This window comes from Drosophila rhopaloa, unplaced genomic scaffold (assembly GCF_018152115.1).
Source record: "Drosophila rhopaloa isolate 14029-0021.01 unplaced genomic scaffold, ASM1815211v1 contig_3, whole genome shotgun sequence".
Lineage (NCBI taxonomy): Eukaryota > Metazoa > Arthropoda > Insecta > Diptera > Drosophilidae > Drosophila > Drosophila rhopaloa.
In genome coordinates this window covers 9573532-9836269 of record NW_025335123.1, presented here as the reverse complement: position 1 = coordinate 9836269, position 262738 = coordinate 9573532, and the positions used below count along the sequence as shown (strand labels likewise).

Sequence of the window (262738 nt, the reverse complement as noted above, 5' to 3'; positions counted from 1 at the left end):
GGCGGTTTTGTCTATATATATACACATATATTGTTATTGCATCGCCTAGAAATGGTCTAATTAAAACAGTCGCTGACGTGTTGCGCCCACCCCTCGGCTCTGCCACGCCCTTCTTGGCCTACTAATCACAATGTAGCTTTTGCTTAATTAACGCAATCAAATACTACGATTTGTGCCAATTGTTGTTGCTGTCTTAGCCGCTTTGGTTTTGCTGTTTTTGCCGCTTGCAACTGTTGCGTTAAGCGAAATTTCAATTGAATTATGCGCTTGGCTAAGAGCATTCTCACTAAATCTAAATCAAAATTAAAATCCTTAGCCAAGACACCTCCAACATACACACACACACATGGGCGAACAACAAACAAACAAACATAGACATAGATAGACCGCCCACCCACACTGCCAGAGAATCTTTTGATGATGTTGCCTCTTCGGTCCCCGGTTGATGTTGCTGTTATGCTAATGCGTGTAAAAAACCAATTAAAATGGCAGCACAGCTCCCCGCCTTGTTGGCTTGTCCCCCGCCATCACCCCACCAATCCGCACCCCTCCTCCACTTCGTTTAGAGTGGCAAATTAAATGCAATTTATTTGCATTTTCGTTTCATTTTAAGCGCACTTAATGCGCCTAATAATAATCAGGGAAAATACGACGGAAAGAGTCAACAAGGCGACAGATCGAAAGGCTAAATACCCTGTAATTGGAAAGGAAAATAATATTCCAAGAAGATTGCATGTTCCATTGACAAGTTTTATTGTAAGACTTAATAGTATCATTTTACAAAATTAAAAAATAATTTTAATTATCTTTTAATTTATCTCTGTTAATGTTCAATTAATGTTTTTGTTTCAATTAACTTACAATTTTGTGGGATATTGACATACACTGTGATAGACTTTATTTTTGAACCAGCCCGTAATTGAATTCCCTGTTTATCAAAATTATCCAATTGGCTATTTAGGGGCTCATTTTTTCCAGTGCAGCGACAGGTGGGCAGCGACAGTCGACAGTCGACTGTCGACGTCGTCGTCAACGCCACCGCATTGTTTTCTCAATTATGGAAAGTCAATTAATTCTAATGAGCGTGTGTGTGTCTGCGTTGCATGTAATTTCCATTTTTTCTTGCGCTTTGGCAACTTAATTTAATGCGTTGCAAGTTGCAGCAACCGCAAACGAGCGGCACAAACAGCACAAACAACAGCCAATTGCATCCGCATTGCGTGGCTCGCTGCTCGTTTTCCCCCATTTCCCCCCATTTTTCGCTTCTTTCTTGCTTTGTTGTTATTTTTTGCATAATTGCCTTTCCACTCTTATAATTATTGTTGCATACGCTTTTCATTTGCTAATTAATTACGTCGGCCGCTCTTTTTATTCGTTTGCGGATTGCATTTTCTGCGCCTGCGTGGCAGTAGCAAGGAAAAGCAGTTAGCCCCCAAAAACATATAAACCTTGTAGACTGGGTACACAGTAAGAAAATGTTCTACATTTTCTCACATTACCTAAAACCATCTTTTATTTTAAATTGGACACAATAAATTTCTCTGCGTGCCACATCATTAAAATAATACCTAATTAACTGACTGTCATTTCGCGATGTTACCACATCGCTGGAATCCCAAAGTTGGGCAAAGAAAATCCCCCACAGGCCACTCCACTGGCGACGTGTTGAATTTATGAACATGGAACATATCATATCCTGGCCCTCGCCCTTTTCCCCCGCGCCATTCCAAGCCCCCGATCGGAATTTTAACAAGTTGCAATAACAAGAACAAAAGCCGTGCTAATTCCCCAAAGACACAGCCCGGAGCACATTAACAATTTAAATACAACAAAACCAAATCGAAATAAAACAAAATATATAAATGAGCAGGCGGCAGCGGCGGCGGCTGAAAAAGAAGGAGATCGTGGAGCGAAATTTGCACTTATGGACCGACTCGACTCGAGTCGCCTCGATTCGCTGCGTTTCATTCCGAGGAGCTCGCAGAAGAACAAAAGCCGGAGCAGAGAGGCCGAAACCGAAAAAAGTCACAAATGTCCAGATCCAGGTCCAAGTCCAGGTCCAGTTCCAGACCCTGGCGATCACATCCCAGTTCTGTGGTGCGGAGCCCAGCCGAGAATCCCCGAGAGCTCATTAAAAAATACCAAAATCTTTGTACTGAAAATGTGACAAAATTTTTAAATCACCTTCACTCAGCGCGGCCAGAAACGGAGACGGACCGAGCACAGTGGGGCAAAGTGGTAGGAAATGGTGCATAGAGAAATATCTTAAGGTAATTTAATTTATTTATTTATTACTTTATTATTCTGACCGATTCTGGTTTTTAGTTGCCTTCGAGAAATACGGGGTTTTAAAGTAAGCTTTAAAAAATAATAAAGTGAAAATGGATAGAAACTTTTAGAACTGACAATTAAAGGAAATCAAGCTATATATATTCCTATTTTAAAATGATGTATAATTTTTGTTTATGTTATATAATGTCCTACTCAAGTAACTTTTAAAGTTCTGTATAATGCTATTTAGGAAAGTTTAAACTAAAGAATAACTAATGAGTGGGTATAGTTTTAGTGCCCCACATATGTGAATTTTTCGCTGCCTGCGACCCACTATGCCTGGAATGCGACAGACTCCGATTCCGAGTGCTCCTCGGACTGCTGAACTGGGATGGGCTGTGCTGGGTCTCTGGGATCTCGGATCTCTGCCTTGGTGATGCATTCGTCTGCTGCCTCGAAGTGGCAGGAATCCGATGGTCGGGTAAGGGGCAAGGCAGTGGTGGAGGGGGGATAGCCAACAAAGGTGAGCCCCAGAAAAGTGCAAGTGATGCTCATGTAGGAAATCAAGTTCCCCCGAGAAGGCAAAGAAGGGCTCGAGTTCGTCGGATTGGATGTTTGCGCTTTTGTGTGGACGTTTTTTTTAATGAGCCTCTAATTGACATCTGCATTTATTTCGCCCCGAGTCGGGCAACCATCGATCACGGGTACGGGTCTGGGACTGGGGCTGCCCGGGGTCCAAAAGGCAGGAGCGGCAAGAGAATGGAAAAAAGAATATTTTAATTGGCATTTTAACTAAAAGTGTTTAGGCTTTAGTTAAAATTGTTGGCCGCAACTGAGAGCGAAGAACTGGTTTTCCCACTTCGGCACGTTCAACCCAATTAACGCGCGACTCTCCCCCTGGCCACCGCCTCACCCTCCTGCCCCCTTGGTGACACACAAGCCATGGGCCGGAGACGGGGGGATGGGGGGACAGGGGTCAGGGGGATAATGGCATGCCCCGCTTGCGTATTATGCAAAAATGAATATTGCAAATTGATAAGAACGGGGGAGGAGCGCTAAGGGGGAAGAGATTGAGAATCGTTCTTTGTCGGCTGTCGGCACATAAAGCGAATGTCGCACGCACTGCTTGCCTCATTTACCCAAATCGAAAGCGACATCGCTCGTGGGGCAGGGGCAAGAGCCCCTAAGATGCCAAGATCCCCCCATCGTCCACAACCACATCCTCATCATCGGGTTCCTCCGCCGCCCCGGAGGACAAAAAAGGGCAAAGCCAGAAAAGAATCAAAAGCAGCGACCCAGCGACCAGAAAGAGAGCGAAGAACAGGTAGAGCAGTACGCACTGGGCTTCTTCTGCTGCTTTTCAGCTCCTTCGCCTCTTTCGCTTCCCTTAAAAGCCAATTAAATGTGAGATCGTGTAATTGGCAAATTAATTTCAAACCAATTATAATGAAAACGACCACAAAATACGAAATGCGGAATACGAAACGCACAAAGTGAGAGAGACGGCAGTAGCGAAAGAGATGGAAAGAAGGCCCAGAGACAGAGATAGGTAGCTCCAGGGAATGGGAGTGGGAGTTGGCAGCGAAGATCGGTTGTTATGTCACCGAGGGCTGGCATTCTTGGCTTTTGTTCTCAGTTCTTTCCACCTTTCCACCTGATTTTTACCTCAATTATAATGCAAACACTTTGCAGGGACAAGGAGCAGAGCTCGTGCACTTCATTTTTCATTTTGGCGCGACGCACTTCCTCCTGAAAGGCAGCAACAAAAACAGGTTTCCTGCCCCTTCGTTTCGCTTCGTTCCTTTTTGCCAACCACATTTCCATTTTAGTCGCTCCATTATTAATAAGAGCAATTGCAGGCTCACAGTCCCCAACGCGATCCGCTCACGCTCACATCTCTAATTCTCGGACCCGGTCCACATGTTAACTTTTTAATTAACGAGTTTTCTTTTTCGATTTCAATTTGCCAGGCTTCGCTTGCTTGGCCGCAAACTGCCCACAAAACTGGCCCAGAGCGTTCTGTCTCCCTCTGTCTCCCTCTGTCTCTGATTACAGTCGAGCCTCCCTAAGGTTAACCCAAGTAGCATTCGATTCATGGAACCACAGAAAGAATGTTTAACACTCGTATAACATGTTGTACATTTATACATCTCAAACACTTAAGTGAATGTGGTATGGATGTTTAAGTTTTAGTTAAAAGCTCTCAACTGAAGAGTTTCAACAATGTTGATTAATAGAGAATTAAACCCAAAACTTGTAGAGATATACCATTTTGAAATCCGGTTTAAACAAGCTAAGTGATGATACCAAAAGTTATATCTTGGTGAACTTATTGGAAAAGTTAATATTAATGTATTGTATTCTCAAGAATGGACTTTATTACATTTAAAAGCTTTAAGAACTCATTCGAGTTAAAAGTGTTCGACTGTATTCCTCTTGGTGGCTGCTTTGGGCGCAACCTTAGCGCACTTTTATTTTAATTTAATTTAGCTGCAACAGTCAAGAGTCGCATGCTACCAATTGCAGACTGGCCTGCGTCTCAGCCCCTGTCCCGCATCCCTACTTCACCTGGTTTTTACAACAAGTTTGGGCCGCTCCAGAGACTTAAGCCTAAAGTTGGACTTCGGATCGAACGCGGGACTTGGACTTGGAGTTCGGCATGTGGTCCGCGGTCGAATGAATGCAATGCCATTTATTAATAAAATATTTGCAAATTGTTGTCATGTTACCCCGCCCCTCGATCCCCGCTGCCCCGATCACCTCCCACAGTTCCCTGTCCGTTCTAGTTGAGTGCCATAGTGTCATAAATTAAAGGATTACTGGAGCACGGGTCTTGCGGGGCACAACGAAATGGTCAAAGAACACGGCAAGATGCAGAGCAGCAGAGAAGGGATCTGCAAAAAGGGGATGGAACCGAAAGACCCACGGCCTAAACAAGTTGTTAGTATTAAAGCGGGACCATCACAATGTGTGGCAATTACACTCACCCGCAAGGTTTTCAGATTAAGGTTGGCTTTTTTGAGGGTTGCAATTATATGAAAATATCTTTTATATTTTTAAACTACTCGAACCTGACCGATGATAATCTTTAAGTCAGAATTGTAGTGGGGATCCACAAAAAAGGAATCACCAATTTTAAATACCCAATTTTATATTATTATATGTTCGGAAACATAGATTAAAATAAAATTAGAACAAAAATCTTTTATTAATCTTTGAAAAAAGAAACTGTTTGTGACCCCAAAATTAGATTTTTAGATGATAATTATGTTCTGGTACTTCTCTTTTGTATCAATATTATTTTACATTTGTAACAGAAAATTTCGTAATGCATAAATATGAAGTTCTTATGGGAAAACTTTTGGACCACGCCCTAGAAAGTATGCTATGTATGCTATATCCCAATTAGCAGCTATTCAATTTCCTTGGCCATGCCACTATGGGGAATTTGCCCGATTTTTTGGAATAAATTAATAACTCGCGAACTATGTAACATATTTCAGTGAGGTTTTTTTTATAGTGTTCTACATACCTATACACACCTGTTGGAAAAGTGAAAGTATACCAAAATTTTTTTTTTTTTTTTAATACAAATTTAGCTCTATATGCTCTTAATTTCCAATTTCAATGTTGTACAAAAAATCATAGTCGTTTTCTTCTTCATAATTATCAACATCTAAAGACTCGTCTCCAGGTTCATATTCGCATAATAACAATTAAATGACTTCTGGTGGAAGAGCAAGCAGCTTATGTTTTCGGACGCGCTTCTTCAAATGATCAAAAGATTGGTTTCTAAAAAATTAAATTACGCGAAAAGTCGCACGAAGCGCACGATGAGACAATATGTTCTGAGTTCGGAATTAATGACTCTACAACATGGATATAGACACTTACTGAACAAAGTTGAACATTTTTTTAAAACTCTATTGAAAGTTTAACTTTCTTTCCAAAACCCAAACGAAAACATCACCTGCTACATTTACAAATTGTTAAAATTGGACGCACATATTAAGCAATATATAAGTATTTTTACACAGAACATACCTTAAGAATTGGAAATCATTTCAAATTTGACTGTCTTACGTTATTTTGTTGCAGAGATAATGATTTGAAAGTGAGCTTCAAAGTTAAGCAAAATGTAAACAAACCATGTGCGCTTGCAACAGCTGACTTTAACAGTTGGTATTTAAATACTAGACTTTTAAGTTAACATTTGCGGTATGTTACCAAACAGCTTGATGTTTTCCTAATACATTAAAACAAAAAAATTGAAAATCGGCATACTTTTAAAAAATACATTTATTCCAAAAAATCGGGCAAATTCCCCATAGTGCATGCTGATCAGTGTTTTTTAGGGATATAGAAATAAGTGAAAAGAGCGTGAGAGGGCGTTGCATGTAGGTGCGTCTCCGTCATCATCATCAACATGGCCCGGCTACTGTGCTGCTCCTCCCGCTCCTCCTCCTCCGCTTTTCGGATCTTGGATCTTGGAGCCTGGAGGTGCGCGTGCGCGCCCTGCCGCAGATAAGATCGCTGAAGAGAGGTAGTAGAAGAGGTAGTGGTGGTAGCCAGACAGCCAATAAGCCTTACTAATAGGCTGTTGTTGTTGCTGCTACTTCTGTCCGGAGATTAAAGATGGGGCAATGACGATGGCGATGGCGATGGAGATGAAGATGAAGGGAACTCCTCCGTGTCTGCCTCTCTCACCGATTACATTTGCCACATTTGTATGAATAATTTAATTATTGTTTAAATGTTAATTAATGCAACGTGAGCGGCGACTGCACTGCACTTCTCTTGTCTCCGTCCCGCCAACTTTTTTGCACCTCTTCACTGGATACGGAGGTGGATGTGGAGATGGAGAAAGGGAAGGAATGGAATGGGATGGGATGGGGAACCGACTACACTCGAGTCGACTCGACTCGACTTGACAGACACGCATTTGGCATTAATGGGCTGCCTGACTGACAACAACATCGCGCGGGCAGGAAAGTAAATAATGGAGGGCTAGAGAACATTCGGAGAGGAAATCCAGAGCCAGTGGGCGGTGGAGGCATGCAAATGTGTGAAATTCGCAATTAGATGGTACAACTGGGATCGGGAGGGAGTGGGTGTGGGTGGGATGGGAACAACCAAGGGCCTTGAAGAAAAAGAGTGTAAAATTGCTGAACAACAACTGCCTAAGGAGTGCCCAGTCATAAAAAACCATCAATAAGAAAGTGAGTGGGATCGAAGGGGAAAAAGGTGCAACTAAAGAAAATCTAAATGGAACCAATTAAGACATTTTCTTCCAATAAGACATCTCTGTTTTCAGTTGCGATAGATAGAATGAAAGCACAGCACTATGGGGAATTTGCCCGATTTTTTGGAATAAATTAATAACTCGCGAACTATGTAACATATTTCAGTGAGGTTTTTTTTATAGTGTTCTACATACCTATACACACCTGTTGGAAAAGTGAAAGTATACCAAAATTTTTTTTTTTTTTTAATACAAATTTAGCTCTATATGCTCTTAATTTCCAATTTCAATGTTGTACAAAAAATCATAGTCGTTTTCTTCTTCATAATTATCAACATCTAAAGACTCGTCTCCAGGTTCATATTCGCATAATAACAATTAAATGACTTCTGGTGGAAGAGCAAGCAGCTTATGTTTTCGGACGCGCTTCTTCAAATGATCAAAAGATTGGTTTCTAAAAAATTAAATTACGCGAAAAGTCGCACGAAGCGCACGATGAGACAATATGTTCTGAGTTCGGAATTAATGACTCTACAACATGGATATAGACACTTACTGAACAAAGTTGAACATTTTTTTAAAACTCTATTGAAAGTTTAACTTTCTTTCCAAAACCCAAACGAAAACATCACCTGCTACATTTACAAATTGTTAAAATTGGACGCACATATTAAGCAATATATAAGTATTTTTACACAGAACATACCTTAAGAATTGGAAATCATTTCAAATTTGACTGTCTTACGTTATTTTGTTGCAGAGATAATGATTTGAAAGTGAGCTTCAAAGTTAAGCAAAATGTAAACAAACCATGTGCGCTTGCAACAGCTGACTTTAACAGTTGGTATTTAAATACTAGACTTTTAAGTTAACATTTGCGGTATGTTACCAAACAGCTTGATGTTTTCCTAATACATTAAAACAAAAAAATTGAAAATCGGCATACTTTTAAAAAATACATTTATTCCAAAAAATCGGGCAAATTCCCCATAGTGCACAGTGGTCTTAAATATAAACGTACTTCCCTAACAAGTGTTCAAAACGTATGGGTTTAGATTGGAATCTTAAAAAGTGTTCAAGAACAAATCTAATTACAATCAACTAGAAAATAGAACAAATTGTTTTATGTTCTTAAATACTTTTTCAAAAGTGGCCAAAAAAAAAAGGATAGTTTTAGAGAACTTTGAATTAAAAAACAAGTTCAACGTGTATTGTTCAATTTATAGCGATTTCTAGTTAGGAAGATTTTTAACTATAAATGTTCAACTGATTATATCCTTAATGTTGTTATTTGGTGGCTTAAAAACTTGACTTTACTTGAACTTCGATCATTAGAAATTTCCAAGAAAAATATATTTTTAGCATCTCTTTTAAGAAAGTCTACTTGTATTGCTTACTTTTTATGCCAATAAAACATAAAAAGGAATTCGAATCTTAAAATAAATTTTAGCATTATTTCTTCAACGATTGTTGGTTTTCTGATTACTTTTCCAACTTATCCAGCTTCCTTTCCAGATATGCATATTTATTTTTTTGCTGATCGCTGCAGTTTTGTTGTTGCTTTTACTGGGTAATCCGAGACGGAGGCAATTAGCAAAAGGCGGAGAATGGAGAACGGAAAACGGAGAGATTCTTCGGTTCGGTTTGGTTCGTTTGGTTAATTAGAACAAATGGCAAAAACAAACAAGCGGCCGTAGCGCGGAAAACTAACGTAAACTAATTAAAAGGATCGCTGGCGAAAAAGTTTCAACTTACATATGCAGAAATTGAGTTGTTGTTCCTGCTGGTGTTTGTTGTTGTTGCTATTATTGCTGTTGTTTGCTTTTCTTTTCGCAGGAAGCACAAGGCCTTTTTTTCTTGTTATTTATTTAGCTTGCAGTCCGGTTAGATCGTTATTATTCAATTGTTGTTGCTGCACAAAGGAATGCGTTTTTGAGTTTTTGTTTATGTTATTCAATTTTAGTGCTAATTGAATGCGAATTCGAATTCTCGCCACACGCGTGTGTGAGAGGGATATGGAGAGAGTGAGAGTGGGCGAGAAAGCGACATTTACCGTTATATTTGTTAGTTATTCGTTATTCTGTGTGGGTGCAAGATCACTGCGAGCGAGAACGAGAAAGAGATATAGATAAACACCTGCCACACACACGCACGCACACACACACACGCACTGGAACTCGACTCAATTAGTTAGCTCATAAATTTGCATATTTCGCACTCGCTGTTGGTTTTTGTTGTTTTGCTTAGTGGCATGTACACAGGAAAAAAATAAACAATGTTCCGTGACTTTGTTTTGATTTCGCTACTGCTGCTGCTTCTGTATCTTTTCTGTTTTTCTTTCGCACGCGCGCACACACAACCGCCAGCGCCGAAGTTCAAATTTCGAATGCCGCTAATTTTCGAATGCCGCATGAATGAAGCGGCGGCAGCGCCGTCGACTGGGCGCTCTCTCTCTCTCGCTCTCTTGCCGGTGCGGTGCTCTCTCCCGCTCTCGCTCTCGCCTTTCACCGGCTTTTTCCGCACTCTCTCACTCTCTCTCTCCCTCTCTCTTTGCATTTCGCGAGGGTTGTTTCCGCTCTTTTTCGTTGGGGCTGCTTTTTTTGGGGCCCTGCTCTGTCATTGGACGCCGCTCTTGGTCGCCGACCGCCTATCACACAGGTGCGGCAGAGGGTTGCTCTGTTAAGGCGCTGTTATTAGCCTACCTGCGTAGGCGCACCTGTGAGTTGTCGTTGTTGGTGTGTTCGGTAGGTGGAGCTTTCGGATAGTTTCCTTTGTGACAACTCCGAATGCCGTTTTTTAACCTCCACCCGCTCGCGATACAACCCTTTTACACCGTTACTAATTCGCACACAGAAAGAAAAATGATCTACTGGATGATCAACCACTAGAGATAAATACAGTCCCTAAACAACTCGAGCTTTCATCTGAAATTAATACGAGTTTGGTAGACTTTGTGGTACACTCAATTGACCATACATTTTTAAACATTCGGTTTGATAACAAAAATGTCAAAATATGATGTGCTGCTGCTTTAACTAGATCTTCTGTTGCCACAGACAAATGTTCTACCAAGTCCTCTGTCCTCTTAAATGTTATTCATTTAAGATGTGGAATTCAGTTCAATTTAACATCTCAATGTCTATGTGATATTGAGCTGCTTTTTTCTGTGCAGGAAGAATAATAACCGCACAATGAATTAACTGCATAAATGATTCGGCAAACTACCCCATCCTCGGGAGAGACAGGAGCGACTCTACTGGTGGCACCACCTCAACTCCACAGGCGGCCGAAGGGAAGGGGCAAGGGTGCCGGGGTGCAAGCATTATTCATACATAAAAAGCCAATTAAAAATTTATAATAAACCCCGCGCCAAACTGCTGCAACAACCCCAAAAAACAGGCCGAAAATAAAAAGAATTAAATATCGCACAGGCAGGCACGGTGGGACAAATCGCTGGAGAACAAAAGAGGTGAGCCATTGCATTGGGAACACGGCAAAAGTCTTGGCACTAAGCACCTCTGAATCAAAGTTTACTAAAGTAATTAACTATAGTAATAACACAGTTTCGAAAACCGAATCCGAAATTTTTATTAATCTAATGAGAAAAAATGATGAAAATGTTTTTAAAAACTGATTTACTTAAAAAAAAACAATGGTTTTCCGAAAGTCTTAAAGAAACAACAACAAATTTTTTTGGTGCCCACTGTGCCTGGGTTCCAGCATGTGGGAATGACCAGTGGGGGTGGGCGTAGATAAGTGGGAAGGGGGAGTGGCACACGCACCTAGCGCTAAATTAGATGTAAAATAATGAACATTTCAATTAAAATAATTAATATTAGGCTGCACTCACAGTGGGCGGAGGGTGGTAAGGACACACTAAGCACTCAATTAACCATTTTAATGTTTATGGATCAGGTTAGCCTGAAGGATGTGCAGTTGGTGTGGGCCGCTGGAAATGCTGGAGATGCTGTGCTTTTTAATTATAATTAAACATGCGAGCAACTGAGTGGTGAACGAGCAGCGGGCGCGGGGTGGTGGGTTGTGGGTGGCGAATGGATGATGGTGGTTGAATGGCCAGCTTCAGCTTCTAACTCGAATGGCTTCTCTCTTTCTGCTCAGGACATAATCACTTAGCCGCGTGCAGAGCCGCATTTAAAATTAATTCTGCTCAAGTGCGTTTCTTGGCAAGAGACACAAAAAAACAAGAAAGGAAAGCTAACTTCGGGCGGAGCCGAAGTTGATATACCCTTGCAGAATACTCTGAAAATTATATTCTCCAAAATTATTCATATGCATTCTTAATACTCATCAAAAATCCCAACTTCCTAACTTTAAAAACACCAAAGTTATGGCATTTCCAATCGTTCAGTTATATGGCAGCTATAGGATATAGTCGGCCGATCCTTATGAAATTTAATAGGTAGGATTGATTGGCTAAAAATAAAACCCATAGAAAATCCCAACTTCCTAACTTAACAAACACCAAAGTTATGGCATTTCCGATCGTTCAGTTATATGGCAGCTATAAGATATAGTCGGCCGATTCTCATGAAATTCGGTAGGTCAGATTGATTGGCCAAAAATAAAACCCATAGAAAATCCCAACTTCCTAACTTAACAAACACCAAAGTTATGGCATTTCCGATCGTTCAGTTATATGGCAGCTATAAGATATAGTCGGCCGATTCTCATGAAATTCGGTAGGTCAGATTGATTGGCCAAAAATAAAACCTATAGAAAATCTCAACTTCCTAACTTTACAAACACCAAAGTTATGGCATTTCCGATCGTTCAGTTATATGACAGCTATAAGATATAGTCGGCCGATTCTCATGAAATTCGGTAGGTCGGATTGATTGGCCAAAAATAAAACCTATAGAAAATCTCAACTTCCTAACTTTACAAACACCAAAGTTATGGCATTTCCGATCGTTCAGTTATATGACAGCTATAGGATATAGTCGTCCGATCCCGGCCGTTCCGACTTATATACTGCGTGCAAAGGAAAGAAGGGTGTGTGCAAAGTTTCAGTTCGATATCTTTAAAACTGAGAGACTAGTTCGCGTAGAAACAGACAGACGGACAGACAGACGGACAGACGGACAGACGGACAGACGGACAGACGGACAGACGGACATGGCTATATCAACTCAGGAGGTGATCCTGATCAAGAATATATATACTTTATAGGGTCGGAGATGTCTCCTTCACTGCGTTGCACACTTTTGACCAAAATTATAATACCCTCTGCAAGGGTATAAAAAACACCAATGTTATGGCATTTCCGATCGTTCAGTTATATGGCAGCTATAGAATATAGTCGACCGATCCTTTTAAAATTTGGTAGGTCAGATTGATTGGCCAAATATAGAACCCATAAAAAATCCCAACTTCCTAACTTTAAAAAATTGGGAACGTCGGATTGATTGGCCAAAAATACAACCCATAGAAAATCCCAACTTCCTAACTTTACAAACACCAAAGTTATGGCATTTCGGATTAATCAGTTATATGGCAGCTATAGGATATAGTCGGCCGATCCTTATGAAATTTGGTAGGTCGGATTGATTGGCCAAATTTAAAACCCATAGAAAGTCCCAACTTCCTAACTTTACAAACACGAAAGTTATGGCATTTCCGATCAATCAGTTATATGGCAGCTATAGGATATAGTCGGCCGATCCCGGCCGTTCCGACTTATATACTGCGTGCAAAGGAAAGAAGGGTGTGTGCAAAGTTTCAATTCGATAGCTTTAAAACTGAGCGACTAGTTTGCGTAGAAACAGACAGACGGACAGACAGACGGACAGACAGACGGACAGACAGACGGACAGACGGACAGACGGACATGGCTATATCAACTCAGGAGGTGATCCCGATCAAGAATATATATACTTTATATGGTCGGAGATGTCTCCTTCACTGCGTTGCACACTTTTGACCAAAATTATAATACCCTCTGCAAGGGTATAAAAAAAACACCAATGTTATGGCATTTCCGATCGTTCAGTTATATGGCAGCTATAGAATATAGTCGACCGATCCTTTTAAAATTTGGTAGGTCAAATTGATTGGCCAAATATAGAACCCATAAAAAATCCCAACTTCCTAACTTTAAAAACACCAAAGTTATGGCATTTCTGATCGTTCAGTTATATCGCAGCTATAGGATATAGTCGACCGATCCATATGAAATTGGGAACGTCGGATTGATTGGCCAAAAATACAACCCATAGAAAATCCCAACTTCCTAACTTTACAAACACCAAAGTTATGGCATTTCGGATTAATCAGTTATATGGCAGCTATAGGATATAGTCGGCCGATCCTTATGAAATTTGGTAGGTCGGATTGATTGGCCAAATTTAAAACCCATAGAAAGTCCCAACTTCCTAACTTTACAAACACGAAAGTTATGGCATTTCCGATCAATCAGTTATATGGCAGCTATAGGATATAGTCGGCCGATCCCGGCCGTTCCGACTTATATACTGCGTGCAAAGGAAAGAAGGGTGTGTGCAAAGTTTCAATTCGATAGCTTTAAAACTGAGCGACTAGTTTGCGTAGAAACAGACAGACGGACAGACAGACGGACAGACAGACGGACAGACAGACGGACAGACGGACAGACGGACAGACGGACATGGCTATATCAACTCAGGAGGTGATCCTGATCAAGAATATATATACTTTATATGGTCGGAGATGTCTCCTTCACTGCGTTGCACACTTTTGACCAAAATTATAATACCCTCTGCAAGGGTATAAAAACACGTGGCACACGTGGGGAAGGAGGCTTCTGGAGTTCAGGGGACAGGGGGCAGGGAGCTGCCCCATTTTACCGTTGGTTCACATTCGCGAGCGAAACAAATTGCACGCTAATTGCTCATGTTCAATTAAAAGCAACGGGCCCAAGCAAACTCCAAACGAAACCCAACTCCATCCCCACCCCAAAAATTTCACCTAAGCTCTGCTCCCGTCAGTGTTGTCCACTAGCCAATAGCCAGAAGCGGCCAAAATGGAATGAATGGCTTTTAAATGCCTATGTACATATTAGCCAAAAAGCTTAAATAAAGCCTAAATAAACTAAGATAAACTACGAATCAGTTTAATCATTTTCCATTATTTACTGCGCACAAATTTTTTATTTTTTATTTCAATTTTAAAACAAACTATTCCCCAAATACACATAAATTCAGGTCTAAGGCACCTGTATACAGAGCTTAATAATATAGGTTCGGGGTCATCGAAACCTGGCTTTATCACATCATAATACTACAAAGATTACGAATTGAAATGCGTTTTTCTAGTAAGGTAAATAAATAAAATGGTTTTCCAAAGATTTTTTTAAAAACTGGTCCCAAACATACAAAAATGTTATTGCAGATTAATAGAGAATAAAAGAAAAGACATATAGAAATATGTATCGCACATAAAAATCCATTTTCAGAAAATCAATTAATGATCTTAAAAAAAGCTAGATCTCACCTAAAAAAATGCTAAATCAGCAGCAACCATCTGGTCACCTCAGTTGGCATTGCTCATCTTCCTTGCCTTCGGAATTTGGAACACACGGGCAGAGGCAATTCCATACCCGAACCCATGGACACATTGAGCGCTTTCCCACAAAACAACGGCAAACGGAGGAAGAGGGTCAGAGGGTGGATGGGTGGCGGACGGGTGGTGAATGGGTGGCAAGGCTTTTTGTTTTGGTTTTGATCCTTTGCGCAAATAATTGCCTAATTGTCTCTGGTTCGCTCGCTCTACATTGTTGGGCTATGGAAATGCAGAACGGGAGTGGAAATGGCAACGCATATTTCTTACGCAAATCCATTTCCATCTATTAATTGGCAGCCCTCGGCAGCTGCTCCTTCTGAATGTGAGTCCTGCTCCTGCCGCAGGACTATCATAGGTCCTTTTTTACACAATTAAGCGCTTGAGCAAATAAAAAGTGAGCACAGCTCAACGTTTCTCCCTCTCGGGTTCCACTTGAATCAGAGCTGCGGTTCGATTTGCATACATAGTCGTATATACATATGTTTATACATATGTATATACCCTGTGGCAGGACTCGGACTTTTGGATGCGGTTTATCGATTGCCGGGCACTTCTGCAGGGGATTAGGGGCTCCCAGGCTTCCCAGGCTGTCTTCGTTTGTCATCGAAGGGGTCTGCCCATCATATCTTCGCACTCATTTGCATAGGAAATTACTTTAACAATCCATTTAAATGATCGACCGCTGCAACATCGATAAATAACGAGGTCTTGGGTTGTTGTTACCAGTTTTTGCTTCTTGTATGCAGGCAATTACTGGATCGTAACCCTTCCCGCTTCCTCTCCCTTTTGACACATTTCGCACGCTTCTTTGGTTCGCTGCAAATTGTTATTGCAATTATTATTGCCAGCTTGTTGTCAACATATTGATAAAGCCCCGCCCCTTCGCCCCTCCCTCCCGCAAATATGCAAACGAGGCTAACAAGCCGCGGTACGGGCATAACGGTAAAGGTAATGGGCGGACGACCAGGGCTGATTGCATGGCATTGTCAGCGACGTCATCGCAGTATCGAATTACGGATTTTTCCACGTCTAATTTACGGCCCGTGACAATTGCATTTTAAAGTCCAGCGAACCCGAACAAAACTTGAACCGCACGGGAAAAAAGACCCCGATCGAATTGGGTATTATCGAACGTGATGAAATAGGTTTTTGGTTTTTTTTCATAATTCTTCACTTTGGAAGGCTAAGTAGAAATATACATTCTTTAAAAATCTGAGATAAAATGAAGCAATAGACTTTTCTTAATTTCCTCAACAGGTGAAGAATACATACATGTATTGGAAAATAATTAAACTGGAAATGTAAGTGCCCAAAACAAGCCGATTATGTTAATCTTTTAAGAGTTTAAGAAGACGTCGAAAAGATTCGAAACTTTTTAAAGTCCCTATTTTTTAAGATTTGTCGGTTTGGATTGATGATTTCATGTGCAGTTTCAAAAAGTCGGATTATTTTATACGGGTTTTAAAGCGAAATCTCCCAAAGGGTAGTTGTATTTATACTAATAGATTAGATACTAGATTAGTAATATTTAAGGATCTTATTCATCTGTGTTATGACAGATAAATTCATCGATCTCAGTACGAATATACTAATGCATTTTTCATTTCATACTAAAACACCATCAGCACCATTAACGTTTAATGGTATCAAAATGAACACCAGAAGCACAGTAATTTTTTTGTAACTTTTTCACTGTGCAATCTGACTTAACCCGCGCAATCTTAGCCCAAAGCGGACCCAAAAGCGGCGACAGTTGCCTGCCCTTGATAAATGAGACGGCGCCGCCTACGCCTCGAGTTCCGAGTTCTGAGTTCCCAGTTCCCAGTACCGGAGTACCGAGAATCGGACGTCAGACGTCCAGGGGTTGACGCCTTCTGTAGTTTGCGGTGCGCCGCAACGCCGATCAAACGCGATAAACGCTGGGTGGGTTACGTGGCTGCGGTTGACAGTGTCAACGGTTGCAAGTCAAAATTAATTAGAATTTTTCAACTGCGGAATTCCCCTACCCCTTTGGACAAAAAAAAAACCTAGGGGATGCACTATGGCCCAATGTACTCCAAGGAACTTTGAGCGAAAGCGGTAAATTGAAATCAGTACAAAACACTGGAACACACACACACAAAAAAGAACGATCATTAATCATCGAGGCGAAAAGGGTTGACAAGCTGCGCACTGCTTTTGCCACAGGGTTGCTGCTGTTGCCTTCAGTTCCGGCTTCCTTCGCTCCTTGACCGGAGTCACATCCGCCAAAACAACAACAACAAAGGGGCTGGGGGGTTGCGTAACCCTAATGCATTTAATGTCTCCTGATGGCTGCTGGATAAATAAATAAGTTCGCGAGACCAGTACATACATCAGACAATATCATCCTCGAGGAGCTCTAATTGCATATACTCTTTTTGGATAATAATAAGGATGCCAAAAGATCTACATACAAAGTTCTTTTTTTTAATCTTTTTATTTCAGTTAATCTTTACTTCACACTCGAGGTATTTTAAACAAATTTCGAGGATTTTAAATAAGCAAACAAATAGTTTTTTTTAGCTGATTAGATAATTTTTTAAATGAAAGCAAACAGTTTTTGAAGACGTTGATAAGCATAAATCTTTAAATCAATTTTTAAAAATCTCGTAAGATATTATTAAAATATGAACCCTTTATGCTGAGATACATTTATATATATTTTTAACATTATCGCATTTCTTAATGCATATTAATTATTGTTACTTCAACACATTTTTTGAGATTCAAATTTGTAACACTTTAAAAATTAGTTTAAACATAATAGTTAGAATGGTTAGTGAGGAAAAGAAAAACCTTCAAGCTTTAACGCTTGTGATTATTATTGTTTGACTTCTTAGTATTTTTTAAGGTGTATCGACTGAACCCTTAAATATTGTGATACAGTACTTTAAATGTGACAATTCTGGGTCGAAATTAATTGCTATTCTTGAAAAACTTAACATCATTTTTTTGGATAACTCGAGGAGTAAGCGGCTCTACGATATGTTCTCCACCTAGTTGCTAGGCGGCGATCCATCGGCGGATGAGGATGACTGGTCCATGGTGCTGCCCAGCTCCTCCTGACTCACTTGCTCATCCTCCTGGCCCTCCTGCCCTTCGTCATCCTCCTCTTCGAGCAGCAGTTGCATGGCCTCCACGCTGCTCCCGTTGATCATCTCCGCAAGTGCCTGTGCGATCCTCTGATCCCGCATCATCTGGACGATGGCTTCGTCCGTGGGAACGGGATTACCCAAAAGGGAGCTGCGCAGGTGCTTCAATCGCTGGCGACTGCGACGCCGTTTCCGGGATTCGCCGTCATCGTTTTCTTCCTCTCCTTCGACCAAAATCTGTACTGCCCGCTGTACGTTGTTGTTGCTTCGGGCCAGCGAAAGGCGGACCTCGCCCTCCGGATAGCCCATGGCCATCACCAGCTTCACCAGGCGCTCCGTTTCGCTGGCATCCGCCGCCACGGCCACCGACGCGGCTTCTTCGGGAGATCCTGCTCCTCCTCCGGTTTCTGGTGGGGATTTCAGCAGTGTTGCCAGATGAAAATTTTGCTTTCTCCCTAAAAAATCTCAAACAGGCGATATTTCCCCCTAAAAAATCCAGTTTTCCCCCTAAAGCCTAGTATCCAGATCGACGAAAACTGTACGCCAGTCATGAGAGAGAGCGAGAGGCAAACAGCTGGCGTTCACTTTTCGTCGGGCCTTTTTTTCACGTCGGTCTCCTGATCGATGAAAAAAATACCAAAAAATTCCATAGCGTTGCCAGTCTGCGGAAACGTGAACCCTAGCGAAAAGATTAAAAAATTTAATCTTTTGGCGTGCGCTTCTCACTGAACATTATAAGAAATGGAGGGAAAAACTCAAAAAACTCACAAAAGTCGATGTGTTTACATGTGAGGACAAAATAACATTAATACTATCTGGGGTGCCTCTTGTCAGAGCAAAATGTTTTTTAGGTCCAGAATGTACGAAAAAACACAATAAAAGTGCAGCTATGAACTTTAAATTAGCAAATAATTATCAGTAAATTAAAAAAAACAACTGTTAAATTTAAATTGTATTGTTTTTTAATTTCTTTGTACAGCGGCAGACTTGTTTTCCCAAGGTAGTTGATAATATCCCTTAAAGGCTCTTTCCCGCAAATACGATATTTTAATTTTAACTGCTTGTCAATAAACCCACCTGATTGACAGTACGACCGTAGCACGCTTAAATCTGATAAACTCTCAAACTTTTGGTCACACTGGAAAGATTAAAGTTTTTACGCTAGCGTAATCGTTTGTCGATCTGGATACTAGGCTTAAATTAAAAAAATCAGTTAATTTCGAACTTATACAATAAAACAAGAAAACGATATCGAATTTTAAGAGATCACCTCGAGAACTTCATTTGAGAAATTGGTCTTGTACACTTCCTCGCTATTGAATAGCTTATACATTTGAGGGGATGGTTCAAAGCTATTGCAATTGTTTGGTAAGGTTAATCTTATTCGAAGAAGGATGCTGCTTTCGGTGCAAAAACACATATTTTTTCAAGGCATTTTGTGTTCTTAGGAAATCGTGCTTGCAATTCGTCCGTGAGTTTAATCAAGCAGTCCCTGCATCGTTTTTTTATTATGTATATCAAGTGGTTCCCAGAAACCGCCAGCATCAGCTGGTAACACTTGTACTCGTGACCATTATTTTTTGATATTTTTGCCATATTTAGGTTGTTTTTATGCGTGGCAATATTTTACGAAATCACATATTCTTGTGTTTTTTTCAAAACATTTGGGTAATACAATTTCCAAAAAAAAACCCCTAAACTTTCCCCCTAAAAATTGCTCCCCCCTAAAATTCCCCCTAGTACGTCAAAAAACCCCTAAATCTAGGGGGAAAACCCCTGATCTGGGAACACTGGATTTCAGCACCATTTGCTCAACTTGTGACATTTTGCGAGCTTTACTTTGATTCACTTTGGACTGGCTATCGATATCAAATCAGCTGATCATTTTTCCCACCCTTTTCATTTGGTTTCGAACCAGGTCAGCTGATTTAACTCTTAAATAATTTCGGTGTGGCCGAATCTTAGGTAAATCCTTACATAACGGGCTTACTTCACACCTATTCAAAACCACAAATTTTGAAAAAAAAAATTATTTGGTTATATTTAAAAGGGGACAACCGATTCAAATTTTGATAAATGCATATAAACAAAACAATGTTTGTTTAAATATGTTAGCTATATATCCTTAAAAAAATAGTTTTGACATTTTTATGGACTCTCGAAGTCCAATTTTGGGTCAACAAGTCATCGGAAAATTTGAAATAACTACAATGAAATGGATCAAAAATTTGATCAACGGTAAATTGAAAATTTTGAATGCAGATTTTTAGAGAATCGACTCACAAGTCTTTAGAGGTATGCCACTTTGGATTCGGCTTAATTTTGGTAAAGTTATGGACTCTCGAAGTCCAATTTTGGGTCACTCTTTGACAAGTCGTCGGAAATATAGAAATAACTGACATGAAAATGGGCCAAAAATTTGATCAACGTTAAATTGAAAATTTTGAATGCAGATTTTTAGAGGATCGAATCACAAGTCTTTAGAGGTATGCCACTTAGGAATCGGCTTAAATTTGATAAAGTTATGGACTCTCGAAGTCCAATTTTGGGTCAATGTTAAACAAGTCATCGGAAAATTAGAAATAACTGACATGAAAATGGGTCAAAAATTTGATCAACGTTAAATTGAAAATTTTGAATGCAGATTTTTAGAGAATCAAATCACAAGTCTTTAGAGGTATGCCACTTTGGAATCGGCTTAAATTTGATAAAGTTATGGACTCTCGAAGTCCAATTTTGGGTCAACGTTAAACAAGTCATCGGAAAATTAGAAATAACTGACATGAAAATGGGCCAAAAATTTGATCAACGTTAAATTGAAAATTTTGAATGCAGATTTTTAGAGGATCGAATAACAAGTCTTTAGAGGTATGCCACTTAGGAATCGGCTTAAATTTGATAAAGTTATGGACTCTCGAAGTCCAATTTTGGGTCAATGTTAAACAAGTCATCGGAAAATTAGAAATAACTGACATGAAAATGGGCCAAAAATATGATCAACGTTAAATTGAAAATTTTGAATGCAGATTTTTAGAGGATCGAATCACAAGTCTTTAGAGGTATGCAACTTTGGAATCGGCTTCAATTTGGTAAAGTTATGGATTCTCGAAGTCCAATTTTGGGTCAACGTTAAACAAGTCATCGGAAAATTAGAAATAACTGACATGAAAATGGGTCAAAAATTTGATCAACGTTAAATTGAAAATTTTGAATGCAGATTTTTAGAGGATCGAATCACAAGTCTTTAGAGGTATGCCACTTTGGAACCGGATTAAATTTGGTAAAGTTATGGATTCTCGAAGTCCAATTTTGGGTCAACGTTAAACAAGTCATCGGAAAATTAGAAATAACTGACATGAAAATGGGTCAAAAATTCGATCAACGTTAAATTGAAAATTTTGAATGCAGATTTTTAGAGAATCGAATCACAAGTCTTTAGAGGTAGGCCACTTTGGAATCGGCTTAAATTTGGTAAAGTTATGGATTCTCGAAGTCCAATTTTGGGTCAACGTTAAACAAGTCATCCGAAAATTAGAAATAACTGACATGAAAATGGGTCAAAAATTTGATCAACGTTAAATTGAAAATTTTGAATGCAGATTTTTAGAGAATCGAATCACAAGTCTTTAGAGGTATGCCACTTTGGAATCGGCTTAAATTTGGACTCCCCCAATCGGAAAATTAGAAGTAATTATATATTTTCCAAAATTATTCATATGATGCATTCTTAAAACTCATACTTCTTTTGAATTTGACATATCTACCCTTTTCAGCCTCGTTTATAATGCAATGGAGGGACAGTAACGGGCAGTAACTGTCATAGAATTAATTATATTAAAGCCTATATAATATCCGATCCTTATGAAATTTGGTAGGTCGGATTGATTGGCTAAAAATAAAACCCATAGAAAATCACAACTTCCTAACCTTACAAACACCAAAGTTATGGCCAAAATTATAATACCCTCTGCAAGGGTATAACAAATTAAGCAAATTTTAGCAGATTTTGACAGATAACAGATATGTGTAGCATTCAACCGTCACGATTTTTTAACTGATCAGTGTAAAAAATACGAATACCCAAAATTGTAATTCCCTCTGCAAGGGTATAAAAACATAACTATTTTGAAACCCATAACTTTCTCCAAGGATCTTTAGCTGATTAAGGATATATCGATTGCTCTCCGTTTTGTTTGTCCATTGTACAAATTCCGGGCAAAGGCAATAAGCCAAAAACACAATTACAAGCGCTCCAACAACAGATATCGGACCCGAGTCCCACATCTGCTGCCTCTTTGCCAACTTTGACTTCTATTTATGCGTTGCACAATTTTAAATAATCACCCCATTGGGAAATTTCGGGCGAAATACCCTTTCATGGCGCCCCCGTACTTTTGGTACTTGTGTGTTATTTGCCCTGATTTATTGCCATCTTCTTTCGGTTGCTGTTGCGCCTTCCTGGTCACTCTTTGTTTAGAAAGCAGAACAAGTGGCCCGTAAAAAACATTGCCAAACCCTCATCTATCACAATTTCTTGGGCGCTCTTAACTCTTACATTTTTGGGTTTAAAAACGCATTATTTGGCTCTTTTGGTAATTGAAGTTTTTAGTTTTCATTAGCCGGCTGTCGGAAAGACCTAAAAAAAAAAGGGGGTAGTGGCGACAAGGGACGACATTTGGTGAGCAGAGATAAATTGCACCTTTAAATTAACCCATTAACGAGTGCCGGGACACCCGAGATGGGATATACAAAATCCATATTTATAACCCCGATAAAGTGCGATTCTGCCCATAATGTTTCGAGTGTAATTAGGATTTTTCGGGATGATAATAGAGCACACCATTTAGGAAAATACCAAAATTGAACAACTAATCTTTAAATCATATTTTATAAAAGAAGTTGATTTATTATTTTTTAGGTCTACGATATTTAATTATACTTTATTGTACTATTTGTATAATTATTTAAAATTTCTCTTGTTTTTATAAGAACTATGAATACCAATTTCCGTTGTTAAATAGGGGGAATCATATCTTAAAGTTGCTCCAGCTCTTTGGAATACAAAATCTATTTTTGGACATTGTGTTTCCAGTGTTATATGAATTTTTTAGGATAATAATACAACACACCAGATATTTAAGAAAAACCAAAATGTTACGATTAGTTAGAATCAAAGTTTAAAACACATGCTCATATTTTATAAAAGAAGTGAAAATTTTTTGGGGACTACGATTTTAAATTATTTTATACTGAAAATATAACAACAAATTTTCCCTAATCATAAAGAAATGTCTCTGTATCTAATAAGAACTATGGATACCAATTTCCGGGGTTAAAACGGGAATCATACTTTAAAGTTGATCCAGCTCTTTCAATCCCTCAATACAATACACCCAATAAAGGCTGCATGCATTGTAAGTCGATACATTTGTGCAATTGCCTTTATCCATTTTAAAGCGGAAATGAAAAGTTCAGCCCGCACTGAAAAGCGCTTGAAATATGTGCGAAACGCGTGTGCCAGCCAAGTGCTCGGTGCCCAAAGACCGCGATACTTATCGGGTGTCGTCGCCATCGAAGTCAAGGAATTGGAATTGTTCGGATCGATCCTACAAAAAATGGCGAAATCACTTAACACACCGTTAACACCCACATTAGTTGTACTCCGCCGCACGTGAAGATGGACAGGGGCGGCTGCTTTCCACTTACAGCCAGCCAGAGTTTCAATTACTTTTCACAAAGCCACCACCGAAAATATTATACCCGGCCAAGGAACTCCGCGTCTCATAATCGAATTAAATGCATTGCCTTGGGGGAAAGGAGGGGGCAGGGAAAACCCGAGCCCGAAAACCCGAACTCGACTCGAAAAAGTCATTAAAAACGCAGGCCAAACGATTGCACGCAAATTTGCTGGTCCCGCTCGCTTTCTTTGTTCCCGCTTCCAATCCCCTGCCGATTTCCCAGAACATGCTACCGGTTGCTCACAGCCGAGGGCAGAAAAGTAGCACCCCAGTCCAATCAAACTCTTGCACTCTTGGTGTACAATTGTAGATAGATAGGTTTCCTGTATCCCAAATGCTTAATACAAATAATGATAAGACTAAACTAATTTTATTAAGCTTTCCATTAACTTAAGTACTAATAAGGATAAGTTTTAAACGTTTATACTTGAAATTTCCCGAAATTTAATCCGAATTAATCAGATTCAGCAGGACTTTTTTTTGTTTATCGCTGAAAGGTTTACTCCAAAATATTTTCTTTTTTTCTTTGTTTCTAGTATTAAATTAATAAATAAAAAGTATTTTATTGTGAATACATTTTTATACACCCCTCTTTGAAATTTATTTATTTATTTAAAATATCGGATATTTTGTTAGTTCTAAATATGTGCCCTCGGGGATTCCCATCACCCATTCACTCGCACACATGAGCTGGTCGAACTATGAATGGAATTGGCAATGAAATCGCACGTGGCGATTCTCTGGTCACCCGCGATAAGCAACTGCCGTCGCGTGGCTCTGCCCCCCGGATCTCTCCCCCGGCTCAGCCGGATCGCTCCGGAGCAGAGATACTATCGATGAATGGACGGATGAGGATGAATGAGGTGAGTGAGTGAGCGTCGTGTATTTATGACTCTGAATCCGATTCCGAGCCAGATTCATTTTCATCGGGCGATAATCGTTATTAATATTATTAGTGTTTGTTCGCGGGCTGCCCCGCATGCAGGATACTTTGTGTCAGGAAGAGGATATGTGACCAAAGCACCCTGTAGTGTCAATCCTTCCCTGCAAAACCCATAATTGGCCACACATAAAATACGACGATTTTTAATGGGTTACCTCCAAGTCAGAAAACGTTCTATATTAAACAATTGGGTGACTTTTAGTTTCAGCTCTTATGAATAGTTAGGTGTGTGAAAAAATGCTTTACAAAGGGTATTATCTATTTCTTTGATGATTTGGTACCCCTTATAATTCCTCACAAAAGTGTGCGTTAATTTATTGCCAAGGCGCTGAACTGTGAATTGGAAAATTGAAGCTTAGTTCGGCAGGAAGATGGCAGATAGATTTCATCTATATGGAAGATGCGGAAGGGGACTCCCAAAGGATTTCGACATATTAGAGATAAAAGCCCTAAAAACGAAACTGAGCTGAATTAATAGACATTTATATCTCGACCAATGCCAAAATACATTAAATATCTGACCTCAAACTGACCGAGGGAAATACGTATGTAGTTTGACTTTTCCACACTCCCACAAACATTCGAAATTAAACACCTCCCATAAATATTCATAGACATTAACTTTGTGATCGACTGGACTGGAAAATGGCAGTCGAGCTTAGCAAATCACAAATTTATGGGGCAATCCATCAATGCCAATGCGACGGTCGATTTTAAAAGGGACCTCTCTTCGCACCACCAAGTCAAACTGAACCAATCTAAACCAAACCACCGCACCGCTCTAATCGCTTCCCACGATCGCCGCGGCGCAGCGAGCATTTCCATATGTAAAGTTGCGCCTTCATTAATCCGTAAATTAGAAGCATTGAATGATATCAGTCGCCCTCTGAAGTGCACCCTCTCGCCAGTCCCCTGCAACAAATCACTGCACACACGAAACATGCACACGGGGTTCAGGCCGAACTACCAAGGGCAAACCTCGAAATCCTAGCCCAACACAATCCACTGCAATCCCACCACCACCACCACCGGCAGTCCTTCCGAACAGTGGAACATTACTTGGTTAAATATATTAAAATTTATTACTTGACCGAAGTCATCTTCTTAAAAAAATGTGTACAAAATCACACAGTTTACCTTACTATGAGTTTTTTTTTAATTTTAGATACTCTTTTTTTTTTGTATCTCACCTTATCAAGGCTATTATTTATTTATATCAAATAATCTAAAATTTTTAATAAAAAGCTTTCGTGATAACATACTTTTTGCCACCTTTCCTTATAATAAAACAAAATGGAAATTATGAGTAACGCACTCACTTAAAAGATTTGCCTTGTAGAACAAATAAAAAAAATATTTTTCAAATTATTTGTAATTCCAAAAACATTGAATATCAAAAATGTATTAATTAAAATAACAAGATGGATATAGGTTTTTATGTGAAATTTTTCCATCATAAATGAGCGTATTTATTCTTAAAAAGTATTTTAGAGGGAACTTTTAAAACTTAACTTTTTAACTTAACTCATAAATATATTACACCTAAAGATTGAAGAGCAATAAAAATAAAACATTGGTAAAATTGTTCAAGTCATTTCGATTAATTAAAAATGTAAAAGCAATCGGTTTACATAAATATGAAAAATTTACAAAAATATTAAATAGTTTTATACGAAATATATTATATATTTAAACATAAATTTAAGGGTTAATATGGTTTTGGCTCAAGGGCAAGGTCGTCTACCGGTGACTTTTGCTCGATATTTGACCCATGCCAGCCCACTGTGCGACCCCTGGCAACCTTCAAATTCATCGCAGCGACATGTCAGCGGCAGCACCAGAGACACAGCAGCAACAACAAATTGTTGGACAATCGTTGAAACGAAATGAAATTTCGTATTAAAACTGTATTAGCCGGCAGAGATCTCTGTGGCGGCGCCTGTCAGAATCAGCATCAGTCCTCCGCTGCGTTGGGTCATTTGAATGAGGAGCGTCCACCCCCCCCCCACCCTGCCGCACCGCCCACAGACCAACCACCCACCACCCCCCCCACCCTGGCACCTTGCCATCAAATTGCACGCACTGAAGCATGAGAAATGCGGGGACAGCCTCAATCAGGACTCAGTTCGAGTGTAAAAACGAGGCGATGAGCAGCCGCGAACCGCTTGACATTTCTCTGCTGTGCATAATTAAATTAAGAGATGCCAAAAGCGGCACACAGTGGGAAAATGTGGATGGTTATCAGACAAAAATAATACAATTTTAAAGGGAAATAAAGGATGTGGCATACATGGCTTGGTGACCCCGATCCTAATTATCAAGCTTAGTTACCAAGACCTGCAATTTTTGGCCCAGTATCTGACTGGTGATCTCGATAACCAACTATTATGATTTTTTGATATTTCTGAACATATTTCGGTAGTTTTTACAAGGCTAAAAGTGTAAACAACTGGGCTATCTAGTTATCAAGTACTCTTAAAAAAATTGTTTTTGTCATTTGTCAATCCCATTCAAAACTTTTTGTAAACAGAAATTACCAGACCTCAATAATATAATACCACAAGATGAGTAAGTACTTTAACACGGAGATCCTGAGGACACTGGCGGCCCAGGCGCCGGTCGATGACATGGATCCCTCCAATGATCGCTTTGCAGCCATGGATCCAGCTGGTCAGTACCTACTGTATGTCTCCTCGGATCCTCAGAAGGCTCTGAATCCGCGTAATGTGAAGAAGACCCTGCGGCATCTGTTCCGAGAGAAGGACAAGCCGCATGGTTGCGTTGTGAAAATCCGAGAGGAAAAGGTACAAGAGGAGGAGCTGAGGGATAACGAGCAGAAGTCTCTGGCAAAGGAGGTTCCCAAGATTGCGCACACGGAAAGAACCGATCATCCCGTGAGGCAAGGCGTAAGGATTAGGTGCAGCCATAACTGTAGGAAATCTTGGCGGGCTGTGGCGGTCGGCTTTCCAGAGGATGATTTCATGGAGGACACCGATGAACCCACCTCGACCGTCACCGCTAATAAAGAAGAACGCGCCACGGGCGGCCATAACATCACCTATGATCCCAAGCTCTTCATGGAAGAATCTAGGTCCTCCTGTTTGGACAAGAGCAAAACTTATGTGAGGCTACTCCACTGGAACCCCAAACCCATTAAATCCTCTTGCACCAACCAGGACTTTAAAAGATTTCCGAGCAGGAAAACGTTCGCCTCCAAGGACGACTGCATCGAGGCCAGCGATGACAATACAGAGATGCTGGAGAAGCAAGAGGAACACCAAGAAGAACCCCTAGGAGAACATCAAGGGGAACCGCAAGTAGAACTCCAAGTGGATTACCAGGAGAGGCAAGTGGAGCACGATAAGCACCAGAAGACCAGCCAGGTGAAGCCAATAGAGGAGTCCCAGCCGGAGGAGGAAAAACCTCTTAGCGAAATTGATCATCTGAAGCGGCTGGATCAACAGTTGGTGCTGTTCTCCAGATTGGTTAAAAACCAGGACAATTTGATGCAGTACCTCGAAGAACTGGGGAAACTGCGCCAACTTCGGGACAATAAAAACAGATCATATTGCAACTACAGCTGGATATCAGAGGACAGCGACGACGCGGATGTGGACTGGCTAAGCCGGAATCCGTTCACCAGTGCCCACGGGATTCCTAAGCCCTGCGTTCAGGAAGTTAAAAAGGATTCTCCTAACTCCGTGGAACAATTCCGCTGTGCTCTGCGCTGTTTCCTACGTTCCATCGTTCAGTTTTTCTCCACCGACCAGGAGGAACCTCCACTTTCCGGCGGGCCCTACGTGGATCCGGATAAATTCGCACCCCTGATTTTGGGCCCCACTATCGATGAGCCAATGGTGCTCCTGTTGGACCGCCTGATGCTGGCAATCAAATGGATAATGAAAACGGAGGAGGAGCTAATATTAGACAATCAAGCGGAACAGGTGCGCGAGGAGGGTGGCATGGTAGTGAAGATGCCGCCGGAAACCTCTGCACTGAAGACGGAAACGGAGCAGCAGCCGAGGAAGGTCCCCAGCTCCAGCCGCATGATCAACCCGCTCGAATCGGAGAAGTCGGGCACCGCTCGACCCATGTACCTGATCACCCAAAGCAAGGGCCGCCGGTGGTGATCCCTAACTCCGCTATCGCCGTCATTCCTTGTGACCCAAATTTCAAGTAAAATCTTTCCACTTACCTTGAATCCCACTGGCTCCAGGGCGGGCGGGACAAGGGCGGCGGGGTTCAGCTCGAGGTTAATGTTGTTGGGCTCCATGATGAGGCCCAGGCTCTGCAGATTGCACACCTCCGGCAGCTGTAGGGTGGGCGTGGGCACCTTGAGCACCGCCACGGTGCAGTCGAGGCTCGACGCCGTCACCGTCGCAGTCGCAGTCGCGGGCAGCGTCTCCGGCATGCTGGCCACCGCTTCAGACGGCCCCGCACGCTGCTCCCCGGCGCTGCTCCTCCGCCTCCCGATCCCTATGCTGACGCCGATCTTGACCGGTGGGTTGGTACTCCGCCTCAAAGTTCTGCAAGAGATCAGACGGCCATTAGAGTTTTTGATAGGATATTAGCTATATACATCTTAAGACTAGAATGTATTGGAAATCATTGTGGGTTAAAAAAAGGAAAGCCCAAAAGTATAAAGTATTTTTTGGGTCACCAGTTCATAATTTCAAATCAATGTTTGTATGGTCATAAAGAATAGTGCAAATGCCTGAAAGTATAAAGCAATATGGCATCGAATGGGTAATTTCAAGGTATACTTTCAGGCACACATTTATCTCTCAATAAATAACTACTTATACTCTGCAATATTCCAAGCATAGAGTTATAGTAAACAGATTCTCAAAAGTATGAGCCCTAGAAAAACAACAATTTCCGGCTTAAATGCGAGTCGCTTTAGCGTTTATTTGTTTCTTTTTAGCATTCATTTTGGTATGATTCCTATGGTTACACTGTGGACCTAAGCATAGTAGCACGCGGCGCCTCCGGCAGGACACCAAAAATACAAAACGTACAAATAGGAAAAAAAATATATACTTCGATGCTGGATGGTTCATAAATTAGGAGCGGGAGCGTTATCTGTTGCTAATATCAGTGTCATAAAAAAAAAGCAGCCTAGGCGGCCTGCTGGCGTCGCCGGATCTCGGCGGCCAGATCCTCCAGCTTGACGTTGGTCTCCTGCCGCGTGGTCACCTCACGCAGCTTCACCAATCCCTGTGCCAGCTCCGCGTCCCCGAGGACCACTACCAGTGGAATCTGGTGCTCCTCGCAGTGCTGAAGCTGGCCCAGCAGCTTGGGGTTCAGTTTGTAAGAGTGCTCCGCCTGTGATGAGGGAGAAGTGTGGAGTGTTAGCGTAAATACTCAAAGATCGAGGTCGAACCCACCTTTACGCCCGCGTCCCACAGTTGGTTCAGAACCTTCAGTCGCTGCTCATGTAGCCCCTTGTGGGCTGAGGCCACGTACACCTCCACGTCGCTGGTGCGCAGCTTCAGGCCGCTGGCAGCCGCCCGTGCCTCCAGAACCGAGAAGATGCGCTCCACGCCAATGGAGACGCCCACGCAAGGCACTGCCTTGCCCCGCGGATCAAACATGCCCACGAGATTATCGTAGCGACCGCCTCCAGCCACGGATCCCACGGTGGCCGGCTCGTTCGCCTGCTCTCCGTTCTGCTGCGATGTCTTCGCCGGAGATCCCACGGCTGCGGACTCCCCCTTGAGCACACCTTCGTAGATCACACCGGTGTAGTAGTCCAGGCCACGGGCCAGACTCAAATCGAAGCTAACCCGCTTATCCAGGCCAAAGATCGAGCAGTACTTGAGGAGCAGCTGCATGCCTTCCAGACCCTTCACCGCATTGGGCACAGCCTTGAGCTTCTCGTCGGCCAGCAGCTGTTCCACCAGCTCGGCGCCGCCACTTAGTCGCACGTACTCGCCAATTCGATCCGCCGCCACTTCGTCCAGGCCCTTCTCCGTAACCATCTCCTTGCGCACATCCGCCCAAGGGGACTGAAAAAACAGATATATTAATATTATACAGGCTACGAAGAAAATTTTCCAGCAATGGCACCCACCTTGTCCAACTTATCCACCGCCGAGCAGATGGTGCGGAAACTTTCCGCCGGCACTCCACACGCTTGGAACATGCCGTCCAACAGCTGGCGGTGATTTAGCTTTATCACATAGTCCCCGATGTCCAGGGTGTCCAGAATCTCCGCCACGATCTTGACGCACTCGGCATCCGCCAGCATGGGATCGTAGGTGCCAGCGATGTCGAAGTCGCACTGGTAGAACTCCCGATAGCGGCCCTTTGTCATTGCCGGGTTGTCGCGGCGGTACACCTTGGCGATGTGGTAGCGCTTGATGCTCGAGATCTTGTTCATCGCGAGGTAACGGGCCAGCGGTACGGTCAAGTCATACCTCATCGAGAGGATCTCCCCGCCCTGGTCCTTCAGGTCGTAGATCAGTTTTGAGTCCTCGCCGTACTTGCCCGTTAGCACTTCCTGTTGCAATGGATTAATGGGAATTAGTCAGGGTACTTAGTATATTGTCAATAGATATATGGATTCGAGGCAGAACCTTAGGACTTTCTTAATACAAAACCTTTTGACCTTAGCTTTACTATACTGTTAGACATTTAATTCTCTCAAAAACTAGGCAATACTTGGACATAACCAGTTAATAAACTTGTTTTTATTCTTAGCATTTCTTTTGTTTGATGAGATCGTATTTGGAAAAATAAAACAAGATCTAAAAAAAAATATGTTAAACACGGGAGTCGTAAACTTTGTTATTACTTTGGTGATTATCAGAATAGTATTGCCGTAAAAGTAGGAATTTATATTTTCTTAAATTAGTGAATGATTAGTTAGTCTGCGAATCTCTTTGTTTTAGGAAGACAAATCTGTGTACTTATACTTATTCAAGGTACTTGAATTATCACCTAAGTTGAGCATAGCTTGGTGCTATCGCATTTCTATTAATAAACATTTAAATACCATATCAATACACATACATGTACAAATGTATTTACTCTTAATTTAATCCAAAATTTAGATTTCCTGGCAATACTTGTAGTATAACCAATAACATTGTTTCAGGATCCTTTTCTATTATTTGTTATTCCGGTTATTTAATTACATAATCTACGTAAGGAACCATACATAACCTACTTTGAATCTACTTGCCCGCCCATCCAATCCAATAAAACCCATTATAAACTCACCTTCAACTCAAAGACGGGCGTATCGATTGCCTCGCCGCCGTGGCGCTTGAACACCTGGATGATCTTGTCCAGGACACCCTGGCGCAAGGTCATCTGCTGGGGTCCATAATCCCTGGTGCCTTTCGGTGTCTTGAGAGTGAACTTCTGATTGGCGGGAGCGGCATCCCCACCCAATTTGGCCTTCAAGGCCAGCAAGCGGGCGACCTCCTCATCGATCTGCAATAGAGGATTGGGGGCACAGTTTACAATGGGGTAAGAGGTCATGCTAATATGCTTAGTGGCTAACCTGCGGCAGTTGCTCATGTTGTTGTTGTTGTTGTTCTTGTGCTTGTTGTTGTTTTTGTGGCTGTTGTTGTTGTTGGGCTGGAACGCCGGAAGAGTTGGCACGCCCGCCGCCAGAGGGCGCCGTCTGGAACGTTGCACACTGAAACGCAGCACTACAGCGCCACTGGCGGCCAATTGAACGCAACATGTGATTTTTTTTGTTTGCTAATTTTCTTTTCGCAACAACTTTCTTTTGCAACTTTTCAAACCTAATTAAACAACAACAACAATAATTCTTGCTTATTATACATCTAGTTTGTGTTGGTGAGAAGAAATGAAGTGTGTCAGTGTGTGTGTATTTGTGCAACTGAAGCCACAAATAATAATAACAATTCAATATTGCGTTCCATTGACCGTCAGCGCTGAATTTTTGATGTTTCTCGTTATGGAAACAAGTTTTAACACTTTTTTTTGGCACTTGAAACGCAAACAACAGGAAAGTGACGCGATTTAATTAAAGCTGGAAGCTCAAGAATTCAAGGACACTCTCTCACACACACACGCACACAGATAGAGTTTCATTAGACAGCTGATCTTGGTAGTCATTAAAACGCACTCACACAATCGTTTCCACCAATTACAATTCCAAAATTGGGTACATTTAATGATTAAACACACTTCTTTATTTAAAACAATTAAGAACATTTTCGTATTAAAAATGTTGCATACTTTTCTTAAAAATTGGTTTTAAAATTACTATAAATTCCATTGCATCATAAACAAAAAATAAAGTAGAAAGGATTTCTATGATTTAAATAAGTATGGAAATTTAAAAATAAAACAGATCTCAATTTGGTGCGGATCAATAAAAAAAATAATAAATAAATAAAACAGAATACTACGGAAACTCAAAGTTGCAAGTGGTGGCAACCCTGCAAGCTGCGAATTCCTTATAGCCTAAATCACATGTTGCAGTTATTATATCTCGGATCGGATGTGGTCTAGCAGGTTTTTGATATAATCGCTATAACCACCATGTGCCTTTTGTACATGCCTCCTGTTTGACCAGTCTTTTGCTTAGTCAGTCAGTCGGTCATAGAACACACAAACAGTGTTGCCAAGTCAGCTATTTAGGAGCTTAATTTTGTTATTGACAGACTCTACCATGCTTGAATGCATCGTTAATAAATACAGTATTGAAACAAGAACTATAAAAGGTATTTCAGAAACAACATTCTCAGGTATGTTTTTTTTTAAACCCAACAAAATAACACAGGATTTTCAGATAAGATAATTATGGAGTAAATATGCATAGACTTAAGAAAACAAGACTTGAAACAATACTTTTTAATTAGTTTTATATCGTTTACACAAAGTTGAAGTTAAAGTTTGGTAATTTTTAATTTAGCCATATTTAAAAATCGATTGTTGGCATCACTACGTAGAACACTTACGCACAAAAGCGCAAAAATGAAGCTGTGCCCTTTGCGTTGGCCAGAGCAAGACAACAATAACAACAGAGTGGCACGAACGTGCAAATGTAAATGTGAAAGTCTGCGCGCTCTTTTAACTTCTTTCTTTTACTCCTCTGTTGTTGCATGCAATCTAATTACACAGGAAAAACAAACAAAAACTGAACAAATCCAAATGCCAGCGCAGCATGAGTGTGTTTATTGAATCTGATGAAATATGGGATTGATTTTTGATTTGATGACGAAAGCATCTCCAGAAATTACAGCAACAATTATTCTTTCACTTATTCCATTGTACACACATAAAGGGGGATGGCACTGGAAAGGGGGGCGAATGGAAGGGGCGACTGGAAGTGGAACTTAAAACTGACCTTCTCCTTCGACTCCTTCGCTGTTTTCAATTGACGGACGAGATCGCCTTGCACTTTGATTTGCTCCAGAATCTGCTCACGCGTATCACTCATATTCTGGATTCGGGGCCAAAAATAAAAACGGCAAACGGTTGACAATCCTCTCAAAAGGCGGGCGCGCGTTTCAATCGTCTCGACACGGCGACTTGTGCTGTTTTTTTCAGCTTTTAGCTGCTTTTTCTGCGCTGGCAGAAAAAAAGGTTCACTGCACGCGGTGGTCGGTGTGACCGTCAAAAGCAAATAGGAAAATACCACGAACCGTGGACTCAAACCATGGAACTAAACTTGGGTAATGTGTCAAACGGTTCCCATTAAAATTAAAAAGATTTTTATTTTACTTTTAAAATTTTTTTTTATTATTTCTTATTATTCCCATTCCAAACAGTTGTATTTCGTCCAAAACTATTCCCATTCTGAACTGTTGTATTTCGTCAAAAACTTTTTATTAAATATTGGTGTAGAGCACCTGAATGAAATGTTATTTTCTAATTGTTTTAAATAATCTTAAAGATATTTCCTTAATCATAAATGTTTTCGGCAAATATTATATATATAAATACATTTTTAAGAGAAACAAAATCGCTTTTACTATCGATAAATTGCTTTTTTGAAAGTCGACTGTTGGCTTTAAAAAGTTTCAAAAATAATATTTTCCATTTTAATAAACCATTTTATTTAATACTTTAATTACTCCTGTTAATATATATAAGCAAGTCGAATAGAAAGAAAGAAATAATTTTATTTAATGCTTTTGAATAATCCTATTAATATTTATCAATAAATATTACACCTTTTTTGTTTAAAAGTAAGAACTAATTTCTGGGGCATCACACATTCCCAGCACACCTTGTAACTAACTTCATTCGGGGATTCTAACATTCCAATTCAGAATTTGTTACACACCAACTGATATCGAGCTGAAGCTACAAATCAAAACACATACACGCGAGATGAACAAGTCCCAAAAGGCCACAAAAGTGAAGCGTGGCAAGCGCCACGCCCACACCCACGCCCACGTCCACGCCCGTTCCAGGACTCAGCCGCAGGACTTTGCGGAGGCGGAGGTGGAGAACGCCCGCAAGGCGGTGGAGCGCAAGCTGATCTACCTGTCCGAGTCGAACCGGGCCAACGCCCCCTCCCGTCCGGGAAAGCGGAGTGCGGGCGGAGTGGGGGTGGGCGGAGCAGGGGTCGGCGGAACAGCCGGGCATGCAATTCATGGTGGCCATGTAGTCCACCGACGCAAGCACTCCAAGAAGCCCCCGGTGCCTCCCAAGCCACCCAAGCCAACGGTCGACGAGGAAACGAGCTTTCACGAGAAAACAGACAAGTACGAGAAGCGGACACGCGGAGGATACAATGGTAACGTCCACGGGGTTTGGATGGTAGTGTACTATGTGATCTTGGGAATTAGCAAAGCTATGGCCACTAAATTTGGTATAGTGATCCCTTACTAGATACAGGTTCATCTGATAGTAACACTTCATACTCCATTATATGCCTATGAAATATGGGGCCATTAGATAGCATAAGATAGCAGTTTTCACGAACACGTCTGAATTTAAACAATATCATAAGAAATGTTGAAGAGTATATAATGTAAATGTAATATTTTAGGATTTAGACATTTTAAATAGTAGCTCTAAAATATAAGGTTTTTATTTAGCATTTAAATAGTAACGGTCTGAATTTATGCAATATCAAATGACATATTGAGGGTATTGGAACTAATCTTGTAATAGGTATGTAGAAATTTAGCTTAGTTACAATTGTTTAATAGATAGATATATTAATAGTGTTAATAGTCGCTTTATATTAAGCCAGGAAGTTTTAGAAAAAAGGGATTCAATTCTTTTATTTAAACTAAGCTTGCGTTTGAACACTCACCTGAAACTATTATTTTTGAACAGTGTACCTGGAGTCTCCACGGCGCAATGGCCTTACGCCCCGGGATTACGTGGCCGAGGCGGCAGAGATGGCCGCCCTGCTGGCCGCCCAGCGAACCTCCAGCGGGACGACAAGGCCCGACCAGCTCCTGGAGGAGGCCAAGGAGGGTCAGGATGGGGAGCTCGGGCGGCTGCAGCTGAAGCCGCTGAGCAGCTACGCCCATGACCATCACCAGCTGCCCAGCTACTCGTGCGGCGTCTGCGGGGCCAAGTTCCACATCCGGTCGCTGTTGGGAGCCCATCGGCACACCCACGACGACGACTTCAAGGTCCGCTTCCGGGGACGGCGCCAGCGGGACAGCAGCACCACCCTGACCGCCGGCAATCTGTGCAAGTTCTGCGACCGCAAGTTCGATCTGGAGCGCACGCTCCACATCCATCAGCTGTGCCACTGCAAGAAGATCCCGCCGCAGCAGCGGCGCAAGCTGGCCTTCACGGAGTTGGCCCACGAGAAGAAGGCGCCGCTGCCCAGCTTCCAGCGCTGCTCCCAGCACTCCCATCGTGTCCAGGGGAACGGGAACAGCTCCACCAACATCGCGAAGCCTCCGCTGCTGCCGCAGCTGCTCCACAGGACCATCATGCAGGCGTCGGCGATGTCAGAGCGCTGGCGCTAATCTGGTCCAGAATCGATCGGACGACACAGCCAACAGAACCAACGCTTGCTTCTGAGAACCACAAAAAGACTTTTAAAAGGTATAGCTTAAAAAATAGATAAATTGTAAGGTATAGGTTTACTACGAGAAACGGAATCAAGATAAGGAGACTTAGCTCTAGTCAACACTCAATCATTCTAGCGTTGAATTGTCACACTCAATTTACTTCGGCCAATTACAGCTAAATTGAAAGTTTTCAAATGCGTGGGCGTAGTCTAGTAATAGTAGAAATAATATTCCATGATTAAAGGTAATCGTGGTACGTAACGTAAGTTCTCTGAAAACCTGTAACTTATAAATCGGGCAAATAAATAATCTGTGAGGGAAAAACTAACCACATCTACCCTTTTATTATGTTCTGAATTTGCTGTTTGCTGACCCCGATTTATGATTATTGAACTTATGATGATGCCTTGAGCTTTTGAAGAGCGAAGAAAATTTGATATTAATTTAGTTATTTATCTTAATTAGCATTTGGATTATCTCGCTATATTTTCATCCTTAGTCAGTCACATTGCAGTTTTTATGTATTGGCATAATTAGGGTTTAACAACACAATTCCAAAAAATGTATAAAAATATAAATATAGTTTTATAGATGCTCCGTGAAATGCGGAGCACTAAATTAAAATTACTAAATTAACCACAAGGCACTTAATAATATTTTTAACTTCAGGAATAAAAGAAAACGAAACATTAGCAAAGATTGAAATTGATCTCAACATTTAAGTCACAGATCAATTTTAATATTTGATTCAGCGAGGTTTGCCAGAAAAATTAGATCAAAATAATTAGTTTCGATGAATTTCATTGATTTAATCAATAACATCAATGATATAACAAATAGACATTTTATTGGTTTAATATATTAATATTTAAAAAATAACGGATTGTATTTACTATCGATATAAAATAAATTATAAGTTAAGTTATACAAAAGTTTTTCTGTCAAAATGTTGGTTGAATTTTGAAGCCATAGGGCATTATATTTTAAGTCAAAAGCTTGTACTAAAGGAGATATTTCCGACCCTAAAAAATATAAATATTATTGATCAGCATTGCGGACGACTAGAAACGAATAAAAATATATTTAAATAATATTTAATTTTTGTAATACCTGCAAGGTATATATGTAAACTTCGAAGCTGGCTTTCTGTCTGTTTTTTGTGGTATTTCGGTAGACATATCGAATGTGGCCTATAAAATCGATACGATATTTGCGAATCGGTGATATTTTTTTCGAGTTCCAGCCGTTTTCCAATGCGTCAGGGTCGCTACCTTGCCGCCCGAGCTTTGGCGGCCAAGCTCAAAGCCGACCGCTCGCTCGGGCTCACTCGCTCACTTGCGCTCTCCCTCTCCCGCTCTTGGTCACGCTCCGCAGCTCCACATGCTCCTCCGCTCCAGCGCTATCTCTTTCGCTCTTTCGATGGGTCGTGTGCAGGGAATACAGTTAGCATCGAAAGAGAGCCGATGTGCTGGAGCTCGGTCGGATTAGCACCATCAGTCGATCGCAAGTGGTGCTCGCAGGCGGGAGCTGCTGGAATCGAACGGAACTTTATTGGCCTCAAAAATCGCCGATCACTTCTTCATCTGTTGTTAATATTTTTTTCCGTGCTTTTGAAACTTTGTTTTTCTGTGTTTCGGTGTTTTTTGGCCAAGGCTTTTAACTTTTGACGGTTTCGCTCATAAATATTACCTCCTTGTAAATATATACAAATCGCTGTGCCAATCACGTAAAATGAGGTAAGAATGGTGACAAACAACGGGAGATACAATACCGATTACTGTCGAACTTCTGTAATTCGAACCACTAGGAGTTATGTTCACACAGATCTTACAGAAAAAAAATATAATTAAGACCTCCTAAACGTCGACCAGTGTGTTAAGTTTCAAATAACTAGTCATTTTTAATTTCAACATATGCAAAAAACAATGTATAACAATCTTAATCTCTAAATTTATAAAAATAGCAATGTTAGAGTGAACAAAATAATACTCTATACAATCTATTGCTTAGCCTATATAGATATTATATGCCAGCTGAATTTTAACAAATGCATTACACAATTTTTAATTATCTTAATCTCTGCATCAATAAACTACATACAGACTTTTCAATATCAAAGTTCAAAGTAAAACTATATGTCATTTATGGCATACCCTATATTGATTTTATATGCTAGCTGCAATTAAAATCGACCAACTCACAAACTGTGACATTTCACTTGTACAAATATCAAGCGAGTCGAAAACACTATTTAATCACAATACAAAGCGGGCCAAATTATACATTAAAGGTAGATAAATAGAGAAATTATTTTTCCTTTTCGTTTGTAATTCAATCATTTTTAGTTCCGCCAGTCATAAAATTGCAAACATTTTACACGTTTTTGCGTAGGAAACATCGTCACAGAACCGATAAATTATCATTATTTCACTTGTGTAAATATAAATGCACGCCAGCAACAACGAAGTAAAACACATTATTTTGTCACATAAAGCATTTGACGTACATACAAAGGTGTGAAAAAAAGAAGAATTGAAACATAGACTTTTTACCTGCTTTACCCATAAATTTAGTTGGCACATTCGGTTTTCGCAAGTCAGTAAATTTCTAGTATTGGTTAAGCACCAAGATCGTGACAGATAAGATAAATCAGCAAATATGACTATTAGCAGTGTAATTGAAGGCTTCTTCGCACGATACTATTAGGTAATTAAGAGTATTGATTTGTGGTTCAACTATGTGATCTAAATTGCTCTATACGATATCGTTTTTGGGTGGTGGAAAGATTGCCGTTTCCGCAAGTGCCACTAGTCTTAGGACCTCAAATGCGTCATATATCCAGAGTTGGGCGCAAGTCCATTCTTTAGATGGGTTCACCGTTTATCAATCTTGTCAAATGTCGGCAATTAGCGGTTTAGCGCTTAATTGCCACGCTTTACGACGCCCCATAAGATATAGTACATGGCTAAGATATGGCCCGCCATAACTGGAATGAAGTTTATGAGGGCCAAAGAAAAAGCACGCAAATTCTTTGAGAGCGTTCATTCAGCTCTGTTTTATGGATATGACGCGATTACATTTTGGAATAACACTTCTGAAAGAATTTATGGGGTACCCGTAGAGCATTTGCCTTTGGATTCGACAATTAGGGGATTGATTTGCTGGCTATTTTCGTTGGACGCTAATAGCTAACACGATTTAAAAACGGGTTTCTACAAGTGTATGCGAAAAAACCCCCGTGACCCCTGCAGGCATTTGCATAATCCATTGAAACCGCAACGCAATTATCGGTGAGAATGGCCGTGAATCAAAAACCCTATTTATCAGCTGACGTCCGAACCGTACTATCCGTACTATCCGTACTATCCCGGCACTTTATTTACACCTGCCAATCGGCCAAGGATGACTTTCGTTCCTCCCGGCAACGTCACCACAGACTTATCTTCGACTGCTCCGGGCAGACACGAAACCATTTCGATGACGGGGCACATATGCGGAGTAGACTGATAAATGGCACTGTGCTTTGTGTTCCCTGATTGGAACTGTTGGCCTGTCGTGGCAGAGATCTCCCCAGTGATAGATTCTGTAATTAAAAGATGTTTCCATACCGCATACCACTGGAGATCAAATTGTATCTTATCAGAGGGCATCCAAAAAGTGTCTTTAGTGATCACTTTTGTTGTTGTTGTTGTTGTTGTACCAGAAAAACTTATTAATTCTTTTATCTTAAATGCATATATATAATATTCTGTATAACTTGCGGCAAAGCCAACTGATCCCGTTCAAGTACTCAGCCATATAACAGCTCGCACTTCAGGTCCGTAAACAATTTGATCACTTTTTATCAGTTGTTTAAAGATCGCTTCACAGTCAAGTGCCCCCACACACACATATAACTATTTTGTGGACCCAATATATATATATTTTTTTTTTCGGTACAACTACCATTCCCATAAACTTTTACAGTTTCTCGACTTTGGCATTCCAAAAAAGCCCACCTTGATAAAGGCGGATAAAGGGGCTTTAATCCCAACCGCCTGGCTTATCGCAGGACCAATCAGCAATTATTGCACCTGTTGGCGGTGCCCGATCAATTGGAGGCATTAGAATGCTACCGAACGCCATAAAGCCACTCAATAGATATAGCGTAACGTAAGGGCAGTGAAGGAAATGTGAATGAATCGATGGCTCTTATCGTTAACGACATAGCCACATAATATGCAGATCAAGCTGGTTGGGCTGTAGGATGATTCAGCGAAAGCGGTTTTGGAAAGTGCCCCTCGAGGATCTTAATCTGCAGACGGGTTGCGATAATCGATCGTATCGCTCTGAAATATTAGAACAACAAATTTGTGATCACGTATGTATGGCGAGGACGCGTTTTTGGGCCGTGACAGGCACTAATTCAAAGTATTTGCGACTTTCCCCCCCCCCAGAAATCTACGTTAATTATAGAAAATCGCTTGTTAATAGCGCTCAAGTTTTACGATCAAATGGGTTGGCATTTTTATGGGCAGGGTGCTATCGAAGAGCACTCCCATATAGATAAGGCTCCATGGGGCCCACTCTCTATTCGGACAGAAGGTATGTCCGGACTCCTCCAGTACGTGTACATGGACATGATCAGCCATGGACAACAGAAAATCCCTTCGTCATGGGACACTCCAGAGCACAGGGCAATCGTTCATTCCCCACAGATAGGGCTTTTATAATAGGAGAGCTACCGAATCTTAAGATAATTGTTTTCATTCACTGCGTTTCCAGATAGATCGAACGGAATGATTCGGCTAATTTGATTTAACTGGCCATAGATTACAGTCCTTATTATCAAGTTGGCATATTAAAGGTGTACAGAACGCTTAATTTTTATCTTATCCATATTGTAAACTTTTTGTTTACCTTGCGGATCGCATTATAACTCTTAAATAATTTGTATTTAAGACTGGTACTATTTGATGTTTTTATTATATTAATTTATAGTGAACATTTTTTTGTTTTAGAATTTGTTTAGACAAGACAATGTATTGTTATATCATCTTTATATAAGTATTTGTTTATTTTAATACTCGTATCGCTATAAAGACGTATTGTGCCAGTCTTTTAATAAGACTTGTTCAGAAATAGATCGAGATATTTATTGTTATTAGGGACAACAAATATAGCAGGGTATCACCTATTTCGAGCTGACTGCAATCAGATGACTCGACAGTTCGGTTCGGCGTTCCGATAGCGGCGTGCAAATCAAAGCTAATCGGCAGCGCCGCCACCGCTCCACTCGACCAGGTTCTCAAACTCTTCAGTCTCGAGGGTCTGATGGCGATCGCAGATCGCAGATGGCAGATGGCTGATGGCTGATCACTAGCTGATGATGATCTTCTCTGCTTGTGTGCTTGCAGGTTAGTGTGGAGCAAGAAGCTCTTCCTGTGGCTGCTGCTGGCGGCCTTGATTGTGACCGCCCTGACTTTGGGTCTGGTCTTCGGGCTGCGGGATCGGGATGCGCGCTACATCAGCGGCGCGGTGGTGTCCAACGGAATCGGATGCGCCGCCGTCGGGGGCGATGTGCTGACCGACGGCGGTTCGGCGGTGGACGCCTCCATCGCCACGCTCCTCTGCGAGGGACTGCTGCTGCCCCACTCCATGGGCATTGGCGGGGGCTTCGTGGCCGTCATCTACTCGCGGAGCACTCGCAAGGTGGAGACCCTGATTGCCAGGGAATCGGCACCGGCGTCCGCGCACAAGGACATGTTCGTGGGCCAGTCGGAGATCACGGGCGCCTGGGCGGGAGCTGTGCCCGGCGAGATCCTGGGCTACTGGGAGATGCACCGTCGCTACGGCATCCTGCCCTGGAAGCGCCTCTTCGAGCCGTCCATCAAGTTGGCGCGAGAGGGCCACGTGGTGTCCCGCTATCTGGCCTCTGCCATCCAGCAAAAGATTGACAATATCCGGGCGGATCCCGGTCTGTCCGCCGTGTTCCTTAATGGAAGCGGTGACCCCTTCGTGGAGGGCGACTACATGAAGCGCCCCGCCCTGGCGGACACGCTGGAGAGGATTGCCGAGAACGGGGCCAAGGAGTTCTACGACGGCGGCGAGACGGGTCGCAAGTTCATCGAGGACATCCGCAGCATGAACGGCACCCTCACGGAGCAGGACCTGCGCGACTACAAGGTCCGCTGGGAGAGCGATGGCCACGTGGCGGCCCACGTGAGCAACAGCTACACCCTCTACTCCACGCCCATGCCGAGCAGCGGGCCAGTGCTGACCTTCATCCTGAACCTGATGGCCGGACTGCACACGGAGGACGAGCAGGTCTACTGGCAGCGGGCCGTGGAGGCCTTCAAGCACGCCTACGGACAGCGCACCAATCTGGGCGATCTCTACGCCGATCCCGTCAGCAATGCCTCCATCAATGCCACGCTGGAGCAGATGCTGCAGCCGGAGTTCCTGGAGAGCATCAGGAAGCTGATCCACGACGACCACACTTCGCAGGACTATCTCGACTACGGCGCCAACTTCACCATAGAGGCGGATCACGGCACCGCCCACATGAACGTCCTGGCCACCAATGGAGATGCCGTCTCCATTACCAGCACCATCAATAACTAGTGAGTAAATAGTTTTGTTTCTTCTTAAACTTCATTTATTATGTGGTTTTGTTTTATTTGTAATGCTCTAGTAACCTTGCGATTTATAGATTCTAATCGATTTGGTTGCATTTAGCAGTCTTTTAGTTCCTATTAACTTCTTAATTTGTTATTTCTTATTAGAGGCAAGTTTCTTAACTGGCTACATAAAAAATAATATGAGTCGGAAATGTAAAATAACGTTATCTCATGGAATTCTGTAAAGTTTTAATCCGTTTCAAAGATTATTAATTAAATTATATCCATTGATTTTTGTTATTTGGTATTTATTGTTCATTGTTAACCGTGACAGGTTTATTTATGTACATTGTAATATAAGTATATCTAAAAATAGAAATCTAATAGCTTAAAATTTGCTAGTTTTTTGAGAAGTTTTAATTGTAAGCTTATAATATTACAAAAAGAAACAATCCATGATCAATGACAGATTGATTGTTGGATATATGTACTAAATAAGGTATTAAATCGTAGTTTATCTTATAGATGGTATGGATATATCGAGTTTATGGTATTAATTTGTTGTTACTCCTCCGCAGTTTTGGCTCCAAGGTGGCCTCTCCGCAGACGGGCATCATCCTGAACGACGAGATGGACGACTTCTCCACGCCGGGCGTGATCAATGGCTTCGGGGTGCCCGCCTCGCCGGCCAACTACATTTATCCCGGCAAGCGGCCCATGTCCTCGATGAGTCCGTGCATCGTGGTCGACCAGGATGGCAATGTGCGTCTGCTGGTTGGAGCAGCAGGTGGCACTCGCATCACCACCAGTGTGGCAGCTGTGAGTAGTTCGTTGTTACCTTCCCCCGGTGGAGATCAGTTTTTGAAATGAAATTTTGTAACTCTGCCAGGTGATCATGAAGTACCTGCTCCGCGGAGAATCCTTAACGGCGGCGGTGAACAATGGCCGTCTGCACCACCAGTTGGCTCCCATGCGCGTGAGCTATGAGCACGAGGTGGACGAGAGTATCACCTCCTACCTGCAGCAGGTGGGCCATGTGATGTACGAGGAGCCCGCCGGGTCCAGCTTCGCCGCAGTGACCGCCATTGGAGCTCTGGAGCAGCCGGAGCCCTTCTACGATCGCCGTCGCATCGGCAGCTCGCTCACCCTGGCGAAAACCAACAAGATGCAGCATTAGATCGGGCCTCCCGTGATGAGGTCCTGATTCCGTGATTTTATTTATTTAGCCTAGTCCGTAAGTGGCGTGTGGAAGCCCTGTAAATAATCGTTAGCAGTATTTCGAATAGAGAGTACCGTCGAAAATTCGTTTTATGTACATAACAGGCTGTGATTGCCCAAATAGCCAAATAAATGGATTTTTATTTTGATACAGTATTTACTTGGCTCTATTTAATTATAGTTAACATGTGTAACCCCGTATAACTTGCATTGTAACGCCTGATGGGTTCTTCCATCAAAATAAATCATGAATTTAAATATTATTTATATAATGACAGTTGGAAAATAATAACCACTTGCCGTTTTTAAAGCAGAGAAAATTAAAAATATTTATGTTAAATAACGCCAAATATCTTCATTAATATTTTTGAGATACAAGATTTCTATATATATTATTTATTATAAAAGTAAAAGTGGCTTCAGAAATTGAGTTATTTAACAAAAAAAAATAATCATGTATTAGTATGCTTTTTAATACAAATCTAGTAAAAAATAAATAGTCATTAACTCTGTCCGTTTTTAAGCCCCTAAAAAAATACCGTTCTTAACGTCAAAATATCGATATTATCGAACATATATAAACATTTGTATTTCTTTATTTATCACAAAAATAAAAATGTAAAAAGTTAAAGTATTTTCCTAAAAAATGAACAATTCATTTTAATTAAGTTTTTAGATGAAAGCAAATGAAAAGTAAATCACTTGTCGGTTTTGAAACTCTGGAAAATACCGTTCTCAACGACACAATATCGATATTAAATATATTATTCAAGAGTTAATACATGAACTAATGTACAGTTTAAATAAAAGCAAATGAAAAACTAAAGTGTCAGTTGTTAGACCCCGAAAAATACCGTTGTCAACGGCAATATATCGATACTATCGGATAGACTTTTACGTTGCTTAATCTTAAAATTATCTAATTAAAGGTGTGGAAAAATAAGCTCCAATAACAGATCAAAACAGAATATAGCAATCATGGCATACTTTGTTAGTATCGTATGACACCTACAAAAATCGATAGACTATCGATATCCGCTCCCATCCCTAGAACTCACGAGCCTTCTCAACATGTTGCACAACATTCTACAAAATGAAAATATGTATAAGTGGTCGTGGTGATGGTGGTTGCTCGCAGACAGCAACATTTTGGACTGCGTTTGTACCACGAAAGACTTAAATGCGGAACGAGTTCTTCAGTTGTTTACAAATTGTCGTTAAGGGTGGTCCATACTGCGTCGCGGTTGCCTTTTGTTGCCGGTTGTGGTTGATTGTATACATACATACTATGCACAAATCCAGTTCTCATTTTATTATGCTACAAACTCTCTGCGAGTGCATCAACTGGAAACCCACAATCAGCAGCCAAACGCAACATCTAAAACGGATTCGTGGACTCGAACGGGCTTGAATCGACCAAAAAACTCATTTTTCACTCCTCAAAACGAAGGGAAAATAACAATAATAATGATTTGCTCTAAAAATACGCACTTTCTGTTGTGGCCGTTGCGTGCAATATGTGTTTTGCTTTTAGCATCACAATGGACAACTTGTGCCACAGTCGGAGTAGCTGGAGCAGTTGGAGCTGCTGGAGCGGCGGGTCTGCAAGGCGTGCCCACATGGATATGTCTCGGCCTGAAGTCGCCGTTCATCGAGTTTGGGAAGCAGGAGGAGCAGCTGGCCAACACGAGTGTGCCACTGAACATTACCAAGGATGAGACGGTGAATATGCACCAGGAGGGCCTCCGCAAGCTGGGCACGTTCATCAAGCCCGTGGACCTGCGCGACTCGGAGACTGGGTTTGTGAAGGCCGACCTCACCAAGCGGCCGAACATCACCTCGCGCCCCATTCACCCGATCCAGGAGGAGATGGACCAGAAGCAGATCATCCTCCTCGACGAGGACACTGACGAGAACGGCCTGCCCGCCAGTCTGACCGACGAGGATCGCAAGTTTATCGTGCCCATGGCCCTGAAGAACTCCTCCCCCGATCCCCGCTGGGTGGTCACGGCCCCCACTCCGTCGTCGCTGCCCTTGAAGTCGACCAAGACCTTCGTGCCCCCCGACATGCAACGTGTGCCCGCGCCAATGGCCCAACTGGAGGCGGACCCCACCTCCAATATCGACGACTTGAAGAAGCACATACTCTTCCTGCACAACATGACGCAGACCAATTCCAACTTTGAGTCGAAGTTCGTCAAGTTCCCCAGTCTGCAGAAGGACAAGGACAAATCGTCGGCGGGCAGTTCACCCACGAACGCAAAGCGTCCCCAAAGGCCCATCCATCAGTATTCTGCACCCATTGCAGCGCCAACACGAAAGGTTCCGAAGGGGGCAGACACCCCGGGACAGCAGCCGAGTGGTGGCTACTACCAGAACGAGGAGACTGGGAATAATCAATCCCAGCTCAAGACCACGGACACTTCTGTTGTGCTCGGCAACAGGGGCAAGGACAATCCCAGTGAGCCCCAGGTGCTCTTGCTCAACGAAACATTGTCCACGTCGACGCCCACGGCCGCCCTAGAACCAGTCCAGACCACGGTGAACGCTCCGAAGGCGGGCGCACCGCAGCGCACGACCAAGCGTCCTCCGTGCCTGCGCAATCCCGAGTCCCCGAAATGCATTCGTCAGCGGCGGCGGGAGGAGCAACAGAGGCAGCGGGAACGGGACGAGTGGTTCCGAGGCCAATCCGAGTATATACAGCCCCCATTCCAGCCATTCATTCAGACAATTAATAACACTCGGAGATTTGCCGTATCCATTGAGATCCCCGACTCATTCAAAGTACATTCCTCTGAGGGATCGGATGGCATACTGCTCTCGCGAGTGGAACGCTCGCAACCCGCAGGCGGACCCAGTAGAAAAACCAAGTCGGACTACTTCAAAGTGTCCATGGAAAACCCGTCCGTAACGGACTATTTTAAACACGACGTTGTGATGGCATCGGCAGATGTCGGTGGAGCGTCCTCCCCAAACAATGACAACTACAATGTCACAACGAATGCGAATGCATATTTCGAAAGGATTGATCTCAATCCGAGCAACTGCTATGGCGCCTACGGCCTGAGCAACAGCCAGAAGAAGCAGTGTGTGAAGCACACCAGTGTTATGCCAGCCATAAGTCGCGGGGCCCGAGCGGCCATCCAAGAATGCCAGTTTCAATTCAAGAACCGCCGCTGGAACTGCAGCACCACGAACGACGAGACCGTATTTGGCCCGATGACAAGCCTGGCCGCCCCCGAAATGGCCTTTATATACGCCCTTGCCGCTGCCACCGCGACTAGCTTCATAGCCCGTGCCTGTAGAGATGGTCAACTGGCCTCCTGCAGTTGCTCGCGAGGACCGCGACCCAAGCAGCTGCACGACGATTGGAATTGGGGCGGATGTGGCGATAATCTAGAGTTTGCGTACAAATTTGCCACCGACTTTATAGATTCACGGGAGAAGGAGACCAATCGAGAGACTCGCGGCGTGAAAAGAAAACGGGCACGCGAAGGGATTAAGAAGAACCGAAGGCAGTCCGATGACGTGAATGGGGCCTTTGGGGCCTACAAGGATGGGGTACTCTATCGCAGCTCGTCCACGGCCAAGGCAAGGAGTCTCATGAATTTGCACAACAATGAGGCCGGACGTCGGGCGGTGATTAAGAAGACCCGCATCACCTGCAAGTGCCACGGAGTGTCGGGATCGTGCAGTCTAATAACGTGCTGGCAGCAGTTGTCGTCCATAAGGGAGATCGGTGATTATTTGCGGGAGAAATACGAAGAGGCTACGCAGGTCAAGATAAACAAGCGCGGACGGCTCCAGTTGAAGGATTTGCAGTTCAGGGTACCGACAGCACACGATCTTATCTATTTGGATGAAAGCCCCGACTGGTGTCGATCGAGCCACATGCTCCATTGGCCGGGAACACACGGACGTTTATGTCAGAAGAACTCATCGGGATTGGAAAGCTGTGCCATACTTTGCTGTGGACGGGGCTATAATACGAAAAACATTATAGTTAAGGAACGCTGCAGTTGCAAATTTCACTGGTGTTGCCAGGTTAAATGCCAAGTTTGTACGAAGGTACTCGAGGAACACACATGTAAATAGAGCATTTAAAAAGCGTTAAAACTGAAATTTCTTAATGTTTGTGACTAAGCCATAAAAAAATAATTATTTATTGAAATTACATTTAGTAATAATGATTGTATTTAATAATTTTTACTAATTTATCGCCTTTTAAGCACTACCAAAATATGTTGAAGAAGAATCGGCATAAGACGCCGTATTAATTTGCAAAACATATTGCTTCTTAAAATGCTAAGAAAAGGACACTGCTAAACAAACTAGTTTACTTATGCATAGTTTTTAGATATCATTAGTTATAAGTACAATTCTGGTAGGGTTTGCAATTCTTTTTAAAAAAAGCAAACAATGTTGGTTTCAACATCATTTCAAGGAACTTTTAAGCATTTTCATCAAGATAATATTATTTTACGAATGGAATAAGTCATCCCACTTCTCTAGCTTTAATGGTTCCCGAGATCCCTTTACATAAAAACAGTTAATAATGCGTGTATAGATTTCTGACTTGGTAGTTATCTAAATAAATCCAATTTTAAACAACTTTGAGGTGTTTTCATGGTTAAGTCCTGATAAATATTATTTACTAAATGCAAAACATCGTTTAATCGTGGGTCACTCTCAAATCTGTGTTTCTTTTGCTCAGAACAGCCTATTTATCTAGCTTAAATAGTTTCTGATATCCCGGAGTGGAACCTTCAGATCAGAAATGCTTTTTGCATCTCATTTATAACCGTCTCCTCTCAGATTTTTCTGGTCCAACAGTTTCTTTGCCATACAGACAAATAAATATATCTAAAAATAGTGTATATTTACATAAAACAGTGACTAAATCGGGTAAATCTTTGTACTTGCTATTCAATTAAGCCATTGCTAAAGGCAACTGACAGACCAACGAAACTCCCCGAACATATAATCATATAAATCTAATAGTTTCTGAGGTTCTTCCTAATTTTTTAAACAGTAAGTAATTCGGTGTATACTTTTCTTATTAGTTAGCTATCTAAATAAACCCCATTACTAAAAGATAGTGGCAACCCATTTAGGAAGTTTCGCCCCCGAATTTGTTGCATTCTGAAATGGTAGTTTAATCGAACCTCCGGCACTTGGTCACCATGCCTGTTCTCCAGGAAATCAGAGTCCACCGTGTACATTCCGCAAACGATGGCCTCCTTGCAGATCTTCTCCAGACGCGCCTGCCACAACCGATAGTGCTTGAATCTGGACAAGTTCTGCATTCCCCTGGGCCAGTCCAGCCAGTAGAATTCGCTGAGTGTGTCCAGGGCAATTAGTTGCACGTCGGGATCATTGATGATGGCATAGCGAGCATCGATTAGGGCAGTTTGTACATCCTCGTTGGAGAAACAGTTGAGGAATCGCACGCGCTTAACGCATTCTCCGGCAATCTTCGCCAGCTGCTCCTCCGGCGGTGATTCCTGTGCCGCTGCCGCTCCTCCTCCATCTCCGTCGGAATACGCTCTCAGCTCCGTCGTCATGCTCTTGGTCAGGGATTCCCGGTTAATCTTGTGACTGAGGTTAATCAATAGGGCGCTCCACTGGCGACCACCAAATTCGTAGGGCGCCAAACAGTGGGCCATTATTTGCTGGAGCACCAGGCTTTTGCCGCTGTCCGCCGGACCGGAGATCTCTACCAGGGACTCCTCCTCAAGGCCGCATGTGCCGAAGATGGCGGAATGCAATTGCCGCGTTACCATATTTAATAAAATGAATATTTAAATTGCGCCAGAAGTAAACAATGCAGGAGTTATCGATTGTTGCTAGACGATAACAGGCGATTTAATCGACGTAAGAATTAGTTACGTGACTACGTACGCAGTGTTGCGCTAAGTAGTTCTAGCAAAAACACATTTTAAAAAGATTCAAATGTCAATAAAACATTTAAATATATTCCCTAGAACAGCAAACTAGTTAATAACATTTACAAAAACCAAAGTACAAATATATACATATATACATATATATGTAGATATGTACATAAGTTAGGTTCCACAACCCATTATTTTCGTCGCACTGCCTATCGCTGTAAGTGCCTATTTTTGGCCTAGCGCCTGCACAGCGGGTTACAAAAACCTCAAAACGCGTTTTTACCAGTTGAACATTTTTCCCATTTTTTGTTTACGTTTGCACAGCGAATATTGTGCACCTGCACTCGCAATTTGTTCTGTGTGCCAGCGGCGCTTTTTCGCCGGCAAGTGTTCCAAGAGCCAAGGAGCCGCAAAATCCGACCAGCTGGTGTACTCCAGTTATTCCGGTTTACAAGCCAGCACTTGCTCATTATCGGCGGGCGCCTTTGATCTCCACTTCGGCGGCTGAATCTTCGAACCGAAAGTTCTTTTGTTCTGCTTTCTGGCCACCTTTCCCCGCCCCCCGTCACCGCGCTCCCCACTCTTCGCTTTGGCCACCTAGACACGTCAACAGATTTGAAACTTGGCACCGGGAATCGGAATCTTCGCGAGATGCGCGTGAGCAACATCCGCAGCGGCCGGATCTGCCGGCTGGCACTGTGCCTCCTGGTGCTGCTCCCACTGCTCTATCTGCTGGCCAACTGGAGCGATCATCACAAGCGCGTCCAGGAGGCGTACCACACGCGCTTCGGCGGACCCAAGTTCGCCCATCAGAGACTGGAGGGACGTCCGCGGGAGGTACCCAAGCTGGTGGAGGGTAAGTTGGACCAGGATTAGGGATAGCATACTCATCCCCAGCTCGTATTGTTCAGTTTACTTAAAGTCATACGATTCTTAAGCACCTATATCATTCCAAACTGACCTTTAAAATTAAAACGGAGCTGGTGAAGGATAAGATCGAAATGTTCAAAAACATCATTATAAACTAAGATATCATGACCTTAATCATTAAGCAGGGCTGGTGGAGGATTAATTGGATCAGGATGAAGTAAGCAGAACAAAAATGACATTATAAATCGGTATATCATGGCAATAATCGTAAAGCCCGAGGTTGTAAATGGTAAAGATACCATTTAAATGCACACGATTTCATAATGCACACGACTATATTTTTCAAAACTGGCTATGTCTATGCAATAATTATCCTAATTATCTCTAGACACTTCTGGATAGAGAATACCCCGCAAACGCCATAGAAAGTTATGCCCATATCGTATTGCTCAAGAACTACCAACCCTTTTAAAATATTCACCTACTTATGTTCTATATTATTCACAACCAATTTTATCTTTGCGTTAACCACTAATATTGACCAAATTCGACTACATACTTATTAAAATTGGCATTGCTGTGGTTTTAAACATTAATGTAGTGGCGTAAAATAGGATGAGTTACTGGGGACACCCATGGAACAGTCAATTTAGACATCTCTAAAATACCCTCCGGAAATATTCACCATATTCTGTTTTACATTCTTCAAAACCGGCTTTATAATCGCCCCAACTATTAATGCTGGAAAGAGCGAAAAGAAAAGCAACATAGGACAGTATTCCTAAAGCATATTTGCTTACTAACTATACAAAATTATCGTGTTCTGAAAAAACAGAATAGTACGAGAGTTTGGCTAAGTTTAAAACAGAATGTAAGGTGACCCAAAAAAAGGCATGATATCCCATCCTCAAACATCTTATATTATTCCTTTTGGAAGAGCATACACTGTCTTCGCCAATATTTATACAATTGTTTTAGGCTTGAACACGCACTCAAATTCGCGACTCACATTTCTTATTCGCATTTTGCAGGTCTGGGCAACTTCGAGCCCAAAGATGTGAAGCCACGTAGCGGACCCGGCGAGAATGGAGAGGGCCACAGCCTGTCGCCCGACAAGAAGCACATGTCGGACGCGTCCGAGATGGAGTACGGCATGAACATCGCCTGCTCCGACGAGATCTCCATGCACCGGTCGGTGCGGGACACGCGGCTGGAGGAGTGCCGCCACTGGGACTACCCCTTCGATCTGCCACGCACCAGCGTCATCATCGTCTTCCACAACGAGGGCTTCTCGGTGCTCATGCGCACCGTCCATTCGGTCATCGACCGCTCGCCCGCGCACATGCTGCACGAGATCATCCTTGTGGACGACTTCTCCGACAAGGAGAACCTGCGCAGCAAGCTGGACGAGTATGTGCTGCAGTTCAAGGGACTGGTCAAGGTCATTAGGAATAAGGAGCGAGAGGGTCTCATCCGTACGCGATCCAGGGGAGCCATGGAGGCAACAGGTGCGTACCCATATATAATATATAGGTAGCACTTTCTTTATCTTAATTGTGTTTTTTATTTTGGTATATCTAAGAAGTGATAATCGCATACCAAATAATTGAATGCCCAAGAAGCCATGGGGTCAAAGAACGTGCCATAATAGAAAAAAACTTTTTTATCTTAATAGAACTATATCACTCGCTGAAAGTTATTTGCAATTTCAATTGATGAATCATCACGTTCTGTTAGATCTTCACTTCTATATCAAATGGTTTAAAACGCAGCTTGATAGTTTAGCATTCTAATTGTATTTGCCTTCTATAAGTACAAATTACTTGGTTGACTATTTAAACAACATAGATTTTTATCATCTACTTGTAATGTACTCAAACATATGTAGGAGGGTCAAGGCATTTGTAAATAAAATAATGTAGATGCAGGAATAAATTGCAATGGTATTAAAATCCCTTAAACCCCCGCAGGTGAGGTGATCGTCTTCCTGGACGCCCACTGTGAGGTGAACACTAACTGGCTGCCGCCGATGTTGGCCCCCATCTACCGGGATCGCACCGTGATGACAGTGCCCATCATCGATGGCATTGACCACAAGAACTTTGAGTATCGCCCGGTTTATGGGACGGACAACCACTTCCGCGGCATCTTCGAGTGGGGCATGCTGTACAAGGAGAACGAGGTGCCGCGCCGCGAGCAACGCCGTCGCCCGCACAACTCGGAGCCCTACCGCAGTCCCACGCACGCCGGCGGCCTGTTTGCCATCAACAGGGAGTACTTCCTGGAGCTGGGCGCCTACGATCCGGGCCTGCTGGTCTGGGGCGGCGAAAACTTTGAGCTGAGCTTCAAGATCTGGCAGTGCGGCGGCAGCATCGAGTGGGTGCCCTGCTCCCGCGTGGGCCACGTCTATCGCGGCTTCATGCCCTACAACTTTGGCAAGTTGGCCAGCAAGAAGAAGGGTCCGTTGATCACGATCAACTACAAGCGCGTGATCGAGACGTGGTTCGACGACACGCACAAGGAGTACTTCTATACGCGAGAGCCGTTGGCCCGCTATCTGGACATGGGCGACATCAGCGAGCAGCTGGCTCTGAAGAAGCGGCTGAACTGCAAGAGCTTCCAGTGGTTCATGGACCACATCGCCTACGACGTGTACGACAAGTTCCCGGGCCTGCCGGCCAATCTGCACTGGGGCGAACTGCGCTCGGTGGCCTCCGAAGGATGCCTGGACTCCATGGGCCATCAGCCGCCGGCCATTATGGGCCTCACGTACTGCCACGGAGGTGGAAACAACCAACTGGTCAGGCTCAATGCCGCTGGACAATTGGGCGTGGGCGAGCGCTGCGTGGAGGCCGATCGGCAGGGCATCAAGCTGGCCGTCTGTCGCCTGGGGACAGTCGACGGTCCCTGGCAGTACAACGAGCACACGAAGCACCTGATGCACCGCGTCCACAAGAAGTGCATGGCCCTACACCCGGCCACCCAGCAATTGTCATTGGGCCATTGCGATGTCAACGATAGCTACCAGCAGTGGTGGTTCAAGGAGATACGCCCGCGCTGGTAAGTCCGGTGTTGAGGATAAGGAAGGATTCGGATGAGTGGGATGAGCAGCAGGAGGATCAATGGATGGATCACAAGGGTTTCAACCGGGGCAACGGGGGCGATTTTTTAGACAAAAGCAATTTAGTGAAAATGAGAAATGGAATTGTTGTTGGTTTTGTAACGCATACAAGTATATACACCCACACAGAAAAACACACGAAATCATACAGATATATACACGTAGGCATTTATGTGACGCACTGTACATATGCACTGCGGGCACATGGAAATCCCCTAGGTAATTAGTATCCAAGCCAGGGCTTTGAATATATTATTAAAGCTAAGGAGCTTCGATTTTGTAAAACAATTTCGAAAAGACCTTTGGATTATAAATCTCGAATCGTGAATAATTCTCATATAGTACTTTATTTGTAAACTGAAAAATAATTGTTACCAGTTTCTAAATCTAAATTTGTGTTCATTGAGTATTGCTCGAAAAGGGGTTTTTATTTTCATTTTTAAAGATAGATTCAAAATGTAACTTAGTGTAGAACGAAAATCATCACATCTTGTAAGGCGAGTCTCATAAAATAGTTACCAAACTGAATATTAGGATCCTAGCCTGGGGGTTTTCCATGCCGGCCTCGTTGGGTGTCCATGCGTATGAGTGAGAGAGTGCGATGGAGATAGGACGGAAGCGAAATAGAGAGAGATGGCGCGAGAGCGGGAAGTGGTTGGCGAATCGAGTGCAATAGAGGGTTTATGGAACGGGACGACACGGTCGCAGATTGTTTTGCTTTATGATTGCCAACACAAATTAATGTACTAACCTTAGTCTGTACTCCTTTAACTTCAACTAACCTTAGCTAAGTTTCGACGCTGCCACATTCCAATCTAAGCTAATCTATTATAATCCAATCCAATCCAATCAAATCCGAACCGATCGAGTCTGCAGCGAAGCTCGGCTCTTTAACCTTTAACCTTTGACGTTATTGTTTTTTTTTTCTGTGCTTCGTAAAGCTCTCTGTACCAGGTAGTCGTAATCGTAATTGATCGTTGCAAGTGCTTCGGAAGATCGATTTTTGAAAACAATATTTTACATTCATGTGTAACTTTAGAGTTATCGATAAGTCTGAGTAATAGCATATAAATAAACATGTTTTCTAAACACTTTACCTTGTAACCCAAGTTGTTGATTATTTTATGTTGTTTGGGCGAATTTGTTTCATTTTTTTAAGCTGGGTAAATGTTCTCATATTTTAAATATTTAATCCATTCGTAATCAAAATATTTTAAAGATTTGTTTAATAAACAAATGGGCACTAAAAGTGCCTGTTTTTGTTTCGAAAGATTTAAAGATATAAGTTTATCTCTATATTAACTACAGACATTAAAGAAAGAGACATTAAACAAATCTTTTATAAGTTTGTTTTTTATAAAAAAGTATTAACTTATTTTGAATGGCACAAATAACCAAAATCGAGTTGATTTTTGTTTGCCGAAATATGTGATACTATGTGAAACTATCTTTAGTTTTCTTTAATATAAGTTCTCTTCCAAAATATCATCCCGTAAAAGGTGTTATAGTAACGGAAGCCTAGTTCGCAAAGCGTATAGAATGTCTAGTGGGTTTTAATTTAACGCCATGATTCAGAATTGATTGTTTAATCAAATCAATAATATCGATTGCCGCGGGGATGCGAATAGGTAATGATGGGCCGTTTCGTCTTGAAGGTACTCGACGCCCCAGTTCCAGGGAAGTCCGCTGGCGATAAGATTCCGGGAAGATATTTCGCTATGCGGTGGAGAGCAATTAGAGGGTCCAAAAGAGAACCGCCGGCAGGTGTCGATCCCGGGACATGAGGTTGTGTTTACTTTTGGTTGGCTAATCAACGGCCAGAAAGAGTAGAACGTTTGTTGTTTATTGCTGAATGGGCTATACTCCCAAATAACACAACCGATGTCGGGAGACGGAAAGTTTATGATTAGATCCGAGCGCAATAACACCAAAATTGTTCAATTTAATTGATTGAAGTGGGAATGTTTCTTATCATTGTTATTATTGTTACTCTTTCTCGAGGTAGATAAACTTTAAATGGCAGCCTCGAAATTTCTGTAAGTATTCGTAAGATTTTGGATATTCTAATTTAAGATCCCTTAACCCCTTTGGTTTTATCATGATAATTATTTTTATATTGCAACTCTGTACTATTTTATACTTTGAAAGAAAAGGGTGGACAGGCCACACAGGGTACTTCCCTCTTCGGTGTTGCTCGTTTTCCGGTTCTGGATTAGACATTGTCACTTGCCACTCGAAATTGGCAATGGGCCTGATAAGGGAACCGAATGTGTGATTCAAAGCAAAGCAGAGAGTTCCCCTATTCGGTATAAATAGGTGGTTTCTCAGACCTTGGTCATCACTCCGCGACTTCCTAGCACCGTGACTGGAGATATAAGTTCCAACCCTTCTCAATCGTATAAATAACCCAAGATGTCCAAGTTTAGCCTGATCCTGTTGACCGCCCTGTTGGGCTGCCTAGTTTCCGGCGGAGCTGCTGGAAAAATTCGTGTGGATAGCAGCGAGATCCGAGTGGTGAAGGATATTCATGTGTTTGCCAGCCAGCATCCGGGTCTTCGGATCCAGGCCCTGGAAAAGGAGATCGTGCCAGGAAAGGCGCGTGCCGGAAGCCAGACCGTGCGCTACAACCTGGGAGCCCGCATTCCGAGTAAGTCCCCCAAAAGCGCAGACTTCGTCTAGCCACCGATCATTAACCCCCGAATCTGGCATACTTTCAGGCGATCGTCTGGTGGCCCAGACAGCCGACGCCTTCGAATACCCACAGGCGCAGGATGTCAGCCTGCAGCTGACATATCCGGAGCAGGGCGCTGGCGCCATCGTGTCCTACGTGGAGCTGCTCTGCACTCAGGACAGCAGCGAAGGCACCGCCTACGTGGTGGCCGGAGGCATCGGCCTGCGGTTCATCTCGATTGTTCTGGAGGCCAGCAACACCAGAAACTTCTCCTACCAGGTCCAGTACTACGGCCAGACGAATTAGACATCGATCTTCGCTCCTTATTTCCGAGTTCCTTAAAATGTATGTCCTTCGACTTTAATTTGAAATATATGTGCATACAGGCAGACTAATGTCGGTCCCAAATATGAGATTACATCGATATAAGTAACAACCATGGTTTCATTAACGGACTACATTTACTAATCAAGTATTAACCATATAACTATCAATGATAAAAATAGTTATTTTAACTAACCATGTTAAAATACTGAAATCAGATTCGCACTATTAAATATGTGGATTTTTATTTATATTATATAAATGTATTTACCGAAAAAAACTAAAAACTATGAAATTAAGTTATACACAGGAGGAAAGACGAAGGGCTCTTTTCGGCGAAGCCTAATGGATTTGGGTCACCAACATCAACATTAACTCTTTATAACTTGGTTTATTATAAAGTTCACATCTTACCTCATTTATTTTGATTAATTGGAATAAAGAGACTTTAACTATACAAAATGGCAAAAGTGCACCCGAAAATATTACTTTCTGAAATCTGGGTCACCTTACTCTATTGTCTTTTTCCTCTGTGTAAAACTGTATGCCCCTATTGGACAGCGGTAAGTTAACTGCTGGTGGGATCATATATCATCATTCCCTCGGGCTATTCGGTAATCTCGAGTAATTTCAAATTGTTTTCGTCGCTCACGCGCCTTCCACTCGAAACCGATGACAGCCAGTGCCATAAATCTGGGGCAGCCACTCACCTGCTTCTGATTGGGATTCCGACTGAAACATCGTAATGGAAAGTGAAACCGAAATTGTATATCACTTACTTGGATTTCACGGCGATAGAGTCCGACGCACCAATTTATTTCTAAAAATAATACTTCCCCTGACGTTGCTGAACTTTCCCCTATCTACGAAGGAATTCCCCAGCAGCATGATTCACTGGACAGAGATCGAACAATGGCCAAACTCCCACGAGTTGGTGAAACAATTGGAAATTACCATCTAGACAAACATTCTCTTTGCGTAATTCAGAAGCTTTGTTTTCGAGCAATTGACGACACATCTGGGGAACTTTCGACGTCATTCAGGAATCGATTCAGTACCCATTGGCCATGCTGCTTAGACAGACAATTGACTTTGTGATAGGGTTATTTGTTTATTAGATAGATTGTTCGCTATTGTGCGCCAATATGCATATCAAGGCTAAGATTGCCGTCGAGCGAATAAATAAACAAACACGTGTCGATGGAGACTCGGCTCCAAAATATGGCCCAGTCATCATCGGGTGAAACTCTTCCTATATACCAAGACTGTGCTTATGACTAGTGGCATACAAAGTCGGCATTAGATAGGGGCTTTAATATTAAATAGGAAGAAAGAGCATATAACATATTTATTTATCAATGGATTACATTTTAATAACACTTTAAGCGTATGGACCAATTACCTAGTATACCCGCACCCATTGAAACCTTCGCTGATTCACCCGCTCGTTCCATTGTATTCGATTCCATCCGCTCCAAGCGATACGATTAGTGTAACCTGCAGAAATCTATTTTGGGAACTGATCAAAGTATTATGGCCAATTAAAAGCTGCGTCTATAAGTTCGCCTCCCGAAATTGCCTTGGCCAATTCCCGGGGCTTATCGTTCCCTTGTCGAGCCGCCTTATCGAGCTAGTGACCGCCGATAAGGGGGTTCGTATAAAAGCCGGAGGCAGTCGCCAGCACCAGCCAAAATCCAAAAAGCGGTCGAATAGTGCATTAGAAAAAGACTCGCCGAGCCTCGACCCCCTCCCCGAAATCACACCCTATTTTTTGTTTTTGTGATCTGTTTTTCGCGTGATTCGAAAATGCTTTGTGTGATCTGCATGGTGTTGGGCATCATCGTGTCGGTCGCCGGACAACCCCATGCCCGTGCTAGCGATCTCTACTATACGGACATCACCCCGGTAAACGATGACACACGGTACACCGCCCTCAATCCGGACGTGGTGCTCAACGAGATGAACAAGGTGAAGCACTCTAAGGGCAACATCGTCTTCACCTCGGGCGAGCGGACATCGGGGGATCGTCTCATTGTGAATCACTACGACGACGACAACTTCGCCAGCGCCCTGGACGTCGAGGTGCTGATGAGCTATCCGGCCGGAACCAGCACCGGAGTCACGCTCACCTGCATCGAGGTGTATGTGGACATGACGGCGGACGACAGTGGAGGATATCTGAGCAAGGGTGGCATCGGCCAGACCAACGTCGAGATCCTGCTCACCTCCAATCTGACCCGCAGCTTCGTCTACGAGACGTTCATCTACGGCTACTAGGCCATGCTGCTCCCCCACAACTTTCAGCTACAATAAAAGTTTCGCTTGGAACCCAACTGTGATCATGAACTCCAGCACCTGCCCCTAAACCTGCCCCACCTGCCGAGAGTATTATTAGTCTTAGACCTACATTAAACAAAGAAAACTCAAACAGACTCCTGTGCAACTCCACACAACTTGTTTCGCTTATCCAAACCATTAAAGAAATAATAAAGTGTTCCTCTTTGGTTGGCGCCCTATCGAAAGCAATATTGTTCAGACTGGGTTACACTACCTGGCGATCTTCAAGAGATCTCACATATAGTCAATATGATGAGGGAAGTAGAATATCACTGCAGCTCAATCAGGTATCAATAAGGGGAGAAGTACAATTGTTTGTATAAACACGAAAATAAATATCCATTTATATGCACCGCTAAGGGAGTGACCGGTTTATAATGTAAATGATTTCCGAAAAGCAGGAACATAAATAAACAGAGAACTGCACACATTTAGTATAGAATTAAAATGTGCAGATAATCATGAATGATAATCATCAGCTGTTCCTTTATCATTCAGTGCACTTTGCGAAAATTGAGGGATGCTGATAAGGTCAGATTAAAAGAAGACAACGACTAATCCAGTAGGATCTATATAAAGTCCATAGTCGACATCATTTTGCGACTTAGCGCTTAGTTCTATGAGAACTGTGAGACAAGCTGCACCATCATTGTGGAGATTTCTGATTTTGATTACCGCATTGACTGATAGTCCAGTATGGCGTGCAAAGCTTGAGATTTCGCTAAGAGGTGGTTGAGCGGTGGTGTACCCTCTTCCTGAGTGATCTAACATGACTTTCATTTGACCTCAGAGGGCGATTCCTGTCCCAGCATGCATAATAACCCAGAGAACAGCTGAAAGAAATATTGTTCCATGATGATCCAAAGCCATGTTCTCCGGGAAACTCTGTCGCCAAGAACTCACATGCTGTCCCAATCAACCGCCCCAAAATCCCTCCTCCGTCAGGGCTAAATCTATTTCTCAGTCCCCAGTGGTTGCCCAGTCCCAGCCAGATCCTCAATAACTATATCCCCACCCGTCATCGCTGAGGTACTTGAATGCCGTAACCCTGGACTCGTATTTATACTGCTGCACAGCCTTGTGCTTACCTCGTAGGTGCCAAATAGTGTCCGCCTTGGCCTTGTTGCCCCGTTTAAAGACGAACTGGGGATTAAAGTATGGTAAGTTCCATTAGTTCCATAAGGAAATAATGACCTCGTCCTGTTTCGGCTAACTCGCAATAGACACCAGGATTATGACAGCTCCCGATAGCTTGTGGCTGTGGGCTTTGCCCAAAAGAATGGTGTTTCCTCGATACTTTGGCACTCTGCTGGTATGTGTTTCATTTCCAAATGACAACTGTGAGTGGTTTGAGCAGGAGCTGGATTTGCGGTCATTCAGCACGTGTAATGTAGCAATTAAAACCGAGGTCAGGGCATCGATAGCCAGTCACACTTTTGCGTTTACCCCATCACTTCGGAGACAACGATGCGGTCATGAGGTCCAAGCCAACGGCAGGAATTGTAAAACCGGAGTGGACACGCCCACCGGCGGAAGGTGCTACAATACCGGCAATGCCAGACTACTACACCGATCACTACTACATCTGGTCAACCAAGACGTAATGGACTTTATCAATGGAAGCGGGAGACAATAAAAAATGGAAACGATCGGTGATTATCAGTTTCTCTGTAGGTGATTATCAGTTTCTCTGTAGGGGCTTGGGTGATTCGTAGGGGAGTAAACGGTTTAGTCACTAGAATGTTAGGTCACACTTGCATAATCGATGGATGATCAAACTCTGTGGTGCACCCCCCATTTTTCCTCCGATTGCTTAGCTCCTAGAGGACGCAGCTCTCTTTGCCGCCTGGGGTTTCTCCCGTCCAACCGGTCAATGAGTAACTTTGTGGAATCAATCATGTTGGGTCCACCTCGCTCTGATTAAAGCTCGCTCTCCCGTATCTCTCTGCGATTTCCGCCGATCGCGGAACAAGTTGAATGGGGAGAACCGCCTCCATCCAACTCAATTTCTCCGAGAGTGGGGCCAGTTACAACTGTCAGTTGATCGCCAGCAGCTCCGTCGATCGGTCAGTTGCGCCAGCCCGTTTTGCGCAACAAGAAATCAGGGAAATCAAGAGGAAATAATTAATACAAAAACAGCAGCATTAACATCAACAGCGATCGACACGAGCAATGTTATTTCGAGGGGCAACGGGCTTTGGATCAGCCCTGATCTTAACAAGCCTCTGTCTGGGCCTCTGCCGGGGCTACTTCAGTCTGGAGGGTGCGTAAGCTTTTGCCTCATGTGTTAATCAGTTTCGCCAACGAAAGAGATCCAACCAAATAATTACACTTTCCGAGCCAAACAATTAAGTATTGGTCTCTGTTCCATGTAATTATTTGGGTGTATATCTTTCATCCAGTTGGAATTTCATAAATGGAATTTTCCAAACATTAAGTTCTCTGAACTTTATGGTTTTTGTGGGAAGTGTTTCTTCTTGAAGAAGTTCAACTATCTATTCATAAGATATCCATGAGAATAAGAATCTGGAACATAAGTTATACTGCGTCCTAAATGCTTGAGTTTTAGGATACGGGTTGTGTAATCCAATATAATAATTTTATATCCCTGTTGCAGTGGGTGATCCTTGTCCGACGTCAAGTTACCGCAGTCGCTGCCAACCGATCGAGGACTGTGAGACTCTGGCCTCGCATCTTCAAACCGGTCGCCTCAACATCAAGACCATTATGAACTGCGGCTACACCACTCGCAGCGAGAAGATCTGTTGTCCCGTCGAGGATGCCCGGAGTGCGATGCAAATAGATCAGACAACTACTACTACCACCAGCACCACAACCACAACCACGACCACGACCACGACTACTACTCCAGCACCAGAACCATCGCCTAGCGAGGATTGGCTGAGCATATTCCAGACGGACCGTGAGTATGTGCAGCGATCCATTGGACCCACACACCGGCCGACGAGGGAGAGCCTCGCCTTCCGGGACACATCCGATGGGGCAGAGTGCACGGCTCCGTTGTACGAGGGCCAATGCCTGGCCGTGTCAAAGTGCCCCAGTGTGGAGCCACTCCTGGCCCAGGGGCGTCTCAGGGATGAGGACTTCACGACGTGTCGCGAGGGAACCCGCGAGGAGATCATCTGCTGTCCACTCAACCTGCCCCTTCAGCCGCGCGTCCAGAGTGGTCTGCGTCTGGGGCTGCCGGGCGACTCATCGGAGGTCACTCGGCGGGTGGATCCCCAGGAGTTGGCCGCCATCGCTCGGGCGGATGAGCTGCTGCCCCGCTATCGCCACATGGCCTCGCTGGCCCATCCGAACGCCGCCTTCGATGGCCACCTGCACCACTGTGCCGCCATTGTCCTCACCCCACAGCTCCTGGTCAGCGCCGCCGGCTGCGCGAGACCCAGTCACGCTGTCTTCGGAGTGGCCGATATGCGGGACGTTGACGCCGACGAAGACTATCTGGCGGACATTGTGGTGAGTCCTCTATTCCTCATAGGCAATTAATCATATTCAAGTCATCATAGTCAATTTATCATAGTCAATTCTTTATACAAAAAAAACCAAAAAGTGCTTTGAAAGATCTTGCTGACATCCAACCCCCCACCCCCATGTAATAAATGTACAAAGAAGGAGACTAATTTGATTTCCTTTCCAGCGTCTGGTTCAATTTCAAAGGGATCTGTCACTTATCCGGCTGCAGGATCCACTGCGTCTGGGGAGTCAGTCCTCCGCCAATGTGAGCGTAGCTCCCATTTGCAGCCAGTTCGAGCTGACCCGGCTCCAGGTGAGCGGCAGCCTGGTGGCCGTGGGCTGGGGCAAGGGCGAAGGTGAGTGTTGAGACTAGTCATGACACACCTCTGCAAAAAGATCTTAATCCAAACAATTTCAGAAAACGACTGCCCGCTGTACGAGATGCCCATGCGGTTGCGTCCCACTTCGGCATGCGGGGACCTGGCCAACTTTGGCGGAGTCCAGGGTCTGGGCAGCTCACACCTTTGCCTGGAGCCGATGGGCGGTGATAGCGAGCTGCAGCGATTCTCCAACAGCAGCACCTGCGCCGCCTGCCCAGGATCGGTGGGCAGTGTCCTCCATCTGGTGCGACCGGGCGGAAGTCGCTGTGTCCTGGCGATTGCCACGCCCACAGGCGCCGAGTGCGAAACCCGAACCATGTACTTTACGGGTCTACTCAGTCCGCTGTTCAGAAGATTTGTGGAGAAGGACCAGAAGGAGCAACAGTAGTCAGCTCGTTTAAGCTAGGAGCGTCTAGTAAACCCTGTACTTATACTATAGTCGTAGGTAGAACAAATTAGATGGCCTAATCCAAACAAAGTTTGAACGTGATTTAACAAGCAAGGTCACACTTGTTAAAACAAGTGATTTTGTCAACGTGGTCACACTAAAAAGGATCTGAGTGTAAAACTGCAGTAATGTGACAAACGTTATATACCTAAGATTTTATCAGAGAACATTTTTTTTAAACCTCAATGTAGTCATAAAATTATGTTAAGAATAATGTTAACAAAATGTATATTTATTATATATGTATCTCAGAGATTCAAAGAGGGAACACCGCATTGGGGCATTTGAAATATACCCCAATGTAGTCATAAGTTATGTTAAGAATAATATAAATAAAATGTATAATTAAAATATATCTTATAGCTCCAAAGAGGGAACAGCGCATTGGGGCATTTTAAATGTACCTCGTCTCATAAGTGTGCAGTACATGAGTTTTTTCACGATATTCACGCATAAATTAAACACTTGCCAGTCCAGTAAATCCCGGTTTGCATCCGCTTACCTTCCAATTGTATCTGTGCGGTTTCTGATGAGTTCTTGTGTATTTTTCTGGCTCTAAGAAACCCAAAATTCATGGGAACTGAGTCACGGTTGGTTTATTACCCGACCTCAGTTGAAATCATAATTATTTCCTCTCCTCACCTATTTATGTTTATTGGTTTTTTTGCCCGGGTTTTCCGATCATTTTGAATCCGTTCTACACAACTCTGATTCTAATTCTAAAAACAGCCAGAGGCAATAACCGGTTGGTGAGAGGAGCAATCATCAGCTATCAGCTGCCTTGGTCGTAGATTCAGCTTGATCCCAGCTGGGGATTCAGTTGCATAGGTGATGCGTTACTGAGCGGTCAGAATCGGTACATTCCGCCGCGTTTCGTGCCATATAGAGTTCAGATTTACTCCGTCATAGCCACCGGTTTTCAGCTTTATTAGCTTTACTGGTGTGTACTGTTTTTTTGCTGTGCTCCTCGTGTTTTGCTTGATTTATTGTTTTGTTACTGATTGCCATACTCAGAGTGTTCGAAAACCATCGATAAGTCAACGTTTTCCCTTATCAGAGGCTGGAAAAAGATCGTGTCAAAGGTGTGATTGGTATAAATGAAATAACACTACCATGACAAAATTATACTTATAGTAACCATAACTCATTTAATGACGCAAATGATCACATAGTCTTTAAGATCCTTATACTACACATATTTTGGGGACAGCTCCATCCAAATGTATAGCGGCTGTCCTTATCGGAAACAAATCCCCGCCTGAAATAGTTTAGGAAGTTTTTCGATATCAGGCTATAAATACCCCTAGAAATGATTGACAGAACAGAGATTACGGGCGCCAAAAAAGGTGAATCAACCGATCCCACCTGTCTATATTTTCTGTTTTCCGTAAAGTGGTGAAATAATATCTTCAAAAGTTTGGCCTTGAACTTCCCTACTTACTTTTAAACTTTAGCATCAGCATAATAATATCGGTCAATGGCAGGTCTAATAGAATCAGCGGAGGGGCGATCTCATTGTAGAGCTTGCAATATGTAAATATACATATTTGCTTTGTCTTTGTTGCCGATTTCATTTGTTATATGACTATCTCCTCTTCGTATTTGTTAGATGGCAGTGATCCCTTTCGGCAGAGGAAAAATGCTTCTTCTGGCCACCTTCTTGCTGACCAGCTGCTCCTCCGTTTATGCAGCTGCCAAGGGTAAGTGCAGAAATCAGCCCAGCCACCCAAAGGACATCACCATTCCTTCCAATTTTACAGTGGGCAATGCCTGCAAGGTGACGGATACCTTGCCCGGAATCTGCCGCACCACCAAGGACTGTGAGCCCCTGATCGATGGCTACATCAATTCGGGAGTCCTGCGGCTCAACGATGTGCCCAGCTGTGGCCTCGGCGCTTGGGGCGAGATCATCTGCTGCCCCACCACACCATGCTGCGGAAATGGGTAATCCCCGAGTGGGTTCCGGTTGGACCTTAGACTACATTACTTTCCTTTCGAACCCTTCAGTACAAGCACTTCTCCGACGACAAGGAAGAGCGACCCCATCGTCCGTGTGGATGTGCCCCGTGTGGATGTGCCCACGGAGACGACGGACCGTCCAGCGGTGGCAGGTAGGATCAAGATCAAGATCAGGAACAGGTGATATTCTCTGGGGCCATCTATTAAATTCCTCTCCCTGCACAGCATGCAAGAAGATTCGGGAACAGAGGAAAGGGAGGAGTGGGAACCAACTGGTCATCCACATCGTCGGTGGCCTTCCCGTGGATCCTGGTGTCTACCCCCACATGGCGGCCATCGGGTACATCACCTTCGGCACCGAATACCGATGCGGTGGGTCGCTCATCGCCAGCCGTTTTGTCCTGACCGCCGCCCACTGTGTGAACATCAACATGCCGGCCTTTGTCCGTTTGGGAGCGGTGAATATCGAGCACCCGGTCCAACAGTACCAGGATATTCCAGTGGTAAGACGCACCAGGTCCATCGAGCTCCTCACGTCTTAATGCCTTCTCTTTAGCGGAACGTCAGTATCCACCCGCAGTATGTGGGCGGTAAGTACAACGATATCGCCATCTTGGAACTGTTCGAGGACGTGGTCGAGAATGACAACGTCCGGCCCGCTTGTCTGCACACCGATCCCGAAGATCCGCCGACGCAGTCCAAGCTGTTTGTCGCCGGATGGGGCGTTCTCAACGTGACCAGTGAGTAGGAGCCCCCTTTATTTTGTGGCAATCAATCAACCCCCTCCCCCCCCCACCTTCGCAGCTCGGGAGCGTTCAAAGATCCTGCTGCGAGCGCGTCTGGACCTGGTCGGCCTGGATCAGTGCAACATATCCTATGCGGAGCAGCCCGGCTCCATTCGGGTTTTGAAGCAGGGCGTCATCGACTCGCTGCTGTGCGCCATCGACCACAAGCAGATGGCCGACGCATGCCAGGGCGACTCCGGTGGTCCGCTCATACTGGAGCACAACGTCCAGGACGGCATCTACACGATCATGGGCATCATATCCTCGGGATTCGGCTGCGCCACCGTCACACCGGGCCTCTACACGCGAGTGACCTCCTATCTGGACTTTATCGAGGAAATCGTTTGGCCGGATAATAGGGTGTGACCTCTTCTGGGAATTGTAGACCGTAAACCAAAAGTGGCCGACACACATATCTCTAAGATCTCTAAGTGCGTCGCAATCCAATCAAGCCAATTTGAATAAAATTTGTTCAGTTACAATGTTGTCTTCTGTTCATTGAAGATAGCTAAACTAGCTTAGTTTGTTTAATTTACATTTTTTAAAGCTGTATCATTGGTCTTCAAAGAGGTTTCTGGATAAAAGAGATTTAACTTCTTTCAATTTGCATTTGGTTGCAAGAGATTTCTGAAACAGAAGAGAGAGCACTCTGTGAGCAATCAATGCAAATAATCTCCATAATCTGCCAACGTTTTTTTGTTGTACTAGGTATCCTGCAGTCTAGAGTCTCCGCTCAGCGATTCCCACTTGCTAATTACAGGCTGCCTTTGTGCTTTGTGAGCTGGCTTCTGTTCGCCACGGATCGTTCTGCGATTCTGCCAAGTGCTGGAGGGGAAAACCGGTTCGCCGCTCAGCGGGAGAGGAGCGGCTCTGGGTGCTGGCAGTGCTATCAGCTGCCGGACCCGGCGCTTCTTGGCCGCCGCTCCAGCTCCAGTCCAACCTGGGCTTCAGTTGCTTGGGCGATGCGTTGCTGAGCGGTCAGAAATAAAAGGCAGCCCCGAAAACCAGCCCATTCGTGTTTTGTTTTGCCCAGCGATAGCCACCGGTTTTCAGCTTTATTGGCTCTGCTGGTGTGCTTTTTTGCGGTGTTTTTTCTTTATTTTTTTTTTTTTTATTATTTTCTTTTGTGATTCGCTCGGTACTCTTGTTTCATTTTATTTTGTTGTGTTGTGTTGATTTTCGCCGTGCCATACCGTGCCCGATTGCCACCGTTTTCAAAGTGCTCTCGACGCACTCAATAAACATCATCGATACGAATACGTATTCCCTTATCAGAGACCGAAAAAAGGTCGTGTCAAAGGTGCGTTCGATAAGGCGGACATGGTGGACAGTGGACAGTGGGTGGGGCTATATATTGCATGCTCCACATTAGTTTGTGTCGTGGTTACAAAGGGAAAATTACTCCGGAAGCTGATTATTACTGACATTCGACACAATATTAGGAAATCACTGGCTTGTAAGCGAGAAAGGCATGAGTCCAAGTGATGTCATGAAATTTTTGCATTGATTGCTGAACAGCTTGTTTGAACAGAACTCAGTTTCTATTCGTTACAAAAACCCTAAGACGAGTTCCAGACAGATTGACGACTTGTCAATTAAAAACCCTAATTGTGAGGTGTTTCTTTCTTATCAGTGACAAGTCAACTACAAATTACCAAAAGAGGTTTGGTATCGGGCGGCAGACATCTTTAGCCGGTGGTAAAATCCCAGCCCCCCCGGTGAATCATCTTATCTGACCTGGTGAAATTCTCGTAATCAGCTAACAATAACTTTCCGCTGGCTTACCATCAATGGAAAGATTTTAGAATCGGTTAGAGCCTGGAGTGAAGTCTACAATTTTTTAGAATAGAATATGAAATACTTTTGTTTACGCATTAAACAAATCTTAAGTGGGTCAATGGCAGGTTCAGTTTAATCAGCTGAAAGGCAAGCTTATGAACGAAACAGATCTCAGTCGTTTTCCGTGCTTTTTGGGAGGGCTTTCCCTGTCACAGCAGAAATGTTTTTCTAGTTCGATTCGCGATGATAAGGTTTTGGGATTCACTAACGTCTCCGGGAATTTCAGCTGACTGAAGATGGTGTCGGTGAGAAGGTACTTCCTTCTGGGTCTCCTGATGCTCGCAACCGCGGTGCAGTCAACCGTCGGGGATGGTATGTAGGCAGACTATATATGGTTGTGCCCCGGATCCTCCCCAGCTTGAGCCCTTTCTCGTTGCAGAGGGTGATCCGTGCGAGGTGAAGGCGGACATTCCGGGGATCTGCCGGGCCTCCTCCGCCTGTGACAATATCGAGGGATACCTCAGGCAGGGTGCCCTGTCCACCAACCAGGTGCCGAGTTGTGGCTTCGGAGCACGCGAGGAGATCATCTGCTGCCCCATCGACCCCTGCTGTCCCACTGAGTAAGCTGAGTGTCCTTGTCAACGTTCGTGTTTTCCGTCCTGTTTGCCCTCTGTGTGTGTGCCTCTGTGTGTCCCGCCTGCGCTTTGTGCCCGCCGATGTTGCATGCCCCACTGCTTCCCGGCGTCCTCCGCCAGACTAACGCCTCTCACTCCCACAGCCGAGCTCCCGATGTGGAGGTCCCTGCCACGAGCTCCGAGCGAAACACGTTTCCGCAGCCACAACCACATCGAGTACCAGAACCAGAACCAGAACCAAAACCCCTGCCGCCCACGACCACGACCACGACTACCGAACGGACAAAGGCACGGGAATCTCGGCTGGACGAGAATCAGAACTTCTTCGACTTCAACAAGCTGCTCAGCACCACCACGGTCAAGCCACAGAAGACCCACGAGTCTTTGAAACTGCCAAGCCAAGAGTCTATTAAAAGACCCACTCATGAGTCCATGAAGAGACCACCACAAGAGTCCATGGGAAGACCCACCCACGAGTCCATGGGAAGACCCACCCACGAGTCCATGGGAAGACCCACCCACGAGGCCATGGGAATGCCCAACCACGAGGCCATGGGGAGACCCACTCACGAGTCCATGAAGATGCCCACTCAGAATGTAGGTGCTTGGGGCATAGCTCCTCCGAAAACTCCACCCACGCAGACATCTTGGATGGAGCCACAGTGGGGTTGGGAAAATCGCGAGCCCCGGATTGTGAACCGGCCGCTGAACTTGCCCCACTCGCGACCCCCTAAGCACCAGAATCCAAATCCAAATCGAAATCCTAATCGAAATAATAACAATAATCTCATACACTTGGTCAACGATCGGCTGCGGGAGCAGGGAATGCAGATCGAGCCGGCACGGGAAGTGCAAGTGGTACCCCAATTAGCAGTCACTCCAACACCAGCACCCCAAACTCCAGCTCCACCTTCAGCCACGCCCACGAAAGTGATGGATCCTTTCGAGCCCTATCGATTTCGGGGTGAGGACAGGGACAAGGAGTTGGAGGCGCAACCGGAACCGGAGCCCTGGAAGGAGCCCTGGAAGGAGCCCAGCAATGATCTGGACTTTGCCCCAGCCGAGTCGCGGTTTGTCTGAGCTTAGTTTTGGCATGGACATCAGTTGGCCTCAGCCAGGGAGCCGCATGCAGTCTCTGTCTCGGGCGGATTCGATCGTAGCCAACCCCAATAACCGCTCTCATTCTTCTTTTTCTGTCCTCGCAGTCCGAGGATGACGACGCCCAGCACGAGTCCCTCCCGGGTCAATGTTCCGGAAAAGGAGCGACCAGCGGTGGCAGGTGAGTCTCCTTCTTGGACAAATTTGTTTAGAAGCTCCTGTAGGACTTTTAGTATTTAGATTCCTTTTATAGCGAATTGCATGCTTCTATCCCTTTTCTTTTTAAACATATCAACCAAAAGATAACCTAAGGAAAATATAAATAGTACCGCGAATTCTTCAGTAATTACGAATATTGATCTGTTTCAGATGTGCCCAGAATTTTCGGCAACTTTTTATTTATTTTTATACTTTTAAAATAAAATAAAATTAAAGTCAACAGTTAAGTTAGCTGTTATAGCACGATCCGGAAATACGAGTCAGTTTAAATACTTAAAAACAAAAAGAGTAAAACAATACAAAATGTGTTTTAACAATTAATTAATTTTTGAAATATGAAGTCTAATTTTTAAACAACTCGGCTACAAAATTATTTTAAACTATTTAATATGAAAAACATCTTTATAAAATTTAAATAGTTTTAAAAGTATAAACAATTTTTATTAAAAATCAATAACGAACAATTGAGAGTAGTCCGGCTTAGAAATTATAGATAATTATAACCAGAATGCCTATTGTTATTTTAATGAGTTTTGATCTTTTGCACTATTTATTTATTTAATTAAATTAAATTAACAATCAATTAGGCCATTTAATTTAACCAATATCAATTAGGCCAGTCTCTAAGTAACTTTAAATAATCTCGTTCTTGATGTTGATGCCTTTGTCCTTCGCCAACAGCCTGTACGAAGATCCGGGCCGGCGAAAGGCCTATAACAGTTCACATCCTGGGCGGCGTACCCGTGGACGCCGGGGTCTACCCTCATATGGCGGCCATCGCATACAACACCTTCGGGACGGTGGAGTTCCGCTGCGGCGGATCGCTGATCGCCAGTCGCTTCGTCCTGACCGCCGCCCACTGCGTCAACAGCGACAGCACGACGCCGTCCTTCGTCCGCTTGGGCGCAATAGCCATCGAGAATCCGGCGCCAGGCTTCCAGGACATCAATGTGGTGGGTGGCCAAGGGATCGCCGAGACTCCCAGTTATCCGCTCTCCCAACACTCTAACTAACTTCAACCCACAGGCTGACATCATGATCCATCCGAACTACTCGAGCAGCAGTAAGTACAACGACATCGCCATCCTGCTGCTGGAAGAGGATGCCAAGGAGTCCGACATCATCCGTCCGGCCTGCCTCTACACGGATCCCACGAGTCCGCCCATCGACTCGAAGATCTTCGTCTCCGGCTGGGGTGTTATGAATGTGACCAGTAAGTGGCGAAGAGTCCTCTGGACCGAGCATTGAATAGATCATTTAACACCATCTCCATACAGATCGCGCCAAGTCGAAGATCCTGCTGCGGGCGGGTCTGGACCTGGTGCCCGTGGACAAGTGCAATGCATCCTTCGCGGAGCAGCCGAGCACCATCCGCGCCCTGAAGCAGGGCGTGATCGACTCGCTGCTGTGTGCGGCGGACAAGAAGCAGGTGAAGGACGCCTGCCAGGGCGACTCCGGGGGTCCGCTCATCCTGGAGACGAACGAGGTGGACGGCGTCTACTCGATCCTGGGCGTCATCTCCGCGGGCTTCGGCTGCGCCACCAAGACCCCGGGCCTCTACACGCGAGTGAGCTCCTTCCTGGACTACATCGAGGGTATTGTGTGGCCGGCCAACCGCGTGTGAGGAGTCATTTGATCTGCAATAAATTTAGTTTGAACGGATATTGCTTCTTGGTGTTTGGCAATTTCAGGAAAAGATTTGGACCTCCTCAATTAATGTGGTGCGCAAAGAAAGTAGGAATCTATATAATATTCGGATGATCTTCTGTGCTCTTCAATTTCAATGATAGACAGAGCATTTCCAATTATCGGCATTAAGATTTTGTATTTTGTTTTGAAACATTTTTAAAGCACGCCCTCTATTGTAATTTATAAAAAGTTGCCACCACACCTCCGGTTTTAACTTTCGGTAATCGGTTTAAAATAGTTTTCAGTTTAATTCTCTGTTATTCTGCCTTTAAATATTGTATTTAAGTTATAAGTCAACTGTTGGTAATTTTAAGCCATTTTCCGAATTTGCAGAAAGGTGAACAAAGTCGATACAGGTTTTAAAAAAGCATATAAAAACAGTTTGTGAAGAGTATAAACTATTTTTTATTCATTAATCTTCTGAATTTTCAAATATATATTTTAGCATAATTTTAGTATTTCAAGTGTCTGCAGATTTTCTGTGCCAACTCCGAATACATCTGTTTTATATATCAGAAAAATAGGTCCCTAAAGGGTATTCTCAATTCTATCCTCATTTCGTCACACGTTTTTTGGCACCCCTGGTCTTGGGGCAGCTGTCAAACTATCGCTGTCTGCTCTCCACACGCTCGTACGTAAACAGGTGAGAGCGGAATAAAGCTCACTGGTTGGGGCATTGCCAGCTGACGAATGCAAAAAGCTGAGACAAAGCTGCTTACTGAGCTTTCCCCATCAGCTGTTGTCGAGAACCGTTACAAAGTGCTGCCGGCTTACTGCGACCGCCACCCAACCACCCACCGACCGACTGACAAACCGCCCCAGCACCAACCCAGCCCCCCTTCACCCCCCAGAAGGCCACACTCCTGGGGCAGCGACGTGGGACCTGCTTAAATGCCGCTGCCAGGACTCCTCGGGCTTCAGTTGGTCGCGAGACTGCGAAGCTGTCGGTTAGCCTGCTCAGAGGTGGAGGTGGATCCATATATATATATATATATATGGACATATAAAGACAGTTACGATTCAGTTGGATTTTGAACGATTTCCGAACCCCCAAAAAAATTCCGAGTTCGCGTCGTGCTCATTTGTTTAGTTTTATTTTTGTTTTTTTTTTTTTGAGTGTACCCCATGTTTTGGGCGGCCTGACCCAGAAGGCCTTTTCACCGACAGTTGCAATCGTAAATGTAAGTCGATCTCTCTGTGTGTGCTTATCTGCTTGCTGGTGACTGTTGTTTATCGCACCCACCCACTATATGTACATATATGGTCGGAGCACGGTGGGAAATTGATTCCGGCGGCACATCTGCTGGGCGGGGCGATAACGTGTCCTGATCCGATCGAACTGAGCCAACCTAAGCGCCCACGGACCACACAACAGGTGCATGACCCCGGGTCTAATGATTCCGAATCCCCAGGGGGGGCGGTTCGACTAAGTCCGACTAAGCCAACTTGACTAATGAGCCAAGTCCTGGCATTCCTACTCCTGGACTTCGGAGTTACTTTAAGTATACCTGGACTTAGGCGCAAATCGCTTAGCTTATCCGTGGAGGAATCCCGGAAGAATTTGCTCCTCGGGAGTGAACCTTCCTCGGAAAAATAAAATCAAATTTCAATATTATGAAATTTACCTCACATTTAGTTTTCAGAGTCGAAAAACTGTGAAACTCAAGGGGGTTATTCATCAATAAAATAATATTATTTAATTAACCATTTCATCTTAAGTATGTAAAAGTGCTCAGAATTGATATTAAATAAACAAAAAGTGGTACATTTTAAAATTTTAGTGAAAAATCCGTTATAATTGAAAACTTACAAATTTGTAATAATAAATTTAAATTTGATTTTGGGTTTCGATGACTCTCATTCTTAAAGTTTTAAAAAAGAAAATACTTATTTAATGTTTTATAATTAAAAAAATATAAAATAACATATTAGTATTGTCCTATATTGGTATTAATTTCAATTTTCGGTTTCGGTCAATAGGAGCTAACAGTACTGTTTCAAAACTATCATACCAATAACTAATGTTTATTAAAATTTATGAAATCAGATATATTTGTAATAGATAAATTTCATTTTATTATAGATTTAAGCAAAATTTGCATACTAATTGATACAACTTTATTTTTAATACAATCATTATACGCACCTCTTATTGATTAACCTATAATTATATCAGTCAATAATGTTATATTGATGATTGGCGTTAATTGAATTTTGCGAAACACATATTTAGCCACTCCAAATTATACCAATTATTAAATATTTTAAGCCAACAAAAACACATAACGCACTCTTATTATTTAACGATTTTCATTAAAAGACTTCCAGAGACCTTAAAGCATTTTTTCACCCAATAAATAACTTCCTGCAGCTGTTGCGCCATGGGAATTCCCCGCTTGATATGTTATCCTAGATACTCGCTCAATTACTGAATGGCTCATCAATTAGAAATCGGTCAGCAAATTTGCAAGTTGATTTTAAAGGACTCCCCTCCGGTCCTTTTTCTATCGTCCCTTTCCAGCGTGTCCGTCCTTGTTCTTGTTGCTGCGGCTGATGTTGGCGGTTAGCAATGGGGCTATAAATGTGACACTAAGTTAATAAATTTATGGCTAAAACACACCCAACTGCTCTTGATGGCTGATGTGCGCTTCTGCTAATTTCCCTTCGCCTTTGCCCCATTTCCCAGGCCATTTCCATTTCCATCAGCCTGAATGATGGTGATGGCGCTACATCAACGGCGATAAGGAAGCACACAGAGAAAAATAAATTATATCTCATTGGTATAATGATGGGGGAGCAGGCATGGGGAGCATCATTAATGCGTTGAAACATTCAATTTTGATAAGTGCCATCAAAGTAAAATAATAATAATAAACTGTTTAGTCGTTTTTCTCCGTGCAAAGTCATGTGGTGTGAGTGTGTGTTGTCATTGGCGTATTAATAATATTTTTATTGGCCACTTATTTGCCTTTCCGACTGTATATAGGTATTTGTGGTCAAATACATTCGCAATTTGACCTGGCCAAGACGTATTTATACACTGACCACCAAAACACCCACCCACCCGTTCAACAAATGCGGCTTAGTCTGGTTCTAATTAATAAATAAGAAGGGCGAGTTCTTTGACGAGAAGAGTTGAAGTATAGGGACACTATGTATCCGATATATCCATCCAATTTCCCACTCATCAGGTGCAGCATAAGCTTTATGATCGGCAGCTATAAAAGCCCATTTTAAGGCCCATTGACTTTCGGTATTTTGAGGGGCAAGACAACGACCATTTTAGATTTTATTTTCTGGTGAATAATGCCAGACGATTTCATTGAATATTCATGTGCCAAATGTAATCACAATTCTGTGGGAGGTTCCATTCGAGGGGAATGGGCGTACAAATGTGTGGAAAGTAGACTGCGTTCGGAGATTAAAGTGCAGCGCTTTATTTCTATTTACAGGCACACTCCGCAACTTAATCTCTGCTTCAATCTCGGCATTTGTCCCTGATTCCACCTGCGGACTGCCTTTCGGTGCAAAAATCAATGCTGGGCCACAATGGCGGAGGCTAGGACCCATCCACATCCCATCCACATCCCATCCAACGTAATTCCACTCCTCTTCCAGCGAAGGAAAGCTGACTTAAGCGATGATTTCTGCTGTTTTGATGTTCTGACTTTGTTCCGAGGAATGCAGCAATAAAAATGCCTAGATAGCTTCAAATGCTTGGGAGCAGCCGGTTGTTATGAGGGCCAAAAACTAAGCAGCTAATGGCGTTAGTTACTTAGCTCGAGCTAGGTCTTCTCCTTGCCCCTCCCCTGCTCCCCCTTCCCCTTCCCCTTCCCCATCACTTAAGCCCCTGCTAGGAAACTGTACATAAATTTACACACAAAAGTTCATTTTGGTGTTGTGCGTAAATCTCTTCGCAAATCTCTCATTTCGCCAGCGAAGCGTTATGGGTGACAGTGTGAATCGAAGTGGGTGATACCCTGCAACATCTCCCAAAGGGGGTGGGGTGGTTAAAGGGATCACTCTAATCTCGCCTTGAAATAAACTAAAGTTTTTCAAGCTAAGGCGACTATTGTGTTCGATTTCCTTGACTACTCAAATGAATCGCTTCCATTCAAGGACATTAGATATTTATCGGCTTATTACAGGATTATTATTTTCCAGCTTTGCAGAATCTCATATAATCCTGGCTTAAGGCATCACTTTCATCTCTCCTTGAATAAGCTCAATTTCCTGGTGCCAGGTAGTCAGGGAAATCTATTTTCAGGAATAGAGCAAGTTCATATTGAGTAATAATTATTTTCAGTGGAAAACGTAACTAAAAATGACCAATAAAAAGTTTAATTAACTCACATGTAAAACTAAATAGACTTATCTCCCGATCGTCTGAAGTGTCGCAAACGGTTTCTTATCCTGCGATTGACAAGGGTTGCATATGGGAAAGGATGTCCGTGGCTATGAAGTAACTTTTAGTCCTGCCATTTGCCCACACTCGCACACAACAAATGGCATACATAATCAGTGGGGGTGGGGTAGATGGATCCCGGGCACTTAACGCTGATAAAGAATCAGCTGAACTCTGCAATGTGACGTTAGACATAATTTTTGCTTTATTTTTACTTTATTTTATCTTCTTTTCCGGGCTCCGTCTCTGTTTTTGTTTGTGTTCCAGTTTCTGTTGCTCTTTCTGTTCCTGGTTGCCCCTCCTTTGGGTTCTTCGTTCGCTGAAAGGTCGTTGACAATGGAAAAGGAAGCTCGAAAAAGAAATTTATGGTTGGGCATTAAAAGAAATTTAATCGATTCCCCTTGACTCGGGCTTAGCACGTGTGTGCTGTTACTTCCCATTTCCCATTTCCCATTTCCCCATTTCCCTGCTCTCGGAATTTCCATATGCCTTCTGTCTCTGCAGGTGCACGGTCAGAAAAGTAGCTGAAATGATAATGAAAAGTATAAATATTGGTTCTTTTCATATTTCGGGTTATTCTACATATATCGTTGATTTGTGCAGTGAGTTTTTGTCAAAAATGTCGAAATTCTAGTAATTATTTCGGTGTTCGATCTCTGCATTTTAAATATTCTTGAATGCATGAAATTTTTTTATTTTTTGCCCCACAAAGTTACAAATTCGTAAAAATGAATTTGTTTGCCCCAAATGGTAGGCATGGCAAATGTTGAATATTAAATAAAATATTTCTCTCTGTGCGCTCATGTTACCATTTCCATGTGGTTTTGGGCAAACATCGGCGCGTGCCTCGGACTGCATTCGGTAGGGCTGCTCTGCCCCCAATTTTCCCCCACGAATCGTAAAAACTCACCCCCCCCCTGCCACTGCCCCTTTCACGTGCCTACTGCCGTATGGATATCCTTAATGAAAGCGCCAAAGAAAAAAAACACTGGAACACACTGCCAAAAGTTAAACTCGGGAGGGTGCGTGTAAAATGCGTAAAATATTTCCAAGCTTTGTTGTCGTACTTGATATTTGAATGCCTGTTGCTGTTCCCTGCTGCCTGTGTGGCATGTAATTAAAAATGTTGTCACGCTCTGCCTTTAACAACCGGGGGGTGGGGGTGGTTCTCCTTCGCAACTGTGGCAAGTCTGGCAGCGACGGCACTTAACATTGCATGGAATCCGCTCGAGTGATTCGCCCGAAAGTATGTGGCAAGATAATTAAATGCCCCAGTTTTACCATTCTCAAAAATCTACTTTGGAAATATCAAATTTCGGACCCAGATCTGACGAAACACACACAGATATAAGCTGGCTGTCGTAAATCAAAGGGAAATTTATCAGAATGTATGGTATAAAACTGATATTGATAGACTAAAGCGCAAAAGCTATGTCTATATCACATTTCAAAAATCACGGATCACTGAAAAATATATGTGTGCTCCTCCAGAATATATTGACTACATTAACAAATCCTAATCCAGAACAACAACATAAAAATAATTAATTGTTCTTGCATTCCCAAAGAATGTTTTCCAAAGTTCAGCCCAAAAAGGACTGGTAGGCCTCCCCAGTAATCTCCGAATAACAACATCCGGCTGGGATATGCTATAAATCCTTGCACCCTTGTCAATTACGTGGGAGACTTTCAATGTTTTACTTTACGTTCAGCATTCCGTCAGCAAATTACAAAATTCGCCATAAAAGAGCGTGGAATTGCAGCTAATGGCCATAACACGCCCCAGAATCCCCTTATTAGGACGCTGAATTTGTTAATTTTCCCGTCGTCCTAAAAACGGCGGCATTTGCATGAAAATTTAAAAGAATCCGTTGGGCTTTATTAGAGTAGAAGGAGTTCATGTTGTTTAGGGGAAGGCATTGCCAAGTAACTCCACTCCCTTTAAAAGATTTGTATAATCTTTGTCCATATTGCGACATGGAATCAAATCCTGGCTGTTCCATTAAAGTTCCCAACTTCTGCACCGACTCCCTTTTGAAGTGTTGAGTGCTGGCCATCTTGAAGTTAAAACGTCAGCTAATAGGCCTGAAATTAGCGATGCAATTCAATTAGCTGCCGGCGGGGCTTTTAAAGCCTGCCCAACTCCAGTCGGTCCTTCCATTTCTCCCCTTTATTTTGCGAAGTGACACAGATGCCTTTCATCTGAGTCCCAAACTGGCTGTCAATTAGGCTGGCAACCTTGCCTCAGTTTCAAGCCTTTTAAAATTGCCCGCCCGCAAATCGACAGTGTGCCAGTGCCAGTGCCACTTGCTCGAGTCGAATGAACTCATTAAAGTTAATGAATAACGAGAAACGGGGGGGATAAAAAACGGAGCGTAACGGAACGGCCCGGCGGCATTTGATGGGCTTAAACGCGACGCGGCTTGACTTGTCCCGGCTCAAATCTAATCAAGCTGCACCCCGCCTCACCCCTGCACCGCGAGAAACAAGTTGGTCAACGCAAATTGCGCTTATTAAAATATAATTAGTATAAGTGGTGTATAACCAAAATAAGTACCAGGCATTTTTCTTAAAATACAAAACATAAAGGGTCTTTTTATAAAGTCATACATAAATATCCTTCTGTTTTTTGGGCCAAATTAGCAACTAGACAAAAAGAACTTTTTTTTTCTGTTGATTATTATAAAAAATAGACATGCGTATGGGCAAAACGTGGCGTATACTTGATTTTTATAAATTTTGTTTTGTAGCCACTATTGTTACTTTTTTGAAAGTGTTCTTTTTAGGCGCTTTAGGCATAACAAGTAGATGAATGCCTATTTTACCAAGATGACGTATATTGATAGTAACCATATTTCATATGGGCCACACGGCGTATACTTAATATTTGAAATTTATTTTCCGTGTAGAAGCCATCTGTTAGTGTTGCCTTTTGTGGAACCCGAGCGAAGCCTTTTGTCAACCGTTTAGAGCTTCCCCCCGTGACCGCCAACCGCCCACTTAACCCCGAATGGGTAGGCAGGTGTAAGATTGGACCACAACTTGGGAAAATAGGGCCCGGAAAAGGGGATGTGGAGGCCAAGGAAGCCAGAAAAGTTCACCGCACGCGCCGTCTGCCTTCAATTGCGCGGCCTGAACTTCATCAATAGTCAGGACACGCATTTCGGAGGTTAAGGGCAAGGCCCGAAAGGGTTGTTCAATTATGCAGAGTTGCCGTCAGCTATTTCCAAAGTGTTGTGCCACGTCGGCTAACACCTCCATCCCCCCCCCCCACCCCCTCCCTTTTTCACGGCAGGATAGCCACAGAATCCAAGGGTAGGAAATACGTTTGACCTGCACGAAAACAATTCATTTTTGGCCAAGAATAAAATACAGATTCGCGACTATTTTTAATCTCGAAAATTGTCCGCACAAAGGCATTGCAAAAGCATTGGAATGAATTTGCAGCAGTCACAATGCGCTTTCACCTTGCCACTGGCTTTATTCTTTCGGTGCAACGCCCCAAAATGCAAATGCAAATGCGAAATGCGAAATGCTCTCAGCGAAATCTTTTGTGTGCCACTGTGTGTTGTGCCGCCTATGTAAAAAGTATTTGTCCCGACGCGTAAACAATGTCTGACTCTGCTCCCATTTTTGCATTCCCCTGCGAAGAGGTTCAAGGATTGGGAGCATGGAATAGGACTGGAAAAACCGAGTCAAGGCGAGGTCAAGAGTCACTGGCAGTGCCAGATCCGTTTCGAAGTGGCAACCAGGTGGCGCCTTTAAAGTCCGCATGACCACAAAACCCTGCCACATTTGGACTCCACTCTGTGGGAATCTCGTATCCCTGCAGCGATTATGGCCACATCATCAGAACGGACCGCGAAAATCAATACATTTCGGTGTTCAATTATTAGTCGGCAGGGGGCTAAAGAAAGATCCACCCCCCCCCCCCCCCCCAGCATCAATTTGGGAATAGGGCCTGTGAACTGCCGCAATTTTAATTTAAAATGTTTGCACTAATTTGCAATTAGTAAACTTTTCACTGTCCCACTTTGTGCCTCTCTTTCTGTTATTGAATTCCATGGGGCGCAGGGGGAGAGAGAGGGAGGAACTGGGCGAAGGGGGAGAGAGAAGGAGGAACTGGGGCGAAATGAGAAAAGAAATGTTGCCCCGAGTCCCATCAAGATTAATCATACGCACCGTTAAACATTTTGACAGACAACAAAAGTCGCAAGTTGCGAAAGGCGGGCCGCCTCGATTTGATTACGGTTCGAGTGCAAATGTATATATAGGCATATGGTCATACAGTGGCGGTCAGGAAAATGGCATTAACTGGAAATTACAGTTTTCAAGCTCTATTAGTTTGACCGCAACTGTGACTATGTGCTCCACTCTGCTCTATTTGGGTGGCTCTACATAATTGCTTAGGCCGAGACGCCACAGGCCATTGACCAAAATCAATGCGCCCCACTCGATGGTACCACACCCCCCTCCCCTCCCCCCGGGGAAACCTACACATTTTTATTCCTGTCTGTTTTCCAGGAATTTCTATTCTGAAAATACTCGTAGAACATTCAAGTCGCTTTGAAATTTTGTTGCTATTGACAATTGCCGGTGGCGGGGAAGTTGGGGCAGCATTGCAAATTGCAGCACCGAGCCAAGTCAATGACCGAGGGCGAGTGCAGCCCCAAGGGGGCGTGGCAGTGGGTTGGGCTTTTCCTTTTGCCTGCTGTCGGCACACACACAAGTTAGACATACACACACACACACACACACACACACACACACACACACACACACACACACACACAGCCAGAAACTCTGGCACAGAGCTAAGCCAATGCTCTTTGACTGCACACTCAAGTAGAAACTTGTCAATTTCTTCCGACCCGCAGCGCCCAACCCAGGACCCCCCTTCCCCCATCCCCCCATCCACTCCACTCCACTCCTGGCGACCCATGTGGCCAGCCATCCAGCCATCCATCCATCCATAAGCCTCGTCCTCCGCCGACTTGCGCTTTTATAGTTTTCTTGTCTTGTTCAAGCGACGGCAGCAAGTAGCTAAATCAAATAAAAAAAAAACACAACGACGACGACGTGGACCTGGAATCAACATCGATAAGGACGAAGTGTGAATTCCCTAGGAGTGGCCATCAATTTTGATAGGTTCGGCATGCAAAACTATTTGACAAATCAATTTTGCGGGCTTTACACTCATCGCCTCAACGGGCTATATTAATTCTTAATTTATTTGTTGTTTTTTTTTAATTTATATACTAACTACAGTGATTGCTTTCTACTTGCTTTCAAGGCCTGTAAACGCGTTAGTCTCAAGCTCTTCTTTCCTCTGACTTTTATAGTCTTCCAAATGATGTCTACTTTTCATCTTAACACTTTCCTCGCACGAACACTACATATACGCCTCGACTGGGGATTTCATTAACAGCGCATCCTTTCCTTGGGCTTCGTCTGCAGCATCAGTGGGCGTGGCACTGGGAGGCGTAAAAATCGATGCTCGAACCACTTGAGAAGTTGCAAGTTCTGACGGCGAAACTGGCGAAACTGGCGAGGCTGATTAGCCAAAGGCTTGCGAAATCAATTTCCGTTTAGAGTTTGTCCTCGAAGAGGGTTGCTCAACAGGGGGAAACTGGGGAGGAGTTGGAGGAGGAGCAACTGGGACTGGGACTGGAACTGAAACTGAAAATGGGAGCAATTACTTTGAGTGGCATAACTGGACGATACGCCATGACCCAATCATTGAATCATCGCCGCCCCTGTCTGTCATGCAAATAAGTATGCAATTACTTGCACGCTGCTCAACTGTTGCGCTGCTGATGACAATCCTCCATTTGGGTTCCATTTCATTGGCGGATTTCAACGGTGTGTAAATTGGCCTGATTGGGGCTATTAAAATAATTAGCTTCGACTGGGGCTCCTTCGATTTCCCATTTCCAAATGGTGAAGCGCAGTGCGCAAATTAAATAATTGCACAATTATTGACTTGAATTTATCTGCTTTGCCTGAGGTGGCCATTAGAAATGCCATTAATATGGAATCAGAAACTGCAGGCAGGCAGGCAGGTCATAACTGCCATAAAGTGGAAACACGCAGGACCCAGTCGACCAATTGACCCCACAATCGATTCGATTAGGGATATGCCAGGACAAACCTGGAAGTTGAGTCCCAAGCTGGTGCGCACATTGTGTCATGCATAGAAAATATATGTGTACTATATTTTTTATAGCCATAAGCCGGAGACAAATAAAGCCAAGGCCGCAACGATGAAAGATATGAGAGAAAAATAAGTGAATACGAATTTCGAATGCAGTCACTGCTCCTTTTCTTCCCAACTTAGACAAAATAACACGCATGACCACAAAAGTGACTGTTTTGTGCAGTAGAGGAAAAATGTATTTTTTTTTACTGATTTTAGCTTTTTTCATATGGGGTTACATCGTGTTATTTTGCAAAAATGGTCCAAAACTGAGATGATTTTTTGAAATGTTATAACGAATTCAATGCGGAATGACATTTGTCTATTATTTCCTAGGGATTTGATTAAAAAACCGAAACTAGAATTGATTTTTTTCAGATTTTGTTCATCAAAAAACTTGTTTAAGGGATGTTTACTTTTATCTTAGGCAGAATAGTACGTAAAACCAAAGGAATGTTGTTTTGTGCAGCGGTGAACCTGCATTTCGTAGAAATTTAGTTGACTATCGTCAGTTGCCATAGATATGCATTATTTTCGACTGAGTGATCATTCGCATTCCGTAGGTGGTGGGCAAATAAAGTCATGCTATCCTAGGGTATTCGTCGGCTTTGTCTGTCGCCATGTGTGCATGTGGGTATCTGTGTTTGGTTTGGTTAAAGTGAGCGAAAACAATAAACATAAAATGCACAAATACACACACTCCCGCACACTTGCAAATTTGATTGGATTGTGTGCGAGTAAGTGTGTGCGTGTGGCTGTTTACAAAGTAGCAGCAACTGGCTTATCAATTTCCATGTTGCCTTTGTTGCCTTACCTTTTTGTGTGTTTATTTGCCTGCTGGCAGCCATAATCAGTCAATGCCGCGTCGCACCAGTTGGCCAAAAGAGGCCCTCAATTCTAGGGGCTTTTTAAGGGAGGGGTGCTCAGTGGGGAGTGTGGAGGGGGGGGAGAAGGGAGGGGGCATTGTAAAAAGCCAGATACAAGTTTTCAAGAGTTGGGAGTTTGATGTCGTCCCACTGCTAATTTATGGACGCACCCAGCCAAAGACGCAATACAAGGAATTTGCTAAGAAAGGGGCGGGGAATTGGTGGGGCAACACTGTGAAAAACTAGGACTTAAGTCCCTTACTTAAAGGGATTTCCAATTTACTTTATAATACATATATATCTTACATGTATATCTTTCTCTAAATAAGGTATATTTATGACCAGCAGATTATTGCACAAGACCACTTTTAATCACATTAATTAACTTAACCATACAATGGAATTTTATACCTTCGACAATTAAACACAATAAGTTCTATCCAACTAGCATTAACAACCAGGTATTATTTTAGCACTTTACAAAGAGATAACCTCAAGGGTTTTATTATATTATTTACCTCTTTTTTCGCGCTGTGTGCGGGGCTAATGCCGCATATATATCCACCATTCAATTTGCTGCCACTCGCGACTCGTTCTACATGACAAATTTTTATGGGCAAATAATTTGGCTTTCTCTCTCGTTGATTTTATGGCCCAGTGGGCGTAGTGGGCGTGTGGGAGGTGTTGGGGCGTGGACGGCTATCAAAATCATTTGTTTGCTAATTAAATACACTTGCACGTTGCGTGCTGATGAGTGATTAACTCGCTCAGTTACTGTAGCATACTTTTCAGGTACTGCAGGGGGGTGGGGGATGGAAGTACCATAAAGCACTCGGTGTACAAAATTAATTGAGTTTCAAATGACGGACGAGCGACAATGTCGAGTTTGCCCATTTCCACATTTCCACATTTCCCGTCCGGAAACATTATTTAAAATGCACAAAACGGTTGGCAAAAATAAACTGGCTGTTAACTAATACTGATAGGATGAACTGCGAGAAAAAGTAAAGGAAAAAAAAAAATAAAGGGTGGCTTAATTCGGTAAATTTGTAATATGAATAGGTAGTATCGTATGTCCGTAAATGGTAAAGAATGTTTGTTTGGCATCGAATGGAATGGTTTGGCCTTACTTTGACAGAGAAAATAAATTAACAAGGCAACAGCCGAGATGTGTTGAAAAGGTATTGTATCAATTGAAATTTAGCCTCTCATCACTGTTCATATATAATATTTCCATTTCTACAATCTATTTATATTTGTGCCCACTGAAAACTAGGCTGTTATCAGTTATAACTTAACTATTGTATACAATTTTACAATCTTTTTCTTCACATTTTCTTTCATATTTTGTACCTGTATATGTACGATCTGCCCTCGCAATCATTTGATTCGCACTTGCTGCGCTCACTAATTGGATAGCAGGCCAGTCAGGAGTTGTAACGCAAATGGGCCAAGGCCAGGGAAATTTATCAGAATATATTTCATATGTAAATACGGCTTGACAAACACGCAGAAAGAAACAGAGATGCTCGGAGAACTTTCAATGCAGTGCACTTTAATTAAATCAATTCGAATCGGTGAATGCAAACAATTGAGCATTTTGCAAACTGGGATTTACATTCCAGATTGATTTCCTTGGCAGGTTGCAAAGGTGACTTTAATCCTATTTTGTGGTCAACAGCAATGAATTCCCCTCGCCACACATATTTTTCTATATGTAGAGATTCGCACTTGAGCCTGGCATTTAATTTAGCGTTGCTTAATTAGGAAAGTTTCGGAAAGACGACACCGAATCGGTGTTGAACAAGCGATAAATAGGGTCTCCGGGGAGGGGTGGTGGGTGAGTGGGTGGGGGGTGGAGGGGTGGATGGTAGAAGTGCGCAGACCTCGAGACACACGGGGTAAACTAAAGTTGTTGCCTGTCGCTTCTGGTTGTCACTTGTTAAACGCCTCGTTGTTGTTCTTGTTTATCCTGTGCACTGTTACGCTCGAAGGAGCGCAGGGGAAATCAGTATTAATTACTCGGACGTACACATGTTGGCCGTCTCTGAACCATAAATGGCTGAAGAGATTAACTAACACTAGTTGCTATAAATAAGCGTAATTCAGTCTATAAACATTGAAGGCAACAACATACCACATTAAAGAGCATTGTGGCAAGGGATAAGCTAGGATTTATAAGCTAAAAATATACTAAATCATTGAATTTATTTCAGTATCTGTCCTATTTTAATCTAAAATTGGTTAAAAATATCTTGTAAATTTGAAAACTTTATGCAATGTCATTATAATAATTCAAAGTAAAAAACTTTTTGCAATCAAAACCAGAAGCCCTTAAGTAATCATAAAATACAGCGCAATTGTAGTTAATCAGTGGGCTGTAAAACTTAAAAACTTAATAAATCACCCGAGAGTGCAACGTTTGGGGATGTGCAAGATGAACAGCCAGAGAATACAATAAATTAGCAAATCAACTTGGCAAAGTAAAGGATACAACACCGCCCTGATCCAAAGAACTCGGGAACTTTTTGTCGCCTAATGACCAAGTAAATCGCTCAGCTGAACTGAGCAGAAATGTGATGGATGCAGTGCATCTTCCCTGACTTTGGGAAATGTGCTCGAGCAAAAGCGGCAAACTTTGCCCTATTGACTCTTCTAATGCGATGGCAATCTGTGGGCGGCGAGTGGGTGGCCTTCTACAAATGAGGGATCTGGATCGAAATCAAAAGTTACTCCTTGCTTTTTCTCCTCGACTTGTCGACAATGCAACCACAGCCAGAATCCGAGTCCCGAAAAGCTAAAGTCGCAGCCACAAGCCGCAACGCGATGTCTATCAACATTTTAAGCTAATTAACGCACTGGGAAAGGCCAAAATAGGGCGGCTGTGTGGAAGGGGGCGTGGCCAAGTGGGAGAGGGAGTGGTTGGTGTGGCAGCCACATCAAATGTACGAAGCTATCTGCAGGCAGTCAAGGAAAATACAATTATTACTTGGCATGCGGCACAGCGCAACTAATTGACAAATGGATAATGCTCAATCCCTAAACGCCTACACTGGCAGAAAACTGTGTACCCTGTGTACTACTGCATCAACAAGTGCGCTGGGACTTTCCCAAGGCGAAACGAAATAAACCAGTCAAATGGAACACTGCAGCAATGCAGCTATGGAGCTAAGCAACCCTGCAATTGGGGTTCCCCTCGGTCTTTCTACCATCCCCCATGAATCACGGAGGACGAGGAGGCCATAATGGACTCCACACTGCCGGTGGGGAGGTGTGGAGTAATAGGAAATGCAGGAATTGGCCCCAAACTGGGCCGCACATGTGAGAGTCCATAGCGTATAGATAAAGCCGTCCGAGGGCAAGAAACTACTAAAATTGGAAAGTGGGCACGGGGAATATCTGCCAAATGGCATGTTCAAACAAAATTAAGCCCGCTGTTGTTCCTGTTGTTGTTGTTCGGCACGGGTCATCAAACCAAGTCGGGATTGCAACTGCAATGGGTACAGGGTGTTCCTGATAGATAAGCTGCAAAAGTTATATCCCGATAGCAAGGTGCATATTCTACTTACAGTGGCGTGCAAGTCTGAGTACATGTTTGCAACTATTGACTTTGGGCCCGCATAAAAAAGTTATTAGTAAAGTAAATGAATCCAAATTTTTTGTGTTTTTTCTTTTAATATTTGTATTTATACCAACTTACTTCACTCCAAATATAAAAAAAGAAGTCCAAGTTTCAATCCACCAATTTAATTTGAATGAATATGTTTAAGTGACTGTTGTAAATGAAATACTTAAGGCCAATTTTTTCTTTATTAATTTTGTGCCTCAGTAAAATCAACCCAAATATCAAGGAAGAAACTGGGACTCAAGGTCCTCTTTTTTTTCAAGCATGTCAATCTAAATGCGAGTTTTAAGTATTTCTCGGAAAATTACATTTTGACTGTGAAAGAACAAAAAAGCGAACCGCCATGGGCTGGCTTTACAGTGGGCCCTCATCAAGTGCCACCCGTTCACGTTCCACAAAGTATCCGGTGATAAGCTTTTCAATCATCATTTCATTTAAAGCAATTTCATTTGGCCGCCTCCTGTTCCCAGGGCCTCAGGCACCCTGTTTTGTTTTGTATTTTTGCGGGCCGAGGCAGTAAGGAAAATATTTTGCTGGCAAGTGAAGAAAAATTAGCAACAATAAATTGAACGGAAGTTGCTGCTCAAGTTGAAAGTACGAGCTGCGGGTATGGCACGAGCTGCAGGGGATTCCCCGGAATAGGAATTGGGAACCCCAGAAAGGGGGAGGGGGTGGATTCTCAGTCGGCGTGGGGCGTGGCATGTTTGTCTGTGGCTGCTACTGCGGCCATACGGTCAACATACACGTAAGCGAATGGCTACGTGCCACAGTGTCGCTGTGCCCCCGCCCCCTCCCCCTGCCCCTTCCTTAGCCTCTGACTTCCTTCTGTCTAGATAGAAATACCAGACCTTAGCCAAGAGGGGGCGTGGCACGCCCAGTGTGCACAGGGGGAAAAACTGGCAGCCTGAAATCGTTGCTTGAAATACAAAAAAATTAATAGCATGTACGCCTAATACACAAAATCGGGGTCACCAAACTCTAACTTCGGCACAGCATAACCTGGTTAAATTTAGTTGGATTATAAAAGGTTCTAGCATAATCTGCAATTAAAAATTGGCCCTGACATTTGTTTATATTTTATAGATTTAAATGGGAAAAGTGTTTTAAAGTAAAATATTTATACTAATTCAAACTTTAGTGCTTTCTTGTTCCAAAAAACATTATTACAAACAAATTTTTATATAATTTGGTTCTCCCTAAAAACAAATGTAGTACACATTAATATTTGATGTGGCATAAGTTCTTATTACTTCTTCGCTGTGGTTAGTTTCTCTACCTGTAAGGACATTTGGGCATGTGGCGGCAGAGTATTTAAGCTCAGGCCGCAACTCGAAGGACGAAATCGGGACAGACGTTGCATACAGATTTTCAATTTCCATATCGTGTGGCCCGTCTGCAGCCTGCAGCTCTTGTTTTCATTGCTTTCCACCCAGCTTTTCCTTTGGGCAATTTCCGCTGCAAGTGCTGAAACAAAGGAAAACAAAACATAACATAGCAGCGGGAAAACTAAACGTAACTACAACAACCGCAATAACAAGAAACAAAACAATGAGCGAACAATGAAACGACGAATGAATGAATGAATCGAGTTGAGTTGAGTTGAGTTGAGTGACTGAGGAGCAGGCGGCAAATGTGTCACTTGAAAAGTGCAAATTGAAACCATGCAAAAAACTCAAGATTTTGATGGAAACATTTTTGGCTTTGGGCTTTTTTAATTGCGGGTGGCAAACAAATTACTTGAGTTTTGAAATCACTTAAAAACGTTTCCAAAAGTATTTACTTTATCGGACTTCCGGGTTAAGAATATATTTTTTGTACACTTTTGACACCCTTTTAAATGATTTCAAAAACCTATTATTTATTTATTTTTTTAAAATGTATTCTGTTCATCCCGAAACAGCAAGCATTTGCTTTGGAAACCAATCAGTTTACCCATGACAAATCAGTTAGTTTATAAAGTGTAAGCATTTGACACACACGTATCTCATTTAGTTAAAGAAAAAGTAAAATAAGCATAATTTTTGTGCGAGAAATTCCTGTGAACTACAACGATGTCCGATTGCATCCAAAGACTGGGTGGCCTGGTGCTGCAGATCCTCCGGGTGGCCGAAACTCCACTGAGTGCCCCTCAAATAGCCCGTGCCATTTCGCTGAAGTTGGGCGTGCGTATTACAAAGAAGCACATCATGTCGCTCTTGATCGATGGCGTTCAGTGGGGCTACTTGAGCAGAGATGACGGCCTCTACGCACTGCCCGAAGATCCTTGCAAGGATATCATGCCGGATAGCAGCTGCAGTTCGCTTTTCGTGGATATCGCCTCCACTGCGGAGAATTCCTGTAGTGAAGATGACAGCACCCCAGAGGATGGTGTCGCCAATGGTGGCAATTGCAGTGTAGATGAACGTGCCGCGGGGGCACTTGTCAAGTATGAAGGTGACGCCGCCAAGATGGACACCAATGAGAAGTGCTCCTGGCCAGAGGCTGCTCGGTGGGCATCCGAAAACATGATACATGGCGCGATGGAGTTTTTCAGTATGTCGTCGAATGACGAAGCCATCGAGCTGAAGATTATGCGCATGTACTTCCGGAAGAAGAGCAGTGAGCCGCAAACGCCGGATGTTGTTGAGTCCGCCGGGAGTTTTCCCCTCCTGAAAAAGCCCGCCCATACAAACTTAAGAGCCACTTAGTCTCGATTCTTAGTCTTGTATTCTGGCTTTAGAGCAAGACCATCGAATCGCATTGCCACTTTGTTTAAATTCTATAATTGCAAGACTTGACCCTTGGATTAACAAATTTTGATTTATGTATTGTGGAAGTCATTAAAATTGTTGAAACTAGTGTATATTGTAATACTAAAACTGTACATCACCTGGGGGCAAATGTGTCTGACTAAAAGAGCTCTCTGGGATCTTTCATTGCAGGTGGTGACGATGTCGCCTGCTGAGCAGCTAGGTCGCTTGGTCGCAGGATCGGATGCCTACCAGCTGGCGGCGAGCACTGGAGGAGGTGGAGGTGGTGCGGGGGGCGCAGGAGGAGGCGGAGGTGGAGTCGGAGGCGGAGGCGGTGGCGCAGGCGGCGATGATGCGGGCGGCGGTGGCGAAAAGTTGAAGGACATGCCCGACAAGTACGTGATGGCGATCGCCCACTTCCTCGACTGGCACGTCAACGAGACGGTGGACATGGAGCGGCTGAGCGGACCGATCCTCAAGTCGAGCATCAAGTCGGTCTACTGGCTGTTCCTCATCCAGTACGCCGCCCTCGCCCTCCTCGGCGTGGTGCTGAACGTGATCATCGTGGTGTACCTCATGTACCACCGACTCTACAAGGATGTGACCCACGCGTTCATCATCAACCTGGCGCTGTGCCACTTCGTCCAGTGCGCCCTCGTCCTGCCCGTCTCCCTGATGGTCATGCTCATCCAGAACTGGATCTTCGGCCAGTTCCTGTGCTTCTTTCTGCCCATGCTGCAGGTAAGTGGGGTTGGCTTTTATTATTAATTATTAATTTTTCTGATCCTGCAACTAGGACACTTTATTTGTATTAATGTATTCAACTAGCTCTGGGTATAGTAGTCTCAAGATCTTACCTTTCAAAATGTTAGTGCTTAAAACTTTTAAAACAGAGATCGCTCTAAAAGCTGAGATTTTCGAATTGCAAAATTTATACAACTTTAAGGGTCCACAAAAAAAGAGTAGTTGATAAGTCTTTACCTTATCTTAGCCATTAAATTCAGCAAGGCCAGACTATATTTCATAGCAATCACTGTTAACTACAGCTCTGAGCTTATTTATCCCATTTGGCTGTGTGGAGAAGATGGCATCCGGCCTCGCTCGATTGAGCATCGCCTGCTGGTGTCCTTTCTGTTCCTGCGTCCTGGCTGCCCCGCCTCATTATGAAAGCCACCGTGTGATTGACACATATTTGGGGGAATGGGGACGAGGGACGATGCTTTTGGAGTCGGAAATCACAAGCAAATAGAATCGTATACATTCATTCGATTTGATTCACCTCCGTCTGTCACTTTGCGCCTCTTTTGTGTGGCGAAAACAAACGCACCGGCGTTCTGGCCAAGATTGGACTTGGGAATGGGAATGGGATTGAGATGGGGGATTTGGGGGGCAGAGGAGAGGAGAGGAGAGGAGACAAGCCGCCTGGCAATTCGATTAGGCCCGACGTCCATAGAGCAGACAAATGATTACATTTACAACCTTGACGCTGCAGGAGATTCTATTACGGAGCAGGGCGGCGTGGAAATGGAGTGGTTGGTAGTGGGAACGGGATATGATTCGATTTGATTGCTATCACAAAGGGCGACAAATAGCTGGCGCACACCAGCACACATTTATCACAGCATAGTCATGTGCGCATACATATGTGGGTGAACTCCTGTTCCTTTTCCTCTTCCTCTTCCGGTTCCTGTTCCCATTCCTCTGGCAGAACCCCATCTCCGCCTAATGGAATGATTGATGGCTGGCTGAGGAGCTGCAGGAGATGCTGGCTGAGCTGCCACAAATCTGACAAGTAGCGTTAAATCTGCGCCTTAAAGACCTGTAATAATAATACAACATAATAACAGGAATTTACATAATAAGCTACGTAAAATGAGAAGATAAACTGAAAATAAATTAGATACAAAACTGTTAAATATAAATAGGCCTTGAAATAAAATTAAAAAAAGGAAAAATGCAAGAAGATGGAAAAAAGTGAAATCAAAGCAGGCCTTGAAAATCAGATCCCATTTTAAGGATTTTGTTTCAATAAAACTTCAGTCTAGCTATCACACTCGCATAAGAAAGTTCTCTTTCCTAAACTGAGCCCAATTTTTACCGAACATTTTATTCACATTTTCAACTTTTTACATCAAAATCAACAAGTAAAAATAAAAAAATTTCAAAACAGTTGGCAGTCCGCAAGGCAAAGTTCTAGTTCGATAAATTGAATTTGTGCACCCATCTGGCATCACTGCCGGAAAAGCACATTTTTCTACATATTGGCAACCCGTTTGTGCCATTTTGAAATATAGCTACGAAATATATTTGTGTTATTTAAATATTTGAAGTGATTAATATAGCCAAATAATTGTTCTGTTTTTGTAAAATTATTTCAAAGTTTCAAATCGTTAAGTTGGCTTGGAGCTCTATTTGTCCTGCCACTGTTTTTTTTTTTGTTGTGACTCAACGTTTGCGCATGCGCCACGAGCTTGAATTTCCGCGAATACCTCAAATAGTTTCCTGGAATTTCATCAAATCAGCAGAAATGGTAAGCAATGAGGAGAAAAAAGCTGTGGCAGTATTTATAATAATTTTTAATATATTTAATATTAAAGCCGAAAAGAAACGATCTACGTGGGGTCACGAAGGCAAAGAACCGCCTTCCCAAAAAGATAAAACACGTGCCGCCAATAAGTGAGCTGCCCCGAATTCTTCCCTGGAAGAAGACTGCGCAGAAAAGCGTGTCTGAACCTCTGCTGACCATGCAGGTTCCCAGGCTCAGCCTGAGCATGCCCCACATTGAGGCGCCACAATTGAACCCGGATGATGCCCCGGGATGCAGTCGTCACCTTTGCGGGGAATTCAAGGAGAATAGTTACCCGAATGGGACTCAGGCTGGGAAAGTCTCGGATGCCCATCAGTTGCATCTGGCCTATCTGAAACACTGGCGCTCCCGCTGGAATCTGGCCATGAGCGACCTCGGCGATGTTCAGGAAAGTCCGTTAAATGGACTCCACGATATGCTGCCACTGACTTCGATTGATGAACTGACGATGTCGATGTCGCAGGACCCTGTTTGTTCCACAACTATTGGATTCCATAAGGAGGTCCCAATGGGCAGCTCCACTCCCACCAATTTTATCGCTACCAATACTCGGGCTTATTCCGTTGAGAACGTCCTCTCGGGTGGTGATCCCATGTGGGGTTCCAGTAGTGGACCCCTGGCCAGCACGGTTGGGGCTCCTCACACAGCGGGTGAAAGTCTCCAAAGCTCTTGGCACAGGGACAACCTGTGCGATCTTTCCTTGAGCGAGTTCAGGGACCTAGCCGCTTTCGAGGACCCGAATGCAATCAGTAGCGAATTGGAGCGTTTGCGGCACGTGGAGGCGATCTGCAAGCGTCTCAGGGGCATCGAAGTGCAGGGGAACACTGGCCTGGTGCAGGAACCCGTTTCCTACGAGGAAATCTTCGATGTTTTGGGCATTCAGGAGAATAAGGAACAGCAGCAGCAGCAGCAACAGCAGCCTCAGCTACAAGCTATTGATTCAGCTTTTGAATCCATTTACATCACGGACGACGATGAAGGGGCACTCGAATTCCCTGCTGATGTTTCCGGCTATATGCCTCCTTCAGGAGTGACCAGTTCCGGCAAGGAGAATGCCATGACAGATTGGACCGATTCCGAAGACGAGGAAAATTGTCGTCCAGGAAGGCGCATAACGGTGACAGCGTGTATAGAGAATATTGGTCGCTTCGAGTCCAGCTCGGAAGATACCCAGTCTGAAGTCGATGTGGAGGAAGTGTCCCACAACGAATCCGCCTCTGATTGGTCATTGCTAAACGACAAAGATTCCGACACGGAGACCGACTAGCCAACGATTTCATCCATTGTAATGTTGATTTTAATTTTCTTCAAAATTATTAAATAAAATTTCGAGTCTGCAGTAAAGATTTCAGTTTACAAAGGACATTGTTTAGTATTGTATTTTATTGGACTTTGGCATTCGTAGAGGTATGAGAATTCTGAAAGTGTCTTAGTTGCTGTGGATGTGCGGGAAAAGCCCATCCTAATCCGATGCCCCAAACTCATGTATATCTTTTGCAATCCCCCACAGGACATTCCGCTGCACGTGGCATTGATCTCGCACATCCTGATCGCCTGGGACCGGATGCGCTGGCTGAACGATCCGCTGAAGGGCCGCCTGCCGGGATTCGTCTGCTGCTGCGCCACCTGGCTGACCGGAATGGTGATTGCCCTGCCCTATCCCATATACACCATGTACGTGGAACTGGGGGTGAGTACTCGCTTCGGTTACGTTTAATAAAAATCAGCGAACATCCCCGAGCTGGGTTGCCAGGGATGATCAAAGCGAAGCGCACTAGACCGGAAAAGCGGAGCGGTGTCTTCCACATGTCGCATCCATGTCGTGCACATGAGCCGTTTGATGGGCATCAAGTGACAGATTCCCGGGAACGGAGTCGAGGCCTGGGACCATTCACACGGCGTCTCCTGAAACCTGGCCCGGTCTTGGCCAGTATCCCAGGCCTTGGACCGTCAACGTGGCCTGTCAACGAGCTCAGCTTGCATTTTGTTGCCAAAATATTTGGCTACCCCCTCCCCCTCCCCCCACACACCACACACCACACCTAACAGTATGGCCACAACAGCAACAAGAGACATAAATATTTATGGGCCATAAAGTGTTGCAACTTTTTGATACACTCCTCTGTGTGGGCGTACGTGTGTGGGTGTGTTAGTGTGGATGCTCACCACCCCCCACCCCCTCTGGTCTGGCACTGTGTCAAATCATCACTTGCATAAATGTATGTACGTTTGGGCACTGGCATTCCTCAACCCACCAGGCTGCATATTTTGTGAGCAGAGTTTCCCCAAAGTGAGCCAAGGTATGCCGGAAAAGACACCATCTAAAATCATACATAAAATTCTTGTTTTTGGATAGTTTTATTCGAGAGGGTCGCATTTTGGAATAAAATTCAAATTTAAATTTGTAAGCTAGTCAAAAAATGTTATAGCTTATTTACATTTAACTAAAGTATAACAAATTTGGGCCCATGCTTTACTAAATCTACTTATTATTATTACAATTCAAGAAGTGTCGCCTTTTTGGAATACATTTCAAAGGGAACAAGCTTTTTGATTTAATTTATTTATAAGCTTAATAACAACTTATGGTTATATTAATGACATTTAACACTTTTTATAGTATTTGAAAAAACGCGAAAAAAACCTGTAATAGAAATAAGTAAAACAAATGCGTTTAAACTATTCGGTTCGACCTTTTAATTCTGACTGACTTCATAAAGTTCTTATGTACTATTTAACAGCATGATATTATATTTTAATATTATTGGGTGTTTATACAAGAACTTATCATTTCAATAATTCAATTCTCCCCAAACAGTACTAACAAATCCTTAAAGGATATATCCAAAAGTTATTTTCAATACATAGTCCTTTTTTTGTAATATCATATCTAAAGTGAAAACGGAGTATTCGCTTGTTATAGTACTGACCATTATTAAACAAAATATATGTTAAAACAATACAAGATTTTAGTAACAATATAAGTTGCAGATCTGTGCGTAGGTGTTTAATTCATATAGTTAAGAAATTATGAACTATTATGCCTTGTTATTTGTTCCTTTAATCTGAATGGTCACCTTTAATCCCTGGAAACTGGCAAACATTCCCGAGTTGATTGAACCTTTGCCGGCAATTTCGTGTAATTTATTTGGCAATTCACTGATCACAAAACCTGTCGTTGCGAGTGGGGCAACAAGTGGAGCACTGCGCCGGGGGCAATCCTCCAGAGAGCTCCGGTGGTGCTCCTTCCCACCTGGCTCCTCCAACAGGCTCAGTCGCCTGTCAATAATTTCATTAATTCAATATTTGCGTATAATTTGATGGCTCCTCTCCAAGGCAACTCCCCCACTGGAAACTCCCAGGCGAAGCGGGGCTTATTATCTCAAAGGGGGGGGAGTGGGGTCGCCTGTTTGTCTGACTCCGCTGACACAGTCCCCCCATCCCCCCACCGCCACCCTCCCCACACTGTGTGTTTGCCGCAATTTATGAATATTTTAGCATTCTATTACGACGACACTCAGGTCCTTGTCTGGCCCAGATATGGGTGTATAAACAATTCCATGTGGACTCTGATTGCCAATTCACAATTTGGCAAACTGCTCCACAAATCCTCCATCCCGGCGATTGCTTCTCCGTTTAATAAGCAAAAGTTTGCCATAGTTTTCAAACCAACAAAAATAAAATGAAAAAGAAGTGCCCATTCTCAACCAGCAGCCAAAAGTCAAACACTACAAGAAAGGAAAGCTAACTTCGGGCGGAGCCGAAGTTGAAATACCCTTGCAGAACATTCTGTAAATTATGTTCTTCAAAATTATTCATATGATGCATTCTTAATACTCATAAAAAATCCCAACTTCCTAACGTTAAAAACACAAAGTAGTGGCATTTCCGATCAATCAGTTATATGGCAGCTATAGGATATAGTCGACCGATCCTTATGAAATTTGGTACGTCGGATTGGTTGGCCAAATATAAAACCCATAAAAAATCCTAACTTCCTAACTTTAAAAATACCAAAGGAATCTCCTTTCCGATCGTTCAGTTATATGGCAGCTATAGGATATAGTCGGCCGATCCGGCTCGTTCCGACTTATATACTACCTGCAATAGAAAGACAACTTTTGGGAAAGTTTCAAGCAGATATCTTTAAAACTGAGGGACTAGTTTGCGTAGAAACGGACGGACGGACGGACAGACGGACAGACGGACATGGCTATATCAACTCAGGAGGTGATCCTGATCAAGAAAATATATACTTTATAGGGTCGGAAATGTCTCCTTCACTGCGTTGCAAACTTTTGACTGAAATTATAATACCCTCTGCAAGGGTATAAAAATGAATTGCTCCGCCAGCCAGGTTCAGATGAGTTCAGTTGGGTTTGGTTTGGACCCAGTTTGGATCCAGTTTGGATCCAGTTGGCGGCTGCTCCTCGCATTCCATTCCGATGGACTCAGGCCAGAGGACCCATCGCCTCCGATTTTCAGGTGCGGGTAATAAGCGATTTCATAACTGGCCAGCGAAAAGTTTTACGTTTGTTTTTGTGTTTGGCCTGGAAAAGTGTCAGAAACTTTTCCACACAAAACAAATTGAAATTTTCCATATTTCTACGCATGCCCCTCGTGTCTGGCTACCTGGATAACTGACTGTGGCGGCTTCCCTTTGTGCGGCGGCAAATTGATTTTTTAAGTTGTCCCCAAACAAATCAGTGTGGAAAAATACAGAAATACAGAAATGAAGAAATCCCTTTACCTCCATCAAATTGGAGGTCCTGTCGCCTGCTGTCGCTGCTGCTTCTGCTGCTGCTGCTCCCAGCGATAAGAAAAAACTAAAAGGGTTTCTCGTTCCCAACTATTCTGGTTTTATTACAATATGATATCCCTGCAGCTTTGCAATCCACGAGATTGTTCGATTTATGCCTGCTGACGTGTGGCTCATTGAGCTGGGATAAGGATTTTTCAATTGTTATCAATAATTTGTATTGTATTTTTGTTCTTTTAATTATTGACCCTTTTTAATCAGATTCTATCCTCTGTAGAAAAGTAGCCAAGACTTCAAGATAAGGCCCATATTTGATCTAAAGTAACCACATTTATATGCGATATATATTCATATAAATAGTTAATTTTCCTTTATAAATATACATTTAACTGTTATTTAATTTTGTTAAATAGAATTAGAATTATTTACATTTCAACGTATTCTTTTTAACCTTTTATTAAGCTGTTCCATTTTTATTTTTTACAATTTAAAGCTTTTTTATCTCATAAGGTTAAACATATTTTATTATAAATAATTAATTATATTATTATTAATTATAAATGGAGGTTTAATTTTAAGTCTTTCGTAGATAACTCTAATTGGACTAATTAAAATAGTTATTATTGTTATTATTGTATTGGAAAAATGTACTTGCAAGCAGGAAATGTTTTTAACAATGCTTAGATTCTTGTAAGTAACGAAAAATGAAAGTGGCCACTTGAAAATCTCTGGGGACATTTATGACATGGTTTGCTGCAGTTGGAGTTGCCACCAGTACCAGTACCAGTACATTTTCAGTTTGTTGTCTCAGCGTTGGTTTTATTTTCGTACAGAGTCCTTTGAGAGACCATGGACTTGTGAGTGGCGTAGGAGAAAGTTGAGTGCCCCGAAGTTGTTCCCCTTGAACTGTGCAGCTTAAGTCGTTGTGTATGCAAGGAACACGCCTTTGTTTCGTCCTGGTCCCCTTCTATTTGGCTGCCGCTCTGCGGCTACAGTTTATTTATGTTTACTGCTCAGTTGTTGCTCCTCTCCCGCCGCTGCCTCGTTGCGGATATCCGGTTGCCGGCGTTGACTTTGGCACGCGGCGTCCCTAATCCCCTCCAGCCATTCAGCCCACCGCCCACCTCCCACCGCCCACCTCCCCATCGGTATTACCAACAGAACTTGGCCGGATATGCGCCTGCAAAACGAAAACGAAAACGAAAACGAATTTACGCCGACGGGCAAGGGGCAGAAAATTCAAGTCACTGAGCAAAAGAAACGGCTAAAGTAAACATTATCAAGTCTACAATGGCGGAATTGGGCTAGGACCTGCCCTAGGAGCGATTGGGAAAACAGCCTCAATAGATTCCCTCAACCAAAAGAAACGATTATTGGATAGTTCAGATTAAAGACAGTATTATTTAGAGGACTTTCGCATTTCTCAATTTTCAAAAGGAATTAATTTTTAATAAGATTTGTTGTGTTAGTTCTGATGGATATCTGAAATAGAGTTAAGCCCGATATAAACTTGGGTTAAAAAACTTAATAAATAAAATATGTATTTATTAAATATTTAAAGACTCCGAAAAATGTACGATAACAATGTTTAAGATTGTAGCTTTTTACCCACTACCCATTAACTTTTCCAGATATATAAAAAACAATAGTTATTTAATTACTTTAGCTATATGGCTAACTTATTTACCGATTTAGTAGTTTAATTTATAAGTTAACCAAAAAATGAGTTACATTTTATTAAGCCGCTTGAGAAAATCTATACATTCGGGGTTCCCATCTGCCATCACGTTTTGGAAGGCAAGGGCATTCAGAAGTTGGGAACTCGGCAGTGTCTTCTGCCCTCCGTTTGCCAATTTATCTGGCGCAGAAAGAAAAGAAACTTTAAATACAATCAACTGGCCCCATTTGCCTTGGCTTGGGGCTCGTTGTAACAATTTGTAAAAAATTACACATGCACACTCGCCCACACTGAGAGAAAAGAGGTGGTTGAGGAGGTGGCAGGCAGGGGCTCAAATGAGACTTCCGCTTGAAGCGGAAATCAAATGGTCCTTTGGCCTGACTTCTCCTGGTCTTCGTCTGCCGTTTCAGGAACTCCTCGTTGGCTGGCTTTGTCCCATCTCCGTCATTATTGCATATTATCAGTGTAACTTTGTTAGCCGTCTCCCCCTTTTATTATCCTTTCTTCCCAGGATCTCTGGTTGTGGGTGTGCTTATTAAATTGCCGTTTGCCCAAGCACAACGGGCAATGCAAATTGCTATATTGTCGCTGCAAATTAGTTGATGTGTCCAGGGGACAGGAATAGTATTGGCTACAAATGGCATCTTCATCTGCCTCGACTGCAACTGCCATTGGGTCATTTGAAAGTTTATCAGCAAATGGAAGCTGCAAAACATTGACGCAGCCACATCCATCAATCAGCCATTGAAGCGAGCAGTCGTGAAGGAATGTTACACAGGTTGTGGCAGTCGTCAAGGACTCAACATTGACCGCAAGACGGTGAAAAGGTGACGAGAATTTCCCCTTCTTCGCACTCTACAGACTGCATTTTAAGCTGAAATCCTGGGCTTCGGTATCGGGATAAATATGCTACAAATTTCCTAGCAACATTGCATATTATGGTTGAAAGGAATTTGGCTAGTGAGAATAAATAAGATTTACGAGCAGCATCGGCATATTCTAAATAATAAGTATGTAAAATGTAAAACTAGATATTCCAACAAAAGTAACTATATTGCGTCTGCGCGTTTCTTAAATAGTTTGCAAACAAAACATTTTCAACTTGGTTTAATAATATTAATAAAGCTTATCAAGATAAAATTATACTGAAACTAGTTGGCAAATTATAAGTTAAAATTTGTTAACTTTAAATTTTGGGTTATTGTATTTGTATTTTGTTGCTTGTTTTGTTTGTCGTGTTGTTTAAGTTGCCTTTTGCGGAGGGGCTGTTTGGGTGAAGTGTATGTACTTAGGGAACCTTCAAGACAGAAACACCCTCTATTTCAACGACCCTCGCGTCTTCTGCTTTGTTGATTGGCATTTTCAATTATTAAGCAGGCAGACGTAAATTCATTTCCACAGCAATTCACACTGAAAGCGAAGCCAAACACACAGTAAGAAGCAATGGTGCACCGCCACCCACGGCCACTTAGGTCCACCCCAACCCCCCCTTTCCCCCCTCACATGTTGGGGCATAAAATTCTTATTGGAGAATCGTGAGATTTGCGCTGCAAGCGGCCCAGTCCATGTTGATTGCCATTCTCAGTTTGGTTTCCTTTCGTTTAACGGAATTTTAATGGTTAGCGATGATGTTGCCCTGTTCCTGTTGCAAATGGCGTGGCAATGGCCTCCCAGGATCACGAGAATGGGGGCAGGAGGGGGGAGCTGGAGCGGGAGCATTTTATGCGTGTTGCAATCGCCCGTAAGGCAATCAATTTTTATAACCACCTCAGACGAACGCCAAGAAGCAACAGCTGGCGTAGCAACTAATGACCTTGATAATGGAGCCAGGGACTGGCGTTTTGGGCAATGGGGCATCGGGGTCACCACCCCAAATTGCAACTAAGGGAAACCAGGGGCCAACAAATGGCAAACGACTTTGACAAATTCCCAATGCAGAAAGGTGCCGAAAGCAGCCTCGCCTTCCTCACTTCCCTGGCTTCCTCTCATGCGTTCAGGTTGGTCCTGGAATGGGATTAGAATGGGTGGTGCTACTGGTTGTATGCTCCAGCGAATTCCTGGTAAACGTTTTACATATTGTAAAATAACAATATCAACAAATTCGCCGAAAAGACAGCGACAGACAGCAGAAGGCAGACAACCAAATGGAGTCAAGCGAGGGGAGTTTACTTACTTCTTGTGAAACTTTCGAAAAACAAAAACACAATGTGTAAATAATATTTTGCTTTTACTTAGCACTAGTATTAATAATTAAGTCATATGCACCAAAGGACTTAAACTATTAGTGTACCAGATTAAAATCTTTTTTTATACCAAATGATTATTTTCCTCTTTGGCCAAAAAGTAAGCATTTAAAATTGCATATCAAATGAATCTTGAGCTCTCACCATTAAATTTTAATCGAGGGATCGGAAACTGCTTGGTCCACCCTAGCACCACCCTAGCACCACCCTAGCACCACTCTGCACCACCCAACCACCGAAGGATGTTGAACTTCTTCCTGCCAGAGGCCGTGAAATGGCAGCTCAAATTTCGTTATAATATTTATGCGCTCTTCGCCTGTGTGCATGTGTGTGGGTGGCTGAGTGCCTGGGTGGTAAGTGGTGGGTGGTGGGTGGTGTTGGGCTTGGTGCTGCGATTGGGTGGTGCCAAGCAAGCAGTTGCCAAGTGAGCACTTTAAAGCCCCGCTTTGGATCGTCAAATTGCTGTGCGGTGGCATCAATCGGGTTGTGTTTTCCGGGAGTCCCACCTCTTCGAACGGCTTTCGTCCTGTGCCCTCGTTGATGCCCTGTTATTGTGTGGTAAGCAGCTTACGGCCCTAAATCACTTGCCCAGCCGAGGAGTCCAACAGTCCGACAGTCCGAGATGGGGGTTATTAGGTGCTCCCCCCGACACTCATCACGTCCCCCACATCGAAATTAGAATTCAGAAAAAGTTTCAAGTGCCGAACACTCGTAACAAGGTTAAGAGTATGTATTTTTGGCAATTGTGTTCTCATCCAAAAGGTACATATATGCACAAACATTCATACGCACTCGCCGTATATATATGCTCGTATACACATTTATTTATACAAATTGGATATTTTCCGTTGTCGACCTTCCATTGTTGTTATGCGCATAAGCATAAAATATTAATAACAACAAATGCAAGCTGGCGAGGGGATGGGAAAACTTTGAAAATGGGAAAACAAGTGCGTATAAGCACGCATAAAAATGAAGTGGAATGAGCTCAAGCATGCAATCCAGTCTTGACTACATTTCCAACTGATTTCGTGATTTCGCACCAGCAGAGGACCGCAATCCAATGCCATCTTTGGGCAATCTGAGTGGATCCCTGCGATCGGACCGCGGCTTATCCCGTCATTTCCACCACTTCCGTATAATTTTCTACGCTTTCCGCTTCGTTTGCATTTTCCTCTGTCACTTAAAACAAACGAAAAAATAAAAACGAGGGACCTGTGGTGCTTGGGCGAAATCACAACCAAAGTCTGAAGCCTAAATCCTTGTGGTTGTGCACGGTAAGAAAATTTGTGGTTTCACTTTAAGGGATAACTATTATTTTATATAACCCATTTAAGAACGTAGAAACTTATTTTAAATGCGCAAAAATCGAAGTTAAAAACATTTATTTAAGTTGGGTGCCATTTAATAGTAAAATATAAATAAAATTGAATGTGGTTTAAAATTTGTATAACTATATCAAAAATTTTGTTTTTCTGAACAACTAAAATGACTAGTCAAAAATAAGAAAAGAATATTTTACCTTGTTTCTGCATTAAATGTTGTTATATTTGTAATTAAATAGATAATTGATTATCAAAATATTTTCTTTTTGTTTCGTGAGTTCCACAAAAGTCCTCGTTCTCACTTTCGATCAAATGCAAGTGATGGTCCGTCAATGGAATGTCATACCTCGTTAAACTCGTCATAAAGTTTTGACCATAACAAACAAAATAAAAAAGGAAAATACAAAAAAATCACATTAATCGATAGGAAAATTATTAACTTTTGTCTTTTTTCGTATAAACCCCTTATGGAAAATCTGAAAATTGTCAAATTTGATAGGTTCCCAGCTGCAATCGCTTTTTATTGACACGTTGAACCTGTATGTTTTTGAAATACAGACACAAGCGGAAATTAATTTTATATTATTCTTTCTAAAAACTACCAGCTTGACTTGTTGAAATGTTTTTTTTTCTTATAAATTAAATGGGAATTTAGGTAGTAAAATCAGGATTCCTTTTTGTCAGTGTCCTTGTAGCCTTGTGTGCTGTGTGTGTAAGCTCTTGTTTTTGTGTGTTTTTGTGCACTTTACGACTTTAATTATGTAAGTACATAATTGTGTTATTATCGTAAGCTTGCCGAGCGCAACACATGCCGTGTCCGGGTCTGGGGTTCGAGTCTGTGGGTCTGTGGGTCTGGGGTTCTGTGTCCGTGTCCATGTCCGTGTCCGTGTCCATGTCCACGTCCGTGTCCATGTCCGTCTGCGTCGTCGGGTCCTGATCCCGGTCCGCGTTTTGGTCAGACAGTGTGTGCTCTTGCTGTGACCTCGTCTGGCCGCTTGGCCAGCATTTTACGGCCATTAAGTCTGGCAGTGGCAGTGTCTTTTTGGTGCCACACCCCCACACCCCCAACCCCTCCAACTTCCTTTTTTTACCCAGCTTACCATCTTTTAAGGGCCCCTGCCCTGTTTTTTTTTTTCAATGGCCTAACCTTTGGGTTCTGCTCCACTGTTTACATTATAATCCCTCACCCATGCCAAAAACCATTTTGTCTGCTCATTGTTTTCTTATTATTTAAATTACGAAATTCTGCTTTTAATTATGCATTGTGTTCCGCTTCTTCTGCTTCTGCTTTTCCGCCATCCATTAGGAGCAATTTTCCGAAAATTTGAAACTCCGATTATTGGTAGACATTGCCTGACGCAGCTTTAAACTCAATTTTCTTCTGCTTTTCGCCTTCAATTATTTTCTTTTAATTAAGACGTGTTTGTGTGTGTATGTGTGTTTGTGTGCAATTCAATTATCGCTTTGATAAATATATGTAAAAATTGCCAACATCTGAGGCTGACAAATGAGACTTTTCTCGATTTTTCCATCGCTCTGCGCGTCATTGTTTTGTTTTGTTTCTTTTCCCCCCAACTTTGTTCTGCGTGGGTAACTAAAAGCCAAGGACATCGAATTTCAAAGAAAAATTTCCCAATCGCATAAGGGCAGGAGAGCACAAAAAAAAAATAAAATGAACTTGCCCAACAGGTGGAATTGAAGGGGAGAAGTTAAGCTCCAAGGCTACCAAAGCTGCCGGAAAATAGTTCCATCTGCCCCTGCTATTCTGTCCTTGCTCTGATATACCCAGATCAATATCCATCTCCATCTCCGTTTTGGGACAACTTCGACGCTCTTCTCGCTTGTAAATTATTATTAAGTGCTTTTCATTTCCAGCTTGCCATCATCCAATAACCAGAGCCAAAACCAAGACCTATTCCTCGTTTGTGTCGACTTGAGCGGCAATTCGTCAAAGTCAAAATTGCGACAGTGGAAATGATAATACTTCTGCAGCCCTCGTCGGCTGCAAAATATTGTTTGGGGCACGGACTGCGGAGTGTGGAGTCTGCGGAATGTGGCGTGCCTGCTGGCAGGACGGAAATAAATTGTTATTAATGTGCCTGTGTGTGCCTGTGGCTCTGCCTGCTCCTCCTGGTTACCCTCCTGAATCTCCAACCGAACCCACCTCCGAATCCCTGGGCCTCGTCCACAGTCGATAAATTATTTGGTAACGCGCGCCAAACTGCAAATATCTTTATGCGGGGGCGAAAGCCCCAATAATGCGAGCCCATTTAATGGGCTGGCCACTTGTTGGATGTTGGATGCTCAATGTTGGAGCGGCTCCATCATCGAGATCCGCCAGCCATAAAGTGTTTACGGCCAGCGCTCAAATTGATTTGTGCCCAGCACGAATCAAATCAATTGCATTAGCTGACTCTCCTCCAGGGGCAATCATAACTGGGGCTGGGCAGGGTGTCCTTTGGCTTCCTTTGCCGGTCATAAAGCGGAAACGGCCACAGTTCGCCGGGCAGGAGATGATGAGCAGCGGGCGAAGGATGTCCATAAAAAGCCAGGCAAGGACACTCGGCTAACCACCAGGCAAACACCACCACCCGTCGGCAGGAGGACTCCGCATCCAGCAGGAACCGCTAACCGTCGAGGCCATACATCCACATCCACATCCACACCCATACTTATACCCATCGCCATCGCCATATCGGGAATCCTTCGCAAGACGCCCCCAGGACTCGTTAAATTGCGTGCAGCATCCTCTCCTTTTTTCGTCCTCGCAGCGGGTGGCCGCAGCTGTGCACAGAAAGAAAAACGAGACTGTTTCTGGAACTCGTTAAAAAGTTTTCCAATTACCATAACTGAAAAATATTGACAAGAAATCGTTTCCATTTGGCCATTAACATTTAAAATTAAACATTGCCATTAATGGTATTTTTTCACCTCAATGAAAGAAAAAAAATTCAAAGATATTTTTCCCAATCTCGGGTTTTACAAACTTAAGCTAACTATATTCTTTAGTTATCCCGATCCCCTTTAATAACAAAAAAAAACGTAAAAAGTAGAATAACTTATGTTTTTGAAAATCATTATTTATTATTAATTTATTTATTGAACAACAATTTACTGAACAGAACCCAAACTTCTTTTGGTGCTGCGATGTCAGCTGTTAGGAACCTATTTTATTAAAAATTTATTTCAACAAAAACGAATCAAGCTTCAGCAATCCGAAGTTTTATACCCTAACAACAATGAAGATATGTCGATTTTCCAATACATTTTTGATCTTCCTATTGCAGCTATATAATATAGGCGTCCGATTTTTATAAAAAGAAGAATCCATTTCTGAAATTGTCTATAATTACTAAACAATTACAAAAAAAAAACAAAATTGTTTTCTCATATACTTTTCCGATTGATTTAAGGGATTCGATCCGGCTCGTTCCGGCTTACATATATATTACCTGTAATAAAAATAAGATTTTTGGAAAAGTTTCATCCTAATAGCAAATAAACTGAGAGACTAGAAGATACGGACGGACTTAAGGACATAGTTAGATCGACTCTCATGGTGATGCTGATCAAGAATATATATGCTTTACATATTAACATTACAAATTCGATTAGTTTATTCACGGCTGCCATAAATATTATTAAGAATACCTTCTATTTTCGTAAGTATAAGTTCAAGAAGCTGACTTTTTTTTTTCTGAGTGCACCCACCTCTTCGTCCCTGTACCCCGCCCCTTTGGTAACGGTTGTCGTTTATTTGCATTTGACTGTGCGCAGTGGGCAAAGTATTCAAAACAGATTTGTTGGCCAGATTGTACAGCGCTAACAGTTCATTACCCAAATGACTGTGGGCCAAAAGGAGCGGGCGCGGCGCGATTTGGTTGAAAAGGTTTCATTACAATTTCGGGCACTCGCCGAATGGAAAACTTTTTCCCACCTCCTCCGCAGACTCAAGCTTCCCACTCTGCTGTAGTTTGAGATTTGATTTAAAAGTTGGGGACCAAGTTTTAACCGCCTTCGAGGGGCGGGGAAGAAGGTGGGGATTTGTGGGCGTGGCTGGGCGACGCCTGCTCTCAAGGGAATTGCAAACTTTTAAATAGTTATTCATACAAAATCATTTACGAGTGCCCTGCTCCTTGACTGCCTTCATGTGGGGAACGTATATGTTACATATGTGCATATGCTTAGCAAACGGGGGGAAAAAAAGGCGACTGAAAATGAGGAAACTTTGTTCGGAGTTCCTGAGTTTGATCGCCAGTTCTTCTGGCGGAATAATTATGCACCAATATAATGTGGCCTCTTTGAGTCGCAGCTGGCCAGTTGACCGATGTTTCGCGTGATTGATGAAGCTAAAGTCCCACCAATCCGCCAATTCTCCAGCCAGGACTTAAGTCCACTCAGTGAAGGATATCCTGGTAACCCCCCCCCATCACCAATCCCCACTTAAGATACGCACCTGCCATCCTGCGGAGCAGTTAAATGAGAAAATAACTTGGATGCGGCCATAAATTCATTTCCGCCCTTTGTTTAATTTCCTTCGCTATCCGAAAAACTTTTCGCTACGCGCGAATTCATATGTAATTACAATTACGACGCAATCTCAGTCGTTCCGTGGAGGAATGGCATGTGGACCCACCTGCCCACCTGTCCACCTGCCCACCTGCCCATTCCCGGGTCAGGGTCAATGCCGAGGTCGCTCTGGAGTGCAAAAGTTGACTGTGTTACGTACACCACGTGCACCTGATACTGAGGTGGTGAATTGGCGGACAAGTTGATTCAATTAAAGTTTTTCGCATGGCAATCGATAGGCCAGACATCAAAGAACAATGGGCCGACAAAGCCCTACCCCTTCCCCCAGTCTAATTATAAAATCAATGGACATAGTTCGACCACTCGGAACACCACCCAGCAATACCAAATGTCAGTCATTGAACTCTGTGGAGTGTTCTGATAACCCCGATTTTTAAAATGTAAAACGATTGTTGGTTAAACGGCTCCTTCAATGACTCAAAAATCAAATCAATTATTTAGGGGCTACTTACTGGAGTAAAAAGGCATTATTATGCTTTCTAGCTTAGTCATTCGATAAAAACTAGCGCAACAAATTAGGACAAAAAAAAAATATTTAATTTTTAGGGTAGTTAAGAAGTTTAAAATCACCTATATATATCATAAAGAAAACCTTATGGGAAAATGTATATTAAAAAACCATCTTTAGAATAGAAAGATCTTTGGTAAAACTTTTCTTGTCCTAACCTTTAGTAAAACTTAAAAAATTGATTAACAAACTGTTTGTAAGATTGGAGTACTATGCTAGAAAAATATTGCTCAAAGTTCGCGTTGTTAGCTATTTTCTAATTTCAGAATTTTAACTTTTGAGCCTTAATACCAGTCAAGCGGTATTATAACTCCTTCGAATATTTTACTTTTAATTATTTAAAGAGTTCTTAGAAAAAGCGTACTTCACATTAATTCACTTCAAACAACATTTGTAGGGAAAACTAAAAAGGTGTATTAAAAATGCATACTTTCATTAATGAACATTTTGAATCGTAAATTCCCAATTTCAGGACTATATGCCACAGCTGTCGGGTATCGGGTTGTGTGTGGTGAACCTGATGGACGACATGCAGGAGTACACCCGCGGACTCTTCCTGCTAATGTGAGTGCACCTCCCCCCCCTCCCCTGCCCACGCCGTCGAGGATCCCCTCTGACCACCGTTTCGATTCACAGGTACTGCGGTCCGGCCATCCTGCTGTCCTACCTGTACATCCGCACCTCCCAGGAGCTGCGCCCGCCCGACGGACCCTTCGCCGTGATGATGTACGAGCACCGCGCGGATGTGCGGATGCGGCAGAGGTGAGTACTCGCCGTGATTCAGCTGAAATATTAGAGGGACTGGCAGACTGGCAGACTGGACTGCCTGCTAATTGGGCTGATTAATTCGGTGATTTACCAATCAGGACAGGCCGTCCCATGTCCGTGTAACCCGATACCCCATCGCTCTGCCAACGCTCTGGACCAACCCCTTGGCCACCGCTAATGAGCCATCGTCCTTCCAGTGGCTGTTCTTTAATGAGTTCCAATTTCTTGAGCCACTTTTTCTGCTTCCCCCAATATTACAGTTTAAGGGTGAATACAATGCCTTGGCTTTTTCAAGACTTTGGCTAGGAAGTCTTGGAGTTTGCGGTATTACGAAGAGTATCTATTAGAGTATCTATTAGAGTATCTATTAGAGTATCTATTATAAAAACTGCTGTGCCAATAACCTTTTTAGGAATTCAATTAAACAGTGACTGGACTTTTAAGATATGCCGTAATGAAGTCAGATGAATAAGACTACGACAGATAAGAATAGCAATTGAAAAGTCATAGGACAACTATTTTGAATAGATTACTTTTGTCTACACATACATTATGGAATCCCCCAAAAACTCCAGCAATAATGGCCCTCCAAATACTTTAATTTAAAAGTCTTTCAATTTGGAATACTTAAAAAAGTTTTTTTTTTTAATTTTAAACTAAATTTTTACTATAATCTATATTAACATAAATATGTAAAATAGTATAAGTTAAAATACTTATACATTTGCAATATATTTATTTATATTTAAAAGAATCGAATTTCTAACTAACTAACCTCTTAGTTATTTATTTAATTGCGTTATAGAATTTCCATAAGCATTTCAGTATTAATGACACTTTCAGGACATTAATTAACATGTATTTTACAAATATTTCGAACAGTTTTTTATAATCCATATATATACATAAATATTTAACAGGAACTTAAGCCTATTTGTCACACCTTTGAGTGAATCTGTTGTTGCGCCCACCTCTGTCCTTGCAGGAACTCCTCCACATCCTCGGTGGAGCCTCGCCAGCTGAGCGGTGGGGGCGTGGCCGGGCTGAGCAACGGGGGCGGCAGCACCGCCCGCTCCTACGACTTGTACAGCGCCGAACTGGACGTGCATCGCGAGAAGCGGAAGCAGCGCAACTTCGGCAGCATGGCCGCCACCCAGGTGGTGTGCATGTGCCCCCTGATGATCCTGCGCTTCGCCAGGCTCTCGCTGGAGGAGACGTACGAGAACACCAAGCACTTCGACTTCACCTACCTGATGTTCGTGTGGATGGCCTTCCTGCCCACGGTCATCTTTCCGTGCATCTACGCTTCGCAAATCTTGCCCAGGTGAGCACTTCGCTTGTAGACTTGCTTTCCAATCCGTTCCTCATCCTCATCCGACCTCCCTCATCCCACCATTGTGCTCCGCAGGGACGAACAGGAGCGCCTGAGGGGCTATTTCCGGCTCTCCTCGAAACGCAAACCGAAGACGCAGCGCCGCAGTGATGCTGGTGGCTCTCGCGAGGATTCCATTGAGAAGGAGGAGGCTTCGTCGCAGGGGATTGGTGTCCATCATGTCGGCGAGCCGCACAAGCATGCCTCCAAGTTGCGGCACGAGCGGGAGGTGCGTCTGCCAGGACATGGCGGTGATCGCTATACGGGAGCACCCCACCGACAGGGCAAGGATAGGGAGAGGCAGCGGGATAGGGATCGTGAGAGGGACAGGGAGAGGGATAGGGACAGGGATAGGGAGAGGGACAGGGAGAGGGGCAGAGATAGGGATAGAGATGGGGACCGCGAGAGGCAGAGGGCGGGTGGTCGTGGAGCCGGCGATGCCGGGGTGGTCAACAATCTGGGCAAGGATGTGCGCGGCAAGAAGCACGACGTCAAGATCAACATTATCTCGGATGGGGGCGGTCATTCCGTCCACCGCAAGCAGCCGGGTGGCAGCAGCTCCAGCAACAACAACAACAACAACAACAGCAGCAGTGGCCAGCGGAGTCGCCCCAATCCCGGCCAGCGGCACGGCAAGCTGCCCGCCGAGTGCCTGTCCAATGTGACCGCCTCTACATTTTGCAACGGCAGCGGCAGCGTGACCGGAACCGGAAACGGCACCGGAAACGGCCTGGGCAGCGTACTCATCCCGGACGACAGCAGCACCAGCAACTATGGCGACGGCGAGGAGAGCTCCGTGGTCAGCAGCATGATGGTGCCGCCGCAGCGCTGGCCAGGATTAGGCTCCGCCGGTGGTGGTGGTGGTGGAGTGCTCCGCCACAAGGACGTCTCCTTTAGCGAATGCAGCAGCAGCACCTTCTCGTCGAGCACCCTGGAGCGCGACCTGGAGATCATGGACCAGCTGGAGCGGGAGCGCAGCATGGACATCCAGGAGATGCTGCAGCGGGAACGGGAGCGGGACAAGGTGCGTCGCCAGTTGCCGGACATCGAGAAGCTCTACGCCCAGCGTTCGCCCAAGGGGAAACGAGTTGAGGGAGCGGGAGCGGTCCTGGCGCTCGTCATGCCCGGCAGCGATCCGCTGAGCAGCCTCTCCCAATCCCAGTCCCTGTCCACGGAATACAGCCTGTGCTCCACCTTGGAGACCAGCGGCGGCGGAGGCGGAGGCGTCATGCCTGCTGGCCAGGAGGAGGGGCTGCAGCATCTGCAGGCGATGGAGGAGGAGGAGGTGGTGCCGCCGGACTTCTACGACAGCTACACGCCCGGCGGCGCCCAGAATCTGCCGCCCGTGCAGTTGGCCTCCGGCGCGGTGCCCGCCTACCAGTACCAGTACTCCCGCAATCGGCTGAGCCGGAAGAGTTCCGGTTCCGGGTCGGGTCACCACCACCATGGTGGCCATCATCATGGCCAGCATGGTGGCGGGGGCGTTGGGGGCGTGGCCGGCGGACGGGGCTCGAAGCGGGACAGCTTCAATTCGCTAAACGGCACCGATCTGATTGCCGGCGCCTTCTGCGAACTGGATCCCACACAGCCGCTTAACAAGATGGCCCTGATCGAGGGCCGGATGCGGCGGAGTAGTCCGCGGAACGCCAGCTTCAGCTCCGGATCCGGGGTGTCCGGGGGGCGCAGCTCGATGAAGTCGTCGTCGCGGGACTACGACTACGGGCACGGCTCCTCCTCGCACTCGGCGCATCCGGAACTGGACTTCAGGGAGAACATCTTTGCAGAGCTGTAGGATGTGATCCGGGATGCGATGGACACGAGATACTGATGATGAAGATGATGATGATGGAGAAACGAAAAGCTTTACGGTCACGGATTTGCCACGAGTTGTGCAGCCCAGGAGCTACGTGTTTAAGTAGGAGAATTTGAAGCAGGAGCTGTATTTTTTTTTTGTAGAGTATGGGTGGGACTTTTTCTAGCGGAGGCAGTTGCTCATCAGAGAACAAAATGTATGGGGATTATGGAATACTTGGTAGGGAACTCCAGGCTTACGGAGAAACAGATACATTTACACCTAAATGCATAAGATATACTAAATAATATAGAACGAGTTATTGGAATACTTCGCCCAACTGGTTGTTGACTAATGATTGTTGATTGTTGCGATCGGAGAGCAGATCAGAGATCACAGATCACAGAGTTTAGGGATCACAGATCGCAGTTTAGAGATCAGAGTTTAGAGAGAAGTGAAAACTGTGCCAAGAATACGAAGGGAAAGCACTCCCACAAAACATACATATACATATATATATATGTCTTTTAAATGTTGCCAGCTTTGACGAGCGGCAGGATGAGTCAGTGTTTTTAAACTTTCCCAAGCTACATACATATATGGATATATACGATACGATATATACACTAGACATATGCTAAGACATATTGAATATTACCAAATCAAATGCAAAGTTTATTGAATGTTAAATCAAAGTCAAAATACGAAATACAAAATACAAAATACAAAATCGGGATAAACCATAAAAGTTATAGCTGTTAAGACAGGGCAATTCTTCTGAGCCCCAAAGAATTGCGCCAAAAAAAACACACACACACACACACACATAGAGGAACCAGCAGGATTCCAGATGCAGATCCTGATCCTGATCCCTTCTAGATATACAGACCCATATACTTACCCCTAATTGTGCAAGTGTCCGTGCGTGTGTCTAGCAATAAGTTCATTTTTTCTGCGCCGCTCCGCAGGCTGTTTGTTGTGATGGGTCGGTGGTTCGCTGGTTCGGTGGTGCGGTGGTGCAGTGGTGCCGCCGTGGTGTGAGCAAAACTAATAAAAAACAATTTTTATGTGAGTTGAACACACAAAAGCAAATCTCTCATTGACAGCGTTTTATTTGGGAGGTGTCCATCAGTGTATACCATTAAATCCCTTTCAGCTCTGCTCCCTTGGGCCGTAGGTATGTAGGCCTGCACGGAGAGAAAAGCCTATGTGATATTATGAACAGATTTTTTATGACGAAAATTTAAAGAAGAATTAGAGAATATCAACATATGGTTAAATTTAGGATTTTTATTTTAATAAAACTCCTCGGGCTTTTTATTTTAAGGTTTGAAATTTGATTTTTTTTAATTTTGTCTATTAAGTGTATATAAATCTGAAAAATAGGAAAACAAATGTATATAAATCTCAAATAAAGATCAGGTTCGGTTTCTGGTTACTAAATAAAAATTATAGGATTGTAATTCCTAAACTGGATTTTAGGTAAGTAATGGCAAATAACACCCGATGAAAAAAATATCCTTAATTTTTCTAATAATGATATAGCATACGTATTTTAGAAGGCTTCAAAAATCTTTTTAGGTCAGCGATGGGATTCGAACTTGGCAATTTTAGTTGGATACATCACTACGATACGATGCATATATATGACCTGCAAAGCTTTTTCTCTCTCTGTATGTTCTTGGGATCCGGGGTTCTGGGATCTGGGCTTTGGGCTTTGGGTTCTGGGCTCTGGGGTGGCGCGCACCTCAATAAAATCCGTGCAAATGCAGAGCCAGGCCCCGAAAATAATACCCGCCAGCGGGGGCCTGCCGCCCCGGGGGAAAGTGCGAATGGAATGGGTCCGGAATAGGGTCAGTGCGCGAGTTCAAAAGTTCATCGCGGGGCCACCGACTACCGACTCAGCCTCCGGACTGCGAACTGCGAACGGCGAAATGCGGACTGCGAACAGCGGACTGCGGCTCCGGTTTCGGCTGCGTCGTCCGTCCACCCGTGACCTGACCCAGTAAAATGATTAAGTGGCGTTATTTAGCAGCTGGCTGGATTTACTTGACTTGCGAGCTCCACTTCCAGTTTGTCTCCATTTGTATTTGTGTGTTCATCTCTCTCTCTCTCTCTTTTTGGGTCTCCTCCTTTTTTGCATAATTTGCGCTGTTTATTTTGATGGCTTAAGGAGGGTAATCGTAAAACGACAAGCATTTCATTCGGAAAAGTCAACTTTAATGGGAAAAACACGCCAGAAACGTAGGGATAGATGGTGGATGTGTATATGTATATACATCTATATATAGTGAATACCCACTCCCCGAGGACGGCGTGCCCCAAAGGAATGCAGCCAGGCGAAAAGCAGAAGTTATGGCTATTACCCGGGGGGTAACTCGGCTTGGGGTCACTTTGTGGGGGTAATACATATACATATACGTAAGTACAAACGCTGCCAGCAGGCAGACAACCAACTTTCAATCGTGTGAAATGCGCTTTCAATTACACGCCGCCGTTTAATGAAATGCGCAAATAAATTTATGACAATCACGTATCACGTATACGCAACGTTGGCAGGTAAGCGCGCGCTTAAGTGACCATTACACACTAACCAGGTTTTCGCTGCTTTCATAATCGGTGGGCCAAATCCAAATCTCTTTGGGCCATCAAAACTGCATTCCAATTGAGCCGATTTCTGGCCTTAACCCCGCTTCCGTATCTTAGTGATTTTTGCAGAGCCTTACACCGCGGAAAAAGTATAAAACTATTTAATGGCCAATCAAATACAGTAGAACACTAGTTCAATGGACTATCACTTTATTTGACACACTTTGAGCTCTTTAAAGTTTTTGCTACTTAATACGATAACTTGATAACACCCATTTCGCCCTGTGTAGACACCGTTTGCGAGTTTCGCTTTTGGGTATTTTAGGCATTCCCGGCACGTTCCTATAAACAACGTTTTATGCCGGTGTTTATGTTTAGTTTGCCATTCGCCCCAGCGGGGGAGGATTGTTATGTAAGTGCCAAAGAGCATATTCAATTTGAATTGGAATTGGAATTGCCATCCACATGTCTCCCTTTGTAGTTATTGCTTATTCCATATTCCGTACGCGGACCGAAAAGTTGAAAGAAAGTTATCCACGCAAAAAGTTAAACAAAACAATGAGGGGGAAATTAAAATAAAATATAACTTGAAATTGAAATTATGGAAAATAATAATAAGGGAGTTTTATACTTAAAAAAATTTATTTCAAGAACTTATAATCAGACGCAATTAAACTCTACCATTTGTATACAAATATGGAAAAATGTATAAAGATGTTATGAGTGTCTGGGACCTATAACCCATTTTTAGCCGATTGTTTATTTAAGGCCTTTAGGAGTTGATTACTAAAACTTACAATCAGATTTTGGTAAAATTAAATAAGATATCATAAATATTATATTATATTTTAAACCATTTACAGTTAAAGATTTAGGAGTTCTTAAAACTCTTCAAACAGACAGGAGTAAAGTAAACAATTGAAAATTGCAATCAGTTTTGACAACCCATTTATGGATTTTCTAGAATCAAGCTCTTACCATACTTTATTTTTGTTATTTTTTTCCCCGTTTTGTCGTCTTATTTTCGCCGTTTCAGTCCGAAAAACAAAGGCAGAGGGCCGCTGCTGACAATCCCCGTCGAAAGGCGGTATAAAACCAGCGGACAGTCGGCGGGCGCTGCACAGTCAAAGTCAACCATCGACGGTCGCGAGTCGCGTCCACGTAGTCGATAACGATCCACAGCACGGTTCCAGGTTCCAGGGTTTAAGGGTTCCGCGGACTCAACGGGAGACGGAGTGCCAGCATCCAACATCCATTAGCCTCACTTCGTAAATCATGTTTGCAGTGGCCTTGACGGTGGCGGCCTTGGTTTTGGCCGGCCAGCAGGAGGTCTGCCGGGCGCAGGTCTCCATCCACACGGACGCCAACACGAATTCGTACAGCCTGAAGACACCCGGACTGCAGCAGACCTTCACCCGGTATTACGGAGGAGCGGCCAAGACGACGCAGCCCCAGAACCAGCAGGTGGAGCAGGAGCAGGAGCAGGTGCAGGAACAGCTGGTGAGTGATTCCCAGTGGGCAATGCCTAGATATTTTACTTCTTGGAATTTTGGCTTATACGGATTTCCACTTTAAAGCTTATATAATGCACTAGGTGCCTTCGAAATATTTATACCCCTCAAGAGGGTATTATAATTTTGGTCAAAACTGTGCAACGCATCTCCGACTACATTCAGTCCATAACTCTACCAAATTTAAGCCGATTGCAAAGAGGCATACCGATCCGATCCTCTAAAAATCTGCATTCAAAATTTTCAATTTAACGTTGATCAAGTTTTTGACCCATTTTCATGTTAGTTATTTTTAAGTTTCCGACGACTTGTAAAAGAGTGACCCAAAATTGGACTTCGAGAGTCCATAACTTTACCAAAATTAATCCGATTCCAAAGTGGGATACCTCTAAAGACTTGTGATCCGATCCTCTAAAAATCTGCATTCAACATTTTCAATTTAACGTTGATCAAATTTTTGAGCCATTTTCATGTTAGTTATTTCTAGGTTTCTGGTGACTTGTAAAAGAGTGACTTAAAATTGGACTTCGAGAGTCCATAACTTTACCAAAATTAAGCCGATAATGCAGCACAAAATCGACATACTTTCCTTGTTTTAAGTAATATAGGCATACAAATTAAAATTTAGTCGTTTTGTAATAACTGCAAGGGTATATAAACTTCGGCTTGACGAAGTATTGCTTCTTTTCTTGTTATTGAATGGCTTTAATAATTCTCTATTCGTCTACATTTATACTTATCTATATATGTTTACTGATTTTCATTTAGCCTGCCAATATAATGCATTAGGTATTTAGACACTACATATTAATTAGTACAGAACACAACTCAATAAATATTTACTAATACCTATATATTTCGTCACATTGTCAATTACCTTGCAAATATAATGCATAAGGCATTTAGGTATTATACCATAATTGATGTTATATTAATTATTAATTTCCATAATTTTTAATTACCGTTGAGTTGTCAAGTAATTCTTTGAAATAAGAAAAATAGTAAGAAGGCACAGCATCCGTTCTTAAAAATATCTTAAAATGTTTTTGGCCCTAGCTTTTAAGATTTTTTTATAACGACTACTCAAGTTATTTTTTAAAAAAACTTATCCCTTGTGTGTTTACGTTTAGAGCGAACCTTTTCTTTAGTACGGAACTTTTATAGAAGAACATTCAGAATAAAGCTTTTTGTATAAAAGAGTTCAATGAAGTCTTAAACTATCTTCACCTCTATACTTATTTACCTTTTAACAAGTCTAGGTACACATTACTTATACACTATACTTATTTACCTTTTAACAAGTCTAGGTACACATTTCACTTTACTTTAAAAAGTACTTTGTAGCTAATTCTATGAGAAACTAGAATGTTGTTCAATTCTTTCTGCAGCAATAACAAGTTCAACTGTCAGGTTTATTTCTAATCAAGCTGCGGTACATTAAATGCCAGTCAACCTGTGGTCATCAAATAGATGATCCCCTCAATGCATGGGCATACTAGAACGACGTCTGCGTCCAAGGGGCATTTCCATCACCTGGCCAATTCCCAGATTCAGACCTCCAGTTAAACGCTCGCCCAGAACCTCGATACTCTGCTCGTTCTTCAGTCCGCCGCCAGTTTCCATAAGCTGCTCCACTTGACCCATGGCCAGCATCACGCCAGTGCCCAAATCCTGTAGGGGAAATCAGAAATCATCTAGTGGTCAATCCCAGATAATCCCAGATATGCCATATTACCTGAGGCCAGGCTGTGGTAATGCCCAAAAGTAGTAGGCTCAGACTCAGGCTCAAAATGGGCGATGTCATCTTGTGATGCTTTTCAGTTTGCAAATAACTGCTGGTCGACCAGTAAGCCAGCTATTTAAGCTGCGAGTCTAGTTTGTTGCACAATATGTTCCCCGATCCAAAAGAAAGATATATCCGGCATGTGTTATGAAACATGATTTACGATTGGCATGCGAGGTTTTTGTAGTGCAGGCAATTAAATTATCGGCTTACAGCTAGAATTTTCCGTAACAAATCCAGACCGACAAAATATTTAAACTAGTTTTGTCGTTCAAATTAAAAATATAAAAATGAATACCATTTGTTTATTATTTAAATAATCTTTTTGAATCCACAAGGCAGATTTTTTACTTTTATTTAGTTTTGCATTTTACTGTGTCACGCATATGACATTTATTATTGTTTAGCAAAAAGGAAAATCAAAATAAAATGTAATCATAAATATTAGTTTATGTACGCTCCGTTCCGTTTGTTTCCAATATATTTTATTTCAAAAAGTGATGAGCACACGTTTTAGGGGTCGGAGAAGACCTCGTTGGCTGCATTGGGATCCGTGGTGTCGGCGAACAGGTTCTTGAGCTCCTCGAAGTAGTTCTTGAAGGAGTCCACCATGGAGTGCCAGGCCTGGGTTATGTTCTGGCCAAACTCCCGGGCGGCGTCTCCGATGCGCTTGTCCAGCCTGGGATCGTCGGGATAGACCAGATGGGGTCGCACATCCTCGTACTCGTTGGAGTAGTCCTCCACGTCGAACTCATCCGCCCAGGCGAGGGTCACCAGGGCGAGGGTCAGGGCCACAATTAGTGGGACGGTGAGGTTGAGTCCGGAAGTCATTTGGCCAACTGTTTTGGCCAACCGCTTGAGTGCGCCTTTTGTACTCCGCCTTCCAATCCAATCAGATTTCGGCCAGACACGGAAATGTTCGGCGCATGTCGAGATGCATCTCATTTGGCCGGAAGCGCCTGCTCATCGTGACTCGGAATGTTCTCGTATCTCCCATCTGGACGGCTGGTAATTGCCCTGCTGTGGTGACCCCAATGGCCTCCATTTCGGACAACTTTCGATCGCATTGCTCAGATATGGCGGTTAGCTTTTGATTTGATTGCAGTTATGTGGAATTGAACCAGTAAAGGAGTGATTATGGTTCCTACCCACAGTTTCGTTATGGGTTAAATTAAAGCTTCCATAATTGAGATTACCGATATTCATCTGCTATTTTTTTTTATAATTGCAAAAAATTACCCAAAATTGATATACAACGTTTAAAAAAGAATAAGACCAACAACTTTTAGGACAGGTTACAAACCAAGATTCGAACGCAGAAAGAAAAGAATTAAGCCTCTAGCTTTTAGAGGTATACCACTTCCCAATCGGATTTCTGTAGGAAAAGTCATGGTCCTAGAAATTCGAATTTTGTTAATTTTTTTGCAAAGCCATTTTTCGAATATTTCTAAAAAATTACAAAAATTAAAATCCAAGTTTTAAACGCAGATCTTAAGGGTATTTAACCACAAGCTTTTATAGTTATACCACTTCGAAATCGGATTTGTGTGAGAAAAGTAATGGTCTGTATGGGGCAGGTCTTAGGTTACTTTCCTGCAAATGCTTTTTTCGAAAATGTTCTAAAAACTGACTGAAAATCTACCCAAAATAATAAGAACTCAGATTTAAACGCAGTTTTTTTGAGAACATAGACACAAGCCTTTAGCGGTTATGGTCCAAAAATGAAGGTTTTGGTGACTGTTTTCAAAGTTATTTTTCAAATTTGAAAAAAAGAACAAATCGAAAAACACAAAATTAAAAACCAAAATTTCACCTCATATTTTTATGGATACGTCACCTTAAGATCGGGTTCCTATTACATAAATTGTAATTATTCTCTACATTGCCATTTTGAGTAATGAGTTTCTCTGTATACAGAAAGAATTAGACTCAAAATCACAATCACCATATCCACATACATTTCTTATCATTTGATAAGAGATTAGTAGACCTCAACTCGATTTAGTTTTCAGGTTCCATTTGCTTTTATTGCACTTAATAACAAACAACAAAAAAAATACACTTGGTGGTAATTGGGGAGCATAATTGGGGGCATCTTTAGCCCGCAGAGCTGGCTGACTCGGAGACCTTCTGGCGCACCTGCTGCACCACATCCGTGACGTTGTCGACGAACGACAGCCACATGGCCTTGATCCTGTCGCCCAGGCCCAGTGGGTCGCCCGATCCGGCCATTGGTGATCCCGATTCGGGGATTGCGGGTGAAGGCGCCTGGCGGCGTCGACGTTGCAGCTTCTTGGTCTTGCCACTGGTCTTGGGACTCACGCGGGATCGGGAGGCGTTGTTGGCGGCCCGCTTCTGGGCCCGCCTCCGCCTGGCCTCCACCTCATCGTCGGCGGGGGCCGCTGTGGTGGCGGCACTGCCCATTTTCCAGCACGGAGCCCTCTTGTGGCGGTGCAGGCTGGCCGGGATACTGCGCCGCCGCCGCCGCCTCCTCCTCCGCCGGCGATCCTCCTCGGAGGAGTCCCCGGCCGAGGGTGGACGCATGGCGTCGCCGTAGCCCAAGGCCGTCTTCGAGTGCAGGGACATCAGGGGATTGTCCAAGTTGAGGTCGCGGGTGAGGGCGCCGCCACTCTGGACGGCCTCGGCCAAACTCCCGGCCAGACTCATGGCGCTCATGCCCAGGCTCTCGAGTGGATTACCCTGTGGAGCTGGCCTGGCCGCAATCCTGGCCAGAGCCAGCGCCATCAGGAGCAGTCCCAGCGTCTGGCGACTCATCGTTCTCACTGTGATGCGACGGCGTTGCAGTGGGGCCTTTTATGCCACCATCTCGCGTGCTTTCCACTCGATTTGGATCGATTTAATCCAACTCCGCCGCTGGGATCGCAGCAGGCTTCCGGTTTTGGCCCCGCTGACAGGTGACAGGTGTCAGGGGGACCGGACGGAGTCTCCGGCTCAGTCTCACTTGCTCGCTCAGTCGGTTCAGTTCGGTTCGTTTTACTCTATTTGCGCTCTCGACTTCGAATTCAAATTGAATCTAAATCTGAAATTATTCCTTTCGGCCATACGCATTCGGGTTTCACGATCTCGCGGTACTTGCACCAGTGCATCCAGGACAATCAGGACAATCAGGACAGCGGAAGATGAGGACCACCAAGGCACGCGGGGGCAATGGCCACGGCAGTCGACTGGCTAATGCCGAAGGACAATGGGGAAAGGGGCACAGGGGGGCCCAGAGCGCATTGCCGAAGGATCACGGTCGTGGCCTTTTATCTGTAAGTCTTTTCCGTGGAAAAAGTTGAAATTCGGAAATTGGCAGTTAGAAATATAAGCCTTATGGGCAAATTTAATTTTCAAAAATTTACTATCTGACAAAACACAGCCTACTCTTGCATGTCATTTTAGCTTCTCTTATTTTGAGTTTAATCTCATTATGTTGGAATGTTAAGAGGAGGCACACAATCTCAAACAGAATTTGGTTACTGTGACGTTATTATTGTTTATATCTATTCATTAATCCGATTAATTAATCAGAATTATTAACTCTATTTGGACTTGTACTCTAAGCAAGTATATTTTCAAAACTATTACAAATTTCAATGGATTTACTCTTCAAGAAGAATATGTTTAAAACAATTAAAAATAATTAGGGTTAGATAATTTATAAAATTATAAAATCTTACGAAATTAAGTAAAAGAGAATAATAAGGATCACCAATATTTTTCTTTTGTCCGCAGATAGATTTCCTTCAACCATATATAGCGTATATTAATATTTATTTATTTTATTTATTATAAATGATAGAATAGTTTACAAAACTAAAGCTAACATAGAAGGGCATAGTACTAACTAAGAGGCCTTCGACTATGGTTGTGATATTAATATACTTTATTTATTAACATACGATATATTCTTTATAAATTAATATACGATTTATGAGGATAAAATGAAAAATATGTGATCTAAGATTCGTACTCCTCCATCTAAATGACATCCCTCCTCTATTTGCAGCAAAATCCCGCCCACTTCGGCGTCTTCTCGCCGTCGGGACAGCAGTATCCGGCCGCCTATGCGCAACCAGGACTCCGGGGCGGTGGCAAGCTCAAGGCCACGCCCGTCTCCCTTCTGCAGCAGCAGCAGCAGCAGCTCCTGGCGCAGCAGCAGCAGCAACTCCTGGCCGCCACGACGCCGCAGGGAGCGGTAGCGGGAGCTGGGCCAGGATCGGGATCGGGATCGGGATCGGGGGTGGGCGTGGGCGGTGTGGGGGGCGTGGGCAACATACCCAGCTACGCGGACCAGATGCACGCCGCCTTCCTGGACTACCAGCGCCAGCGGGCGGAGTTCGAGCAGCAACAGCAGCAGTTGCTGCAGAAGCTCTACCACCACTATCCGGATGTCTCCGCCTCCCTGGCTCCCGGCCAGATCCAGTCGCAGTCCCAGCCCCATGCACCCCCATCCGATGAAGGAGCAGCCGGAGTCCTGGGCGGAGTGGGCGTGGCACCGCAGACGGCAGCCGGCCGCTTCGTCTACCGTCGGCCGCAGTTCAGCAGCAATGGCCTGCAGCCCGGCGGTCCGGGATTCTCGGGAGGATCGGGAGGATCTCCTCCGGCATTGGCTGTGCCCCAGCGCACTGTGGCTGGCGGCGGGGCCGGCGACTTCTACTCCACGCAGCAGCACATGGGCTTCATGCAACAGCAGCAGCAGGACATCCTCCGTGACCAGCAGCAGTCGGTGGCCCAGCAGTTTGCCACCAGCCAGCTGGCGCCCACCACACGGCAGAGCTACGGCATGGCCGTGCCCATGTCCTCCGTGCTGGGCTCCCCCTCCTACCAGCAGTCCCCGGACGTCTCCCACGTCAGCTTCTCGAGCGGCAACCTCAACTACAGCTTCTAGTCGGAGCTGGGTGGTCCCATCCCTCATTCCTCATTCCTCATCCCCCCATCCCCGGTGACTCATATAACTAGTATTTACATATGTTTTGGAGCTCTTAAGTTTTTTTTTTTCATATTTTTTTTGCGTAAATTTTCGTGGTATTTGATAAGAGGAATTGTGTAGGGCAAGCAAGAATAAATTTTGTAAGTGACGATACTCGGCTGCATTTTATTGGGAGAATGGATTTCCAGGGTTGATACTATTGAAACAAGGGCTTCTAATTTAAAACTCTTTTTATCGGCATTGATATTGACTACATTTTGGTGTCATATTTGGGAATATGTTGATAAAAGGCTAAGAAAGCTTTATCATTACATTGTACTTGGTCAAGTTTTTCATGTTATTCTGCAGACAATTGATAAAGACTTTGGCAGCAGGTGTTTGTATTTACCCAGATAAATGGCCCTGTTTAATATTTATCATTGCTAATGATAGCACTTAAATTAACGGGATATATATGGCAGACTATCTGCGTTCATCTCAAACGAGCCATCGTGCTCACGTGCAATTAATGTTTTAATGTTGTTTTGAACGGAACGCCTTCACAGCCGTAATTGCGTGCTGCCATTGAATCTGCTTATGGAGTTTATAATCCCCAGCCACTCGCAGATCCATTTATCCGAGCTGGCCTCCATTGTGGGGGGTATTAATAGATATCCATGGTAATGGGTTCCCCCCCCCCTCTGAATCTGAATCTGAATATACCCCTTCTTCCATTGCCTCGAGCTACGGTGTATGAAAACAATCGCCTTGGCTACCCGGCGGTTAAATGGAATGTGCGGCCCGACGGGTATTGCGCCATTGCAAACATACATGGGGAACATCGAATCCTTTGAGTGGACCCATTCCACCTGTGCATCCACATCTGCACTGCACGAAATCGCCAAGAAAAGCTACAAAATATAAGCCAACAAATCGCTAAATACAATTTAAATCCTAACTAAAATTTGTAATAAGAAATGCTTTAGAAATTACTAAGGTTTTCAAAGCACTTAGAATGGGTCCTAAAAGTATGCAATGAAAAATAACATCATCTTGCGTAATGAATTCTAAACTATTGAGTATGAAAAACTTATTAATAAGGTCGATGAATCAGTTGGAATTTAAATAACACTATATTACCATAATTAAATCTCATCGTAATTAAAGTATAAGCCTTGCATTATTGAGTATTGTATTTAAATATAAGGAGTAACTCATATAATGCCTATAGTTTATTTTTAAGACGGGGGTTTTATTTTTTTTTTGTGCAATTGTTCCTCCAAGTCCAAAAAAAACCACCCCGATATTTGTTCGACTGTAATATCCAAAACTGAGCATGCAATATAGACATTATTCCGGGCGGAGCACTTGTTTGCGGAGCGATGAGAATTGAGAGACTGGCAGACGGGAGATTGTTGTGCAATTTTGTGCCTCCCTGCGCCACTTTGGCCAACAGGTGACAATCGAGTGGTTACTTTGGCCCCCGGGGACTGGCAGAAACGTGTCCTTGGAGTGGTTTCGGCCTCTGTTCCTCTTCCTGGGCCGGACACCTACCGGCAAGGCCATCCAGTGCAGTGCGGGCCAAAGCCAAATGTAAACAGTAAGTGGAAAGCGAGCCAAGAACAAGCCCGAACCGGAATCCGGAGCCAAAACACGACTATTGCATTAGACGGACGACCCGCTGACTAAGGCATTTCCACGACATTAAGGCACCATAAGGCGCCAGCTGGAAGGGTTGCAAATATAATAAATATTGACGATTTGGCCAGCTGATTACCGCCACAAAGTGCAACTAACTCAATTTGAAGGCCGGATATTAATTGAAAAAACGACGCAAAAGCGAAAACAGAAATGAAAGGGGGGTGTAGAGATATTTGCATGGAAAATTCCAATTTAGTATGGGCCGGGAAAATACACAAACACCGGGCAACAGCAGAAAGCAAACATGGCAGAAGGAAAGAAAAAGAAATGAAAAACTAGCCGAATGAGACGCAAAGCAAATATAGTTACTAAATAAGCCCACGTGTGCGTGCGTATCCTGTGAGTTTGGATGTGTGTGCGTAGGACCGCATCCTGTTCATTTCCCCAAACGAGCTGGCAAAACAAAGCGCAGCATTCAGAGCCAAAGACAAACAATGAATTTTGCTGGCCAAGTTCCTTTTGGGGATGGTGTTTCGTCCACCTGTGGCCACCAGCCACCTGGGAAAGCGGAAAAAACTGCAGCGGTCCACAGAACTCGGGTACTTCAGTTAATTTTCCTAATTAGCATGATTTGCAAATATGCTTTACCCCCACAAATGACCAGCAAATGTCAACTGGATGTCGAGTGTTAAATAATTGTCCAAAACAAAGGGTTTTAGAAGCAGCATTTTTACATTTAACATCCATTGATTTTTAAATTCAGCTATTTATTACACTTTTTTTTTTGACTATCTCCACAAATAAAGGGATTTAAAACTGTTTTGCCAAAGAAATATAGTAGTTTAGGCAGCTGCAAATATGCAATAGATTCTTCTAAAACTAAATCCCCTCAATTAGAAGTTTAATTATATTTGGCATTTTCTGGGGAATGGCTCTGATCCCCCAGCTGCCGCTGCAGTTATCCTGGCTCAAAGTTATCCTTGTTGATGGCTCCTAAAGCTGTCGTCCTCGCACTCAGTCAGCCGACTAGCCCCATCATTCAACTTTGGCCGACTTAGCCGGCAAACTCTGACTTTCACTCTTCCACGGACTCAGTGACATTTTTAATACCACCGAATTGCTGGCGATATTTTTTTGCTAGACAATATTTTAGGACAGGACCGAAATAAACGGGCTAACATCTATTTCGGGCCATGTGCGATGCCCGATGTGACGTAAATTGGTTTTCTGGGCCTTTGCACTTTCACTTGGTATTTGGTCGGCTCAATTCGCCATATTTATGGTCGCAGGGACAGTGCGTTTTATGGCAAACAAAATAAAGTGCGATGGTGGAGAACTGCAACTGTCGCTTTTGAGCTGGAACTTACGCTTATGAAACGCACTGTGGCGTGTTATGCGCCATAAAGTATGCTGATCAACTGATGCGTGGCAAATAAATCTCGGCCTGCTTCTGCTCCGCATCATGGCCAAAAAAGGAGGGCACTGCAGTGCTCTTGCATCCTATCATATCATATATCATATTGCGACGGGCCCGCCCCCCAAATCCCCTCCGTCATCATTTGCGAGCCAGTTATAACAATGAGTTTATTTTTTTCCAACATTTCCACATGCATTTCGTTTCAGTTTACAAAATAAATTTAAATACAACGTAAATTCAACCGCGATAAAAAAAAACACATTCAGCATTCGCCATTCGGGGATGAGGGATAAGTTTAAGCTCTGGGGCAACAACACGATAAAAAAAGGTGAAGCGTTCGGTAGCACTGCACTGCATACCCCTTTCCAACACGCCCCCCCCGCAATCCAGGTGAGGTTGGCTAGGTTGGTTTTGGCTCCACCTCACAGTTCAGAGGTCAGCGTGTCCAGGATCTCTCGGTGCAGTTAACAAATTGAGTTTTAATTAAGGCGTACCCTCTACCGACACGCTCTGGGTATTATTGTTCCTATTAGTGTTGCTAGCCAGACGGATGGGTGTGTGTGTTGGTGTGTACTGTGAAGGAGGGGGGTGGAGCGGTGCGTGGGCGGTGGATCCCCTAGTAGCCATAGTGAATGCCGTGGCCGGAGACCGATGTGTGGACGAGGGCGGGTGCGGCAACGGCGGCCCTGAAACGCGGGGGTGGTGATTATGAGCCAACCTTATTAATATGGTCCTGCGAGCCGGATACTCACTTTACCACGGGCCCGGCCAAATGCGTGGCGTAGGCAGGGGCGGCGTAGGCGGGAGCTGCGTAGGCGGGGGCGGCAAGTCCGATGCCGTGTCCAATGATTCCGGGAGCTGCAGGGGGTAGCACACGACACAACAACAAAAACAGAAAGTTAGCAGGTTTTTATGCAGGCAGACACAAAGCATCCAAAGAAACATAAGGTAGATAGACAGAGATAGATGGCTGGGCTGAAAGAGATAGTCGCTGGGGGGATGGGTCGAGATAGAGCTTCCCCAAATTAGCATCGTGTCCACTGTTTGGACAATACCCCGGCCCTTAGGGCTACCCCGCCCACTGCGACACTTAAAGGTTGTCAACGGCAACCAGCTGACATTGCCTGACCCACCAGGCTCGTGGCTCAGCATTCCTGCACAGCGCCCTTTTGTTATGAATTTATCCAATAGATTTTAAGAAGAATTTCTTTTTGAACAAAATGGCGCCCCTCCCGTTCATGGCGTGAAAGCAAATATCACGTATACGACATGTTGAATTATTAAGTATACGACATGTTGAATTATCAAGTATACGAGATTTTCAACCAACAACAAAATTGAATAGTTCATTTCTTTAAGTGCACTGTGCACAAAACCCAGCAGTGCCAGCCAACATCAATCAAGTGACACCCATGTGAACGGGAACGGTGACTTGGCGATTCGGTGATTGGGTGACTCGGTGACCGGGTGACTCGACTAGCTGAATCAGCCAAGAACTGGACAGTAGTTTTGAGACCACCTTGGTGTGTAGAACACGCCTTGACCGGAGCTTTAAAACCTCCGAAACGGATAGGCACGATGGCAGGCGATGAATGATTGATTACTCGGCTGGACTGGTGGTTACCTCACCGCCGAATCCCCACACCCACCAGGCAGTTATATCTGTTTTCTAGCAAGACAAATCGATTGCGGACGGACCCGAAACCGATTATCCCCTTTGTGTGTTGTTTTCCCGGGATGGTGGGAGATTTATCGATTGCCCAAAGCCAAATAGTAAACCCTTATAAGCGAGGAAACAGCAATGATCTCTGACGACATTGACCTTCTTCTTTGGTTTTTTCTTTTAAGTCCTTATCATTTGCACCGTATTGCCGTGATCTCCGTCATATTTTCTACTCCCACCTGGCGCTTTTCTAGGCCTAACTTAAAACAATTATCCTGTAAGTTTTCCTCTTAGTTTGGCAACAGCCTGCTGTAACAAAACGACTTGCATTTACTTTGGAGCCCGCACTATCCCATATCTCAGAGAACCACTATACACCCCGACATCCCCTGCCTGATGTAGCGAAACTTGCGCTTTGTTTCCCGCTCAGAGCAAAGTTTGTTTTTGCCAAGTGCACTTGGCCAGCAGGGCGAAAACACAATAAAGTTCTTTTTCTGCTTTCAGACTGAAAGACTCGTTGCAAAATTAGTTGAAAATCGCTGAGGAAACAGAATTTTGGGGGGAATACAGAAGCGTGCGTAGAGTGCGGGGAGTGGGGTTAGAGTGGGTTAGCGGGTTAGTCCTGGTCACTGGAACTCGGATCCTAGATCCCGATCACCTACCGTACGAAGGAGCGGCGGCGTACTTCACAACTGGAGCGGCGGCGACCGGGGCGTGGGCCAGATATCCGTGCGAGATGGCGGGGGCGGCGCTATAGGAGCCATAGCCCCCATACCCGTATCCTCCGTAGCCCCCATAGCCTCCGTAGCCTCCCAGGCCCAGGGAGTGACCCAGGGAGTGGCCCAGATGCCCCAGTCCGGAGATCTGGACGGCCGGAGCCGTGGCCGCGTAGTGTCCGCCGTAGGCCACGCCCTGAATTTGGGCGGGCGCCGTATGCCCGGCGTAGCCCAGGGAATATGCTGGCGCAGCGATGGCGTGGGCCGGAGCAGCTTTGGTTTTTCATTTTCGGGTTAAAAGTGTTAACAATCAACTAAGCAGTGATGGCCGGCAACTACATGTTTTCTATCTTATTTATAAAACATAAATAACTTAAGCTAATCAAAAAAGTAATCAGTATACAAAAAAAAAACATTTGCAAATATTACTGAAATTTTTAAGAAATAAACGAAAACATATTTTTAAAAAATAAATAAAATTTAATTGCAATTTCATAATAATCTAATCTAAGCATTTATGTTCCCTAGGTGCTAGGTAACAAATTAAATATTATAAAAATACCAATATGTTGTTATCTCACAACAATAGGAAAATTATAAAAGTCCTGTATAAGTCAAGTCCTGTTAACTCGTGACTTATTTTCAAATATTTGTCGTATTTCCATATATAGAATATAGAATATATTTTGATACTATTTAGTATTGGTATTTTCCTAAGAGCTTTTCTATTTGCATACCCTTGCATAGGTTTTTAATAATTTCAGTCATAAATTTGCAGGGAAACATATATATAAAGAATATATATTCTTGAACGTTTTCCCATAGGAACAATTGAAAAAATAAATGGAAATAAAATATATATATATATATATAAACGTATATAATCCGAGGTAAGTTAATTTTAATCAATTTTATAATTAAGGTGTTCATTTTATAAGATTCGGACGACTAAGTCATATAGCAACGATGAAAAAATGTTTTGGAAAGTCGACATAGCTTCATTGTTTTTAAACATAAAGCGTAAGCATCGAAAAATAATCGTTTCATAGAATTTTGTATGATTGTAATGGCTGCAAGAGTATATAAACTTCGACTTGCCGAAGTTTCCTTCCTTTCTTGTTAAAGGTATAGTATAATGGAAGCCGAGCCATCACTGCAGCTACGTGCAGGGGTATAAAAGTGGTGGTGGTGCGTGGTGTGAGCATGTGCTGGGTGGTGCGGCGGTGTCTGGTGTGGATCAGTGGGCAGTGTGGGGTGGGTTTGGCATCCAGGACTCACCTGCGTAGCCGTGGGCGGCGACGGGCGCCAGGCCGGCGTCATTGCTGATGCTCGAGCGCTGGACGTGCGACTGCGAGTGGGCCGTCTGCACCTGGCTGGCGTAGTCCGACTGGGAGGACTGGCCGTAGTGGCCCTTCACCGTGTGCTCCTGGGTGCTGCCCACGGAGGCGTGGTCCACGCTGGGGGCGCTGATCGAGTAGGCCGCCGGACCGCCGGGCTTCGCCTGGGCGCAGGCGAGGATCGCCACCAGGACCACACAGAGGATAACCTGCGGATGGGCAACATGATATTTATGCGGGATTTTATTCAAATCAGCTTCTGCCTCGGCTTCTGCTTCTGCTCCTGTCGCAGTGCGACTCTCTGCAGGAAATTGCAGGCGAACAAACTTTTAATTAACTTGGTAAAGTTGTTCTCTGGCAGCCAGTTGGAACATGACCTTGAAAAGGAGATGCACAGATGTCTATCGCTTAATCGAAACACATACAAAGCTGTCCAATACAAAAACAGGTTAGCTGATACGAAAATTGTTTTCCTTACAAAAAAGAAAAAAAACAAAAAACTTGAACATCCTGAGAACCGAAACTGAAACTGTGAAATTAAGTAACAAAAATCGTATTTACTTTACCGAAAACCTGATAGATTCCCAGAAAAGGTTAGCTTTGTGGTTTCACTCAAAAGAATCAAAAAGTATGATATTATTTTTTAAATTAAAAACTTCAATTGCAGTGCCTGGACAAATTTCCTTTCCCTTTTCTCTATGTTTTTTTTTATTGATTGGCTCTACTAACGAAAGGTAATCCGTTAACCAACCAGACAGCCTAAGCATTTTATTAATATTAAATTTTCACACAAGTCCTGTTCTGTTGTCCTTCTGACCCTGTCACCACTTGTCATTGCTGCATATTTCAAGGCCTATTAACACCCAAATTGGTACAATCTCACTGAAGGCTATTCCTGGCCCAAGCTGACCCAGATTGAGGCCTCATAATTATCAGCCACATGACAGTCGCACAATTAGCATGCGTGTTGGTCTTGCTCTCGTTTTCATTGCCTTGGACATTCAATTTAAATTGCGAACCGGGCTAAGACTGAATGGCACTTGCAATCGGCCGGATGAGGTCGAGTTGTGGCCTGGCTAGGAGCCAGTAGCCAGGAGCCCAGTTATCCTGCCGGCAGCAGAGCAAAAACGAGTGGCAGCCGAGTGACGAGTGAAAGGATAACAACTGCAGGCAACTTGTATCTGTGCATCTGACTCCCTTTCCTTTGCGATGTCAGTCGGCCTGTCAGGGAAGGGCCGCATTTGCAACCCATGGCCCGGCTATGTTGCCTGTGCCACAATTCACGCACCTTGAATGCCATTGTTGTAGTGATTCACTTAAAAAAATTCGACTCAGTTCGATTGGATTGCGATTGGTAACTGTCTCGGTTTGCCGTTCTTTGGGCCTATTTATACGCCTGCACAGCCGCCGGTCTGCTCTCAAAATATGGTGCAAAAAAAAAAAAAGGAAAAATAAATAATGAAAATCGCTGAAAAACAAAAAAAGTGGCGGCAGCCATGAGAACGGGTTTTCATCAGTTGGCAAAGCAGGCAACGCGCAGGCGCGCCGCTCTACGCAACCTACCCTCCCCCCCCCCCACTCCCCTTTTTTTGTTGATACCGCCCATGGCAGAGATCGCTTTTCGTGTTAATCACATCGATTGTTTAATTGGAAATTTGTACGCGCTTTTCCGAATGCGGCAAAAGGAAATGCCAGCGGACAAGGTGAACCCACTGAACCCGTCCATTTGATTTTTGGTCAGTGAACCAGAGGAGTCGTCTTCGACTTGTTCTCATTTCCAGGCTAAAACCCCCCACCCCCCCCAAATCATTCACGTGGCTCTTGTCAAGTGCTTTATTAATAGCCAACCTAACTCCCCCCCCCCCCCACCCTCTTCCACGATTTTCCATGCACCAAATATACTCAGTGCGTTGCACATTTTTGGCCCAGCCCGCGGACATTTTGTGTTCAACTTTTTCAGAGTTTTCGTACCCCGCAATCGCTGCTTTGAGTGGGCATGGTAGCCAGCACTTTACAGAGCTCTCTAATTAATTAAATATATAATATATACAGCAAAACTATAAAGTTACGATAAATAAACTAACTGCTTTGTTGCCAAAAAAAGTTCATAGAGTACCGTGAATGGTGTTAGGGTCTGTAAGCAAACTAGGTAATGTTTATTTAATAGCACTTAAGGTTATGATTGGAATAATAATGAATGTTTAATTTATTATACATACATTTTATTGTAAGCTTAATTTGATGAAGAATTTACATATAATATATAACAATAAATTATAGAAATATACTGACTATACATGAGAGTATTGTTTTATAAATTGTTTCAATAGTTATATATATGAACTGTTTGTTTTATATTCTCACTAAGTTTTATTGACATGCAATGTTGGTTTATTAAAAGTAACTATAGTAAACAGACTATATTATTTCATTGTATGTATTAAATTTAATTTAATTAGCAGTACACTTTATTAATTTATTAAATGTAATTGATAAGTGTAATTCATTGTGACTCTGGTTATACTAATATGATAATACTTTTTATTGGGGATCGCATGTATATGTAGAGACTTTATCAATGAGAATCTCACCTTACACAATTTTAGAATTGGCATGTTAGAAACAAGGTATTTATTTGTTTAACCATATTCGTATATATTATAGGCCCTACAATATCTAGTGGGTATATGCCGATCCGAATAGACCACTTTCCAGTTTATATTTGTTATTTTTTGCTAGTTCTCACGCAGCCACCGCCGAATGGGCGCGGAAATTGGGCAGCCAGCCAGAGTTGGATCGGATTGGAGTAAATTGGAGTGGAGTGGAGTGGAGTGGAGTGGATCGGATCGGATCGGGGTGCTCTAGCCGAGAGTGGGAGCCCCCGAGTCCGAGGTTGCAACTGGGGGTACGGAGCTGGGAGTCGGGGCCTGAGGACCTGGTAGACCTGGTACGCCTGCCGCTGATTGCCACGCTTTTCGAAAGGCAGCAGCAGAAGTGGGCCCGATTTTTGGACTGGGAGGCCTTTTTGCTGGCTTTTGATTTGTGTTTTCTGATCTAAGCCATTTTGTTGCTGGCTAACAATTTTTTGTGGGTCGCTCGCAATTTATGCGCACTTTTGTGCGTTTGTCGTGACGAGGGATAGATATACACACTGAGAGAAAATATTGTGTGTTTTTGCTATTTACTTTGCATCGAATACATATAATAGTGACCTAAGAAATTGAACGTAATTAAATTCAATGAAAGCGATCGACATTTTTTTTAAATATATATCCAAAAATATTTAATATGGACTGTTTGTATTTGGTGTTTTTAGTTTAATAATATTTTGTTAACGACGAAGTACAAATAAAACTGTTATCTGTAAATACAAAGAAGCTCAAATATAAATTTAGACAGTAAAACTTTTAAAACGTGAATCACCATCTGCCACCATTATATTATTTTATGATTTATTTTACCTGTCAATACACTTTATATTGCCAATAAAACTAGTTCGACTCAAAGAGACTTGAAGTTATGGGAGTTTGATTTCAAAATAGTCCTCAATTATTGAAATATTTATTTCACATTCAGTTACACTGCGTTTTTTTACCACTCTCATATAATTTTAATGTCCTATTTTTTGCAATATAAAATTAATCGTTAAAAGAGATAAGCCTTTTACTATGTGGTTAGTGGTACTTTTACTATGTGGTTAGTGGTACTTTTCTCTGGGTGTGGTTCACATGTAGAGTGGGCCAGGGAGCGTTATGTAATGGGCCACAGCTGGCTGTCTGTCCGCCTGGGAGCAAACACACAGAGGTTTCGCAACCAAGGCGACGCTGGGAAATTGCTAGCATTTTCCGACTGTCAACTGAGAAACCTCCGTCAAGGGAAGCGAGTCGGTCTCCCGAATCTGACACCCAAATCGAAGTCGGGGTAAAAGTGCAGCCAACCTTCAGAAGAAATGCGTTCAGGGGGTTTTTTTTTGGGTAGAAGGCGGCCAGTAAAAGCATTATCAAGCTGAAGATGGCGCCACTTGTTTTGGCATTGCCAATTCCGGGGAAGCACACACAATAAGACACAATGGCGTAGAAGTTGTCGAGCAGTGCACGGAAAAAAACACATATATATTCTCTTGTCTTTAAACTCACATTTATTTCCATACATCTTTTCAAACTATTTGTAGAAAAAATATAATATAAGAATATAAATAAATTTATAACCAAAGTTAGTTTCCTTTTTCAATATAATCAAAAGGGGACAAGCCCAACCCCTCGAAATACAATTTCACTTGAGTCGAGAAGATTAAATCCTAAAAACCTTTCATAGATAAACAAGGCCCAAGTAGGCTACAATTTTTTATATAAACCTGTTGGTTGACCTTTAGAATTTGTATTACAAATTATAATAAAATAATATTTTAATTAATACAATTTTTCCAGAAAGGCCCTAAGTTCTCTTTGTAATTTAAGGCTTGAAACTATGTATGTATTTTCTAATTGAGATGACAATATACAAACAAAGCTTGTTTACCTCCATTACTTAAAGCATTTTTGCTTGATTTGTCCAGATAATTACACCTGCAATCAATGTTGTAATAGAGATTACCGCTTATGTCCATAAATTAGCAGCATTCTTACATTTTTATTGTGTTTGGCACAGTGTGAGTGTGCGCGGCGAAGTCAATTCCCGATGCAGCGGCAATCATCGATTGTCATTGCTGATGAGCGCCCTTCCCCAACTCCACCACCTCCACCCCCTCCCCGCCTTGCGATGCCCTTGCAACCCATTGTTCCATTGTGTAATGGCGTGATGTTTCAATTACGTCCATCAACCCCCTCCCCTGCCGCGATAAATACACAATGCCATCTCTGCGGGCGTCGCAATCTGCGAGCTTTTTGTCTCTGACATTAATTTGTATAATTGCAATGCCAATACAGGACAAGCAGTCGGGCCCAGCCAAGTGCAGCGAGCCATGGCTATCTCAATGTCCTTTTGCCAGCGAAAGCACCACCACCACCCAGTCCAACACCCACCACCCACCACCAACACCCACCCGTCACATTGTGGTGTCCAGTGGGGCGAAACACTTCACGTCTATGTGGGTCAAAAAGGCGCAGACAACGGGCCAAAACAAAGCCAAACAAAGCCGCAGTAAAATTTTGGAAAAGACCCAGGACAGATTCATGATGAAATGGAGATATCCTTTGGAAATCAAAAGGTCGACGCACCAATCTACAAAAAATGTTCTAAAAACAAATCAGACACTCACATAAAGAAAACAAATACTTATATTTAATGGTTTTACATATTGTTTTGGATATGAACTCTTCCCTACATAAAAAATAGTTAAATCGATCATTTAAAACGTTTTAAGGAATGTAAAGAAATGGTATTTATGAGGGTGAAAATATATGAAAAGATATGAAAATCCAATTTCTATTGCTAGAGGCAGGCAATGCCACGAAAATGGTAAAATGCATGGGATTTGTGGGTTTATATGTAAGGTAACAGTTTTGAAAAAATTTTAAGCTTAAAAACATCACACGCTATAAAGATCTTATGAAAAAAGTGTCGCTTTTCAAGCTTTGCTTTTATTATAAATTAATAATACTTCGCAAACCCTTGACAATAAATATCTCCAATTTCAGAGTGGAAATTACAGGGTATCAATACGATGGGCTCAGCACTGACAGCAGTTGTAGTTGGCATCCCCTAACTGCTCTTTTTTCGCCGCTCTTGACACCGCAGCCCATCGCTGTCATTGTTTCCATGTCCATTGTCCATCGTCCCATGTCCAGTTTTCAGAGGTTTGAGTTGGCGACATTTGCCTAAATACTTGGCCCCACACCCTCGACCATTATCACACATGCTGTTTTCCATTCCTGCCTTTGTTGGCGTTTTGCGTGGAATTTCCAAAAGGCGAAGATTAATGACCGACATGCCCTGACATCGCCGCGTCATCGTGGCATCGATATCAATGGCGATATATAAGCAGGTCAGATTGGGATGACGACGACTGACCGCCCACAAGTCACGATGATTGGAGTATGAGTATGCAGTGTAGAGCTTAACCCCAGGCTAATGCAGTATTTAAATAGTGTGAAATAATAGCTGACTCGCTTTAAAGTAAACCAAAGGGTATACTAATAATTTAAGTATTGACATTTAATGGGTATTTAAAATCAGACTTTATATTTTCACTACCTAAAATATTTAACATTACTTAGAAATGATATAGAAATTCAGTTTTGGGGATTTTAATATGACTAACCAGATTACGAGAGGTATACACTTGAGATATAGTGCTCTCCACGCATAATTGATTTTAGTTTGGTTGCTATCAGCATCTTAAATTTATTTTGAAAATTTTTTAATAAATGGAAAGTTAAATTTTGACAATTCATAGTAGAGCTCAAAGAGGTGGGAATAGAAATACGGTCTGAAACCGTATTTATCAAAGTTGTGATTCGTGGAATTTAGGTTCTTGGTATTAGACACCATTACTTTCAAGCTTTGCAAACCCTCATGTTGAGTTATTAAAAACAAATAATTCAACTTGTTAACCCCTTAAATGAAAATACCACTTTATCCTATTGAAATCCGGGGTAATCTTGCGTTGTCCCCTCTTAACGCATCTAACACTTAACTTAAGCACAGAAACTACCACGTATCGCATTGCCAGCTATTAAGAGCACCCTTTGCCATTTTTGTGTTAAATTGTAATGGGTGTCTTGTCACTCCGTAGTGCTCGTCGCCTTAGTGCGTCCAGAAGTCCGACAGATGGCGCACGCCAACCCATCGACTGGGGGCAACAAACCGGTTCGAGGCGTGGTGCGCTTTGCCAGCGAACCGAAAGTGGAGCAACGTCCTGCCATTACGCGCTATTAACCGCAAACACTGGCAAACACACACACACAGTTTTGCCTAGCCGAGAGCATTAAAATTTAACCTTCAATTACAAAATCAATAGGCAAAAAGGCGGCCACACCTCCGTGCAGCTAGATCTTTTTGGCCAGATTCGAGGCGCCTTTGTTCAGTTGGTTCGTGCGCCTTTGTCGTTCTGCTGTCTTGCAATCTTCATCTTGGATTTTCATATTTTCTGAGAATATTTCTTTTATTTTTGTCTTTTTCTCTATGCCGCAGCTGCGATATTGAGACACTTGACAAGTGGGCAGTGCCCCCGACGTGCCACGCCCACGCCCCTGCGTTAATTTGTTGTGCAATCTGCGCATTTATTATTTTCAGACTTTCCTTCACTGTTATTAGTCCATCGCAGTAATGAGAATATTCAAAGCACCTAAAAAAAAATCAACGGAAAACAATAATGGCACACACTTTCGTTTGACTTGATTTTCATTTTGTTTCTGATTTAATTCCATTCATTTTCGGGTAACGAGATTATTTGAGGAATGGCCAAGTGGCCGAGGGGCATCGATGTAGCAATATTATTTCTGACGGGAATGCGCTGAAAATTGGAGATCTCTTGAGGGAATTTGTACTTTAATTACATGTTTTATACATGTTCTGGTTATTAAAACTACCCACAATTAACTTTCAATCAGTTTACAACTTAAACAACAACACCCAAGTCTTAAATATAGAATATAAACATGTAGAGCGTTAATTAATAGACAAAAAAACCCATAAAATAACCGATAATCTTAAAAATATATATATTGTTAGTATGAATCTATAAATACTTTTTTAATTTATAAGCAATTTTTAAACAATTAATTAGTTTAATTTTTTATATACTTTAATAGTTTAAATTTGATACTTTCAATACATTAGTTTTTCAGGATTTAGTGTCAATTTCATAGTTTACATAGTTTTTTTTCAAGAGTAAAAGTCTACGACAAGATCAAATGAATATATATTCTTAAAGAGCAATGTTTTTATGTTTGCTTGCCAACTGTGGAGAGGGTATTCTCCGGTCGGTAGACATAGCTTTAACATGTCTACTTGTTGCTAAAATTGATTCAAGAGGCCGTCAGCAATTAAAAATCACCGCAAATTGCGCCTAAGTGCTGCAATTATGCACTCGCTTGGGCAACGTTGCGTATACGCAATTCGAATGGAGCCAACCGCAAGGAAGACTTAGCTGTATCTTATCGCTACTTCACTCGATTGGAATGCCTAATACGAAGGAAAATTGTACCCCAAAAATTAACCCAGTTCATTAAAAAAATCGTGCAATATTGTTTAAATACATACAGGGGTGGTCAAAAGTATTTGCACAAATTACACGTACTTACTCATAAGAAATGTGCAAATACTTTTGACCACCACTGTATAATGGAATTTAATGCCGTCACATAAAAAGGTGGTAACCAAACTCCAACGCGAGAGTATATTTCTCGACTGTCAGCGGGTTTATGTAAAATGCGACGCGTATTAAGCGACAAATCACTCGGTGCATAAATAATTGCCACCTGCACTTGGGTTTGGCGGCACCGGCGCGTTGGTTCCCAGCCAAACTTATCGCCTGAATGACTTAGTGGCCTGATTTAGCCCGCCAAAACTAGGTCCAAAAAAACGCGCCACGCCCACCGACCAAGGCCTTTTAATAAAATTAATTTATTTTATTGATATTTGGCAGCAAACACACAGATATTTCGGGAACAGCCGCCAAGCAGCCGCAAAAGTGTGTGGTCCGAAATTTCGATGGGGTATTTATAGGCTGGAACCTTTAATTGGGTTCGGAGCATACTGGTCTACTTCAGCCTGGGGATGTTATTCGAAATAAAAAACAATCATTTTATAAATCGAGAAAAATTACCCTTTTATTATCACATCTGAAATAAAGTACTAAAATATTTAAGCTAGAAATGTTGTCAAATTTCGTTCTTAACAACTTAAAATATTATCGATATTTATATTCCCATTTCTTTAATTAACGGATAAATTATTATTTTATCGAATCCTTATTTTAATTATCGAATCCTTAATTATCGATGCGATATTTATGTATCGATATTTTCGTTCATTCCTAATGCAACTTTTTAAGGGGAAAACCAATTGCTAAGGGCAAATAACTTGCGCAAATCACTTTGAGTGGATACTCTGGCAATCTACCAATTGGTATGTGTGTATACTTGGACCCTTATACGGAGCATCCCCCAGTCGTTAGAGTTTTCCTGATCCTTGTGATTGTTGTTTTTGTTATTTTTTTTGGCCTCCGTAGCCCCTAATTGAGTTGGTTTATTAGTTTGGCCTGGTCCAGGAAGCCCTCCATATGCAGTTGGCCCTGGCAACGCAGGTTGCAGGAGTGGGGGATTCCGGGGAGGCACCTTCCACCCGGTTGATGGACACTGATAGACCCAAGGAGGCCTTATTCTTCGACTGTTGCTCCAGCATCTCTGGCCAATTGTGATGAGTTATGGCCTGCGACTGGCAGATGGGCACCACCCTGCATCCTAATTCGCATATTTCATGTGTACCACAGCTTCATGTTGTATAATTTATGAATCCATTTCCATTTCGCTGTAGAGTTCGGCAACAGGGGGGCGTGGCAAGCCCAATGATGACCTGCTTGTACTTTCAATGAGTACCTGAGGCGTCTTTAACCCAGAGTTGGAGATGCTGTATGGACCCCCAAGTAACTTACATTTCTGATAAAACAAAGATTTTTTTTTATGAATTTTAAATGTCAACTTCTATTTATGAATTTAATATTATTTTAATATTTTAAAATTGTCTTTCCAGTTGACTATGGAAGCAGCGTAAGCCAAAAACCTATTACAATTTATGCAGAGGCAACTGTTAATCTGAAATTGTAAGCAAAGCCAAATAGTTTTACTCAATCATGCACATATTTATTAAAAATACGGCATATGAGAAATGTAAACAAATATGAAAAAGCACAAAGCAAACATTTGAAATATTCCCCTTTTGATAAATATTAAAAGGACACATATCGAACAAAAATACCGAAAATGTGCCTGTGCCGTAGCATCCTTTTCCCGTGTGTCTTTCAATTATCAATTGAATCGAGAAATTCCTGGAAAAGCCATCGCCATCCGGGGGTTAAAGAGGCGCCTCTTCCATTTTCATTGGTATTCGCAGTGCGTGGGGCGATCTGCTTGTTGCTCTTTGCCGGCACACACATGTGTGTGTGTGAATTTTGGGGTATGCGTGCATGTATGTAGCTGGGTGTATCCACCGATATGTACACATATCCCTTGGGGCCATTTCTGGCTGTTGTTGGTCCCGGGTATTGTGTTGTTTACCCACCTGCAGAGCGTGCTGCCGAGTCAAAGCCGAGTTTGATTTCTGTGTTAATTACGCATACGCACTGCGGTCCACAGACCCAAAGTCGTCGCTGTCGTCTCATTAAATCCGAAAAACTCCAATGCAGCAGGGCGGGCTGAAAAAGCAATTTAGCAACAGCGACGACCGTTGGCAATTTTGGCCAAATTCATCTGGCCACATACGAGGGGCACTGCACGCTGCAAACTGCACACATTGCGCATGGGCATGGGCATGGTCAACTGGTTCGGGCCTTGTTTCAGGCAATTAAGCACTTCTGGCCCACAAATTTGTAAACAAGCGCTGCCAGGCGACGCGACCTCCAGTCGAACCCCTTCTTTTTCGCAGGCCCCCGCCCAGAAACAACACAACAACACATGGATATTGGAAGGGGCAGTTTAAATTATAACACAATTTATGAAGCAATTATTTAAAATAGTAACGACAATGGAAAAACAAATTTAATTTAAGGTAATAATAAGGCTAATAAGGCTGACAAACAATTTTTGTACGCATATTCATTTAAATGGCTCCAAAAGCTGATTTAGTATTTCATTTTTTACCGCAGGTTGCATTTCTAATCATTTTTCATGAAGATTTATGGTTTCCATGCATATTTAAACTCTACTTTAAATAGCTGCTATGAATAGAAGAAATAAATTAATAGTATATTTGAATATATATATTTAACTGTTACTGTTCCAATAAAATGTTTTTAAATTTGTATTTATAGTTATATTTATCATTTTAAACAGCGATTCTGTATTATTTAATACTGCCAAAAAAAAAAAACTGAACATAGCTGCCTAAATATTAATCAATTGAAAAATAAAGACTTTAAACTAAATGTCTAATACTAAAATCCTTTTTTAGGGGCATTTCCAATTCACTTAATATACCCGGTTTCCCCCGGTTGAAAAGGCCTAAAAAAGAAAAGCCAACTGGCCAACAGCAAACTTGGCAACTTGGACTTGGCAAGAGGGCCAGTGTTTGGCTCAGCAATAAAGTGGTTGTTGCTGCTGCCGCCGTGCTGCTGCAGTGCGTCGCTTCCAGGCCACTTCACTTTATTTACCGTCACGCTCAGCAAGCTGCGGCGGCGGCATTAAGTGCGAAAACAAAGCCAAAGGCATCGAACCGCTCCCGGCAACTCCTTATTTTTATAGCCGGTTTATTGAAAGGCCGCCGGGCAACGTGCAACCAGCAACCAGCAACTACCAACTAGCAATGTGCAACGTACACGGCGAAAAATACAAATTTTAGTTTCGACATAGCCAAATAAGCTTACGTATCACTTTAAGCTTGATCCTTTGACCCGAGTCTTTATTTTCATCCACAAATGTTAGTCTAGAAATATGAAACTGTTATTGGGGCTTATTAATTTTATTGAGCTTATGTCCTTAAAAGTATTATACATTTTACTAGTAATTTACAAAAATGTGGTTTCTGAAATAATTTGTGCTTTGTAAGATTATGAGTTTTAAGTTGGGTTTTAGTTTAATTAAAATAAAATTATTCGCTTTACACACATTAAACGTTTTGATGTTTTTATGGTCTCAAAAAGATTTTAAATTGTTTAAAAATAAATTTCATTTGACAGCATCAGAGATATGGCGATTGCCTAGCTTGTTTTTAAGATAAAGGTGAAAAGGAGGAAAAATATATATTCAATGCATTAAATTTTCGATGACGGAAAATATATACATATGTATGTGTATATGTACACTTTTAAAAGTAATAAAAAGATCTTCAAGCCACCATAAGTTATCCATTTGGTATATTTTGTATATTTAGAACAAGTATATGTACGTAACCATTTATTTACTCAATTTCTCCGTGTGCACTCGCTGATAAAGAGCGTTGCGTAAGTTGCTGATGACGGTAATGATGATGATGGTCAGTGGCCATTGGCCAAGTAGGGATACCACTTCCCTCTTGACCAACACCGGCGCAGAGGAAGTGCACGGCTTCAAAGACGCGGAAATGGAGCGAGGGTGGCGTCTGCAGGTGTGGTAATCCGTGGAGCACTAAAAGCATTGGGAGCTCACAAATTTATTGGCGCAACTTAAGCGGAAAGGTGAGAACCGGGCGAACAAAAAAAGTGTAGGAAAAGAACAAGGATGAAATTTTAGAGGAATCGGGAAAGATTGTTGCAGCTTAGATTGCGAAGGAGCAGACTTCAGAAGTTGAATCTTAAATAACATAGTACGTGAAGTGTTTGCAAATCGTTCATTAACATATAACAATTTATGTCAAAACGGTAATTGAATAAATGGCATCTTTACAAGTTATTTTCACTTTATATAGGGCCTGAGGAATTGACCAAAAATCAAAGTCTGCCAATAATGGCTCACTAAAACGAGTGATAAAATCTATTTGCGAATAATTCAAATATACATTTATCAAAAAGGCTATTAAATATAAATTGTAGTTTTCCCACTCATTCACAACAGATTTTCCTGCTGAAAAATACTTTGTTTACCTTTGCTTTCTATAATTGTTTAGCATACAACAATGCCAGAAAATAAGAAGCATCATTTTTTGAAAATTCTTATTATAAAGATTATGTTTAAATTAATAAAAAAAAAACCATTCAGTGTAAAAACCTTATTAGCTAACGGGAAACTTAAAAACAATATATAAAGAATTTTTGTTTTTTTGGTTTTCAAAAATATGAGTATGTTTAAGAACCAATCACTTGTGTATCCAACATTATTACAAATGAAAAATAATACAAATATGAAAATGATTGTGTAATATCATAATAATTAATAAAATAAAAGTGACTCTATAAGCCATACTACTCCCCATGAAAGGCACATTTCGAATCTTTCACGACGCGCGCCAATTCAGCCGAACAGCATTGCCAGGTTTAAGGAAAGTGTCCATTGTTTACAAACAACGTGGAGCTTTTTCGCCGGCAATTGCATATTCTTCATTCCTTGCTCTCCAAAACCCAATTTTTGCCATCCGCCTTATCGGCTTTTTATCGGCGAGAGAGAGGTGAGAACACAGCGCCTGCGCTCGAACTGTCAGAATTGCAGGCCAAAATGTAAACGAAAATCGAAGGGAAAGCAAAATTGTTGATATGCTAAACATCGCATCATCTGGCAGAAAAACAAGCGGAAAAGCAGTCGGAAAAGCGGTCGCAACGCCACAAAAATAGATAAAAAAACAACAAAAACAACAAGTCCAACCAAAGAAAGAAAAGCTTGCCACACACATTATTCGACGCCGCTCATTATTTTAGTTTGATGGAAATTTTGGAAAACTTTTGAAAACGCCGAAAGTCGTCGGACAGAGTGTGTGTTATGAAATCGTTGCCGCGTGCGTGAGTGCAAAAATAGCTGGAAGTTCGGAAAAAACCCAAGAAATTGAACACGAAACCCTATAGAAATCGTAGAATCCAGGCACCCAGAAGGTAACTATGTACCTCCAAATCCTAGTACTTTTACTGCTTTCTTTTTTTTTTGTGGCCCAAAAGATGAGTCATGTTGTTGCTGCTTCTCAGTGGATATGGATATGGGCATATTTTTAGAGCCACCGCCCCCCGGCGTTACTTTCTCCATTTTTCTTGCCCTATGACCGGCCTTTGATAGATCGATATGTGCAATTAGAGGGGGTGTCATGTGATTTTGTTTGCCGGCACCTTGCAGCAGCAACAACAACAAGGCGCACATACCCGTTTGCTGCAATTACGCAGCAAAATCAACAGCGGCATTAAAAAAAAACACGATTAATTAGCCTGAACTCACGCACTTAACTAAAACTTAAAAAGGTTGCCTACTTTTGGGCTGGCTTTCAAAACACTAGGTTCTTATTAAAAACTATCATAAAGAAAATTTAATGTCGCAGAAAACAGAAATATCTCATAGATATTTATCAAAGGGCTATATCAGTAATTTTATACTAAGCTGGTAAAATGAATATCTTTTAGTTTTTCTACGAAGTAAATATTTAATAGCTAAAAAAACATATAAAACATATAATTATCATATGCATATACCACTATTATTTAAGATCACAAGCTTAAGGATATATGACTCCAAAATACAAGCTGTTATTTTAATAAATTAAACAACAAATTTGCAGACTTAGTCAAAAATATCTGCTAAAACTGCATTGTCATATTATTTTTTTTTTATTTATGACTTCTTAAAGGGCTTATCTATCCAGCTTTCCATTTGCATATCGTTCGAATGATTACAGCTTTATTAAAATCCAAATATGTACATTAGAGAGTGTTTACATGCCCAGATACCAAATTTAGCATCGAACGAATGATCTTTGCCGACCTTAGTAAATCCTATTTAAAGATAATAGTGTAATTCTAGAAACTTCCCAAGTACCAGGTATGTATGTATATTTAAGTTTTCTGCTCACACTCACAAAAACACACACACATTTTTAGTTTGTTTCCACACACACGCACTCACCCTTTGTTAAGTTGGCAATGAGAAACTTACGCCGTTTAACAAACACTTTGCAGTACCGCCAATTAACAAGCAGATCCGAAACAACAGCCACCTTAAGCCATCCAACTCACACAGACCAAGTCGCAATTGTTCAGCTGAGGCGACTCTCACAGAAACCGAGTGAAATCGGGAAAATCATCAGCGGGGGCAACACGAGTACCTTCCATCCAAGTATCCGCCCCATCCACATCGGTGTCCCAAATTGCCAGCGAAGGCACAACAACAGCAACAGCCTTAAGTTAAGTTGCTCCTATGCCAGTTTAGGCAAAATGCAGGCCACGCCCAGCGAAGATGCTCAGCCGCAGGATCCGCTCAAGTCCTTCGAGAGGGACTATTGCGACCTGCCGCACTACCAAGTAAGTACACTGAGGGAATCCTACAAAATCTTCAACGGTTTGCCAATTTAATATCGGAGAAACAGTGAACTCTAGTTCAAAATGTTTTGTCAATAACTATATTTCAAGATAAATGGTATTTGTATAGGTACATTGAAGATCTTAGAAATAGTAGACAATTAATATGCATGTTCACACGAATAGGAAATATATGTACTTATTTATATGTTAAGCGGTATCATTCTAAGTAAAATACTCAAAAATCTAGGTTCTTAGAAATAGTAAAACATGAACTGTCAGGGAATCTTTTAACTTCGCATTTTGGAAAATTAGGATCATTCAAGACAAAGTTATCCAAATTTAAGATCAAACTATCTCTCTAGATAATCATTTAGTATCTTAAAAAAGGCAGAGAAATACTTTTAAGGCTGTAGGTGTAATAAATAAAAGCATACCTAATAATTCTTCGCTTAAGGATAAATATACTTTTATATTTTGAACCTAAAAATATTTTTGAGCTCTGTATAGAAGGAATGGTGGGGGGAGGTAGCTGCAACAGCAGCACATCAATCAGTTGCAGCAAAACTCATTAAACTTGTGCCAATTGTGCCAGTCAAAGGAGGTTGGCCAGAGTTGCCACCCCCAGTCGTAAACCGCCCCTTCCTCGGATTCTATATATTATTGTTTTTGTTCCAAGCACTTTGATTGCTTTGCCGCACTGCCTGCGTTCTCAATTTCAGCCTCAGCCTCATTCCCATTCTTATTTTCAATTTTACTACTTTAAAATTCGCAGCGTATGTATGTGTTTGCTGTGGGGGAAGCTGATAAGGCAGATCATTAATTTTCCGATTTTCGTCTCTTTTCAGTGCGACATGAGTGATTCTGCACCGAATACCCCGGGACCCAGCTCAGGCTCGGCCCTGCCCAAAAAGTATTACCGCAAAGCGGCCCACAGGTGAGTCCAAAATGGCTTTAACGAAAACTTATAAATAGGCCTGGGTGATTAAAAGATTTCAAAAGCCTGAAATAGCAATTACAAACCAAAAACAAAACCATAGTTTTAATTATGTTTCAAGACGATTAGAATAAATTTAACCGAGTTTTAAGCTTTATAAAGAAGAATCTTTAAGTCGGTGACCAAAATCAATCGAAAACTTTTTAAATTGTTTTTGCTCAGTGTAAGCGACATTTGTTCAAGAGAGATTTTTTCATAAATAGAGTCCATATACCACGGTCAATGCCAAGTGCGAGCGGTTTTCTACGGCCTTATCTTCTTATCTCGCAGCCAAAACAACAACAAGCGGAAAAACAACGACTAGCTAGTTAATCCACACGAAACGGGGACGTTCGCTTGACAACCTGATGTTGATAGTATCCGCCCATTAGTCTAGGCAGAAATTTGGGAGTATGGGACTTGACATCATATGGAAACATACAATATTTAAAGTTAGTACCGTACATGTTTTAGTTCAGTTTATCAGTGTATTAAATAAGACCATATAATAGAAAGTTCAGAACCATCTAACAGAAAAAAATTTTAAAAATAAATATTTTTTATAAATATTGTTTACAAGCTGAACTTAAAATTAGTAAAATAACCTTTATTGCTTGAATTTTTATTTTCAAATAAAATACTAAAAGAAAATATAAAAATATTCTTTTAAAAAGTTTGGACTTAAAACTATTAATATTTGCAATATCATTACGAATAACAAATGTATTACATATGAAGTATTTAATCATTTTTTACTTCAAAGTGACAATTAGGAAGTATTAATTATTGTATTGTAGAATTATTATTATTGATGAAGCATTGGAGCTTTTTTCTGGTTAGCTCGAGATACACCTATCTTATCTTGTAAAATCTGAAAAAAAAAATATTTTAGAATATGTTTGTGTGGACATTCCAGGGTATGCAGGCCCTCGTGCATCTACTTTTTGCCGCCCATCGTCTCCTTTGCCATTTTTGTTTTTGCTGATTACAATATTTTGTGACGCTGCCCATTATCGCCCGGTTTTAGTGGCTTGATGAGGTGTGTGTGTGTGTGTGTGTGGGGGGGGGGAGGTTTGTTGGACTGTGACAGTGGTGAGGGGTGCGGGGTGGTGGGCGCAGGGGGTCCCCTCTGAATTGCTTGTTAGGCGTAGATGCAAGTGAGTGGACACTTGGAGACACTCAAGTGCCAACAGCAACTGCAGTGTGCGTTTATCTCAACCTGTGCTTGTGTGTTGACATTGACACGATGCAAAGTGCATGCTATAGTTTTTAAGAATATTTATCTCTATATTCGGCCACGACGTTTCGAAAAGGTGTTAAGTGAGTGGGCAGTGAGGGAGAAAGGCCCATTTATATAAGACCCAGTTGGACTGATCGATAAAGATCCCCACACCAATATCCCCAGAAATGCGAGATGAAATATGGGCTTATGGAATATGAGCATGGCAATGAATATGCAAATGGCTGATGAAATATTCATGAACTCCGCCGCGCCCATCAAAATTATAATTGAGCCCATAATTAATGCGCTCATATATCTGTTGGCTTGGCAATACGTATGCATGCATGTATGTATATCAGTGCCTTGCTGTTTATGCTGCTGCCATTCTGAGGTGTCACAGGGATTTGCATATACAAAATCGAATCGATTTATGGGCTGTCAATGCCGCTGGCGAATCGAGAGCGTTCGATCGCCTATCTGTATCTGTATCGCCCAATAAAATCTCTGTGAAAAGTCGAGCACACAAAAAATTCCACTTAGTCAAGTCGCAAACCCCACGCACTAGTAAGTACACCGAGAAAAAGTGGCTTAATTTAGCAAATCTTAGAATAGAATACATCGAAAATATTTGATAGGATATTATTCTTAATTTAATTAAATCTTGAAGGCTTTTCTCTCAGTGTCTGTCACTTATTGGAACTTGTTGCCTGCTGGGGCGTGGGCACATTGCCATAAATAGTAAGAGTGTGCCACATAACTACATATTTGGGTACAGTTGAGGGCACAGCAAGTGTACTGTTAAACGAAAGTGCAGGGGCTTGATCTGAAGTATTTAAGATCTTGAATCTGGTATAGAGTTTATTTGAATTGTCTTTTAATGCATATTCATTTTCCTTGCCATTTTAATGAATTATTTAAATTCCGTCGATCCGTCGCTCAAATAGATTCCTTTGTTGTTTAAGCAATTGTTAAATGTGTCACAATTCTTCACTGGAGAAGATGGAATAATATTTGAATTCTAAAACATTTTCTTTCCGTGTAAGCCACTTGTTTTTACCAAAATGATAAGGAAATATTTCGGCAAATCCATTACTATTTCCTCAACCTACGCTGTGAGCGTGTGTAGCTCGCTTTTGTGTGCATAATTTCATTTCTTTGCCGCTTTCCAAGCATTTCCAAGAGTGGCACACTAAAATTTCCATGCGCACAAGTGGGTGTAGTCATTGTAGTTGTTTTGTTTGCCATATTTGTTGTTGTTTGGCCATTGGAGCTATTTTTGAGTGAGCAAGCAGGGCGTGAAGATAAACGAGAGCGCGGGCGGAACACGGGAGTGGGAGTGACGAACCGCCGACACCCAGTACACTTAAAGTATTGTGATCATCACTAAAACAGTTACATCACAAATCAATTTAAACAATTTTTTGTTTTATGATTTGAGAATATCTAAAAAAGATTTACCACAGATTACAGATTAGGCGTGTCGCTTTCGTTCTGTAAAGAGTTTGAAGTTTCATTTAGCTTAGATCTCTTCTAATGGAATGAAATGGAATGTACAGACAAAATCTAAACAAACACAGCTTTAATATGATTACGAAATTCATGAGAAAGACGTGTAAAAATGTGAAATTCAACTCGACTGACATTGATCACACTTTAAAATGGTTTCTTACTTTCTAATTGAGCTGTTTGTTTTTCTTCGGTGTAGCGTGTGACCAGGACCGATCATCCCCTCACCGAGTGATGGGTAGCAAAACAAAGTAGAAAACATTTTTTGTTTATTGCATAAAAGGCATCAAAACAACAACCGAACGGTCTACGTTGACACCGTCCCCAACAGCAACAACAACAACAGAAAGGCGGCTAGACAGAGAGAGAGAGTGAGAGTGGGGAAGAGCGAGCGAACGGGAAAGAGCAAAGCTTTCGACGCCGACGCTCTGCCGACAGTGTGAAAACGGAGAGAGTTTGGCGCTCGTCGCTCTCTTTTCTGCCCGACTGCTCAGCCGCCGCTTCCTTCCACCATTTCCATTTCCACATTGCACTTTCAGTTGAAATTCGAACGTTGACCGAAATCGTTCGAAAATCGTATCGCCCAAAGCCAACTGAATCGAGGAAAATCCAATTCCAAATACGAATCGAAATCGAAATTCCGAATTGAGTCCCAAAACTTTTTTGTTTTTTATTTTGTTACCTAAACCGATCATCGACAAGAGTGAACCGCGCTGCCACGCACGATCGCCATTCAGATCCATTCCAAACTCCAGATCTCGGTGACGTAGACGTCCGCCGAAAACAGCTGATAAGATACTTATCGCACGTCCCCCCCCTCAACCACTTGCACACCCACTGGGCGAAAAAGCTTTATCAGCAGCAGCAGCGACGCGGCGCAGCATTTGTGGCCTTGTAATCCGCGGCACCGCCAAGATGCCACAGCCTAAACAACAACAACAGCAGAAGCTGCAGCAGCAACAGCTGCAGAAGCAGAATCCGCTGCAGAAACATTCCAGCTCCAGTCCGAGCTCCAGTCCGAGCTCCAGTCCGAGTTCCATTTCCAGTCCCGGCATCAACACTTCCACGATCGTAAAGCGGGAACGAGAAAGGGAGCGGGAACGCACGCAGACGATCGGGGAAACAGACATGGATCAGTCGGTGCTCAATGGATTAACGTTGGGCGGAGATGTTGGCGGTTACCATGGACACAAGCGCGAACTGGGTCACAGGTGAGCGGTGCTCCACAGAGCGGTAATACATAAAATATGATCAATTGGATATTTCAAAATACTCCCATGAGAGATATACACTTTCGAGTGGAGTAGATACAAAAGGCAGTAAAGATCATTAAATCTAGACCGATCAAACTGTTTTACATCTAGCAATGTCATAAATATGGAATGTTAATTTGGTAATTTGGCAGCTTAAAACCTAATTTAAGCTTACCATGAGCTCGTGAAAACGGGCATCAAAGCTAAAAAGGGCAGTTACGTAGATCTAACATCCTAGATCGATTAAATGATTGTACATCTAAAAAAGTCTGAATGAAAAATATCTACCAAAACCATTTCCTAGCCAGAGATTCTACCGAAAGCTGACTAGGAATATGCTTATTTTGAATTTTTAAAAGGCAGTTAGATCGTACATACCTTCTGGATTGATCACATTTAGTTTATTTAATTCAATTTCGCACAGTTGCACAGTAATCCTCAGTTAATCACACAAGGAACAAAGTGCATCCAATAACAGAAATATAATATTGCCTTCGTTCTTAAAAAGTACATTCCAGAATGAATGAATTATTTCCTATCAATCGAACATTCTTGATTGTGGAAAGTATACTACAGCTTTTTATGAATACAAAATATAAGCTGTCCATTGATTGCTATATAACTATGTAATAAACATAAATAAAATTTCATGCTGGCAAACATTTTTGCAAGTATTTAATAATAATCATGATTTAAGTGACTCAGTAAAGAGCTGAAGAGATTACTAAAAAGATGCCAGTACAAAGCCTGTACTATGAATATTAAATACGATGATCTAAGATAGATCAATTAGTGTGGTTACATAACCTATATGGCACATTGTTAAATAGACCAAATTTTCCAGCTACTTAGTTCATGGTATGCGTATCTCCCTATGTAATCTTGATTGAATCATGCACCCTTATCTTCTTCTCACTATGAGTCACACGGGTTGTGGACTAGCAGTGATATACGAGTGTATTTATTTGCATGCCCATATAGTGCAAAAATGTGTGGCAAACCTTTGATCATATCGCTGGGTTTACCAAGCTTTTAAATCCGATACGATAGGTTCTTATCTCTATGATTTTGAGGGTCCTACTTTTTGGGGTCAAGTGGTTACATAAGGTGGCGGGGAGTGGGTGGTCTACTTGACAAGCCCAACTGCTGTTTACAGTTATGAACATGGCCTTGACCATGCCACACAAACATACTTTTCACGTTTCCCCCATTCAATTGGCAGGCTGCCTAATTGCCGCCAATGGTGCCCCCTCCCCCTTTTCCCACCCACCGTTCGATCATTTAATTTCGGTTTATTTGATTTCTTCGCTTGTGAGTCAATTAATGCAAATTTCTGGCTGTCAACGCGGCAGTTGGCTTAATGAGTCGCCACCAGGCTAATCTCCGACTGCAATCAGAGCAGATTAGCTGGGCTAGCTGGGCTATTCCTCAATCGTCGTTGAGCTAAATTGGCATATTTATGTTTCACATTGGTGAGCTGGCAAATGATTCTCAAGGCACAACTACTCGCTTAACCCCTGGGCTGCCCTGGGTTTAATTCAGCTGCAGCAACGTGACCTGCCACCTGCCCCGGTGCTCTTAACCCCTTATCCCTTTGGCGCTTTCGAATGCAAACAATGTTCGCTGCTCTTTGTACCTTTCGCGACCAACTTCACCTTTTGCCGACATCCCATGATTGTCTTAAATCAGACATGACCTCCTCGTCCCTTTTCCTCGGCGGGGGTCACGTAGCTGGCAACTTTTATTGCGTAGCCGGAAACGCCGCGAACATTCACGACTGCCGGAGAATGGACAAAGGCGGAGAATGGAATGGTGTGGAATCATCAGGGGCGGGGGGTCGTGGTGGTGGTTATTCTGTGGCCATGGAAATGGGGCAGGAGCCACTGCAGCAGCCGCAGCAGGAAAAACTTTAATGCAATTTGCATTCCATTGAAATTCACATGCTAAATTTATTTTAAAACGAGCTGGTTTTCTCCGAACACACAGATGCCACTGGCTTTTCCAATTCAATTGTCGTAACTTTTTGGCCAAACTTAATATTGTTATTATTATTATTTTCGGCCTGGCGTTTTCAATGGCTAATTTATGCATATTCCAGGCCTCTGCACTTTTATTGGGCGTTATGTTAATAAGTAATTTCTGTTTTTTTTTTAATTATTCATTTTATTTTAATGTGCTGAAAACCTTGTTATTCATGTGATACATTCGAAAAATAAAACGTTTCATAGTAGGGCTTTAATCCGAAAACTACATTTTTGACCACAAACAAAAACAGAAGCACATACAACAGAAAAACAGAAGAATCATTTTCTGAATATGCTTGCAATTAAATAAATCAAGTATTTAATTTAATGTGGACTTATATTATTGATAGACAAGTCTTTTCTAAGACGCAGAAAATAATAAATATCACAATTAAAATGTTTGAGCACAAAGAATAAAGAAATCTGAAGCAGCAACAAAGTGGAAGGTAAACATATAATTATTTAACGCAATCGAACAAAGAAGTAGAGGAACGTAGATTTTCATAGACTTAAATATCGATTTAGTTTGTATAGAAAATATGTGTGTATAGAAAATAATGGCAAATACAGCGGTGTTTGAAGTAATAAAAGTGTTAATTTGTTTAACTTTCATTTTCAAAAACCCTAAAACACTGTTATTTAAACACATCTGTATATGAAGAACGATATACCCACCCAAAATCAAAGTCAAGGTCGGGTCGAACCACGCCCACTACGCCCCCGTAGCTGATTATATTTTGATTGGACGCAAGCTAAATTATTTGATTAATGGGATGTGCCAGAAAATAAACAAAATTTGCGGCAAATGTCACATTTGCAAATTGGAAAACCTCCCCATATTTGCAATTGCACGTACATATATCTGCATGTTGTCGAAATTTATTGAAATATACGTACATATGTATATAAACAAAAAAGAGGGACGCATTTTGCGGTCGATGTAGAATTTAATTTGGCATTTCGTTCTCGATTAGGTCGCGACTTTTGTTTATGTCTTCTATCCAATCTGACGGGAGATGATTAGTGGGCGAGGCCTCTTCTCGGCGACTTTGATACGATGCGATTTGCCTTGGCAGTGCATCATTAAAATGCAAACAACATATTCCACCTTTGACTAAGCGGTGGCCACGCGTGCAGCACATTGGATCTGCAGTTGAAGGACTCGCAGCAGGGGCAGGAACAGGAGCTAGAGATTCATCTTCATCTTCAGGTGCAAATAGTTTTCCAACATTCGACAGCAACTTAGCATTCAACAATGTTCTAAGCGCGTGTTTGGACGGGGATTGTGGTTTCTGGTTTGAAGAGTTCAAAGTTGCAGGGGGATGTTCACATTATTTTATTTTATTGTTGTACTTTGTACGGTTATTTCAACTGAATATATTTTGAAGTGTTTTAACATATGATTATTAATGCATTTTTTAAACTTAATAAGTAAGAAATAAGAATAGGTTATAATATGCACAAGCTTTAGTTATTAAGCGTTGGTCATCTTTTTATATTTAGCTATTGAACTTGAAATATATCTATAATATTATTATTATTGAAATATATTTCAAGATTTCGTACATATAATCCTTTAGGCATAAAACAAGAAATCCTTCTATGCTTGGCAATAAAGCGGTCACAATAAAGCCTTTTATTATGCAAAATCAGATATTAGCCTATCAAATGGTTTTATGCATTTTAGTCACAAATTCATTTTCTAACGCTTAGATTGTTCAAAATCTTTTAGCCTACCTAGTTTCAGAACAGGGTTCCAATTTGGGGTTCGCTTTCTTTAATTTATCTAGTTCACTCTGGCTTGTATGCAGCGGCTTTTTGTGTGCTCGAATAAAAAGCATATTCCATAAATTTGGCAACATAGTTATCCTAATTAAGGGGCAATCCTTTATCTAATAGTTACTTAGATTAGATTGGCACTATCCCGAAAGCAGAGAGTGAACGGTATTGATGCCACAGCCCCAGTGTATGAAGCCCGGAGGATTTGACTGAGCGAACTACCACGCAAAGGTCCTCGATTGGCCGTAACTCTTCGTGGCACCTATACCGATGAACTATGAACTATCGAGAACCAGATGTTGTAGGGCATCCGTATATGGTTCGACTGTAGGTACAACGTGGATTTGCCCAAAGTGGAGCAGCTCGTGGATGGCGCGGACCGGAATACCGACATTCCGAATCTGGCGGCTACTCTTTCATCTCCGTCGTCAGCAGGGGGTCTCTGAAATTGGATTAACCTCAGCACAATGCAATTTGATTAAGTTCGTTTAGATCAAATTGGACGCCACAGCATCGCAGGGGCTGCAAAATAGAGGGTGGGGGGGGGGGGTGGAGCTCCAGCCCTTGCTGGCTAATTAAGTCCGGCGTATTCACATGCTAAGCCGTCCTCAATCAATTGGGGGGACCCAGCCATCCATCCATCCATCCCCCAGAACCCTTCAGCGGTCTGTCAAGGTCGCACGCGATGAAGCCCCCTGACAATGAAATTGAAAGTGTTTACTAAAGCCGCCTTCATCGCAGGCTAAACTACAATAAAAGCTACACAGAAGCGGCGCCGCCAGGAGAGCACATAAAAATGGTGTGCCACGCATGACCATGATGGGTCTGAGCAACCCCGGCAGTTCGGTTTTAAATGGATTGTGCCCCCCCGGCTTAGAGCTCGAGTTCGGCGGCTTGTTTGGACTACGCTTTTTTTTTTTTTTGGGCTCAGTTCGCTTTCGCCTCGAGCGCAGTCCGAGCGATTTTCCCCCGCTTTTTGTGTTCCCAGGATTCGATTAGAGTACCAGTGTGCGTGTGCCTGTGTGTGAGCCAAGATCTCCCAGCTCCAAGTCCACTGGCCATTCTGCTCCCCGAGCACCTTCATTTTCTTTCTTTCTCTGCAAGTGTGTGTGGTGGCAATTAAGGTCTTAATTAGACGTAAACTCGTGTCGGATGTGAACGGCGAATTGCTATGTCCCATTGCTCTGAACAGCCGGGCACTAGTCAGCTTAACTATGGATAGAAATTTTACCAGTTTTTAACAGCAAAGCAATTTGAAAAGTTAATTACAAAAATCATATAATTAAATTTTTTTATAAATTACATTGAGAAATTATAGTGATTTTCTTATTTTGAGAGTGAGATACTTTTTAAATACTTAATCATTGTTTTGAATTCATGTTCATTTATATTCAATGAGTTGAATTCATTTGTGTGCTTATTCTGGGAAAAGTAACGTTTGGAAATCCTTTACACGTGTTGTAGTTAAATCTCTACCTCACAAAAATAAGGAGATGGGAATTGGGTATTTTTCCATAAAAAAATAAGCAAATGGACAAGGTGTTTTTGCCACAACATCTCCTAATTTGCGACTTCCTGCTGTCCAGTGTAGCAATAGCACATGTGCTGCTCTTATGTCCACAAATGTGTATGTGCGTGTTGGGCAGTGCTATTTGGTTTTGTGGTTATGCTTATTAAGTCAATTATCGCCCAATTGCGCCGCCCTGAACCACATAGGTGACCACTGCTCGTTGGCCGGAAGCTTTAATGATGGGATACGGGATACTGGGGCACCGGGAAACTGGGAAACTGGGAAGCCCTCCTCCTAAACCTTGGCCACACCCCAGTTGTTTTTGTTTGGCATTTTGATTTTAATTGGAGCCGAAACACCAAAGGACTTACAAGATTCCGACACAACCTTGTGGCCGAATTGAGTTTCGGGCGGGGGGAAATAGGGAAGGGGAATGTGGAAATTGCCGATACGGTTATAATTGAATTTAGAGAGCTCTCACTTATCAATTGAAAGCCCGGGGATAGAAAGAGCTTAACCGCAACAATAAGAAGTTGTTGATTATTGCTCTGTTGATACTGGCTTATGGCCTAAGGCCCTTTAAATAACAACCAATTAAAGATATCCTAGATTTAAGACGGGATTGCCTTAAACAATACAAATTTATGGGTAGTGTCAAGATAAAATCATTTCATCTATATTTGTTGAGCTCACAATACAATACAAGCCGTAGGAAAGATAGCCTTAAAAAACTTAAAAAATAAATTGTTGTACTCAACATTTATTAATAGCAATAAGTACTCAAGTTTATATTTAAACAAGCAGCTTTGATATTTTTTATTAAAAGTTTTTGCTTGATGAAAACTACTTCAATTTTAATTGTCAGAAGTTGTTGATTGTCTAATCAGTGCTTTCGCGTGATTGTTAATGATAAGTTTATCATTATTGATGGCCTGTTTGCCCGGTTGTTGCCTCAGCGAAAAGGGGTACTCCTGCTGACCCTTTGCAAACCCGCTGATTGGCTGCCAATTGTTGTGTTTAGTACCATCTGTACTGGCTAGTTATTATCCCCCTAGAATCTTATAGCTCAGGTTTTGTCCAAAGGGCAGTGGCACGTGGCAGCTGGACTACGTCAGCAACTGGAGCTCAAATCTCTCAATTGCAATTGCAAGCTCCAGTTAGGAGAACGATAATGATGATGGTGATAATGACGATGACGACGGTGGGTGGGTGTTGGCTGATGATGGCTTAAAATAGAAATGCAACTGCTTTGCTATGGGGATTACTTACCATGACGCATACGCAACGTTGGCCAGCGGCAACCACGTGTCCAAGGGAGGGAATAGAAAATACAAAGGGCTGGCAGAGATGGACACTGAAGAGGGATGACAACTAAATTGATAAACTTGCATTGGCATGATATGAATTTCGATTTAACAAGCAAACCCAATTTGGCCAGGACAATTTAGGAGGGCGGTGAATTATGGCCATTATGGGGCATGCTCTACCCCCTGGAATGCAGTTGAATCTAATCAACAGCAGCAGAATAAACCCTCTGCTGCTGGTGTTGCAAGGACATGGGCAACTCCACTTGACAATCCTTGACGGGCAGCAGACTATCTGGCAGGGCCAATCCATTCGGGGGGTAAAACTACACTACATATGTATATACATATACTGGTACTGGCAGAGCGATAAGCATTCGCATTCGCATTCGCAACCGGACATAAATTCCCATTTTCGACAGCCAAAGAAGGGAGCGAAATAAATAGGAAATACGCACTTGAGCAAAGCAATTTCCACCGACCACACATTTTCATTGCATTGTTAGGAAACGTAAACAAGTTAACAATGCATAATAATAACAACTTGAGTAACAACAACAATAACGACTGGCTAAACGGCAACTGTGCAAGAAGTTTGAATGCCACTTTCGACTGCTCGAGAACAGGGGATTTCCCGGCATCTAGTGGCGGTGGCACTGGCATGTCCTGGACAGCTGTCACGGACACCAAGATCACGGCAGGAGCCGAAGCAACCGAGTCCTTGTGGTGGCTACTGCAGCAGCCGCACCACGCGTAAGTCTCACTAACACCCAAACCAAAATGTTCCACATGAATTCGAAACTATTGAGCATGAAAAACTTCATAATAAGATGAGTATTGACCAAAATAACACCAGAGATCAAAATATAGGTTATACCACCTATAGTTTATTTTTAAATGAATGTTTATTAAATTTAAAGTCAAACAAATTTAAAGCAAGGATTAATGTAGCGCTTTGTAGAAGGTCCATATTCTAAAAGAATGTTTGTTTTGCAATTATTGGTTTTAATTTGTTTATTTTTGACACAGTTTGCAATTTGATTAGAATTGGCCCCAGATTATGTTTTTATAAGTCTATAAAAGTTAACCCTAACAATTGGCTTCTTTTGATATATTATTCCCATTAACAGCATTTTTCTTTTTTGACGTATAATGCAAAAGTTGTACATTAAGCAATTTTGCATTATACGTTAAAATAAAAGTCTTGTCATTTTATTAATTTGTTTACATTTAGTAGACTTTTTTGCTGTTTATATGGCATTTATATTTTTTTAATAAAATCGGACGACCATATCGTATAAAAGTCTTAAGAACGATCGTTTTATACGTTTTAAGGATAACGTATTTCTTTAAAATTCGGCTTGCCACTCTGTTGTTAAATTTGTTCAACTATCATAGAATGTTAACTCAAGCCGGATAAACTTTTAAACAATTATTGAGCATAAGTCCATTTAAAAAGCGTTCAAATCGGATGCTCTGATTCAGCCAGTGTCAATGGACCGATTATGAAAAGTATAATCAGCTAAAAACAGAAAAACACGTATTTAATGTGCACTGGGCGGTACATTTGTATAAATGATGCTAATGTGTACCGATGACCTTTTGACGCTGGAAAATGTTGATCGCATCGCTTGGCGGTGTAAACAAAACACTGCCAATCAGTTCGTTGACGCACTTGAGCATTCAGCCAATGGAATTGAGAGCTCCGAATTCGCCAAGCAATACTTCGCGGTTTGTTATCAATGCAAATGAATGGCAAACACCCTCCATCTCCCTTCTAAGAAAATATGAAAAACTTGTGACTTCTCTCATACAAACATTGCTCATACGCAGCGTATATCGAAAGGCAAACATGAGCAAATGGCACCCAGGCCACATGTCTCTGTCATCGCAATCAATAATCTGGGCACCCAATCTAACTATTTCCCAGGGACTCGGATCGTATTAATAGATCCGCGGAATCAGTCGCATTAATTGACGCGCAATCCGCTGGCAGTGACAATTAACCCATACAAACGGCGGATTAGTGACATTTCATTTATGCATTTATTAGACTATTTTTAGCCGCGGCGATTTCGAATTAATCCGTTTAGTCATCTTGGCGATTTTTGGCGGAAATGTGCCGAGCACTTGACCATCAGAAAATCTGTACCTTTTGACCTCGAATTAGTGATGTGTGTCGAGAGTTTAACGTATGTATATTACAATTTCTGTGGCCCATACATAGATCAACAATAGCGATATGTATTCTAAATTTATATATTTAAAACATGTTACATTGATTTTAATCTTACATCTAAACAGCGATATACCAGACAATTATTAAATTTATATAACACCGATGTCACTACAAAATATTATTATTTGCCACCCTTAACCCCGAATCGATTAAAAGTCAACAACATTCTTGGCTGTGTTTGGAAAATTGGCAAAGCTGCTTTCAGCTGGGGAAAAGGAAAAATTAATTATTGCAGCGAAACGCTGTCCCCTTTTGTGGCGTGCGTTTTGTCTCAGATTTATGCATTCTGTTCGAATTTGGGTTGACAAAAGCAACAAAAAGGTCAGAGCAACAACACCACAAATAAGATCAACCAACAATGTTGGCTAAAAAAGGAGGATTGGTCAAAGGAGAGGCGGCGGGATAAGGATGAGGCTAAGGAGATTGGGCCCCAAAAAGGATGCAACTTTTTCGCTTATTTGGCAAACGTTCAAGTGGACCAGGATTGCCAAAAGGGACAGCAGAATAAATAAACGCTCAGCATGCACACACATAAAAAACTGTCTCCAAATCCAAAAAGAAGAATCCAGGGAATTAGGTAGTAAAAAACCGAAACTGCAATGCTCTTTTGTTGGTATAATCCCCCAGCCTTGATTAATAGAATTATTGATTCGGTGAACATTATAAAGTATTTAAAATATGGAAGCAAGCGAAACAAGCGAAGCAAATTAAAGTTTTTGGATTAATAAAGGCATAATTTCCCAACCATGATTAATCGAAATCATCGAGTAACCTTTTCCCGGGTAAAACCCAAAATTAGGGTATCTCAAAACATGTTGTCCATGCTCATCCCGCTAATGAGTTTTCCCACAAAGAGGCGTGGTTCGCACACACACACACATACAAAGTCTGTCAAAAGCCAAAAGGGGCGTGGTGCCGCCTTGGCCGCCCACAACAACTTTTCTACACTAATTGCTGACCGCAGTTGCCATTGCAGTCGAAGCCGCGGCGATTTGAGTCTGAGTACCGCCTCCGGCTGTCGGAAAATGGAAATGGCCATGGGGGAAGGGGGGAGGGGGGATGTTGTCACCATCAAAGAGCGACGACAAAGTTTGAAAATTGAATGTCACACGCTTTCCACGACATTGTCATGCCGCAATTTCCCACTCGAGGCTCTTTTTTCACGCCGTTTCAATCGCGATTCCATGCTAGTTTGATAACCCATTGACTGGCAGTTCAAATCGAATGATCTGCCAAATCGATCGACAACAAATCAAAGCGTTCTAAAATATAGTAGTAAATTAAATATAAATAGTTCATGCTGAATAAATCAGAGTCTACTCAAAATATATACTTTAGTAAAATAATAGCAGCAAATAAAAGTCCCAATTAGCAGTTTTAAGAGTATTCTTGGGGTACAAATAACCCTCAAATTATATCTGTAAATTGGTAAGACAATGGGGCATTGTTTATAATAAGTAATCTTGAAAAATAGAAAAAGCTGAAGAAATCTTTGAGAGCTTAGTGTAATAACAATAATTCTTTTAAAGCCCGAGGGTATGCAATATTATTAAATCTGTCCCAATACATATAATAACAAACGATGCTTTCCTCTTTTGCAGAGTGTTTGTGAACAGATCGTTGCATTTGGAGAACATCAAGTACTATGGCTTCGACATGGACTACACTTTGGCAGGTGAGTGGCTGATGATTGCCCTCAACTAACAACTAACTAATGATAAATATCGTTTTAAACAGAGTACAAGTCACCGCAGTACGAGCAACTGGGCTTCAACCTGGTTAAGGAGCGCCTGGTTTCCATGGGCTATCCGAAGGAGATCCTTCAGTTCGAGTACGATCCCACGTTCCCGGTTCGTGGCCTGTGGTTCGACACACTCTACGGCAATCTGCTGAAAGTGGATGCCTACGGCAACATCCTTGTCTGCGTTCATGGCTTTGAGTTCATCAAGCAGTAAGTGGTGTCGTCGGCAAATCACGACACAAAAGTCTCATTGGAGTTCTCTGCTTTAGTCACCAGGTGTACGAGCTGTATCCCAACAAGTTCTTGAAACTGGACGAGTCGCGTGTGTATGTCCTGAACACGCTCTTCAATCTGCCGGAAACCTATCTCCTGGCCTGCCTCACCGACTTCTTCACCAATAGCTCCGAATTTGTGCGGTAAGAGGGGTTCTTATTCTGGATTATATCTTATAGCACTTGTTACATGTTCCGTGTTAGCTTCGACTAATACACCCTTTCGCCATTATTTTAATTGGAGATTATCTTTAGATTTATGGGGTTACCATCAATATCTACTACTAGTATCAGAAACTTTCAACTTGGACTTTTCTCTGTTTTATTACTTATTTATACTGCTGACCATTAGAATTCTTTTTTTCTGATGATCCAGTTCGGATCATTTGCAATAATTTAGATGAGTACAAAGGGTGGTTACTCCTTGAATGCTATACTATTTTATATTTAAAGCGACTTCGTAGTCCCCCTATATCTGCATCTTCTGGTCTTCTTCCCCCGCCCCCTCTGTTTCCCTTTCTCTACTTTCTCCTTTCTCTCTTTCCCCCGACAGCGTTGAGCGTGGCATCAAAGCTGGCGATTTCCTTTTCACCTACAAGTCGATTTTCCAGGATGTGCGTCGCGCCGTCGACTGGGTGCATTCCGATGGCGATCTCAAGCGTCGCACCACGCAGGTGAGTGCTCCTAGGATGACTACATATACCAGTGTATGCTTCTAACCCCACTTTGTAATCCGATTAATAGAATATGGCACACTATGTGAAGAAGGACGAGCGCTTGCCCACGGTTCTGTCGCGCATCCGCGAGTCGGGCGCCAAACTCTTCATGCTGACCAACAGCGACTATACGTACACCAATGAGATCATGACCTACCTGTTCGACTTCCCACATGGCGCCACTCCGGAGGAACCGCATCGCGACTGGAAGAGCTACTTCGACGTGATCGTGGTGGATGCCCGCAAGCCGCTCTTCTTTGACGAGGGCACCGTTCTGCGGCAGGTGGACACCAAGACCGGGGGTCTGAAGATCGGCACCCACATTGGACCCCTGCAGCCGGGTCAGGTGTATTCGGGTGGCTCCTGCGAGCTCTTCACCAAGTTCATCAACGCCAAGGGCAAGGATGTCCTGTATGTGGGTGACCACATCTTTGGCGATATTCTCAAATCGAAGAAGATCCGTGGCTGGCGCACCTTCCTCATTGTGCCGGAATTGGTGAGGGAGCTGCATGTGTGGACGGATGAATGCCAGCTGTTTGCGGAGCTACAGAACTTGGACATCAAGCTGGGCGACCTCTATAGGGACCTCGATTCGAGTGCCAAGGTCAAGCCGGACATTTCGCAGCTGCGCACCTGCATCCGGGATGTGACGCACAAGATGGACATGTCCTACGGCATGATGGGCTCCCTCTTCCGCTCCGGCTCGCGCCAGACCTTCTTCTCCAGCCAGGTGGTGCGATACGCCGACGTCTATGCGGCCACACTGCTCAACCTCATCTACTACCCCTTCTCGTATATGTTCCGAGCTCCGGCCATGCTCCTGCCGCACGAGTCCACGGTAGCCCACGACCAGGCCCACCAGCCGCCTCCAGCGCTGGCCCCTGCTCCGGCGGTCACTGGATACTCCTCGGTGGCAGCATCGCCGGATGAGCCGGCACGCATTGTGGCGGGCACCGAGCAGGCCAAGGACACCAAGGACTTGCATCGCGCCGTAAGACATGATCTCCATATTTATATGTAACCTTTTTGTAAGCCAACACCCTATGTTGCAGAGCTCCATTGTGCACACTCGTCCCTCCACGCCCACCGTGGTGACCCACACCCATGACGAGGACTACTCCGAGGAGGAGGAGACGCCCAGTGGTGCCGAGTCCTCCACGGAGCAGCCGCTGCGCGACGCCTCCGAAGACTAGGAGCCGCGACCCCCTCCCCCCAGTAAGAATGTTTGGATCAACGAATTTTCTTCTCAAACTTCCCCGACGTCCCAAAAACCCCAACCCATCCCAAAATCCACACTGTGGTCGAAGCAATTGTGAAACGTACGATTTTCCCTGGCGATTTTACCCAAACACAGATATGTGAAATTATATACCATATACGATATATACATTAAACATTATACATTAGCTGGTTCCATACATATAATGTGTATTTTTTTTTTAATTAAAACTATAAATTGCTGTAATTGAACAAGAACAACCTGGTGTGAATAATTGATGAGGGGTTGCGAAAAGCATTATGTAATCATTTGCTTCAGATAGTCGTTGGTGAGCGTTATCCTTTTCATAGCTTTGTGGAAATGTAACCCCAAGTTCTTCATTCATGACTTAAGCTATTAAAACCTAATTTTAAAGTGTCATACCTCTAAAAGTTTAGGCTTGAACATGTAACTAATAACATTTGATCTATTTTTGACTAGTTTTACGACTAGTTTTCGTTGCCATATAGAATACACTCGACAAACTAACTTTCAGAAGCTACAAAAATTCTAAGCTAATCAATTATTATTTAGCCAAGTAATGGTACGCTGCAAATAGGGTTTGGTGACCTCGATCCATTACTATTCAGCTTTCTGGTCACAACATAAGTAGTTCAAACAATTGAAGCCATAATTCTCTTCATTAAAAACTATTTAGTTTTGTAATATTCAGGTTAAAATTTATTGAAGCAAAATGAGATGCTGCAGGAGATATGGGTAGTAAAATCCGCTTCCTGCTCACTGCTTGGTGATCTTATTAGCATCGCACTGGAGATCTGCGTAGATCTCCTCGTTCTGGACTTCGTTCTTAATCTCCGTGGTCAGCTGAACGGCTTTGTCCTGAGGGAGAAGATACACATTCAGAATGCAATGAGTATGGAAAGAAGGGAGACCACTCACGTTGAAATAAACGTTCTTCTTGCCCTTCTGGAACTCGCCGAAAAGGGCAAAGACATCAACCAACTTGCCATGGGCACCGAACTTGTCCGAGATCAAGGAGAACAGGTGCTTCACGGTCTCCTGCTCCACGCTGCTAGTATCGGTTCTGACGAAGATGGCCCGGGGCAGGCTGAGGTCCACGTTGCATGCACGGAAATCGGTGACGGGTCGTCGCTCCAAACTGGGGCACACCAGCTGCGCATCCTTGTGCTTCTCCAGCTCGGAGGCGCGCACGATCTGGATCTCGCCATCGGGACTGGATGACACGTGGCAGGCGTCCAGACTACGTCGCTTGTTCAGGAAGGCAGCGGCCAGGCGTGAGCGTCCGCAGTTCTCATCGAATTTGCTTTGGGTTTGAATACACATATTATTAATTAAAGAAAGGGGGGTCGAGGTTTAAATTGATCATTAGAGGATTACCTAGACAGTTGAAAAGATGGTTCGAAGTGATCTAACCATGTTTGAGAGCTAAGGACTTGAAAGTTCATAGTCTTTAATAAATTATAGCGAAAACTTTAGGTCTACTTATAGTCTTTAGTAAATTATAGCCAAAACTTTAGCTCTACTATCATTAAATTCGAAGTGATCTAACCATGTTTGAGAGTTAAGGACTTGAAAGCCCTTAGTCTTTGATCAATTATGGCGAACACTTTAGGTCTACTATCATTAATTAATCATTCACTTAAATCATCATTAGTGATAACTTGTGATATGAATTGGTTATTGATTGCATACATTAAAGTAAGTTGGGGGTTCAAGGGGGTTTAAAATGAAGAACGAATTGATCACTTAAGGTCTGATCGATCACTAGAGGATTACCTAGGCAGTTAAAAAGATGGTTTAAAGTAATCCTCAAGTATTTGTGAGTTAAGCACTTGATCGATTATGGTCTTCGTAAATCATAGTTTAAACTTTGTATATGTGAACATTAATAAGCTATTAACTTTTGTAAATACTTATGATATACATTTTTTTGATTGGCATCCACTGATCTACTCACGTGCTAGCCTTTTGGAGGGTCTCGCGACTTAGACCGGGAGCTGCCACCGCCACCACGACATCGTCCTCGGCCCGCTGCTCGTAGACCAACGGCTGCAGTTGGTTGCGACGCGCATCGGCATATCCCGAAGCGGCCACCACGGCCAGATCCGCCTCCTTCTTGGAGAGGGCCACCACGCAATCGGTGGACTGGACGCACTCGAGCTCCGGACGAGCGTCGCGGGCGTAGGCCGCCTGGTGGAGGGCCTGGCACTTGGCGAACTCATCATCACCCTGGGCGCACAGTCGGATCTTCCTGATGGCACTGCCGTCGCGCTCGATCACATCCTTGTAGCCGGCTCGCTCCAGATAGACCTTGGGATCGATGGCCGCATCCTTGCTGTGGTACACGGCATTCGGTTGGATGAGCAGATGGGCGGCGGCGTCCTTGTTCTGCGCCTGCAGCCCGTTGGCGAAGAATCGCTCCAGACGCGTCTGCAGCTGGTGCAGCTGCTCGGTGTTGTGGACAGCCTTCTCGTTGGAGATGTAGCCGCTCCAGGGGCGCTGGGCCCAGGAGCAGGCGGGTCCGGTGACCGGTCGTCGGGTGCCATCCTCACAGAGGTACTCGAACCCATCCGGATTGCCCTCCGCCGGCGGGGCATCCGGCCCCGCTCCCGGCAGACCGAAGTACTTCTTGATGTACTGCACCTTGGAGAAGGCCACCTCGCCCTGACCCTTGTCCAGGCAGCGGATGGCGCCGTCGTAGCCACTGAACTTGTCCGGGTAGTTGCACTGCTCGGGTTTCTCGCACAGGGCGCACAGATTGGAGTACTTCTTCTTCAGCAGGCGGTCCGTATCCGGATGGGTGGAGTAGGTGCCCACCAGGCACGACTGCGTGAAGAACTCGGACAGCGACTTGAGCTCGCGCTCCGTGGCGGAGATCTCCGGATCGGCGGACACCTTCAGGATGTGCGTGTTCTTCAGCTTGGTGATCGGGATCTTGTAGCCCACGTTGCGACCGAAGCCGGTGTGGCAGGATTTGGCACCGTGCAACTGCTGTAGGGTGCGGATGGGGGAGTCCTTCTTCACCAGGATAATGCCCTCATAGCGGAAGGGGGCTGCGGGGTAAGCGGAGATGGATGAGTAAGGGATGGGTGGAGTGATTAAGAACATCGAAAACGCAATGGGACTGTTTTAAATTACGTTTTTGACACTCATTTCCATTTCATTTTCATTTCTACTTAGTCACAGAAGTTATGGTCCTTCGAGCCTATTGGTTAGAGTACCTGTTTTGCCACTCACAATATTTGGGATACTGGCTTCAGTTTCTAAGATTTAGAGCCTTTGCTTAAAACTGCTTTCAGTTTGTAAATATAAATTACACTCTATATATTATTTAATTGCTACTTATTTTAACCCAAAACTCCTCAACTCAGCATTTTTGTGTTGTTGCTATCAATTGTGCAGCTAAAATACTCTATAAATATTATTTAATTGCTTCTTTTTGTCACTCATTTCGGTATCATTGGTTTCAGTTTAATAAAATTGGTCATTCGAGCCTTTTTCAGAGACCCAAGTTTTCCACGAAACACCACCTATGCCATCTATTCCTTTGCTGTTATACTGTGTAGCTAAAATACCCTATAATTATTATTCAATTGCTACTTTTTGTCAGTGGTTTTAGTTATGTGTTTGGACAACTTGTTTGTTGTTTTCCCGGACACCAGCACTCACCTTCTTTGTCCTGCTGCGTGCGGATTTCGGAGACCACTCGATAGTCCTCGTTCTTGCGGTGGTAGGCGATGTACATGTCCTCCGGCTCCGTGGCCAGCACGTCGGCCTTGCGCTGCTCGATCAGCTCCAGGCAGTCCACCCGATCCCGTCCAGCCACGCACTCCATGTGGATGCCGGCCTCCGAGGGATCGGCCAGCAGTTGCTGGCACTCTGCCAGGTAAATCTGCGGCACACATAGGCGATCTGCGGGATGTTCGAAACGGGGTTAACGAGATTCCATTGGGCATCCGGTTGGAGGTCACCTACAGATGGGCTCCTCCGCCCGGGTAGCCTGCGGTCCGAGGATCAGCAGGACGGCGGCCACCGCCAAGGGCAGCCAGGTGCGGGTCTCTCTCTGCGGCATCATCTCGAAACAGTTGAAGCTCTACTGTGGAGAATGCGATGCCGGCTGGGGTTTTTATAGCCGGCTAATACCCGGCTCTCGTGCTCTTCGCTTTTCCCTTTGTTTGCTCTCTTTCGCTTCTGTTTGCCACTCGACAAGGAGGAATAATAATAATGACAATAAAGAAAGATAGTCCAGGGGACCGGTTTTTTTTCTACCGCGGGAGGAGGCATTTCAGTGGGCGGCGATCCAGGCCTATCCTCTGGTAAACCAGTTTGCGACACTGATGTATGGCTATACCATAATATCAAACCATTTAATACATTATTCTGTCCATGATCTACCTTAAGTTTGGCACGCTAATCTCCGCTTTGCACAGAGTATATTACGATCGTTCGAAATTAGAACTTGGTACTTAGTTTTTATTATTTTTTTTTTTAAGTCCAAACACTACTTTCTCTTTACCGAAATCATTCGTAGATCCATACTAATTTTTTAAGCCAATCCTTTATGATTGCTTAAATTACAAAGAACATAAAGTACTATTTTTGTAATACCCTACTTGACGATCCCCATAAGCTCAATTGCTTTCGAAATTCTTAATAAAACAGCCTCCCTCTTCAATTAATTGTCTTGGCACTTGATCCCCTAATCGATCGCTGCACATAGTACACTCCATATATGTGAAGACTTGGCTGATCTCAAGGCACTAATTGAATTATATAAATGATAGCTAAGCTTTCTGTTGCACTGTGTATTAGTATCTGAATATCCATGAGATACTCCAATCGGTCGATTTTATTTTCCCTAACCGGTTAAGTCACCTCCTCGAGGGGAAATCATCCGATTTTAGCCCTTATCCAGAGATATACCAACGCATTTAAGCCAGCCACTGAGTTTCCATTGTGTTGGGTTCCAGTTTTGCAAACCTATTTTTTACTTTCGCAGATTTGGTTCTGTTTTGATTTGCATTCATCTAATGATTTGGCTGATTTAAATTCACTTTTCTTGGAAGCAAACAAATTAAGAGTAATTGCCTGTTGAGTTATACTCTACGAGGGGACATCATAGTTGGTTGGTCAAAGATTTCAAGTCACCTATTTACATATACAATTTGTTATTCTTTATAAAGTGATATATTAAATAAATTATAACCTTTAACCGATATTACATAGAACATTTTCTATTCCAAGTAATTATAGATGAATATATTTATTATTTAATTGTTATTTAACAACATAAAGAACTATTGAGCAGTGTAAACTGACTTTATATTCCATTAGTTTTCGTTATCAGCTAATTATGATTAAAGATGAATTATGATTTGAAAAAGTTGACTGGCAATCAGATAATCTTCATAGACTAGAACTAGACATTAGTTTACTTTAGTATACGTTTGGGTAAGGGCATGCCACATTCCCTAGTCTCCATCTTCTCTAGTCTCTAGTATACGTTTTATTTTTGCTTCGCTATCAGGGGATTTGTTTATTCGAGCCGGGCAGAGAACCTGTTCCGCTGGCGGGATGTGATGGGATCACCTATGTAGCTAGTCACCCGCATCAGCCAAGTGCAGCTCAAAGTAATCCCCACAGCGGCGAAATTGAAATTGGCGAGCTGCTTAAAATGCAAGCCGTGACTTTGGGGGCGTGGTTGGGAAACGAAATGGGCGGCAATTGAGTGATGAAGTGCAAAACGAGATCACAATGGCAACTGTCGTGGGTGTGTGGGTGTGTCGTCGGGGGATCTTTCTAGTGGAATCGAACAGAACAGAACAGAATTAGATTGTTTATTATGCCGCATGCAATGCCGCAGACACTCGGCTCACTGGGCAAGGTTAAAAGCCTCGCAACGGACGGGAATCTCCCCGGATCAGCTCCAATGGGTTGGGATTTTTCCCATTTGGCCCCGGGTGGACCCTTATCAGCAGTCCTCTGGCGCGGAGGCTATCTGGAAGCCAGGTAATAGTTATGGAGCCGCACCCAGCAAATAATCACGTAGTTTGTTGCCAGGGAAATAAATTACATGGGAATCGTCTCGTTTACAGCCGTGTTTTCTTTGATTTTCTTTTTGATCGCATAGTCATAGGAACGCAATACATGTTTTATTTTATACCATATAAATTATTATATTTTTCATTAACTGGGAGCTAAGATAGGCTAAAACCCGTTTAAAATTAAATTAATTTATATAAACAACAAGCAGTTGTAATTTGTTGTATTTATTTCCATTTCCCGCGAGAAACAAAACAATGGCAGCCTTTAAGATTTTGCTTAATAATACATTATAAGTTTATAAGTTTTTCAACCTCTGAGTTATGTAAATTTTTAAAAAACCCGCCATAAATGGCGCTTAACAGCACTCGGAAACCGACAGAGTGTCTTGACAGATGGTGCGGATCACGGCTTAGCCGTTGCGCAACCCTGAATGGCGTTGGCGGCACTCGCGTGTTATTTTCGCTAGCCGCCTCGCACGGTCACACCCGGAATCAAGTGACACGTCGGAGAGACCAAAAAAATTGTAAATTGGGAAATCGGGAAATCGGGAAACTTATTACCCCAGGCTAAAGAAAAGGCAGCCACGATGACGTCGCAAGTGCCGTGCTACACGATAATCAACTCGCCGGACCTCGAGGTGCCCAACGAGATGCAGCTGAAGCAGGATCTCGAGAAGGGCGACACGAACGTGAAGATCGAGACGCTGAAGCGGGTGATCAAGCTGCTCCTCAACGGGGAGCGCTACCCCGGCCTGATCATGACCATCATACGGTTCGTGTTGCCGGTGCAAAACCACACGATCAAGAAGCTACTCCTCATCTTCTGGGAGATCGTGCCGAAGACGTCGGCGGACGGGAAGCTGCTGCAAGAGATGATCCTCGTGTGCGACGCGTACAGGAAGGACCTGCAGCACCCCAACGAGTTCCTGCGCGGCTCCACCCTGCGCTTCCTGTGCAAGCTGAAGGAGCCGGAGCTGCTGGAGCCCCTGATGCCGGCCATCCGCGCCTGCCTGGACCACCGGCACTCGTACGTGCGACGCAACGCCGTCCTGGCCATCTTCACCATCTACAAGAACTTCGACTGGCTGGTGCCCGACGGGCCGGAGCTGATTGCCAGCTTCCTGGACACCCAGCAGGACATGAGCTGCAAGCGCAACGCCTTCCTGATGCTCCTCCATGCGGATCAGGAGCGGGCCCTCAACTACCTGGCCAGCTGCATCGACCAGGTGCACACCTTCGGCGACATCCTGCAGCTGGTCATCGTGGAGCTCATCTACAAGGTGTGCCATGCCAATCCCGCCGAGCGGTCGAGGTTCATCCGCTGCATCTACAACCTGCTGAACTCCAGCTCGAATGCAGTGCGCTACGAGTCCGCTGGCACTTTGATCACCCTTTCCCTGGCTCCCACTGCCATCAAGGCGGCGGCCAGTTGCTATATCGAACTGGTGGTCAAGGAGAGCGACAACAATGTCAAGCTGATCGTCCTGGACCGCCTGGTGGCCATGAAGGAGCATGAGGGCATGGAGAAGGTGATGCAGGACCTGGTGATGGATGTGCTGCGCGTTCTTGCCGCTCCAGACATCGAAGTGCGCAGGAAAACACTCGCATTGGCCCTCGATCTGGTGTACTCGCGCAATATCGGCGAGATGGTGCTGGTCCTGAAGAAGGAGGTGGCCAAGACGCACAATGTGGAGCACGAGGATACGGGAAAGTATAGGCAGCTGCTTGTCCGCACTCTGCACACCTGTTCCATCAAGTTTCCCGACGTGGCCGGCAATGTTATACCCGTACTGGTGGAATTCCTTTCGGACACCAACGAGCTGGCCGCCGCCGACGTGCTGATCTTCATCCGCGAGGCCATCCAGAAGTTCCCCGCCCTGCGCGCCCTCATCATCGAGCACTTGATCGAGGCCTTCCCGCAGATCAAGTCTTCGAAGATCCATCGCGCCGCCGTCTGGATTCTGGGCGAGTACGTAGAGGGGCCGCAAATCCTCGAGGTGATTGCCGTCATCCAGCAAACGCTGGGCGATGTGCCCATGGTGGAGGCGGAGCAGCGCCGCTTGGCCGGGGATCAGACCGAGGAGCAGAAGCAGCAGCAGGGATCGGCCGGCGGCACTGGCACAGGATCCGCCACCGAGGGATCCGGGTCTGGGAACGCCAGCAACAAGGTCACCTCCGACGGAACCTACGCCACCCAAAGCGCCTACAGTCTGGCCCCGTAAGTAATGGCCACGTGGAACAGCTGGCAGCTCTCTGCAACAGATAAATATGAATATTTGTTGCCGCTTGTTCGCTTGTTTCGTGATGAGTAACCTTTAAAGTTTTTCTTTTCCCAAACCAAATAATTTGTTAATGATCCACTAATCGATATTTATCCTTGTGGCAGGGTGACCAAGGCCGAGAAGCGTCCGCCGCTGCGCCAGTACTTGATGGACGGCGACTTCTTCATCGGCGCCGCGCTGTCCGCCACGTTGACCAAGTTGGCACTGCGCTACGCGGAGCTGCAGCCTGAGGCACGCGCCCAGAATCGGCTGACCACCCAGGTGATGCTGATCATGAGCTCCATCCTGCACCTGGGCAAGTCCGGCTTCCCCAGCAAGCCCATAACCAACGACGACACCGACCGCATCTTCGTCTGCCTGCGCACACTGAGCGAACGCACGCCGGAGGCGGTGGCCGTGTTCACGCTCTTCTGCCGCGAGGCTCTGGGCAAGATGCTGGACGCCCAGCACGACGAGGACCAGCGCATGCTGAAGGAGAAGCAGAAGGCCACCGCCAAGGTGCAGCCGGACGATCCAGTGCTCTTCGCACAGCTCTCGAACGGACGCGACAACCAGCTGGGCGAGAACGTGTTCGAGTCGAGTCTGAACCAGGCGCTGGCGGGCAGCAAGAACGCCCAGCTGAGCGACGTGGCCTCGCCCAACAGCAAGCTGAACAAGGTCACCCAGCTGACCGGCTTCTCGGACCCCGTCTACGCCGAGGCCTACGTCAATGTCAACCAGTACGACATTGTGCTGGACGTGCTGATCGTCAACCAGACCAGTGAGTAATCCTTGTTGTTCCCAAAAGAAGTCGAAGAGTTTATATCAATCAAATCGCTTTCAGACGACACGTTGCAGAACTGCACATTGGAACTGGCCACGTTGGGCGATCTGAAGCTGGTGGAACGCCCGCATCCGGTGGTCTTGGCCCCGCACGACTTCTGCAACATCAAGGCTAACGTGAAGGTGTCCTCCACGGAGAACGGCATAATCTTCGGCAATATTGGTGAGTGGCCGTAGCGAGCACATCCTTTGTCGGCAAAGCCCTTCTAAATGATTATCGCCTTCAACAGTTTACGATACCGCCCTTAACACAAACGTGGTGGTGCTCAATACCATCCACATCGACATCATGGACTACATCATTCCGGCCAGCTGCACGGACACCGAGTTCCGCCAGATGTGGCAGGACTTCGAGTGGGAGAACAAGGTGACCGTCAACACTAGTTTCACCGACCTGCACGAGTATCTCAAGCACCTGCTGAAGAGCACCAACATGAAGTGCCTCACGCCGGAGAAGGCGCTGTCCGGCCAATGCGGCTTCATGGCCGCCAACATGTACGCCAAGTGGGTAATCAGTCGGCCAGTTAAAAGGTGCCATCCTAATCCTCCGCTTTGCCCCTTTTGCAGATCCATTTTCGGAGAGAATGCATTGGCAAATCTGAGCATCGAAAAGCCTGTGGACGATCCCGACTCCAAGGTGACGGGACACATACGTATTCGCGCCAAGAGTCAGGTGAGCATCGGGGAAATCCCATCGCCTTCCATTCTTCCATCTTTCAACCGCTTAATCGGATTGTCTACTCCAAAACAGGGCATGGCCTTGAGTCTGGGCGACAAGATCAGCTCCTCGCAGAAGCAGTCGGTGCAGGCGGCCTAGTGGACGTGGAACTGGACGTGGACGACCAGCCACCACCAAGAGCGACGTATCTAGACGACGCATTCGGCCCCCCGCCCGCATTCCGCCAGCTGCAACTTCTTCAATTTACATTACACGTTACACTTATGCATAAAGAATATATTATACCTTAACCCCAATATGGGAGTATTTTCATTTCAAGGGGCTGTTGAAAAAGCTTGCCATATCTGAAATACAAGTTCCAAGATTTAAACAATAAAACCATATTTTATTCACACATTAAAAATATCAACATGTTGGCCAAAATGAATACGAAGCAGTGCAGTGAATACGAATGGCTTATTCCATTCCGACCAAACTATATCGCAAAAACCTTTCAAAGAATCGTGGGAATATATGTTGAACATATTGAAAAGGGAGTTGTAAGCTGAGGTTCCTAGTTGTACTCATTTGGTCAAAATATGAAACGCTCACAAACTTTATGCTTTCCTGGTGCTTGTTTTCTATGTAAAAATTTGTTTATTTTACAAGTTGTAAGGGATACATAATTATGATTCTATTTATAGATGTTGCTCAGCGCATAACGGATTAAACACCAAGTATGTTTACAAAGTTTCGTACTAACAAAAGCTAGGAATAAGATTAATTTGAAAAACCAAAATGCCTATTTACAATTTGATTTTGAATTTTCAAAAGACATAAATACAAGCATTAAAATGTTAATAACTATCTGATTGTGATTTAGATTGCTGCATGAATTTTTAGCTAAAAGGCTAAAAATTCGTTTAAGTCGATGAATTTGTATTGCGGAGGACTAAAATAGCTGATGGAAATCCGCCCTAAACCTGAAGCATGGGTCGCTTTTCCTTGGCTTGCAGATTGTCGTTGGTAGTGGCATAGCCAGTGCCGCCCTGTAAAAATAAAGAGGATCACTCTTAGGCAAGGAAAGAAGCACATCCAAGATTCACTCACTCGCTGGAGGGGAATGATGTCCTTGTCCTTAAGCTTGCGATCGGTGAGCGGATGGATCATGTCCTTCCTGATCAGTCGCTCCACGCACTCCATGGTCACCACATCGCCCCTTAAAAAGGCAAAGAATTGTGAAGGGTTGTTAGGAGTTTACCAAGCGAAAGCCCCCCGAAAACTCACGTGGGTCGGAGCACGGCGCAGGGCACCGCATTGCTGAGGACATCGTGGGTAATGGGACACATGTAGCGCGCCTCCTTGGCGATTAGCGAGCGCTTGGAGTCGCCGTCCTTGAGCAGCGTGAACTTGACGTCGATCAGATCCTTGACCCTCAGGGGTTGCATCGAAACTGGGCAGTAGATGGTGGCATCGGGCTTCTGGGCCTTGGCCACCCCGGCGTTGGGGCACTCGGAGGGCAGCCAGAAGCTGGGCAGCTTCTTCTCGTGCCCGTTAGTCATGTTGGAAATCGAGTAGGAGGAAGTGGAGGAGGAGGAGGAAGCTGCAGCGGCGGCGGCGGCGGCGGCAGCGGATGAGGTAGAAGGCTTCTCGGCACCGGCGGAGGAGTGGGCGGGTGTCATCGCCGGCTTCTCAGCGTTGACGAAGCGCTCCATGCGCGCCTGCTGCTTGCTGTTGGCCTCCTGGCTCAGTTGGTCCTCCTCTGCGCGCCTCAGCCGCTCGTACTCCTTCAGCCGGCGGCTGTACTCGTTCTTCTTGGTCACGATGTACTGCAGGATGGCCTCCTTGTCGAACAGGAAGCCGTCCTTGGTGATTACGGGCCGGCGGCACGGCTGCAGCGTCAGCGAGCAGCAGTCGAAGGACTTCACCGAGTCCTTGCCCAGGCGCTGCGCATTCGTCCCGTAGCCGGACTCCGCTGCATCGCGCTTCTTCTCGTTGTATGTGTACACGGCTCCGGCCGTACAGTTGCGGGCATGGCGCGTCATTTAACGGGATTTCGCAGGATTCGGCTGAGAGAAATGCCACCAAATGGTTTATTTACCTTCGAGCGTGTGACCCTTTCGTCACCAATGGATTTTCCCTGAAAAATAGCTTATGTTGAATTTTGGCTATAAAATAGCTGACGTGGTTGCCCAGTTCGAAAAATCTACCTGGAAATACTGAAAAGTGAAAGCCGTTCTTGCGGTGCCTTTGGTATATTTTGTGGTATATTCATGAAATAACTTACTGCAGATCGAGTCCTCCGGATTGCCGGGTTTTTCCTTGATTCCCCGGGATTGGATTCGCGTTGGGCGGCCGCCGATGGCGATGGATTACCAGTACTTTGAGGAGGAGTCGGACTACATCGATCTGGACGAGGAGGATGGGGAGGAGACGGCCGGCGTCCTGGACTACACGTTCGGGAAAGCGGGGGACGAGGACGACGACTACGTGGGCGGCGAAGAGGAGGAGGAGTTGGACGGGTACGGAGTCCTGGGCCTGGCCGAGCGCCTCATCGAGACGCTGAAGAGCTGCGCGGAGCCCTCGCTGCTGCAGGTCCTCCAGTACTTGGCCCCCATGCTGCTCCTCTGCCTGCTGTGTCGTCTGCTGTGCCTCCTGTACTCGCAGCGCAGACGCCTCACCAGCCTGGCCCCGCTGCACTTCCTCCACTTCGCGTGCGGCCTCATCCTGCTGCAGTACTCCGTTGGCCACCGCCTGCTCCTCCTGCTCCTTTTGGCCGCCGTGGGCTATCTGCTGCTCCAGCTGCTGCGCCTGGGTCGAAAAGGTGCCCAAATCCTGTCCGTCCTCACCGTGGGAAGCCAGTTTCTGTACGAGCTGCTCCTTTGGCGCCGTCGCAGCGACTGGCCCCAGCTGCGCGGCATCCAGATGGTGGTCAACATGAAACTGATCTCGCTGGGATTCGACCTGACCGCCAGTGGCAAGCTGCAGGCCAGGGTGCCCGGTCCCCTCGCCTATCTGGGCTACATCTACAGCCCGGCCACCTGCGCCCTGGGCCCCTGGGTGAGCTTCGGCTGCTACATGGACTGCCTGGTGCCCAGGAACGGCTGGCTGGTCAGCCTGCGTCGCCTGGTGCCCAACGTCCTGCTCTGCGTGCTGGCCGTGACCGTGTCCAACTGCGTGGCGCCAGCGCTAAGCGACTTCTTTGGCGACAGCTCCCACTTCCTGGTCATGTACTGGGATGCGCTGAGTGTGCGCAGCAGCCACTACTTCGTGGGCATCATGGCGCAGGCGCTGCTGGTGGCCGGGGATCAGCGGCTGGACGGTGATGGCAAGGAGTCGGAGCTGCTCGGGCCGCTCGTCTCGCAGCCCGGTAACATCGAGTGGCCGCGCTCGATCAGCTCGCTGGTCCGGAGCTGGAACATCCCCATGCACGAGTGGCTCAAGCGGTACATCTATGCGCCCTGCAAGGTGGACGGCTCCAGGGGACGCACCCTGCTGGCCGTGCTCTGCACCTACTTGGTGTCCAGCCTGCTGCACGGCATGGACCTGCGCATCTATCTGGTGCTCGTCTCGCTGGCCGTCTTCGCCGAAGGGGAGTCCCTGCTGCGGCGGCACATCTCGAGCGCCCTGGACGCCTGCATCTCCGCGAATCCCTGTCCGGGCAGGGAGCGGTGTCGGTATGGCACCTGCCCCAGCAAGCGCAGCTGGAGCTCCATTGCCAACTGGCTGGTGAGGGCGGCCAACCTGGCGTTCACCGCACTGGCCATCTTCCACCTGGCCTATCTGGGAGTCGTACTGCTGGGCGACGCCCTCGAAATGGGGGAGGAGGCCGAGAACTTCCTCTGGCATTGGCAGCAGGCGGGCTTCTTCAGCCACTACATCGGTGCGGCCACCTTCGTCCTCTACTTGTTCCTGTCGTAGACTCCGGAGGACCCTATCCAATACTCGCATGACTGATCTACATGTATTTACTATTGTAATAATCTAACCGCAACCATTTGTATTTTTGTAACCTTTCGTATCTCGTAGTTTGTGTGTGCTGTGTGAGTACTTAATATTAAATCATTCTGTGAAACGGATGCACTGGAAGACTTCAATTTGGGTACCAGGTTAAAGTGATAGATAAGATGTGAAATCTAGAGTGAAAATGAAATCATGATTTGGGATTTACTTAGGTGAAATAAATAAATCCTTTAAGGATCTAGTTTTGATGATTTTTGAAATACCCATGAGATCAATTCAATTTTTATTGTCTTTCTATTTAAAAATGATATTGAAGCATACTTTTTAAATCCCGCGTATTAAGTTATTTATATATAAGTATGTATCTATGTATAAAATTTAATATTACCATTCCATTCCATGGCTATTAGACGGTCTTGTGAAAAATAAAAATTGAATTGATAAAAACACTTATTAAGTTTCAAAATTGTTCAAACAACATTCCTTTTCGTCAAACTTTTTCAAAAATCACTCTTTTTCTGTTCTTAAATTTCCCTTTGATAGAAAACACAACCTTATTTTTCAAATAGTTTTATTGATTTTTTTAATGTATATTTTCTTTGTTGTTGGTTTGTTTTGCTTTTGTTTGTTGCTTGTTTTGTTTGTTTTCTCATTGAGACAAATATTTATAACAATATTGTAATTTCTACTTATTTTTGTTTTGCGTTTCATTTGCTTTTGCTTTCCATTTCCATTTGTGTTGCCTTTGTTTTAGTTTCTGTTTTCGATTTATAAATCCATCTTTTCGGGCTGTGGCTTATCCAATTGTTTTCATTTACTTTGTTTTTCCGCGCTTACGATTTAGATATTAAAATTACTAGCTTAAGAATTATGCAATGACAATAAAAATATTTATTTACTTTGTTGAATGCAACTTTTGTTTCTTTTATTTCCATTTTTGCGTTCCCCTCCTCAGACTTGGCCAAAAAAAGCTGCTCTTTGAAATCGCATTCAGTTTTTTTCTGGATTTCTGTGTTCTTTTTTTTATGTTTTCCTCTTTGCAGAAGTTTTGATTCCGGACATCAAAAATAGAGAGATATACATGTTTTCTTATGGTTTTATTTCCGTTTCCGGTTTTTCATTTTGACATTGTTTCCGTTGCGCTACGCTAGATAAAAAAGTTCGTTCTCTGTCTCCCGAATTCATCATTAATTTATCGTATTTGTCCGCCCTTCGCCTGTTTTCTACCATTCATAACAACAACTGAGTTGATCACAAGAGATAACGAGAGTGTTTGCTTTATATATATATAATGCATATATATGTACTTATACGTGTGTTCCGGCCAAAAGCCCTCATTTTCGATGCTTTGCCCAGGGCAGGACTCCCCCTATATCTCTCTCCGATCCCAAACAAGATCGACAATATACAAAATGTGTTCGCTAACTACCCATATAGTATACATATATAGTATAGAATTACAGATAAACCGTACATATGTTCGGGGACAGCAGAGAGGGGGGCTTCCGATTCGTTTAAAATTATGTAACAAAGTGTCTGAATAACTTAATTCCATGCTCAAATCCCATACAGATAGTGCGATTAAAACCTAGTTTACAGTCACAATTGGGCGGCACACACGTACATACATACATATAAATCAAGTGAAACTTGCGATTTTGAACAATTTTAATTGGGAGGCTCAGAAAACCCTTTCCTAGGCCCGCCTTCGCTCTATTCTACCTATGTATCTTTCCTATCTGCATATCCGTTGGGGGGTTGGGTTGGTTGACTATATCCTGACATATTGGCTTACAACAATTCGCTAAGAAAAAACACTTTCGCTAGACACGCACGTCCTGCAATAATTACGAATTAGGTAAAACAAAAAGTTTAATTACAAAAGTGGGAGCGGGATGAATAGAATCCGAAGGGTAAACGTTTTAAAAGGTAAAAGGCTTAGGATACAGAAACACATTCTTGTAGGTAAACTTCAGTATCGTTAAATTAGCAAATAAACTAAGGCATAAACTAAATCATAAACATAATATTACATCTTTAAATTATAAACATAATTACATTGTGTGTTCTGCTCGGCCGTCCGGCAGGTTTTTCTGTCCGTCCGTCTGTGTCCTAGCAACAACACGATCCCTCTCATACAGTATACAGAATACAGAATACAGTATATAGTATAGAGTATACAGTATACAATATACGGCATACAATATACAGCATACAGTTCATACAGTTAATGTACACGCTACCACATATAGCATCCTATACGTATATAAATCATGATATGCGGCCGGCCAACGGGGAGGATCGATCCATCGCTGCTGTCGGGCGTTGTCCAGAACTGGAGGCGGAGGCGCAGGCGGCGCCAGAGCCACGCCCACATTCAATCGTTCTTGGTTTGACAATAGAGCTCCTTGAGCGACTTGAGCTCCTCGATTAGCGCTTTGTTTTGGTTCTCTAGCACCGCCACTCGATTCTCCAGGCACTTAATGTACTCCTTTTTCTTGCGTCGGCACTCCCGCGCCGCCTCCCTGTTCTTCTGCAGTCGGATCTCGCGTTTTCGGGTCTGATCCTCCGCTATCCCGCTATTGTCTGCAATATAAAATGGTAGAAGAGAATGTGGTCAGCAAGACATTCTTCGTGCGTCAACTTTCTTCCAAATGGAACACTCTGTAACTCGAACCGATTTTAATTCACGCTTTTTAACTTTTAAACTAGTCGTCTTGTATCATGGTCTAGACAGGCTAGAGAATAGACACATTAATCATTATTTCTTGCGACAAGCAATAAATTATAGAAAGTTGATTAAAATTAATATTTCTTAAGTTATAAAAAAAAAATATAAAAATATAACAAAAATAAGAAATGGCATATTTGAGTGCTTTTCGATACAAAATAACAAATGTTTAAGTTTGATCTACAAAAGTTCAAGTTATGATTAAACTAGATTAGACATTTTCAGTTTAAGAACGTATAAAATATAACGTTTGATTTTTGGAAATCATTATTTCTTGCGATAAGCAATAAATTATAGAAATAAAGTTGATTAAAATGAGTACAAATATTAAAAACATAAGAAATTGCTTATTCCGGTGTTTTTCGATACAAGATAAAAAAATGTTTAAAATCGAGAAATAAATAATTTTAAAAATTTGGATAGCAGGATCTTTTAGTTCATTGTTCGATTTACAAAGGTTCTGGGTACTCTTATTTCGCAGAGTAACGCCTATCTATAATTCTACAAGTATTTGGACCGAGGCTATTACTGGTGTTGTAGGGCATCCGATTGGACAGGTAGTACGTTGGATCCAACTGCATCAGGGAGCTGTTCGCCGCATTGCCCCCCGCTCCGCTCCCCGCCAGTTGTGTATTGAGTACGCTGTCGGACATGGGAAGCGATGCGCCTGGGAGTGGGTTCGATTCGATTCGAATTTGATTACGATTCCGATTCCGATTCGAATTCGAATCGGGGATTTAGTTGTCGATTTTTGTTGAGTTGTTGTTGTTGTTGCGGTTGTTGTTCAGGACATAATTAATTTTGATTTTTGTTTTGGGTTGGGTGGAGGAAGGCGTTCGAAAAGAAAACAATGAAAAAAAAAACAACAATACAAATTATAAGAAAACATATTTTCCATTTTCCAGTTTTCAATCGAAAGTTTTGAATATTCAAATTGAGTTTTGTTTTTGATTTGGTTTATGAACTTGAGTGAGTGAGTGCGAACGAGAGCGGCGAGCGAGCGAGCGAGATAGGTAGATAGGTTAGTTAAAGAGTGTTAACGGTTAAAATACTGTTAGGTGAGAGAGGTTGGTTGTATTTCTGATTTATTATTAAAATTTTTTTGCATGATGGGTTGTGTGTAACAACAGCAACAACAACAGCGATAACAGCAACAACAACGACAGAGAGCGAAAGAGAGGGGGAGAGATAGCAAAAGAGAGAAAGGGCGCGGGGCGAAGGAACTAAAAATAAAGGTGGAGAAGGCAGCAACAACAATATTTTTAATGGTTAAATTACAGTAAGTATTGTATATTCGATTGTTTATTGTTGCTGTCCTCTCCCTTGTTGTGTGTGTGTGTGTGTGTGTTTTGGTGGGAGGGTGAGAGTGTACGTGAGTTTTATTTACAGGAATTTGAATCTGGGAATCTCTACAACGCGTCCCATTTTCGGTTCCATTTTCATTATTTTCACTTCGTTTAAGCAACATCAACAACAACATCAACTAAATGACAATGAGGGGGCGGCAAAAAACGGGCGGGTCTCGAATTTGTACGGCTTCTAATTATATTCCAGTGGGAAAGGATATAACAGGAAGTCCTTCACAATCTATTTATTGTATGTACAAGTACAGTTGAGATCAAAATATTTACAAAACTGGGTTCCCTAATCGTGAAGCTCTAATCTATATTTTTTGTAACGTTCCAAAATAAGGTTATGGAGTCATTCTCAAGATGCCTTTATAACCATTACACTTTAGTCTGGACGAAAATATAAAATTACGATGGTTATTTCCATTAAAGAGATACATTACAAATAAAATATAACAATAAAACTAGTAATCATTGCGTTTGTTAGATGTTGTTTTATCAATAAAAAAAATAATAAGCAAATATAAGTCATAGATTTAGACAAAATTTTATTATTTTAGTCAAGAAAATGTTCTTTCCCTAATAAGCAATTTGTGTGACCAAATGGTTTTTATTGAAATTTAAGAAAAAATAAAGCAAATTGGGACATTAGAGTGTAATGATTAAGCTGCAATGGTTCTGTTTTTAAATATCGATATGGAGAATATAAAATCTAGTCTATCATCTGATCTAATGATTTTCAAATGGATCCTTTGCTAAAGCGCACTACAACTGATGATCAGTGTTACTTAGCCAACCGCAACTGTACAAAATGAATAGGAAATGTGAATATGGGGTTACAAACACTGGGGTAATGAATGGTTTCTGATGGACTGGCCGATCACCCAGCCAACTGGGATTGATCAAACGATCCCCAGGCGCAAGTGCATCTTGGAATGAACGATGAGGGGCGATCAGCTCGGCGATGCTTTGGGTTGTTAGGCGATAGTGTTTTTTTTTTTAGGAGCGACAGATATGTGTTCGAGTGGGGGTGACAGGTGGAGAGGTCGGCCCCCGGATTTACCGCTTATGTCGGGTCCACTGATCTCGGTGAAGATTTTATTGTACGACGGCCGTCGCGTCAGCTCGCTGCGGTGGTGCTGGGAATCGTCGTCCGACAGACTCTCGTCGCTGTCCTCCGGATGCTGCGTGGTCGGTTCGGGTTTGATCTTACACGGAAATGTTGGAGGGATCTGTGGGCGAGGTAATAATTAGTACAGTTCTGGTCGGTGGGCGCTCCTTGAGCTACGCACTTTGTTACGCACTTGCACTGCATTGCCGGGGGTCGTGTGGATAACCGTCGAGTTGGGCGGCTTGGCCACGTAGACGACCTTGTGCATCGCTGTGGCGGCGGCCAGCGCCTGTTGCTGTTGCTGCTGCTGGGTTCCAGCTGCTGTCTGTATGACCCCCGAGGGATTGGCCTGTATCACGGATTGCACCTGTGGGAGAAGATTTCACCATTAGAGTAGGTCTGAAACATGGGCTCAACTGACAAACTGGATTCATTTGAGTCGTAAAAATTTAATAATATCTGTACTACATTTTTAAGCTTTTTATTGACCTGAATTTAAATCGTCAAATATTTAATTATTCTAAACGAAATATATTTCTATCTGTAATCTATTACCATTTGAAATATATATAATTATAATTCATTAGTCAAAAAGCCTAGTCTATACTAAAATTTCGGAATTTCAATGGGTTTCTCTATCGTATCCACCGATTGACAATAAGAATAAAAGTAACTGGTTATGTTAAATTATTTTAAAAATTAAAAACAATGCAAAATCTATTCAATATATATGTACATAAGCTAGCTTAGAATGAACTTTTTCTATCATAAATCTATCTTTGAATACTGTAATGTAATTGTTGTTACTTTAATGGGTCTATTAATCTATAATACCGAATAAATTTCAGTGGGGTTTTCCAGTCCTGCAGTAATTTTTTTACGGTTTAGAAGGAATTGTTTCTGCACTGAAGTTATTGTTAAGGTATTGATTTCATACAGCTTACCCATCCTAAAGTAAATCCAATTGGATAAGTACCGGGGTAATTTGGTGAATTTCTGCACAATTTCTTGATTTTGTTGAGTTTTTTTGTCCTACTGTAATCCTTGCAAATAACTTAATTTTATTGAGGTCCGCTATCCTATTTAAATCTTCAGAAATAACTTCATTTTAATAAGATTCCCCTTGCTACCAAAATGACTTGATTTTTGTCTTGAAGCGAATCCGATTGACCAAATCCTGGGATCCCTAACCGAATGGCGATGCCCAGTCCCAGAATTCTTGAAATTTCTGCACTGCAATCCTTGTTAGATCCTTGGATTTCATAGAATTAAACTATTCTATATCGAACCCAGGCTCCTGACCCCTGGACCCCGAAACCCACCTGCAGTCCGTGCTGCGCCAGCGCCTGGATGGGGTATTGAAGGTTGCAGTTGGCGGTGGTGGTCAGCACGGTGGCCGTCCCTCCTCCCTGGGAGTTGTTCGTCGCCCCCGTTGGACCGCCGGCCGTTGTACTCTGTGGGTTTTGTTGCTGCTGCTGCTGGGGGTTACCGCCTCCTCCTCCCCCCGCTGACGCCTGTTGGACAACGACGTCGACCACGTCATTGGAGCCCGATGCCGCCGACGAGTTACCGTTCTCCTCGACGATGCTGTTGTCCATGTTGGTGATCCTGGCGATCTTCAGCAGCACCGAGACGCTCTCCGACAAGTGCTTCAGTTTGGCTACCGTTTCCGCTTCAATTTGGCCAGCTTGAAGACGTTTCTACAATGGGATTGTCAAGGATAACACGGTTTCAGTTTATCGGTATTTCGGGTTTTTCTGATTCAGTTTCTGGGCGGGATTAGTTCGTTTGTTTTGGGGCCCGATGACGAGTGCGCTGTGATGACGATGATTATATTGTGCTGCCGATTGCTGACTGATGGAACTCAGTTCCCCAAAACAACAAAAACAATAACACCGCACCGTGTGTATTTCGGTGGAATGACGTCATGACAACGTTGTGTGTGCGTGTGTGTGTGTGTCCATGTCCGAAGAGGCAAAAAAAAACAGCAACAAAAAGAAAAGCACACAGCGAAAAAATCAACTTACTTTCTGATGACATCACTAAAAACGTTGCTGCTGAGAGGCTTTTGATGTTGTTGTTGCTCGCTCTCGCTCTCTCTTGCGTGTGTTTAACGCGTGTGTGTGTGTGCGTGTGTGCGCGCGTTGCACGCTGCGCTGGCAACTTGTTGAAAAGTCGCTATCACCAGGAAAAAATATATATTGCAATATAGGAAATCGGTGTTGTAGCCCTAAAACTCCAGATATGATTGGTATAGCGTCGCGCAAAGGTTTGAATTTTATTTGGGAGAACCACACTGAACACACACACACAACAGCAGCGAATTGGTGCGACAAGTTGGCAGCACGCACACACACAACACTCCGCACTGCTCTCTCTCACTCTCTCTCTATCGCTCACTGCCTGTTGTTATCGTTGCTTACGTTCTTTTTTCTTTTCGCAGCACGGAAACGCGAATTTTGGGCGGTAAAAGACGCGGATTTGTTGGTTCTGCACGACGATGATCGCGTTCCTACGGCCAATGCAATCGCTCGCAACGATTTATTGATAAACTCCGTTTTTGCGCAAAAATCGTTCGCTTATTGCTGGCTCGCTCACTCGCTTAAAAGTGTGACCGTGCCTGCAGTGTGCAACACTACCAGATGAAACCAGAGTTAAAAATACCACAAAGGTGGGAAGCTCGGCTGTATTCTGGTGTGGAACTTGGCCAACACCAGCGGAAAAATTAAAAATGTTTAAAACTCGATATGCTATATATGTTTATTTGATTTCCACCATTCTTAAAATAGATTTAAAGTCCAAACAAAGTTTTTTTAAACTTATTATTAAGAATCGTTGACTTAAATACTTGACTTTGTTTTGAGTTTTTTATTTAAATCAACAAATAAAATTTGGATCCAATCTTTTTTCTACTAAACTAATTTTTTTCAATATTTTTCAATCCAAAACAAAAGCAGTTAAGTATAACTTAATAGTTTAAATAATTATGTTATTATCTTGTTTTTAGCAATTTTTGTCTTAATGCTTTTCTGTGCAAAAAAAAATATTATTTTTTAATCAGCAATATATCCAAGGCTTTAAGCGTGACTAAAAACTTTTTTTAAGTGGCAAATACTAGGCAGTTGTTTAATTTTTTTTATTTGATTTCCTTTTTGTTAGCCCTTTCAAAACAGCGTATGCACCAAAGTGCAAAAAACAATTAGCCCAAATGATATTCTCGGCTAATTACTTTACAGCTCAATAATTATTGGCTTTTTGCGTTGGCCATGACGTCACCGCACGAGAACTTGGCGGCAAGTTCGAAACATAAGCGAGGTAAGAAAACAGACATGGGATTATTTGAAGCCTGCAACAGCTTTGAATTAATAGTTAATTAGTGCAATGGTGGGCGAATGACTGTTTTCTTATTGTTTTGAAAAATAGAATTTCCAATTCCATTTGCATTATTTAGGCTGCTTTTTCAATTGACTTCCCTTTGAGTGACATAATAATTGCCATTAATTACGACGCCGCACGAACCCTGTGCCACCCACCGCCCACCGCCCACCGCCCACCGCCCACCGCCCACCGCCCACCGCCCACTCTTTCGGTTGAGGGCACCAAAACGCCGGACTGTCTGAACGACCCCATCGACTGACTCACTGCCCCAACAGACATTCATACATAAATACTGACGTAGTCCGTATTACCTTTTCACCGGCTGACATCACTGGCTAATGAAGTTTGCCGGTCGCCGCAAGAGGAACTGTAAATACCGCTCTAGTGTACTATACTATATAATGTGTACACCTGCGGTCAGCGCAATAGCCTGACCATAAATTGGTGGAAATATGCGGTTTGCGATTCGGAAGTCAAAGCGGACTAGGGTACCGTATCATTCCTACACAAAGAGAAATGATAACAGTTTTGAACTCGAAATTTTAGTGTTAAAAAGATTAATCATTTATTTCAGACCACCTACTATATTTGGCATGCTATTTAATAAACCATATTCGTACAAATTAAAAAAAAAATATTTTTAAAAAATTCATATCGATTATATACAGTTAGTTGCTCACTTGACCACGGAAACACCTCAAATTATAAGAATTATTGTTGATGAACCTTCTAAAAATGGAAAAAGTTTTAGAAGTCACACTAAATCGTAAATTTATATTCAATATCTATATTTAAGTTAAAAAGTCACTGTACAAAATATAATTTATTTAATGAATATTCATGAACATCTATACGTTGTGAACGATTTGCCTACAAACTTGTTTTTTTCAGAAAGAACAGATTTTCAGATCGCGATGTTTGACATTTTGGCAAAGACCATTAAATAAAGGATAGCGTTTCTATGAAACATTTCAATAATACCCCAAAAATAGTTTGCCTCTGCAAGCGTATACGCAATAAAGAATAATATTACCCATCCGCCAAGTTGGTTGTTATATGCTAAGACCTCGGAGTTAAAATTAAAGTTTTACATGTTAACCAAGATTTAAAGGTTTTTCCAAATAAATAAAACAAAACGTTTAGTAAAATAAATTGGAAAATTTATACACAAATTTGAAAACACAGCACATAGGTCATTGTTTTGACCGAAACTTTACTTTGTTTTGGATTAGAGCATTTTAGCATCGGTTTTGCTTTGTTTCTAATAGTTGTTGCTTTTTGACATTAGCAGTAAGCTCAAAGTTGTTGCTGTTGCATTTCAATCAATTCCAATCAGTTTGCATTTTGCTTTTGGCTTCGATTTGCTCTAACCGCATCCCCTAGCACCCCTTTCGTCCCCATTTTTCGCACTGTGTATTGGTGTACGCAAAATTGACGTCAGCATTATTTATTTTTACTCGTTTCCACTGCGTTGGTGTTTGTGCTGGTTTGCGTTCTGCGAACGTGTTGGTGAATCCATGCTGGCCCCCCTCCCCCAACAGCACCCCTTTCTTTCTAACGCTGTTTGCTTGGCTGAATTAATTAAAACTAAATGAATGTGCAATAACAAAAAAAGTCCACAACGGTTATTACTTGTCATGGACAAGCCAAGAACAAGAAAAACATGCAGAAGAAAGCAGGAGGGTGGAAGTGCAAGCGAGACAAAGCCATTAGCGACAGGTGCTGTCCGCTTAAGCGACGGAGACAGAAAGAGAAAGACAGGGGAAGACGGTGTACTACACATGGCTTAACGCCAGGATTATCATGGCACCCTACAATTTTGATATAGCCCCCACCCATCTCGCGCTTTAAAACATGCACCGTAAATAACTGGATTTCTAAATTGGGGCATAGCAAATAATTTGCAATTTTAATATTATTTAACATAAAACTGCCAGAAATATATTACTTTTTACTTAAGGGCATGAAAAGCATATTTTGATAGTGTCATCTTAAAGAAAATCTAAATTTACAGCAATTGGATTATTATTAGCATGACAACAATTTCCAGAAATCCAGACAGTGATAGCAATAACAGACCAAAATAAACAATAAATAATAAACAATTAACAGAAACCACGCTCGGTTTTTGTTCGCCTTACTTGGTACCAGCTATTTTTTACCGGTGTGTGTGTTATCAGCTGAAAGGGGAGCCTTGTGTTATCAGCTCGGCGTAGTTGCTGGATAATTATGCACGACGGTCCCAACCAGTTGAGCTCTTTAAATGTGTACGATTAGCGGGAATTCGTGGAAAGGGGTTGTTTAGCAATGGGGCTGCGATCCGCGTTTTCTAACTCCACTTTTTTTTAGTGATTCCCCCACCTTAGCCAGCGGGAGTTTACGATTGCGTCAATTCTAACCGATTTTTTATCGCACTGTCAAGGCAATAAGGTTGAAGAGAAAAAAGAGCTCGATATGAAATCGAAAAGTAGATATCTAATACATACAAGTGTTTATAGGTATTTAAATATTTTATATCATTTTGATATGCCAATTGGAAATTTTGTAAATAAGCGCACACTTTATTCTTGTTAATTTTTTACTTTTATAAATGTTATTTGTATATGTAATGAGAATGTTTACATTTCTAAAATTTGGTTCATAATGAAATATTTAATCTTCGAAATGGTTCGATAATCATCATATCATAACCATTTCTTTCTATGTGTGACATTGCGTTATCGGCGCCTTCGTTCCCCGCTCCTTGTTAATAATTCATTGATAAGCATAATCCGCGCCTCCATCTCCCCCTTCTTTCACTTCTTGCCTCTTTTGCGTCACTGTTATTCGCATCCACTTCACTCATACTCTCCCTCTCTACACCGTTGGTGATCCGCACTCGAAAGAGTTTTTGTTGTTGCACTTGCGCACACTCACACTCCACCCCCACTTTCTCGCTCTTTCGCATTCCCTCAGCATACAGTAGAACTTCGAATACTGGAGCTATCACATGCCAATCAAAGTTTTAATTATTTTGTATAAATAAATAAATATATTATGTTAAAGGGAATATAAGTAAGAAATTAGTTGTCGTGCTTATGACGCTGGAATAGGTTTTTTTTTTTTAAAACCAATTTTAAGTTTGAGTTTAAGAGAATTCGAGATGTTGTGGTTTTACTTATAGATATATGAATGGAAAATGGTATGGAAATTTATTTAAGTTATGGGAAATTCGAGTTAAGGAAGCTCAACTGTATTTGTGTTTATCGCTTACCCGTTTTGGATGTTGCTCTTTTTGTTGTTGCTGACTGTTGACGTTTGCTGACTAATAACAATAAAATCTTTGCATAACGGCAAACACGGGCACTACACGACAAAAAAAAACTACTACAACACAACACGCGAGTGTGTTTTCGCTCTGTCTCTTTTTTTCGTAAGCTGCAAATTAAAAACCGAAAACACAAAAAAAAAAAAGGAATTTAAATCGCTTTGTTATTGTTGCTTGTTTTCGTGTCGTTTGCTTTGCATTTCAGCGATTACGTCAAGATTTTTGTTATTTTACTGATTTGTATTTGATTACACGCTCGCGCACACACACATGTATATCGTAGAGCTATAATTATAAACACTTAAGCACTGAGAAAAAAAAGTGTTGCTCTTTGTTGCTTTCTTTTTTTTGGCGCTAAAAATTTGCTGCTTTTGAATCGTCACCTTTGTTGCTGCTGCCACCTCGGATGCTCTTTGTTTTTGTTTTCTGCCGCCTTTGTGTGGTCGTGAGTGCTTGTGTGTGTTTGCTTGCTTGTGTGTGTGTTTTGGGAAGGCCGTCTGTTCTCTACGTAGCTCTAAAAAGCACTGATGATGACTGACTAACCAACGGCGACGCCGGCAGAACTGACACAACACAGCTGAGCGAGCATATGATTTGGAGCTTCCTCTCTCTCTTTCGCCCGTTCTCCGTCTCCCTCTGGCTCCCTCTATTGTTTCGTAATTGGCCGTTACTTCGTTGGAGTAACTTCTTGTGCAGCAGCAGCAATAACAGCAATAACAGCAACAACATCAACAAAGAGAGCAGTACGCCACGTCAAAGTCGACGTCGTTGTTCTTGTTCTTACTCACCTTTACCTCACACCCACACCCACACACACATGCATGCATAAATATTTTTAAATAGCTAAGCCAGAGCGAGATAGCAGCTGACGTTATCGCCTTAGCGCACAGTTATGCCGTAGCAGAGCTTGCTTGCCGACTCGCTTGCGCACACGCAGTGGAAACTCTTACCTTCTCTTTCCCTCGCTCGCAGACGCACCGAGTGCTGCATACTTTTCGGTGTCAGTTTCCATGGTGACTTATCAAAAGTGTGTGAAGCAGAGAAAGAGGAAAGAAGAGGTGGATGGGGAGAGTTGCTAAGAAGTGCCATCTATGTATAATCCCCATATGCCATCTCTATTAGTTGTCCATATCTCAGAAAAGCGAGTGGCATTTGCGGTTTTCATTTAACATTTAACCCAAGACAATATATAAAGCACATACCAATAAAACTTATTGGTATCTCTACATAATTATTAAAAATTATCCATTTAGATCTTAAAAATATTATGCTATTATAATTTCATATGCAATGAATGTGTAATCTTCTAGGTGCTATTACTTTGACCGCACCTGTGCATTAGCGCGTGCTAAACTTTACTTATTTCAGAATCCAAGATTTTATCCTTCGTTGTCGGGGTCAAGTCACGCTTTCAAATGATTATACCCCCAATTTCCTTACCGACTTTTTTGGGCCATGGCTTCGGGCAAACGGGTATAACATTTTACTTTGCCAACGCTGCGAATGCGTAATGTTTACCTTTCTCGCTAACCCTCTAGCCCAAATTCAATCTCCTGTATCCACCTGCCCCACCCACATCCCCAGGCTTGACGGGCGAAAGTTTTCGTTGTCGCGTGTGGCTCACATGGCGTATGCGTTACGTGTAACAGGCCACATCGAGTATACGCCAAGTTGCCCGCCAGTGACAGGCGAAATCCACTCAAAGGCACCGCTCAGCCGTCCCCGCGCAGCGTTTAATATGATTTGAAACTGTGATCTGCTTGTGGCATTTATTTAATGGGAATGAAAGCTGTTCAGCGGCGCGTTAAGCAAATCGCAAAGCTTAGACGAAAAAAAACCATCCTTAGTCCAATGCGGAAAATTCATAAGCCCGCAAAATTAACCCACAAATGGGTTTATAATTCCTGCCTAATAATGCAAAAATTAAAGAAACACGCTAAGCAACACAAAAAGTATGTTATACTAAAATAAAAAAAAATTGCATATGAAATAAAACCTTTTCTCAACTTTCAAATTGTTTCAAGTTACATCTCTAATCATTTAATTGTGAATTAAAAATATTTGTGTGCAAATAGTTTTTCTCTTGCTGAGCAAAGTGCATTTAAATATTTGTGCTAACCCATTTGCGGTTTACGCTACATCATTTAATTGATTACATTTCGTCGGCCACTTGCATACAAAAAAGTTAGACAACTAAATATGCACACAACATTTTGTGTAATTATTTTAGCAACCACGCAAGTGCACAATCGCTCAGGGTTTTTTTGTTATACCCTTGCAGAGGGTATTATAATTTCAGTCAAAAGTTTGCAACGCAGTGAAGGAGACATTTCCGACCCTATAAAGTATATATATTCTTGATCAGGATCACCTCCTGAGTTGATATAGCCATGTCCGTCTGTCCGTCTGTCCGTCTGTCCGTCTGTCCGTCTGTCCGTCCGTCTGTCCGTCCGTCCGTCCGTTTCTACGCAAACTAGTCCCTCAGTTTTAAAGCTATCTGCTTGAAACTTTCCCAAAAGTTGTCTTTCTATTACAGGTAGTATATAAGTCGGAACGAGCCGGATCGGGCGACTATATCATATAGCTGCCATATAACTGAACGATCGGAAAAGCCATAACGTTGGTGTTTTTAAAGTTAGGAAGTTGGGATTTTCTATAAGTTTTATGTTTGGCCAATTAATCCGACCTACCAAATTTCATAAGGATCGGCCGACTATATCCTATAGCTGCCATATAACTGAACGATTGGAAATGCCATAACTTTGGTGTTTGTAAAGTTAGAAAGTTAAGACTTTCTACAGGTTTTATATTTGGCCAATCAATCCGACCTACCAAATTTCATAAGGATCGGCCGACTATATCCTATAGCTGCCATATTACTGAACGATTGGAAATGACATAACTTTGGTGTTTTTAAAGTTAGGAAGTTGGGACATTTTATGAGTATTAAGAATACATCATATGAATAATTTTGAAGAATATAATTTACAGAATATTCTGCAAGGGTATATCAACTTCGGCTCCGTCCGAAGTTAGCTTTCCTTTCTTGTTTTTCATATATTTTTAATAGTAAATAATTCACAAATTAGTTTTCGCAAAAGTTTCCATTCCTGGGGGCTAAATATAGCGGCACCGCAGTGGGGTTAAGACCGCTGGGCGAGCGTGGGCATCAATGACGCAGGAGGTCGACAGCGATGGCGATGGCGATGGCAATGGCAACAGGCAGGAAGAAAACAAACCGGGTGGCAGGGAAAATATGACACGCAATACCCAGCATAGATGGCAAGGGAAAAACAAAGAAAGGCGGAAAATCGCAACGTCACCAGACAACTGGCACATCAACAAGCTGAAGGTGTATTTGCTGGCCAAGCCTCCGCCTTTCTATTGCTATTGCTATTTCTTTTTCCTATTCATTTTCCTTTTCCATTTCCATTCCCATTTCCATATCTATTTCTATCACCCGGAGTAAAGCAGAAAAGGACGTAGACAAAGCGGTTTATGCGTGGGTCGCGTTGTCCGCGCTGATTGACAGCTCTGCCGCCGATCCCTCTGTCTATGTCCGCCTGCCCCAATCCGTCTAAATTGCTCCCCTTTCACCTTGCTTTTGTGCCCCGCACAGAGAAAAAAATAAAAAACTTGGCCTAGCATTGCCAGAAAAATCATCTAAATTGGATAATTAAAAAATAAATCTTTGCATATGAAATAACGAGCTGACAGTACACACAATTTAATCAACGCAAACCAATAAATGCGAAGATCAATTTGATAATCACATATCGATTCAATATTTATAAACTCGTATCACTTTTACCATAAAAAAATGTAAAATTGATTTTGGAAATCGATTATTTTTTGGTTTCTCTTTCTATGAAAGTCTCTCAAATCGAAAGCGACAAAAAGTACCGTGAGTTAGAGGGAGAAAGACATTGTCGATATTCGAACTGCTGTATTTTGATCATGTTGTCCCGCTTTTGCACTGGCATATGCCAAGTATCTAGACTAAATAACTAAATTGACTAAATTTCATCAAATCGAGTCAATTTGCTTTCTGTGTAGAATTAATAAATATTATACATTTTGTACTCTTTTTATTTACTAGCTGCCTAGGTAAACTTGTTTTTTATTCAATAGTTATTTGTATAGCATACTTTTAAGCAGATTTCAAGGTAGTTTTAAACCTCCCGATTATTTTGTTGAACCTATTTCTCCGTGTGCAAATCCATCAATGGCTTACTGGCGTGCAGATGAATTTGGATTCTTCTAGTTCAACTAAATCACGGCATAAACCTGCTGCCTGATGCGCCCCACCGCTTAGATAAACACGCCTCTTGGCCGACACCCACATGAAAGCACACGAGCACATATGGGTGTAGTGCAGAAATTGAGTTGACGCCTGGCAAGCAAACTTAAGCTGTCATCCACATGCCTGGAAAAGTGCTGGAAAAGCGGCGGTAAAGCGCGGGGCGAACACACATGCGAGGGTTGGGTGGTGGGTGGATGGTGAGGTGGCCTGGTGTCATGTTTACTTGGCGTTGCCACGCGACAACTTGTTGCACGTCCTGGCACCCCAATCCTCCACCCTATCCTTCGAGCGGCGGCAGAAGGAAGCTCCAAGGAAATCGGCCAAGGAAGGGGAAAACAGAAATGGGAAGCCAACTTCCAGGGCTGTGTCCACAAAGGGCCTAGTGCCCCGCTCGTTACTCTAAACACTATCAAAAAGCCACACACAATTATCTTTAAAAAAAAAAAAGCAAATACAAAATAAAAACAGGTTGTCAACAAGTTGATATCGTTCTTTTTAATATGATAAGTCCTTCTTTGTGACATAATATGAGGGATTTTGTTATTGAAAGATATTTGTTTGGCAACTTGTTAGGTAATAATACCTGATTCGTAAGCCAATTATAAGCATGTCTGAAAGTAGGCAATGTTATTGTTACATGTTATCAGCATTTAATGATTTTTCGGGAGTGTCCCAGTAATCTATTGCAAACTGATTATATTCTTCTAGTTTTGGCATTGATATAGGTCTACTTTATTTGCCAAAATATATTGTGGAAATGTCCATACCCTGCGATAGGGTATTAGTAGGAAAAGGAAAGTGGCTACGGAATACCAACGAACACAGCCCAATCTCCTAATGATTTTAATTAACAAAGTTTTCTGCAGATCCACTTCCTCACATGCTCACGAACTTGACCAGTTTGCGGCTGGTCCGTCGCAGTAGCACCTTGCCCAAAGGCTGGCCGAATCCCTCGAACTGCTGATAGACATGCAGTCCCCGCACCACCGTCGCGTGCACCACTCCCCTTAACCTTTGACCCGCATACGGCGTCGCCTTGGTGGCCGTGTAGAGCAGCTCCGGACCCACGGTGAACTCCTCCTCGGGACTCCACACACAGAAGTCGGCGTCGAAGCCCTCGGCAATGCGGCCCTTCGAGGCGGACAGACCGCACAGGATCGCCGGCTCCTGGCACATCAGCCGGTGGATGTCGGCAATGCTCAAGGCGGATCCTGGAAAATATGTAAAAAAAATGGATGACTTGAGAATAGTAGTGGGTGAAGTGTAAAATCGTGTTTAGGGAGTCTGTTTTGATAACTCAAAAAGAACCAGTTTGTTACATGATTATATTTTCTAAAGAGACTTAAGACTTAATGCCTTTTCTTGAATTAAAAGCCTTTAGCATTTGCATGGTAATTTAATATATAGAAAATTAAGCAGATGCATTAATCTCTATCACGATTTTTTTTAGGATTTGCATTTCAGAAAATAAATTCTATTTAATTGTAATATGAACATATTAAATATATCTTTGTTCTGCTAACTTTGTAAAACAAATCATTTAAAAACAGGCTCCAATTAAAATACAAATTATGTAAAAAATATAGGATTTAAATGAGAAACTTTGGAATATAAACTTTTGATATTAAATTAAAAGAGATCCAGTTAAATTTGCATAAAGTCCAATTAAAATAAATTATAAAATTCAGACGATTTTCTCATGCGAATGCATTAGAAATAGCTCAGAGATTCCTGGAAAGCAGGACAAACACTCAATTCGAATGCTTTCAAGCGGCTCCGAGAAATGTTTGCGTGTGATAATAGTGATTCCACTATATATAAGCCTGCAACCCCTTGCAACTGCATACGCTGCGTATACTTGATATTTGCTATTCACAGCCTAGGAATGTTTCACTAATGAGGGGAGTGCTCCATGCACTTACCCCGCTGATTGGCTGCCGTCCAGACAACCGATAGGCTGAGCTGCAGCCCATTGATGCCCGGCCAGGCCTTCAGGAAGTTGCCACGCCCCCTGCCGCAGGTGAGGGCGCGTGCGCCGGGCGTCGCCGGTGAGTGATCGCTACCAATCATCCGTATGGCCCCGCCCACCTTGAGAGCCTCCCACAACGCGTCCCGATTCCTGCGCTCCCGTATCGGTGGCCATGTCTTGTACTCCGTGCCGCACTCGGGCACCTCCTCGGCCGCCAGGGTCAGATAATGCGGACAGGTTTCCATCGTCAGGCTGGCCGCCCCCCGCGTCGGCACTCCTCCACCAGCGGCAGACACTGGCCACTGCTCGCGTTCAGGATGTGGATGCCACGCCTCGGGTGGCGACGTGCCAGTCGGCAGAGCAACTGCGTCGCCGAAATCTCCATCGCCGGTGGCCGGGTGGCCAGGAATGTGCCGTACTCCCGGGGCGCCTCCTCGTCCGGCTGGATTTCTGTGGTCAGCGGCAGCTCGGCGTGCACCTGCCGGATGTGGATGTGGAAAGGGTGGCACTTGGTTAACTGACACTCTCTTCACTTGTTCAATTTGGGGAATCAACTTTAATAGGGAAACCTAAAGAGCCTGCAGTTCAATTTCGACAGTCGATACGAACGGTTGTGCCATTCTTTAGTTCTTCAAAGCAGAAGGTCCTCATAGTAAGCTTACTCGTGTCTATTAAAATACCTCATATAAGATGGAACACAAATTCAACTTAAAAACTAATCAAAGTATAACATTCTAAGGAATCTCACAATTTCTAATCAAAAAGACAACTGACTATGCTTTGGTTGCTGGAGAAGTCGTAGAATGTAACAAAACTAGAGAAATTTATCAAAACCGAGTTGACAAACTTCTAAAACTAATAATAATAATAACCTGCAATATTTCTATTGAATAATCAGAAACTGGATCTTTAAACTCTTGCAAATGGGTTGTATTGTATACTGTAACGAATTGAGAGGACGAAGTTTTTGAAAACTTAAAATCACAGAAAGTCATAAAAGTAAAGAAAATGTAAAAGTTATTTTTGGGTAACACCAGCGAAACTAAATAAATAATTCACACTTTCTACTCAATCCGCCGATATATAATAGCATTGGCTATGAAAGAGTTCACATACGACTACATATTCCACCGCCTATGCGCTGCTCTATTTATCAGTGGACAAATCGTGTCATCAACAAGCTCGGAACAACAAAGAACAAGCAAAGATCGGTAAAGTATATATTCTGCAAAAGAAGATGCAATGTTCACCAGTTTTGCCAAATTGCCACTGTGCAACCCAAAAACGATAATTTATTTTAAAGAGCTATCTAAAATATAAAAAAGATAGCTAGCTATAATCAATAAAATTTGATTCTAACTAGAGCTTAAATTAACACAGACGAATTAACAAACTAAGCTACAGATAAAAGATAGATCTGTTTTTACTATTCTATTTAAAATGTCAATACATACTTTATAATACATAACTAATATAATTCTTATTATTAAAGAAAAAAAAGCACAAATCTAAAATCAGTTCCAATTCAGAAACCCATATTAAACACTCCTAAATATCTCTATCGCAGTTAATTTTTATATATACCGTACGTCATTCATCGTAGCTACTGATAAAAAAGTCCTTACAGCACAAAAAAAGCCTACAGGGCACATGTTTTTCTAATCATCACAGCAATGTACAATAATAGAAATAATACAATCCCTATCAATCAACGTGAATTGTAAACTATATTCCCTAGCACAAACAGTCGATTGCCGATCACATGTGACATTAGATCATTTTTTTACTCACCGCTATGATAGCCTCGCCTTCATCGTGATCCTTTTCTAACCGGACGAGAGCCTCCTCCAATTGAGCTTCGTTTACGGCTGGGAATTCCTGGGAGACGGGCGACGCCGAATCACACAGGGTGCATTGGAGACCCATAACGCCGGCGGCCAAAAGAGGGGCCAGCTGATCTCCGTTTCCGGGAACGAGGCCACCCCAGAAGCCCACGTCCACGTAGATCTTTCCCCGTGCCGTGGAAGTCTTGGCCTTGAGAGCCGCCACACTCACGGTGGGTGGGGTGGCGTTGGTGGGTCGGTCTATAATGGTGGTGAAGCCACCTGCCGACGCCGCCTTTGTGGCCGTGGCGAAACCCTCCCAGTCCTTGCGGCCCGGCTCATTGATGTGCACATTGGGATCGATTAGGCCCGGCATCAGTAACAGGTCACCGAAATCATAGACCGACTCGGACTCGGTGTTGTACAGATAGGTGTTGACCTCCTGCGGCGAACGTAGCACTACGGATGGCCTTAACTATCAGGTGGGTCTTAAGTAGATGCAGACTGGCCAATGGACTCACCCTTCCGGATAATGCCCTCCGTGTCCACGATAATGCCGCCATGGATCAGGGAGTCTTGGCTGCCATCGCCCAGAAAAATTCGCCGGCTGAGGAACAACAGATCCATTCTAAAAGCAGCTGTCTACTGAGCGAGTTATTTTCTCAGTGGTCTAGTCTCTATATGTTATTCTATTTTCAGAGATTAGGAGAGGACTTTCTGGTCAAAAGAGCGATACTTATTTGAATACCCTAACTGATGCTTTAACGATTGGGTATCCCTGCGATTAGCTATATTTTAGACTTGATATTAAGGGGTAACACAAAGGCTTATATAGCTTATTTTAGATCTAATTTGTTTAAAACTTACATTAAGTTTTTAAGCAATAAATTTTGTAATCTTCAATTGATTATTTTATCTGATAAGTAGGACATTAAGAAATATCTCAAAGCTTTTTTAAATAACTGTATTTAAATTTTATATTCTAGTGGATCTGTGGAGCGGACACACATACATACATAGCTTACGAGTTGAGTAATTGAATTCGCCATGGAACTTTGGCAGCTCACCTTCTGGATGCGCCCCCGCATTTTCGGCTCATCAAAAAATAGAGAAGAAAAACAAAAAATGAAAAAACTTTGTTGACCCACAGCGGAAAAGGCCAAAATCTGCTAAATGAAAATCTAGTCCCCCCTTTCCTTCCGCCCCTGACATATGTGTGTGTGTGTTTTCTTTTGGGTGGGCGTGGCGTGTGGCCAACTTTGTTAAAGTGGTGTACAACTTTCGACCGGTTGCTATTTTTTTGGTGCTCGTCGGATTTATTTTGTGTTTGTTTAATTTGTGAAAAATATTTTAATTGGTGGCGCCACCCAGCGGGAGCTTATCAAACCGAAAAAAGAGGCGTACGACAGCAAAAGCAACAGCAAATACAACGGGAAAGGCAAAAGCAACAGCAAGACAAAAGGCGCAGGCGAAAGCGAAAACGAAAGCGAAAAAGCAGACGAAACTGAAACCGAAACCAATAACGGGCGCAACGAGACGCATACATACAAACTAAACTGCCTCCTTCGGCAACCGTGTGTATTCATGTATTCATGTATATGTGAGTAAGCGGGAAGACGAATGCAGCGGACGAGCCGAGTCGAGTGCCGAAAAAAACCTTACCACTTGTTGTTGCTGCTGCACGGAGCGAAATGGGACACCACAAAAATGGCACACATTTATTTAAGTCCTGTTCACTTAATAGTTTCTCAGCTGGTTACTGTAGCCCGTATTTAAAGCTTCATAACATGGCTAAGTACATTTAGATCTTGGATCTTCCGCAACTAAGTCACCGGAACTTGCAGTACATTTACATCACTAAAAGTGGTACTCAAAATTTAGCACAAAATATTAAAAAGCTAACATTTAATTCATTCACATTAAAAGTTCAACCGATCAGCTGTACACCTTTTCAGATTGGTCAAGTCGTGGTCACCTTTTTCAAATGGCTTTAAAATTAATGTTGGTAAGCCCAAATGACACATTCAACACTTAATAACTGACGAAACATAGTCGGATCTTGGAAAAATACAGGAACTACCATAGAGCCTTTTTTCGAAAAATTAAAATTGTGATTAGGCGCAATCTTTAGCAAAACATATCTTGACTAAATATACCAAGAACATGAAATGCTACATATTGAAACTATTAAACTTTTAAAATACGAATAAATTAAGTTTGACTATGCGGTAAGTACAAAAAATTAAGAAAAAAAAATACCTTTAACGAAAGTCCCAATAATCAGAGCTTGGAAAAATGATTGAAAAATTTCAGCTTAATTTAGTTTATTTGATTTGATAGTTGTAATATTATTAAATATTCTGTAAATTGATTTGATTGTAGTGTTCTCGCTTTAAATATTAAAGTTGTTTTTAGGGAAACTTTAAATTATTTAAAATATAATTGTTTGTTGTTAGTTTTTGTTTAACCAAATTTTTTTTGTCAAATTTTCTAAATACGAAATATTCTGTTTTCTTTTTACATATATTTTTTTTAGGAAATATGTTTATTGACTCAAATATATATTTTTAATTTTTAAAATACAAAAATACCTGATTTTTTTTATTTTTATATTTTATTTATTATTTTTGAAAATCCTATGATTTGTTTTTGGCAGTGTCCTTCGTCGGATGCTGTTGCTGCGTCTGCCGCTGCTGGCAGATACATGCGTACGCTTAACACGCACACAAACAAAGCGATGATGAGGCTGCATCGTCGACACCCCCCACCCCACCCCACTCCGACGAGCATTGGGCAAGGACTCGTGTCCCGTCGGGTGTTGCTGCTATTGCCGCTCGGCTGGCAGATTCGCGTTCATTCTCGTGCTCATCGTCGTCGCTGCTGGCCGCACACACATCCTCGGATCGAGTCGAGTCCTCAGCCTCTGCGAGCCAGGATTCACTGCTCTTTGGGCAGCAACGCGACAACAAGTTGAACTCGGCTCGAGCGGAGCTACCGACCGTCGACCATCGACCATCGACCATCGACATTCGACCATCTAGCCAAAGCAATTGGCGCTAATCCGTCGCAATTAACACCACTGTTCAATAACCAGTTCCGATCAATTCAATTTCTGAATCAAGTGAATTCCCAGCATTGATGGTAAATCGAAGTCCCAGTTATTTGAGCAATTTGTTTGTTGTGTCATGTTTTTTTTTTTTTTTCGTTTTGTTACAAACTCCATTAAAGTGAGTGTAAAAAGCTGATAAAAGTTGTTGCCTTTTCCTTTGTTTTTTGATGGTGCTGAGGGCGCATTAAAAAACGTGTAAAAGTCATGTAGCATGTTTACCCCGGTTTTTTTGTTTTCCTGCTTCGAAACTCACAAGTGTCAGGAAAAACAAAGTGCTGGAAAATCATAAATTCGATTGGCAACGAGTGTGTGGGCGAACTTGTCAATTTTTATGAGCGGTCAAACTACAGTGGGGGGTGGGGGGTGTTAATTGAAAACAATATAAGCCTCCTGCGACTGGAGCCTGATTGATGCCCATTGTTAAGCTATGTGATAATCGAGTTGGGGCATCTTGATGTCCGCTTTTGATACTCCCACCGAGCTGCTCGCATTGTTTGCCAGCCAATGCGAATTATTGACGGATTATTATACCGACAAATGAATTTTTATGTTGACTCTGTCCGCCCGTTGCACTGTATTGAATGGTTTGCATTGCACATCCGCGGGCGAAAACAATTAAGAAGCACCTTCTGAAAATAGACCGCCCTTTTGTTCGATTCCACAGAATCATAATTAAGTTTCTCACTGGATTTTCTCCAATTCAGTTGATAATATTGCCTCAATTGGTCGCGTAGGAAGTTGAAATAATATTTAAAAAAAATACCAAATCAAAAGCCAAAGAACGTTTCTCATCTTGAATTTGCCATGCTAGGACTTTAATTAAATTGAAATAAAAAAAAACAATATAAGTCTACCCTGATTTTCCCTATTCGATTCGTCGGAATTAATTGCCTCTGAAACCAATTTTTTTTTTCTTTTTTTTCCGGTGCCAGCAAAGCAAAGCGAAGCAAAAATAAATAAATAAAACGTAAAACTCAGCAGAAAGTAATAAAATATAAGAGCGGACACGTACCACAAAAACCCGGAGGAGGAAGCCAAAGTGTCAAGTAAGCAAACATTTAATTTTGATTTATTATTAATTTACACACGCCCACACGAGCAACAGATAGGCGGGATGCTGCCCGCCCACTTGACGGCTTAATGTTGGTTATTATTTTTACCGTTTGCCGTTGTCACCTGCAGCTATCAGATGAATAATGCAAAACGTAAAAAAGTATATAAGTAAAAAAGTAAAAAAGGCGACCGACCGGACGCAGACAAAGAAAAAGGCAAACGAGCGGGCAAATTATTGTAATTACTATTTTCCATTAGCAGCGAATTTTCGGCATTTTCCCCAATTTTACCGCTGGCGGTATGGGTGAAAAAAAAAATAAAAAGGTACAAAAAAAGGACGGACGGCGACGAAGACAAAAAAAAAGCCGGAGAAATGCCGAAACGCCGAAATGAAAACGAAAGTGGCGCAAAGTTGTGAAATACGTGCGTTTATTTGCGTAAAAACTTGCACTGTTTTTCTGCCGCTTTTCCGTTTCTGTCCCCGCCGTTTTCCGCCAAGTCATAAAAGGCAACGCGCACTGGGGATTTAGTTGCCAAAGGATGAAGGCAGTGCGGGCATCCTTGTGTGGGGCTTAAATTTGGTTCCTAGAAAAAGTTTTAATCCAGCTTTCGCACTGCTCTCCTCTGTGGGTCGCCTGGCACTATAATCCAAAACTCCCCGATACCAATGCCGATGCATCGATCGCGAAAACGACAATTTCCCACTGGAAAAACTAGAAGGTTTCTTTTTAGTCCTGAGAAATCGCCAACAGCATCTAATAATGTAATCAAGGAATCTCAAGAAAGAGAATAAAAAGGTTAACCGCCAATGGCAAAGCAAAGTGAAAAAAACTAAATTGGCAGATTATAACTCATTTTTTTTGTACCCAAATGTAAGTACCGGTCAAAATATAAGCCGAGAAAACAGCACTTCTCAGAAAAAAGTAAAAGGAAATACAAGACTCGGTTTTTGGAAAAAATATATATACCGATCAATCGAAGGATACAAAGTAATAAATACAATAAATGTTCCAAAAAAATCCCTAAAATTTGATTTTTTAGATTTTAATTTCGTTGTTTTTAGTAGTTTTAAGCCTTTGGCTGACTTTAAATCTTCTTGGGAGGTTCTAGCACTCTAGTTGACATATATTTTTTTAATTTAACAAGACAACTAGGGTGTTTTAAGGTCGTATCCAAATGGTCTTCTTTTTGCTGTGGAGTTTTGTGAGTCTTTTATTTGCCGCCATTCTCGGGGGCTGTTGCTTTTTTCTGTTTTTTTTTTTTTTTTGGGTTGCTGAATTGTTGCTTTGTTTTATGTTTATTTTTATATGACCGTTTGCCTTTGTTGCTCCGCTCCGCTCCTTTCTTTTAATGATGTTCGCTTGAGCTCAAGGCTTTAATTGTATTGATTAAATGCTTAATTGTGTTGCCAGGCAATGCTTGAGACAAAGCCAAGTCAGGGCTCAAGTCCCAAGACGCTGGCTAAATAAAAAAAAATATTTAGGAAAGCATCGGGTCCAAGGAGACGAGGCGGTTGCGGTTGAAAAAAAAAATGCATTTAATTGTTATTAACAAGCGCACATTAATTACAATGATTAAAAACGGACTGGGCATCCCTTTCGCACGCCGCCACTGGCATTCACAATAATTAGTTGGCCAAGACGCTCAGCTGTTTAATTAAAACTAATAGAGTTCCTAGTCGTCGTCTCCATTCTCCATTCTCCGTTCTGCGTTCTGCGTACTCGGCTTAGACAATCCAATTCAATCCGAGTTGAGGCCAATCCGAACGTGAAACAATTAACGTGCAGGACCAACAAGGACGTCGCCCAGTTGACAATGACAATGCCAATCCAAGAACAATGCCAAGGCGACAGCAGCAAGCAAAGCACCACCGCACCACCGCAGTGCCAGCACCACTGATGGCGACAACAGCCACAGCAACTAATGCAAACAACGCCAAACAACAACAAGCGAAACAACAACCGAACTGAAAAGCAAGGTTAAGGAATTGAAAAACCAGGAAACAATACCCTTAATACCCTTGAGGAATTAAATTTCTTTTATATAATGTAGTTTGACTAACTAAATTTAAATGATAAATGGTATGTAATAGAGGCTTAAAACCCCTTCAAAAATTAACTCAAAGTGTCCTGTGGTTAATATATAATTTGTTTTTGATTGATAAAAATGCGATTGTCGGTCTTAAATATATCAAAGCATACTTTCAGGCACCTTTTATCCTGATTACAAGTCTTCATTTTTTTTTTTTTTTATTGTGAATTAATAACGATGTTACAAGTATTCACACATTTCTTACTTCTCTATTACAATATTATAGTTACTAGTCTGAAGTTAGTTAGGCAAAATCTATTTTTTGGATTTGATATGGTAACAATCACTATAACAGTTAACTTCTAAAGACCGTTTAAAGTGAAACGTCTAGAGTTTTTGGTAACACCTCCTAAAGTCTCACCTGAAGTTGGCGAGCTCAATTAGCCGCAAAGCGTTTGCCAGGACCTGTTATACCTTCTCCAGGGTAGCAAGGCGAGGTAGCAAAGCACAAGCAGATGCGTTCTGCTGGCCAAGTTGTAGTTGGACCAAGATTTGCCGACAGATAGATATTTATGGACTGCCAACCTCAACCCCCCCCCCACTGCCCCGCACTCCGTCTTCTTTCTCTGTGGCCGGGTGTGAATGTCTGTCTGTGGTCTGCGTAGTTGGACAAGGTGTCTGGCTTTCTGAAGATGGTCAGGAGATTCTGTCGCCGCCCTTCATGTCCGACTGTCTGCCACAACTGAGCTCCTTAGCTGACGTCTTTTTGGCTTTAACGTAATTAGGCTTTAACTTTGGGCGGTGAGCGCATTAGCGTTAAGTAAATTTCCCGGCATTTATGATGGCGGCCAAATGGAAATGAAGGTTTCCCATTACGTAAGGCCTTACGTAAGAGTTGAAGAGGGTCTGCCTTCCTTAATTGTGATCTGGATTTCGTTTGGTAATTGTCATGTCATGCGGATGCTAGCGTGATGATAAAATATAACGCTCTTAGCCTTGGCAATGGAGTCGCTTTATCACAAGCACCACGCTAACCGATTTGATCCGGTGTACAATAATGCTTTATCATTTTAAGCTCACTGCGTTTTACTTACTAAATTCTTAATCATGTGAAACAGGGTTATGTTGTTTTATCTTTGAGGGACTCAAAAACTGTTTTGTTTGTTCCCAAAAGTATGCCATTAATTCAGGGATTTAATCATCAGTGATATATATAAAAAAAATGGAATTACCTCGAAATTTAAAAACAATTTTTGAATGAAACAATTCTTCAAAAATAATTCAGGCAGCAGGTTATTTTTTAATGACAATAAGACTGCTGTTTAACACAAAAGTCTGAAATCAAGGACGGAAATTTTCACAATTTAGTTTTATAAATACATTCAGGTGGCCTTAAAAGCTTATATTGGTATCGTGTTCAAGATTTTCTTGAATTTCGGTGAGTTTTGTTTGCCGTGGCAGCAACCAATTGTATATTCCATTAGCACCTCTTTAGGCACGTTTCGTGCCACTTGGCACTGCTTTTGTTCTGATCGATTGTCATGCTAACGCAGTGCTTAATCGAACCAAATCGGCAATATTGACAGGACCTTTGAACACCTTCGACGTGCAGCAAGGTCGCAGGACACGGACTGGGACATGGACATGGAGGTGGACATGGAGGTGGACATGGGTCCAAAAGCGGAACATGGTGCGTTTGCCGCAATGCACAAAGCTGCCGCAAAATCTCATTACGTTACGTAAAACGTGACGGGAGACGAGCTGAGCCCCAGGAACCAGCTACGTGTTTTCAGTTCCGACACCCCCCTTGAAGCGCCACGCCCCCTCCCTCCCCCCTTCCCGCCACTGGAGCATCTGCCCCATGCGTGTTCAGATTGCTGAGCTCGTCAAAATTTGTAGCCAAGAGTTGTCTCCTGTTTTTCTCCTTATTTTCCTTTCTTTCCTTTGTTTTTTTTTTTGTTTTTGTAGGTGGCAGCTACCAAAAGCCAATAAGCTTATATTAAAGTTTGCAACGGCGGGGGGGCCGTGGGGAAGGGATATCTTTGTCTTCCCGGAGAGTCAAGAAAAATTTGTTAAATTTCATGCAATTTCCTGCGCTAACCTCGCTACCATTTCTACTCCCACTCTTCCACATCCACTTCCATTTCCACTTCCTTTGGCTTTGTGTTTGGGCTATTAACTGCTCGCATCAAATTGAAAGCCATAAAAGAGGGGCGGGGGCGAGGGGGCGTGGTCGCAGACATTATTAATATGTTGCAATTATTTGTGCATGCGAGTGCGGGGGCGGATTATGGGCGTGCTTAAAGCGCTTGGCAGGTGGCGCATAAAAACTGCACATAAATGTTGAAATGCGTATAAAATGGGAACAGGGGGTGAGGGGTTGAGCATAGAGGAGTGCCAGGAAAGTGCCACAAACAGACTAAAATGCTCAAACGAAACGAACTTTGACCGAAGGTCAAATTGTAATAAGGTTATATTATATAGCTTTCATATAGCTTTGTATTTTTTGAAACACGTGTGACTTCAAGGTTTATGTTTTCGCTATAGATTTCTTTAAAATGTCTTTAAAAATCACAAAGTGATAGCAACTGTTATGTCAAATAAATACTCATTTAACAATATGTTAAACAAATACACATTTCCTATAAGTGATTTAGTATAAAAGGGTAGAAATCATCTAATTAGATATCTGTACATTTTTAAAACTATTACTAAGTGCAACACTTCGAATTAGTTTTAATTGGCTCTTTTTATGTATTTTACTTTCTAGTAAAAATGAAATTTTCAAAAGGCAACATTACGTATGAGTAATATAATAGTACTCAGCTGGCATGGATTTGGGATTTTATTAGGAATTATGACCAGCCCACATAAACAAACTTTAAAAAATATGATACCTACCTACCTACGAGTTCATATCAAATGAATCACTTATAATGTTTTTTGCGACAGCCCTCGCATTTCTTAGACGAGGTGCCGCCGCATTAAAGAAACGCGTTAAGCGAGGCCAACGCACACATGCACATTAGCACACAGCTGGCAGTCATCCTTTCCATTTTTCCCGCCATTTCCCCCATTTTCCACCCCCATGTTGCCATCTCCGCTCGACTCATTTCCATTCCACTCTTACTTGTTGCGCACTCGGGTCCGCTTTTCTTCTTGTTCCTTTTCCTTTTCCCAACAGACATCGAGACGCCGTTGCCGTGCACTCGCAGAAAAAAGCGGTTACAAAAGGGCGGGGTGGAATGCGGTGGAAAATGGGGGGAAAACTGCTGCACTGATTTTTGTCGCGTTCTAATTGCACTCACAAAGACCTAATGGACCAATGCACATGTTTAGAAACAGTTTACGGCCAGTTGAGGGTGTCTAATGCGATTAAACGGCAGAGTAGCTTTATCACTCTAATGCAAAACCGACGTTATGACAAGTACTGAGTTCATGCGATACACATTTTATGCAATCATATCGTGAAATGGGGCAAAAAGTGTGTGTATAACCATAATTTAATGTTTTCGATTACACACGAAAGTTCATTTTGAATTTCGAAATGAACTACGGAATAAAATAACGGTACTTTCTTCATCTCATTGGTTTATTGAAAGCAGCACGTCTAATATCATCATATCGTGTATTCATGTGTATCACGTATTTAATATTTTATGACATTCCAAGCATAAACATAATAACAGAGATATCGATACCTAATACCTGGTAATTACCGGATTATTGTAAGGACTCGGGTAGAACATTCAATTAATTTCAACAGGTTAACTTTGAATATTGATGATTAAAACAATTTAAAGTCTTCCACAAAGGCAAGTATTAAGATATCCACGTTTACGAAAAATCCATTAACTAAATAGCAACTTTTAGAGTAATTTATTTAGACAATTGTTGGCTTAAAGTGCTCACAAATTTTAGAGTAACTTAGAATATTAAACGTGTTCGTTGTGCTGCGCTTACAAGGACTGACGTTTAATAATTAATGCATTTTACAAACTGCATGTCAAATTAGTTTCTCCAGTCCAGTATTTTATTCAAAACCTTTTCTACGAAAGCCCCTGCAAGTATGATGATAATTGCCCAACGGTTTGGACCAACTCGCCTAATAACTCGACCGCCTTTCGTTTAATTTGAGCCAGAATTTGACAGTTATTTGACAGTTGAGCGAGGAGGGTTGGGTAAATGAAAAACTGCAGCGCCTGATAGTTTGCCGCTTGAGGTTAGAGAAGGACGTTAGCAGCCGGCAGTGACCTTGACACACACACATTCCCAAACCCACATATACACATACAGCGTTAATCCGATACTCCAGCAATTACATTCCACATGTGTCAGCCCTTACCGCCCCCTCATTTGGGTAATCCATCAAAAATTCCTTTGTCTTTCCGGGTTTTTTCCCCCATTTCTTTCTTTTGTCTCTTTTATTTACATTTATCTTGTTTTTTTGCGAGCAGTGTATCAACTAACGGCCCGCTCCAACTGTCACATGAAAGTGAAGCAAAGTCGAAAAAAAAGTTTCGCAAAAAAAGAGGAGGAAGAGTGCGAGACGAGGATGGGGCAAAAGTGGAGGAAGCAGGAAAGTTGGCAAAGCAACAAGCTGCGATGGCGACGATGAGAGACACATACAGACACACAAACAGCGACACACACACATACACATCGAAATACCATCCGCATCACTCATCCGCCCTGTGGCCCCGTTTTGTTCTGGTCTGTCTCTTTTGTGTGGAGATTTTTTTCCAGCTTCCTTGGCCGACAGCGGCCTGTTGCGCCTTTTGCGTGTTGCTTACAGTTGGTACTTTCTACGTCCCCCCTCACCACCCACCTACCTTTCTCTGATTTCTCTTTGGCTTTCTCCCGCTCAATCAACAATGGGCATGCCAAAATGTCTCGTTCTGCCTTTTTAACAAGGCAACTGACGCCGCCGCCGCTTGGGAGACCCCCCTCCCTCCCACCCTCCTCGCTTAGTCTGCTTTTCCCTCTAGTAGCTCCACACATACGCACACACACACACCCACCCCCACACCTTTTTGTGTTTTTTACCCTGGAGCAACATTTTATCAAATACGTATAAGGAAAAAAACAAACGAAAATGAGGAGACCCTCTGCGCAAAAAACACTGTCTCTCTGTGAGCTCTTGTGTTTGCTGCTGTGGCAACAATTTATGAAATAACTTTGGCAATGTCCCTGTCTCCTCACACACACAGCCATACACACGCACACACCTAGCCACACAGATACACAAAGAGATACAAGGGCAATGAGAAATAGAAACTCGCGTAACAGATACACAAACTCAACCAAACTTAACTTAACTGTAACTGAGTGTGTAAGCAATACAAAGAGAAGCGGAAGAATGGCGAGGAAAGGGGCACGCAGAAGAAGAGGAAGTGGAGGAAGCAGAGGCAGAGGCAGAGTAGTAAGAAGCAGAACAGGCTCAGTGGAAGAAGAAGAGGCAGCAACATCAGTCAGCTGCGAGCTTAAAAAAAAATAGAAGTAAATTCCAAGAAAAAAGAACGCAAGTGTAAGACAAGTGAAGGCGGAAATTGCGGCGCAAGGGGTGAGTTTTCAAGAAGGTTTTTAACAGAGGGGCTTTTCGAAGAAGGAGGGGGTTGGTGACTGGGGACGGGGGACGGGGGGGTGGACATATCGAATCGAAGGCAAAAGAGGAGGCGCGCCTTGAAACCTTCTCCATTATCACGAAGCGACTTCAGTGGCGTTCCTACTTAAGTAACATTCCACGTTTCCTGGGGTACACTCACCCCCAGTTCACCCCTTACCAGCCCCCTCCCTTCGCTGTTATCTGAAAAGTTTGCATACAACGCGCACAAAAAGATACAAGATACAAGGTATAGTGCGGGACAATGGCACAGCAAAAAGGACGAGCAAGGACATGCCAAGGCATCCTAAATTTGATGGTATCAGCGTGGATTCGCTTTATGGCAAGTGAGTTTTAAAACAAATCTTTTGAGAGATTGCCAAGCAAATGTAATAGAGAATTTAGTTCATTGAGTTATAGACAAGATACCATTTACTTTAGTTAGTTTTTATACCCTTGCAGAGGGTATTATAATTTTGGTCAAAAGTGTGCAACGCCGTGAAGGAGACATCTCCAACCCTATAAAGTATATATATTCTTGATCAGGATCACCTCCTGAGTTGATATAAGCATGTCCGTCTGTCTGTCCGTCTGTCTGTTTCTACGCAAACTAGTCTCTCAGTTTTAAAGATATCGAATTGAAACTTTGCACACACCCTTCTTTCCTTTGCACGCAGTATATAAGTCGGAACGGCCGGGATCGGCCGACTATATCCTATAGCTGCCATATAACTGATTGATCGGAAATGCCATAACTTTGGTGTTTGTAAAGTTAGGAAGTTTGAATTTTCTATGGGTTTTATATTTGGCCAATCAATCCGACGTACCAAATTTCATTAGGATCGGCCGACTATATCCTATAGCTGCTATAAAATTGCACCTACGCTAAAATGAAAAATTTTGATAAGGATTTTTTGGTAAAGTTATGAACTTCGGAAGTCCAGTTATGGGCCACCTTTAAACAACACATCGGAAACTTGGAAATAAATGACATGAAAATGGGTCCAAAATTGGACCAACTCTAAAATGAAAAATTTTGATGCAGATATTTTTAGAATCAAATTTTGAGTCTTTAGAGGTATGCCACTTTGAAATCGGATAAAATTTGGTAAAGCTATGGACTTTGGAAGTCCAGTTATGGGCCACCTTTTAACAACACATCGGAAACTTGGAAATAAATGACATGAAAATGGGTGAAAAATTGGACCAACTCTAAAATGAAAAATTTTGATGCAGATTTTTTGAGAATCAAATTAAGAGTCTTTAGAGGTGTGCCACTTTAAAATCGGATAAAATTTGGTAAAGTTATGGACTTTGGAAGTCCAGTTATGGGCCACCTTTTAACAACACATCGGAAACTTGGAAATAAATGACATGAAAATGGGTCAAAAATTGGACCAACTCTAAAATGAAAAATTTTGATGCAGATTTTTTGAGAATCAAATTACAAGTCTTTAGAGGTATGCCACTTTAAAATCGGATAAAATTTGGTAAAGTTATGGACTTTGGAAGTCTAGTTATGGGCCACCTTTTAACAACACATCGGAAACTTGGAAATAAATGACATGAAAATGGGTCAAAAATTGGACCAACGCTAAAATGAAAAATTTTGATGCAGATCTTTTGAGAATCGAATTAAGAGTCTTTAGAGGTATGCCACTTTAAAATCGGATAAAATTTGGTAAAGTTATGGACTTTGGAAGTCTAGTTATGGGCCACCTTTTAACAACACATCGGAAAATTGGAAATAAATGACATGAAAATGGGTCAAAAATTGGACCAACTCTAAAATGAAAAATTTTGATGCAGATTTTTTGAGAATCGAATTAAGAGTCTTTAGAGGTATGCCACTTTAAAATCGGATAAAATTTGGTAAAGTTATGGACTTTGGAAGTCTAGTTATGGGCCACTTTTTAACAACACATCGGAAACTTGGAAATAAATGACATGAAAAAGGGTAAAAAATTGGACCAACGCTAAAATGAAAAATTTTGATGCAGATTTTTTGAGAATCAAATTAAGAGTCTTTAGAGGTATGCCACTTTAAAATCGGATAAAATTTGGTAAAGTTATGGACTTTGGAAGTCCAGTTATGGGCCACCTTTTAACAACACATCGGAAACTTGGAAATAAATGACATGAAAAAGGGTCAAAAATTGGAGCAACGCTAAAATGAAAAATTTTGATGAAGATTTTTTGAGAATCGAATTAAGAGTCTTTAGAGGTATGCCACTTTAAAATCGGATAAAATTTGGTAAAGTTATGGACTTTGGAAGTCCAGTTATGGGCCACCTTTTAACAACACATCGGAAACTTGGAAATAAATGACATGAAAAGGGTCAAAAATTGGACCAACGCTAAAATGAAAAATTTTGATGCAGATTTTTTGAGAATCGAATTAAGAGTCTTTAGAGGTATGCCACTTTAAAATCGGATAAAATTTGGTAAAGTTATGGACTTTGGAAGTCCAGTTATGGGCCACCTTTTAACAACACATCGGAAACTTGGAAATAAATGACATGAAAATGGGTCAAAAATTGGACCAACTCTAAAATGAAAAATGAAAATATACACTTCGGCTTTCCGAAGTTTGCTTCCTTTCTTGTTTTATATAAAAACCAATTCTTGTTATTCAAAATTTATTCAATTTGTATTTTCAAGTCGGCCATGACTCTAAAGTCGTATATTTCAAATGTGTTTGATGAGGAATGGTTCACATTATTTTTCAGTTTTATTTTTACTGCCAACCCGATCACACGTATTTTTCCAACAATTTACTGCTAGAAAAAAATCAAAATTTTTTTTGTGATCAGTTTCGATACGTTTTTATTTTTATCAAATTGTGAAATACTGACAAAACGATATGGAAACAAAAGACAAACATAAGCGTGCCACATCGAAAGGCGTTCCCGCGAAGAAAGACGATTTCGTTTGTAAAGATGTTCCCATGCATCGCGGATCGAATACAAGGCGTGTTGGCAAAAAAACCCTTAGTCTGCGGTCTGAAGTTGCCGCCGAAGTAGTGCGCCCACTCCCTAGAATTCGCAAGCGCAAGCAACCGGAAACAAAATCTAAATTCGAGAAGACTAAAACCCCGATTGGCAGGAAGAAGAAGCTACCTTCTCCAAAGGTCTCCGCCGCCAAAAAGCGGGTCGCCAAGAAAACCCATCGTCCATAATCCACTGTAGTCCTCGAGCCCAGTGAGAAATGCTAATGGGACCAGCGAAAAGCCCTGGAGGAAGTCCTGCCCTTGTGAGAATCAAGATGTCGAAGGACCCTTCAGGAAGTTCAAGACGACGAGAGGATCCAGCCTACCAAAAACCGGCAGTCTGCGCAATACTCTTGACCTGAACACCAATACACTATAAAACAAGATCTTAAAACCGCATTTTCATTTAAATGGATAGTTAATAGATTAAGCCTGTATTGGATTGGGCTTAGTACATTTACAAGCTGTTTATTTGGTCTACATTTGGCAATGTCTACATATAGAATGTTTAATTTTTATAACATTTGCTGATTTGTTTTTGACAAGTCCAAATCTTCTGCAACCCTGAATTATGTGTAACACTTGTGGTAGCCCTCGAATTTTGTACCTTATAATCAAATACAAGGGCGGCAACCCTGGAAGTTGAACAACCCTACACTTATATCGATTCCGTTAAAAGGATAATCGAAATGGCCTGCAGGGAAAAACAACTTGGGAATTGTAAGATTTCGGAAATTTGAAGTGAAAATTTGAAGTGGAAAAACATCTAGTAGGCTAGTTGGATTTAAGTTGACGTTTGGAAGCTTTCCGTTCGCCGCCGGTGGCAGCCGAGTGAGTAGACGGACCTCCTCGAGCTAAGTGTGTTATATATCGCCACCGGTCCGGGTTCGAATCCCGGTAAGATGTAAGAAGCATGGTACAAGAACAGACTAGGGACCACAGACGAACAAACAGACACTAAAAGCGAAGAAAAACATTTGGGATCAACCATACTTACAAGTTATAGAAATTGCCAGCCGGGAAGACAGAGGCCCGGCCGGCTGACAGCTGTGCAAAAGAACTAGAATTAAGTAAAAAGTTATGGTGTTAATCACCTGAAAAAAAAAAAAAAATATTTTGATCGAAAAAATACGCAAATTTTTTTTTATACCCTTGCAGAGGGTATTATAATTTCAGTCGAAAGTTTGCAACGCCGTAAAGGAGACATTTCCGACCCAATAAAGTTTATATATATTCCTGATAAGCAACACTAGGAAAAATGGGTCAAAAATTGGACCAACTCTAAAATAAAAAATTTTAATGCAGATTTTTTGAGAATCAAATTAAGAGTCTTTAGAGGTATGCCACTTTGAAATCGGATAAAATTTGGTAAAGTTATGGACTTCGGAAGTCCAGTTATGGGCCACCTTTTAACAACACATCGGAAACTTGGAAATAAATGACCTGATAATGGGTCAAAAATTGAACAAACTCTAAAATGAAAAATTTTGATGCAGATTTTTTGAGAATCAAATTAAGAGTCTTTAGAGGTATGCCACTTTAAAATCGGATAAAATTTGGTAAAGTTATGGACTTTGGAAGTCTAGTTATGGGCCACTTTTTAACAACACATCGGAAACTTGGAAATAAATGACATGAAAATGGGTCAAAAATTGGACCAACGCTAAAATGAAAAATTTTGATGCAGATTTTTTGAGAATCAAATTAAGAGTCTTTAGAGGTATGCCACTTTAAAATCGGATAAAATTTGGTAAAGTTATGGACTTTGGAAGTCTAGTTATGGGCCACTTTTTAACAACACATCGGAAACTTGGAAATAAATGACATGAAAAAGGGTCAAAAATTGGACCAACGCTAAAATGAAAAATTTTGATGCAGATTTTTTGAGAATCGAATTAAGAGTCTTTAGAGGTATGCCACTTTAAAATCGGATAAAATTTGGTAAAGTTATGGACTTTGGAAGTCCAGTTATGGGCCACCTTTTAACAACACATCGGAAACTTGGAAATAAATGACATGAAAATGGGTCAAAAATTGGACCAACTCTAAAATGAAAAATTTTGATGCAGATTTTTTGAGAATCGAATTAAGAGTCTTTAGAGGTATGCCACTTTAAAATCGGATAAAATTTGGTAAAGTTATGGACTTTGGAAGTCCAGTTATGGGCCACCTTTTAACAACACATCGGAAACTTGGAAATAAATGACATGAAAATGGGTCAAAAATTGGACCAACGCTAAAATGAAAAATTTTTATGCAAATATTTTGAGAATCAAATAAAAAATCTTTAGAGGTATGCCACTTTAAAATCGGATAAAATTTGGTAAAGTTATGGACTTTGGAAGTCCAGTTATGGGCCACCTTTTGGTAATATAGGCATAGAAATCGAAATGTAGTCGATTTTTAATAACTGCAAGGGTATATAAACTTCGGCTTGCCGAAGTTTGCTTCTTTTCTTGTTTTTTATATATTTATCCGTTAAATGATCTAGAAGTTACAAGTAAATTGGTTAGATAATCAAAATTTAATGCTATGACCAAAGGATTGGTTTAGAATTTAATAATTAATAAAAATGATAAATAATAATTCTCCAAGCCACTATACCAAGAAATTTTAATTACAACTATTAAACAACTAAAATTTAATAAACAATTATTAAAACGATTTACTGCCACTTGATTGAAGTGTTTAATTTTGTGACTATGAAAAAATATATTTGTGATGAAATTCAAAACCTGCACTTTTAAAGTAATTTGCAACATAAATGTGTTTCAGCCTAGGTTTTAAAGCTACCGCTTATCAGTTATTTGTACTTTAAATTACCCCTCAACAATTAAACTTTATTTAACTCGATTCCATTTGGGCTGTTTGTGAATTGGCCTTATAAATAAACAGAATTTTTGGCCTACACAAAGTACTGAGTACCTATTCTCAATCAGACTGTCAGTCCCATTGGCCCAGGCTCCCATTTAAGTTCAGCTCACCATTTCAAATTCAAATTCCCTTACCCCTTTTTCCAGAGAATCGGGCTTGGGGGGAATGTCTTTGGCAGTTCTTCTCCATTTCGCCTCGCTCCCGTGCAATCATCGAAATTTATAAGCAAAGTTCGGCAGTCGTGAAGGGACGGGAAATGGTAAAGGCAAATATTTTTGAAAAGTTTCCCGCCCCTCGAAAGACCCGCCCGAAAACTAAATCAACTCAAGAGGCGCCCGCGTCTCGATGATTCCCGGCAATGATGGGGGTTGAGGTTAAGGCTGAGGCTGAGGTGGTTGAAAATGTTTCTCGGGTTAGCCTTCGATGCTGTGGTTGCTTCATTATGGCCCCGAAACGATGATGATGAGGGCGACGATGATGCCGATGGAGCTTTAGATGGTGATGATGGTTAGGCTTCGAGGATTCAGGGATGAGGGATAAGAGATGCGGGATGCGGGATGCGGGATGAGGGATGAGGGATGACCCCCAGCACTAAACTAAAAATTCTTTGAGCAGATTTCCTTGGGCTGTTGTTGTTGTCTGCCCCTGCAATTATTTTAAGGGATCAATAAAACACGTTTAAAAATAGCCCCCAACAAAAAGAGGGAGAAAGGAGAGAGTCGTGAAATCAGCAAAAGAAGTAACGTAAAAAATTCTAGCAACTTTAGTTCAACTTTGTTTACTCAATTAGTTTGTTGTTGCTGTTTTTCCTTTTGGCCTTATTTGCTGGTTCGTTGAAGATTTTTTCACTGCCACTGAGACTGGGAGGGACCGCACTAATTGGCTTAGAGCGACAAGCGAAAATTAACTTTTATTCTCCCTTTTTTTTCAGTTTAAGCTCGACGCAAAAGAGCGAAGACCAAAAACCGAAAAGCGAAAAACGAAATAAAATGAAATACAATTTTCCATGCCCGTCAACTGAAAAAGTTAACAAAGGAGTGTGGAGTGTGTTTTTGGCGAGGGGGAGAGGGTGGCGGGGGTTTTTTGGGAAAGCGAGAGAAATCGGTAAAATCAACAAAACACACGCAAGATAAACAGCCGCAGGAGCACAAAGACGAGCCCAGTTTTTGGCTTCTGCGGTGGCCAGCAGCGCATTACGTAGCCGACCCGTTGGCCGTCTCCCTTTTGTTTGCCGCCTTACACACACATACACACACACACACACAAGTGGCACTTAAACCCCGCCCTTTAGTCCCCAAACCGCTTGTTTGGTCTGTCAAATTTATGTTGGCTAAATTGCAATATCAATAAGCTGGAGAGGAGTGAAGGAGGTCGAAGGACGCGGCCAAGAGCTCTGGGCAACGGCATGGAAAATTGCGAGAAAGTTGAACGGTAACGAATTGGAAAGTTGGCCGATCTGAGGTGGAGTTTGGCGCTTAAAGAATCAGGCATCTAAACTGGCCAAAAGTGGGGTGTATAAAATGTCTTTATAACATGGGCATTATTTGAAATTTGATGGTAACTACTAGACCACAAAAGTGGGAAGGCAATAAAATAGAATAGATTGCTTTCCCCTTCCCATCTGGTAGTAGGCATTCAAAATGTAAACAAACTGTTAACTGGCAATACCAAATAATATGTATTGGAAACAATTCATAATCTCTTTCAACTGAGTATTTAATCCTTTCTTTTTTTAAAAACCTCAAGCTTCAGTTATTTTAAGAAATAATAGTCTTCTGTAGCTTAACCAAAATGTGAAAAAGGAATGAACATTTTAAATTCGATTTGCTTGTTTTAATTGGTAAGAATGCCTTCTGCTTAAATAATCGTAATAAGCCACAACTTGTTATCTTCTATTACACATATTACAATATTTCTTCAATTTTGAATAGCCCTTTTCTTAAAATACCTGCAGCATCAATTATTTTTCGGTGAGCTTCGCTTAGAGGCCTAGAAGCTTCTAGCTAGTGGTCCATTCCTTTTTGTTCTATTTGGTTAATCGTCACTGTGAAGCCTGCCATGTGAGCCCTTCATCCGAGCTCCGTTTTTGCTCCGATAGAAGTATCGATTTGTTTGCGCTATTTTCGGTTCGCCTGGCATACGGAGCGTATGCATGATATGTGAAGGAGTGTAGAAGTGGTGCGGCGGTGGAGTTTGGGGGGGTTGCTGGTGCAGAACAAGTTTGTGCATCTTCTTTGGCTCCAGCACAATCCATTGCCTACTTATCGACGCTGAAAGTTGATGACTTGAACGAGAGTTTTTCCCTCCGGTGTTGCTGGTGTGCAGCTATCCATCGATAGTTGAACTCGTGCGGAGAGGCAATAGTGGGGTGGAGGGTGGAGGAGGTATCCAATTATTTGTCCTGGCACCCCAGTATCCTGGTGTCCCAGCATCCTGGTGTCCCAGTATCCTGGTGTCCCAGTATCGTGGTGTCCCAGTATCGTAGTGTCTCAGTATCCTAGTATTCAAGTAGCCAAGTGCTTTGGCTCTCGGCAAGTCACTTGAGAGCGGGCTGGCTCTGTGTTTGCTTCTTGGCGCCCAACAAGTGGCAGCAAAATGTTGCAATCTTTTTAAGGGTGATTCCCTTACAGCTAGTTGTCCGTGTCCCATGGCTTTTTGCCGGCAATCCTGAAAGGGTGGCTTTAAGGGACCAAGGGGCGTATTCTCATTAATGAGCTTAAACAGATTTACGTAATAATCCTCGACGAAACAGGGAAATCGGCGAAGCAAAAAGCTGAAAAACATGATTTCTCGTTTTTCGTTAAATCCACATTGCAACAGTCCTTGCAGTCCTTGTTTCACCCCCGCACGCATTTGGGTCAAGGATTTCGTTGCAGCTGCGTTTTACGCCATTTTGCGTTGCCGCTCACCAATGCCAAACATCAAATTGGCATCAAGATCAAGGTCGTTTGGCGCCAGCGGGAGTTGAAAGCTTAACAAGCGGAATTATAAGCATTTCGCTTTAGTCCCTGACATCCCCTTCCCCCTTCCCCTCCTCCTCCGACCATGTCTTCCCAATTTATTTTGAGGGCTTAGACCCCGGGCGGCTTATCTGTCGGAAAGCAGTCATCACCCTTATACATATCTACTGGCTTTCCAACCCTCACATATACATACACCTGCTACCCTCTTTCCCGGAATGACTCCCTCAGAGAAACTTCTCTTAATGTTCGTTTAATGGCCAAGCGCGGATCTCTTGGCTCGGTTAATTGTGCGATTTTTGGCCAGTTTATGTCGACCAACGCTTTTTAATGTGGCCTAAAGCGGGCGAGCTGGGCAGCTGCCAGTTGTGCTGTGTGCTTTTATTGATGCCTTCGGGCCTTTGCCAGCAATGGTGGCCACATGTAATGGTCGTGTTTTTGTGGGGCCCTTAAAAGTTATGCGTCTGTGCGGGCAGCTTCCTGCCCCACCCCCATCACCACCACCACCCCTTCCCCCTGGCCCCTATTATCCCCATCAGTTTGTCAATTTGTCAGGCTGTCAGTTCGGCTGAGATGCGGCTGGTGTTTTTGGCCCTGCTCTTCAGGAGGTTGGCCCAAGTGCTGATTAGAACTTTAGTTATGCCAACTATTTTCTTGGCTCGTGAGATAGCATTTATATATTTTGTCCAGACTGTAACCACTTAACCGTGAATAAATCTTGAAGTTTTACCTTTAAGGCTCTAAGGCTATTAAGTATGCTCTCGTAATTTTTAAAAACTAAAACTGCGTTTGTAAAGATTAACACACTAGAATACATTTATATGTCAACTGACCTAAGGCTTAACAATTTTTATGAAATTAATTACTCTTTTTCTTAAATCGTCATTTCCATAATATGATATAAATAAATAAACATATTTTATTTGATTGGTTAAATAATTTCGGAGTGTATTTTATGCTCCACTCTTGTACATTGTACATCTTTGCAGCTAAGGATCTTAACAATCAATTCCAAGTTGATTTCGAAAAAAAATATTTTCACATAATTTTTAACTTTGAATTCCAAAATCCATTATTTCCGAGGGTTTTGTTCAAAATGCCTAAACAAGAATTGTTTTGTTCCAGATTTTGGCTTTAAAATAATTCTTCTACGGTTTCTTGTTCTTATTTCTTTAGAATAAGACCAAAAGCCCAAAAAAATACAGCATTGTCCAGCAATTCTATGTTGTTTTGGCAACATTTTTATTTTCGAAAATTGGTCAAAAATTAATTTTTGAGCTGTAAACGACAATCGATTGGAAATTGTATGATGAAATAAACGTTGTATGTCATTTCTGCATGTAAATAATATTTTCTAGGGCTTTGATCAAACAACCGAAAAGGGGGTTAATTTGTTTCGGCTTTGGCCATACAACAAATTGTAAAATGAGAGCTACAGCCAAAAGAAAGAATTCTAAGTTGATTTGAAAAATTATATAATAAATACCTTATTTGAGGGTTTCATAAGCCCTTGCAAAGGGTTTTAAAAACTTGATCGCTTGTACTGCAGTGAAGAAGACACTTTCGACGGACGTCTATATCTAAAAATGTGCTACATTTGGTTGATTTCGAGGAATACGCATAATTACTTCTTGCTGATTTTGACAAATGCAATATAGTTTCATATCATTAAGTCGGAAATGTTCCTTGAGTTGGCTACATCCTAAAGCTGCCATATTATGCCATTTTATATGTTATTTATGGTAATTGGACTGTCCTACTGCCTTCAACGCTTAATGTGGCCATAATTCCCTGTTAAAGCCTTAATGCAGGGCTTTTGAAGGCTTTGCCAGTTGATCTTTGAGCTGGCATTAAAACGCTTGGGTTTCCATTTTATCTGAAACTCTCTAGTGTCTGATTAATTAAAGATGGCGGCCTTCTACTGCTTTCTTATTTAAACCCCAAAATCACCCCCCCCAACCCCACACTATTAAATTTCCCACACTTTCCATGCGTTTTCCACCGCTTTTCCTTCTCCAAGCCGCGAACAGATGCTCAAGTTGCCACGCCATTCAAAGGCTCAGTTATTCAATTGGTTAAATGAAACGTTAATTGTGCGATTTTCATACGCCCTGTTGACACGCCCCCTCCTGTTCCGCCCATTGTTTGCATTCTATGCCCCGCCCTAATCATAATTACACATCGATAAGTGCATAATTAACTATCAATAACTATTTGCTACTTCCATTGTCCCTTCCTCTCATCATTTCATGTTTGAGTGGCCCTAATTCAAAATCACTTAAAATAGTTTCGGTTATACCAATGCAGTTAGAGCGGGATAGAGAGATGGTGACGTGGGGAGGGAAAGAGACAGAGCCAGGAAAAGCATCTGAGTGAGTTTTGCTTACATAATAGACACTTAATAAATGTATAACCATTAACTTAATTTACATTTCATACAAATGCGGCGCGAGTAAAGTGGGCAGGATGAAAGGTGGTGAGGGGGAGGGGGGTTGTTGAAAGGGTAAAGCACAAGCGGGTGTATATGTGTGTGTAAGAGCTTTTGTGGTATTTCCACAGTGCGTTGTTGTGTGCGTTTTGGGTCTGGTTTTGGCCCACACACGCAGAGAAATTCAAAACGAACTCACACACGCCCAAAAAGAGAAGGACAGAAAAAAGGATAAAGAGTCCAGAGGAATATTTGTCCACCGTGTGTGTTACCCTGAAAAATCGACACACAAATTTAAAAATCTCTAAAAATATTAATTCTAGATTTTATCCCATAACTTATCTATAATTCTACAAATTTTGGGACAATTTTTCACAACTTTTTTGCAACCACTCTTCTTTTTACCAATATAAATTATCTATTGTATATTATTCAAATAATTTAATATATTTTTTATACAAAAATATTGTTGTTATATATTTAAAATAATATTATAATTAATAAGTCGTGGGAGTTAATATTTGATAGAACTATAGACTATTAAGGCATACAAATTTTATCAAAGATTTTGTGTATTCAAACTGTGTACCCTTGTATACCCATCATTTTGAGGAAGGCGGATGGCCGCACTTACAGGGTATCCTAATCGCTGTGATTCCATTACGGATAAATTCAATTTGCGATTATTCCGCCCGTCGTTGTCGCCATCGTTGTTGCTGTTCATTGTTGGCTGACTGCTCGCTAAATCTCTTAATGAGTGTGAATTTATGATTACATGCATTTAATGTGAACCCCCCTCCCCCCACCCCTCTCTTATCGTCCCTTACTATTCCCCGGAGTGCCACGCCCCCAACCCCACTCAGCCCACTTTTGTTCGCCCAGCTTATGGCATGCAAATTGAGACACTCGCCACTTTTTTGGGGGTGGGTTCTGCCCAGAAGGCCGTTGGCTATACATGCACATGTGTGTATACGTGTCTGTGTCTGTGTGTGTGTGTGTGTGAGTGAGAGTGTGTGTGCGCAAGGACATTCACTTGCTACTGCTGCTGCTGGCTTTTCGGCAGCCTCCAAACGATGATTCTGTCAATTTGAGTAAATCTTTTTAATGGATCGCAAAAATTAATCGTGTGGAATATATTTTTTAAACTCTGTGCACGCTTTTTCCACTTTCGCCACTCGTGTGTGCATGTATAAACTGCCACTTAAGTTATTTGTCAAGCGGAAATCGATTTTAGTTTTTCAATTTTTGCTGACTGGAAAATAAAAACGGGGAAAGCGTAAAGGAAAAGGAAAAGAGGAAAAGCTGCCGGAGAGCCATTTTTATTTGATTTTATTGCGCAGCATAATAAATAAATTAATATACTTACATGTGCATGTGTGTGTGTGTGTGTATGTGTCAAAGCAATTTACAATTCATTATTTTGCCATTCTCAATTTCAATTTTTGCACACACACACACACACACTGTCATCATAATGTTTCATTTTTGCACCCCCTTTTTTCAAGTGGGAGCCACAAGGGGGGATGGCCCCAGAGGGGGAGAGGTGGGGTTGGTTTCTGGGGGACTAACAGGATGGCAGGATACCAGGATGGGGATTGCCTCTGGGCAGCCCCATGGCTCCAAGCTAATGAAAGCAAGCGAGTCGGGGAACGAGTTCAAGTGGAATTTATGTCCACTTGGGGCCAGTGCAGGGCGCACTGCAAAGTAGGGACACTCTTTTAATGCCCGACAATCGTTACACATTTTTGTTTTAATTGCGAATTGCAGGCGAGCAAAGTATTTTTCGCTGGCATAACTTTTGCCACAACAATTTCCACTCTCCCAAAAACAAAAAATTAAGCAGAACAGAAAATACATTTTAAGTAAATACAATACGTTACGGTGCACATTTGTTAAGGTTTGCTAATGTTATTTCAATAAACATTGTCATACAAAACAAACTATATTTTATAAATAATTCATAAAACTGTTTGGTAAAGTTTTTTTAAGCTTAAAATTAATGGCTTCCTACATGATCGCAAATGAATATTATAATAAAGGTTTATTATAAGACTTTTTTTGGTCGATTTTTGTAAAATCAAGATAACTTATGATTCCCATACAAAACACTAAAACCGTAAAACAAATGGGGCTATGAAAAATGAAATCATGTAGTGGCTTCTTAATTGGTTTTTCTGGGAATACTTTCAGTGTGGGCTTTTCCACGGCTTCATACTTATTACTCATGACATAAAATTAAGTGCTTAAGTTCTGATAAATTAAAGCGATCTTCTGGCGTTATTCGTTTGTCCCTCGGGAGAAACTTTGTGCCTTTTTTTGCACGGACCCAAGCAACTATCGATTGCGCTCCTCTCATTTCTTATTAATGCCGCAGAGCCGAAATTCTTTCGCAAAATTAATAACAATAATCGTGAGAGCCGGGCAAGGGCAGCAAATCAAATTGAGTAAACTTGCGGTCGCAGGGGACCGATGGATTGGGATGGGGTGTTCTGGATGGAAACCGCAGAATGTATAGACTTTGCTTTCACTTTGTAGCTGGTGGGTTTTTATTTCTATTTTTTTTTTTTTTCATAGAATTTTTCTGCGTTTCAGCCCCACTCCGTTTGGTTGTTTGCATTCTGCCATAAATCATTAAAAGCACATCAAGGGGAGTAGGGGGAGGGGGTGGCTGGGTGGCTGGGAGAGCGGTGAAGGCCATGGCCGTGGCGAAATGGGAGTTGGAGTGGGTGGGAGTGGGTGGGAGTGGAAGTGGAAGTCTCTCCAAGGACCAAGTCGAGCAATATTCAACAATTTATTTATGTTTACGCACCACAAACAATTGAGAGTGCGCTTTCGCCTTGCCACCGCTACCTCCCCTCACACCCCCTCCCTCACCCCCCCTACGGTTTACTTTCTTTTTTATTTTCATCCCCCCCTTCCCCCTCATACACAGTGGCCGTTTGACTTGGTCAGGGGCAAATTGGTTTAGAGGGATGTCCTCGCTCGAAGACGTAGGTCATTTTCTATTATTATTTATTTGCTTTGCTTACACGGAAAACATTTATGCGACTCCAGTGTCACTGTTATACAAAGGTAAATACATATTTGCCATACTAAATGTTTCAATTTAATGGAGTGCACGCTTAAAGAGACATCTTTATGTATATATATATTGAAAGCCTTTGAGTGGGATTCAATTGTATTATACATATTTGTGAAATTCCATTGGGAGAAATTTTTAGTTTGGTTTTTGGGTTGGACCTTGGTTACAACATTCGGCATTCGATTTTGTTATGCCTTTAAGCCAGATTTAAGCTTTCCCAGGTCCACTCCACCAGGTCATCGATAAAACGAAGAACTTATTTATATGATTTTATGTGGGCATCGGGACAACAATTATTGTATTGATTGTCTGAAGCTTCACTGGATCTCTCGAATTTCAATAAAGGACCCAGAGCCTATAATCCGCTTTGGCATTAAAACGGATTTCCCAGTAAATGTTAATTAGACAAACAAATCAAATCTGAGAATTGTGGCGGTGCCCCCACATCCGGCAGGCTGTCGGGCCGGAAGCCCAGTGCTCCGTATCCCGATCCCAATCCCAATTCCAATTCCAATCCCAATCCGGATCCGGATTGTGTGTACCAGGTGGTGGCGTTGTAGCTGCATTAATTGCGGCGCAGTTCTGTTAAATAAACAATTAATTAAAGGCAGTGGGGAGTGACCGGGCATTATGAAAGATAAATCATGCATGCTTCTCCACTGATTATTTCCCAATGATTCTATGAATATTTAATCCCACGCGCGTGTGTCCTCTGCCTTTTGTTCTCGCATCCCGGGTAATTGCATTTCATGTTCATTTGTACGTAGCAGGCGCGCCGTTGCCAGTGAAAAAGTGCGTAAAAATAATTAACTAATTGTGGCCCTTACATAACAAATGTTGTGCTCGCAGCGTTAATTATTCCCACAAAACTTGTTTTTCGAGGCGCTGCAGCGCTGCGGTTAACTGTCCCGCCCGTGCTCGAATATACGATAATTGGCGCTATTTAATAACAGTACACATGCTGGTTGGCCGCTCTCATTGGCCGCCTAAGTGTCCTTTAATAATGCAGTCGACTGGCCATTATATTTTGGCAACAAAAGCTCCGTTCGATACCTTTTGGATACTCTATTGTGAGCCTCCTATTTGCAAAACACAATTATTTGTGTTTACTTTTCTGCTAAAGCTTTTAATAAAAAATTCAGATAAAATTAAATATTGGTTTCCACTAGCAAACATAAATTTTTTAAAAATTGTTAGCCATACAAATATGGGTTTTGTTTCTAGTTAAGTTTAGAATATTTCTTGCTTACTTAAGTCCTTAAACTTTTTTTCAGGCATATACAAAATAATTTAAGCAAATAACAATTGTTACTGAGACCAGAACTAGATTAAATTTTTAATATTTTATTTAATTGTGACATACATTTTTGTGACTTTCTTGGTGGGCAATTGAGTACAGATCCGTGTTAAAGTGTTCGGTTCGCAACACGGCTCTAATTAACTTTCGTTCTGTAACTTGTCAGAAGTTTTCACTGCACTTTCAGTGGCGCCCAATTTTATGCAACATTTTGGCCACCCCGCTTGCCTCTGTATCCCCCCTTCCCCTTCCCCATCACCCAGTATCACCAGCTCTTTTCTGGCGTGGGCCGCAATGGTATGTTTTTGTGCTCAGTGTTATCTAAGCTAATTAGTTTTGTACATTTCTCTGACATTTTGCATCGAGTAGAAACCTGGGACTGGGATAAAGGTTGAAAGAGGCGTGGCACGAGCCGGGCAATAATCATGTGGTTGGGTTTTCCTTTTTAGCTCCTTACCTATCGCATTTGGGCAAACTGCCTCTGGTATGCGTGCACTCATATCGCCAGCAAATTCAATTAAATGCGAAATTCCATTCAATCAAAAACTTGATGTCAAATCCGACTTTCTAAGCTAGCATTGTGTGCGGCGTAAGACAAAGCCAACTGACGGAGCTCTATGGGATTAGCCAGGTAAAATATTACCCAGAGCCTTTGTTCCCTTGAGCAGCACTCCGTTTCTCTTGGACAATGAGTGGATGCAACTCGAGGATCCCTGCCACTGCAATGAACCACTCACAAAAGGCAGGACCTCTTTTCAGCTCCAGGCTACCAGTTTTAGTAGTCGTTCCAGGACTACGAGTCTACGGCTTAGTTTCAGAAGCGTTTGTGGCTTTGTTGCGGGCCAGTAAGCAGCTTACACGGCTCCACTTCCCGCTCCCCTACTCCCCTACTCCCCCGCTCCCCTACTCCCCCGCTCCCCTGCTCCTCCTGCCATTTGTGCCAACTGCATTTTAATTACCTGACAACATTTAATTAACAGCCCGAAAGATGGGCTTGGTTCCTTGAACTTGGTTCGCGGTTAGAAGTTGTCAGTACCCTATTCCGACTCAAAACTATAATGTCTAGAGTTTAGAAGTCACACACTTCAGTAATGTTAATTAAACATATCTGACTATTGAAATAAACACCGTTTAAAACAGTGTAATCACTTAGTAAATGTAATGGTGGCAAGTATTTGTAGTGTATGTGAATCGATGGTAAGCAGGCGTCTTTAATTTATGTTTCTATGAGTTTTTCTTTTTAAGATACATTTTTAAAAAGAAAAACTCATAGAAACATAAATTAAAGACTCCTGCTTACCATCGATTCACATACACTACAAATACTTGCCAATTCTTTATAGAACAATTGTTTTAGTTCCCTAACATTTTTACATTCAATGTTCCTAGCTGATAAGAAGTGAAAACACTCACATCCTGCAGGGTATCTAAAGCGAATGGGACAGACCGAGACAGAGACAGAGAGAGAGAGAGAGAGAAAGAGAGAGAGAGAGAGAGAGAGAGAGAGAGAGAGAGAGCATAAAAACCGACGAAGCATTTCGTAATACTTTTTTCTGTGAAATTAAAATTGTATTTTAGCCATAATCTGTGCAATTCAATGAGCAACATGCGAATTCAATTGAATTCTATTTGATTCAATTGGAAGCAAAGCAAAAGCAGACAGAACAGAGCACCGGGTGGCAGGGTGAGAGGGGAGAGGGGGAGGGGGGAGAGGGGAGGGGGTTGGCAGGACTCACTCCAGCTCAATGGCTAACGAATTTGTATGCTTCCATAAAATGGGAAGACAACACTCACACACACACACACACACACACACAGAGAGAGAAAGAGTGGGCGTTTATGGGCAGTGGGCGTAACGGTTTTACAGCTTGCTTTTTTCTTGCCGCCCATTCAGTTTTTTTTTCCCTTTTTATACCCTTGCAGAGGGTATTATAATTTTGGTCAAAAGTGTGCAACGCAATGAAGGAGACATCTCCGACCCTATAAAGTATATATATTCTTGATCAGAATCACCTCCTGAGTTGATATAGCCATGTCCGTCTGTCCGTCTGTCCGTCTGTCCGTCCGTCCGTCTGTCCGTCTGTCCGTCTGTCTGTCCGTCTGTCTGTTTCTACGCGAACTAGTCTCTCAGTTTTAAAGATATCGAATTGAAACTTTGCACACACCCTTATTTCCTTTGCACGCAGTATATAAGTCGGAACGGCCGGGATCTGCCGACTATATCCTATGGCTGCCATATAACTGATTGATCGGAAATGCTATAACTCTGCTGGTGGTTAAGTTAGGAAGTTGGGACTCTCTATGGGTATTATATTTGGCCAATCAATCCGACGTACCAAATTTCATAAGGATCGGCCGACTATATCCTATAGCTGTCATATAACTGATTGATCGGAAATGCCATAACTTTGGTGTTTGTAAAGTTAGGAAGTTGGGATTTTCTATGGGTTTTATATTTGGCCAATTAATCCGACCTACCAAATTTCACAAGGATCGGACGACTATATCTTATAGCTGCCATATAACTGATTGATCGGAAATGCCATAACTTTAGTGTTTGTTAAGTTAGGAAGTTGGGATTTTCTATGGGTTTTATTTTTGCCCAATCAATCCGACATATCAAATTTCATAAGGATCGGCCGACTATATTCTATAGCTGCCATATACCTAACTGAACGATTGGAAATGCCATAACTTTGGTGTTTTTAAAGTTAGGAAGTGGGGATTTTTTATGAGTATTAAGAACGCATCATATGAATAATTTTGGAGAATATAATTTGCAGAATATTCTGCAAGGGTATTTCAACTTCGGCTCCGCCCGAAGTTAGCTTTCCTTTCTTGTTTTTTTTTTTTTTTTGCACATTTTCCAGGGCAACGCAAATTTTCTGGCATTTCCACTTGGTCCACTTCGGTTCGATTCGATTAGGAGTAAGCGCCTCCCTCCTCCCTTCCTCCCGCCCACTGTTCATCTTGGGACTGTGTTGGCCTGCTGCAAATGCATTTATGTTTTAATTCGCTCAACCAACTTTGTAGGTGAAGGCGTGTGCATGGGCAAGGTCATGGGAGGAGGAGGTGCCTGGAGGGTGGTGGCTGGTGACTGCCTCCTCTGCCGTCATGTGCTGCAATTCAGTTAAGTTTTGATTGCTATTTTCGCTCCGCTTCCTGCCCGGCAGCTCGGCATCTGCCACAATGTTGCCAGCGGCGGCAAATGTGTGACATTTCCGCCTACGCTATCCGCGTTAATGTATTGTGCAACAAACACACATCCTGCGCAACTTTTTAGTTGTAAATTGCCGAATAGTAAAAAAAAAAAAATTAAATGCAAAACTACAAAACGTTGGTGGTAACAATGTTATCAAAACCGAAAGCGGAAGCTCCAAAGAACCGTCGCACAAATGCAGTCCGATTCCCATTGTTTTGTGGGGAGGGGGTGGTGGGTTGTGGGCCATCGATGGCAGGGCCATGACCATGACCAAGACTGATTCCGAGTCCGAGTCTGAGTCCGAGACCATGGCCACATCCATATCCTGGCCGCATTTTCGTTGCATGTCATAAACAAGCTTGTCAGGACTCTCCACGGGCAGCAAAAGGCACTGGGAAAGGCAGACAAAGAGACAGGAAGGAAGAGAAACTGCTGAGTTTCGAGAACATTTCAAATTGCACATAGGAAATGGACACATTTTTCACAAGGCTGCACCCAATACCCCAAATGTTCAATGGCTCCTGAGTCCTGAGTCCTGCAGCTAAACATCGCTCTGTGGCCAGAATAATTGGTTATTGTGCAGTTCAATTTAAGGTTAAACAAAACAGATGAAGGTATTGGAATGTATTCAAATGTTGTGGCCTGATTCCACAATTTAAAATTAAATGCATGCATTTGTGGGAGCACCATGTTCCTAATTCCCAGACCACTTTATTGCCTTATCCGCAGAGGCAACGAACCCTTTCCTGTGCCCACACCGAGCCCCCAACTCCCAAGTCCCAACTCCCATGCAGACTCCCCCTCGGGAAGCCTCCGTCCGCAGTCCTCTGAGAAGCTAAAGTGGCACCGGAGCCACCGCAAGGGGTTTCCAAATGAGGGGATGAGGGCAACCATGTGTGTGTGTGCACTTCCGTTGCCAGGTGCAACTGCTGCTGACTGCAAGACTGCATGTCAAAGTCAGCCAAGAAAGCCGCAATCATGATGTTCCTCTACGGAATCGCCTTCGCACTTTACATAAGCCTGCACAAGGAGTTCTACAACTGCCTCAGCAGCTCAACCCGTGATGTTCGACTAGTTAACACCCTTTCAAAACATGGCACTTTGAATGCCAACCACTGTGTTAATTAGGGATATTAAATAAACTTCCTTGAAAGTCCAATAGCAAATAAAATGCAACATTTCCATGAGTGGTTAGAAACTTAAAGCTTGCGAAAATTGATATACCCTCAGACAGAAAAAAATATCGAAAGTTGCACGCACAGAACAAATATTTTTCCCCGAGCATTTGAATCTGAATGCGAATGTGGATCTGAATCTGGAACGTATGGTGATGTGGACGCTGGATGCTGAATGCTGAATACTGAATGCTGAATGCCATATGCCATATGCGGCTTAACCCCTAACCTTTGGCTTTTCAAATGTCCACCCCAGTAGGAGTCTGGCTGTGGGAAATCTAAAATTGTCTCTTCAGAAAATGGAAAATAAGGACAGGTTGCCAAGGCAGTTCGTGATTAAGGCCCCCTAAACCCAAACTACTTAACGCCAGTTAAGCGGAAAAACTGAAGGCAGCCACACGAGCAGCAGGCATTACAAACACTCCGGCAAGGATAAAAATGTCCCTGGACAATTAACAGGAATTGGTAGGACAAGACCCCCCCCCCACCCCCCCATCCCATCCCCCAGTGAGTAGTGCATTTGAATGCCAATTGCTAATGCCCATTAATAAGCAATGTTGCAACAAGCGAGTGTTGAGAATGCTGATGGATGTCCTCTTTTTTGCTCTCCAACTGCAAAGTGCTTTGTAAACTTTTTCAAGCAAGTCCATTAAACAAAGCTGAGCTCAAATTGAGCGTGGCGCCCGAGCAGGGACACTGAAGAGGTGGACACTGGACACTGAACAGTGGACAGTGGGACACAGTCACTGCGTCAATCTGTCAATCTCTCAATCGGCCGTTCTACACTCGCTATCCCGATCTGGGTTGGCTATGTCCGTCTGGCCGGAGCCGAGTCAATCAATCACCCACAAAATTGTGTGGGGTGGTGCCAGAGTGGCGTTGAAAATGTGTGGCAGCCCAAATCAACTAACCAAATAGACACATCACATGAGCATGGAAAATAGAGACGGTGGTTGAGAATCAATTGGTATACCATTTTATTTGCCTTTTAAATCGCAGTCTCTGAAAAAGGCGTATCTTGAATTTAACAATCGCGATTTAAGTAGTATAAATGGCACTGTTTCAATGATTTCCCCTATCAATTTCCCCTTTCATGGCATAATTGCATCAAAGCCGAACCTGTTTGATTGCTCAAAAGAAGATAATGTCTATGACAGGAGTTCTCAACTAGTTTCTGGTGCTCGCATTCCTGTTTCTGGTATTTCCCATAAGGCTCTACGTTGGCTTTGGGTACTTTTGGCCAAATTAGATGCACAATTGGGCACTGGGCCACAATGCTTAATATAGACTGCCGGTGAAACCGCAAAATGTGCGAGGTCCGTGCAGGACCAAAAATGTCAAAAAGGACATGCAATAAAGGAGTTACAAACCGACTGCATCGCGCACAACATGAACCACAGAAAGGAATTCCTTTTTCAAAATTGAGAAGGAGTGCGGTTTTATTGTGCCCTATTTCAAAGCCCTCAAAACCGTGGGTGTCTTTTAATGGCGCCCGGATATCGAGTGCTAAACATAATTTAAATTTAGAGAAGCATTTGTTTGTCTTTTGGAATAATGAGTAATGACTTCCCATTGGGTTTATAATTGGTTTTTTATTATACTAATTTGTTTGTTTACTAGTGGTTCAAGCAGCTAAATATTTTTCAAGCTTTCAAGTCACCTCCGCAGCGGAAAATAGAAGCGTGGAACGTTTCCCGGGAGGATAATTGGCGGGGAATGTGGGGGGGGGAGTGAGGGCGTCCAAGCTCGGCGGTCCTGTCAGTGGCATAGACAGGCTAATTAGCTCCAACACAAAACCGCAACTTTGGTGTTGATTGCCAATTTACAAGCTTAATGAACTTGCGGCTCGGGACTTGCGACTTTGGACTTGCGACTTCGAGCTGCCCCAGTTGCAGCGACTGGTGGTCGAGGATGGCGGCTATGCAAGTGCCCCTAATCAAATCAAATTTACCTTTGTTAAAGGCCGCAGCAGCAGTGGTTGCGCTGAAATGCTTGAGATGATTTAATCAAAGCTTCTCTCTGATCACTTCCGAATGGCATTTAAATATAACAAGATAGGCCGCTCAAATTCAATGCAATGAAAATGAATTCATATAGAGGAGGTCCAACATGTAAATGAAAAAGTTGCCATTACTCCTGGCAACCCGATTGAGGCTTCGGCCTCGGCTTAAACTCCATCGCAATTAGCCCGCTGCATACCCATCACCATCCGCCCTCGGAAATACGAACTCCAGTGGCGGAATTTCATTTCAACTTTTGCATAATTTTATGCTTATTATGGCAGGGTTGTCCCTAAGCGGGGGGGAAAGGGGGGTCAGCCATCTTCAGCGGAGCGAAAAGTCCCTGGACAGTGGCTTTAATTACTTTGATGCATGATTTTGCTGCCATTTCCAATTTGTGGCTGGGGATAATGAGCAGGAAGAGCGAGACTTGCCCCGACTTTATTTAACCTGCCACACGGATAAGGGCACACATGAGCTTGTTGGATGGTCGTAGTTCGCTATACCCTGCGGGCTTAGGGGCACATATGGTGGTCCTGGAAATTTGAGTGCGCAACGCGAGAAAAACCGGAAATTATTCACAGACTTTTAACGATAAAGCTATTAATTTGGCTTGCAGTTGGTGATATTTCGTACTCCAGTAAATCTTTTTTTAAAATATCCTGCGTTTAATAAAACCATTTTGAAATATTGTACATTAAAGGGGTTCATTTGGAATTAATCGTGAATTAAAGCTCAAGTCAATGGGGTATTTTCTTTATCGAGTAGGTTTTCATTTAATATTTATTGTCTTAAGCACTTGCATATGTACGCGAGAAAGACCGGAAATTATTCACAGACTTTTAACGATGAAGCTATTAATTCGGTTTCCAGTTGGTGGTTTTTTCGTACTCCAGTAAATCTTTTTCAAAATATCCTGCGTTTGATAAAACCATGGGGTATTTTCTTTTTTGAGTAGGTTTTCATTTAATATTTATTGTCTCAAGCACTGGTTTATGTACTAGTATTAAATGTTCACCATAAAGAGCAGCATTTGATTATTGTGTTCAAGTATCGTTCATTGGACGTCTGGCTTGCTCTCGATTGCAGCAACGACACTTCAAAGGACAGAACACCGAGGAGCCAACACCGGAGAGGAGGAGTCGGAAGCAGATTTCCCAGACCCCGAAGACAGTCAGTAGCGAATTCCCCGCTGGCGAGCAATTGAGCAATTGTGCAAAATGGGTAAGTGACAAGCCGACGAGCCACTAATGAAGCACTCGAGCGAACCGTGCCACACCTCTTAGCTGCACGCAAAGCGGTCGTTTGGACCTGATTATCAACAGTTTACACTCGGGAGGTGTTGCAAATTTGAAAGTCTAAAGCCAAAGTTAAAAATGAATCTTTAAATTAAATATAGGACATTCTATAGTTATGCAATGGGTGTCCCAGAAACCACTTTAACTTTTTGAGAAATGATTTTATTAAAGTCTAAGAAAAGGTTATTTGATAGCTAACGTTAAGATCCATTAGATATTTTCATTTAAAAAAGAACGTGATCTTTATATAAATAAGATTTGCTGTTAATAATTGGTTTTATAAGTTTTATAACAAACGAGGTTTGGGAAATATACTTTGTAACAAAGATATCTGATTTGTTTAAGTTGCCCAGTTAGGTAACAGTGCACCTATCTTTGTTACCATTTCGTTATTATTTCACAAAAAAAAAAAAAAAAAGATATGACTCAGAGGAACTTGTATACTCCGCAGATGCGCTACGCTTCCGTGGGTCACCATTCGCCCGCTTCACGGGCCAGTCGACCGGACCGGGGCATCCCCGCCCACCGCAGCATCCCCAACACCCCCAGCACCCCCAGCATCCACAGCATCCACAACATCCACAACACCCACAGCATCCCCAGCATCCACAGCGCCCACAGCCAATGGGGTCGCACGGGATCGGCGCTCCCGAGCCGCTCATCGTGGTGGAGGAGTCCAATCTGCCCGAGGAGCAGGAGGACAGCTCCGAGCCGACGGTCTCCAATCGCGGCAGCCTGGACATCGACTCGCCCGTCAATCCCTATCTGCTTTCGCCGTGGCGCGATCCCCGCGAGGCAAGGAAGCACTCGCTGCCGTCGCAGCAGGTGACCGACGGGATCACGGCCAGCCAGGTGCGCCGCCTCTCGGAGCGGGGCGGCGAGGGGTCGGGGCCCACACCCAAGGAGGCCGCCTTCCTGGCCACCCTCTCGCAGGCCCCGGCGCCCACCGGACGCCGCCACTCGGTGGTGACCATCTCCAAGGTGCCCACCACTATTTTCGGACGCTCCCGTCGCGAATCCGTGGCCGCCTATCCCAACAGTAATGGGTGAGTACACATTCTTAGACTTCTGAATCCTTGTTTCTAAATGTGCTGGGATTAAATGTTCCACTCGTGGACATAAATACTTCATAAATGTTTCAGAATAGAGATAAAAACTAAAGAACTGTGAGTCTAAATGACTCTTAAAACACAAATCCATTGGATGAACGGTTAAGAGCTGCAAATGGATTTAGAAAATGTGATTTTTATTCAAACCGGATTTGAGCCACTTGAAGCTAATAGCAAATTTTAAAAAATCAACTTACTTAATTAAAAATAGATTACAAAAAAGAAGCACTAGTGTAGCTTTGAATGTTTTTTATCGTTGATATTAGGGTTTTATCGTTGATATTAGGGTTTTAAGCCGTAGTTTTATATCTAGAGATATAAAATATATTTTTTATTTTGGACATATCATCAGAAAGTGATAGGGTTATTAGCCACATATGTGGAGGTTTCTTTTGAATGAGTTCTAATTATATTAATTGGATGTTGTTGGAAGCCATAGAGATTATCAAAGGGATGCACTCGTCCTGTGTTTCCTGGAATTTAATTACGCTCCACAATGGACTACCCCCCTTTTTTGTGCTGTGTCCCCCTTCCAGGAGCAGTCGTGTGCTGAACTCTCGGCGCGAGAGCAACACGGGACCCCCATCGACAGACCCCATCGGGAGCATCCACAATCTGCAGCTGGACATCATGGACGACATCTATCTGCAGTCGCGCAAGGCGCGCTTGAAGCTCTGGACCTCCTCCAACGAGAAGGTGTGCGAGGTGCAGACCGTCGACGAGGCGGGCACCGGCCAGCCGGGCAGACGCTTCACCAACCGACGCTACTCGGAGTGTCCTCAGCCGGGATTGGCCAGCTCCTTTCGCCGCGCCTCCGAGCTGCCACAGTCGCAGCAGCAGCAGCAACAGCAGCAGCAGCAGAGCTCCACTCGGGCCTCCACGCGTCGCAAGAAGTCGGGCAGCGGCACCGGACTCTTGGGCAGTCGCTCGGACATCGCCGGCATATTCAGTTCGCTTACCAGCTCGGCCATGGACATGCACCGGCCGGAACCGGAGGGCCGGGATGGCAGCTCCAGTGCCAGTTCCTCGGCCACGGCCACGGCCAGCAGTCCGTTCCTCAGCCAGACATTTCAGGCGGCGGCTCGCGGACGGGCCACCAGTGCCACACCCACACCGACGGCCCAGGGCGGCCTGCAAGTTGCCGGCGGAGGTGGCGGTGCCGGCGGCGGCGGAGGAGGAGGCAGTGCAGCCGGCGGCAGTGGCGGCCTACTCGACCCGAATGCCGGCCGCTCCACGCGTTCGAACAGCTTCGATGTGTCCCTGCTGAACAACGCCAAGCAGCTGGTGAGCGATGTGCAGGACAACGGGTCGGCCACCCTGACCGGATGGTTCGCCAAGCGGCATACGCCGCTGGCGCGGAAGAAGAGCGTGCGCAGCAAGAGCTCGGCGGTGGCCCTCTCCAAGGATGTGCTGGAGCGGCTGCAGAAGAAGGATCCGTTGGGCGGGGATTCCGGCAAGCCGAAGCTGAAGCCGCGGAGCAAGCAGAAGACCTGGGCGGAGTCAACCAAGGCGACGGTGGATGCCACCATTTTGGGCACCGCCATCGAGGGATTCCTGCGCAAGAGCTCCAATGCGAGCATGGGAGGATCGGGATCGGGGAGTGGTGCCTCCACCTCGGCGGCCGCCCGCGGAGCCACGCCCAAGTCGGGGGGCAAGGATTCGGGCAGCGCCAGCGGCAGTCCCGCCCATGGGGCACGGCGCAGTCGAGCCTCCGCCAGCAGCTCCGCTCAATCGCAGGCCGGACGGGCCGTGCGCTCCACCCTCAACTGGTTTGGCAAGGCCGACGAGGACGACTCCAAGGACACGTGCGACGCCTCGCTATGCGCCACGCTCAAGGACCTGTTCGTCAAATAGGTCGGGGGCCGCAGAGGCAAGTAAAGCAATGGGTCGAGTCCCGGCTAGAGCAACACAGCGGTGAGTACAGCCTGGCAATCATTGCAGTTTATTAAATTTATATTTATGTATTTTTTATGTTTCATTATATATAAATCACACTTATTTATGTCTTACTTATTTTTTTTTACTTTATTCAATTTTTTTAAGGGATTAAGCCTTAGTATATGGTCATGTTTATGTTTTCAATGTTTAGTAAAAATTCAAAATGGCGCCGCTTCAGCCATAGATGGTTATTTTCAAGCATTTTTGTTTTTGTATGTTCTTAAATAGGAGTAAATAAATTTTGAAAAGGTTTAAAGACATATATTACACAAAGCATAGGCCTTAAGTAGTTTAGAATTTAAATAATACTGATACCTTAATTCTGCTTTTAATTTATTTTAAGACTTAAGCGTTAAGCTTATTACCTTAAAATTAAAATTTTTATTTTGGTGTAAGTATGATTTGTTAAATCATTTAAAATTAAAATATAACCAACGTATGACCTCGAGTAATTCAATAACACTACAAATATTTTAATTTTTTACCATAAAATTTCCTAATCGAAATATTTTTCGAATCGTTTATAGGTTTCAATTTTAAGTTGAAGTATCTGGCAATACCAAAGCTTTTGATTTCATGCAACCAAATTAAAGCAAAAGTAGAAGTTTGAACCTTAAATTTGTGTATCTCGTTCTCTGTGCACTTTTAGCCAGCTACTTGCACCTCTGAGATCCAAAAATCCTTATCGAAATCCGAAATTGAAAAACGAACAAAGTTGGAGGCTTACACAACCCAGTGAACAATAAGCACAGCAGCAGTAATCACCATTCGAATCATCCCATACATAACATAGAAACAAAAGCCAAGTGGCAGATCAATGGCACAGCAAAGTCTCGCTTTCGTACAAGAGGAGATGAAAATAATCCATGAACAATATATAATAATTGACAGCAAAGGCTTCACAACACGTCCATTAAATCAAACACTGAAAACAATGCATTGCATCTCGCCGACAGTGACAGTTGATCTGACGGTAACTGAATGAGAAATTAGAACTGCGAAGTAAACCGTATACCTAGCAAATTGGAACAATAAAAGGGCGGAGGCTATCGATACCTGACAGTTATAACATATTGATACGTTTGATACCACATAGAGACGCTAACAATAAGAGAGCCGTAATTGAAGGATCAAATGGAGAAATAAGCACTTAACAGCAATACACAGTGACCTACTGTACCTGTAACAGGTAACCCACACAAACACGAACGGAACAGAAATCACAGAAAACAGTAATCAGCACACCGAATCCGATGGACGGTGAACAAAAGAGTACAAGAGAGCAACTTTTAACGGTACAAGTAACTTTACGCATAACGGTATTGGTAAGTGCGAAAGCGAATGCGAAACGATAAGCGATAAAAACAGTGATCGATAGGCAGATAGTTAAGCGATAAACGATAGAGATTAAGGCAACGCTGCAGGGGAGTCAGGAATAGGGAAAATCAGACATCAGGAATAGGTGGAATTAGTGGAGCTAGGACACAGCACTTCACTCCATCGACGACGGGACAGACCTCATATAGCTAAAGATACAGATAGATATATATGTATATTTATATATATATATATATATTCTCATATATTTGCATACCATTTGTAACCGGAAGCCGAGAAGGTGAATGAGAAGGGAGGGCAGAGAATATACAAATATTTTTCTACGAGCAGAGCAATTTAAGCGGGTCTCAGCGATGGAGTAAGTCCCGGGATAAAGAAGTAAAGGAGGAGTTGTTTACGCATTGCCTATATGGCAACGAAACTACCAGTATATGGTTAATATTTTTTTTGGTGCCCATGCAGTTGGCACATCAATTGGAATACACAGACATATGAGGCAACCGTGGCAGATGCACAAATCGCTCTTTATATACACATACATAAATACCGGGCGAAGGAGGATGCCCCAACGGTTGCCACAATCATATCACAATAAATACACACACAATGGAATCAGCACGGCTACGTGCATATAAACACGTTACAATATACGAATATATATATACATATATCTATGGAGAATAAGAAAATACATGTCTACTGACTCAAGAGTTTTAATCAATGTAAACCACACAATAAATGTAATTTGTATGTACAATCTGAGCTTACTCGAGGCGCAAATCGACAAACAGCAAATGCCAAACTAAATCGAGCCGAGCTGAATTGAAAATCGAATATAAATTAATGTTCGCGTTGAATATTTAATGTTAAACGTAAAATAATACGCAAGCAAAAGCAGAAAAGCTCAAAAGTAGAAGGCGGAGGAGGAGTTGGGGAAGTTACCCCAGGAAGAAGTTTGAAAATCAATTAACGAAGAAATTCAAATTGGAAATTCGCAATTGCAGAAATTGGCAAACAGAGAGGGCGATAGAAAAACAGTGAGAGATGGCGAGAGAAAAAGAAAGAGAGAGATAGAGAGAGAGAGAGTAGGAACAAACAAACAAGAAATCAGTCAATATTGCAATCAATCAAGTGTGTTTCTATATGCGGCATTTGGCTTTGTCAATTTGTCAATTTGATCAAAGGCAATCAATGGCGTTGATGATGGGCAATACTGCCTAGGGCATGGATTTAATGGAATGGACTGCAATGTAGTGCCGAAACTACTCAATATACACACATACAATAACCATTCGCGTATGTTTAACGATTATCCATCTATATCAATAATTGTATCTCGATGTGCCCGAAAAACGTGTTTTAGACTTCCATTTCCATGTGCGTGTGTCTCAAGGAGGTAACCCAAAGTTAACTTTCACTTTCAGTGTGTTATAGTGCCAAAGAGCGGCAGATTTACCATAATACTGATCTATATCTATACAAGCATATAAATATACAATATCTACACGTAAATAATATATATATATATATTAAAACTATTTACAAGTGCGATCTTTCTTGGTCGCAGCTAACTAAAGTTGTCCACGTTTTGCTCATCATCCTAACTGTTGTTCTATATCGTTGCTTTTACCGATCTATACTATATAACAATAAATGTGTACAAAAATTGGGAGGGGGAGGTCAAATAGGGGTTCGTTGAGGCTTCTAAAACGATCTAGAAGTTCAGACAAGTACCGCATTGAAGGCCAAAGCAACTCTCAAGTTCTATTTGTCCTATTTTTGATAGTTGTATATATATATACCGCATATACTATACGTGTATACCATACGTAGTATACAAATACTATATGGATGCAATTTTTTTTCGATTGATTTAGCATTGAATGTGCATAGATTTAACACTACATGCATATTCGTATATATGTGTACCTATAAAGATAATAATGCATCCAAGGAAAACACCCCAGGAATAATCAGCGACAAGTGCCGAAATGGAGTGAATTTTAATTGAAATTTGAATTGACAGCAGAATGCGATGATTGGAGCGAAAACTGCAAATCCAAATGCCTTGTAGCTGATTATTGCCACGGAGTGCCATTGTCATTGTTGTTGACGTTGTTGATGTCGTGCAATTGTAATTACCGTTGTTCAATTGTTGTTAATGTTTATCCACATGTATGTTTGTGTGTGTGTTCGGCCTAGGACTACATACGAGCAAGCGGTTACCACCGACTACAGTAAAGGTACTATCAAAGAGTAGTGCTCACTGGCGCCCAACTCAATACATAACATATAGTATGTTTATACCCGCAACACTCTTTGTGTGTGGTATCCAACATCATAGCGATTTATGCTATATCCAATGTGTGTACTTCGACTCGAGCGACCTATGATTTCGTTCCACGCTTTTGTTTTAGGGCTTTTAGTGGGTGTACAGCACCCAGGGGGAAAAGTGGGCAAAACTACGCATAATCTAGTGAGTAAAGAGACAAATGAGCGATTAGCTGGAGGAGTGGAGAGTGTAAAGTGGAGAGTGGAGAGTGTAGAGTGGCACGTAGTGGCTGACATGCATATATAACTAAGCTATATATCTATGTAAATAAGGGAAGGAATCTTTGGGAATACGTTTGTACATAATTATGCGTATGCTAGCAAGGGGATAACGAGAGGAGTAATGTTTTTTTTAAAGCCAAAATCCAAATGCAACCGAATGTAAAACAATCAATTGATGACACATAATGTAAACGAAACAAAACAAAACGAAAGCAAGCTAAAAACAAAACAACTAAACTAAATTGCGAGTGGACGAACGAAGTTGCAACAAGTACTTATATATCTCTATATATAAATATGTGTATGCTCTCTATAAGGCCAACCTCCCACAAAAACCCACCTCCCACCACCCACCACCCACGGCGAGATGAATCCTGGAGGAGAGGAGAGGAGCAGGAATCGGAGGGGCTGGCGGCCGTGAGAGGATGTGCACCAGGCGAGAGTACTTTACCACACTTACAATACCCAATATACAGCTAAATATACACCCATATACATCTATATATACATATGGAATATATATATATACGGAAATAAATAGTTTATGTGTACAGATTGCCGCCGATTTAATTTTTGAAGGGGTCTTGTGAGTCTGTTTGGCTGGCTTGGGTTTCGCCTGCCCCTGATTGATGGCACTAAGGTATGGCCTGCGGGGCTGCCAAGTGCACCCACCTGCCGAACCACCATGCCACCGAACCACCGAGGCACCACACCACCGATCCCTGCCCCACGGCGGCCAGTCATAAATCAAACATCCATTCGACCCAACCCAACCCAATCCAGCCCAACTCAGCTCATCTCAATGTTTCGCCACGACCGGCGCCTCGAAGTGTGCAACGCAAATTCGGCAGGATGGACGGCCATCCTGGCCAGGTGGAACGGCAAAGCGGAGGGGCGAGGGGGCGAAGGGACAGAGGGGCAGGGGGGACAAAAGGGACCTACCGGCAGCAGGCATTAAATGTTAATGCGCTTTATGCAACGCTTGACTGGCCAAACAGCCAGCGGGGCCACATCAGCATCGGCTTTCGCATCCCCAGACAAGTGGAGCGGGAACCCAAAGGGACCCTCGGATACCCTACAAATGCTTTCAAGTTTTCTGGACTTTTACAAACTCGCACATCTGTAAAAGCATTATGTTTTCAAGTTGTGGACCATTTCTATACATCGTTACATCACCTTTTAACATATTACCTTTTGATATATAAAAATAGAACTGAATGAGGTGAGATGTTGAATGTGTAAACACTCCACGATCTGATCATAATAAGCAAACATATTCTTTGGATATTCAAAACCTATTGTGTCAGTCAATATTTAGTAATTATATTTACTAAAGCCATAATTCAATAGGGCATACCTCTAAAAATCTGGTTTGGATCAATAAATTTGTTCAATTTAGCAACTTTTTACTATATCTAAATTTTGAGGTGAGCTTTGAAAGGTTTGATATTAATAATTGAAATTATAAATTATGATTTGCCAAAGCTCACCATCTTTTTTTAGCTTTCTATATATTTTTATTTCTCATTTATTTCGCAATTTTTTCATTTTTGCTCATTTGACCTTCACTTTAATGAGTTATTGTGAGTCTTGCTTCAGATTATTAACCCCGTTCAAGTAAGTAAAAACCCTACAAAACTTTGTGCGAAAGAGGAAGGTTTATTTATATACGTATGAGTAATGTTAGTGGTCGTAGGGGCAAATCATTTTATAAAGCTTTTGTTTTCAAATGTGGTTGTTGTCCAGTTCCATTGGGCATACCTTCTGCCAGGGTGTATTCCCTCAAGGTGGGCTTGGTGGATGTTAGGTGGTGTGTGGCAGGTATATACTAGCCAACTATGGTCGCATTTCAAGCGTGAAATTCAAAAGCTGCACACAAACGTCCCAATGTGATTAGGAAAGTGCAAATCAGGAGGGCTAACAGGTATTGAAGGCTATAGGCCACAACCCTCGTTGGCTAATTAGCTGACAGCTGCCATTGTCATCGCATTGTTGCCCAGATTACGCTTAATGATTTAGCCAAATAGGCATTTCAAAACTTCGGTTCTTACGATTAGATTATTATATACCAATCTGCGTCGTCTCTTTCTCATCGTAGGTCTTTAAGCTCCTAGACTTTTTTTTATAGAAATGCTTTCTATTGTAATGAAAATGTTATTAAAATTGTGTATTTTAAATTTTTTCTAATGCACAGCAGACCTTCAAACCATGCGCTTTGTAGCTCGTACTCAAACCCACGAATAGCGCATACACAAACCTTTTTACAGTCATGTCGCTAATAAGTGGATTTCTAGTAAAGATATTTGAAGTGTCATGCATTAACAATCATTTGTCTACAGTAAAATAGTAAAACGATCACTTGCATTGGAAAAGACCCTTAAATTTTCTAAGTTATTTGGGAACAACAGGCCTCGTGATACGTGGGAACATTAAAAACAATGAAACAGGTATATAGGACGGACTTTTGGGTCTGTCAGTACTTACATTAGTCAAATAAAACGCAGTTGCTCTGCTGCGAACATCGCTGCCCATTTCAGCTCATCCAGCAGTCGATTCTGTTCGGTTTGACTCAGTTTATTTTCATCATTCGACATCGCCGGTTCTGCTGCGTCCGTTGTTTTTCAATCGCCTCATTAAGCCCTTACCTGTGTGGAGTAAAAAGTGTTCAGATCCATCGCCATTTCGGGGATTTTTCGTGAATTTTTCGCGGCACATAATTAACGTGGGCTTGCCTGGACACCTGCGGCAAAAGCATTCGTACCGTGACACCGTCGACAAAGCTGCCCCCAGCGAAAAAGGTGAGTAAACAATGCGAATGGGAAACCGCTTTGAAGATCTCCAATAGCCATTAAAACATGGGTGTCAGACAAGGAGAGGAAGAGCGCATGAGAAAGCAGCAAACATAGGTGAGAGAGATAGAAAAGCTTGTCGGGGGCGTTCTAGCTTTCTTTAGCCAGCCAAATTTTGATCACCCTTTTATGGTTTTATTTAAAAATTCTGACCCAAAAGCTAACATTCACAGGGGAAACTAGGAGTTTAACGAGACACAATTAACTAGTTCATATATAAATTATTTACTTTATTAAATCAATAAATTTATTATAAAATAATTATTGTTATCTGCCTAAAATTATCGAGTTGTGAAAGTTTTGACAATTAATAATATAAATATGGCCTAAAAAAAATTTTTTTTAAGTTGATCAATTTTCCTTTGTGAATAAAAATAACAATTTTAAACTTCTTTTAATAGTTAGTATATATTGGCTATTGAGAATTTGAAAATTGTTAGTATAGTCCAGGGTTAAACGTTTGCGGGAATGACCTGTTGTCTGTTACCAGTTGCCATCACATTTCGTGTTTAGTTCCAAAAATAAATCAAGCCAACAAGAAACGTGTGAGAAAGGGGAGAGGGGGCAAGTGAAATAGCAGCATCTCTCTGGGTAAATTCACAAATGCCACTTTTTGAGACTTTCTACTTGATCAGAGTCCGTGAGGGACGCGACTGTTAGTAGAGGTGCCTGAAAGCAGTCCACAATTTCTAGCTTTTAAAAAGCTTTTGTATGGAAAGCTTTTCCCCTGAACATTGCCTACTTTTGGGGTGAGGGAAAGCCAACTGATTAATTTCCAGTTTGTTTGTGGCCTTGAAATGATATGATATCCCTTTTATTTATTTATTTTATTGCAGCACTCTGTGGCTTTTGATTCAACCACTTCGCGTGACTAAACTGAGGTGAGTTCCAAATAAAGTTTGTAGTTGATTAAGTTGTTTCGTTACGTATACTTAATATGGCGTATACTTAATGTACCCAGTTAAGCTAACAAGGTAACAGGAACCCGGTTCAGGGAACCCCAGTGCGTCACAGCTCGCACCTCGATGACTTGTGGAAGATGGCCAGTGCCAAAAATAGCCTCTTCTCTCACCTGTCGATCCGAGCCCCTTGTTTAATTGTTTGGCTAGGCGGTACGACATCCCAAGTGCTTCCCACAGCGCTCCATTCATAATATAATGCGCTGGGCAAACAAGTGAGTGTGCCCGGTCCCCCCGATCCCCTTGGTCCCCCAATTTCAGATCCGAGATCCAAGATCCAAGATCCAATCCGAATTGGCCTGAATGGGAGATGACGCGTCGAGCTGGAGAGCTCGGAAAGCTAGAGAGCCGGGGCAGTTTCTAACCACAAAAGCAAATACGGAGCAACGGCGCTCGGTGATTTACCCATCGTATTGAAACTGCCCAGAGTGTCTGTGGTCAGTTTGGCCCACTCCCAAATGACAGGTGACGGCAATCCGAGTCGCCGACTGGGGTATTTCCTCACAGCGGTTCTGGGTTCTGCATTTGCGTCACCGCCCGTTTCAGTCGGTCAAGGGTAGAGGATCACAGTCCGAATAGGAAGCTATCAAAGGACTGAGTCTTAAGCGCTCTGATTCGTCATTCATTCATTCTGTAAGCCAGGGATTTCTTTGTATTCAATAAAATACATAATTTTCAAGTCGTTTCATAGCTCTTACAACAATCCAGTCGATTTTAATGGAAAGTTTAATATCAGCCTCACAGGAAACTTTTAGTAAAGCTAAAAGTGACCGATTTAAAAATAATCAAATACAAGTAAATACTGCTGAAAATCTTAGAGATGCGAGATATTGTGACAATGGTGAGAGCTGAGAAAATTAGGAGTCCTTAAACATTAGAACATTAATTTGTCCCCAAATAGCAACCAAGTTTCCTGCTTTCTGAGCGGCAGTAATACCCCAGGGGCTTCAAATGATTCTTGCCTTATGAATGAATTAAAAATAGAAGTACACTTGTACCCTGGCTGATAAAAACTGCGACAGCGTCAGTCGCGTGTGCCGTAGAACGCGAAGTATTTCTCTGTTTATATTTGCCATACATGGTAATGAGGACCCACAGATTGGCTCAACCTTTTCGATCGCAATTCTGTTGCGATATTTCCGTCACATAGCTAGTACGGCTCTATGTTTAGTACAATGTACGTCACTGTGGAAGTAATCATCAATGGATGGTCATTTCTAAAAAGGGAAAGGCAAACAGGAACGGAAGATAGCGGAACTTTGGATAGACCGAGATTTGTGCGTGCCCAAAGTTAGCACATTACCTAGTGTGATAATTAGCAGTCAACAATAGTTGGTTGTGTAAAATCAAAGCCAGGAGGGTTTGGGGGGGAAAACAGCGCTTGCAATCTGGACTGGCAAATAAATGCCCCCGTCCCCGCAACCGCTTCATAAAAAAAGTAATTGGGTAAAACTGGACTCCGTTGCGGAAGTTCGTACTTATCAAATCCCAGGAGGAATCAGGCTAATCAAGTGCGATCGTCAGAGCGAATGAGTAACTCCTGGCGTGTGTGGGTGCCGTGCAGTGAGCGGAATAGAAGAGACTGTCTGTCTGGGGTCTCTTATACTGCCGCCATACTGCCCATCTCTTGGCCGAAGTCCACGTTGGCCAAGTCAAGTCAAGTCAAGCCAAGTCAAGTGAAGCGGCGAAGTCAAGTCAAGTCCGCCGGCCAGGCCGTTTCCATTCAGTGTTCGGTGCGGGCACGTGCCAGGCGATCGATCGGAAATGCCTAAGGAACGACGCGTTCATGCCAAGCAAGTGGCTCCCGCCTCAATAATCGCAAGTAAACCGCAGCAACCAAGTCATCCGCAACCACAGCAAAGTCGACCAAAGTAAACGGGAGCTCTATCGAGAAGATAGTCCCTGTGTTTGATTTCTCAATGGGTCTTCAAATTCATATACTTCTTCGGTGATTCAGTATAGTTGGATCTAGAGCTAATTTGATTATAATAGCAACAGTTCAAATGCGTTCCCCACTTGCATTCCAAGAATCAAGCTAATGCGCTTTTACCCAGCTATCAAACAGGTTAAAATGTGTGGGTTTTAAGGTGGCTATCTACCTTGTTTTAAATAAAAATCAGAAAAGAGGCTGGCAAAGCAAAATGTATTGTTCTCAAATCTCGGTCTTAGATAAGTAACAACCAAATTTGAAATAGTTTCTGAGGCAAGGCGCATGTACCGATCAAATCCCATGCCAAAGTGTAGGGTACAAGAATTCAATGTGACATCCGTTTTGGGCCATGAAGCGTGTGTGCATAAATTACTTCGGGTGGATCGGGTGGGAGAGGCAACTCACTTTCTGCAAAAACAGGAAGAAAACAAACGTCAATGGCAAGTGCCATCACTAATACTATTACCGACCAGGGAATAGCTATTCCCAGTCTGAGTCTGAGTCAGAGTCGACTTATTCTTGATCAATAGCCCATTGCAAAGAATAGGTCTCCGTGAGAGTAAGGTTTATTTTCGCATTTAGCTTTTATCGAAGTTCAGTTAGCACGCGTCAAGATGCTACGATTCCATTGGCTGGCGAAAATACTGTCGTCAACGACCGCTTGCCGATGATGTTGTTTGCTATGGTTGTTGTTGGTACCGCACTTGCTGCTGCTGCGAGCACTGCCTGAGAGTAGTTGATGTGTGTGCGTAAAACTTATACAAAAAAAATGCTCGGCCACGCGCTGTGCCGCTCGTGCGGCTTCGGCTATTGATAGCGCCGGATTGCGGTATTTAAGTAGAGGCAGTGTGCCCCAAATCCTCATTAACTGTAAGATCTCGCAGAGCCCAGACGCCAGCTTTTAAGCGCTCAGAGCCCTAGCACAAGAAAATAAAATAAACTCAGTGTCACAAGCCAAAAACCAACCAAGTGAACAGTCCAAAAATCGCGATCGCGAGTACTGATCCCATAAGTCAAAAAAAAAAACAAGTCTGAAATGGCCACTACCACTGCAATTGCCACCTCGGAGTCCTGCTCCTCGGAGCGACTGCAACAGAGTCCTGCGCCAAGGACCTGCTCTCAACAAACCGCCGCCCTCCCCAGTTTCGGCCGAGTGTGTAAGTGCCTAGTTAGCATATCCGCATATCCGCATATCCGCATATCCGCTTTTCTGCATCTCCGCACCTCTGAATCACGTCCGCCATAAAGCGTGTATCTAGATCTGTGTCACTTGGCAAACAGGGAAGCGCGTCTAGCCTCAAATTAGTTCACGGCAAACAGAAACTGACAGAAGCGTAAATTAAAAGTGGAAGTGATAAAGTGAATTATTAGAGCGAAACTCTTGTATCCCTTTACTTTTTACTTAACAATTTCATTTCTCTTACTTTTACTTTTCTTTTACATTATTTTAATTTCAATTCATTCGGTTCAAGTGATTTAAAATCATATAAGTACTACTGACTTAGTACTAGTAAACTGATTTTTACTTAACAATCCGAGTGTTATTTACATTTCCTTTACTTTTATTTTAATTTCAATCAGTGTTCTATCTGTGATTCTCTTCTACTTGTACCGATTGTAGTGATTTAAAAGCATATAGGTACTACTGACTTAGTAGTAGTAAACTGATTTTTTCCTTACGATCTATATGTTTTTGTCCTATTACTCTTACCGACTGTAGAGATGCAAAAACCCTGCCTGATCTGAAACCCTACTGATGCTCAACCTCTATCCTTACAGCTCCCGCCAAGTGCTGGCTCCTGGGTGTCCTGCTGCTTCTCACAGTCGCCGCCAGCTGGCCAACGGGGACATCCGCCGCCCCACGCAAAGCTCGAGGACTACACCTAATCTTGCCGCAACACCATCACCACCAGCACGCGCGATCTACACCTCCGGAGCTCGCAAGGCAAAAGAAATTGACACGTTTGATTACGAACACAACCGAGGGAAGGCCGTTTTGCAGCAATATGAATTTAGAAAATGTACAGCGAATCAAGGAACTCAAATCGGCTCGCGAAGTGGCCAATAACACTAAGAAGGCCATCATCTGCCTGCTCAACGAATATGTAAGTGAATCAATCTAATGCTAAGGGGCACCAGAAATGCTAATTTCCCACTTCCGATTAAATAGTTGGAACAAAATGCAGACAACCGCTCTTTGGAGGGTCAAATCAAAAAGTACAGTTATCACGATCTGGCACTGAATCATCCGCTGCAGGCTGAAGTGAAAAAGGTTCAGTTCGACAGTCACACGCAGGAGTTCTCCTACGAGGGCAAGGTGACCAATATCACCAAGGAGATGCCCGTCATCTTGGAGAGCCTGCTTATTTTGCAGAGCCTGTTCGATAACATTAAATACAATTACCAACAATGGCACTGCTTCTACTTCTACCTTACGGAGTTCTTTGAACACAATATCCACGAGGCACTGAATGTAACTAACACGCAAGAATCGTGCAACCCGCGGAACGCACACTACAACAACAGCACCCCCGACGTCGCGTTCCTGACCGCCGTGGAGACCATAAAGGTGTTGACCATCGTGGAGTACAAGTACGACCAGCTGCTCAATCCATCCCAATCGGCTGGTTCCAGCCACGTTCCATGAACAACAAGCCAAACCAAAAAGAATCGCCTCCGATGACCCACTGAAATCTCAATCACGTACTCTAATCCTATTTGTATCCTATTTGTCAACTAGACAACCACACCCGCCTTAGACCCTATTATTTATTATAACTTATTGGTCCCTAGCACATCCCATCGTATTTATATCGCTTTCGCATCCTATTTATATACATATGACCATACTCACACAACGCATTCACCGCCCTGTAGGCTCGATAATTTATGAAAATATGTCTTAAGTGTATTTTTTTGTACTATTGTATTACGACTATGAATAAAGTATACTGATTATGCGCAATAGCAGAATAGTTTTCATTGCATCAGGGGACTTCGGTGGTTTTCCTGATAGGGTCCATAAAAAGTCATTCATAAAATACTAGAACGCAGCAACCGATGTTCAAATTATGAATGGCCAATTTTCAGATTTGTACATTCATTTCCTATGTGATTGGAGAGGTCAAATGATTCTGTTGCAATTGTTGTGAGTCAATGAAATTTAAAACGTCTACAATAACTATACATTAGCTTAATCCAAAATATAATTTTTACAAGCAAAAATTATGAGTCATTAAATATTGAATTTTGCATTGAATATCTCTACTCATAGTTTGTTTCAGCTTTTCCGTTTTGAGAATTCAGATCAGATTTTTGGGAAGCTCGAAGAGTTTAAGAGTTTATTTCCAGCCTAAATAACTTATTATTTTTAGTATTAGGTAAAGTTTATAGACTTGGGCTTTCAGTGTAATTGGAGTTCATTGAAAGATGCAATGGCATAGAAGGGGTTGTAGGGTGACTACGCTGTAGATCGTTGTTTCTGATACCTTAGACCCTTAGCCCAATATGCCAATTACCACTCCCCCGATCGGAAATACTTGGGGAATGTGCGAGATTCCATTTTCGGCCCGACTCGTCACCTGTGCCCCGACCCATCCCATTATGGCTCGAATAGCTCGAATAGCTCGTATAGCTCGTGCCCGGGGCACGTTCCGCTAGATACACGAGGTTTTTCACTCGCTCGCCGTGGGCTTTGAGAAAACCCCAAGTACCGCGGGCTAGTGACTCATGAACCATTAGGCAGAATGTTGGGCAATTGTCGCGTGATCTGTGCGTGTGGTGGAGATACTGTTTGTAGTGTCTGTAGTATCTGTAGGATCTTTTCGTATCTGTAGTGTGGCTTGTTCTGCAGGGGTATTGTGTTGCCTTCGAGGAGGGACTAATTTTACCGTTGCCACTTCGCTGGCTTCCCCGTCCTTTTTTCCCCTCTTTTTTTTTTTGGTATTTTCCTGGGGAGGGTTGAGTAAGGTAATCGGATCGGTTAGGAGCGATCAAAGATGGTGCAACTATGGGATGGGGATGGGTATGGGTATGGGGATAGGTGCAGTTCGCGTGGCAATGGCGTCAGTCCCCCAAAACCGGCGTAGCTGTAAATTCCCAGCAAGCTGCGCCGCATTGAGTCAGCGGCAGAGCAGCTGCTCTGCTGCAGCGGATGGCAGACAGCGGGGTTTATGAATGAAAATCCACTCGACTCCGCTCTATTCCATTGCGTTCGAGACAACCTGTTCGCCGCTCTCTATCTTTTCGCGCTCTTTACCTCTTCCTCTCAATGCAACCTGTTGGCACCTCCGCCGCTCTTCCACTCGAGTGTGCGGCCGCTCTCTAGCTCTCTCTGGCGCTTCTCCCCCACACTCTCTCTCTCTATCTTTCTCTCTCGGAGCGTGTTCGCCACGCTGTTATTGGCCAAGCCGCTTCGTGGCCGCTCGTCTTCGGAGTGACGCTCAGTGGGCGGCGGGCCAATCAGCAGCGGCCCCGATGGGGCTGTGCCACCCACACAAGTGCGAGGTCGCAGTGCACAGCCCCTCCCCCCTTCCCCTCTCTTAACGCAGTCGGTCCAGATTTAATTAAAGTGTCCAGAACAAGAGACATGCCAACATGGAAATTAAACAAATCCCCTTTGCTTTCAATCACTACCAAGATTTGAATTAAGTTTATCAAGCAAAAGCATAATATTAAAAAAAATGTGTATTCTGCAAGTGAAGTGAAGACATGGCCGCAATTTAAAATGGATATTTTTTCTGGGTCCAATGTCTGTTTAGTTAAACACTTAGTCTCTTAGTCTTTATGCTATATACGGGGTTTTTCTGCTTTATAAAGTGATATACATTCAAAACGGCCACAATCAAACAACTATATCATTTACATAGCTGCCATGGGAACGGTAGTATATATAAAATTGTTGTAAAAAATGTAAAGAAGTTATAAAAAAATAAGTCTAGCTGTTTTTGCCAATTTCAGCAAACATAAACCGTAATATGCTAAGGTATAATATAATATTTGTAACATCACTTCTGGTTTAATATCTATAATTTAATGTTTTCACTGTATTGTGTATAACAATATATAAAAAAAACTTATACCCTTAAAGAGGTAGATGATAATAAGTCATATTTAAAACCAAATTTCGCATACTTTAAATAGTTTATTAAATTGATTGATATTATTTGTTATTATCGAAATTAAAGGAAGAATGAAAATATAATACAATAATAGCATTTCCTTATATCGAACCTATAACATATTTGTTACTTATCCCTTATTGAGTTCATTATCATATACGATTTCAATGAGGCAAATTAAATCAAAGGGTCAAAGCCGACTAACGATTTTCTCAATCAATCCCTTCCGTGCGAGATTAAGGTCCATAGCAAATGCCAATTGCAACGGCAATTGAAGATCGGATGAGCGGCGGAAACAAACAAACAAGCAAATCGTCTAACTAACCGTTTAAGTTACCGTTTCGGATGTGAGAATTGCAGTTGGAGATCTTGATAAAGCGAGCGATTTTACGCATAATCAAAAAACATCAAAACAACTGGGCTCGGAGGAACGAGAAACTCACACCTCCTCCTTCTCCTCCTCCGCCGCCTTCTACTCCTACTCCTCCTGCGATACGAAGACAGGAGGGTCGGTAGGTAGGCGGATCAGATCAGGTCCTGCGAAAGGGACAGGAGCTAAGCAGCGTGTAATGACGGATGGTTCTCCTCGTTGCTGCGAATGCATCTGTGTTTGTTTCTGTTGGTTAACCTTCCTTCTCGAGGTCGAGGTGTTCGCTGCGGCAATTAAAGCGTATCCTTAGCATTCGCTACGCCGCTAAAAAATTACACCATGACAGGACACAATGCATTCAATGCCAGCCGAGAGGACCTCACAGGACAGCTCAATTTTGTAGCAAAATATTTTTGTTGTCCAGAACGAATCGCAAGTAAAACAGAAAGTCGGCAAGGAGTTGCAAGTAGAGACTGGGGATGGGGTTTTGCCACCCGCCGGCAGTCCTGTGTGTGTGTGTACCGACAGCAGCAGCAGGAGCTCATCAATGCAATAATCGTGTCCATCTAGGGTAGATATAGACACAACCATACCCCCTAGATGAAGCTGTTGCTCCGGGTGCGAATTGTCTGGGATTCGATGTGTGTTTTATTTTTGTGCCGACTGGTCGACTGGCCGCCTATTTGCCCGTTTCCCAAAGGAGGCACAAAAGGTGTGCTGCCACCTTGATATATGTGCGAGTCCCTCTCTGTGGGTTGTGGGTCCTGCGAGTCCAACGAGTCCTCCGAGTCCTGCCCCGCGGCAAAAATCAAGGCGAGTGGCCCCGCTGCGCGACACGGCTGCTTCCTGCAGCAGTTGCTGCACTTACGGTTAGACGCAAGGACGAACTGTCCGTTGTCCGTTGCCCGTTGCCCTTTGGTCCTCGGCTCCGCTATCTGGCCATCTACAGCTGTTTTGGGCTGCCAAACAATGCGGCCATAATTCCGTACGCGCTGCCCACAAAAACAAATGCAGCACAACTCTCGATTTAATTAGCCCGTCAATTGTGCAAGCCCTCGAAACTGAAAAGGGAAAAGGGGAGGCCTAGGTACCGGCCATTGGGCATCGGTCATCGGGATACCCGTGTCGGGAGTACCTGGCCCACTGGGCGGGTGTTTACAAAGGTTTGCCAACCAAACCAGAATTGCAACAGTGGTAAGTCAATAATCCTCGCCGTAATCTCTCCAATAAAAATCAAAATTTTTACAAAAAGTGTTTAAGATTTTACAATAACATTTATGCAAAAATATATATGCCATAATATCTATCATAGAATTAACCAATTAACTGAATAGTTGAAACTTTTTAAAATCCAAAATTAATTAATCCATCCATACTTCACTTAAAGATTTTAATTTTAAAGAATAGGTTGTCAGTCTTGAGGCTGAAATATTGTAGTTCTTAGTTACAGTTATTTTTATATCAATGCAAATATTCTCAAATTTTAATGGTCGACAAACTTAATCTTTTTACTTATACTTTTAAAACATTTGAAATGCAACATTTTCTCATTACGAAATTCATGTTACGACTAGGTAAGTGCTAAAACTAAACCAATATTTACAATTTACATTCATTATCAACGATTAGTGGGTTATGTTTTAATTTAATGTGTACTAATAATACTGTGCACTTTGAAATACTAATTTTAAGTGAAATAAATATTTGGTAGATAAATAACAATGTTAAGGAAAAGGTCAATTACTAAATGGAAAAATTAGCAATTGGTTAATATTAATATATTGTTTTCCAATAAACATGGAATTCGTTTTCTGAGTAGATAGTTCTCGAACCAATATTTTACCTGGATTATCGAAATGTTGTGTTATGCTGGTCATTTCCGTTGATCACTCTCTAAGCCGATTTGAATCTCAGGACTTTTTCGGAGGGGTGAGCAGGCCAAGGCTCAAGGTCATCGGTGGCCTGCCGAGTGCGATAGAGAGAGCAAGGGAGAGGAAAACCCTGGGCACAACGGGCCAGAGTGGGACAGAGACAGGTAGGCAGCGCCTTTTGGGGGACCAGGTAGCCTCTCTTCTTGGCCCACTCTCTCGCTCTCTCTTTGAGTGAGTGGCGCGGATTGGGCTAGCGGGAAATTCGAGTCGCAATGGCGACCGGAGCGTAACCCTGGCCGGCCTGCAGGAGCAAGAGGGATGGCGAGAGGGCAGCCGGTTGGCAGGCAGGCTCTCCAGGTAGGTACACGTATACATGCGCAGGTGGCCCAGAGGATGCGATACCGATCGGCGGGCGCGGGAGCGGGACAGCCTGAGCCTGACACGGCCTGCCGATCTTCGGATCGAATCGGCGGTCTTCTTCTAGCTCGGACCATGGCGTACCGCTCGGCAGCCGCGGCATCGGGCAGCGACGTCGGCAGAGGCTGCCGCTCAGCTCGCCTCAGTTTCCATTTCAGTTTCGGTTTCGGCCTTTTGGCGCTGCTCATCGGGTCGGTAACGCTCTGGCCTGGGTATCCGCAGCCTCTCAGCGAAGAAAGCTGGTCAAATCCAGCGCGGCTTTGGGCTCAGTTCGGTTTCACACTCGGACGCGAGCAGAAGTGTCCGCGAATCAGTCTAAAAACACCAAAGCCCAAAGAACACCATCTGAAACACACAAACGAAAAACTGTTCGTCAAGTGCTTCATATATAAATATATACATTTTTTTTGCGAGTGTTGTGTTGCAAGTGCCGGAAAAAAAGAATCTCGACCACCAATTTGGATTAACACACGGATTTGGAACGCGCAGACGCAAAGCAAACAACGGGGATCCTGCGAGGATCCTGGCCGACTCTATTTTTCAACTATAATGCGGTGTGTGTATTATTTTTAATTTGATCAACACTCAAGAGCACACTCAGGTGGAGAGTGGAGAAAGGATATGCCCAAGGATATTTCAGCAAAAGAACATTCTCCACTCTTCAACTGATTTATCGACGATCAACGATCTAAGAATTCCAACGACAAAGATCCTTCAATGCCAGCAACTGCAACTTAAGAATTAAACAATTTAAATGGATAGTTCAGCTCATGAGGTCCTTGAAATTTTACAATCATTTTGATTATTTAAATTAATTGTATGCAGAGAAAGAAGCCATTAAACGTATATCCTGAATTTACTTTATTTCAAAATGACCTTACACTGAATACGATCTTCAATCGCGCAGTCCCATCAAGATTAAAAAAAGCCATCAAAATTTAACTACAATAGAAAAATTGAAATATACAAAATTAGTTTAAAAGTCCCAAGTTCAAAAGCCAAGTAGCCGCTTTACCGCAATTAAAATCAACCAGTAGCGAAGTTTTTGCGATCGATTTTCTTCTACAGAGCATTTTGCTTCGATCCTTAAAACGAATAGATCCATCTTCAGTATTCGCTCAGGCTACTCTCGAGTTAATTGTCTAAATTAACAAGTTTCCCCCGCCCCCACATACACATATATCGCCCTGGAAAAGACAAAAACAACGAAAAGCGAAAAAAAAGCAGCAAAACAAACGCAGAGAAAATGTTAAAAAAAGCGAACCAAATTGTTCAGACTGTTGTACGGTTGCAGTTGCACTTGCATTGAAGGAGGGTCGGCCAACCATATCCGTCCCGTCACCACGTAGCACGTATCACATATAACGTATAACGTAGCACCACCCAAGCACCAAGAACCCACAAAGAACCCACCAGGAGAACTCACCCAGTCCCCATTGTCGGAGTCGCGGTTAGGAAGTTTCGGAAGTTTCGGATGTTTAGGAAGTTCCGGGATCGTTGATCGTCTAGCGTTGATGCTGAAATCTGCTTAGTTGATTTACTTTTGCATTCTCGATACTCATTGTGTGTCTATATTTCTCCCCTCTCTTTTTTGCCCCCCCCTGTCCCCGTTGTACAACCCCTGTAACTCGCCTGTTTTTGTCGGACTTTGACACGGATTTCGTTAACGGACCTCAGTTGGTTGGCAGTGCGCTGCGACCAGAGCTAAAGGCAGCACCACGGCACCAGGCAAAGGAAACGGAAACGCCAGCGGAAGTGGAAGTGTCTACCATGCGATGGCGATGGCTCGTCCGCTGCTCCTGCTCCTGCTCGCCCTCCTGCTCGCCGCCCAGCTGCCCCATTTGGCGCAGGGGCGCAGCACCCCCACCATCCCCTCCACCAGCAGCGGTGGTCTCACCGTGATCGATACCGACCGCCTGCGCGTTCGCACCACCTCGAGCACCGCCATCTCCTCCAATCAGCCGGCCTCGATCCCGGCCAGCTCCGGTCCGCGCAAGCGCCACCGGAAGCGGAACAGCAATTGGATCGACTATCGCAATTTCGACGAGAACACCACGGCCCTCGAGTGGGCCAATCCCTGCGGGGGCAACTACCATCCCTCGGCGGGGGATCGATTCAATCGCCAGCGGCCCAGGCAGGTGAGTTCGCCCAGTCCAGACCGCTTAACCCCATCTAACCCATTGTCCTCGCCTCCTTACTTTCATCTTTCGCAGAGCTTCAAGCAGTTGAAGCGACACGCCTTCAGGGAGTACCGCAGCTTAAACAGCAGCCAGGATTCGGCCATCGACATCCGCAACATGACCATGTGGTCGCTCCACACGCACAACTACAAGTTCCTTCCCAAGCTCAAGCCCAATTCCACGGTAAGTGAAAGGCAGTATTCTTAAGTCCTGATTTTATTTGGCTCCCGTCTTTGGTACTTTTCAACCATGTTTTTTTTTGGGGTTTTAAAACTGTTAAATCTTGGGTTTTATCTACAATACCCCATCCTATACATATATGAAACCCATATCTAGTTTTTGGATATTTGAATATTTAAAAAAATATAATTGTGGACTTGTATCCTTAAGAGACTATGACTTGCCAATTACCCAAACTCTTATTGTGCCAACTAACTCACCCTCTCCGGTCCTTTCTCTATCCCCCAGATTGCCCTGAAGCGCTGGTACCGCAACATGCAAACGTATGTGGCCAGCTTCGCGTATCTGAGGCGCCAGCAGATCCGCTGGGACCAGCGGTCCATCACCCGCGAATCGAGCACCGCCCGCGAGCTGCGCGAGCTGCTTTTGAGCTCGCGGCGAATCCTCTGCGAACTGGAGACGGCCGTCAACCAGACGCAGAGTCCGCGCCAGAAGCAGCGGCGCAGTGGGGGGGCGGCGGCGGCGGCGGCGTCGGTGGTGGTGGTGGCCACCACTCCCGTCGCGGTGGCCCAGCTGCCGCAGATCTCGCGGCTCGAGATGAACAAGCGTTTGAAGCTGCGCTCCAAGACGGGCGTCTCCGATTTGGGTGGCTCCAGTGGTGGTGCATCATCCCCGGCGGCGGCGGTTGCGGCGGCTGGCGAGGCGGACTCCATCGACATGCGGTTCGTGAAGCACCACTACTACGACTTCCTGCGCACCATGTACCAGCTGCTGAGGCGCGACGGCAAGCGGGTGAAGAGTCGTCCGCGGAAGCACCACCGGAAGCCCAAGAAGAGCCAGAAGAAGAAGCAGCAGCAGCAGCTGGAGCTGGCGGAGCAACTGGAGCAGCGCTGGCGGAGTGCGACGTCGAACGGCAAGGAGTTCAACGAGGTGTCCAAGCCAGTCGCAGGTGGTGCTGTGGCCAACGGCGGTGGTGGAGGAGGCCTCCAATCGACATCTGGCAGACGTGGCAAGCGCCAGTCGAAACGCGTGCGGCGCACGTGAAATTGCGGCTTCCCCTCAGGATACACACCCTCACCCCCTCCCCTGTCATCTTAAGCCCTGTCCCCCCCCCACTCCCCCTTAATTTAACCGTTTATCGATCGATCGTAGCTTAAGTAAATTATTTGATTGCCAGCACAGACTATCGTCCCCATTTAATTGCAAGTATTACACACACATTCCGTATTTATTATATATCATACAACCCCAAAACCGCAGTTGCCGTTCTAGTCATATAAGAGCAGCCGCCAATCACCCCAGCAGGATATGACCCAATGGAAAGTATTATTCGCACCCTCCCATTTTTAGGCACTTGACCTCCATTCAATATTATGTGACCCCCCCCCCCCCAAGTAGACTAAGTAGACTATCCTATCCCCATAGACTAAGCTTCGATCTTAAGGCAAACATTTTTTTTCGTAGGCTAGCTTGTGTTTGACATCTGTGATATAGTGCTTGACTAGTTCGTATTTAACCTAATTGTATATATAGATCGCATGTGCAGCATGTGACTGCATCCATGCCTTCGTATTCCTAAGCTCGCCCTTAGAAATCGATTTTCGTATTTATAGAACCGACCGATATATGAATAAGACAGTGCGAAATAAAGCGAACAATAAAATCAAATCTGAAAATAAATTTTGGTTGTTTTTAATTTTTGGGAAAACAGGACAAGACAATTTTGAGAATAATTTATCTGCGGGTTTTTTCAATGGATAATAATTAATGTTTCCTTAAAATGTATCATTTGTGTTTTGGGGGCTGTTGTTGACCTATATATCTCCAAGTCTCTAAAACCAAGAGCAAATGAAACGTTAATTCAAATGTGATAATATTGCATTTTTTCGAATCATTCAATTTTTTCGATATTCTATTGAAAATGTAGTATTTTATTGGGTAATCATTAGTTAGCTTAACTATTCAAGATATATATTTAAGTGGACATAAGTATACATCAATTCCAATGAGTGTGCCTAAAATGATCGAGTATTTTATATGGTCAATATTTTCGGGAGTATTTAGTATATCCCCTGGGCATCCCACCACTCCGATGCTCTTGACACACTTTCTGGGGACTTGGCGTCTTCCACTTCGCAGGCCTGTCTTTATGGCTCCTCCGTGGGTCATGGGTTTTATGAGCTCCAGCGGCGTCAAACTATTAGCACGCCAGGCCCAGTTCCCCAAGTTCCCCCCCCAACTGCAGAGTTCCCCTCATCGCCATCGCCGCGTATCACCGATCCCCACCTGAGTCTACCTGGCCGAGAAACCAATGAATGGACTGTGATCAATGGAACCAGCACTCAATGAAAGTTCGCGCCAAGTGCAGCACTATAAAGCCGATCACCATCATCAGAGGTGTTTAGTGGATCTGGGGTGTTGGGATCAGGCGGCAGATGAGCTGCCGCTTATCCCCGGGGTTAACTAAAACACGGCTACACTTGTCTTGGTCCTCGGAGTCTCCGTTTGAGACGGAAATCGATTGGTAATTGTGGTGGCAGGACCAGGACGAGTGCCAAATCCCCGCTTTGTTTTAAGCGGATTTAGGCAAATTTACTTTTTAATGCCTTGGCTTATTGCCAAGCTCCGTTTAGGGCGCTTAGTGGCAACTTACGGCCAAGTCCAGCCGGATTATTAGCACTCAGCGAACGGAAGCAGACTGGAGTGTCCTGTAGTGTTTGGCAGTGTTTCGCAGTGTCCTGGAGGAGACTGCTGTTGACATGCAAATGGATTAGCACGAGACGCTGAGCGAAAACATTTCGGCATGCATTATAATGCCGACTAAGCCGTTTATTGATTGCAATCGATTGAAGGAAGTCCTCCAGACTCTAAGCCGCTCCCGGGTTCGTTTTTGAGTTCGAGTTCGAGTTTTCTTGGCCATAGTCCAGTGTCAAGTGTCCCCTTTTTGGCCTGCTCTCTGAGCCCTTTTGGGTAAGTAGGTGTTGTTATGTTTTTAGCTGTCATAAATATTGTAAAACTCGGTAAATATTTAAACAGCGTGCACAATAAAGGCAAATGCCAAGAGGCTCGACGGCCGGGCATCCCGACATCCCGACATTTCGGCATTTCAGCATTTCGGATTCGAGCTCGGGGATTCTGCTGGCTTTGTTTTTGGCCTGGCCATAACGGTGTCTGACTGACTACCTGCTCCTGCTGCTGAAATTTGAATATGTGCCTGGGCGAAAAGATTAACAACATTTAATAACCCATCATTGCGCCGTCCCGCTCCCACACGCATTGTGTCGACAATTTTGCAAGATAACTGCATTTGTGCAGTCCTTTGTGCCGGGCCACTTTTTGCCATTGTCCTGCCATTTTGCGCTCCTCTTTTTTCTTTCTTTCGACCTCACAAATTCCCAATCTCTTTTTGTGTTTTTTATTGTCCTGCGGCACCTTCCAGGAATCCCGTCCTGCGGCGACCTTCGGGCCACAAAACTGCGTCCTGTCTTGCACGGACAGGATATCTGTGTATCTACTTGGCCATTCCTACTCTCATTCCCATTTCCATTTTCATTCCTTTGGCAACTTAACTTACCTTAACACTCAATCGAATGTCCGACAATTGGCAACTCAATTAGGGAATCGATTCAATTACTTGGTTGAGCACTGATAAATCCAATCAATTTGAATTCTTTGAATTATGGTTAATAGAATTTCTATATCCGATTAGGAATCATTGGAGTTGAATTCCCAATTATTCTTGTGCAACTAGTTCACTAGATACCTGTATTTAAGTGGATAAATGCACATTTTTAAATGCACTTTTAGTATGAATCAAAAGGGATGCAAAGTTAAATCAACCAAAAGTGAAAATTAGCCAACATTGATAAGTAGAATATAAAACAACTAAAACAACGTAGATCCATCATATACGCAACAATAAGTAATCAATTAGGGATTCAACAATTGAATCTATTAATTACCGACTCTTTCAATCTGCCTTTCAACGGCAGCCTCAATTGATTCGTTTCTACATACAGGCGACATTCACTTTCCATAAACATGACACTTAATTAAAGATTATTGAGCGTTTTTCAATTCGTATGGCAATTCGTATGCCAACTGCACTGCCATTTTTTAACACCGCCCCGACATCTCAACGCGACCCATTAGGACCCCCCTCCCCCCGCTCACTCTAAAGGGGGAATCCCCCTCCCTCCTCCCCCCCCTTACAATTAGCCATGAGCCATCAGAAGCGCTCGCAATTGAAATTCGATTTGTTTACAAAGCGATTAATTTGTCAAATTGGCCGCGTGATTTGCATTTCAAAGCGTTCGCATTTTAATATTTTTTATGTTTATTATTTTTATCGGCGCTGTCGCTGTCGCTGCCGCGTTGTTATTGTTATTATTATGATCTTTTTACAGTTGTTATTATTTACGTTTGCATAGCCGGCCGGCTTAAGCCCGTGCTCTTTTTGTTGCTGATGTAGTTGTTGTTGTTGTTGCTGGTGGACGACTCGATGACGATATTGACAGGCAGCCAGCGAATCGTTCAGCATATCATTGAAAGCCTCCAAATTCAAGCATATCATTGAAAGCCTCCAAATTCAAGCTGTTTGTTTACGAGAGCAGATCGCATAAGGTTCCCAGGAAAAAACCGCCGATGGATGCAAAAGTTATGGTTCAACAGAAGCTAATGGCTTGAAGTGCTCGAGTATTTGTAAATAATAAAACCAAAAAAAATTAAACATTATTATTTAGAAAAGGAACAAGGTTAAAGGTTAAGCATTAAAACAATTCCTATGTATAATTTATAGGTAATACTTAAGGTGACTTATACGTCTCACAAAGTCAATAAATACATATAAATACATTTAGTATTTCCTATCTTTAGTAGACCAAGTAGTGAGTTCCATCTGGGAATTCCAATTGAAGTCCCTAAATAGCGTCGTTCGCCCCGCTCCTAACGCCTCGTCTTAATTATATAATTTGTGCGCTTGTCTGGTCGGACATATCTTGTTTTTATTAGCATACATTTTAATGGCCATTTATGTAATCTCATAGAGTGTGGCCGCATAAATCTCGCCGGCGGGTTCTCAGACAGTTAAGACCCGGGGCTTGAAGTCTGGTCCCAGGCGGGCCTAAACCAAAAACAAAAAAAAAAAAATAAGAAAAAATTTTGCGTATGACTTAATAAACATGTCGTTGAACTGTCGCCGGCAGCGCAGCTCTTTGCCTGCGGTTTATGGGCTCGCTAGGCTGTGGATTTTTATTTTATTTCATTTTTGAGTTGAGCTGTGTGGAGTTGCGCACCTCGACAAACGCTTTTTAATTGTTTTAATTTTTTTCACTTTGCTGCTTACCCCCACCGAAACGTGCCCCACTCCCCCCTTCGCCAACACCCCTGTGCACATTGAACTTGAGCCGACGGCAAAGAAATAAAAGCAGCTCGGAAGAGCGAACAGCGCAGCACAAAATTTTAATTACCATGAGTAATATTTTATTACACTTTGACACTGAAAGAAAACTGCACAAGAACAAGAACGACCATTGAAGAGGTGAGGTGAACAAAGCGGGCAAGAAACAAGTCGAATGGGGAATACCCTGATCTCAGGCAGATATATCTCCAGAGTGATATATCTGAGATTTCACATCCACATCGCTACGGGGAGTTCCGGGGGGGGGCAATCATCGTTATTAGATACCGTTTCTGAAGAACATACGAGCAGCCGAATCAACAGGGCACAAATCACATAATAAAATGTGCAACAAATTCGTAAATCTCAGCCAGGAGAAAAACAAAAAGAAAAAAAAAAGGAATGAAAAGGGAGCAACAGCGTTTGGCAACTAACTTAAGTAGCGGTAGCAAAAGGCTACTAACATGTTTATGCTACTTTTATGAGGCGGCAATAAAATCGAACCAAGTACGAAAATAAAAATAAAACTCGAAATGAAAAAGGCAAGGGCTATTCGCTCGGTTCGCTCTGTACCAGGATCGCCGGCACTCACACAATGACTTCATCGATTTATAGCGGTCACGAGTGCGGAGTGGACTGGCTTCTCGGTTTTGGTTTTTGGTTTTTAGGTTTTCAGTTTTCGGTTTTCAGTTTTCGGTTTTGGTTATTGCCATTGCCCGTTGCCCATTGCCCATTGCCCATTTGCCATTGCTCATTGCCCATTGCTCTCTAGACCCATAGACCTGAACACGGTTGTGGACATGGGCGACTTGCGCTGCTGCCTTTTATGATGATATTGTTTTGCATTTCGCACACACACAGGACTCTCAGCGGTGGCAGCCACTGTGGGTCGTTCGGTCTTTTGGTCGGTGGTTCGGTGGTGCCGTGGTGCGGTGGTGCGTGCGTGGATTAAGTCTAGGATGCAGTCGAGGGACTGCGGTTCCTGGAAGCCACGGAATAACTCGCGACGCGTACGCGCTCATCCTGCCATGCGTTTTATGGTTTGTCGTCATAATCACCGGCACAGCATCTCGCGGTGCAGCGTCCCTTTTCCACCCCCTCCCCCTTCAGCCAGAGCTACCTTACCGCCGTCCTCAGTCCGCTCGTCCCGCTTGTCCGCTCGTCCGGTTGTCCGTTCACTGCGCCAGTGACACACTCACCCTCCAGACCCAAAAGCAATGCGACTGTCTCTTGATTTATGCAACCTGGCGAACGTGACTCGCCGGAGGAGCTGCCTCCACCTTCCCAAGATTCCGCACCGACTGGCTTCCTTGGGGCTCGTTTGTTTTTGTTAGACATAACGGGGCAGTCAATAAGCTTTTTTATTTCGCATTAATTTCGCATCGACTGCCGGGGCCAAGTGACAAATAACCGAACGAGGCAGGTTCTTATTCATAAGCTCTTGAGAATGTAGGGGGTTATCCTTCTTCCATTTTAATTGAGTAATTCAAGGAGGAATTTTGGGCTTAATTAATCCTTAGCAGTATCTTCGTTTAATTATCATGTAGGGTTTCTTATCATTAAGTATACAATTTGCAATTTCTAACAAGTGACACATAACTTTTCTTCTTGACGTTTCTAAAAAGATTTGATTTTTAAGTATTAAGTATTTAATTAGCCACTAAATTGAGTTCATATTTAAAAGTTAATAAACATCGCACAATTAGCTATTTGTATTCATAAGTAACCAAAGCAGATTCAAATAAAGGATCTGGCAATGATATGAAACGTGGCATTATCATGGCTATCATTCATTGTTTGATCCATTTGTTGCCACCAATTGGTTGGCCCTGTCTTCAGGTGAGGAATTTCGGTTGTGGCCCTACTCTTCATGGCTGATTGAATGCACACACACTCATCTCACTCAAAAGACGCAGAGGGAGACATTAATCACAAATCAAACGGCTACAAATAGAGCAGCGCGCAGTGGAAGATTGGTATTGAGATTCGGATACAGACTGCTGATTCCAATAGCCCTGGGTCGCCCCCCCTACACACCCCCTCCTCTTCTATCGCAATCCGATGCTGCACAAACAAGGCGCAACACTTGACAATGACACAAAGCGTCAACTTTGGCGGCAACAACACCGCTGCACTTGCTGCGCCCATGCACGGGGATTTTGGATGGAGATGGAGATGGATACGGGATCGGGAATGGGGATGGGAACGGGAATGGGAATGGGCTAGAGAATGGGAATGGGAATCGAAATGAGCAGAGATGAGCCCTGAACTGGGCGCAACTGCAGGCCAGATCAAAGCAAGAGTGCCTCAATAATGATAATCATCGCGATCATGATGAGCGACTGTCGTCTTAACAGATCTTCTGCTGCACAAATTCTGACAAGTGAAATAATAAATTTTTCTATATCATCTCGCGCAGGGAGCCGTCGCAGCTATCTCCCTCCCTCGCTCGCATTAAATGGGACACATTTAATACAATTTTCTGATTTCCAGAGTCTTTGTTTTGTACCCTTTTTGAAGGACCCTCAATCAACCCAATCTCCATCAGCGGCTAACCAGGGAGCGGGGCTATATGAAAAGCGGGGCGGGGTAACTGTCGGCACTTGGTGAAAATATTTGTTGTACGCCTCGTTGAACTTGGTTATTTATTTTTTTTTTTTTTTTGTGGGGGGGGAGGCGGCTTAGACGGGACTTAGCTGTCGGGGATTAGCTGATGGATATGGACAAAAACTGGTTAAGAAATGAAATGCCCAAGGCATAACTATATTTTCGGCTATATTACGCCACCGTCTTAGTTTCCGCCAGACCATCTGCACCACATCCTTTAGCCCCTTTACCCCCCTTTTGGCCCTGGCTCTCCATGGGAGTTCACAACGAGATCGTACCGCACGCGTGTATTTGCTATTGTTGGTTAAAAAAAAAAAACAAGACAAGACGAAAACTCATAAAAGGGAGAAACAGAGAGGGCTAGAGAGTTGTAGAGCGAGACAGAGTGATCGGCGGAGAGGTGAGGCCGGAGCGGAACTGATCAAAGTCATTCAAACATGAATGAAGTTCATTAAAAACTGATCAAATCTGTTGGGCGAGAACAATGCAAACAAGACAAGAGCGGCGGAGAAATGCTGATACAACAGGCTCGGAGGGGGGTGGGGGGAGGTTGGTCAGGGGAAGTAAGAGGGGAGGTGGTAAGGAGTACAAAACGATGGGAAAGAAGCAAGAAGTAAAGGCGAGAAAAGAAAGAAAGACACACACACACACGCACACACACACAGACAAACACTCAGACAAAAAGAAAGAAAGAAAGAAGCAGCTGGCAGTGACAATTTCTCACTCTCTCTCGGCCCATCTATCGCCCTCTCCCTCCCTCCGTTCACTTCCTTCTCGCTCACGCCATGTGTGGCAATGTCCTGGATTCGATTCAATTCAATTGCTTGTCCTGAGTTTGTCCCGTCCCTTCTCCTTACACGGCCCTTACAAATGATGACATTTCCT

The 262738-nt window shown here is 42.9% G+C and overlaps 28 protein-coding genes across 43 annotated transcripts; 18 read left to right on the top strand and 10 right to left on the bottom strand.

The window, feature by feature from the left end:
• Positions 1 to 17509: 17509 nt before the first annotated feature.
• Positions 17510 to 18648, bottom strand: LOC108049854 (the record flags this gene model as incomplete). Its single annotated transcript, XM_017131195.1, has 1 exon — positions 17510 to 18648. A coding segment is annotated over one exon (561 nt), but the record flags the coding sequence as incomplete, so codon positions are not given.
• An 8706-nt stretch (positions 18649 to 27354) lies between these two features.
• Positions 27355 to 29065, top strand: LOC108049851. The gene has a single exon (XM_017131191.1). The coding sequence runs from the start codon at positions 27429 to 27431 to the stop codon at positions 28992 to 28994; it is 1566 nt and encodes a 521-aa protein (XP_016986680.1). The 5' UTR covers positions 27355 to 27428; the 3' UTR covers positions 28995 to 29065.
• Positions 29066 to 29747: 682 nt separating this feature from the next.
• On the bottom strand, positions 29748 to 34471 carry LOC108049849 (histidine--tRNA ligase, cytoplasmic). Of its 3 annotated transcripts, none has more exons than XM_017131188.2 (6): positions 34196 to 34471; positions 32375 to 32621; positions 32089 to 32304; positions 30938 to 31366; positions 30252 to 30872; positions 29748 to 30189 (listed from the first exon to the last, which is right to left on the bottom strand). In XM_017131188.2, exons 2-6 carry the CDS (start codon positions 32558 to 32560, stop codon positions 29983 to 29985), a joined length of 1659 nt encoding a protein of 552 aa, XP_016986677.1. In that variant the 5' UTR covers positions 32561 to 32621; positions 34196 to 34471; the 3' UTR covers positions 29748 to 29982. The 3 variants fall into 3 exon arrangements, with proteins under 3 accessions (XP_016986677.1, XP_016986679.1, XP_016986678.1); XM_017131190.2 differs by having other exon boundaries at positions 32375 to 32497; XM_017131189.2 differs by lacking the exon at positions 32375 to 32621 and having other exon boundaries at positions 34196 to 34469.
• On the top strand, positions 34417 to 37153 carry LOC108049853. The gene is made up of 3 exons (XM_017131193.1): positions 34417 to 34523; positions 35124 to 35593; positions 36142 to 37153. The coding sequence occupies exons 2-3, from the start codon at positions 35185 to 35187 to the stop codon at positions 36789 to 36791; spliced, it is 1059 nt and encodes a 352-aa protein (XP_016986682.1). The 5' UTR covers positions 34417 to 34523; positions 35124 to 35184; the 3' UTR covers positions 36792 to 37153.
• A 1168-nt stretch (positions 37154 to 38321) lies between these two features.
• On the top strand, positions 38322 to 44809 carry LOC108049935 (scoloptoxin SSD14). The gene is made up of 4 exons (XM_017131341.2): positions 38322 to 38572; positions 42233 to 43438; positions 44014 to 44254; positions 44325 to 44809. The coding sequence occupies exons 1-4, from the start codon at positions 38568 to 38570 to the stop codon at positions 44610 to 44612; spliced, it is 1740 nt and encodes a 579-aa protein (XP_016986830.1). The 5' UTR covers positions 38322 to 38567; the 3' UTR covers positions 44613 to 44809.
• Positions 44810 to 45800: 991 nt separating this feature from the next.
• On the top strand, positions 45801 to 49264 carry LOC108049905 (protein Wnt-5). The gene has a single exon (XM_017131303.2). The coding sequence runs from the start codon at positions 46121 to 46123 to the stop codon at positions 48746 to 48748; it is 2628 nt and encodes an 875-aa protein (XP_016986792.1). The 5' UTR covers positions 45801 to 46120; the 3' UTR covers positions 48749 to 49264.
• Positions 49265 to 49379: 115 nt separating this feature from the next.
• On the bottom strand, positions 49380 to 50494 carry LOC108049906. The gene has a single exon (XM_017131304.2). It carries the CDS (start codon positions 50434 to 50436, stop codon positions 49717 to 49719), a length of 720 nt encoding a protein of 239 aa, XP_016986793.1. The 5' UTR covers positions 50437 to 50494; the 3' UTR covers positions 49380 to 49716.
• Positions 50495 to 50748: 254 nt separating this feature from the next.
• On the top strand, positions 50749 to 55642 carry LOC108049914 (N-acetylgalactosaminyltransferase 7). The gene is made up of 3 exons (XM_017131315.2): positions 50749 to 51403; positions 52449 to 52925; positions 53388 to 55642. The coding sequence occupies exons 1-3, from the start codon at positions 51199 to 51201 to the stop codon at positions 54479 to 54481; spliced, it is 1776 nt and encodes a 591-aa protein (XP_016986804.1). The 5' UTR covers positions 50749 to 51198; the 3' UTR covers positions 54482 to 55642.
• Positions 55643 to 56870: 1228 nt separating this feature from the next.
• Positions 56871 to 57617, top strand: LOC108049819. The gene is made up of 2 exons (XM_017131149.2): positions 56871 to 57185; positions 57256 to 57617. Exons 1-2 carry the CDS (start codon positions 56951 to 56953, stop codon positions 57513 to 57515), a joined length of 495 nt encoding a protein of 164 aa, XP_016986638.1. The 5' UTR covers positions 56871 to 56950; the 3' UTR covers positions 57516 to 57617.
• Positions 57618 to 59233: 1616 nt separating this feature from the next.
• LOC108049932 lies at positions 59234 to 60229 on the top strand. Its single transcript, XM_017131337.1, has one exon. The coding sequence runs from the start codon at positions 59340 to 59342 to the stop codon at positions 59808 to 59810; it is 471 nt and encodes a 156-aa protein (XP_016986826.1). The 5' UTR covers positions 59234 to 59339; the 3' UTR covers positions 59811 to 60229.
• Positions 60230 to 61420: 1191 nt separating this feature from the next.
• Positions 61421 to 64528, top strand: LOC108049931. 2 transcript variants are annotated; one of them, XM_017131336.1, is made up of 4 exons: positions 61421 to 61522; positions 62488 to 63350; positions 63532 to 63703; positions 63766 to 64528. In XM_017131336.1, the coding sequence occupies exons 1-4, from the start codon at positions 61510 to 61512 to the stop codon at positions 64113 to 64115; spliced, it is 1398 nt and encodes a 465-aa protein (XP_016986825.1). In that variant the 5' UTR covers positions 61421 to 61509; the 3' UTR covers positions 64116 to 64528. The 2 variants fall into 2 exon arrangements, with proteins under 2 accessions (XP_016986825.1, XP_016986824.1); XM_017131335.1 differs by lacking the exon at positions 61421 to 61522 and adding an exon at positions 61925 to 62133.
• Positions 64529 to 65007: 479 nt separating this feature from the next.
• Positions 65008 to 72312, top strand: LOC108049801 (serine protease Hayan). Its single transcript, XM_044460833.1, has 14 exons — positions 65008 to 65257; positions 65785 to 65875; positions 65936 to 66119; positions 66183 to 66286; positions 66360 to 66637; positions 66691 to 66874; positions 66939 to 67279; positions 68989 to 69070; positions 69138 to 69318; positions 69477 to 70403; positions 70539 to 70612; positions 71332 to 71603; positions 71677 to 71863; positions 71928 to 72312. The coding sequence occupies exons 2-14, from the start codon at positions 65785 to 65787 to the stop codon at positions 72272 to 72274; spliced, it is 3252 nt and encodes a 1083-aa protein (XP_044316768.1). The 5' UTR covers positions 65008 to 65257; the 3' UTR covers positions 72275 to 72312.
• Positions 72313 to 73281: 969 nt separating this feature from the next.
• Positions 73282 to 112818, top strand: LOC108049797. The gene is made up of 7 exons (XM_017131115.2): positions 73282 to 73520; positions 90353 to 90901; positions 94258 to 94437; positions 108323 to 108414; positions 108487 to 108612; positions 109604 to 109942; positions 110027 to 112818. The coding sequence occupies exons 2-7, from the start codon at positions 90362 to 90364 to the stop codon at positions 111780 to 111782; spliced, it is 3033 nt and encodes a 1010-aa protein (XP_016986604.1). The 5' UTR covers positions 73282 to 73520; positions 90353 to 90361; the 3' UTR covers positions 111783 to 112818.
• Positions 92220 to 94110, top strand: LOC108049805. Its single transcript, XM_017131128.2, has 2 exons — positions 92220 to 92690; positions 92758 to 94110. Exons 1-2 carry the CDS (start codon positions 92619 to 92621, stop codon positions 94012 to 94014), a joined length of 1329 nt encoding a protein of 442 aa, XP_016986617.1. The 5' UTR covers positions 92220 to 92618; the 3' UTR covers positions 94015 to 94110.
• Positions 112819 to 115493: 2675 nt separating the features above from the next.
• On the top strand, positions 115494 to 122751 carry LOC108049806 (neurogenic protein mastermind). 2 transcript variants are annotated; one of them, XM_017131129.2, is made up of 2 exons: positions 115494 to 115871; positions 121675 to 122751. In XM_017131129.2, the coding sequence occupies exons 1-2, from the start codon at positions 115647 to 115649 to the stop codon at positions 122554 to 122556; spliced, it is 1107 nt and encodes a 368-aa protein (XP_016986618.2). In that variant the 5' UTR covers positions 115494 to 115646; the 3' UTR covers positions 122557 to 122751. The 2 variants fall into 2 exon arrangements, with proteins under 2 accessions (XP_016986618.2, XP_016986619.1); XM_017131130.2 differs by lacking the exon at positions 115494 to 115871 and adding an exon at positions 120617 to 120937.
• LOC108049814 lies at positions 117989 to 118743 on the bottom strand. The gene has a single exon (XM_017131143.2). The coding sequence runs from the start codon at positions 118608 to 118610 to the stop codon at positions 118179 to 118181; it is 432 nt and encodes a 143-aa protein (XP_016986632.1). The 5' UTR covers positions 118611 to 118743; the 3' UTR covers positions 117989 to 118178.
• On the bottom strand, positions 119524 to 120589 carry LOC108049813. Its single transcript, XM_017131142.2, has one exon. It carries the CDS (start codon positions 120438 to 120440, stop codon positions 119763 to 119765), a length of 678 nt encoding a protein of 225 aa, XP_016986631.1. The 5' UTR covers positions 120441 to 120589; the 3' UTR covers positions 119524 to 119762.
• A 3500-nt stretch (positions 122752 to 126251) lies between the features above and the next one.
• LOC108049811 (cuticle protein 21.3) lies at positions 126252 to 130651 on the bottom strand. Of its 2 annotated transcripts, XM_017131140.1 has the most exons (5): positions 130640 to 130651; positions 129293 to 129560; positions 127961 to 128287; positions 126388 to 126493; positions 126252 to 126321 (listed from the first exon to the last, which is right to left on the bottom strand). In XM_017131140.1, exons 1-5 carry the CDS (start codon positions 130649 to 130651, stop codon positions 126252 to 126254), a joined length of 783 nt encoding a protein of 260 aa, XP_016986629.1. The 2 variants fall into 2 exon arrangements, with proteins under 2 accessions (XP_016986629.1, XP_016986630.1); XM_017131141.1 differs by lacking the exon at positions 127961 to 128287.
• Positions 130652 to 142650: 11999 nt separating this feature from the next.
• Positions 142651 to 162372, top strand: LOC108049799 (cytosolic purine 5'-nucleotidase). Of its 3 annotated transcripts, XM_017131117.1 has the most exons (9): positions 143812 to 143936; positions 143996 to 144415; positions 145261 to 145349; positions 159827 to 159900; positions 159963 to 160176; positions 160236 to 160382; positions 160792 to 160912; positions 160983 to 161945; positions 162007 to 162372. In XM_017131117.1, the coding sequence occupies exons 2-9, from the start codon at positions 144038 to 144040 to the stop codon at positions 162145 to 162147; spliced, it is 2127 nt and encodes a 708-aa protein (XP_016986606.1). In that variant the 5' UTR covers positions 143812 to 143936; positions 143996 to 144037; the 3' UTR covers positions 162148 to 162372. The 3 variants fall into 3 exon arrangements, with proteins under 3 accessions (XP_016986608.1, XP_016986606.1, XP_016986607.1); XM_017131119.1 differs by lacking the exons at positions 143812 to 143936; positions 143996 to 144415 and adding an exon at positions 142651 to 143005; XM_017131118.2 differs by lacking the exons at positions 143812 to 143936; positions 143996 to 144415; positions 145261 to 145349 and adding an exon at positions 148647 to 149327.
• Positions 162373 to 162870: 498 nt separating this feature from the next.
• LOC108049802 (transferrin) lies at positions 162871 to 166303 on the bottom strand. The gene is made up of 5 exons (XM_017131125.2): positions 166170 to 166303; positions 165864 to 166106; positions 164152 to 165247; positions 163113 to 163497; positions 162871 to 163052 (listed from the first exon to the last, which is right to left on the bottom strand). Exons 1-5 carry the CDS (start codon positions 166267 to 166269, stop codon positions 162951 to 162953), a joined length of 1926 nt encoding a protein of 641 aa, XP_016986614.1. The 5' UTR covers positions 166270 to 166303; the 3' UTR covers positions 162871 to 162950.
• A 2399-nt stretch (positions 166304 to 168702) lies between these two features.
• On the top strand, positions 168703 to 172317 carry LOC108049798 (coatomer subunit beta). The gene is made up of 6 exons (XM_017131116.1): positions 168703 to 170456; positions 170625 to 171280; positions 171344 to 171505; positions 171573 to 171846; positions 171910 to 172015; positions 172094 to 172317. Exons 1-6 carry the CDS (start codon positions 168826 to 168828, stop codon positions 172157 to 172159), a joined length of 2895 nt encoding a protein of 964 aa, XP_016986605.1. The 5' UTR covers positions 168703 to 168825; the 3' UTR covers positions 172160 to 172317.
• Positions 172318 to 172637: 320 nt separating this feature from the next.
• On the bottom strand, positions 172638 to 174134 carry LOC108049809 (nitric oxide synthase-interacting protein homolog). Its single transcript, XM_017131138.1, has 3 exons — positions 173288 to 174134; positions 173111 to 173219; positions 172638 to 173049 (listed from the first exon to the last, which is right to left on the bottom strand). The coding sequence occupies exons 1-3, from the start codon at positions 174043 to 174045 to the stop codon at positions 172978 to 172980; spliced, it is 939 nt and encodes a 312-aa protein (XP_016986627.1). The 5' UTR covers positions 174046 to 174134; the 3' UTR covers positions 172638 to 172977.
• A 233-nt stretch (positions 174135 to 174367) lies between these two features.
• LOC108049803 (protein-serine O-palmitoleoyltransferase porcupine) lies at positions 174368 to 176403 on the top strand. Its single transcript, XM_017131126.1, has one exon. The coding sequence runs from the start codon at positions 174368 to 174370 to the stop codon at positions 175919 to 175921; it is 1554 nt and encodes a 517-aa protein (XP_016986615.1). The 3' UTR covers positions 175922 to 176403.
• Positions 176404 to 177041: 638 nt separating this feature from the next.
• Positions 177042 to 188374, bottom strand: LOC108049808 (cyclic AMP response element-binding protein B). Of its 6 annotated transcripts, none has more exons than XM_017131133.2 (6): positions 187786 to 188374; positions 182477 to 182854; positions 181336 to 181521; positions 181107 to 181275; positions 179224 to 179361; positions 177042 to 178549 (listed from the first exon to the last, which is right to left on the bottom strand). In XM_017131133.2, exons 2-6 carry the CDS (start codon positions 182750 to 182752, stop codon positions 178341 to 178343), a joined length of 978 nt encoding a protein of 325 aa, XP_016986622.1. In that variant the 5' UTR covers positions 182753 to 182854; positions 187786 to 188374; the 3' UTR covers positions 177042 to 178340. The 6 variants fall into 6 exon arrangements, with proteins under 6 accessions (XP_016986622.1, XP_016986620.1, XP_016986623.1 ...); XM_017131131.1 differs by lacking the exon at positions 187786 to 188374 and adding an exon at positions 183182 to 183787; XM_017131134.1 differs by lacking the exon at positions 187786 to 188374 and adding an exon at positions 183182 to 183787 and having other exon boundaries at positions 181348 to 181521.
• A 4406-nt stretch (positions 188375 to 192780) lies between these two features.
• Positions 192781 to 196570, bottom strand: LOC108049804 (allantoinase). Its single transcript, XM_017131127.2, is given in 5 exon segments — positions 192781 to 193353; positions 194065 to 194368; positions 194371 to 194589; positions 195903 to 196393; positions 196456 to 196570. Coding segments are annotated over 5 exon segments (1455 nt in total). The 5' UTR covers positions 196562 to 196570; the 3' UTR covers positions 192781 to 193018.
• A 2243-nt stretch (positions 196571 to 198813) lies between these two features.
• LOC108044860 (pneumococcal serine-rich repeat protein) lies at positions 198814 to 238441 on the top strand. Of its 3 annotated transcripts, XM_044461272.1 has the most exons (6): positions 198814 to 199075; positions 199976 to 200089; positions 230826 to 230960; positions 231486 to 232080; positions 232680 to 234057; positions 234731 to 238441. In XM_044461272.1, exons 3-5 carry the CDS (start codon positions 230957 to 230959, stop codon positions 233995 to 233997), a joined length of 1917 nt encoding a protein of 638 aa, XP_044317207.1. In that variant the 5' UTR covers positions 198814 to 199075; positions 199976 to 200089; positions 230826 to 230956; the 3' UTR covers positions 233998 to 234057; positions 234731 to 238441. The 3 variants fall into 3 exon arrangements, with proteins under 3 accessions (XP_044317207.1, XP_044317208.1, XP_044317209.1); XM_044461273.1 differs by lacking the exon at positions 199976 to 200089; XM_044461274.1 differs by lacking the exons at positions 198814 to 199075; positions 199976 to 200089 and adding an exon at positions 207661 to 207690.
• A 2102-nt stretch (positions 238442 to 240543) lies between these two features.
• Positions 240544 to 246677, top strand: LOC108044940. Of its 2 annotated transcripts, none has more exons than XR_001769325.1 (3): positions 240544 to 240770; positions 241658 to 241702; positions 245490 to 245601. XR_001769325.1 is itself a non-coding variant. In XM_017124108.2 (3 exons), the coding sequence occupies exons 1-3, from the start codon at positions 244747 to 244749 to the stop codon at positions 246355 to 246357; spliced, it is 924 nt and encodes a 307-aa protein (XP_016979597.1). In that variant the 5' UTR covers positions 244614 to 244746; the 3' UTR covers positions 246358 to 246677. The 2 variants fall into 2 exon arrangements, 1 of the variants encoding a protein (XP_016979597.1); XM_017124108.2 differs by lacking the exons at positions 240544 to 240770; positions 241658 to 241702 and adding exons at positions 244614 to 244867; positions 245881 to 246677 and having other exon boundaries at positions 245490 to 245815.
• Positions 246678 to 251747: 5070 nt separating this feature from the next.
• On the top strand, positions 251748 to 254981 carry LOC108044930. The gene is made up of 4 exons (XM_017124097.2): positions 251748 to 252044; positions 253166 to 253626; positions 253702 to 253851; positions 254137 to 254981. Exons 1-4 carry the CDS (start codon positions 252038 to 252040, stop codon positions 254890 to 254892), a joined length of 1374 nt encoding a protein of 457 aa, XP_016979586.1. The 5' UTR covers positions 251748 to 252037; the 3' UTR covers positions 254893 to 254981.
• The last annotated feature ends 7757 nt before the right edge of the window (positions 254982 to 262738 follow it).

Excerpts from the sequence above, each read along its gene's own strand:
- LOC108044930 (XM_017124097.2), top strand. Across the intron at positions 253,627-253,701 it reads ATCGCCAGCGGCCCAGGCAG|AGCTTCAAGCAGTTGAAGCG; the intron begins GTGAGTTCGCCC and ends CATCTTTCGCAG. Across the intron at positions 253,852-254,136 it reads AGCTCAAGCCCAATTCCACG|ATTGCCCTGAAGCGCTGGTA; the intron begins GTAAGTGAAAGG and ends TCTATCCCCCAG.
- LOC108049814 (XM_017131143.2), bottom strand. The coding sequence starts at position 118,610 with ATGAGATGCATCTCGACATGCGCCGAACATTTCCGTGTCTGGCCGAAA.
- LOC108049849 (XM_017131190.2), bottom strand. The coding sequence starts at position 34,288 with ATGAGTGATACGCGTGAGCAGATTCTGGAGCAAATCAAAGTGCAAGGC. Across the intron at positions 32,498-34,195 it reads CGAAGGAGTCGAAGGAGAAG|ACGGCGCCCTCTGGCGGCGG; the intron begins GTCAGTTTTAAG and ends GCAACGTTCCAG. Across the intron at positions 30,873-30,937 it reads CGGTGGATAAGTTGGACAAG|TCCCCTTGGGCGGATGTGCG; the intron begins GTGGGTGCCATT and ends CTGTTTTTTCAG.
- LOC108049799 (XM_017131117.1), top strand. The coding sequence starts at position 144,038 with ATGAGAAACTTACGCCGTTTAACAAACACTTTGCAGTACCGCCAATTA. Across the intron at positions 144,416-145,260 it reads GCGACCTGCCGCACTACCAA|TGCGACATGAGTGATTCTGC; the intron begins GTAAGTACACTG and ends GTCTCTTTTCAG. Across the intron at positions 161,946-162,006 it reads CCAAGGACTTGCATCGCGCC|AGCTCCATTGTGCACACTCG; the intron begins GTAAGACATGAT and ends CCTATGTTGCAG.
- LOC108049801 (XM_044460833.1), top strand. The coding sequence starts at position 65,785 with ATGGCAGTGATCCCTTTCGGCAGAGGAAAAATGCTTCTTCTGGCCACC. Across the intron at positions 66,287-66,359 it reads GGACCGTCCAGCGGTGGCAG|CATGCAAGAAGATTCGGGAA; the intron begins GTAGGATCAAGA and ends CTCCCTGCACAG. Across the intron at positions 71,604-71,676 it reads GCTTCCAGGACATCAATGTG|GCTGACATCATGATCCATCC; the intron begins GTGGGTGGCCAA and ends TTCAACCCACAG.
- LOC108049851 (XM_017131191.1), top strand. The coding sequence starts at position 27,429 with ATGAGTAAGTACTTTAACACGGAGATCCTGAGGACACTGGCGGCCCAG.
- LOC108049809 (XM_017131138.1), bottom strand. The coding sequence starts at position 174,045 with ATGACGCGCCATGCCCGCAACTGTACGGCCGGAGCCGTGTACACATAC. Across the intron at positions 173,220-173,287 it reads TGCGCCGTGCTCCGACCCAC|GGGCGATGTGGTGACCATGG; the intron begins GTGAGTTTTCGG and ends TGCCTTTTTAAG. Across the intron at positions 173,050-173,110 it reads ACATCATTCCCCTCCAGCGA|GGCGGCACTGGCTATGCCAC; the intron begins GTGAGTGAATCT and ends TTATTTTTACAG.
- LOC108049914 (XM_017131315.2), top strand. The coding sequence starts at position 51,199 with ATGCGCGTGAGCAACATCCGCAGCGGCCGGATCTGCCGGCTGGCACTG. Across the intron at positions 51,404-52,448 it reads GGTACCCAAGCTGGTGGAGG|GTCTGGGCAACTTCGAGCCC; the intron begins GTAAGTTGGACC and ends CGCATTTTGCAG. Across the intron at positions 52,926-53,387 it reads GGGAGCCATGGAGGCAACAG|GTGAGGTGATCGTCTTCCTG; the intron begins GTGCGTACCCAT and ends AAACCCCCGCAG.
- LOC108049811 (XM_017131140.1), bottom strand. Across the intron at positions 126,494-127,960 it reads CGCCGCCGCTCCTTCGTACG|CTCCCGGAATCATTGGACAC; the intron begins GTAGGTGATCGG and ends TACCCCCTGCAG. Across the intron at positions 126,322-126,387 it reads TTGGCCGGGCCCGTGGTAAA|GGCCGCCGTTGCCGCACCCG; the intron begins GTGAGTATCCGG and ends CCCGCGTTTCAG.
- LOC108049802 (XM_017131125.2), bottom strand. The coding sequence starts at position 166,269 with ATGATGCCGCAGAGAGAGACCCGCACCTGGCTGCCCTTGGCGGTGGCC. Across the intron at positions 165,248-165,863 it reads CACGCAGCAGGACAAAGAAG|CCCCCTTCCGCTATGAGGGC; the intron begins GTGAGTGCTGGT and ends CTTACCCCGCAG. Across the intron at positions 163,498-164,151 it reads ACCCTCCAAAAGGCTAGCAC|CAAATTCGATGAGAACTGCG; the intron begins GTGAGTAGATCA and ends TCAAACCCAAAG.
- LOC108049853 (XM_017131193.1), top strand. The coding sequence starts at position 35,185 with ATGAACAAGTCCCAAAAGGCCACAAAAGTGAAGCGTGGCAAGCGCCAC. Across the intron at positions 35,594-36,141 it reads GACACGCGGAGGATACAATG|TGTACCTGGAGTCTCCACGG; the intron begins GTAACGTCCACG and ends ATTTTTGAACAG.
- LOC108049906 (XM_017131304.2), bottom strand. The coding sequence starts at position 50,436 with ATGGTAACGCGGCAATTGCATTCCGCCATCTTCGGCACATGCGGCCTT.
- LOC108049932 (XM_017131337.1), top strand. The coding sequence starts at position 59,340 with ATGCTTTGTGTGATCTGCATGGTGTTGGGCATCATCGTGTCGGTCGCC.
- LOC108049931 (XM_017131335.1), top strand. The coding sequence starts at position 62,043 with ATGTTATTTCGAGGGGCAACGGGCTTTGGATCAGCCCTGATCTTAACA. Across the intron at positions 63,351-63,531 it reads ACTATCTGGCGGACATTGTG|CGTCTGGTTCAATTTCAAAG; the intron begins GTGAGTCCTCTA and ends TTTCCTTTCCAG. Across the intron at positions 63,704-63,765 it reads GGGCTGGGGCAAGGGCGAAG|AAAACGACTGCCCGCTGTAC; the intron begins GTGAGTGTTGAG and ends AAACAATTTCAG.
- LOC108044860 (XM_044461273.1), top strand. Across the intron at positions 232,081-232,679 it reads GCCTATCCCAACAGTAATGG|GAGCAGTCGTGTGCTGAACT; the intron begins GTGAGTACACAT and ends TCCCCCTTCCAG.
- LOC108049805 (XM_017131128.2), top strand. The coding sequence starts at position 92,619 with ATGCGCCACGAGCTTGAATTTCCGCGAATACCTCAAATAGTTTCCTGG. Across the intron at positions 92,691-92,757 it reads TCATCAAATCAGCAGAAATG|CCGAAAAGAAACGATCTACG; the intron begins GTAAGCAATGAG and ends TTAATATTAAAG.
- LOC108049798 (XM_017131116.1), top strand. The coding sequence starts at position 168,826 with ATGACGTCGCAAGTGCCGTGCTACACGATAATCAACTCGCCGGACCTC. Across the intron at positions 171,281-171,343 it reads GCTGATCGTCAACCAGACCA|ACGACACGTTGCAGAACTGC; the intron begins GTGAGTAATCCT and ends AATCGCTTTCAG. Across the intron at positions 171,506-171,572 it reads CATAATCTTCGGCAATATTG|TTTACGATACCGCCCTTAAC; the intron begins GTGAGTGGCCGT and ends CGCCTTCAACAG.
- LOC108049803 (XM_017131126.1), top strand. The coding sequence starts at position 174,368 with ATGGATTACCAGTACTTTGAGGAGGAGTCGGACTACATCGATCTGGAC.
- LOC108044940 (XM_017124108.2), top strand. The coding sequence starts at position 244,747 with ATGGCCACTACCACTGCAATTGCCACCTCGGAGTCCTGCTCCTCGGAG. Across the intron at positions 244,868-245,489 it reads CCCCAGTTTCGGCCGAGTGT|CTCCCGCCAAGTGCTGGCTC; the intron begins GTAAGTGCCTAG and ends CTATCCTTACAG. Across the intron at positions 245,816-245,880 it reads TCTGCCTGCTCAACGAATAT|TTGGAACAAAATGCAGACAA; the intron begins GTAAGTGAATCA and ends CCGATTAAATAG.
- LOC108049797 (XM_017131115.2), top strand. The coding sequence starts at position 90,362 with ATGTCGCCTGCTGAGCAGCTAGGTCGCTTGGTCGCAGGATCGGATGCC. Across the intron at positions 94,438-108,322 it reads CCATGTACGTGGAACTGGGG|GACTATATGCCACAGCTGTC; the intron begins GTGAGTACTCGC and ends TCCCAATTTCAG. Across the intron at positions 108,415-108,486 it reads CGCGGACTCTTCCTGCTAAT|GTACTGCGGTCCGGCCATCC; the intron begins GTGAGTGCACCT and ends TTCGATTCACAG.
- LOC108049935 (XM_017131341.2), top strand. Across the intron at positions 43,439-44,013 it reads ACCAGCACCATCAATAACTA|TTTTGGCTCCAAGGTGGCCT; the intron begins GTGAGTAAATAG and ends ACTCCTCCGCAG. Across the intron at positions 44,255-44,324 it reads TCACCACCAGTGTGGCAGCT|GTGATCATGAAGTACCTGCT; the intron begins GTGAGTAGTTCG and ends TAACTCTGCCAG.
- LOC108049819 (XM_017131149.2), top strand. The coding sequence starts at position 56,951 with ATGTCCAAGTTTAGCCTGATCCTGTTGACCGCCCTGTTGGGCTGCCTA. Across the intron at positions 57,186-57,255 it reads CCTGGGAGCCCGCATTCCGA|GCGATCGTCTGGTGGCCCAG; the intron begins GTAAGTCCCCCA and ends GCATACTTTCAG.
- LOC108049813 (XM_017131142.2), bottom strand. The coding sequence starts at position 120,440 with ATGAGTCGCCAGACGCTGGGACTGCTCCTGATGGCGCTGGCTCTGGCC.
- LOC108049806 (XM_017131129.2), top strand. The coding sequence starts at position 115,647 with ATGTTTGCAGTGGCCTTGACGGTGGCGGCCTTGGTTTTGGCCGGCCAG. Across the intron at positions 115,872-121,674 it reads AGCAGGTGCAGGAACAGCTG|CAAAATCCCGCCCACTTCGG; the intron begins GTGAGTGATTCC and ends CTCTATTTGCAG.
- LOC108049905 (XM_017131303.2), top strand. The coding sequence starts at position 46,121 with ATGATTTGCTCTAAAAATACGCACTTTCTGTTGTGGCCGTTGCGTGCA.
- LOC108049808 (XM_017131133.2), bottom strand. The coding sequence starts at position 182,752 with ATGGACAACAGCATCGTCGAGGAGAACGGTAACTCGTCGGCGGCATCG. Across the intron at positions 179,362-181,106 it reads CAGTGGACCCGACATAAGCG|GCGCATCGCTTCCCATGTCC; the intron begins GTAAATCCGGGG and ends ACCCACTCCCAG. Across the intron at positions 178,550-179,223 it reads TCGGATGCCCTACAACACCA|ACAATAGCGGGATAGCGGAG; the intron begins GTAATAGCCTCG and ends TTTATATTGCAG.